A 266,799-nucleotide genomic window follows, 5' to 3' on the forward strand; every position below is an offset into this window, starting at 1 on the left:
GGCCAGGAGAAGGGTGTGAACGATGTCTAAAGCAGGCAGTGGCTCAGTCTGAAGCCCAGCTCCCCGTGCTTGCTCCTATATAGCGCCGGGAGCTGGACCCCCGCCAGCCCTGTAACCAATGCCGTCCGTCCTCCCCAGCTGGCCCCGGCACAGCAGCTTCTGGATATTGTTTTCTCCTCCCTAAGCTCACACAAGGGGAAAAAAATGTGTTTTTTCTGGGGTTAGATCTGATGATCAAACTGGAAGGGCCAGGCTGCTGCAAACTGTCTGGAGCGTTTCAAGAAGCCCATAGGGTTTCTCCTTACTGACATACCAGTATTTAGATAAGCCAGGCAGAAATACTTCATTCAAGAAAGGTGTTTTCCAGTGCAAAACATCACTTTCTTAAAAACAGCTTATGAGAAGTCCTGCTGTTGAATTGAAGGCTGTGGCTAACGTCAAAATACCCACAGCCTCAACAGTGGTTATCAGCTGGTGAGTGACTGTTGTTCCTGAACAAATTCATTTTAATATAAGCTTAAAAAAAATCTTTTAATCGTGGCAAATGTTCCAGTTTTATCTGACTGTGACACTTTGACGAGGCCAAAAAATATCCCACCCAGAATTTTATTATGTGCAAAATCTGGATCCTTTTTGATGCCACTTCAGAGCAGTAAAACACACACCAGACTGGAGTGACCACGATGTGGGATGCAGGGCCTGAAGAGGGCCTGGTCCCTGGCTCACCCTGCATAGCTCTGTCCCATTGCAGTCCCTTGCTTCCTTAAGGCTTAGGTGCTGCACAGCACTGTGGCATTTCTGTTTGCTTGGGTAAGATCTCTTTGACTGCACCACTAACTTGCAACCACAGAGCCAGTGCCTCTCTAGAGTGCTGACATCTGTGGCACGAGTTTCTTCCAGCCTCAGCCAGGCAGCCAGCACAGTGTAACTGCAACCCCATCAAGTGAGGCTGCCTGCTGCCAAGCAAATCATGGCGAACACTGGGACCAGCCTGGCTCTGGGTGATGCTATAGTCAAAGCCCTCATGCAGCGGCTCCGTGTGCCGCCGAGGGGGACGACGAGCTGCAACCAGCAGCTGCCGTGGAGTCACTCTTAACACTGCTTAGCTGTGCTTGGAGCGGAGACAGTAACACAGCCATCCTGGGTCTTTCCCTGCTGCCTGTCAGCAGGAATGTGACAGCCTGTCCTCAGCAGGGTCACCTGGGGCATGGCCCATCACCTGGGTCTGTATGAGGGGAAAACCCTCAAACACAGGCAGAGCCTCAGCACCAGCTCTCCTGCAGTTTGTGTAGCAGGACTTGCTCACACCCACATGGTCTCTGCCACCCCACAGCGGTGCCTGTACAATTATAGCCACCCTGCCACAGGCACAGTGCAGAAGGCGTGCGGCTCCACTCTGCTCCCACCTCCTGCTCCACCTCAACCAGGATATTCTCTGGGCATCCCACCCGAGGTGTGGGCTCAGGATTCACCCTGAAAATCTGCCACCTGCCTGTCCTGATCTTAGCTGCCTGGGTGACTGTGGAAATGTGCATCTAAGTGCCTTGTTTAACACCCACAGCTCAGAGCTGGAAATAGGAAACCTTGCTCCCCTCCTGGCTGTCCACATCCCAAGGGCCTTAATTGTGCTGACCAGCCCCACCTGCTCCCTCAGCCCAGGGCTACATTTAAGCTCAGCCCTGAGCCTCATTTCTTGCCCCCTTGAGTGGTGTCAGGGATGTGCCTAGCTCTGGCTCCTGTTCCTGGATGCACTTTGGGCTTGTATTGTAGTCCTGTTTGCTGCTGTTCTGGGAGTATGCAGCAAGCCAGCTTCTGCATCTCAGCATGTGAGTAACTGAAAGCTGCAAGTCTCCTGGAAACTGTGTATCCCTGCAAAGCTTGGGATAGCTTTTTACTGGCTTGCAATAGTAATTGAATTTAAAAAGTACAGCCTAAATTTTCAAAGGATGAGATTCTTGAATGATGTTTGCCTGAACTTGGGCTGAGCAGAGACCCCTGGATGGACCCAAGCAGGGGTGCCAGCTTCCTTCCCGCTGCCTGGCACTGACATGCCCACTAGCCCACCTCGTGCCTCACTGAGCGGGGCAGGAAACAAGGGCAGCCACAGAGGGTGGAGGTACTTTACTTCTTCACAGGATGCTTTCCACAAAGGAGCTGGGGGGAGGCTCTGTAATTAGCATGGAGATGCTTCACCCGAATTTGGGGGTAGCCCAGAGCCTGATCGACCCATCAGCCAGCAGCTGTGGTGCAGTGCCCTGCTCTTTGCAAGCTCAGCACTTTTCGTGGGCTGTGCCAGTTGCCCTCGAGGCCAGAGGGTGCATCCAGGCCATTCACTTGCTAGCAGAGATGTCACCAGGGTGTTCTGTGAGTGTCAGGTCAGTGCCTGCCAGCTCCATGGCTGCTCTGAAAAGCCCCTTTGACACCGAGGTGCTGTTTGCAGGGCGCTTTGCCAGCCGGCTGGGCACCTCCTGGTGTGGGGAGCGGGTGGCAGTGGTGGGGGGGGTGAGAGGTGCCGATGGTTCTTACAGCTCCGGGGCTGGGAAGGACAGCGTGGCCATGGGACCGCATGGGAAGCCCCCAAAGCCTAGTGCTCAGCTGCTGAGCTATTGGGAATACAGTTATTTTTTCTCATTAATCTTCAGTAATAAAGTCAGCGTCAAAATCCCAGGGGAGCTCGGATCTGTGGGATCAGGCGGGTTGTGCAAATGCTGTCCAGCAGACAGACACTCCTACGTGCTCTCCTCCCAGCTCCGGCTGAGCTACATGCCCCTGGAAAGCAGGCAGCTGCTCCAGGCGTGCGGGGGGCATGGCTCCAGCTCTGCAGACCTCCCACTGCTCGGAGGAGCCCAGAGCTTTGCCCTGAGAGACTCCATAGAGGAACTCGGTCTACCCCTAAAGACTTTTACCTACTTTATACCTCTTTCAGCCCTGCATGGGCAAATCCCCTGCTCACGTGGCTCTGCTTGGTGACTGATGCTCTGTAATTTCTCCCACAGCCCTAGGGTGGGGGTTTAATGAATGCACAGACAAGTTGTGGAAATTGAGGTCCAGAATGACTGATGAAACTCCATGCAAGGTGATAAAGAAGCTATACTGGGATATAATGTGCTGGGATTGCAGTTCTGCATTTTAGCAGAGACTTTTCTGGAACACTGAAAAAGAAACCGTATACCACTGAGCAGAAACAAGGGTTACACAGAAATAGCTTGTATTTTCCATGGACCTTTGTCCAGTAAGAAATGTTTGGTTTGTGTGTTTCAAGGCTTTAAAGCGCTAAGAAAATATTTCCAATAAGAAACTACCCAGACCTTTCTTTTCTTCCCACGACAGCTGCATTTCTTTAAGAGCTCTTCTGGGAGAGCTTTTTGGAGACCCAAGTGCACTCTGAGGACCAAATAGTCTTGTGTACACAATGGCTGGCTTCCCCCAAGAGCGCTCTAGGTTTGTGCCTTGCAACTGCCCCCTCAAAAAACTTGTGGAATCTCCCATTACACCAGATTTATCCTAGGCCATGTTATTTCAAGACTTTATTATCCTTTCTAACAACTTGCCTTTTATAGAAGGCAGCCTCACTGCTTTGTGGTTTCCTGGTTCCCACTGGAACTTCTTAAAAATTAGCATCATATGTAACAACGACTTTCTGGTTGAGGGGTCGTTGGAATTCTCACCCAGGCAAGTGTTTGGCAGTTTGCCTGCACTCCTTCCAGATTTCTACCCATGCCTTCTAAAAGTGTGGTTTAAAGGAATTATTCTCCCCCCTCCCCAAGTGCTTTGTCCCCTCAGGCATAATGCTGGTGTGAGCTCCTGGAGAGCAAAGTCCACTGCAAGTAACTCACCAAGCCTTTCTGTGATGTCTCTTTCCTTCGTACAGAGCCAGATCATGTTCCATCCCTGGGGCTTCTTACATAGTTATGATTAATTTTTATGCCTTTAGGATGCTTTCTTCAAATCTTCTGTGGCTTGCCTTTCAGTCTTCACTTCCTTTAAGGTCTACCACTTCAGGTGTTCATTTTCACTCCTCTGTGTAAGCACATCACCTTTTTTCAAGAATCTCTTTGAGTGTTGGCATGCTTTTATGCCTATGTAACCCAGTGCTGCACGCGTACACAGACTTTGTGCTCTGTAAGCTTAACACCCTTCAGATACTTTTGTGATGCTCCTGACCAGCCTATCTCGTATTTCCCCTTTGACACTAAATATTACTTTAAAAGTATTGAGTTTGCTCTCATCAGTAATTATGGCTCCATGGCCCCTCATTTGTTACCTTTGGACTAAGTCTTACACGTGTTTGAGGAGTCCATTAATGCACTACCCATTAACACACAGTTTGAGGCTATACCAGCCAACTGCCTCCACCAAGCTTCTGAGGCCCAGCCCGATGAATAAAGTGCTTGTGTAAGAGGAAGAAGAGAGTCGGGCTCACTCCACTCACCACAGCCAAGTCACTGACACAGGAGCCATGGGTGAGGTTGAACAGAAAATCCTGGAAAGCATCACTACCCGGAGCACTGGGACTCTGGCCAGCTGGGAATTCAGGAGTCACGTAAGACCCATGTCCCAGCTGCAGAGCCACTGAGTTCCTCGACCCTGACAGCGGTCAGGGATGAGGCTGGAACACGGCACTGTTCCTTGCGCCTGCTCTGTGCCCACAGCAGGGACCTGCTCCTCTTCCAGGACAGCATGGGGCAGGGGCAAACCTAGCCTGAGACATGCATGGGGCTGGCCTCACCTCTTGCACATGCAGAGCGCCCTCGAGAACATAGGGCTGAGCTCTGGTTCACTTGTGTCTATAAGGAAAGCCCAGAGAAGCCTGCTGGGTACAGGCATTTTCAAGTCAATGCAAGTATTTGCATAGTGTTTATGCTCCTACAGGTACTAAAGTGACAGTCTGGTTCTGAACAGCAGCATGCCTGCAGCAGTCCCTCTGCACCCACGGCAGATCAGTGGGGACAGAGAGGCAGGTCAAGAGACCTACTGCAGGCAGGGCCACCACCCTACGCACCTCACCAAATACTGCTGAGCTTCCAGGAGCTCCACTATTCAAGTGGCACTGGTGCCACCGTGTGCTCTGTGGAGTGTAGCCTCACCACAGGCAGCTGTGCGGGGTCTCTGCTTTCCTGTGGCTGTCCACAGCATGGCCACCTGCCCGTGTGTGCTCCCTGAAGTGTCACCAAAGGCACAATTTGTGAGCAGATGCAGTTCAATTGATGAGGTGATAGACACAATTTCAACCCAAAGATGGCACAAACAGACCAGTCACAGAATTTTATTTAAGAAATAAAATTCGCCCATATTACACCTTTTTTACCCAGGTTTGCATGCTGGATCCCAGCAGTAGAGCACATAATTTCTTGTCACCCACCAACCAGCACCTGCATTTTTGATCAGTCGACAGAACCAGCTGACATGCAAAGAAGTGCATCTCTACCTCCGCACTGGCCATGCAAGCACCCTGCTCCTCTCCCACATGTGCACTCATCCTTGGCCCAGAAGAGCATCTGAACAGTGAATCAAGCTCTTTCCTGCCCATCCCTTTTACTCTATGTGCCCTGCTGTGGCACTGCCTTTCCCAGCTTATGGATGTCCCCATTCTCCAGCACCTCCACCTTCCCCTTGCCTGGCTGCAGCACACTGGCCACCATAGCCCTGGCCACCATTTCCACAGGTACTGAGTAAGCAGTAGGGAAGACCCAAGCCACAACACCCAGAAACTGCTGGGCTATCCACTCCATGGGCCGGGACTCCTGGCGTTTGCACAGCAGCACCCTGCAGAGCGAGCAGGTAAGGTGGGTCAGACTGAAGCCATCCCTCAGGAGAAAGCTGAAGACTGGGTTCTCCAGCTGTGCTAGAGGCCCAGCCCAGCTTGCTAAACCCACATGAGGCTTTGGCAGGGTCCCAAAACACAACTGAGCTGAGTTCTGGGACATAAAACTCCTTTCCCCGCTGTGCTGTCAAAACCAGTATGCCAGTACTCCCAGGTGGCAAGAGCATAGTACACCTGAAGAGATACAGGCAAGTATCTCCCCCGCAGAAGGCCAAGGTCTGTGCAGAGGTGAGCTTTGACCTATGTCCCCCAAACTCTGCTCTCAACCCAATCCTCTTCTTACATGGCACGTGACACTAGCATTGGGATACAGGCCATGGGAAACTGCTGTGCTTGCTCCCTGCAGCATTGGGAAGCAGTGTGCTTGTCCAGGAGCCGCATCTGCAGCTGGTGGCTTTTTCCATTTCTCTCCCCAGCCCTCCCCTTACACATCCTTTCTCTCTTTCTCCATCTCCTAGCCCACTGACATGGCAAACCTCCACCTAAGTCCTATGCCCACCCTCCCTCCACTGCTACTCACGCTGGCCGGAGAATGGTACAGCGATCAAAACCAACAGCTTGGACCAGGTTCTCCACTTCTCCCTGTCACAGTAGTAGGGCAGGACGAAAGGAGACAAGGATGACTGCAAGCACCATCCCTCCCATGCCATGAATTGGCAGGAAAGGGCTGCTAAGCCATGGGCAGGACTGCACTAAAGCAAATTTAAAGCTGGTACAGGTCAGGCACTGCCAGGGCTGCCAGCAGCTCCCCAGGAAAAGGCAGTGGAGGGCAAGTGTCCAAGGTGGTGGACTGTTAATCAGCAGTGCACCCTTGCAACCATCATGCTAACTGCAACTGGATGCTCCTGAGACAGCATTTGGACAGTGCCCAGCCCAGGGATCCCAGAACAGGACACTGGAGACAACAGTGAGTCCAGCAGATGCTGGGAACTGCAGCACACAAAAAACCTTCACGATGATCATGGTCCCACATGGGGAGCCACCCTGGGATAGTTCACATCTCACCTGGACACAGCCCTGAGCCTCCTGACCTAGCAGTGAAGCCGTCCCAGTTTGGGGAGCTGGGATCGGGCTGGAGACCTGAACAGGTCTTTCTGTGGTTTGAAGAGGGAGACAGATGCTGCATGGCAGTGTTGTGCTGCTTTGGACAAAGCCCAAAAGCACAGCTGTCCAGCCAGCCCCCTTTCCTCGTTTCCTGGTCCCCTAGCAGGACCCCCAGAGCCATTTGTATCTCTAAAGACCTCAGTTCCTGCTTCATTCCTGAGCATCCCGGCATTTTCTGACTCCTGCACGAGCATCAAGAGCTCCCCCCATGCGCCTCCTCACCTTCACCCGGAGATAGAGAAAGCGGCTGTGCTGGTTTGCCCCCCGGGAGGACTGCAGGAGGAAGTGTTTGCAGCCCCCTGCCCGCGCCAGCTCTGCCGCCTGCGCAACGTAGTCCCGGTCCACACGGATGAAGCCATCCTGCGGGTAAAGGACAGAGGAGGGTCAGCATGGGAGGGAGAGGGCAGGCAGGACCCCTGCTGCCCCCGGGGCCTCACTCACCATGCCAGCCTTGGCCCTGGTGGTGCCCAGGCAGCAGAAGCCGACGTCGTGTCCCCGGAAGGCAGCAGCGTGCTCGCTCAGCCGCTCGAAGTCCACCACAACCTGCTCCTGCGGGGAGGCCAAGGGTCAGCGCGGCCACCCCGGCTCCCGGGACCCCCGAGGGACGCCCGGCCCAACGCACCACGGCCGCGCCGGTCTCCTCGCCCAGGCTCAGCCAGCGCCTCCCGATCAGCGTCACCCTGGCAAAGAGCCGCCGGGCCAGCAGCTCCCGCAGCAGCACCCGGCCCGTCTCCCCGGAGGCGCCCAGCACGAAGCAGGACCTGCCGCTGCCGCCGCCGTTACCGCCCGCCGCCGCCATGCCGAGCGAGGTGGGGCGGGCCTTCTTCCGCCTGCCCGCTCTCTACCGCCCGGCCAGCCGGGCTCCTCCCGGCCGCGCTGGCAGCGGGGCCGGGCAGGCGGACAGAAGCTGCTGGAGCTCAACGTGGGGCTGCGCTCAGCGCACGGGGCAGGTAGCGCAGGGGCTGCCCGAGGGGACCCGGCTCACTCTGGCTGCTGCTCGCAGCTCGCAGGGACACACATGTACCAGTGCTCCCCCTCCTGTCCTGGCGCTTGCTGTCCTTGCAGTGGCAGAGCCCACGGCCGAAAGCAACCCTGGGAGGATGCGTGGTGCCAGACGCTCTGCAGCGGTCCTAGCGACAGGGGCGAGGAGCAGTAAAACTAAAACACAGGAAGTTTCACCTCAACATGAGGAAGAACGCTTTATGCTGAGGGCGGCAGAACACTGGAACAGGCTGCCGGGGGGGTCATGGAGTCTCTGGGGGCATTTAAAACTTGCCTGGACGCGTTCTGTGTAACCTCCGCTGGGTGCCCCTGCCTTATCGGGGGGGTTGGACTGGATTACCTCCCGAGGTTCCTTCCAACCCTACAGTTCTGTGATCCTGTGTATCCTCTGCCCTCCCTGCTCAGGCAGAGGGGATGTGTTCCTGGTGGGGTGCTTAGAGGTGTGTGTGACCTCCTCCCCAAACCCATTTGGCTCAGAGTGCACTGCTGGCCAGGGTGCCCCATAGCTGTGTCCTCAAGGCAGCAGGCAAGTTACCCACCCCAGGCACCAGCTCCCGGGACAATGAGAGGGACAATGGCAATCATCATCAGGGCAGGCCATGTGTCATTGAGAGCCAACCTGGGACACGGCTCTGCAGTGGGCACTGAGGGGCTCTGCACAGCTAGCTGCTCCCACAGGTAGGATTAAGGGGCCCTGGCAGCACCCCAATCCCGTTTATCCTGATTCCTGGGGAGGGAGGTACAGAGGCCTGAATGACTGCTTTAGGGATCAGCCAGGTGATTTTCCAGCCCGGCATGTCTGCCGAGCGCTCCTCTTGGCCAAGGGCTGAAGATGAATCCCTGGTGCACGTGCCACATGCGAGGCAGGATGCGTGTCATGACCATCAGAGGGTTAATGGCCGGCATCTCGTTCTACCTGCCAGTGTGCCTCTGGCACCCGTGGCTGTGCATCCCATCTGGTGTCCGGCATCCCACAGCCACAGGCAAAGCCAGGTAGGTACAGGATGGGAAGGCTGGAGTGTGGTGGGGGTCCAGGGTAGTGGGATGAGTGCTTGAGAATGGAAGGGGAACTGGGAACTATACAGTGTGATGCTGCAGAATAGTGGCAGCAACATATATGGGGCGTGTGGTATGCTATAGGGTTTCATGGTATGGTGGGGACACCTCTGGGGAGGAGTGCGATTGGGATGCATGGGGCCATGTGGTGCTCCCACTGCTCATGTTATGCTTCTCCACGGCAGGCCTCTGTGCGGTTGGTCAGGCACCGGGGTGTCTACTCTCCCAGTGGCATGGAGGCGCAGTGCTGGCGCAGCACAGCATTTGACTGCACGCCCCAGCCATCAGTCTGCTGCCCTGACTGGATGGCGGGGCTCCCCGATTCCCTGCCCCTCTCCCGCCTCTCCATCCCTGGCACCCACGACTCCCTCAGCCTGTTCGGTGGCCGGCGCCTGCGGTGCCAGAGCTGGGGCCTGGAGGCTCAGCTGGCAGCTGGTGTCCGCTTCCTGGATGTACGCTGCAAGCTGGCACGGGGCGAGCTCCATGTGTACCACCTCTGCACCTTCCAGCGGGCCAGCCTGCGGGGGGTCCTGCGCCGCACCCTGCGCTTCCTCCGTGCACACCCCGGCGAGGCTGTGATCATGCGCATCAAGGAGGAGCTGCCCATCTTCTCCCGGCCTGGCTTCGCCTCCCAGCTGCAGCGCTGCCTGCTGGAAGAGGGACAGGGCTGTGTGTGGTGCCGGGAGGAGGTGCCAACGCTGGGCCAGGTGCGAGGCAAGATTGTGGTGCTGGAGGCGCTGGCGCAGGAGGTCCTGGGCATCCCTTATGAGCAGCTGAGCATCAGCGATGCCTGGAATGTGCTCTCGCTGGAGCGCAAGTGGGTGCAGGCACGGCGGCACCTGGAGCGGGCGGCCAGTGGGGACCCTGCCACCATGCACCTCACCTTCTGCTCTGGCAACGGGCTCTTCACCTGCCCCGAGGAGGTGGCCCGCTTTGTGAACCCACGCTGCTACCAGCACCTGCGGCGCCGGCGGGGACAGCCCGTGTGCTGGGGGGTGGTCATCATGGACTTCCCTGGGGCAGGCCTTCTCCAGCTCATTGTGGAGAGCAATGGTCTGCAGGCCAGCAGACACATTACAGCGGCCCCCAGCAGCCCCACAGTACCCTCGCGGCACCCCCGCAGCAGAGGGGAGAGGCGCGGCAGCCGGCACAGCTCTGCCCACTGCCCATGCCGGTGCCCATCAGGACGGACGCTGCTCCCAGCCCGACGCCTCTGCCGAAGGATGTGAGTGCTTTTAAGAGCAGAAGTGGGTTTTCTAGCTGTTGGGCACCAGGAAGCCTTCGTGTGAAGCTATTGGGCACCAGGAAGCCTTCGATTACCAGAAGCAGAAGAGGAGGGTTGGCAGCTGTGGTTGGAGCAGGGCAGCCCAGGGAGCTGCCCCCTGCATGCAGCTCTCCCAAGAGGAGCCAGATACAGTCCGGTCACAGGGCTGGGCCAGCTGAGGCCCTGGCAGAGCAGCAGGTACCAGTGGAAGGAGCAGATCCTGCCTTGTCTCCTGTCAGGCTGGTGAGTCCACCCAAAATGCCTCTCTGCAAAACAGTCCTTTTCCTTTCAAGGGTGAATAAAAATAAAAAGAACTTAGGAAAGCACTCCCCATGTTGCCTTGCCATTTCATAGCAGAAAAGTGCAGAAAATACCTTTTGATTTTACTGCTCAGATAGGGAAAAGCCTGTACCTCTCTGCCCATGGCCCAAGCACAGTTTAATTGGTGTTTGTAACCATGTTGCTCTGAAAGCAGAACAGCAAGAGGGAGGAGGAGGAAGTCACTTCATTTCAAAGGTGACAACAAATGGTTAGCCACATCTTTCCCATCATTATTTTAGCTTCTATTTTTTTCTTTCAGGGGCTTGCCCCAGAAGTCAGGACTTTTAGAAAGGCAACTTCAGCAAGCACCACCCGACCCTGTGTACGGAAAGCTGGACAGCCACAATAGTAGCAATTCAAATGGGGCTATGTGTTCCCTGGTCTCACACACAACTGGGGGACGCTGCACAGGGGAAAGCCCAGCAGTTTGAAACAGCATGGGCAGCATGGACAGGGCAGTTTGCAGATCCACAAAAGCAAAGAGGTTGAGATGTAAAAAAGACCTTAAAATGCACATAATGCCAGTGCCTGCCCTACCTGCAGAAAATAAATAGACTGGCAAGTCACAGGACACAGTAGCTTCTTGTCGCAGAAAGACAGTGGAGATCCCAGGGGAGAAGCATCAAACTGCTGACTGCGCTGAAGCAGGAGGTGAGAAACAGGAAAGCTCATCCCTGGCCTGATGAAAGACACTGGAGCAGGGAGATGAGAAAGAGGAAAGCCCATCCCTGGCCTGACTAAAGATGAAGAACGTCCTTAAGAATCCTCCTGCCTCGGGGAAAACGTAGCTGAGCACAGTGCTGGCCGGAGGCGATACCGCAGGATTTCCTGGCTGGAGCAGAGGACATTTTTGCTCCACAGGGGCTGGTCCTGGCTGAAGACATGGCCCTTGGTGCTGAGTATGTTCATCCGCTGGTCCCTGGCAGCCCTCCTCAGGGTGCAGGGGAGGACAGAGCCCATGCTGCAAAGAGCCACACAGGTGGGAAGCAGGCAATAGCATGCAAGGGAGTGCTGGAGGTGACAGAGGAATCTGTCTTTGGACTTGCTTTGTGAGACAGGAGAAGATTGAAATCTCTGCATTAAACCAGTTAAGTGACAAAAGCACTGGTGATGTCTGGGGTGCTGGTGCCTGCTCCATGTGCTGCCAGCACCCCCCCTGCCTGGGTCACCCCTGTGCCAAGCCGGCATGACAGCTCTTGGTACCACTCTCATGACTGAAGACGAGTGTTGTTGAGGGAGGGCCATGTGGGTTGCTGGCCTGTCCAGGCATTCCAGAAATTCATAGTGCTGTGGGGAGCTGGGCAGGGTGCAGGCAGAGCAATTGCTGTTCCCAGGAGCAGCTCTGCAGGGTGGGTGGCTCTGCTGTCACTTACGGCAAGGGCTGCCTGCATGGGTGTGGGGCTGCCCCTAGATGTGGCACATCAGTGGAGCTGCACCCCAGCACCCTGGAGCCACCCTGCACCCTGGCTTGCTGGCAGGGTAGAGGCACTGCACATTCCCAGGATGGGCAGAGACACTTGTTTACTCCCTATCGCACAAGCAGTGAAACTTAGGTGTTTTCTACGCCCCCAGCATCCTGTTTGATGAACCCTTATCTGTGCCATGAACTTGTTGCTGCTGCCAGGCACCAGGGAGCCAGCAGGCAGCATGGGCAGGGGTACCCAGCTGGCAGTAGTGCCCAATGAAAAGGCTCTCCATCACCAGCATGGAAGGGGAAAGTGCAAGGCAGAAAGCTATTCTACACGTGAGATCAAAGAAGTGTCTCTCAGAAGCACTGGGTGGGGTGGGCAGGAGTGATTTGCCCAAAACTACCCCTGCATCCTGTAACTGGGGCTGCCCCAGCACCACGAGGTGCCTGTGGGTGCCACAGCCCCTGGGATGTCTTAAAGCACCCCTGTCCTTCTGTTCCTAGCTAATGCTTGCAACCATCTCCCCCACTCCAAGCCAGGGCAGCACTTGGATAACACATCTTCCTGTGGACAAAAGCTTTCAAATGATGAGAAAGATTTTATCAGGCACTGCTTTCCTCCAGGGCAGTCTGAGGAGAGTCTGGCTACTCAGGCTGCAGACCAGGTCTTGCACTGGGAGATGTGCCCAAAGGCATCCTGCGGCTCAGGGAACGCTTTGGGTCAACCACCCTCTCCTGACCCTGAGGTGGGAAGGAGCCATCCCGTGCCCGCTCTCGGGAGGTGCCTCTAAAGCCTCAGAGAGAGCCACCTCTGTCCCCAGGGTGGAGCTGGGGATGGAAGCAGCAGGGCTGCACCCTGGCATGGTCTGGGTGCCTGCTGGTACCACACCACACCCCTGCAGGGTGCCATTGGGTGCCTCCTCACTCTGGTGAATTGCTGATCCCTCCCTGGGAGCAAGGGGGGCTTCCCAGGAAGGTGCCCACTATATCGTGGTCAGCAGCTGAACCAGGCTGCTTAGTCAGGGTGACTCGGTTCCTCTGTGGTTTGCCAGGGGACATTGCACAAGGAGGGGAACAGTGGGGCTGAAGCCTCTGCCAAAAACAAGGGCGCCTCTGTATGGGGGAGGGGGGTATGAGTGTGTAGCATGGTGCCCCAGGGTCTACTGCACCAGGTTCTGGGCACTCCCTGGGGACATGCTGTGGGGCACAGCCTGGAGCTGGCCCTGGAGCTCTGCAGGAGCTAAGGCCTGGGCCATCTGCCCGCCTCTGCCAGTGCCACCTCCCCACACAGCACATACAGCCCCTGGCACCGCTGGTCCCAGCCACACCTGGGTGCCCCCAGTGCTGCCTGGGTACTCCTGCAAGCATCGCACCCTGCCCTGCCCATGAGACCCTCCTGCAGCACAGCTGAGCATTCTCAGAGGGCACAGAGCATCAGCCTGGGCAGGCAGCGATGGCCGCAGCAGCTGAGCCACTTTCCCCTGGCCAGCCCTGCAGTCACAGCCTGCGGGTGGGTTGCCCAGCCCCTGGCAGTGGCTTGTAGATGGGAGGGGGGCACCCATGCAGGGCTCTCACATGAGAAGGAGCATCACCTCTGTCTATGGCTCAGGACCAGGGCATAGCAAAGGAAGCACATTTCCATTGTAGATTTCTGCAGCATCCTGAATCCTTCCTGGGTGGCTGAGCCTTGGAAAACACCCAAGATGTGAAAGGGCTACTGGTGATCACCCAGCTCCAGCAGAGCTAGAAAGATAATTCAGGTCTTCTCTCCCTCCCACAAAGTGTACCTTTTTTGACTACCTGCAAAGCAACCTGCCGTGCAGGAACCCCTCTCTGAGCCCAGGTACCTGTGGGCACAGGGCACCTGTCCCCACAAAGAGCTTTGAACTTGGCTATGCTTTTGTGGTGGCAGCCTCTAGGTCTCATCCACTCTGATTCTGTTTTACAAACAATACCAGAAACTATTTGTAGCTACAAAAATAAAGGTGGGAGTATTTTCTTTCTACTGCTCTGCCCTAGCATGCTGAGTTTCAGCACAAGTGAAACTGGCAGGGGCACAGCCTGCTGCCTCCCAGGGCCGTACCCCTATGAGCACCCCTCTGACTCCCAGCAGGTCTCACACCATTAGGAGAGACAGCTCCAACCCTCCCCAGGTGACCCTCAGCGTTTGGACTTGCTCTCCTGTCACAGCAGCTGCCCTTTAGCTTCTTTGCCTGCCCATCTGCTTCTTTCCTAGCTGCAATTGTACCCTCTGTACATGAGCCCTCTGTACATGTACCCACACATGAGAAAGTGAGTGCTCCTGGGTTACTGGACACACAGGCTCATCCTCAGCAATTCCATAAAAATAGACAATTACAGTAAAATTGAACATTTTTGCAAGGAAAATACCCAGAGACAGGAACCAAGATTCATTTACATTGGCCAGGTATAAAGTCATTGTAGTGAGTTACAGCTTTTGTGGGACGGGTTCCTGCTTTTGTCTAGCATGAGTCCCAGTGGAGCAGCATCAATTTCTCTGGAACTGGAAAATGCATGTGACCTGCATGGCTCACACTTTGGCTTTAACTGGAAGAGAGCAGAGTAATTCCTGCAGAAAACTCTGCCAAGGCAATTTAACTTAGAAGCAGAATGGGGTAAGGAAAGATTTATGATGATTCAAGAGTGATCCAATGGGAGGTGGACACAATGAGGCATGCTTCTGAAGCACCAGTGGAAGTTCCTAAAGGATATTAACAACTCGGGGGAAATTCCTCTGGCATGTTCTTAGAACGTTCTCATAAAGACTTAAAGGCAAAGATGGGAAAATTCATTGTGTAAGTAACCATTTATAAATGGTATATGAAGATTCACAGCCAGAGCAAAAAGCCTGCAAGCAAGGAGAGCATCCAGCACAGGAGCTGGCAGGCTGTGAGCCACGCTCCCACTTAGCCCACGTGGGAGCTCATCACAGCTCATCCCTCCTCTGTCCTCCAAACATCAGTGAAGAAACATGGACATGGTGGGTTAGGGAGGTCTCAGTGCCCGGGCACTATGGGCCGGATCCCTCCTGGGGGACCCTTCTCCACCTCGTGGGGGGCTTGGGCAAGCCCAGCTTGTTGTCAGTCTGCTCCTGTGGCTGTCATGTCCCCATGGGGATACACCCAGCTCCTGTGCCATGGGGCAGACATTGAGCTGAGTCCTGCCAGGGCTGCAGCCAGGGCTGACCCCGCTGCTCCCCTCTAGCTTCAGGCGGGGAGCAGGGTCTCTGCAGACGGATGGGAGAGCCCTGTGCCGGGGGAGGCGGGAGTGCAGGGCAGGACGCGGGTTGGCAGCAGGGCTGGGGTGGGAGGGGAAGTAGCCAAGAGCAGTGAGCAAAGCTCTGCACACTTGGGGGAAGTGCGAGCACCACTGCCCGCAGAGGGACAGATGCGCCTGGCACTGCCAGCGGCTGGGCAAGGTGTGTCTGTCGTGCTGACATGGTAAGTCCTTCTCTTTTCCTTGGGGATGTGTTGGGGTCTGCTTAAAAAAGGGAATTAGGGGAGGGCAGGGCTGTAGGTAGGTAATGCCAGGAAATGGTGCAGATGCCAGCCCTTGGTGTGTGAGGAGGGTATGCCCTGTACCTAGGGGCTCCCCGGGGGTGAACTGCACGTCCATTCCCCCACTGTCCAGCTGTGCTATAGGCACAGCCCCTGCACTGTGCCTCACTAGAGTGGCCCATTCTATAGCATAGCAGTACCTGCACACAGTGTGCCTCTGTGTGAACCAGCGTAAGCAACATGCCCATGTGGCTACCAGGACTACCTGGCAGTGGTGTGGGCGCACAGCCCCGCCTGTAAGCCCCCATGCATGCTCATGCCTCTCTCCCTGGCACGCAGGGCACTGCTCCAGGACTGCGGTCTGCTGGAAGGACATGGGCTCTGAGCTCTCATGGCATCTGCTACCTGGGCATCGCTGCCATCGCATGGGGTAAGCCACTCTCCAGCTGCCCAGTGTGACCCTGCTGCCAGGGAGCCTGCAGGCCAGGAAACTGAAGAAGGGCAGCAGTGTTATTTTGGGAGGTCATCACTCACAACCCCCACGGCTGCCAGCCCAGGGCCGGATCTTTCTGGGCTGGGAGGGCGCTGCATCTGCCTGGGGATGGAAATGCAGGCAAAGAGCATCCGCCTGGAGTTCAGCTCCAAGGGAGCAGGGAGAGGTAACACAAGGCTGTGTGGAAGGAGTGGGGATGAGCTATGCTACAGAGAGGGCGTTACTGGTGGAGCTGGAGGAAAGAGGTAGGAGAGCACATGAAGGATGGGCATGCAGCAGATGGGCTCCCTTGGTCCTTCTTGGTTTGGGGCTGGGGTGTGTGAGGGTGGCAGGGCAGCTGCCCTAAGCTGTGCCGGGAGGGTAGCAAGGGCCAGGAGGTAGGTGCTGGGAGCTGAGGTAGGGGCAGTTTCCCAGGAGCTGCCCTGGGCTTTTCTCCTGCAGCCCCAAACTCCCAAGTGGTGGAGGGCTGTAACTGAAGGCCACCATTTCCTCAGCTTTGGTTGTCTTGAACAAAGTGGATAGTTTGCTCTTCACAAGGAAAACCAGACAAACTATGTGAATTTCACTTAGAAAAAAACATAATTGACCAAAACAGAGCCCTAATTAGACTTAAAAAGCCCTAGATTTACATCTAATCTGCGATGTCCAGACCTCTGCATGCATGACCACAGTTTGATATGCTTTTCTGAGGCACAAGGTTCCCCAGGCCAGTTGTTTGGAGCAAACTCTGATCCCCATCTCACTTTCTGCATAGATGGAGATAGGATTCCCATACCATTTTTTGCAGTTGTGGAGATACCTGCTTCTGGGGAGGAGGGAAGAAGCTTTTTTGTGGCTAAACCCTTTGAATGCATCAAGTTGTGGTATGAAATGCTGTAAATAAGAGCAGGGTGCTCTTCACTTCTGGGTGTGGGTTCCGGTTAATCTCTGGCTTTGTCTTGCCTGGTGGGCATGACCAGGATGTGAACTTGACTTTTGCAAGATGTTATTTTGCAATACTGAATTTTACAAGACTCTTCAGACCATCTCTGACTCAGATGAGTAGATTGGGATCCAAGTCCTTTTGGGGGTGAGGGCATGCTTGTTGCTCTGCCTTGCTCCAAGTTGACTCTTGTGTAGAAGTGTAAAAAAAAAGGAAACCAAAGTGGTACACCTCTGTGCTTGAAGAAGGAACTGTGTTTAAAGAACCATCTTGATACTGGGTTTTGCCCTTTGGGAAACCTTTGTGGGCAGAGGAGCGGGGCTGTGGGGTTGGGCTTTCATTCCTTGTACTGGAGGAGAGGTTGGCATCATCGCTTGGGGCTCTTCTGCTACCTGTGCTCTGCCTGCCCCATCATATGCTGCCCTCTGTCTCAGCCTTCACCCCATCTCCCCCACCTTCTTCATCTCTGTGCCATCCCCCTCAGTCCCACCTCAGCTACTTCTGCAATGCCTGATCCACCCACATTTCCATTCTCACCCACACTCGTCCCTTTGCCACATCCCCTCACCCAGCTGGTCATTGGCACCTCTTGGCCTAGCCCACCCTCATATGCCAAGGGACCCAGTCCCCAACCTAGCTTCTATCCTTTCTGTGTCAGTCCTGGACCTCATCCACTCTCACAGGCATAATAACACAACTGGAGGTGAGTGCCTGGACGTACCACTACAGTGACCAAGGGGACTACACATGGGAGCAGGCCAGGAACTACTGCCAGACCTTCTTCACTGACCTGGTGGCGATCCAGAACAAGCAGGAGATTGAGTACCTCAACAAGAGCCTGCCCTTCTACAGGCGCTACTACTGGATCGGCATCCGCAAACTGAGTGGCACCTGGACCTGGGTGGGCACTAAGAAGGCACTGACAAAGGAGGCAGAGAACTGGGCAGTTGGGGAGCCCAACAATCGCCACTCCAACCAGGACTGTGTGGAGATCTACATCAAGCGGCCGTTTGAGTCGGGCAAGTGGAATGATGAGTCCTGCAACCGGAGGAAAAAAGCACTGTGCTACCGGGGTGAGCTGGGGGGATCGCAGATCAGGCAGGCTGGGGATCTCAGCAGGGTGGCCAGTGGCTTCTGATGACTGTCCTCTGTATGCACAGCCTCCTGCCAGCCCTTCCCGTGCAGCCAGCGGGGCGAGTGTGTGGAGACCATCGGGAGCTACCGCTGCGACTGCTACCCTGGTTTCCATGGCCCTGAGTGTGAGGATGGTGAGCCATACATCCCCATCCCACCCTCCCTGCCAGAGAGCCTGAGCCTCGCAGCAAAGTGGGCAAGTTCATTTGTGCTCCTAACAGGCTGGCGGTGCTTTGTCTCTCCCAGTTGTGCAGTGCACTGAACTCAAGCCCAAGGGAGTGCAAATGAACTGCAGCCATCCCTATGGACACTTCAGCTACAACTCCACCTGTGTGTTTGAATGCCAGGAAGGGTTTGAGCGGCAAGGGGCAAGCACACTGCGGTGCCTGCCTTCCCAGCAGTGGTCAGCAGATATCCCCATGTGCACAGGTATGGCCTGCCAGCAGCTGGGCGTCTCAGGGATGTGGCATTGATACTTTCAGGGGGCCAGCCCTGCATGCCCAATGGCAAGCAGCGGCTCACTGGGCCCCGTACCCGTCAAGGAAGTAGCTTCTGGTGACACATGTGGGAAGCAGTTTCCCAATGAGGCTGTGATGGGCAGAGTGGCTGTGGGCTCTGGATAAGCCCCCTGCTCTCCCTGGCTGTCCCAGTGCTCTCGCTCGCTGTCCTCAATCCCACGCAGGTGCCAGCACCCTGTGTGCACCAAACGCAGAGGCAGAACGGCAACTTGGCACCTCCATCACTCTGCTGGCACTATTTTCATCTTGCCAAGCCCACTCCAATCCACCTTGGAAGGTGCTCTGCATCTTGGGAGTCAGGGCCTGTTGGGGACAAGCCCAAGAGGAACATGCTAGGGATTGAAGGATGGCGGGCTAAGGAGGACTATCAATCTCTTGTTTCACTTGTGGGAAAGGATAGCTTTTTAGACCCTGTCCCGCAGGGGAAAAAGGGTACTAGGACTGGCTCCCTGAAATGTCTGTACACCAATGCACGCAGCATGGGGAATAAACAGGAGGAGTTAGAAGTCTGTGTGCGGGCTAAAGGTTATGATCTAGTGGCGATTACAGAGACATGGTGGGACAGTTCACATGACTGGAATGTGGTCATGGATGGCTATGTCCTTTTTAGGAAAGATAGGTCAGCAAAGCGAGGTGGTGGAGTGGCTCTTTACGTGAGAGAGCAACTAGAATGTATTGAGTTCTGTCCGGGGTCGGATGAGGAGCAAGTGGAATGTCTGTGGGTACGAATCAAGGGGCTGACTGGCACGGGTGATACAGTTGTGGGGGTCTATTACAGACCTCCTGATCAGGACGAAGGAGTTGATGAGGCTTTCTACAGGCAACTGGAAGTAGCCTCGCGACTACATGCCTTAGTCGTCGTGGGGGACTTTAATTACCCCGATATTTGCTGGAAGACTCACACAGCCAGTCATTCACAGTCTAGGAGGTTCCTCGAGTGCATTGATGATAATTTCTTAATGCAAATGGTGGACGTACCAACTAGGGGAGCAGCGCTGCTAGATTTAGTACTCGCCAACAAGGAGGGTTTGGTCGAAGTGGTGACGGTCAATGGCAGCCTTGGCTGCAGTGACCATGAGATGGTGGAGTTTAGGATCCTGTGTGGGAGGAATAGAATACCTAGCAAAGCCACAGTTCTGGATTTCCGAAGGGCCAACTTTGGCCTCTTCAGTCAACTGCTAAGGGAGGTCTCATGGGAAAGTGTACTAGGCGGTAAAGGGGCTCAAGATAGTTGGTTAGCATTCAAGGACCGCTTCTTCCAAGCTCAGGATCGGAGCGTCCCAATAAGTAGGAAGTCAAGTAAGGGATCTAGGAGACCGGCGTGGTTAAACAAGGAGCTGCTGGGCAAACTCAAGTGGAAAAGGAGAATCTATGGATTATGGAAGGAGGGGCTGGCCGCTTGGGAGGAATATAGGACAGTTGTTAGAGGATGTAGGGAGGCAATTAGGACAGCTAAGGCCTCCTTGGAACTCAATCTTGCTAGTCGGGTTAAAGACAATAGAAAGGGCTTCTTCAAATACATAGCAAATAAAACTAACACAAGAGGCAATATAGGCCCACTGCTGAACGAAGTGGGTACCCTGGAGACAGAGGATATAAAGAAGGCAGAGGTGCTGAATGCCTTCTTTGCCTCTGTCTTTACTCCTGCAGACTCTCCCCGAGGGCCCCGGATTTCTATAGCCCCAGAAGGAGTCAGGACAAAGGAGGAGTTTGCTTTGGTAGATGAGGATTGGGTTAGGGATCAGCTATGCAATCTGGACATCTGTAAATCGATGGGTCCGGATGGAATGCACCCACGGGTGCTGAGGGAGCTGGCGGAGGTCATTGCTAGGCCACTTTCCATCATCTTTGGTAAGTCGTGGGAAACGGGCGAGGTGCCTGAGGATTGGCGGATGGCAAAGGTCACACCAATCTATAAGAAGGGCAAGAAGGAGGACCCGGGTAATTATAGACCGGTCAGCCTTACCTCCATCCCTGGAAAGGTGATGGAACAACTTATTCTTGACTCCATCACTAGGCATATCAAGGATGAGGGGGTCATTAAGAACAGCCAACATGGTTTTATGAGGGGGAAGTCATGTATGACCAACCTTATAGCCTTCTATGAGGAAGTGACTAGGTGGAGGGATGATGGTAGAGCGGTAGATGTAGTTTTTCTTGATTTCAGTAAGGCATTTGATACTGTCTCCCACAGCATCCTCATAGATAAGCTAAGGAAGTGTGGGCTTGACGATCAAGTAGTGAGGTGGATCGAGAACTGGTTGAAAGGAAGAAGGCAGAGAGTTGTGGTCAATGGCGCAGAATCTAGCTGGAGGTCTGTGACTAGTGGAGTTCCTCAGGGGTCGGTGCTGGGACCGGTGCTGTTTAATATTTTCATCAATGACCTGGATGAGGGAACTGAGTGCACCCTCAGCAAGTTTGCTGATGACACAAAACTGGGAGGAGTGGCTGACACACCAGAGGACTGTGCTGCCATTCAGCGAGACCTGGACAGGCTGGAGAGTTGGGCGGGGAGAAACTTGATGAAATTTAACAAGGGCAAGTGTAGAGTCTTGCATCTGGGGAAGAACAACCCCATGTACCAGTACAGGTTGGGGGTTGACCTGCTGGAAAATAGTGAAGGGGAAAGGGACCTGGGGGTCCTGGTGGATAGGAGGATGACCATGAGCCAGCAATGTGCTCTTGTGGCCAAGAAGGCAAATGGCATCTTAGGGTGCATTAGAAAGGGAGTGGTTAGTAGGTCAAGAGAGGTTCTCCTCCCCCTCTACTCAGCCTTGGTGAGGCCGCATCTGGAATATTGTGTCCAGTTCTGGGCCCCTCAATTCAAGAAGGACAGGGAATTGCTTGAAGGAGTCCAGCGCAGAGCCACAAAGATGATTAAGGGAGTGGAACATCTCCCTTATGAGGAGAGGCTGAGGGAGCTGGGTCTCTTTAGCTTGCAAAAGAGGAGACTGAGGGGTGACCTCATCAATGTTTACAAATATGTAAAGGGTAGGTGTCAGGATGATGGAGCTAGGCTTTTTTCAGTGATATCCAGTGATAGGACAAGGGGCAATGGGTGTAAACTGGAGCATAGGAAGTTCCACGTTAACATCAGGAAGAACTTCTTTACTGTAAGAGTGACAGAGCACTGGAACAGGTTGCCCAGGGGGGTTGTGGAGTCTCCTACACTGGAGATATTCAAGGCCCGCCTGGACAAGTTCCTGTGTGATGTACTGTAGGTTACCCTGCTCTTGCAGGGGGGTTGGACTAGATGATCTTTTTAGGTCCCTTCCAACCCTTGGGATTCTGTGATTCTGTGATTCTGTGAAGAGGGGCTGCTGTCCTGCTGCCAGGGGTAGGGCAGGGCTGGACCACATTGAGTGGGGGTGAGGATCTGTGAGACGAGGTTAGATATAAGGTGGGAGGGACAGAGCGAGCAGGAAGCCACAAAGGACAGAAAGCCGTGTTATGTTATGCTTCAGGCGTAGGGAAAGTCTTCATGCCAGTGGCTTGAGCGTTTGCAGCCAGGTGTCACACAGAGGTGCTGGGCTTTTTTGGGGAATGTGAGAGCCCTGCTCTAACTTCCTCTGTGACTGAGTAGGACTGCAACAGCTGCAGGCCTTCATCCTGGGGGCTGTGACTGGGGATAGTGCATGGGATGAACAGGTCTCTGGCAGGGCAGCAATTTTTCCCCCAGGAAATCATATGGCAGAAAAATCATAGTACCAGCTACATTGCTACTGTTTTTAAAGAGATGAGACTTGGCTGGATGAGAATGGTAAATCAAAGACATTTCACCATAGATTTGGTTTTGTTTGATTGGGAATCAGCCCTAATCCCTAGATTTAACCTCATCTATCCCATCTCTGAGACCTGCTCTCCCACCGCAGCCATCACTTGCCCAGTGCTCAGTGCTCCAGACTGGGGAGAGCTGAACTGCTCCCACCTCCATGGGGACTTCGCCTTTGGCTCTACGTGTGCCTTCTCCTGCCAGACAGGATTTGCACTGATGGTGTTGGAAAGCCTTGAGTGTATGGCCACAGGAACCTGGACTGGGGATACCCCACATTGTGAAGGCAGAGTTGCTGCTAGAGCTCAGGATGTGCTTGGTCTTGGGGTGACACTAGGATGTTCCCCAGCCTCTTGATCCCTGCAGTTTAGTCTCTTAGTCCCCAAGCTCCTGCTTGAAGTGTGCGTCTTTGCCCTGCAGCTATTACCTGTCCAGTGCTCAGTGCTCCAGAACGGGGAGAGCTGAACTGCTCCCACCTCCATGGGGACTTCACCTTCGGCTCCAAGTGTGCCTTCTCCTGCCAGACAGGGTTTACACTGATGGGGTTGAAGAGTCATGAGTGCATGGCCACAGGGTCCTGGACTGGGGATGCCCCACGCTGTGAAGGTAAAATTAAGGTGTCACAGGCCTTGGGTTTATCCTAGGATGTTCTTGGGTATCTTGGTCCTCTTGTCCCAGTAGTTGAGCCCAGGCTCCTGCCTGAAATCTGTTTATCCCTGTAGCCATCACCTGCCCAGCACTCAGTGCTCCAGACCAAGGAAAGCTGAACTGCTCTCACCTTCATGGGGATTTTGCCTTCAGCTCCACGTGTGCCTTCTCCTGCCAGACAGGGTTTGCACTGATGGGGCCAGAGACCCGTAACTGCACAGCTACAGGGACCTGGACTGGGAATGCCCCAAGATGTGCAGGTATTGCTGCTGCTAGAGCTCAGGGTGTCACTACTCTTGGGAAATGTTCTAGTGTCACCCCAACCCCTTTCTCCCAACTGTTTAGTCTCCCAGTCCCCAAGGTCCTGCTTGGAATATATCTCTGTCCCTACAGCCATCACCTGCCCAGTGCTCAGTGCTTCAGATCAGGGAGAGCTGAACTGCTCCCATGTCCACGGGGACTTCGCCTTTGGCTCCACATGTGCCTTCTCCTGCCATATGGGGTTTGCACTGATGGGGCCAGAGAGCCGTGAGTGCACAGCCACGGGGACCTGGACTGGGAACACTCCACAGTGCAAAGGTAGTGTTGCTACTCAATGTGTCACAGGCCTTGGGGTAACCATAGGATGTTCTCTGGTGTCTTGGATGTCTTATTCCAACAGTTTAGCATCATAGCCCACAGGCTCCTACTTGAAGTGTGCCTATTTACCCTGCAGCCATCACCTGCCCAGTGCTCAGTGCTCCAGACTGGGGAGAGCTGAACTGCTCCCACCTCCATGGGGACTTTGCTTTTGGCTCCACGTGTCTCTTCTCCTGCCAGACGGGGTTTGCACTGATGGGGCCAGAGAGCCGTGAGTGCATGGCCATGGGGACCTGGACTGGGGATGCCCCACACTGTGAAGGTACAGTTAGTGCTCAAGGCGTCACGTGCCTTGGGTTGACCCTAGGATGTTCTTGGGTGTCTTGGTCCTGTCATCCTAACAGTTTAGTGTCATTGTTCCCAAGCTCCTGTTTGAAGTGTGCTTATTTACCCTGCAGCTGTTGCCTGCCCAATGCTCAGTGCTCCAGACCAAGGAAAGCTGAACTGCTCCCACCTCCACGGGAACTTCACTTTTGGCTCCACATGTGCCTTCTCCTGCCAGACAGGGTTTACACTGATGGGGTTGAAGAGTCGTGAGTGCACGGCCATGGGGACCTGGACTGGGGACTCCCCACGCTGTGAAGGTACAGCTAGCGCTCAAGGTGTCACATGCCTTGGGTTGACCCTAGGATGTTCTTGGGTGTCTTGGTCCTGTCATCCAACAGTTCAGTGTCATTGTTCCCAAGCTCCTGCTTGAAGTGTGCTTATTTACCCTGCAGCTGTTGCCTGCCCAATGCTCAGTGCTCCAGACCAAGGAAAGCTGAACTGCTCCCACCTCCACGGGAACTTCACCTTCCGCTCCACATGTGCCTTCTCCTGCCAGACAGGGTTTACACTGATGGGGCCAGAAAGCCTTGAGTGCACAGCCATGGGGACCTGGACTGGGGACTCCCCACGCTGTGAAGGTAGAGTTGCTGCTCAAGGTGTCGCAGGCCTTGGGTTGATCCTAGGATGTTCTTGGATATCTTGGTCCTCTCATCCCAACAGTTTAGCCTTGTAGTTCCCAGGCTCCTGCTTGAAATGCATCTCTATCCCTGCAGCCATCACCTGCCCAGAGCTCAGTGCTCCAGACTGGGGAGAGCTGAACTGCTCCCACCTCCATGGGGACTTCGCCTTTGGCTCCACATGTGCCTTCTCCTGCCAGACAGGGTTTGCACTGATGGGGCTGGAGAGCCACAAATGCACGGCCATGGGGACCTGGACTGGCGAAACTCCACAATGCAAAGGTAGATCTTGTTGTAGCAGACTTTCCTCAGCATCAAATTCCCCTTAGCACCCCAGTCCGTGGCAGCTCATCCCCTAGCTCCCCAGCACACATGTCCCCATCCCACCAATATCTGTCCTGTCCTACTGATGCTGCTGCTGTGCTCTATCACCAGCCATCAGCTGCCCAGAGCTGGACGCCCCCAGCAGAAGTCACTTGAGCTGCTCTCACATGTATGGGAACTTCACATACAACTCCACATGCACCTTTTCCTGTGAGGAGGGGTTTGTTCGGATGGGAGCAGAGGTGCTTTGGTGTGCAGCCACAGGGAACTGGACTAGGCAACCCCCTGTCTGTGCAGGTATAGTGGGACTCCATGCTCCAGGACTGGGGGGGGTTCAGCTTCCTGCAGCACAGCTGGAATATTGTTGGGGGCACCCTAGCAGCTTGGGTACTGTGAAGTCCTTCCGACAACTTCCTAACCTCTGGGTCTGTGGATCTGTTTCAGAGGATGGTGCTCTCTTCTTAAAGCAAGTCCTGGCCTACAGCAGTGGCACAGCTCTGGCAGTAGCTGGCGTCGTGCTCTCTGGAATGCTCATTGCCCTCATTGCTAAGCGGCTCAGTGACAGAGGTAAGGAAACGCCTCCTGCAGCCCACTGTCACTTTGGGCGGGGTTTCCCAGGGAAAATGGTTACAGAGTCCCAGGGGAGGGTAGGATGATCAGAAGAGTTCAACACTGTGACTGCCTCAATCCACTTGTCTTTATTGCTTGAAGTTGGTTGGGTTCTTGGCAATTTGTCCAACTGAAAGCATCAGCAACCACGTCTAGAGGGGAAAGCCAGAAAAACATCTTCACTGTGAAGGGAAAAAAGGGAAATGCTTCAGCACCCCACCCTTGCTTCATCCCACACATGTAAAACCCAGTTCAATTTCAGATGCTGCTGCTGCAGCTTCTCATGTCCTTCACTGAACAGATCTGGTTATTTCTTTTCCATCTGCTCTATCCCTGTGGACATTTCAACACCATTATCAGAGGAGAAGAAGAAGCTCTTGAACCCTACCAGGTGAGAGTTGTGCTCTGGAGGAGGATGGCTCTGCTCTGTGCCCATCACAGCCCTGCAGTCACTCCGCTCGCACCCTGAACTGCCTGTGTGAGGCTGTTTTTATATACAGGGCCGATGGGCCTGTGCAAACTCCTGCCCTTCACACCCCTGCACCGTTCCCGAAGGTGACATCCTTGTGTTTTGTCTTCCAGCGACCTAGGCTCGCCTGGCATCTTCACCAATGCAGCCTATGATGCCAACCTGTAAGGTGAGCGCCAGCGAGATGCTAATGGCACCCCGTGCTCCTGCAGTGGCCTCGAAGTGCTGCCACCTGCCTTCTGCGGAGTCACTTGTGGAAAATCCACCTGGGCAGCTATCCTCCTGGCTGGGGTGCTCCCAGGTGTGGACATCCCTTAAGGGGGGAAGGGGGAGACCTGGTGCTTTTGGTGCTGTACCAAGGACTCTCTCTCTCCTGTGCTTCCAGCCTGGCCCGGACCAAACCCCACCGTGTTCCCCAGCGCTGCAGACCCAGCAGGAGCTGCTGCCAGGGCCTAGGGGGGCTCCGTGTCTTTGCCTGCAGTCCCGACCGTCACTGCCGTGGAAGCAGCACCCACGTTGCGCGCGCCCACACACACACACACACACACACACACACACACACACACACACACAGGCGCTGCCTTCCCCCAACGCCGCGCATCAGCACCCGGGCCACTGCTCGCCCTCTGGGGCCGGGCCTGGGCCTGGGCCTGGGCCTGGGCCTGGGCCTGGGCCGGGCCCGTCCGCTCACGGAGCTGCCTCCCTGCTCCCGCCGCTCGTGATTCTGGCGACGGGATTGTGCCAGCGGGGCCTGAATAAACTGCTGCGGCTAACGAACCGTCTGTGTGCCTGTGCGCCTGTGTGCCTGCGGCTAACGAACCGCCTGTGTACCTGCGCGCCGGAGGGGGCGGTACTGCAGCCCGCGTGTCCCTCGGCGGCCGCCGTACGAGGGGAGGGGTGGGGCGGGGCGCGGCGCTGCCGGAAGCAGACGTGTGTTTCGGGAGGAAGGCGGAAGTGATGGCTGCGATGGCTGAGGCTGAGTGGGAGCCCGCGGGGCTGCTGTCGGCCCCGGGGAGCGGCCTCGACTGGGGTGAGCGCGGTTGTCGGGGTAGGGGGCCGGGAGGTGGGGAGACCCTGGCCGGGTCGGCGCTGAGGCTGTTGTCTGTCCCGCAGAGGCGGTGCTGGGCGAGGAGCTGAGTGAGCTACTGGGCCCCGCGGAGCCACGGCGGGCCCTGAGGGACGAGCCCGACGTGAGTATCGGACGGGGGCGGCCGCAGGCCGGGCTACCCGCACTGCCGGCTGCGGATTGGCGGGGGGGCGAGGAGCAGCGGTGCGGGTGTCACGGCGCCCGTCGGCAGGAGACACTCGCTCTCTGCCGGTGGCGGGCCGGCCGCTCACCCGTGCGTTAGGTGCGCCGAGTTGTCGGTGCCTTGCTAAACTGTCGGTGTCAATGCTAGAGATCTAAAAGCCAGGTTTAAAGGTGAAAGTTTGAGCCACTGCGTTGTGAGAGAGCTGGGAGAGCTGTATTGTCGCTGACCTAATGAAGGTAATGAAGGCAGGGCTAGTGGAGAGAGCGTTTCTGGGTTGTGTGAAAGAAGATGTGGAGAAGCATGGGAATGTTACACCTGCATCCAGCAGTGCTGTGCTTTATCGCCTTGCTTGTATGGCAGCTTCTTGTTTTCTTGTCTAGTGTAGAATTTTCTCCTAAAACCTTTGCTTGCAACCTTATGCATTCAGCCCCATGTTTTTCACTGTCTGATTGTACTTACTGTTTTTTTTTTTTTTTGTCCCAGAGCATGGATTCTCCTCTCTGTGTTGTTCCATTGCCTTGCCTTTGCTCACTGTGTCCTAACCCACCTCCAGCACAGCCCCTGGGTTATCCAACATAAACCTCAGGTGCTAAGATCATTCTTACAGGTTCTAGAGCTAGGTGCTGGATAAAACGTGAGAACTGCTTGACTCTACAAGGGATAGGTATTTCTTATCGACAAGTCAGCTTTAGTTACCCATGTGCTCTTATTGCACAGCTTGGGCTATGGTTTTTGGTCATTCTTCCTATAAATGTGGCCTGATGAACTTTCTGTTCATGCTAGCATGAAGCTAATATCCATGCAGTCTGTGCCTTTCTGAGCCTCCCTTTGCAAGGCAAATTGAGAGTGTAAGGAAAGGTACATTTTCAGGATAGTTTTTAGCGTTAAAATATTTGCTGTATATTGGTATAAGTTGGGTATGTGGTATTTGTATTTTTCATGCACGAGCTCATAAAAATGTCACATTTGAGTAGGGAACTGAGGCTTACAGATGCATCAGCAGACGAAATGCTGATGGAGCATTTCTGATCATTGTCGTAAAAGTCATTCAATAAATAATATGTATAAAGTGATTCTAGTCTTTCCCCTACCACCTTCTTATGGAAAGGAAACTGGTGTCCCTGGCTTTAGAAGGTTATGTTGTCAGTTTATTCAAGTATAGGGAGACCTAATATGTGCTGTTCATTAGATGCTAACCAAATCAGTCCTTGTGGCTCTTCCTGCTGTCACTGATGCTTTTGCTTATGAAGTGCTTTGAGATGTGATGGGGATGAAGGGGAGAATGGGAACAAGTTGCTAAAACTTGTGCTATGTATGAGATGAGTCAATGACTAGACTTGGAACTTTTGCTTTACAAATTACTGATAACAGTACAATAATTAGTGATAGTCTTAAAATTACATTCTTCTTTCTTGTGTATCTACAATGGCCTTGTCTTGTGTGTTCCAGTTGAGAATTGCCTCCGTTTTATCTCTGTGTGCTTTAAGGCATCTAAAGTGATAGTTGTGTTGTTTTCCAGAGCTGTAAGAATGTGAACATAATGGATGGTAGCTTCAATTTGTATTGCCTTTTTGTATTCTTTTTCTGAACTGTCATTCCAGGAAAATGATCTCTATAACTTTCATTTTGATTTGGATTTGATGTCTTGGGACTCAGACCTTTGGAATATTACAGGCCATGCTTTTACAGGTAATTAACCTCTGTTATTTTGCAAGTGTGACTATTCCCCTCCATCCCACAAGGGTGAGCTGTTACAACTTAAGAATATCGGTAACTTGTTGAAACTATTGATACCCTATAGCATTTATCTCTGTGATAAGAAGTCATGCTGTGTTTGTGTAGGACGGATACAACTGGTGAGGACTGCCCTACAAGCTAAGCTGTTTAGTATCTTTAATCTTGCTATGTTTTCTGCTGTGCCTTGCTTCAGGAATTAAACAGCTGATACACAGCAGTGTGTTCTTCACTGATCTCCCATTGCTAAAAACTTGTACGGTAAAATTTCTTTATCTGCCTCTTGCAGATGCAAGCGTGAAGACAGAACCCTTATCACCAGCCACTTCAAATTGTTCGGTCCCTTCTCCATCATCTGTGGACTCTCCAGTGCAGAATGTGCCTGTATGCAGAAACTTCCATGTAACACAGATAGCAGCAGTCATTCAGAACCAGCTGTGACAAACAAAAAGCCCAGTGGTTTAACTGTCTGAACAACTTCATGGCATAAGAGGAAACAGCTTATTTTTTTAACCTTTGCAAAAGCAAATTTCCTTCAGTGATGTTTTGTTTTTCCTCTCTTCTTGTGACCCGTTGTAAAAAGAGCTTGTTCAGTTCTATTTCCTCAGCTGTGTTTATTGGCCTGTTTGCCAAACAATATGCCTTCTAAAGGCTTCTGAGTCTAGCAGTTGCTGACCTTTGCTTCCCATCCATTCTGCTGATAAGGAGAGCTACTTGTTTGCTTTTCTGTAGTACTTAGCTTTGATCAGAATAAACCTGCAGAACTAAACCTTTCTCCTCTTCACTGCAGCAGCAGCAACACAGATGTTATAAAAGGCAGTTATGTTCTGAACTGCTAGTAGACATTTTCAGGTGTCTCTGAAGCATTAATTTCATACAATTTCTGTCTGCAGGATGATGTTGACTTCAGCAGTAGCTCCCAGATGTCTCCAGTCTCTCTCTACAGCAAGAGTTGCAAAAGCCCTGCATCACCTGAAGGAGATGAAGAGAAGAAGCCTGCTATCAGCATCACTTCTCGGTCTGGTATGAGATTAAGTTACTTTGGTTCCATAGATAGTATGTATATTGTCTTGCATGTGAATCTTTAACTAACAGACCTGTTATATATCCTGTCATTTGTGTCTTGAATTTGTGACCATATATGTCTGGTTTTAACAAATATTATAGATGGGTAAAAAAAACAACATACCAAAAGTCATGTTATTACTGCTTGAGTTCTATATATCTTCTGGTCCAGCTCTGACACTTTTTCTTTCCTAGCAAATAACTCTGCAAGGACCCTGAAGAGGTGTAGTCAGACAGTGTCCAGGCCTTTGATACAACCCAAACCCCTTTTGCCTGCTGTACCTGAAGCTCAGGCTAATGTTGGCATCCCAGCTAAAACCATCATTATTCAGACTCTTCCCACACTTGTGCAACTGCCAAAACATCAGCCAGTTGTTAATGTCCAGCCAGCACCTCCTAAAGGTAGGTGAATTGTCTTGAGCCTGGTCTTGGGGCAAAAACTGTGTTTGGGATGGTTGTTAGAATGGTTAAGTTTGGCAGGTGAAATAGGAGGGATAGGAGTAAAACAGGGGGGTCCTAACATGCTTAGCTGAAAAAAGCTTCAACTGAGAAGATGGCCTTATTCCTCTTACATAGTCCAATGAGAAACAGCATTCACCTGGGCATTATGTGGGATGGAAGACAGTATAGCAAAACAGGCTATGCTGAGCACTGGTACATATGGAGATAAAACTGCTGGTTTGGAAAGATCCCTATAGGCCCTTTTCTCTGCTTGTAATGGCGAGTGGTGCATAAGATGATTGCAGTGCTATTCTGTTGTAATCAAAGGAAGATCTAGCAGAATCAGGATGGCTTGAATGAAACTTGTAAGTTGGGAATAAAACTTTTTTCTTTTTTTTTTACACACATGAAATTCTGCCACAGAATGGTGGGAACATGAGTTTATGGCTTTTTATCTCGCCAAACAGCATTATCTAGGATGCTGTGAAATCTGCTAAAAGCAAAGTCTGCTAGAAGTTGAGAATCATGTCAGAGGTTAGAAAAGTTGTTTATAGCTGCAAGCTGATGTTAACAAGAAGCAAGTGATTTCCTGTCCACTGATAATTCTTCATTCCTCCTGTTGCCCTGTAACAGATTTTTGAAGTATCTTAAGCCTCATTTCTGAATCTAAAGCACTATTCTACTCTTCAGCTAAGGCACTTGCATCGCTGAAATTGTTAGATGCAGTTGCTGATTTTCACCAGCTGATGGCTTGTGGTTGACATACAGGCACTGAGGTGTGAAAAGGAGACAAATACCTAAGAGCCTGTATCTAGAAATTAGTGAAATAGTGGAAAAATTTGTCTTCATTACTAATTGTTCATCCAGGAGGAGTTAAGCCAAAGCTGTAGCAGCTGACATTTTGTTACAACATGCCTGAGATTGTTAGACTGCTTAAAACACAGGTCAACACAATCATCATGACCTAATTCTTATTCCTTTTGATGTTCCAGCTGATAAAATACTGTCTAGAATAAGGAATGTTGGGAATATGGATTTCTTGGACATAAGCATAGTACTGCGAAGTCTAGCTTCTCCTTTTTCCTGAATTAAAATCAGGAGCATAGTTTCTGTGAGCACTATAGAGGAAATACTTTTGGGAAAGTATTTCCATGCCATGTATTTACTTTAACTGCTGCTGTGTTTAAAAATTCTGTTGTGCTGCTTCCATAACAAAAACCATAAGGATCTTCATTAATCAAAATTCCCTGCACATGACAAGTTGGAGCTACCAGTTTGAAATATGCCATTATCTTCAAGGGAGCATGTGCAATGGTATTTTTGTAGTCACTTTTGTAAAAGCTGAAAGAAGAAGGCATGATCTCAGAGCATCACATACTTTGTGCCTAAAAAAAAGTGTTGAAATCTAGAATTCACTATTTGATGTTCTTAATAGAGTGGTACTGACTTAGGATGTCTTTGAGATTATCTCTGCAAAAAAAAAAAAAAGATCTCATCCTACACCTCGTATGTAAAGGGTCTTGGTGCTAGGTGAATTACTTCATTTGTCACCTTCCAGAAAGTTGGGTAAATGCCGTAATACATTATGCATTTAGGTTGGAATGCTCAGCTGGAACGTGCTGTTTCTGAAAGCTGGCGAGGTCATCCTGTTTCAAAGGACGTGTCCATGTGTTGTCAGACAACAAAATATTACTCAAGCACCTGCTTGAGTTAAATGTAGTTGTTGGACTGAAATTTCTTGGAATTGAGTTTATAATTCTATTTCAAACTCTGTTAAAATTACCTAATTTTTTCTGCTTGCTTTTCTTTAAGCTCTGTTTAGCTTGTGTATAAAATTTCTTACATAAGATATTTAAAAAAAAAATTATTCTTGTCTTGGTGTGAATTGGGGCTGTAACTTGTCTTTTGAAAGTGTAACTTCCATTGTTTGCTCTTGTTCATCTTCTTTCTCTATGCTGTTTCTGAATTGGTTTGTAAGCATGTACGCTTACTTCTGTGTACTAAGGTTTCAATTCAATACAGCAATAAGTTAAGGATGAACAAAAGGGAGAAGGAGGATTGATGTAAGCTAAGTTCTTTGAAAAAGTGGCTCAAAGTGCATTAAGTGTTAGCAATACTGAAATGAGTAATGTTTCTTGCAAGTGTCAACTTTTATTAACTTTGAAGAGCTCTTGGGAGAGAGCCTGATTTTTTTTTTTTTTTTTTTTTTGATCTCTTTAATATGTGGGTTTTGGTTTGCAGGATGGATGAAGAGCCCTGCAAACTTTTGAGCTTTTGGGGGTTTTGGGGGGGTTTTTTGTTTTTTGTTTTTTTGTGGGTTTTTTTGGAGGGTTGGGTGGGGTGGGATTTTTTTTGCTTTTGTTGTTAGGGGTTTTTTTGTTTGTTTTTTTTGTTTTTCTCCTAGCCTGTGGAGTATACTAACATGGTAGAATTGAGATAAATTGTGCAGGGCAGGAGAGGAAGCAAAGCTTTCTACTCGTGTATCTTATATTTTATAGGTATATATAAAAAGTATTCCCCTACAAACTGTTCACATACAAATCCATTTCATATGCTGAGCACTCCTGTTTGTTCTTGTGTTCTAGGCCAATCTGTGGTGCTCCCCCAGCCCACTGTTGCACAGCTCCAAGCTTCTGGGGTGCTTCCTGCCTCCCAGCCAGTCATTGCTGTCACCGGAGGGACCATATCACTTCACAAACATACTGTGAATGCATTGCCTTCAGCTGCTGGAAATGGCTCAACAACTGGCAAAATAACAGTGACAAAGCCCTTGCTTCAAAGCACCACACCAGCAATGGGGCTGGATGTAAGTTCTGACTGTATGAGATAGCTAATAACCAAAGCTTGGAAACAGTTTTCAGTTACCTGCATGTGGGATATAATGGGAAAACCAGGTCACTTCAAAATCTCAGGAAAACTGAGCTATAGTTGGGCTTGTTAATATAATTTCTAACAGTAAACAGGGAGTTCAGCAGCTTGGCAAAGAATGGGAAGGAATAATTTGATATTTGCTGGCCTGTCTGGAGTTGCAGATCAGGTACACAAGCATTGTGGCAGGAGACAGTGCTGATACATTTTTCCTTCACTTGTTTTCTCAACAAGCTCTCAGTGACTGGAGCTCTCTTACATAGAGGAAGATTTGATATATCTGGTTTTTGATTAGTGCTAAACCAATTTTCTAATGCATATAATAAAACCACTTTTTTGGAAGTAGATGAATTGGGAATGTCAGCAGTAGGCCTGATTCTTTTTCCATCCCCTTACCAGAGTTTGCTTGCAATTTTAAGAAAATTCAGGTATTGAGTTTCATATGATCCTAATCTGTTCAGGCTGCCTTTTGCTCATATCCTGAATTGAGTAGGAAAAGGGTAAGCTTTCAACAGTCACTATGCAGATATGTTTTTCCACAGTAGCTTGCAGTAAGCAATAGATGTAAACAGAAACAGCTTTTGAGATATAAGGGCTTTCTTTCACCCTTCAACTTTGATGTCTTTAACTAGCTAGCAAGCTGGGTGTTAACTTGATTTAGTTCACAGAGATCTGGAGCTGCTTTGTTTGGATTTTGTTGTCCAAAGGAAGGCATGGTTGTGGAAAGTACTGAAGCTTCTTTGAGGCTTTTAGGCTCTCAGGGCTCCTTAGTGTGGTAATCCAAGGGCAGTTGTCGTGAGTTGAGTGTCCTAACACATCTCTCTGTAAGGGAGAAAATACTGGTGCCCATTCACATGAAATTTTGCAGTATAGTTATTAGTTATTATAGTTATTAGTTATAGTTGTTAGCAACGCAGGGCATTGTTTCTCAAAGGCATGTGCTTTCTGGCTTCTTTGGAAGGATGTAGTTGTATGGTTTCCTAGTGTCTGAGAATTGCCATTAATGCTTGGATCTTAATTTTTCCTCACTATTTGCATTTGTGTGCTGCATTTTTGAGTGAAAAATTATTTGCTACAAGTAATTCAGTAGCCAGACTGCAATGAAAACCTAATCTTGAATTTGCAAGAAGTTAAGAGGTGTCCATCAGTAGATGGACCAGGTAAGAGTGCTGTGGTTTTAATTGATAATTGCCTGCCATGCAAAGCCAAACTAGAGACCTGTCAACAGTCACTAGGTTTGTGACTCCCATTATCAAGACTAGCATGGCACCCTGCCACTGTCTAAGGTTTAATTGACAAACCCCCCCTTCTTGTCATCACATGTCATATAGACATCTATGAGAGTAGTAAAACGGGTAGCTGGGGTACCAAATAGCTGTTTGTTTTGAGTGATGGTAATGCATTTACACCTGAAACTGTTTTAGGGAGGCAGTTTTCAGACTTAGTGTTAGCCTAAATGCTGCACATCTTACCTGTGTTTATTGAAACAGAACAAACAGTTGTGACTGCTCTTTGACACACACTGAAAAATAGCACTTTGAAAAGGAACAAATGTTTGCGATACAGATGGTGCCAGCAGGGTTAAAACATCTTGTGACTGTCTTAGATGCCATGTGTGTCTGTCAGAGCTGCACAGATGTAGCTGTCATTTGAGCTCTGTAACATGTGGTTTTGTTTGCTAATCTAAGCAGATATTGCAGGATAAAAAGAAACACTGCAGGACTTTCTTTTGGGCTTAGGAGGGATAAACTCGTAGTTTAACACTCAGCCCTTCCAGTGGATTAGGCTGAGATTGGCTGATAGCAAGCTGTGAGGCCCTGTGTTTTGCTTATCCTGATGGTACACGTTTACATAGCTTGCCAGCAATGGGGAAGTGCCAGGCTTTCAGTGAGGTCAGTCTTCACTAGGAAACTGGTTAAGAACTTTCCACTAGGAAATTGGGGGGGGTGGGGGAAAGCTGCCTAAGCAAGCCATGCTTCCGGTTGAGGGAAAGAGGCACTTCGCTGAAAAAGCAGACTGCCTTTCTGTTGGGATTCAGTGATAATGAGGGCATAAACAGGTGTGCGAGGGAATTCATTTTAGCTCTGTCATTATAGTGCCTTTCTGTCATGTTTCCACTTATGGATCTCACTCATGGAGAAAGGATTTAACTCTGCCCCCCAGTTCTGGTAATAAAAAGATACTGAAAATGTGGTAAAAATTAGATTATGGAAAATTACTTCAACATAGGTGTGGATTTCTATTAAAGAATCCTGTTTTCTGTGCAGTACATTGGGTAATTTTTATATGAAATAAAACTCATTAGTCAAGTTGTGTTCTGTTGAGTTAGAGACAGGAAAACCTACATCTTTCATGAGAACAGAGAAAACTGCGTAGGTTTTGTATGCTTGCGTTTAAGACGCGCTGTAGAAGACGGCAGTTCTCATAAGCTAAGAAGCCAGCCAGTGTACAGTTGAAATAGTTTGTACTTTCAGCTGTTTCTTAACTTTCCCAAAGTGCGTACCAAAACCTGTGGAGTGTGAAAGACGTTCCCACCACCTAGTGCCAGAAACGCAGGTTATTTTGGAATGGAAGTTAGATTTTGCTCAGAACTGGGGGAGACAAAGGGCAGCCATGAGGTAAGATCATGAGGAGAGAGGAAGGGTGGCTGTGAGGGGAGGTTGTAAGGGGAGAGGAATGGTGGCCATGAGGGGAGACGAGGGGCCGTCATGAGGGGAGATTGTGAGGAGAGAGGAAGGGCGGCCACGGGGGGAGATTGTGAAGGGGGGAGAGGAAGGATGGCCATGGGGGGAGATCATGAGAAGAGACAAGAGGCAGCCATGAGGAGAGATTGTGAGGGAAGAGGAAGGGTGGCCATGAGGGGAGATCGTGAGGGGAGAGGAATGGTGGCCGTGAGGGGAGACTGTGAGGGGAGAAGAGGGGTGGCAGAAGGGGTGAGTGGCATTTCTGAGGGGGGATCATGAGGGGAGAGCAGGGGCAGCCACGGGGCATGAGGGGTAGGGGTGGCAGCTATACCTATACAGTGTCGGCCACTAGAGGGGGCAGATGAGGAGTGGTTGTGTGGAGGTCACGCCGGGCAGCCATGAGGGGAGATCAGTTTACCCTTTGTGACATGGCTTTGTGCTGGGCTTGGCAGTCCTGGGGTGACGGTTGGACCGATGATCTTAAAGGTCTTGTTCAACCTAGTTGATTCTGTGATTCTATGATGTAGCAGTTTGTTTGTAAAGACTGAAGACAGAGGACAGTCTGAATGTAGTTAGTACTGTTTGAAGTAAGGTTTTACAACAAATCTTTCACTTCTTCGTGTAGCCTATAAGCTGGTGAATGGTAAAGTGAAAGCGAAAGACATTCTTGCTACCTTGCAGACCTGAAGATGTGTATTTTCTGTCCTTTTTGATCAGCTGCTTGTGTATACACTTTGTGTCCTCCACACACAGAAGGTTAAGAACGCAGGAGAAAACAGAGACAGTGAAGGACCTGTTCATGTTTTTTCCATGAGCTGTAACTTTTGGAGATGTACTGTTATTCCTAGTTGCCTCTGTGCTGAGCATTTCAGCCCATTTGAAGCAGAGGGCAGAAAGCTATCTCTGCAGACTTTTGCCAAAGTAGAGGAGCAGACATTATGTATGAAATAGAGGCACTTTAATTTATGGATCATTAACAGGCTTCCGTATTTTCTGTCCAGGTCAATGTCTTGAGACGGCAGCAGCGCATGATCAAAAACCGTGAGGCAGCCTTTCAGTCACGGAAAAAAAAGAAAGAATACATGTTGGGGCTGGAGGCAAGGCTGGAGGCAGCCTTGTTGGAGAACGAGAAACTCAAGAAAGAAAACAGCACACTGAAGAGGCAGCTGGATGAAATAGTATCAGAGGTAAGAGACTGTGATGAAGATCTGACTTTATAGAAAGTTGCTCTAATGGAAGTTGCACATAAACAGAATCATGGAAATGTTGATTGGAAGATCTTTGGGGTTTCTAGCCCAGCCTCTCACTCCAAGCAGGACTTTCAGCAACTCTGGGTCAGGACAGCTATCACGCTATCTAGTTGACTTTTAATTCATTATTTCATGGTTCTCCTCAAGATTTCGGTGAGCAGATAGACTGGCTGGAAGCTGAGTATAGTGTAAAAACAAGAGAGTTTTATTTTTAAGTTGTCCTCATGTGTATTTGTACACAATTAGGCGAATATCAATCTGAAAAGCAAGCATAATTTGCTGTATTTGGCTATTGACATACCTTTGCGTGCTTGTGCCCCTTTTTTATTGCATGTTTTCTCTATTTTTTCCTGTCTAGAATGAGAAGCTCAAAGTATCATCTCCAAAGAGAAGGACCCTGTGTGTGATGGTTATACTGGCTTTCATAATGTTGAATTATGGTCCATTGAGGTAAGCTGCCTATGAATTACTCTTTACGTGGCAAGTTTGTTGTCTGGTGATTTTTGCTTGAATCTTTAATACATGCAGTGTTATATTTTAAAGCCTTGAGCTTGAAACCTGACTTCTGTCCTTTACTCTCCTCTTGCACAGGGGAAGACTCATCTGTATAATGGTTCCTCTTTTGGAATCCTTCTGGCAAAAAGAGCTAGATCTTGTACTTTTTAATTTCTTCTGGCTCAGCATTTTGTCAGTCAGTGCGGTGTACAGCAGTTTGTCTGCTCCATTTATCCCTGAGGAGATTAAAGAGCTGTGTTTGTGACTTTTTTTCTGAAACGATTCTAGACTTTGAGAGCCCATCTGCTTGTTTATACCTATGCTACTCTCAATAGCTATGAGTTTAAGCTGCTTCTAGCTCCCAGTGCAGGAAATCCCACTCTTTTTCCAGTGCTTTGCAGTCCTGACCATTAGATGTGTCTAGGCACAATCTTCCTCATTACAGTGTAAGCCCTGGATTACTTGTCTTCTTGATCTGGTGAAGCGGTTGATCCCTCTCCTTAATTAGTTGAAGTGGTAGTCAAAAACCTCTCTTATTTGAGCAGTATCAGAGGGGCATAGGAACCAGAGAGCAGGAAGGAAATACTGCATTTCTTCACAGACACTTTATAAAGAAATCTATGGAAAAGAGGAGATTAAAGATGGATACTTCTTGCACAGATCTGTCTATTTAACCTAGATTTAGAACATAAAGAAGAAACCTTTATAGGAAGCTGTTTACTTTTTCTAAAGGGGAGGATATTTCAGTATATTCCCAGTCAGCAGTGTCTGCATTTGTTCTCAGTACCCCAGTCAGTCTATAGGAATGGGGTGGGATAAGTCTGGAGGAAGACTTTATTTATGACTATAATATTTTTTTTACAATGTTGGTGCTTGTATTTTTAATAATATTAGAAAATTTGTGAATGCTGAAATTACTTTCGAAGTATTTGCACTTACTGCGCATACTGTTTACCTCAGACTGAAATACAGCTGATAATTTTAGTTTGATGTGGATGCTTTTAAGATAGACCATTTCTTAATGCAGTTATTTTTTGTATTGGGATTTTTTGCTATCAAGTAGAAAAATCAGCTTCCAGATACTAAGTGATTAATTTGTACATCCCAATTGCATTTGCAGTCATTACCACTCACTTGAGAGACACTTCGTGAGAACTGTTAGAACCACTAATCTTTTTGAAGCTGAAAGAAATTTTGGTTGCCTCCACATTACAGCGTGGAGTTTGAATGTATAAAGCTCTTGTGTAGTTTTGAGAGGCTTGGAAACATAGAGAAGGAAGTGGAATTATTTTACCACAGTGCTCCAAAGCTCCTGTGTCAGCTTCAGTACCCCCAGGAATGAGTAAGGTTTTGAGCTTGATGGCAAGAAACTGCCGTCTTGTTAGACCGAAAGGACTGTCTGTCTGTGTTCATATCTTTGCAGCAGTTCCTGACTATAGAAATGTGATGGGGTTAGTTTCTTCATGTATTTGGTGTTTAATAAAGTAGATAAAGAAAAAAAATTCTTGGATATCTGGCTTTTCATGGCCGGTGTAGTAGCTGAGCATGCTGGTGTAATTGCTGTGCCTGAACTAGGTGGTCTGCATCAGTAGTGGTTTTAGACAGTGAAGAGAAATGTAATTTCAAATTTGCAAGGAATTGCTCTTTCTGCCTTTTTTTTTTTTTTTTTTTCCCTTAGCAGAGTAAGTGCTTACACTCAGTTGAAACAGCAGACTGTATCAAGGCGCTGTGAATGTTGGTTGTGCAATACCCTTTGGATGGCCCAGAATATGGGATACGCAAGACATTACTTAAGATTTCACTCTCATATGCATTTATATCCTTTTGTAGAGGTGTCACTGAATGGTAGCTCCATGAATGTGATAGCCATGATTCTTGTTCTGCTTAGGCTTTAACAACAGAAGCTTACAATATGTGATGTTTTTCAGTCCCTGCAACTTCTTACAGAAAGAAGTAAAATTTTTTGTTATAATTTCCATACTAACTTATAGTTCAGCAAAAGTACTTTCCACCCCAAGTCAGCTAACTGTGGAATACCTAATTTCTATGCAGTGGTCAACTGGAGATAAATATGATTTGAAACTTTGTGACAGTGGCTTGCCATTTCTTCTATGTAGGAAATAATTTCTCCTGTGTACCTGTGTGGAGGGAGGTGTGATAGCATTCAGACACAGGATGTTTTGATTCAAATATATTAGCAGTGAATATTTTATTATTTAAAACCAATTAACCATTGCAAAGAGAGAGTAACATCCCAAAAAGCAAAATCATGGCAAATTCACCCCCTAAATTCTGTAGCAGACTTTGAAATTCCCTTAGCTGGCCTTATTGTGAGATGATTCTCTGATTCTTAATTCGAAATTAAAGGACTCTTAGAAGGCCAGAGGTGATACAAAAGAACAGATACATGAGTTTTCTCTTTAGTTGCTTATTTCATTCAAATCACAGAAGGCAGGGAAGTGACTGTTGTTTTGGGATGGGGATGTGAAGCTGAGGGACGGGGAGTCCCGCAAACCCTCTGTGGCCTGCAGTAGTTCAGTAGAGGTGCACTTGGCATGCCACAAGAAAAAAAATCACCTGGGTAGCTGGCTGTGTAGTTAGTTCTATATTTTCTTCTACCTTAATGGATGTGTATTGCAGTAACACTGGTTCACACATAATTTTGTTCATCAGCCTTAAGCCTTGCTGGCTGTGTATGTAAGTGGAAAGATGTTTGTGGTATTTCATGGAGGACTGAGGCTGTGCTATTCTGCTTTTTTAAGATTATGGGAAGCAGTTCAGGATGTGGCAGCCCTTGGCACACAAGTAGAGCAGATAAAACTATTTCTGCTGACACATTTTTTCAGTCTGACAAATACTGTGTGTGTGGGTAACCTGAAATGTTGAACTTGTGACTATGGGAACGGTGCTGAAAGTCTGGTAGGGAAGCTGGTGTATTGACCTAAGAAACCTGTTTCAAAATATTGAAGGGAGAGTCCAGTCCCGTCTGCTTAATTGCCAACAAGCTTTTAAGAACATTCTGCAGTGTTGAGACATGGTGCCATGTTATCTCTGAGAAAAGAATGTAAGTTGAACAAAATATAAATGGAATATGAATACAAATTTAATACTTTCTGGTTATGAAAGTGGCTTGTGTAAAGTTAATGATAACTTTTCAGTATGTTGTACTGTGTGCTAAACTCTTCTGGGTGTGTTGATATTTTGTACAGAAAACTGAAATTTTCAATTATTAAAAGCAGAAATAATTTAGCAGAAATTCTATTAGTGTAAGTTTCTATTTTATCTATTTGCTTTATACTAGGAGAAGGGTGCGGAGGAATTTCCCATCTGTGTGTCAAAGAACTATTCTCTAATCTTTGTGAATTATTTGGATTTGGATTTAACATCTATAAAAACTTCCTTTTATTATTATTTAAGAATGATTGGTGAGGTGTATGAAAGCAAAAAGCTAAAAACATTTTAATTCAGTTCCTTGCAGAGGTCACCCCCTTGCTCCAGTCTTACATATCATGAGGTGTAGAACAGAAATTAGAACCCACGGTATTTGCACAAAAGTCAGTGAGCACAAACCTCAGCATGCAGCTGGGTTGGGAGCTGGAACCATGGTGTCTGGAGACAGGTATCTGGGAGGCAGCATCTCCTGCCTTCAGACTTACCTTCTGTGAGAGCTGGTGTGCATCAGCACAGCTGCATTCTCAGCTGTTGTGGTACCCCTGAGATTGCTGACTTGTAGCATTAAGAAATATCTAATTAGCTGTGCATTTATTTATTTATTTTTTAAGTGCTTTCAACATGCAAACTGAAAATTTTCTAACTATTGCAATTCCTAGATGCCTCTTTTTTTTTTTTTTTTCTTTCTTTTTTCCCCTCTTTTGATTTCCACATTTGTGTTGGACTGTGCCTGGGTAGTTACCAGACCTGAAAATGGATTAAACAAGCACAAACAGTGCTGAAACAAATGAAACTTAAGCACGTGTTCTAGTCTAAACAATCCATGTATTTATTTGGGGAATATTTTCCTTTTGTTTCTTTTCCTTTTTCCCATATGAATATAAATTTTCTTGGGTGTTTGGGGTTTTTTTAATGCAAGTCCTATATGTGACAGTATTTTCAGGGAACTAACCTAACTAATATGTAAAAAGTAGGCAAGGAGAGTGATCACAGAAGATGCAAAACATAACTTTTCTGCATCTCTGGTACTTGGGGCAGCAGCAGCAAAGCATGTAAGCTGCATACTTGATAGTGGCCCTAATGTTACTTTCGTGGCTATGAAAACTGTTCAACTAGTTATTTTCACCTTTAATCAGTCTGTTCAAGCTTAGATGGTGGTCATCATCTAACAACAGTCTCTAAGCATTTATAAAGTTGTCAGCCAGCCGGAACGTGTCCTACCGTTTCAGATACTTAGTGGACAGAAAACAGAAAAATACGAAGTTGTAGAGGAAAGACAGATCTGCAAAGAGAAGGTGGTGTGATTTTTGAAATTAATTTTGAGGGTTTTCTTTTTTTCTTACAAGTTGGCCACCTCTGTATGGCTGGAAACCCTTTCAAACTAGAAAACAGACTTGATGATGTAACCAAAAATTCTTAAGCTGAGTGGTGATTGATGGAGCTAAGTAAAGCTGCTGCTTCAAAATCTCTTGTGTCCTGCTGACCTACAGCAGCTGCACTAAAATTGCCAGCCTTTTTGTAGAGACTTCCTTGCAGCTCCTCTCTAGAGTATCCTGATAGGTTTTCTTTGACTTTCCAGGACTATCCTGGAAACTGAATGGTCTATTAAAAATTTACATCCACTGAGCAATCTGCAAATAAAGACACCAGCCAGGGTAGCTGAGAAGTGTGCTTTGTGTGCTGTTGTTGTAGACTGCAACAAATGAAGGAGCAGTGCTTTTTTGACTCCTGCAAGACTGTGTGTCATTTCTTAGGCTGGTAGCACAAATATTAGAACAAAAATCCCAAAGTGCAAAGGTTAAGCATCTTTGACTAAAAATGACGAGATTGCTCAAGGGTTGTTCAACTGCATGCTACCATGATCTGCTGCTCTTAAAGGATAAAGTAAGAGAATATAAGTCTTTCACCCGCACCCAGATAAGCATCCCATCTCCTTTGCAGTCTTCTAAGTCAGTACTGATGTATCCTGCTGAGCTTTAGGAGCATGGGTGATTTGAGCTGCTGAAAGCACCATCCATTGAGCATACCTGTGTTGGTGTCAGTATGGTTTAGAGCCCTTGCTCAAGCTGAGCAATCTTGAATCGGTGTGTGGAAGAGCAGGATTATTCTGAAGTTTGGTGCATTCAGCAGTGATTTTGTACAAGTCTTCTGTTGTTTGACCCTTAATGCTGGACTTCTTGTTCAAAGGATTGGATTCATCTTATGGCAAGCAGGAGCTTAGGGATACTGTGGTGGTGGTATGTCAGAAGGTTTAAGAAATAATTTTGTAGTTCCCTTTAAAGAGCATTAGCAGTGTGGGCAGCACAGCACTGAGATCCAGATCATACTGAGACTTCAGCCCAGGACTGGCTGCTGTGTTATGGTAACAAGATTAGCTCCTTTGCCCACACAGCTAATTCAAGAGGATGTTTGGGGTATTTTCAAACACATCACGACAATGCTTCATCTCGCATTTGAGCCCATCAGCAGGTGAACATTAAACATTTTAACCATGGCCCATGATTTCCTTCAGCTGTAAGCTGGATAGTGTTGTCTAAACTTGCGCTGCTTGAAGCATCTCTGAAGGATGTTCTGAGGATACAGATTCACAAATCATGGGCAGTACAACAGTGTGTCTTACTCTTAGTTCATACAATCCTTTCCTACACTCAGTAAAGGATAGAAAAGGATTGTTTCTCTGATTTTTGCAAGCCTCGATAGCCTTTCATATATCAAGAGGTTAGTAGATTTAAACATCATGTATACCTGAAAGTATGTAAATATACATAACAAATATTAATTATGACAGTCAAAGAGCTATTCATTTCTTACACACTAATAGGAACTGATGAAATATAAAGAGAAAATTATTAGATGAGTGCATGAGGCACAGAGCAGTACTATGTTAGCCAGCTGCTTCTGGATGCCAAGGAAATACAGAGCCCTCTGAGTGTTTTAGCAAAAGCTCTCTCTGAAAGACATTTGTAGGTCTTAACGCTTGTAATATGGGAAATTTACTTCGTTGTTTCTGATATTGAAAGAATATGTTTTAGTGCTGAATTGAGTGTACATTTTTATTGAAGATGTCCCAAAACCGGAAAACTGTTTTTGCAGCACAGCTTTGGTCTTTTGTTGTAGTTTCTCCTTGAAGAAAGAGAGAAAGAGAGAGGGGAGAGAGAAGTTGAGAGGAAAGAATGGGTTGAGTAATTTGGATTTAGGTTCAGGTTCCAGACTTTTCAGAACCTCTCTTGAGGGGTTGGCACTTGAATAAAATTGAATATCCTTGATTTTCTTCAAACTACAACTGCAGGAGCAGGAAGCAATTCCTTCCACCTTCCTTTACTGATCACAGCCACATGTGCATCCTGGCAGAGTTGTGCCTCTCCTGGCTGTGCTTGCTTGCCTTGTCCTGCTGCTGCTGGTGCAGAGCCTGCACAGAATGCACACTCTGATGGCTTACTCTTTGTTCCAGGTGGGCTGGGAGCAAAATACAGAAAGTTTTTGCCCTGACTGAACGTTGCAGTTGAGACAGTTTGCATCAGGCCTTCCCAGGCTTTGTTAGTAAGATCGAGCCCGCTTCCAAATAACTATATATAGTTTTCTAAGCAAAGGTAAATGCTCTGGATGCCAATACTTGCTTTTTTCCCTTTCTTTTCTAACAGCTTTATGATAAGTAAATTGCTTTTTTTAAAGAAAGAAAAGCGCAAAAATCCACAGAGATTATCCTTCCAGTTTGGATTGCTTTCCTCATCCTCCCTAGGAGAGGAAAGAGGCCAGGTTCCTCTTACTAGCTGAGCACTCACAGAGGGTAGCTCTGGAGCAGCCTGGCACAAGAAGGTAGTGCCTTGCTGTCAGCAGATGGTGCCCTCTCTGGGAATAAGAAACAGGAAATACTTTCCCAAGAGCCTTTGGCATGCTGGCAGCCTTGTCTGGAATCGCTTAAGATGAGGACAAGGTCCTTGGTTGGTGTCTTCTTGCAATGTCAACTTTAGCCCATTGGAAACATCCCAGCTCGTATTCAGAAATGGTTCTATCCCCAGAAAACTCTGTTATGATATCACTGTTGGCTTTCGTCTACAAATTACTGTACAACTTAAATGTCAGTATTCAAAAACTTTAAGTGCATGGGGTTTGTTCAGCCAGAAGTACAAATGAAATTTAGTTTGGGCTCCTGGCAAGACTTGCTTTCACATTTATCACACTGACATTCAAACCAAAGAAGTAAAAATACAGCTAAAATATCAGGTGCTGTAAACGCCTGGAGAAACCATGACAGGAGTGTTGCTTTTCTTTCCCTCCTATAATCAAATTTATCTACACTTTAGAACAAACATCTGCATGAGGTATTTAGTGGTTATTTCTTTTTTCCTTGGATCGACTTTTGCATCTTAAACAAGCCGATAGCTCAGTCAGCTTGGACAAGGTGTTTGTGGCTCTGTGAAAACCCTTAATGCTCACAGTATCTGGGATGTCCAAATGTGCACTGCAAAGCCTTGGTAGGTGCCCCATGTGTGTAAGTGTGGCCAAACAGAAAAGCTTACAGCTTCCAACTTCTAACTGGGCATCTTGTTAAGTAGAGCTGTTTCTCAGCTCTAGTCTTTCCTGACTTTTAATGCGGGACAGCAACTCCAGTTCCTGCAAATAGTAGGACTTGTTCAGGACGGATACACCAAAATGTTCTTTCTTTTCCAAATTCTCATCTTGTAACCCAGCAGAATGAAAATACTGTCCATGCTTCTGCTATCTGTCATATGAAAACTTCTTCTAAGCAGCTGTTGATCTCTTAGCTGAAAATACTGTTTTTCTGAAGATCCTCCCCCCCCCCCCCCCCCCATGGTAAATTGGGATCATCTACCTTTCTTTGTCAGTGTTTCCGAAGTCTCTTCTACCTGATGTTTTTAAATGCTCAGTATTGACTTCATCTTTAGTGTAACTGTGTTGGGATCTGCTCTGTAGATGCTGCCTGTTCCAGCTTGTATTGTAGCTGTTCTGCCTAGCACTTGTAAAACTCAGTATACCTCAGGTAGGCAGGTGTTTCCAGATGCATCTCTGCAGGAGAGGTCCATCCTGCTTAAGGGATTTCTTGGTCTAAAGTCATGCTTTTCCCCCTTGTCAATTTGAGATGTCAAAGGAGTAATATTTCTGATACCCTGTGTCATACCCTCATGTACCCACTTGGCAAGGAAAGTCTTTGAGAATAAGAAGTCAGAAGATATAGACTGTTACCTACGTGTCCTCTCCTATCTGTTACCTGAAGATGGAGCCCTGTTTACAGACAAACTCCACAAGTGACCTCTTGTGCTAGTAAGGATAGGGAAGAAATGATACCACAGAACAATGCCATCTATTCAGATGGGGGGAAAACTGGCAAAACTCCTTAACTACTAGTTGGAAATAGGCAGTATTTCAAGTTGTGGAGCTTTTGCTCATTCAGAATGAAAGTTCATTTGGTTTTGGGTCATTGACACAAACCAAAGGAGCAATAAAGGGTTTTTTTGTTGTTTGTTTGTTTGTTTGTTTGTTTTTTAAGACGTATTTGAGAAGGAAGCTTTTGGTCCTCCTCAGGGCCCTAAAAAAATGAATGGGAAAGGAAAGGCAAATGTAGCCCGTGTAGCTTAAGGCAGAAATTGCTGCTGGCCCTGCTTCAAAGGAGACATTCTGTAGAAAATGACAGTCCTGGTAAAGGAAAGAGCACTGGAATGAGTACCATAAATAATACAAAATAAATCTTGTCCTCAAGTTGGTGCCCATGTTCTCAGAAGTGGGAGCCATGGTTTTTGCCTGTAAGGATGGAAAAATGTACTCTGTTCACCTCTTTCTTTGTCTTTTTGCTGCTAAATATATCTTCTTTCAGGTTGAAACAGAATCATAGAATAGTTAGGGTTGGAAAAGGCCTTAAGATCATGTAGTTCCAACCCCCTGCCATGGGCAGGGACACCTCACACTAAACCATGTCACCCAAGGCTCTGTCTTACCTGGCCTTGAACAGTGCCAGAGATGGATCATTCACAACATCCTTGGGCAACCCATTCCAGTGCCTCATCACCCTAACAGTAAAGAATTTCTTCCTTACATCCAGTCTGAAAACATCCCATATTTAGCTGCTGCAAAAAGTGAAATTTAAATTGTGATTGCAAGGTTAAGGTGTTTTAAGCATGAGAAGAGTAAAAATAAATATTTCCATTTAAATCAAATATAATGAGGTGTGTGTGGGTCTGAGTGGCTGTACAGCTAAAACAATTAAATTATGAAAACTGAAGATTAGCTGTGATTGCCGAGTGGTGCTTATCTTTATCCTTGATGGACTTGGTTCGGATTTCTCTCTTTTTATTCAGAGTTCCGGGTTAACTGGAGTAGCAACGTATTGCATATAGCACTTCACCTCAGACTAGTTACCTCACCAAGCTTGAACCCGAAATAACAAGAATTGCCTTTGCAGAATGCAGCAAATGTTAAGGAAGAGCCATTATGGAAAAATTCAGATCTGTTACAATTCTGCTGATTAGATTTTTGTCAGCTTTAGCTAAATAGTTACAGGGAAATTTTCTCTGGTTTGATGTGTCATTTTGAACAAGAAAGTAGAGAAGCAGGATAGGAAAAAATGCCAGACCCAGTAGGTTCATCAACACACTGGAGGCTGATACACTTCAGGCTGTGTCGAAGTGGTTGGCAGGAGAGCTACAACTTTCAGATGTTTTGATGGATATTCTTGGTTTCATGAATAAACTTCCATATACTTTTAGCTGTCATGGCTCCAAATTAGGTAGAGCAGGGACATTTCACTGATAAGTGAATCCCTTTAAGCATCAGCCTTAGTTTTGAGCTCTGGTTCTGGGCCTGAGATGCTGTCAGCTGTGCTAATGCTTTCATTGGAAGAGAAGAAGCAAGATCTCATAAAATACGGTAGATAGTGGCCATTGTTTCTGTAAAATTGGATAGCCTGGTGTTGCCTGATCTGTGAGGCTGTGAATAAACCATCCAGCTTTCCATGTTGTTCAATAGCAATGAGACAGTTGTATGCTAATGTACATATACAGCAAGGAAACTGTAACTACCTTTCTGCCCACTGTTGCTAAGTGAAAACAGAGCCTATGGCATTTCTGCTGCCCTGATTCTGTGCTGCTGCCTGAAAAGCTGAAGGAGAGGGGGCAGTCAAAGCAATGTCAGCTTGGATTTGGGATTGCCCTGGCTCCAGCAGTTCTGCAGAATATGACGGTTATTCAAGGGGAAACTTGGGTTACTGCTAACAGGAGCACAACTGTCTTGGCAAAAGCGAGGGGATTGCTAAGCAACTATGTCTGTGTGCCTTCTGCTTAGTTGTGTAGTATTTAATCTGACCTTCTTGCTAGTTCTTGCCTTTCTCTGTTATTACCATTTGTATTCATTGCCTGCTGCAAAGTGATGCCATGTAACAAATGAGGTCTTTCCCTGCAGAGTTTATGCTCTGCTACACAAGGGAGATGGGGCATGAATTAAAGTGTACTCTGTAGGCAGTGATCAACATGCATGACAGAGATCTCATCAGCATGCTGGGTCTTGTTTTTTGTATTTCTCTGTGTTGCTGCTGGTGATGCTCTGCGGTTGTTAGCTAAGAAGGTTAGGGCTTGATTTTGTAAATAAACGTATTTCAGGAAGCAACCATGTTTACGAAAGAATAAAGCTAGCCTCTAGAGAGAATATACTGAAGATTTGCTTTTGTGCTTTTAAGATCTTTCATTTCAATCACCCTTCTGGACTAAGGATGCAGTCAGTCTTGTATAGGGGTCGCCTGGTCATTTTTCCAGCTCGCATGGAAATGCTGCTACCTTGATTTGCATGGAGAGCAACACAGATGTTCTTGTGCTGGCTGGCTGAGCATCCCCCAAGGGAAGATCATTCAGTGCAAGCACAGACGGGATCTGGGACCATGGCCTGCTGCCGCTATGTAGATGAGGTTGTGGGCCCTGCCAATGTTTCTAAATCTAAGTAAAATTAAACATATATAAGTTTGTGTATAGGTTTGTTAGCTGTCTGGCCTAATATTCCAGGCTTACAGCTGCACGGAATTTGGTAGCTATATTTTTCTTGCATATTGTATTCATATAAACTATGTCAAATTTGCTTTGAGGCTGATGAAAGTTAAAGTTCAGAGGTACTGTTATTTGAATGTAAGTAATTTTCTTATGCCTGCAGGTCTAGTTTGCAAACAAATCACAGTTTCATCTGTGATTTGAAGCTTATGGAGGAACAAGAAAACAAGAGCATCAAAATCCTTAAAACTGAAAAAGAGAGCAGAGTAGCTTTTCTGCTACTAATGGTTTGAATGACAGTAATATAATGTCACATCACGTTTTTACATTAGCTGTGACGTGACCCTTATCCCTGTAACATAGCAGCAGCCAGAAACTTACCCACCTGAGTATTTAACACCTTACAGTAAAGTGTCTTATATTCCCTTTATTTATGTGATATGTTTTACTATGGTTATTATGTCTTCCAGTGTATTTGAAAAGGATTCCAATGGAGTTGATTCCACTGCGGGTTCCAACCACAGGACCAGAAATCTTCTGGAGTTCTCAGCTAGGCAGGAGTCCAGCACAGCTCAGAAAATACCTGGAGACATAATTCCCGAGAAGAGTAATAGGTAAGATGAAAACTTTTAACATATTTTTAGTGGTAGAGGGCAACTGTGCTTTCAGACCTCACCGCCCTTCCATTTGGTAACCTTTATGGCAGTGTTATCACTCTCGTGAGATCTCACTTGGAGTATTGTGCACGAGGATGATCACTGGAGCACCTCCTGCGTGAAGACAGGCTGAGAAAGTTGGGGCTGTTCAGCCTGGAGAAAGAAGGCTTCGTGGAGACCTCATAGCAGCCTTCTAGTACCTGAAGCGAGCTGTCGTGGTTTAAACCGAGTCAGCCACACAGTTTCTACTCCCCTTCCCTTCTTTCTTTCCTTCCCTGCTCCGCCCCACCCCCCCAGCTCCTGGAGAGATGGGGAGGAGAATCGAAAGAATATAACTCCCACTTTTTGAGATAAGAACAGTCCAGTAACTAAGGTGTAGCACAAATCACTACTGCTACCACCAATAATAATAATGATAGGAGAAATAACAAGGGAAGAGAATACGATACCACTCACCAAAACGAGCCCAACCAAGAAGAGAGAGTGCCCTTCCGGGAAACTCCCAGTTACCTCCCCAGGCATGACGTGCTGTGGTATGGAATACCTCTTTGGCTAGCTTGGGTCAGGTGTCCTGTCTCTGCTTCTTCCCGGCCTCTCTCCTCCTCCCTGGCAGAGCATGAGACTCACAAAGTCCTCAGTCAGAGTAAACATTACTTAGCAACAACTAAAAACATTGGCGTTATCAGCTCTGTTCCCAGGCTGAAAGTCAAAACACAGCGCTGCACCAGCTACTAAGAAGGAGAAAAATTGACTGCTAGTTCTAAACCCAGGACGGGAGCCTATAAGGATACTGGGGAGGGACTCTTCATTAGGGACTGTAGTGATAGGACAAGGGGTAATGGGTTAAAGCTTAAATGGGGAAAGTTTAGATTGAATATAAGGAGGAAGTTCGTTACTGTAAGGGTGGTGAGGCATTGGAATGGGTTGCCCAGGAAATTGTGAATGCTCCATCCCTGGTGGTGTTCAAGGCCAGGTTGGTCAAAGCCTTGGGTGACATGGTTTAGTGTGAGATGTTCCTGCCCATGGCAGGGGGGGTTGGAACTAGATGATCTTGAGGTCCTTTCCAACCTAACTATTCTATGATTCTATGATCTTCTACAGCAACTGGGTTTACAAACACAGTATTTTGAAAGCTGATCTCTTTTACTGTTTTATTGTTTAACAAAATTTACCAGGTTGCTTTTCCAAATGAATATGATTTTGTTATCTCCAAGATTACCCAATACATACAGCTTCAGAAACGTACACTTCTGGCTGTGTTGTGTGGTGTTAGGAGCAGTGTGGTGGAAGAGAGCATAAAAACGAGTGTATATCATGGAGATTTTAATGACCTTCTTCAGTTCTTCCTCTCTCTACTTTTTTCCCTGATCTTTATTTTAACTTGCATAGTTATGGTATTTGTCATATTATCTATCTCTTCTTCCTTTTTAAGCCAGAGTATTTATTTTCTTAGTTGTTCAGGAGAAGGCTGGGGAAATTCACAAGTAAGAATATACTCTGAACTTAGCACTGTACTTCTTTAGAAATCTGTGAGTCCATCTTTATGCTTACCCATTATTTAATTACATAGTTGCTTTCAAGCTTCTACATCTCTAGCATTCTGTGCACAAGTGAACACGTAATTGTCTCCAGATTGAAGTCTGGCTAATCTAGCTTATGTTTTTCCCTTACAAGATTTATCCTATCAGATTGTCCCTTTCCAGTAAAGTGTTTTGGCTGGTTGAACAAAGCCAGGCACAGATGTGCAGAAAGCTCTAATGTATTTTACCATGCAGAAAGAAGGCAATAAATCAAAAGCATTTTAAGGCTTGTAGCCATGGAAAGGGCTTTGTGTCCTGTATGGCACATGTCAAACCATGACTTATGTGACATAGTAGTAGGGTGGTTCTCTTAGGAAGGTATTCTAGTGTGTGTACCTCCTCCTTTTCTTTTGCTTCTTCTCCCTGTTTTTCGGCAAGCTGTGAGCTCTTTGCTGCATATTCTCCTTTATCAGTTCTAGATGCAGTAAACAGGAGAAGCAGATACAAAGACGGAGAGAAAGCTGGGAAAGGGAGGGGAATGTGAATAAAGTTTTCATAAGCTCTTATATTAGATTTTTCAGAAAGAAGTTGAGGTTTAGGAGCTACAAGTTTCTGTCAAAACCAGGACTAAGGCTGTCATATTCATACCCTATCAAGAAAGGAACTTATAATAGGTATTTGGTGATAGGTAATTAACCCTTAAGGAGGTACAGATAACCAGGAGAAAGGAATATTAGTCTATGTTGCTGAAAGTGCTGTGGAATTTTGTGTTGAAACACATGCTCTTTTTCACCTTTTATCAAAGCTAAGCTAGCTTCTGGAGACTGCTGGAGTTGTAAATCCTCCCCACTCAGTTGTAATCCAGTTTGTGGCTATTCCATTGTCATATGGCTCATGGTCTTTACATCTGTATGGCTTTAGTGGCTAATAAATTTAGTATTTCTGTAGCAAATCTTGCACAGCTCTGAAATGAAAGAGAAAGTTGCTTCTGCAGAGATCTTATGGTTTTCATATTATGAGGAATATTTTTACAGGCTACTTTTTATTTCAATATCTGGCCTGTTTGGGAAGCGATCCAACATCTGCTGATGTTCAGCTGTCTTCCCTGTGTTGAGTGCTATCAGACCCCTTTGGGGAACTGACTGAGTCCATTGTATGTTTGCTATAAATTGTTATTCACCTGTTTCAAAGGTCCCATTGAGCAGCTGTAAGCTTTGTGGATTTGCTGATGGTAGTGCATATCTGGATTTGGTCAAAGGTTCATGGAAAAAGTATTTTAAGGGATTTCTTTGTGTCTTCTTCCCCCAGGTATGATAGTTCTGTATCTGATAACAAAGCACTGATGATAGTCTCAGAAGAACCACTGTTATATATTTCACCACCCCCACCCCCCTGTCAGCCCCTGATTAACCGGACAGAGTCACTGAGGTGAGCAAACAGCCTTTTCTGAGCATTTAAGCTTTTGTAAGGAGTTTAGTTGTAAATTGAGTGTGTGCTACTATGTAGAAAACTGTGAATGATGTTATTGTCCATTCACAGTGTTCATCCGGTATGTGACCAGTGCCTCTGTAAGCGCCTGCACTGTCCAATGTCTACTACCATAGAGACAGGACATCAACTTGAATCTTTGTAATCTTGTTATGGTTTTGGTGATGATTTTCACTCAGTTTTCATTCTGGTCATTTGTAATAACCAGATAACAATTTTCTGATTTCCTGGAGGCTTTCCATGACTCCGTAGAAATAGAATAAAAATCACTTTGTATGTAGAAATGTTCATAATATGAAAATCAAGTCCAGCTAAAAGCCTGTTCTATTTGAAATACATAAAAGATGGTCTTCTACTCTTCAGCTTCTGATGCAAGCAGACTGAATGTGACACTGCAGGTGTGCTTTATTCACTGTTAGAAAACAGCTAGCTCTGCTTGTTCTGCTTTGTCTATTCCTTGTCTCAACTTTAGTTGCCATATTGTAGCCTTCTTAGCCAATATTTTTGTCTTGAACTGATCAACTTTTGATATTTAATTTCAGTTGTCCTTCCAGTAATTTCAGAATTACTGTTAATCAGTCAAAAGAAAGTACTGTATCTGCTTCATGTTGAAACATCTGTAATCCCAGTACTTCATAGATATTCACTTATGAATTCCCTCATAAATTTAATCTTACAATTATATTTTCTTACTCTGGTATTAAAAATTAATTATTATAAGGTACAAGACCTTAAGGTGCAGCACCTTGTAGTAGCTAGTTAAACTGATTTCTAAAATTAAGCAATTCTGCCACTGTTCTTCAAAACGTCTGTTAATGCTCTGGGTTTTTCTAGGCTGAATCATGAACTTCGAGGGTGGGTTCATAGACATGAAGTGGAACGAACAAGGTCTAGGAGGCTGTCAAATAACCAACAGCAGAAAGCGCGGGTTATGCAGGTAGGCAAGTTTATACTTGTGAGTCAGTAACATGACAAGATAATTTCAGACAGCATAACAAAATACTCTCTCTTACTTGTCCGCGCTTGTCATTATAGATAAAAGTAGCAACGGTGCCTGTAAATAGAGTACCCTACACTTCCCATTTTGAATTGCTGTGTTTGGTTGATTATTGTGTTGTCAAAGTTCTTCCGTTCTTGCTCTTGGATTCAGTCTAGAAGTTTTTGGTTTGTTTCTTTTTTTTTAGCAGTCATCAAACTATGTTCATTGTTGTCTAAAATTAAATTAATACCCTTTTCATGACTTCTCTATAAGACTGTATAAGGATGAACAGTTGGTTAATAGAGAGAAATGCAACCTACAGCACATTGATCTGGCTCACTGTTAAGGAGCGCAGCTGATTGGTTTTGTTGAAATATTTCTATTTTGTTTTTTCAGTTTTTTGCTAGAGGGGTATGTTTTTTGTAAGACTACAGAATTGTGAAATTTGTTCTCATACTTCCCATTTTCTAGAATTCTTTTCATCTACATGGTGTACCAATAGTGAGGTTGAAATTAGGACCATGAATTTTCGAAGTGTTTCATATGATTAAGTGGTAGTAACAGCTTTAAAAAGAATTGAACTTCACAGTGTGGGAAATACCATACTTTTCTAGAGAGAAAGTATTGAATATTAAACTTCAGATTCTTCTCACTGGTGGCCAAAGGAAAATGGCAGAACATTAAATAGGCCAAGTTTGGGTGCTTCTAGTGTTTCAAACACCAGGAAGTGTGTTACGGGTAGTATATTTTGGCCGTGGTAAAAAGTGATTTGACCTCAGAAGAATTCTGCAAATCCGACATCAGTGATAGCAAATTTTGCAGTTGAATGACACAGTATGTGCAGCTGTTGTGTGTGGTGCCAGCTTCTCTTCTTTGTCTCTGAGTGTGTGACTTCAAATTGGCTGTAGTAAAGCACTTGGGGGTTTTTGTGGTTACAGCTTGACTGCTGGCCATTTCAGTTATTCATGTTTCACTAGTGGGAAAAGTGCACATTTGTTGGGGGGGGGCACTGATTAACCTCTGCACCCCATTATATATTGACTGTTTGTTGCAGATGTGCATCATATTGTATATAGTGCCAAACCAAGAAAATGCTTTTTGTTTTCACTTTGCGTCACCTTTTTATTCCCTGCCTTCCTCTCTGCCTCTTTTCAGAGCTCCCTCAGCAAGAAGGCAGATTCTCAGCTAATGGCTATGCCTTACACAGACACCAGCCTCAGGTAAGACAGAACACCTGCTACTGTTTTCTACTTAAAGACCTAATTTGTCACCAACAGATTGTAAAAAAAATAAATAATAAAAATGCCTGTTTTCACCTTATCAGGATTCTTAAGCAAGGTGCTAGATTCATTTATTGGGGTAATTTCTCTTCCTTAGCAATAAATGCTTCTAATGATTTAAACTACACTTGAAGGGACTCTTGTATCACAGCTCTGTTCTTCTAGGTCTTTCTACCAATGAGCCTTAAGAAATTCTTTACTTCACTCTGCAGAGTCCCTTTCTAAACAGATTTGAATCTTTGGGAGAGTAAGGGGGGAAAGGAGAATTGTCTGGGGACATCATTAGCTTATATGAAAGTTTCAAAGTCAGGTAAAAGGGAGGTTTCTTTCACTGTCTTCAAGAGTAGAGCCATTATTCAAGAGTAGAGCCATTTCCAGCAGGTCAAAGGAGGTGATCCTGCCCCTCTACTCTGCTCTTGTGAGACCTCACCTGGAGTATTGTGTGCAGTTCTGGTGTCCTCAACATAAAAAGGACATGGAACTGTTGGACCAAGTCCAGAGGAGGGCCACGAGGATGATCAGGGGCTGGAGCACCTCCTGTATGAAGATAGGCTGAGGAAGTTGGGGCTGTTCAGCCTGGAGAAGAGAAGGCTGCGTGGAGACCTCATAGCAGCCTTCCAGTATCTGAAGGGCGCCTATAGGGATGCTGGGGAAGGACTCTTCGTCTGGGACTGTAGTGACAGGACAAAGGGTAACCAGATAAAACTTAAACAGGGGAAGTTTAGATTGGATATAAGGAGGAAATTCTTTCCTGTTAGGGTGGTGAGGCACTGGAATCAGTTGCCCAGGGAGGTTGTGAGTGCTCCATCCCTGGCAGTGTTCAAGGCCAGGTTGGATGGAGCCTTGGGTGGGACGGTTTAGTGTGAGGTGTCCCTGCCCATGGCAGGAGGGTTGGAACTAGATGATCTTGAGGTCCTTTCCAACCCTAACTATTCTATGATTCTATGATTATAGCTAACACCAAATTATTATGATGAAGTTAAAGTCATTACATTTTATTTGCATGGTTTGTCTCCATCTCCTTGATTTTCTCCACTGATAATTAGAACACACTAATTCAAAGTTTTCTGAAGCCCTCTGCCTGTCCCCCCCCCCCCACCATACCTATGCTGCTGTTCTTCCCCAGCAGCAGGAACAACTGGAGAGAAAAACTTAAGGAAATGAAATTTCTCTCTCCTGAAACACTGTGACACTGTTTAAAAGGTTCTCTGCTTTGAAGTGCCAAAGAGGAGTATAAGAGCAGATTGGAGTATGAAGGGGACTTTCTACTGGTAACACCTGATATGTTACTGTTGAAAGTAATGCAGCTGTGGTCCTTTATTTATATTGCTGCTTTGAAAGCAGGAACACCCTTGCAGAAGGGAGTGAGTTGCAGGCAAGTGTTATGGAAACCAGGCTGCCGAATTTTGATGTCTTGACTTATAAGAAAAAAAAAAGATAAAGCTTTTTAGTTCTGCAGGCGGATGAAGGATATCTGTTTTAATTGAAGACTGGATGAACAAACGTCATGGCATAAGGCAGTTTAGTATACATGCTTGCATTACTCTTATTAGAAACAGTCTGCAAGATCATGCAGCTCTGCATGCTCAGAAGGAAGTTGAGGTTTTTTTTCAGATGATTGATGTTTAAATGAGCAAGACCAGCAAGTCATGGCAGCTGCATGCTGTGACTGTCCTGGAACTGCTAAGAACATAGAACAGACTTCAAGTTCCTCCCAGAGCCATCATGTATTAGATGCTCCATGAAATCATAGAATCAGAGAGTAGTTTAGGTTGTAAAGGACCTCTGGAGATCTCTGGTCCAACTTCCTACCCAAAGTAGGTTTAACTTCTAGTTTACTGTGAGGGCCTGGGTTCCAAAAGAATGTTGATGACCTGAAAAGTATTGCAGTGTAGTCAAAGCAGAGAAGGAAGATAAAAACTAAAGTGATTTCAAAGAAAATTATTAAACCCCCTCAGCTCTTTATAGTTTCTCTAGCTTTCTTCAGAGGTGATTTTGATGAGACTTTGTGCAAGCATTTTTTTGTGGCTCCAGGTATCAAAATGGGACTCTCAATTTTCCTGTTTCTAAATTTACCACTATTAAAATGGTATTTCATGGTGCATAAAGTACTGTGTCAACAACCACATTCCTTCTTAAAGCAACCATGTGGCTCTGTGATGCATAACAGAATGCCCTTCAAACGTAAACCAAAATAAGACTTATTTCCCAACAAATGGCCAGACACAGCATCATTGTTTTGGATATACGGTTTAACATGATGCTTTGCACGTGTTTTTGGATCTTAAGTTACTTCTTTCCTTTCATGGAGCAGTCCATTGTGGTTACCCTGAGATACTCCATGGTAGGTATGGTGTAATACCTGTAGCCTACTGGTATCACTTGGAATCTGGGACTAGTGTTGGATTTGTTCCATAGACCAGGAGAGCTTTGTAAAGGCCCAGTGGTTTCCAAGTGTTTTGGAACATTTTTCTAGATGGACTAAGGGTTATAAAAGACTCTTTTTTAGATCTAGCTGTATCTGCCGGAGTGTGGGTGAGCAAATGGATCTGCAGGATCTGTTTCACTTTTCAGGATGTGTTTTACTGAGCAATGCGTGGGTGCAATGCCCTTTATCACAGTGAAACTTCAGTACTGAATCTCAGGGGCAGTTTGATGGGCCTTCGTGCTTTTATGAGTGAGTCATCAAGCTCAAATTAGCTCCAGTCTTTGTTTCCTGTATGCGAAGGATATGATCTGATTCCTCACTTGCGTAGGCCTGCTAAAGAGGATACATAGGTTAGAGCTGCCTGCTCTTGATCTCCCAGGACTTACACCCCTGGTTCTGTTAAAGGGCAACTGGCTTGGCAGCTGCAGTTTTCTGGTTACAACAGGACTGTTGTAACTTCCACTAGCAGTGGAAGAGGAGATAATGACAGTCTACTATTACTGATGCTCAAGAAAATCAGTTTATGATAGATTTGTGCCTTGTTTTGGGTGCATAGTTATATATATTTTAGAAACATACCAAAATAATCTAAATTGGCCACCATAGTTTAAAATCTGTGTCAGCAGAAGACAGCTTGGGAGGAATAGCCTGATCAGTGTTTTTGCCACAAATACTGCAAACAGACAGTGTGTTATTAAAGTGGGAAAAAATTAAAATGACTGGTTAAAGTTCCAGCTAATGGTTTGTGTAAGTACAGCTTTCCAATCTAATTAAATTCTGGAGTTGTTTAGTCTGGAGAAGAGAAAGCTCAAGGGGAGCCTTATCACTCTCTACAACTACCTGGAAGGAGGATAGAGTGAGGTGGGGGTTGGTCTCCCAAGTAACAAGCAATAGGACAAGAGGTAGCAGCTTCAAGCTGCCCCGCAGGAAGTCTAGATTGGATATTAGGAAAGATTTCTTCACAGAGAGGGTGATCAGGCATTGGAACAGGCTGCCCAGGGAGCCGCTGTAGATGAGGCCTTTAGTGATATGGTTTAGTGGTGGACTTTGAAGCCCTGTGGTAACGGTTGGACTTGATGATCTTAAAGGTCTTTTCCAACCTAGTCAGTTCTGTGATTCAATGAAATATGTTATTTTCGAATAGGATTGGGGAAATATACATGATAGGAATATATGCTAGGGATTTCTCACTTTTCCAAGATAAACAGTAGATAAGTACCATGATTGATTTATCAGTGTTTTGCTTAGAATAGTTTATAATAGTAAAACAAGAATTGTGAAAAAGATAATCCAGAATTATGTAAATATCTTGGTTTTGCTCCACTGCCTAAATTGGAAATCAAGAACAAATCTTGTCACTTGACAGTAAAGGAAAAGTTCTGTTTATGCATAACTTTGCACTTCTTTTGTTTTGAGTGGTTTGGATTTTCAACAGTAAAAAAATAATTTCAGAATGACATTCTAAAATTTGCTAAAATTTGTTTTCAGAAGTCATCACAATTTTTCAGACACTTTAGGTTGACTTGAAACTTCTTTTTTTGTTGAGCTAGCAAGCAAGCATTTGCCAGCCTCAAAAGCATAAAGAAAATCAAGCTGGGAAAAGTTTTCCACAGCAAGACCTTTGATTCACCTTTAATTTTCAAAAAATACCCGTCAGTTTAACTTTCTTTACCTGTGTTTAATGTTTGTCATGCTTCTCAATGGATGAAGAGCCACTGATCTTCTGAAAAGCAGGTTTTTAAAGTCATTGTCTCACTGAAGTTAACCTTCTTGTCTAAAGTAATTACCATCTCCTCTCCTTCATTTCAGCAGGAACTCAGGGAATGAGCTGCAAGTGTATTATGCCTCTCCAAGGAGCTATCAAGATTTTTTTGAAGCTATTCACAGAAGGGAGGATACATTCTACGTGGTGTCATTTCGCAGAGTAAGTGTAGTAGTTGGCCTTTTATGTGTATCCATAAGACTGTTTCTCACACTGAGTGTATTTTCTTCTAACACAAAAGATGACCTGGTCAAGGTTGAATCTAAATTTGGTTCTTCAGAAGTGATGCTTCTGTATATCTTTTACAGTAGTATGGCCAGATCATGTTCTTTGCAAAATATGCCCATCACAGTTAGGGATGGAAATCGAGCTTTGCAGAAAACATTGTAGTGCCAGGGCATGACAGCACAAAATTGCATGAACCCTCTGGTTAAACACTTACACATGTTAGCAGTCCAAAAATTGGAATAGTTAACTGGATATTTATTCATAAGTGTATAAATCTTTTGTGCTCCTGGGTATAGGAGTAAATGTACCCTGCACACATATTATTTCTGCTAGCTTAACATAATGTTATTTCTGTGTTCCCCTAAAACTGCATTTGCAGTTTTGCGTGTCACATACTGCACCTGTACAGGACTGCATGCAGTGGCACCATTTTTCTGCTGTTTTGTGACTTTTAAGTAAACACAGATAAGCAATTCTGCTGTCTGTGCCCGGATACAGCATAGGCTTGTGCTGCACACACAGGCACATCCTCACATTGCAGTTCAGTTAGTGACCATAAAAGCTGGTTTAAAATTGAATTCCAGGTATTTGATGGTACTTTATGTACTACAAGCCTGAGTGATGTTGAAGCCAGGACAGCTGCAGTAGTGAGAAGCTTCTTGGAATCTGGTGATGGAGATGATCAAGGCAAGCAGTGGTTGAAATGCCAGCTGGTGATTGTGGCAGTTTATTCTCTCCCTTTTCCACAGGTCTTCATTAGTTCTTAGACATATCTATGAGACATCTTAGTCCTGGCCTGAAACTGGAGTCTTGACTTGATAAGTCTCCTGCCTTACTATTTTGCGTTTGTAATACTAGTTCGGAATTGTTACATGTGTGCTCATGACCAGCCATGGTTTTCATAGGACCGTGTAATTCCGTTTGTTTCCTCATCACAGGAGTGTCCTGAGAGGGGTCTCCTAGTGGTGGGGGACCAGTAGTTGCCATTACAACAACTCATAGAGCTGCAACTAATTCTATGTAAGAGCACACAGATAAGCAAACCTGGTTCTAGCAGTTTCTGTGTTGCCATAGTTCTAGCAATCTGTAGATGCCATATGTATATAGGTAATATAACCCAGTTCAACCTGGTCTTAATTTGTGAGATACACGTCTTTAGGAAAGGTTCAGGCAAAATAAAAATAGCGGTGCTCTTGTTAGGATTAGGGTTTTATGCAGAGTAGAAATATGAGGTTAGTTTCCAGTCTTGGGATTACTGGGTTGTGTCACAAGGCTGGAATTTTGTTATTAAATGCTTGGCATATTCTGCTGTTCTTTCAGCTAGCAACACAAATATAGCCAGCACCAGGCTCCACATATCCTGAGGATGAGTAGAAGGGAGTGGAGAATTGATATAAAAGTTTTTCTGGAAACTCTGAACAAAAATCAGAGTAGTGTTTGTCTAGTTCTTCAATTGCAGCTGTTGCTGTGGTCCGCCTGAATGCGTGCATGGGTACATAGGTTCTGTTTACACTGTCAGATTAATGACCTGGAACTTGCCAGCTCTCATTTTGACTTGCAGAGCTGTCCCTGGAAACAGAGTGTCCTGTGCCACAGAATCTCTACTGCTTGGGTCTGCTCTATTGCAAGGACAGGTGTGGGGACTTTTAAAATCATGTAGGAAGTTTATTTTGTAGCAAAGCTGCTGCTGTCTGTTTATGAATGAAATATCCTCAAATCAAAGGCAGTTTTATGCATTACCTCATTTATTATTTCAGCAGGGTGAAACTAATCTAATGACAAGCTCTGCCCTGAGGCATTTTTAAATTCCTTGCTTGGGTTCTTTTGTGAGTGCAGAAGAAGGGACTCCTGCGCAGCCCAGGGGGTTGCATTCTTGCCATCAGCAGGGCCCCAGCCTGGAAAGCGCTTGTTCATGTTCTCCTTAGGACTGCTAACTTCGTATTCTTTGCACCACAGTTCCTTTTTCACTGATGATTAGGAGCTGAGAGAGGGGCTGATTTCTTCCTCGATGTTTCAGAACAGAAACTTTCTCGCATGTTGCTTGCTCATTTGTCCAAGCTGGAAGGCAAGGCCTGGAGATGTTCTTCTTGTTTTGTTCTCCTTTCTGGCTGTTTGCCCTAGAGACACTCCCAAGCACTTAATAAGATATTAAAAGCCATATACAAAAAAACAGGAATCATCCAGCTGAGAATTCCAGGGAACGGATAGATCTGGTATTTGATGATGGTCCTGCTCCAAGAGGGAGGTGGGACTGAGGATCGCCAGAGATCACTTCCACCTGATGTCTGTGGAATCCTCATTCCACATGCTTTCTGCTCTGTGTGGTGTCACATAAACAAGCATCTCTCCTGTGTACATGTGATAAAATGTGACGCATTTTTTGTGTGTTTTCTGCATGTTCTCACTTGCACCACAGGAGCTGTGCCCTGAGTTCCTTGGACTTCCTAGAAAATGGCATTTTCTGGGACTGCCCATGCTTCTCATGCAGTAGAACTCAGCCAGAGCTTCAGAAGCCGCAAGGTCAGGGAGCAAATCTCCCATGCACTGTCTCATCCTCTCTCTGATGATGCTTTGTACCTGTAACTGCCTGTAAGACTGAATTTTTCGTGATCTCATCAATTTTACTCTCTCTTGTTGCCTTGGAAGACTTCCATGTCTGCGTATGTACAGTTGGAGTTTGATTTTATTTCCTTTTATAAGGAGAAGAGAGGAAAATAAAGCAGTATTTGGATCAGCTGAGTCTGTACAAGAAGCAGAGCTTTCACTCCGGGACTCTAGAGAAATTAATTTTCTGCTATTGCCAGTGGAATCTGTAATGCCATCTTTAAACAAGAACAAATACGTAACTGACAGTGAGTAAGAAAGGAATTCTTGAACTGAAGCTGTACTGTCTTCCAGCTCTGCCAGACCGCAGCAGCCAGCATCTCTCATAGGCAGGGCTCACCACCATTTATTTCTTGAGATGTATAACTTTTAGGAAGTTAACTTTTCTTGCTGCTTTACATTTAGGAAGCCATTTCTTCAGTGATCATACAGCATTGCAGAAACTGACACCTAACACTAAGAAAATATGCATTCCCCATTGTATATATTCACAGCTGAGCCCTCTGCTGTCCCCAAGTGCTCCAGCATTCAGAAGCTATGCCTTTCCAATGGGTCTGTAAATTGTGCCGGTTTGGATTGGCTTTGGGAGCACATTCAGAGCTGAGAGGTCTATGCAGGGGGCAACAAGAACAAGATACAGTGCTTCTGTGAAAAGGGTACAGCAGTTTAAGCTCTGCTGAAGTACACTGGAGTCTGCAGTTGGTCTGAAACTTCCTTCCATTACTCCCAGGCCTGAGAGGCAGAACTGAGTCTGTTACACTGCCAGCATCTTTGATTGCTCCCCTTTAAGGTCTGTGATACCAAGTCTGCTTGATATGTTCCAAAACCCCAGTGGAGCATGGCTGCAAAATTCCAGTTAGTTGATACAGTGTGCTCTGTCAGCCGGGAGATAGACACCTGCCTGCCCCTGCAGTCCTCCTGTAAGCCTGGCACCCAAACAGTTCTCCTTCAGAGCTCACATCTGTTTTGCCATGGAGTATTCAGACCTGGAGATTATTTCTAGAATTACTTGAATAGAAGGTAATGAAGTAAATCATCGGGGAAAAAAAAAATCCTTTCCAATTTACTTTGGCCTGAAGTATGTTGCTCCAGATCATCCCACTCGTGTGGTTAGGATCAGAGTCCCCACAACTTGCAGTGATTAAACAGTAGATTTCCCCATCCTGGAAGATTCTGTTAGTGACCCTGTAATGACATTTCTGCAGGCTGTCCTTATTAAGGACAGTGACATTTTCAGGGTAAGAATGTAATTACTGTTCTTGAGGAAAGCGTGGTTTAAAGTTTGATTCTCTTGAGAAATTTAGAAGGCTACCAACATTTCCTCTCACTACTTTCTTCACTGATTTCAAAGTGCAATGCCTCCTGATATCCAAGTTTGCCAATTGCAGTTAATGCAGCACATATACAATATCTTACAGTATATTGCAGTAAAAAAAAAAAAAAAAATTAAAAGGTGATTCTGGTTAGAGCAGGAGTGATGCTGGCCCGATGGAAATCAATGGCAAGCCTTTACCAACTTAATTAGGACCAGAATTTCACTTTGTAAATATCTGCTTCAGTGCCATAAACCATAGAGCTTCAGGGAAACATATTATTACGGACGAGAATTTCTGGTCCTACAAGCCAACATCTGCAGTGAGCTTTTAAGGATTTCTCAAGTTCCGCAAACAAATTTTCACTGAAGTGATTAAGCCAAATTTAAATCAGAACTTTTGTTCTTTCTTTGTGTGAATGCTCAGTGTGCTAGGAATAAAAATATCTACGTTGTGTTTTGCTTTTGTTGGCAATAAGCCTTTGCTGTATTAATTGTATTTGGGATAATATATTACTTTCAGGCAGCAAAAAATTATGATGCCTGCCTTTGACGTGCTTGTGTAGCAGTAGTTTGCTGTGCTGTGCATACAGTAATGGCAATAGCCTGAATTGATTTAATGAGTAAGGGTGAGACAGGTTCGCATTCACTGCACACTTGATGCCATCTACATCCTGCAGGCAAAGCTGCTTTATAAGAAGTCAGCTTCAGATGATGTTTCATAGCCAGAAATTCAGTCCTAACATGTACTTTTCTCCTATTCTGTTGCACTTGACAATGGGTGGTTTTCAGTGAACATGAAGTTTTCTGCTGTTGACTTTGTGGATTTCTGTGGACTGGGATGTATAATTTGGTCTTTCATTCAGATAAAATGCACTGATTAGACTCACATAGTCCTGCTGCTCTGAAAGACACGTTAGCTGTCTAATACGTTTGAGTCCTGTGGGTTTGCAACTGCTGCAAGTTAACATGCATTTTTTTTGAAAGATTTTACAAGCTCCCTTTCTCCTGGGGAGCCTAACCGTAGCTATTCAGAGGAAAAACCTGCTTTAGCCCAGGATTTTAAGAGCTTGTCCTATATTGTATACAGATGCTGAGAATAATATTTGTGTAAAGAACTGAGGCTCAGGGCATAGTATCTATGATAAGATTGTCTGTCCTTTTCAGAGCAGAGGTCACCCTTTAGCCTCTCTTCTCTGTGAGGCCAGCCCTTGCCTCCCTGGGAAAATTTGAGAAAGAAAACTGTATGTGTGATTGTGCTTCAGCATGCCTTGAAGCTCTGCAAACCAGCCTCTGTCAAATTATGGATGTGTTTGACTTTCAAATTTGAAAATCCATTATGAAAACCTCCTGTTTCCATCAAAATGTCACTAGTGAAAATGAAGTCTGGCCTGCTGCATTCTTTGTGACGAAGTCCTTCTTTTCTGGCTAAACTGTGGATTTTTTCTGTGTCAGAGACAACTTTCTCCTCCCAAATCCTTGCTGTTCCTATGAAACAGTGAAGCAAGCTTGCTTTATGATCTTTCTTGAACTGCTGTCCTTCCCAGTGTGGAATATTCCTGGTAGGTTAGGAGTAGGGAAAGATGACTAGCAAAGGGACGTGGTGTGGAGAAGTTTTCTCTATGGCCTTCTGGATACTCAGCTGGGGAAGATGTTGCTTTTGGTAGCATTTTGAGAGCTTAGCCTAAAAACCTCCAGGGAGAAATATAATAATCTAAGATTAAGTCTGAAAATTTATGTTGGTCTATGGAGCGCAAATGGCTGTACCTCAATCCTGGGATTACCAAAATACATGTGTACGAGAACAACACAACTCCAAGTTTAAGTAGCAGAAAGCTCCAAAGAAGTTTTTGTAGGTTTTCAGCTAAAGGATCTCAATTATTCAAAATAATTTCTATCAATGTCTTCAAGTATTTTGCAACAAAACCTCCAATTGCTTCATTATTTCTCCCTGTTGTTACTCTACAACGGCTAGAGGTTGCGTTCCCATGTAAGAACGTACTTCCAAGAGTGAAGTAACAAAAGGCTATGCATGTGCTCTAGCAAGCAATCAGAGTGAAGAAGAAAGAGAAGGAGCCAGGCAATGAGACGCCTTGGATGTGCAGCAAGTGGAAACCAAAGAGGAGCAGCCAGCAAATGCCAGTTGCAATGTAGTGTCTCCTGGGCAGCAGCTGTTTGGCTCAGCCAGATGCAAACAGTGATTAGGATGGACCTGAACAAGAATGCAAAATACGTTTCTGAGAAGGGAGGTAATGCCTGTCACATCAAGTGAGGTTTTGTTTCCCTTGGAACTGTCTTGTCTGTTACTAGCTCTCCAAGACATTTTGGAAGCAAAGTCTTAGTCATTCTGATTTTTATCTCTTTGGATCCCTTTAAACCCCACTGTCTTCCAAATAAAATTGAGAATGAGTGTGGTGTTGAGGACAGATGTATAAGCAGACAGAAAAGTTCTTTGAATATGTCTGGCATGGAGCAAAAGATACTCTTGGGATTTGTGTGTATAGTCTTGATTTGTTTGTCTTCTATATGGTTGCTGGAACTTCATGAATCATATTAATGCTGCCACTAAAATTCTTTCAGCCTTATATGTCCCAGGCCTAACTAATACTTTATTTTTAAACTAGTATTTGGAAGGACAACATACACTGTAGATAATTATAGTGAAAATAAAACATACTGCAGAAAATGTCTCCAGAACCCAAACTGGTTGCAGACAGACGTGACCAGTAATAGTATGCATGTATTTAAAATATGCTGCATGCTTGACAGACAAAGAATTGTGGGCAAGAAATAGAGGAAGATTGTTGGTTTTGGAAAGCCTCTGCAAAAGAGCCACTGCTTATGAAATTGGTGTGGACGTAGGCTAGAGAAGTATAATTGGGAAGTGTGGGAAGAAGATGTGATTATAAAATGGGAATTGTCTCAGCAAGGAAGTGACAGCAGTATCTCACTTATTAAGAGTAGAGAACAAACGACTGCTGACATTAAAGTGAGCAGGAACACAAGTTTATCCACAAACAAGTAATGTGCATTCAATTAGAGCAGGCAGTGGAAATGCAGCTCTGAAGCAGTTCCTTCAGGAAATAACACAAGCTTAATAATGCATTAATAATACTTTAATAATGATAGGTAATAATGCATTTTCCTTTAGTGATAGCATGGTATTCATTGAAGAAAATTTGGCTTTAATTATTCTGAACGGTTCCTAGAAGGGAATGATGGGCTCTTGCTTTGTGATCTGTAGGAGTATTTAATGATGGAATTGATGCTGACCAAGCCCTAACTGTATAAAGGCAAAAATGACACCTTCAGCTCTGGAGCTGCAGTAGCCACTATGGCATTGACTTGTGTTTGGTAGAAATGAGCTTCTGAATGAAAAAATGACCTTCATGATAGTTTATTTGCCTTGAATTAAGTATATGCAGAGAGCACTTTGAAATACCCATGCTTATTTTATTAGTTGCACTTCACACCTTCACAGCTTCAGACTAGATTTTCAGACAAAATTTCCAGATTTTATTTCTGACAACCCTAGACAGAATCTTTAGAAAAGTAGAATTTGCAGAATTGAGATGTTCTTGGTCTCATTAGGTAGTGTTTGTGGCCGCAATAGAAATCGTACCTTTTAGCGAATGTTAATTATGATAATATTATATCGAGAGCAGCATTTAAAATCTTAGGCACACTTTTAGAGTTAATTCTGGTCAGAGAAAGTTATTTGCTTCCAGTTTGAATTAGTTCTTTTGCCAGATTTTTAGCTGGACAGCACACAAAGCCTGTTTTATGAAGTAAGAGCCCAGGTGCTATTACGAGTGTGTGCTGATCATCATCACCTCCCACTGGACCAAACAGAACACTTGTGGCTTCCAGGTTTTATTTTTAAATTACACTCCTAGGACAAGAAGTGTAATAAAATTAACTGTACATTTTCATCTGTTGAACTTTGGGATTTGAAACTTGTAACTGACTTTAAAACATAAAACTTGTTTTCTACCGCTGGGACTCGTGGTTGCTTGAGGCCTATTTACTGGGATGCAGTAGGTGCAGAAATTCACTTGCTTCTTATGAAGGGCTAGGAAATGTTAGGAGACTCTCTGGCACCTAAATCTGCTCTCTGTGAATCTTAGAAAGCAGTAGGGCCTTTTCCCCAGAGTGAAGTATTTTTTTTCTTCACTGTGCTTTATCACAGTATCAGGATGGGTCTGCTACGTGTATGCTCTGTGGTTAAATGCTCTTTTAAAGACTCCTATATAGGTGTGTTCTGCCTGTGTCCATAGCAGCTTCCCACAGCTTAATTCTTTTTCAGTGTATTTCCATATCAGCTCCCATTAGGGTGCACTTCTGTTTCTGATAGTTGAAGCAGAGAGATGGGTCTAAGAATGAGATAATTCTGTTTCATGCCTGGTATAGCTTGCTCCTCACCATGTAGTTGGATAACCTGGAGTTTTGCCAGCATAGTTGACAGAAACTGTCCGTCTTTGGGTCAGTGGTTAAGAATTTGGACTAACTCAGGCTAAGCTGAGAGATCTTTTGTGCTGGAAACTACAGGTCAGGAAATCCTCTTTGTGTTTTGATTGCAAATGTTAAAATGTACCTATGAATCATGCTGGCACTAGTAAATACTTCTGATCAAGAGAAGGCAAAGCTATGTGGGAGGGCATGTGAACAACTCAGCGGCATGGTACACCGTGAGAGTACTAGGTAGAAATGGCATATCTGTTAAATTCCATATGGCCACTTCCCTTGGAGGTCGGTTAACAATGCTTCACTAAGCACTGCATTGCATAAGTGATTATTATCATTTCTTGGTGTTGTGACTATCCAAAATGAATTTTGAAGTGTCAGCTATCTCAAAGAGATGTCATACCCAATATGAGGAAGGCAGTCTTAAGCTGTGCTCAGACTGAGGGCTTGCTCTGTAAGATACACAGGCCTTATTCTCTTGATCTTAGTCCAGTCAGGCTCCTGCACATTAAACAATACTCTCCTCTGAGACTCTAGAAGTGGACATTCCCAATCTGTTCTTCAGTGATGGTTCCTTCTCTGAAGTTTTGGGCACTGTAGGGGTTCCTGGATTGAGTCATCACTTGTTAGCATCTGGGAGGCCCTTGTTTAATCTCCTTTCCAGGAAACCAGCATGCAGCTTTCCTCCTTTCTGGGAACAGTCCTGAGTGCTTGGTCCTGGAGTTTTTCATCAAGATCAGGAACTCAGTAGGTAGTCACTGGGCAGGTGACTACTGGAAAACAAGGTTGAAAAGGAACCATTGTGTTACCTTAGGTAGTCTGGAGCCAGCATCTCCAGAAGGATATCTCTTTGGCATCAGGGAAGAACAGTGTGGGTTTCTCTTTGCTTTTGCTAAACCATCTGTTTGGAATTTGCTTACCAGCTCTAAGCTGTAAGTTTCCGGCAGGCAACGAAGGTGCGAGAAGTTTCCTAAATTCTCAAGCTCAGTTTCAAAAGTACCCATGTGGAGAAATGTGGGCAAAAATAAAACAGGGCATAAACATTTGGAGAAAAAGGACAGATGCAGGAGTTTTCTTGATGCAAAATTTATACAAAAGCACTCAATTGTGGCTCTAGGAAAATAAAGAGAAATTGTAAAGAACTCCATTTACACAAGCAGAATGGAACTCTTTAGGTTCAGGCTAAACACAGAGGTGATACTATAAATGCTAAAAAAGGAGTTTTAAGCCAGCTGGGTAAACTGTTGCCATGTCGTGACATGATATTTCCGTTTCAGTGTGGAGTTGATTAGTATCAGCTTCGTATGGCAGTCCAGGATGAGAATTTTACCCACAGCACATGACTTATCAAAAGGACGTAACAAATGCATGTAAAAAGTGTGTATGTACTTCAGTCTCATTATCTTGCACATGTGTGTCAGTAAACAGGAGGCTATGGCTGCAGACCTTGTCAGGGAGAACAGCCTGGTGTCCTGTATGTTCATGAATAATTAGCTTTTAATTCCCTACAGCACTTCTGTCCCTCCTCTCTTTTCCTGGCAGATTATCTGTCCATTATCTTCCTGCAGATTGTTCCTGCAGACCTCTTCAGATGGATCAAATTGTATTGGACTGTGTAAATCTCTCTGAATCTTAATAATTGATTGAAGAATTTACCTGTTTGGTTATAGAACTCACTTCCAGAAACTTAATTCTCATAGAAAATAGATGCTGAAGAGCAAGACTGGTCTGGATTAAAGAAGGAAAATAAACCCGGAAACCTGTATCTCTATTATGGCACCTTTCATCCAATTCTGTTACAAATCACCTTCATCTGCTTGCAGTACTTTTTCTGTTTGAAAACATCCTGACAAAGCCTTGATACAGCTGCTTTGGCTTGCATGAAATTACAGTATTGAATCTGACCCATCAAACAATGTGCTGTCGTGCTCCTTGTGTGCGTTTCCTTCCCAGTAACGGCATGTGCAGTTGTTGCAGGGCTGTGTGCACTTTTGGTATGCTTAGAAGCAGATTTCTGTGTGATCAGAGGGGGAGAGGAAAATGATCTGCAGCTTGGGGACTGCCTGGAGTTCATGTTGCTTTGTGCAGGTCAGGGGTAGCTTCTACAGAACCAGGAGATGTTCAGAGAGCAAGAGGCAATGGAAATGAAAAGGAGTGCATCCACCAGGATGAAGTAGCCTGAGGCTCATGCTCTTCTGCATACCTTTGCATTGAAGGCCTGTTTAGATACTTGCATTGGTGATTTTGGGTAATAGGAAAAATAGAGAATATGGCTATTAAATTGGTTGATGACAAACTGAGTGACCCTCTAGCTGTGTTGGAGGAGAGGACTAGGAGTTAGGGCCATCAGGGTGCTTAGTACCTCTCGTGTTTTGTGGAAGTTGTGAGTTCAAGATGTTTAATTTTCTTGCATAGAATTAAAACCACTACAGTAGTAAGAAAAAGAGGGGAGGGTTCATATGGGAGTATAGTTCAAATGATTAAAAAAGTGTTCATGCAATTGATGCTGTCCATATAGCGAAATCAGGTTTTTTGGCATAGTATTTGTAGCCTCAGTGTCTAAAAGTACACTGCTATACTTACTTGTCTAAAAACCTTCACGCATCATTCTTCACATCTGTATTCCATGATTAGAATTCCAAAGAGCCTTTGTTTGACCTCAAAGTCCCCTGTATTTTGAAATAGTTAGAAAACCTGGAAACTCCAGTGGCCTGGTGAAATGTTGTCACTGGGGCATTTCATTTTTTAAGCCTACATATATGAAAACACAGCTTCTGTGGTTCTCTGATATGGTTGTATCATACTTTGCAGAATATTGGCGGAAAAAGTTGAAATTAGCTTGAATTTTCTTTCACAAGCAAAATGTACTTAATTAGAATACTTGAAGGCAAAAGCATTAATTGTAGTTCTAGATGTTTAAGTTAGCAGCACATGTCAGGTGAGATGTGCATAGTTAAAGGCACAGAACTGCAACCATTCATTTCTGTTTGATATCACTGGCACCATGTTCCTGTACACCAGAGCTTCTAAATAATCATTAATGAAAATGATTTTGTGAAAATCCACCACTGTGGAGTTTGGCTTCATTATCTCTGCAGCTACCTTCAGGTAGTTGCAGGTTGCTGCTAGATTGGCTGCTTTGTCTCCTCTTCATCGGAGTGAACCAGCCTAGCTCCCTTCATCTCTCTTCACAGACTACATGCCTCAGGCCCTGCTAGCCCCGCTCCAGTTTCCTCACATCTGTCTTTGCTTTGGAGAAGGGGACCCCAAACTTTGCATGGTATTCCAACTATAGTTTCACAGTGCTGAGCAGAAGGTCACAAAACTTTCCTCAGTGCCCTGGCCACACTCCCCGAATTTGGCTTAGGTTTGCTTGATTTGCTGTGTTCCTCTAATACTTCTGTTTTTCTTCTGTAATTTATTTGCATCTGGGTTTATTCCTTAAATTGTTTCAGAGACTGCTATTGCTGCTTTATGGACCACCAGGCACCACAAATTCTCAAGCACCACACAAGGCTCCTTCACTTCATGAGGCAGAAAAGCTCCTTCAAATTTTTCCCACCTATCTCAAAACACTTACTGTTGCATGGGATGAATTTCCTTTGGGAGGTGCCTCTCTCCTTCTGTAGATATTAAAGGATGCCCAGTCAGCTCATCAGACTTCTAAAACTGGAAAAAATTAATCTCCCCCTAAGTGAGGAGATGAAAGTCTTCTATTTGCTCCAGCCAGTATGTTTTAAATGTGGTTCAGAGTTGGCAAGTATTGATAGAAGAAAACATATTGCTCTCCAGGAAGAAAGGCCCAGCCTGAAAGCTATAGCCAGATCTGTCTTTTGAGTAGCGTGCAAGCAAGCATCTTTCTACATCTTTATCTTCCTGAGGCTGACCTTACACTCTTTTTAATCTAATCTGGTGCCTGTGATCTTCCTAATTCAATTGTTATGACAGGCAGGCAGTTACTCACACAGATGGACAAGGAGTGTGATGTTTTTACACCAGTTTATACTCCTGTGTTTATCCTTTATCATTCAGGCTTCAGACGAGGATCCAAGTAAACTATTGTCACAAGAGAAAGCTTTCTTCTAGGGAAACTGCTGGTTTGCTCATGAAAAGTGCACAGTGCCTTGCCTCCATCACAGTGCTGCAAGTTTTGATGGCTTGTATGAATTCCCACAGCACTGCAGTAAAAAAAAAAATAATAATGCTGTGCTCTTACACTGTTCAAAATTGGATGATTTCTTCTCTTTCCTAGATTTTTTTAGGATAAAAGCCAGTGAGTAATTAAACAGTTTACCACCACCAAAAAGGAGAGTTGCTGTTACCAGTGTCAGTTTCTTGGTTGTGCCTCTTCATCAGATCTGTCCTTGAGCAATATATCATGTTGGCAGAAAAACAGCTTAGAGTTCAGGGAACTCGCAGGAGAGTCTGACAGTTGCCAGAGGCTGGCACAGATGGTGCGAGGGCTGAGGGGCGGAGGAGAAACCTTTTGGTTCTGGTGGCTGTGCTCAGCCACCTGTAGGATATGCCCAACCATTCTGAAGTGCACTTCTGTATGGTAGGTTAGTGGTGATTAAGGAGGAATCCTCAATGCCAGGCATCCAGGATCCTTTTTACCACCAAGGATGAGTTAATTGTGTAACTTATTTTTGGCTTTTAAGACTATTTTCCGTCAGGTTGTTTCCTTATTTTGGTTTGAGGTTTTCTTTTTTTTGGGGGGAAAAAGACATTAAAAGTTTATAGATGTTTTTTCCCTTGAAAAATGAAGTCTGTTTCTATAACTGATTTGCATCTTCAGCAACACTAGAAATACAAACAGGGGAGACATTAGGCAAAAAAACTGGACTCAGAATTGAGATTTAGAAGTGAAACTTAGCTACAAATGTGAAGAGAAGGAAGCTCATCAGGTTGGGGCAAATATGAGTTATGTGAACCAACAGGCAAAAAAAAGAAAGTAAACTTCATCTTCACACTACTTTGTTTCAGCTAAGATTATTAATAACAGAAGTAACAGTTTCTTTAACACTATTTTATTGAATATCTCTTTAATTAGAAGAAACTGTGAATAGTTGATGAAATCCTCAGCCATACAGATGTCCTGGGATATGCAGAATGAGAAACATCTTTCCAACAGACATCTGTAATGCAATACACATTTCACAGATTAAAATGCTGCTGTCAAATATGGATTCAGCACACTACATGTTGACATTAAAACCGTGTTGTCTCTGAAGTGAGATTTTGTGAAAAACAAAAGGCAGTTTGGATTTGGAGCACCAGCCCTGGCCCAAGTGTGCCAGACCCCCGTCCAGCCATTGGCAGCCTGAGAGCTTTGCCTGTACCTGCTGCCAAGACGTAGAGAGACCCACCCAAGTCTGAACTGAAGTCACTACAGAGGTCTGGGTAAATCTCGGGGATTCAAGCAAAAAGGCAGTCTTGATGCTGACTGAGAAGAGCATTTGTTTCCTTGTTATCTGGTTGTGTTTCTTTTTGTATCTCTCATGTTGCTTTATTCTTGTGGTTTTGACAGTGGCATTTGCATTGTGGGAAGTTATATAAAGGCATGCTTTTATTCAACTTTGGCAGAATGTGGAAGGTGGCGGAAACCGTTTTCTGTAGTGAAATCAGAGGGAGAGCACCCATTTCTTCAGATTTCTTAAGAGAGATGCTCCTAAAGCCACTTTACCCTTCAGTTACTGACATTGCAAACAAGATCTGGCAGTTTACTGAAGGTACTGCCTGTATTTATAAAACACTTTTCTGCGGGTGACCTAAAACATCATCTCTTGCCACTGTTGGGAGGTGATACCTCCATTTCAGTGAAGTTGAATTGCCGTCGGAAAGGGTAAGAGGTGTATTCAGGTGCATTGAGTGTATGAGGCTAAAGGATGGGGGACAGGAAAGAACAGTGGAAAAAGGTGCTTGTTGATCATAATATTCCTCATTCAGTTTGTGTTGTGTGTGCTCTTTTGGGGCAATCTCCCGCTGGGCAGTAATTCTGGGAATCCAAAATTTGACTTACGTAGAAGACCTGATGTCTTGCAAGCAAATATAGAAACTCTGGGCTAATGTTTTGTCAGAGAAGCAAAGAATCTGGATTATATCCTTTTTGGTTTTACTGGACCTTATTCACAAGCCCTACCTAAATTACATGTTTTTGCAATTACAGATTGCAGTTGCAAAACTAATAGCCTGCAGATGCTATGCAAAAGCAGAGCCCTGCTGCAGTGAATTGGAGAAGGAGGGGAATTTCTTTTTATGGGTAGTAGTAATAAAACAATTAATTCCTTTTGGGTCTTAAAACTTTGTAAAATCTACAAGGATAATTGACAGGCTCTGCTGGGAGTTACAGGTGAGCTGCTTTTCTGTGCTTACACAGCCCATGGGAAGGATGGAAAATGTCAGAGAAACACTATTTTCAAATAACTTGGAGCAAACATGTCCCAGTTTTATGGTGCTCATTTGATTGGGAGAGCCTTTAGAAGAAAATCTGATTTTTATCAAACATTATAGAAAGAACTTTTCCACCAGTACAAGCTGGGATGTTTTTTTGTCTTCACTAAAGCCCAGAACTTGAATCAGCTATTCATGTAGACAAACCTTTTCTAGTTTATCTTGAAATTCAACTAATTTCCACAAATAACACATGCACAAATTATGAAAGCATTTTCAGGTCCTTAAAAACCTTCCTATATGATTTTAACCAAAACTGTTTATTTAAGCACAGAATTCTGTTCTTCACATCCTCTTACTTTGCCTTTAGGAATTTTTTTTTTTATCTGCTGCCAAACCAAAATTACATCATAGCAAATGCATGCATTGTTCTTTACTTTCAGGCCTTGCAAAGCAGTTCTGCAGACGAGTTTAATTGGATGGATTTCTGTCCAGTCTCTCCTTGTTCTCATGTCCTTTCTTTCCTATACAGAGGTAAAAAGACAAAATTAGAAGGAAGAGTACGTTTGATAGAAATGAAGTCCAAATGGGGTGCCTTCACATCATTCTCCATTGCAATCGGACTGGCTCTGCTGTGCCTCATGGTGTGCCTAATTAATGTGTACACACAAGTAAACTGTGATTTCCTGGAGTATTTCTGATACACAGGGGAAGGCTGATGGTATTTAGTGCCTCTTATTTAGGATGTGTTGCAAGTTAAAAATGAGATTCAGAAAGCTTGGATGGAAATGAGGCAAGTTCATCTTGAGTAATTCGCAGCTGTTGTTAACAGGGTAAAGGTAGATGTTTCAGTGGAACAAACGGTTAGCGGGCCTGTCTTTCTGGAAGTATGCTTGTGTTCTGATTCCTGAAGGGAGACCAGGAGTCCTTCTCAGAGGCCACTGGGTAGTCTACTGCTTGATGAATAGATAGCTAATTACCAGCATATTTCAGTGTTATCTTAAGGCATAATTCTTCCTCTTCGGCCTTGGAAATTGAAGAGAGGGAATGTAAACCATGAAAGGTAGAAAAACTGTATAGTATATAAATTTTTTCCACCTTTATATGACATCTGCTTTACAACGGCTTTTGGTGTGTCAGAGTAATACTTCGCATTATAGTCTGTTGTGTATTAGAAAGTTGTTGCGTTGTTCTTCTCAAACCTTGATGGAGTAATGAGATTCTCTTTCATTTTTATTCTTGCTTTCTCAATTGTAGCCTTGATCTTCTACCTAGAGGGAGCTGAGTAAGATACTAAATGAAACAAAGGGGAGCAAATTAAGCCAGGAAGACATGAGTTCAAACCAAGGAAAGGAAAGCAATTCATACAATAGAAATAGATTTGTGGAATCTCTTGCCAAAATGCATTATAGATGCTATAAGGTTCCATGTATTCCAGGGATGACTGGGAAAGTTCATGGAAGAGAAATCTACTAATAGCTACGAAATATATGGAAGTAACATCTTTGTCATAAAATCCCTAGAACAGTAATTGAAAGTGGTCGGTGGCTGGAAGACAGGTAGGGAAAAGCGTCATATCTGTACACGCTGCTTGTTTCCATCTTAGCATGATAAGTTGGCTTTCCTTGGAGTCAGAGGAGGACAGCATCAGTTCTCAGGCAGCAGCAGGAATGTCCAGCCCAGGACAGGCAGGAAGAGGAAATCGGGAACAGCTTCAGCATCAGGAAAGCTTAATTTGCCTCAAGACATTATGAAACTCAGTCTGCTTCTACACCTGGAGAGATTTTTTTTTTTGCTCTAAAATAGAATCATATGTGACTGCTGTTGTGTCTTGGATCTTTTGGGATTCAAAGCTCAACACCAAGGAGAGGTAACCTGGATTAGTATCTATGCCTGCGACACTTGCAGTCCTTTAAAAAATATAAACTAGATCACTTTAATTTGGCCTTTGATTTTTAGGTTCTTTTTGGTCTTTAAGGCAATGTAACATAATTTCAATCCAAAAGGAGAAGGGACAAAAAGTAGTTCTTGCTTTACTGGTATTTGCTGTCTCTGTTTGTGAACTGCACAAATGGACACACCTCACAGCAGGTTTCCATATTTTTATTAGATTCCATAACCTTTTGATTTTGCAAATCAGAAGAGATTCTTTGCCACTGGTTCTGTTTTACACCAAGAAAATGCTCCAAAACTGAGCCTGGCTTGTAAACAAACAGCAGTGCTGCCATTGAAGGGAATGGAGGAAACCTTTTCCAAAGGAGGCTTGTGGCAGAGTGTATTTTCCATTCCTCTGAGGTCTTTGGGATTTTCACAAGGCTCCCTGACCCACAGTGAGGTGCTTTCCAGTTAGTTTAGTTTTGGAGCCCAGGCCATATCACATCTGGCAGTAGCTCAGCGGACAATAAAAGGCATTAAAGACTTCTTCACTAAAAGGTCTCTCATGTGGGAACTAAACTGGATAGCAATTCTCTTTCCTGCAGGGACAGTGACCAGAAAGTGGTCCAGAGTGCAGTTAGGTGTTGCTTATAAAAATTTGTCTGAGAATGTCAGAAAGGTGTAATCTTACACTACAGGACATTTTATTGACTGTGGGATTGAGCTATTTCTGGTAAAACACTTACATAAAAAAGCGTATCTCATCACTTCATTGTTGTGTGCGAAGTATAGACCATAAAAACCACCTGTGCACAGAAACACTGGGATTGGAACAGCATCAGTGCGAATAGGAGCACTTTTGGCAAAAATACAAGTAGAAAAAGAAGCTCTATTCCCACCACTTCTGGGAACTTTCCTTTTATGGGACAGTCTCCCCCTTCCCCTACCCCCAAATAGGCTTAAAACTTAGAAAAGTAATTAAATTCTGTGATTAGGGGTTGGAAGTTGAATTTTCAATTGCAAACTTTCTTCTTAAAGTATGCTGCAAAATCAAACTGTGTTAATACATGCTAGCTAACCTCAAGTTTAATATATGCAGAACTGGTACTCTTTCAAATTAAGTTAAATTGTTATTGTTAAAGTCAAAGTAGTAAAACTACTGGAGCCTTCCAGGGTGGGCTGTCAAGAGCCAGTGCAGAAAGGCTGAGACCTTGTGAATTTTTATTGTGGGTTTTCTGTGGATTCCTTGCAGTTGTTATCCCATCTTTAACTTGCTCCCATACTCATCTTTGTGTGTCATCTCTGTGACGATCCATGATGGGGTGAGTAAATCTACTTTAATTTATAAGGTCTACCTTAAAAAAAAAAAAACATATCAAATTTAAAAACAAGTTAAGCAAGTTTACAGTTCATGGTATAATGAGTAAGTGTTGTGGCTGAGTCACAGTTTGTGTAGAGGTTTTAGTTGCTTTCCTCTCTCTTTTTTGCTCTTAAAAGCATCCCTATGCTTTTCAGATGTAAATGTTGGACTGAAGTGGTAGGATATTGGCTGTTTCAGAGGCACCCTCCCCTCTGTAGTTACTGTCCTGTTTAATGTCCACTTACAGTAAAAACAATGTTGCAGGAACTCCTGGCGTTTTCAGATAGCTCAGTACTCTATCTAGTGTGGTGTATCCTCAGGACACCATATGGTTGCCATCACCCAACTGAATCAATAGTGAAATTATACAGCCATTTCCTCTACAAATTTGTAAACTTTCATACACCTCCTCTTTGAACTGACAGAGGAAACCAGAAACATACGCCAAGACCTGATTCTCATTTACACCATGATCTGTGCTGTGTGCTTTGCAGTGTAGGGGCCTGCCATGCTAAATGAGAATCAGCCCTTGGGCCATGAGTGCATTGCAGTAAGTTCTGTTCCCAGGAGAACAGACTCTTCTTGTGTCCAGAAAGCTGCTGAAGTTCAGCCCTGGCTGTCTTAAGAATGAAATTCTGGCATCACAGATACCATTTCCAGGTCAGGAGTCACAACCCAAAGGCTGCAGTACTGCTCAGTGTGGGTCTGGTGGCCTGTGTAGGAGATGAGGACAGAAACATCACAGCTCTGGCAACAGCCAAACAGCCTGAAACAATTATTTTGAAATTTTCAAAAAGTGTAAAATCTGTGGTTTGTAAAAGAAACGGGTTCATTAGCTCTGTCAGGCCAGGGTTTTGGAAAGTCCAGCTTCTCAGAAGACTGTACAGGGCAGTCTCTGAAGTTGCATGCAGCTTTTGGAGCCTGTAAAAGTACACTTTTGTTTCACACTCTGTATGTCTGAAAGCATACCTCTAAAGAAGGTCCAGTGTGATCCCGCTGACCTGAAATCCCTGAAGACTGTAGTGACAGGACAAGGGTAATGGGTTAAAACTTAAACAGGGGAAGTTTGGATTGGATATAAGGAGGAAATTCTTTCCTGTTAGGGTGGTGAGGCACTGGAATGGGCTGCCCAGGGAGGTTGTGAGTGCTCCATCCCTGGCGGTGTTCAAGGCCAGGTTGGAGGAAGCCTTGGGTGGGATGGTTTAGTGTGAGGTGTGCCTGCCCATGGTGGGGGGGTTGGAACTAGATGATCTTGAGGTCCTTTCCAACCCTAACTATTCTATGATTCTATTCTAAGATTTTCAGAAAGAAAAACAATACATGAATTTCATGAACAATGTTTTATGGTCAAAAAAACACCTGCTTTCAATCTGCTTCATCTTGAGAGGTCACTAGATGTGGTCAGATAGTTAATAGATAATTTTTTAAGATGTCAGGACATGTTGAACACTACCAAAAGTAGTGCTGTTAAAGAAAAATGGACCCCCAGCAGCTTTGGGAAGCTGCCAGCACTTCAGTGGGATGTGGGAAGCTTCTCAGCCTGTATCAGCTGTTGTATTGTGGTCCTAGAATCACAGCATGAAGAAATTGAGGCATGACTCCCTGCGAGATCTCTTAGTCATAAACAGAGATGAAAAAATGCCAGCTACAGTGTTTGTTTACTGTAAGAAGTCTTCTGAAGATGCCTGGACACAGTAGCCTTTGGCATACCAAAGTGCCTGGCTTTATTTGCCCTCTCTGCTCTGGCAACTTGGTTAGTTGCAATATTCTACCACACAGCTGGTTTCCAAGGCAATGGTTAAGATCAAATCTCCTCATCAAGGCAAATTATGAGAACAGCACACTGAGGTTTTCCTTTGGTATTTTAATCCAATCTCTTTGGAACTTTTATTCCTGTAAAGTAACAAACGTCACTTGTTTTCTAAAAGGTTATCCTTAGTTAATCAGAGATGAATCTCCTAATGAAGAGCAAGGGTCATTCAGACACCCTGATGAAGTCTTTGTAAGAAGTGAGATAGGGTCTGTCTTGCAGGAGTGGATCACATCTGTACTTTTCCAGGTACATGCTCCGAACCACTGGGAAGAGTCAGAGGCATGGCTTGCCCTTCAGTAGCATGACAAACAATGTTTACTTAATCAGATGTGCCAAATACACTGTAACAAAGCCCATTTAAATCAAGTTACATTAGTTATTTTCTGTTAGGTAATGCTTTTGCTCAAGACACTAGAAAAGGATTTTGAAAAACACTTATCCAAACCCTAAGCACAACAGCTCAACAAAGAAAGATCTAAGCAAATTGATTTGACAGATAAGTAACCTCAGGGATTTGAGGAATTGACAGCTCATGCTGAGAGTGCAGAGCCTTGGTGGGCTTGGAAATCCATTTCTTTGTGTCCTGTGCCACTCGGGTGTCCCTCAAATTGCATGCACAACTCTAAACATTCCCCATAGCACTGGTAGTATTTTCCTCCAGTACGTGCTGCAAGGATGTTTAATGAAAATTCATGGTATGCAGTGATGATGTTCTGTTTATGTTCTTTCACTGTGAGAGTTAGAAACAATTATTTTTCTTAAATGAAAGCTAAGGTGCCCAAAAGTTTCCTAGAGGGGACTTTGAAAACCAAACCACATATCCTGAAGCTGAGCAGCCAGTTTTGGAATATTCTAGCACAGTGGCACAGGATTTCAATTGCCAGTTGATCGTGAGGGTTAGAGATATGCAAGGCTCCAAAGCTTAATCCCTGTTAGAGTCCTGACGAGAGTGATCTTTTGTAAAACCCTTAAAATCTTTACAGCAGTTCTGTGCGTTGTTGAGTCCAAAAGCAGATCAGCAGGCACTGAATTAGCCAGCACAGTAAAAAGATTCAGTGAGGAAATTAATACTATAGGGATGTCTAATTTTCAAGTGTTTGCAGCTCTGGATAATTATGTTCTAATAATATAGTGTCCTGAATGTTTTGTGGTGGCAAGGACTCAATACATATGAGTATTAATCAGAAGCTTAACAAGTAACAGCTTCAGATCTTATCTCCAGGAAAACCTGTTTCTGTATCCCAAAATACTAAATTAAGGTAATGCGTTTGTGGCTGGATTTTTAGTATCTCTGTATTAATCTATCTGTCCATTTCATCTGGCTTCAATACCACTGAACTGTAGAGATGATCAAAAGCAAAATGAGAATGCTGAAGCTACGGTCTCATTTGAAATATTGTCTTTCCAGGCTGATATTTTTCCAGTCATTCTGCCAGCAGTCTCAGGTCTGTATCGTGTATTTAAATTATCATCTCATCTAAGTGCAAATCTTGGTCCAGGCCAAGGCCATCTGTTGTTGGGTAATAGTTGTGATTTATTCTGTCTCTGGTTTACATTCATGCTCATGGACCAGATGTTGATTTGCAAGATTTGCTTTTATTCATTTTCAGTTTTGTACCATGTGTTAATATCACAAGCAGCTCTTTAATTTTAGACATTTTTTTGTCTAGTGTTTAAATTTAGGGATGAGTAATAGCATCACACATCCCTCTGGGACACAATTCAGCGTATTTCAGAACAGGGTAGGACAGGAGAAAATATTTTTATATTTCAGAGATACATTCAAACAATGTCACTATATGTCTAATTTCTTCCTAGTCACTAGTTCATACACTCATTTATCTTGCATGTGAATAGTTACATATTGCTTTCAAATTAAAGCTCTGGACAATTTGAAGACTTGTGGGCTCAAGATTGTTGTAGGTAGCTAAATAGTAGGCAAAATATTTATGATGGTCTTCGGCATATCCGTGGCTACCTTTGCTTTCAATGTAGAATGAGGGTAGTTATGAAACCTTGCCAGTTAAGACTGATTGTCAGAGGGACACTCCTGCATATAAAAGGTAAAGATTATTAGGAAGATGGATACATTTCCTGAATTCCAGATTTTAAATAAATGGATCTTTGTAGTAGAGATCGGCAGTGTCTACCTTCTAGATTATGTGTACATCTTGCACATTAATTCCTGGTTGCTGTTTGGATTTAGAGCTGACTGGCTTTTCATATGGCTGTCTTGTCCAAAGTTGGTGTTGAAACACTGAAGAGTTGTGTGGCAGCTCCAGATTACATTTGAATACACAAATGCAAGTGGAAATTACTTCATTGTCTCACTATCTGCTGTGGGAGCAGAAAGCTCTGGGCCTTCCCTTTCGCACTGTTCAGACTGCTCTGGTAAAACAGAGGAGTAGCAGGTGAATTGATACATGAACCACTTTGGTGTGTAGTTTTGGGAGACATTTCAGAGTCTGGAAATTAATGGGAAGTTAATTCTCATGTGTTGGGTAACAGAGCACCTTCATCAGCGGTTCCCTATGCACTTTGTTTCAGATCCAGTGAGTTGATCTTGTCAGGTTGCATGTGGAGGGATTGCTAGTAGCACTGCACAGGTAATAGGTATCTTACCAGTTTCTTTCACTAACAGGATTTTGTGTGGCTGAGCAGGATGTGCTGGCTCTGCCATGATCTGTGTAAAAAAGGTCACTTCACTAGGCTAGACTAGATTATAATATTGGCATTTTATGTGTCTGTCCTTCTTCTTATATTCCTTTGGTTTGAATGTCAGTAACTGTGGTCTAGAAAACAATGCTCCTTTTGTTTCTCTGAGGCAGGGAAAGAGACTGTCTGGGTGGGATTCATTAAATACAGCTTGAGGTGTTTGGATGTTGGCTGACCAGTCTGAACTAGACTGTTCTCACGAGTCACTGAACAGCAGCAGACTCCTCTGGAGCTCCTGGCTTCTCTAGTGCTGTCTTGGTGTAGAGCAAAATACCTGCTGGAGTTGCCCACTTCAATTGACTGATCTAGCAGAAAATTACTTGCTGTTTTTGTTAAAGTCAGTATTATGAAGACAGAGAGCGCATAGTCGTGGACTGCTTGTTTCTTCTTTGCAGCTCTTGAATTATCATTCACAGAACTCTAAAATTAGTTGAGATTAAAGCTAAGTTCTGTTACTAAAAAAAAAAAAAAATCAAAAAAAGCCAGCTTCTAGGTGAGGTAGATCTAAGAAAGGTGAATTTTGCATTTTACTTTCAATGCAAGGTTTAGAATAAATTATTGTTTTCCAGCAAATCAGTTTGGTGGAATCTGAACCTGCCTGGCACTGTTAATAAATAGTTTGGCTGTGTTGTAGTCATGGAAATACACTTTCTGCAAAGTCAGTCTGAGCCAAGTCTTTTAATTTAACCATGATGGAGGAGATGCAGAGCTTGTAAAGGCCAAGTCGGAGGTGTTTGCACTGTCTCTGTAGTTACCATAAGACTCTTACGAGAAGTTGCTACTGCCAGTCTCTGCCCTGTGAACTGCAAAAAGAAACTCACAAGATACCGAAATGGGTAGAGAAAATCTCTGCAGTGCCTAGCCTAGCTTCTTCTGTGAAGTGGAATTGTTGCTGACAATAGATACGGGCAGTTATGGCTTTGTATAGCTGAGTCTTGGAGACCTCCGAAATCCTCTAGCTCTCTGCCGACTTGTTCCAGGATTGCACCACACTCTGCATGAAAAACTGTTTCTAAGTATCCAACCTGAACCTCCCGTGGTGCAGCCAAGAAAAGGAATTGTGCAGGAGGAACTGGAGGAATTTTCCTTATTTCATTGCTATCCAGAAATTTCTGTCATGACACTGATGTTTATTTCTGTAGAGGTTCTCCAACTGTAAAGTTTTTGTGATAGTTCTTAATATAATTTATCCACACAGTAAATAAAAGTGCTGTTATAAGCAAAACTAAGCCAGCATCAATTAGTGTACCAATATTCAGATATGTTGGCAAAAAATAGTTAATTGTAATGATTCACAGGCCATCATCTGTGCAGTATTTGTGTTTTGCTGGGTTATGATGCTAGGGACTCTCAGAAGTATTGAAAAAAGAAAAAAAAAAACCACAACAGGAGAAGCATTTTTAGAGCGATGTTAAAAATAGTCATCAAATCAGGACAAGGACATTGTTGCAAAATCTAGTTTTAATGGGCCTCTTACCTTTAGCCTGTTCCCTTGGGAACATTGAATTTCAAGAACACTTTTTCTGTAAAGTTCATTGCCTGAGTGTTGTCTTAATGTCAGTGGTTCAAAAATGAAATGTGAATTACATATGTGGTCTGAGAATTACAGGAGAGTGGTTTTATAATTTTGGTACCAAGATGTTTTTAATTACAGTCATATATTGAAGTAATGTTTTCTGCTTATGGTCAGTTCTTTGTTATTCTGGGGGATTTTTTGGTGGGAAAAAAAGAGCGATATTTCTGCAATGTATCTACAGAATATCTTTGTATATTTGACACCAATTTTCTTGTGTAACTCAGTTCCCCGCATCTTAGACATAACAATGTAGTGTTTAGATACTAAAATGGAGAAATTACAGTTACCCTGACATTAAGATGTTAACAGTGTCCTGGAGGAAGTCTTAGTTCAGTCTGCCAAAAAGATAACCTTGGTGAAAACCATCAGTTGTTTGTGTGCTCGTTCTTTGCCCTTAAGCAGGGAGCTGAAAAGCTGCAAGCTGCACGTGAAGTTTCTAAGTCCTGGGTTTGTAAAATACCATGGGAGTTTTACAAATGGGAAAGCACAAAATGAGATGAGTGCATCAAACCTGCTTCTACTTTTTAACCACATGAGATAGATGCTGACTCTTGAAAAGTGAAAGGCAGATGTCGGGGTCTGGTTTTAGATAGTTGTAAAAACTTCTTAATGAGCTGGTCTCCACGTGTTTGACACAGTGGCACCTGCCAGCTCTTGTTCTTCTCAGAGGCACTGGCAGTGTATTTGGCATTGCTGGGATTGGGAGAGAGACAAACTCAGGGGCTAGGAAAATAAGCCTTTCCAGGTTCTTCGGGACCTGGAAAAGATAGTTAGTGATTGGAAGATTTTTCACTTAAAGCATGAGTTAGAAATTTAAACTCAGTTTGTCGATTATATAAACACACTCTTTTGTTCCTAATTAATAAGAGGGAGCAAATACTCTTCCCTCACAACTCTCATTGTGTCATGAGATGGTGCAGTGAAGCAACCTTCTGTCAGGTAAGCTAAGCTTTGAAGGGCATGGGAAGCTTCTCTCGTTGTTAGTAGTCTTTCTTTGGTCCTGTTTTTGGTCCATATTACTTCCGTTGATAAGGGAAGAACCACATTTCCCCAGGCTGCAAGTTGAACAGTTTGAGTTCAGCAACAGAAAAAAAAAAAAAAAGGCTGCTGCATTTTTCCTTGTAGGTCAGGTCCATATCCAGAGCATCTCCTGCAGATGCAGCTTCCACTGCTTAAACCCAGGGTAGTTAGTTTTAACACTGCTGTCGTACAGCAGTACCCAGCCACCTCACAGATGAGATAAGCTACTAAAGCACAGCTTTGCCATTAAACTTCCCTGGTAGGTTTTGTCAGCAGAGCTCACAATTCACACCCTGTCACAGCCCTGTCTGATACAGTCCTACTGCACAAAGGATGTGGTGTAGGGCTTGAGATAGATACAGCAAGATGGCATTTATTTATAAAGCAGACAGAACTGCAAGTGGAGGCTTCAGTTCAGCAAAGCCTATAACCACATGTTTAAATATCACTGAAGTCAAGTTAAATTACTTTAATCATATACATAAGTACTCTGTTGAATGAGGGTCTAATAGTAGTTTCCATCTCTTTCCACATGATCAAGGCTTTTTCATATTCTGCTGTATGCGATAGGGATTTCTTTTTAGTTACACAGCCTGAGCAACTGCTGTGACTCTTGGAAGACTCCCTCAACAATCTGAATTTGCTAAGCTGTCATAAATAGTTTTATATGGAATGCCTCTAAGATAGAATGGAAAGGAATTTTCCCAGCTCTGTAGATTTAACAGATCCAGAGTAGATTTAACACATCTTTTTCCCCATGTTTTCCAGGACCACCTGTTATTGCCAGCCACGACACATAACAAGACCAGAAGACCAAAGATGTCTATAGTGTTGCCAGCTGTAAACATCAATGGTAAGTCCAAAATATGAAAGAGAATGATAGGAAAAATAATTTCAAAGAGATGTGACTAACTTGTATGTGGAAACCAAATTTAGACTAAATGTCTGTAGTTACAGCTTTGAAAAAGATGTCAGACTGGTCATTACTGGGCCTTAGTTGCCAGGGTCCGTGCTGGCACTGGGGTGCTGGTAAATCACCAGTGCCTGGTCGCCGAGACTGTAACGAATGGCTGCATGACTTGGCCAGCAGTTCTGCGGTATCTCATTCTAGCTCCTTCAAGGAGCTAGTGATTTATACACAGTCTCAGTGATTTATACACAGCTGATTAAAGGTTACTTGAATGTGTTCTGTCTTCTCTGACTTGGTGGCTACAAAGGACCCATCGAGTGTCGAGACTGTTCTCATCCTCTCATTCGGGTTCATCCTGCGTCTGCTTAGCAGGCCAAATTCCTTGGCCTTACTAGCTTGTTAGGATACCAACTGCCTTCCGTCAGCTTTCTTAGCTGTTTACCACTGTTATACAACACTCAGTGTGAGTGGGACCTCTCAGCACAGCTTCATCAGGATTAATCATGTTACAGTGCCACAGGACAGCAGAGAAAACAGCTTTGCAGCAGAGGCACAGGCTTATCAGCAAAGAGAAATGCTCTTGATATGTGTTTTCGTCCCACATGAGAGACATGACCTGTGTAAATGTATTATTAATTCATGTGTCGAGGGATTGCCAAGTTAGGACATATTTGGGGCACAGGGTCGCTGTCACAGTCATCAAACACATCATGAACCCTGTAACAGTATAAACTTTACTTTCTGAATATTTGTGCACATAGTGCTTCTAGAAAACTTGTATGTTTAACAGTACAAGCAAATCATAAACACAAATGTTATTGTTAAATTCAGACATGCTGAAAACATTATTTTATGATGCAAATTTCCATAAACTAAGGGAAAAAAAGTAAAATCAGTTTAGGCTTTCAACATTTTGATAATTACATTTTCCCGTGCAGTACACTAAGCTTGTGATAATCTGTAACTAGCTATCTTAGGAGAATTTTTATTAGATGGATCAGTATTATTTTTGGCATTTATCTGCTTGAAACTCCCTTTTCATGTCCATTACAAACATCCTTTTCTGGCTGAGCCATGAATTAGCACGTGCAAATGGGCACTTTATCACTTAAAGAACAAACACTATTTCTAAATTACGAAGTATTTCCTCTTAACATCTTACTGAGTCTTGTTTTACTTGAAGTAACTTTTCAGTTGTTGAAGTAAATATATTTTGGAAAATACACATCAGAAGCCAGTGACAAATCTTATCCTTGATTTATAATGAAACATTGTGAAATTTTAGTTACTTGGGTTCTTTGGGAATTTTCTTCAGAACATCAACATAATCCAGGAAACAAAAAAATGTCCAGGGATTTGGGCAGAGATGTTGAAACAGATGAAACACAAGGATAGCATTAAGTAAACAATGACATCAAATACTGCTTTGTCTATGACACACAGCCAGGTGTTGGGAAAAAAATCACAAGGTACACAAGAGGCAGTAGGTAACTTGTTTTGATTTTTAATTTGGTTATTAGTAGATTACCTGGAGGAGAGGATTCCCTAAAAAGTTCTGCCTGGAGAAGGTCCCATTTTCTTTCCTTTCAGAACATTGCTCCTCCACCCTATTCTGCCTCCTCTGTGGGGACTGAGCATGTCCTGAATAAGCATCTGGAAGCTAGCTGACAACAAATCTTTCCTCCCAGCTGTTCTTTGAAGCCCACCTTAATTCTTGTCCACCTGCAGAGAGCTGGCTGCTAGAAGAGGATGGGTCTCCCTGGGAGGATTTGGCAAAACTTTCAATGAAAGGACTTGTCCCCTCCTGCCTTTTCTTATGCCTCAGCCAGGTCTCTGTGGAAGAACAGAAACCTTTTCCACTGCCACCTACTTGCCCTTCCTTTTTGTTGCCACAAGCCTGGCAAAGGAGATGAAGGGAATGAAAGTGAATGTCCTTTTCTTTGAAACTCTTTTGGAACTTCATCACTTGCTTTCTTCTTTGGGATCTGTATTTGTCTGTGTACTGAAGTTTACCCATGACACTGTTTCCAAACATGAAACAGCTTACAGTTCAGTCGAGAACCCTTTGAACTGCTTGGATAGTCTTTTTCCCAGCAGAACTGCCTGACTGCACTTAGATTACTTGAGTGTCTTCTGAGCTTAGCTACAGACTCTGCCTATAGTTGGCTTGAGCTGTTCCCACCACCACTGTAGCGACAAAGGACAGGTATGGACAAAGATGAGGAAGCCAAAAGAGTTGTCAGTCACTGTCCTACATGACTCTGCATGGATGTTTATGACATGATTCTGCACGACTGGTCTGGCAGTTTTCACCAGTGTACAAAGTAGAATCAAATTTATACTTTGAAGAGTTTTTCTTGTAGGGAAGAGTGGGGGTAAGTCTAGATAGTGGCAGTCTGAGTGCTTTGCAGATAATGGCAAATCTCAATGGAAAATTTTGTAGTAGTCAGGTGTGGGTATGTGAGCATGTATGCATTCAATAAGATGAAAGTTTGAGAACAATTTTGTACAAACCAACAATAGTACATTACTAATTTTCAAGGCAAAAGCTTGATAAAAACTATTCAGTTGCTGTATGTTGAAAAGGAGTAAAAATGGCCATTACCTTGCAGCTTTCTCCTATGTGCTGCTTCTGGTAAGACTGAATTGATTGTGAATCACACTAAAGTGAGCATGAGGATAAGCCAGCAAAAACCCCATTGAGGGCTTATCCACAGGTGTACAGAAATAGGTTTAAATATTTAAATATATTTAATATGATAACATGTTAAATATGTTTAAGTTTTTTAAGTATAATAACTTGTTACACATTGGTATGTGTTAATCCTCTCTCTTTTACCCTCTTTTCCCTCTTCTGCACCCTCTTCCAAGCCTCTTTCCAAGCTTGCTGGGCTGCCTGCCCCCTGCCAGTTGACAGACAGTACTTGCTGTCAGCTCCTCCATTTCTACCTCCCCCGATGCCCTCCCAGCCCTTTAGCTTTCTCCCATTCCCCTGCTGGCTGCTGTCCCTCGGTACAACTCTCCATTTTGCCCCCACAGCCACCCATGGCCACGTTTTGACCTGGTTCTGCCCAACAACAAAGCCCCAGCGTTTGTGCACAAAAAAGTGTCACGGAAAATCTGCCTGATGGTACCTAAGGACCTTAGGGTTGGTGAGCCTGGAGATAAAAATGCAGAACTGGGTAGTCCTGGTTGCACTATATATGGTTTTGGAGGCACCATTGGTGTGCCTTTACTGAGAAGTTATTCCAGGAAGAAATATCTTTCAGTTTCTCATGGGAATGAAAGCCAACTGCAATTTACAGTTAAACTCCAGCTTTTGTTTTTAACCAAGTCATGTTTGTTATGCTGGATTTCAGCTATTATTTTAGAAATCTAACTATGCACTTGAGACCAGTTAAGTCTCCAGTAGATTTCATTCCTAAATTTGCTTTTATTGTAATTTGGAGTCTTGTTGGCTCATTACTCCAATTCCAATTTGACATATAGGCAGTGCCTTTCTTGAAGTTTAAGTGAAAACATCTGCCATTAGCCTTCTATTTACTTAACTGCTGTAAAAAATGCAGTTATATGTAAAAAATGGGTTATAACATCAGTCTTTGTATCAAAATAATCTATAAAATACAGCACAGCTAAGCCAGTCTCCCTACCCCAGGCACAAGCCTTTTGTCTCTGCAGAATGCCCACAGCATACCATGCTACCAGTGGTCCTCTCCTTGCAGTCCACAGAAGTGAGAACATATGTACAGTCCTTCAGTATAGGAGATAGCATTCAATGTTCAGCCCAAGAAGCCACTTTCATTACTAGATTTCTCCCTAGGATTAGGTTAGGTACTCTCGCAGCATGCACTTCCTCTTGGTAGGAGCAGCTGTGAACATCCATGCAGATGTGTACTCACCATGAGTATTGTTGCTCTAAGCAGAAGCACAAAGACCAAACGGTCCTGTTTTATTCTTAGGATCCCTGTGCAGAACAATTCCCCATAGGTGAAAGTCCTTCCATCATTTGCTCTCATTTGAGGGTTGGTGTCTGCGCAACAGTGAGAGGCCTGATGAGAAAGCCCGTGGTGAGATCTGAGGCTCGTTTTCTGGGAATTGACAGCCATGACAGTTTTGAATTTTTTACAAATATTCTGAGTAGGGTTTTGGTCTAATGTCACACAGTGGGACTTGTCTTCAGTCTGCCTTTGACATAGCTGTGTGCCTGACCCTCTGTAACTTGTATGTTTCTGATTTCTTAAGGAGCCCTGTTCTCCTAAAGGTTGCTTTTTGTCATGAAGCACAACACAGAAATAGTCTCCTAGAGGTAGAAATGAACTGTGAACAAGATGCTGACTTTTGCAAAATCCATGTGCTCTGTTGCGTTGGCAAGCCCCTGATCACGACCACTTCCCTCAGCCTTCCTTGCTAGCATCCACCATCATACTGATGTAACAGACTCCAGAAGTGCTATGAAATAATACATAGTCTAAATAAAAAGGTCAGTAACAAATCCTAGTGTTAAGGCTTTCTGATCAAAACTGGAGTGATTTCTGCCATCAAGCATCATGAGTATTTGCATGCAGTTACAAAGAATCGTCTTTCAACGGACAGCCTTGTGTAAGCCACTCACAGATGTCCAAGGCTGGTGGCAAACTGTGAAAAATCCATAAGGCAAACAGAACCCACACAGGCTGAGAAGAAAAATAAAAACAAAAGCTCTTTGGGAAGTAACAATGTTCTGTGAGTTCCCATGTCTTGGGGTTGAACAAATAAAGTCTCCAACTTCCTCTGCCTTTCAGGGTCAAGCAAACAAAAGATGCCATTTCCATCTTTTGGAGAGAGAAGCAGAATTCCCAGTCAGTCATTGAAAGAGGAAGGTCTAAAACCATACATACCATTTAATGGCAGAGGACTTCCCTGAAGGTCACTGCTTAACATTTGGGTAGCCTCTCTCACCTTGAATAGCTTCAGAATGGTTTCCAAGTGGCTAATGGCCCCAGCTATCTACCTGTTGCTGGTTCACAGAATCACACAATAGTTTGGGATGGAAAGGACCTTAAAAATCATCTTGTTCCAACCCCCTGCCAAGGGCTGTTTCATTCTTCTCATCGTGCTTAGAAGCAAAGTCTTAGTTCCTGTGGCTCCTTCTCACAGCTGCTGTCCTTGGCCCCAGACTGAGAAGCTCATGCCACTCTAGTTGGTACAAAGGACACATCTCCTGGCTACACAAGCATGATCTGTAGAGATACTTCTCTCATTGTTTCTGCTCTTATATCTGGATTTAGCAGAAATAATTGAGAACTCAGCAACTTATAAGCTATAGTCGTATAAGCAGAAGGCTCTGCAGGTTGTGTATGTAGGATTACAACCTATCTGTGAGATGAAAGAACTGTGGCTGCTTAAGTTTTTTGAGAAGGTTGCTGAGAATCCTTCAAATCATGAAGACCTAAACCAGGATGTAGGAAAATATATCTAAGAATATCTACATGTTGTAAGTCTACAGCCCATTTTGAAAATGCCACCCTTCTGCTGCTTGGGCTGCCAGTTGAGGAATGGCAGTAGTTTGGTGAAGCCAGAATAGGAAAAATCAAAGCTGTGGTTAGCTGTCAGTTAGACCTTACTGTAGCAGCTGATTACTGAGCCTGCCCTAAGAAACAGGGAGAGTCTGCTATGCTCTCTATGCAGTCGTGGACAAGCATTATGTCAGGTTACTGTGGTTCTACTGTAATTAGGGGTGGTTTGTTAATGGCAGAGAGGTACTTCAGCTCATGTGCTCATACAAAGCTGTGCTGTAGAGATCAGGATTGAAATCATGCCAAAAGATACTTTATCAAGGAATTTTAATGACAGATTTTAATCATATTGTAAGATGCTGCTTTTGTCATTCCTGTTCTCTTTTCAAAGTGATGTAAAAGCACAGTTTATCAAAACAGAATACCCTCCCAAGCTTTCATACATTTCTTTGAGCATCAGAATCAGTCATTGCCTAGATGCAGTCTTAAATAGATATTTTCCACATATTTTATTGTATTTGAGAGACTTTGCTCTCCCCAGCCATTGTCTGTTAATATATGTTGTCTTTGACAGGAAGGAGAAGATTAAATTACTCAAAAAAGTATGAAAGAAGTCATTCAAGAATCTGCGCACAAAAGCAATGGAATCAGTGTCACTTGAGTTCATGTTTATTTAGTTAGACAGGAAACGATCAAGAAATGAAATCATAAAGGCTTATTCCCCAGTGACTTTTCATAACGAGCTGTTTACCTAAATTGCTAAATAGGCAACCTATTTTTATGTATTCAAAAGAACAGGAAGATGATTTTGTAGGATCCTCTGTGCCTTTTTATCCTTTCATTAATACAAAAATAATATCTCTTGGGTTTTGTATGGTAGAGCAGGCCAAGCCCCAGTGTGACTGGTCTTCCCTGTATGGACAGGATAAATCCTACAGATGGCATTTTCTTGGGAACACACTGTTCCTGAAGGGGGTAGAGAATGAGTCATGAATTAATTGGACTTCTTGTACTTAGTGTTTCCAGTACCAGTGTTGAGTTATTGCACCAGATTATTTTTTCCATATAAAAGACATGCTTCTATAAAATCCACAAAATAGAAGAAGAAAGAAACCCATGGCATTAGCTGCCAGTATAGATGCCAGTATGGACTTACAGAAGGAACCAGATTCAGTTTAGAACTGAACATGTATGTGTGTTGCTTCAGAGATCCTGTCTTCTAGGCTTTCATTAACCCTAGATGCTGATACTGCTCTGTAGGTACGCTCTCCCACCAAGCTCCACAGAGAGCGCTGTGCTGAAAAGCAAAGAGAAAATTTTCATCCTCATCTGTGAGGTTGCCATCACCATCTCTGCTCCATGGAACTGTTTGCACAGCATATTGTAATTCTAACCTCAAGCCCAGCTGATCTGCCTTAGTACATTTTCAAGTGTTTTAAATTCAAGCTTACATAATTCTGCCTCGTGTTGATTTATAGGTGGCAAACACAGTTTTATGTTGGTGATGCATAGGCTAACTCTGGTAGCTCTTTATTTCTACAGTGATGTGAAACATAATTATCCATAGTGAGCTCACCCTGTAAAAACATAAAAAAACTGCAACAGAGCTGGTAGAGGAGGTTCACATTTATTAGTTCTGTCTTGAGAACATCACTGGACTAAATTTAGAGATCAGTAAAAACACAGCAGTCCAAGAGGGTCATTTTCAGTGTTTGGGTTGCAGTCTCTAAGGAGACTGCTGCCAGTGGGGCCAGGAGGCTTTTACCTTCTCATACTCCAGGTCTAACCGCCATGCAGCTTTGCTCACCCTCATCATACAGTCCACCTTACCTCTGGTGCTTCCTGGGCATCATCTGGGCTTAATCATTTGTAGCAAGGTTGCTGTAGGAAAGCATTTGAAAAATATGTCCTGAGTATCTGAGGAACATTTTTTGGTCATCCACATCATTGTAGATCGTCTGCCTCCATCCTGTCTTCTTCTATAGAAGCCCCGGAGAAGCTTGTGTGGAGAGAAGTGCTCGCCCCACACAGACAGCAGCTTCACAAAGATGGTGTTAAAAATACTCTTCTATGAGCAAGAGCTGATCACAGTATCTAAATAAATGAGGTAATTTTATGTATCCAAGTGAAGCAGGTGGAAAATTCAGCTCACTCTTGGGACACTATCCAAACTATAAAGACATTTCAGCTGTAAGTGAATACAGCCTCTCACCAGCCCTCACTCTTAAATCAGTGAGACACTTTTAACACAAAGATGCAAACAGTATTGGGTGGCAGAAAAGGTCCGTGTCAGTGAAAAAGTGAGGTTGCCTCTTGAAAGAAAAAAAAGAAGCCAAAGAGTTCATTTTATCAGTTAGTGCCTACAAATTGAAATGGTGAAGCGTATATTACAGTTCACAGCTAAGGGCTAAATAAGAACAGGAAATAATATTAAAAGAAAAAACAATAGGATAAAGTGCTGGCAATGTGATGAAGATTAATTAAAGATTAAAAGCTTACTGCAGAAGTCTTTAAAAGGACCCTAGAAATCCAAGGGGTTTAAGTAACACATTAAAGTCAATTCATAGAAGTAAGAAGGTGTATTTTAAACAATAGACATTGTAGCAGAATGAGGGAATAGAAAAACAAAGGCAATTTCTGGCAGACTAAATGTCAAACTGTAAGAAGCCAAGCCAGAAAGAGATACTGAGGAACAGCATGCCTGAGGCTTAAAAAAATAATAGAAACATTTCTCAGAGGAAGCCTGCCAGAGAATCTCTAGTGCCCATAGAGAACCAAGGTGTAAAAGAGCACTTCAAGTTTAAATCAGCACTGTTGAAGGAAAAAGTTCTTGTTCTGGTGTTAACCACTGAGGTTATGTATGTATCAGGAGAATGGCAAATGACAAATAAGGCAAAGTTTTTTTAAAAATGGCCTCAGGAACTGTAAAAAATGAAGTCTCGCTTTTGCACAAGCTGAATCTGTGAGAGTCGAGCATGCCTTGCTACATACAACTGGGAAAAGCTATCGCAGCTTCTTGCAGAGGAAAGTTCTACCATAGTGCTCCATTGGAGGCCTCAGTGAGTGTGAGGATAAGGGTGGTCTCATCAGGACAATACCTGAGTGTTCAAAAAGCTTGGAAAAGGTAGTTCTTCAGAGACTGCTAAAGGAAAGCAAGCTTTTGGAGACAAGAGGGAAGCCTCACTTGCAGATTAGTATCTCCCTAAATTGTGTAAATATTTGTGGAAACAGATGGTCGCATTTTGCAATGAAGAGGATGTTACCAGTAGACTGCCGTGCAGGTCTGTGCTGGGGAGATGCCCATGCATCTCCAGGCACAAGCTGGAGGGAGTGAAGTTCTGTTCAGCAGGTGAAACTTGGTGTGAAAAAAAATGCAAAAGAACTTACATAGGAAAAGTGTTTCTGACCAAAATGGCAGATTCTAACTGAGCTGTTATTGCCCAGAGGAGCCACTGCGAATCCTTCCTTGAAGCGTTGGCTTAGCCAAGGAAGAAAAGCACTATAATTCATTAGAGAGGGAGAAGAAAACAAAACATGAACCGTCTTTACAGCCCTGTTGAATCTCTGTCTTCAATGCTATACATTTTTGGTCACAGAGGTTTATAGATATATATCAAACAATGAAAGATGCAGTAAAAAAGCAAGAGAACATTAAGTGTATCAACTTCCCTACTCCAACAACTGTTGAATTTGACAGTGATGGCTGAGGGTAAGGTTATAACAGAACCCTAAGAGCCATGAATGTTGTAGATAAGGTAGTTAGAAAGCCGTTTTCACATATCACCAAAAGTATGTGCTTGCCCAAAATTTTGCTTGTGGTACTGGTCACTGTCAAAGGTACAGGTTGGATGGGACTTTGCTACCAGGACTTTGCTCACCTGCCTTTGCAGAACAGCCATCCTTAGGCAGTACCAAGGTTAGAAAGGAGAACAGCCAGTCCACCAGCGCAGCAGGAAACAGAGGAGCTTGCTGGTATTTAAAACAAAAGGTAGCATTAGGTCAGAAAGGTTTTCCAGCTCTAACAGCCTCCGTGGAATGTTAGGCCCATGATAGGGATAGAAGAGACCATGCCCATGCCTCCCAGTCCCTCTCTGCTACACTGAGAGGGAGCAGTCCCCTGTGTGCTGTCATTGACAAGCCCTACAGCCCTTGTTCTTAAAAGAAGCCTTTACTGGAATGTCTTTCTAGCCTACTCTCCTGTGTACAGTTATTTGTCTTGTAAGTGGGTATGTCTGGATTTGTGGGCTGTGTGGGGAGTTTGTTTATACTTTTTATGCCTCCCAAGCTGACATGTTCTGCCTAACAGAGTTGATCTTCCTCCAGCCTCTTCACTCCCAAGAGTTTTCTGTGCAGCAGAACTGCTTTGCCCCTTGTCTTTGTTTTCTCTTCTGTTTTTTTATCCCTTGTCATTAGTACTGCCACAGCTGGTTATGTTTCAAGTATGGCCATCCTGCTGCAATGATACCCTGCCAGCAACATGCATATGCACAGCCAGTGCTGTCAAAATGTCTGTTTCCAAGAAGTACTCTACCTGAGGGAGCTTTAAACAATGTGCCTGGGAGGGTCAACACTGCTGATTCTGGGCCTTTCTTCTTGAGATGGCCATGAGCTCCCTCCAAAACAAATAAGAGCAATCACGGTAGATCCACACTGGCCCCTCTCCTCATGCTCTTTCTTGTAGAGGGAAATGACTGTTCAGTATGAAAGTAGGGGAGGTGGGAGATCAGGTGGGAAGTGGTCCCCGGGAAGAGCCAACTTTCTTTCCCTGATTCCAAGACATTCTAGTCTGGACCAGGTACTGCAAAGCACCATCTGGTACAGATCTGCTACTGACTGTATTGCCCACAGGTAGTGGGCAAAATTTTCCAAAAATCACACAGTGGTGTACGCTAAGGGCATGTTGTGCTCCTCATCCGCAGTCAGTGCTGATCTCTCCTGTGGCTCCTTTATTTACTTAGGAGGCCACAGACAGTTTGTTTCCTTCGGCTTTCTTGCTTGCATCTCTTCCTTGTAAGTACCCCCCTTAGATAGCCCCACTGCTCTAACAACTCAGACTTGGGGAGAGACCCCATCTCCTTGCTGTAGGCTTGTGGTTTGTCAAAGTGACCTTGATTGTGTGTATCCAGTGTTTCTAACCATGGCCCCTGTTCCTGTATGCGTATAGACCCAACAGCCTGCCTCACAGTTTGCTGAGAGACCTGCAGAACTGAAATGCCCACGATCTCACTTAGCCTGTGTCAGGGTCTGAGAACAGCTCATGGGGGTGAGACCATTGCAACTGGTTTGTTTGGACATAGTTCCAAATGAGAATTTACTTCTTAAAAGCGAAGTAATTTGGGTCACAATATAATTCCCTTGCCTCCAATAATCTTGTCTAGCAAGCAAATCTGTGAATGCTTTAGGAACGCTACTGCATTGTTGCAGTGAGTGTATTTTTAGTCTGTGTAGCTGTTACAGTAACACCGCTTCAGTTATATACTTATTTGGTAGTGTATAGCAACCCTTCGGATGGAAACATTGTCCAGATGTGCTGGGTAGGACAGTCAGGGCTGCTCAGCAGAGATGAGGTGGAAGATTGCAGGAGTGACGGCGTAAAGGAAGCTCCTGAATTATGTCAGGGGACACCTGCAGCCCTTCAACAGGCCAGCCCCAGAGCTGTGTGCCCTCATCTTCTTACGAAGCTTGTGCTTTCTGAACTCTGTGCTGCCTTAAACATAAGCTCTGTTTTGGGCCAGGGCAGGTTGCAGTATAAATTATTTGGGGCTAAATCATTCTTTAAAACAAACTAGCATTGTCAGCTTGGCGCAGCTAGCACAAAGCGTCCAGGTACTGGGATACATCTGGTGGCTCTTTGAAAGCTGCCTTGGTTCCTGCTGGTGTGATAGATGGGGCTGCAGAAGCGGCTCCAAGCATAAATTAATGCTTTGGAATCTGGTGTAGCAAAGCAAACTTTCTCATTAGGAGGTGTTATCGGAATGCCATTGTAGCAGGCACGAGTTCAGCAAAGATGGGTTTAAAAGATTTGGTAGTTTTGTATCACCTTGTGCAGCGATAATTCTCTGACACCTATTTTCATATCAACTAAACTACTTACATGGATAGCGACTTCACTCTGCACTGTTGTCTGTGAAGAGGGGATGATTCTCTAGCCTTAGTGACTAAGGTAGTTAAAGTAAAGATGGTGCAAGTGATTTCCCTTCTTATCGTACCAGAAGGAGTAAGGACATAGTCCAGCTCTACGTGCTTGACACTAGCTTAACTGTATATTCAGTGAGCACAGTGGGAGTAGAGCCAGACAGGTTCTGAACACTTTTACGAATCACTTACTAAGAAACCAGGCAGTAGGTATGTGGGTTATCTACTGCAAAAGCACCTGGGGCCTTTGAGAAGAGGCTGAGAGCTGGGGATGTCAAATAAGTGCCACAGGCCCTGAATTATACAGTACTGGTCTCACAGAGTATGTTTTGGGTAGTCCACTGTGGAACTGCTTAGGGTAAGGTAAAATTCATAGCAGATATGGCAGAACAAAGCTCTGTCCTAAGCTTACCTAAGGTGTAAGCACATCTTCAGAAAGCTGCAAAGCTCTTCTATGGTATTTGGTTACAGCCCTGAAACAGTTCAGCAAGGTCAGGTGGCATTTCAGGGGAGCTCTGTTTCAGCCTCTCTGCAAACTGCAGTTTTCAAGGCAAGCATTTTCCTACAGCAAAGGTTTTTGGGGAAGGTATATGTAAGCAGGTGTCGTGGTTTAAACCCAACCACAAACCTCGTTCACTCACCCCATGCCCCGACCCTCCCCGCTCCCGGAGGGATGGGGAGGAGAATCAAGAGAATGTAACTCCCATGGGTTGAGATAAGAACAGTTTAGTAACTAAGGTATAACACAAACCACTACTGCTACCACCAATAATAATAATGATAAAGGAAATAACAAGAGGAAAGAATACAACACCTCAACACCAGCTGACCAATAACTCGCCCCACTCCCCTCAGCGGAGCACCGACCTATACCTCGTCCAACCCTGCAGTCCCCACCCTTCCGGGGTAACTCTCCGTTACATCCTGGGCATGACGTGCTGTGGTATGGAATACCTCTTTGGTCAGTTTGGGTCAGGTGTCCTGTCTCTGCTTCCTCCCAGCTTCCCCTCCTCCCTGGCAGAGCATGAGGCTCAGAAAGTCCTTGGCCAGACCAAGCATTCGAGCAGCAACTGAAAACATCGGCGATATCAGCACTGTTCCCAGGCCAAAAGATCAAAGCACAGCACTGCACTAGCTCCTGAGGAGAAAAATGACTGCTACTGCTGAACCCAGGACAGCAGGAAGGGGTAAAATACCAGAATAATGTGGTTCTGCCTTATGACTGCATCCATAGGGCCAAACAGCCGACTGACTTGCAGAGGTTAAACCTAGAGACAATTGACATCACCATTTGTTCTGACTTACTGCAGAGCAGACACTAAGATTGTCGTTACTTACCTCTCAAGCCCTCTGCCTGTCTTCTGCCTTTCTCTAAGACAACATATCTTATATAAGTAGATGCCTGATCTCAAAGATGGACTTGTTTGAATGTTCAACTTATTGATACATGTCGGTACTACTAAGGGGAGAAGGAGGACTTTGGTTTTATGGTTTCTCTGTTAAGCCAGTTTTGAAAATTTAGTGTTTCAAATATGAAGACAATCATCCATCATCTCCTGTGATTTGTAACAGTAGTTATTACTCTCAGCCTTATTTGCTAAATGTTTTTGGTTTGGACTGCAGACTTCAGCTTTCATCAGTGGCATCTAGCAACATGTTTGCTTTTTAGAGGAACTGCCATAAACGCTAGAGAGCAGCGCTGCAGAATTAGATTTCTGTTCCTTAGACCAAGCTTGTGCTGGGAGTCAGGTACTGGCTGTGAAAGTTAGTGAGCCTCTTTGAGAAGGTGCAGTCAGAGAACAGCAATGTTGGCACAGCTACCTGTGCTGTTGATTTGAAGTCGTCTGTCATCTGAAACATGGCTTTTAAGCCTGTTAACAAATAATTAACTGCAACACAGCCTTTTGGCCTGGGAGGGATAGCTTCTTAAGCCTGAGGCTGTACCGTGTGAGAGGCTGTGTGTTCTGAACTTCAAACAGGAGAAATAAATCTATTTATAAATCCAGACACCTCTACAGGAGATCTGTTCCTGAGTTTTCGCTTATGTAATCTTACAGAACATCAGTCGTAGGTAACTAAAGACAATAAACTTTAGAAATAACTCGGTGTCAAGTGTTGCTCTGGGCTGTTAAGCCACCCTGTGCAATGCATGTTGGCAGTGCTGACCTTCCAGCCAGCAAACAAGCAGTGGCAGCAGGCAGCAACTTCAGGCAGTCAGCCCTGCTGGCCTTCGCCTCTCTGTGAGGTGTGATGGGTGCATGCTTAGGCAGGGCAGTACATGCTGACCTGAGTGTTGAGAGAAAGCACCGGTGACATACTCTGGTGCCTCCAGAGACCAGCCATATGCAACTGGTGAGCTCAACACTCGTCAGGGTCTCTCTACCTTGGTGCTCCACTGGTGTCTCCCAGATGTTGATCATGCCGGGTGTCCTCATGGAAGGGGAAGGAAAGAAAGCTTGATCAGGTTACTCTTAAAAGTTCTGATGCAGGAATCACCCGGCAAAATTGTTGGCCTGTTCTGTGGATAAGGCCACAGAACAGGCCACAGGGTCCCGTGGGGAATCCACAACTCTACTGTGGATATTGGCCACTTGCTGACAAGGGATTGGGAACAGCACAACTGAGTGTGTCCAGCTATGCAGCCACTGGATTTAAACTGGCCATCAAGGAAAATTGGCACAGTTCTCACCGCTGCCTGAACCATAGGCGCTGGAGGGGTGCATCGCTTCCCTGTGGGAAACATCAGCTCAAATCTCGCTGCAAGGGCTTTGCCCAAGTTGCACTGCCTTGCCTTTGTCACAAGCAAAGAGTAGAGAGAGTCATCACAGCTCAGTGAATTATGTTGGCTTCTTTCTGGACCTGGGCTCTTCAATGGCTGGTTGCAGTCTACCCTAAGGGGCTCCAGTGATGAAGAGGCAGCTCACAGAAAGGCTGGGCCAGAGGGACCAGGAATAAATGCAAGTGCCTGTGCCTGTGGGGAGTTAGAGTCAGGTACCCTTGGTCTTGTCTGAGATGTGGTCATCAAGCCTTTCCTTAAAAACTGACAGTTGCAGATACCCTCTGGTCTCCTGAGGTAGCTTCAGACAGGGCTTGTAGTTCATTATGATTAGAAACTTTGCAAAGATAAATCTGTTTCTCTTGAGATTGAGCTGATAATTTCTCGTCCCGTCATGCTGTTGGCTTATCCACAGTGGTCTGCAGTCCTCAAGCTTTTTCTGCAATGCTTCTGCCCAGCCCCATTTTGTACTCATGTTTTCCAGTTCTCCTGAGCCTTGTACTTCACTCTGGCCTTAGTTGAAATGCATCCTGAAGATTTTGGACAGCCTCTCTTATCAAAACTGCAGTCTAATCCAATACTCCAAGGTGGTTGAAATTTCTCCAGTTCAGCATCTTCCAGAAATCTTACAAGTATGCTCTCTATTCCTTATCCAGATCATGAAACAGTTTAATGGCATCGAGGTCAGGACAGAGCCATGTGGAATCATTTTTGCAGTGCCTGCCCCTTTGACAGTGAGCTAATCTTTCCAAATGTCGGATTGCGCTGGCTGCATTCAGGTCACGTTTGCCTGGTGTTCTGCTGAGAGCATCACATGGGCTTACACAGAACATCAGCCACTCCACCCTCCAGGCTGGGGTGGGCTGGGCAGGGTCTCTGGTAATGGCCACGCGTCCTGGGGCTGGCACAGCCTTCAGACTGCTCCTTTCAGCGCAGCGGGTCCAGGCCGCAGCGGCATCACCAAGCAGTGACTGCTGTCTCTGTGGCAAATCTCACCTCAGTTTGGTGCTAATGGCAATGAGAAAGGCTGCCAAAAATGTCTGTAGTGGGAATTGAGCCATTCCCACTACTGTCCTTATCCCTGTGAGACAAGTCCCTTTGCAGAGGCTCCCTGCAGTTGTTCTTCATCTACAATGCCTTCAACCTGAAAGGGGAAAGAATCAGGTATCCGCCTTTAAACCTGAGTGTCACTCCTGGGCTAATTCACGTACACGGGACAGGATTTGAGCACTTTGCAAGTGCCGGAGTTGGGTGTGTGAGTCCCTTCCATGCCTGCTGGCCACAGGCTCATTGGGAGCATGATTCCTCCCAGCTTTCTCAGCTGTGGTGGCCTCAGAAGGCACAGCACCTCCTGCACAGGGTAGCAGACCTGTGGCTTACTTAATCGCGGTCCACTTATTCGCAGGGGGAGCCTGTGTCCGTTCTGGGAGAAGTGGTATCCCAGCTGGCTGGGATGCGCTGATCCGGTTCCCATGCTCCCTGCTGCCACCCACACAGTGCAGCTCCCTTCCTCCACGGGCTGCTCTTGGGTTTGCTGTTCTCCATGTTGTGCAATGCCAGGGAACCTAATGATAGCCTGCTGCGCTGACTACTGCGGGCAGACACGGGAAAGTCTTACTGCCTTACCAAGAGGATTTCCTGGCCTTGGCTGCCATCCCATCCCACCTCACTCTCTTGTGGCTTTGGAGCACATATTATTACATAGCCAGGGTCCTATTGAGCTGTTGTCTGCAACGTGAGAGCTGAGAAGCTGTGCTTTCAGCTCGCTGTATCACAGGAAACTGATCTGTTCCCATTTCCGGTCTCCAGGCTCTTTGCCCCGCCACTCTCCTGCCAGCTTCCCCTCATGCCCCTCTGCTGCCCCGTGCAGCCCCCCTGCCTGAGCCGCACTGCCAGCACAGCCCCCTCCAACCATCTGGTCCTGAGCTTGTTGGGTGGGAACCAAGAGCGTATCCAAAGGATGAGAGAAGGAGTGACCTGGAGGCATGGTGTCTAAAAGGGTCCCAGCTGGGGACCAGGAGGGACAAGGTGCTTGTTGTGGTGTTTGGGTCAGCAGCACAGAGACATGCAACAGCTGCTCCTGGCCTTGGTCACTCAGTGGCACATACAGACCTTTTTCCATCCCATTTTTGCAGGTGGGAGCTTTGATTTCGCTTGCAGGCTCTCAGCCCCCTTAGCAAGGGTTTGCTCCTGCTTTTCATTACTATACCAGACATGCTAGATCTAATGGCTTCCACAGGTGGCATGGGGTGCAAGAGGGTCCAGCCGTGGTTGTCAGCTGTCATCCAGAGTCAGAGTTAATCCAGGAAAACAGTAAAAATTAGTAATGTATATTGCATGCCTCCAATCCATACGCTTTCCATTAGGTGATCTTCCATCCTCCTTAGCACAGAAAGAAAACCTTGCCAATGGCAGTCTTCTGACTCTGAAAGGCAAGGATTGGTCGTGCCTAGAAATCTGATCTCAACTCTCTCATTCCTGGACACACTGTCTATGCAGGGAATAGTCTCCCACCTTTAAATCTAGGCAGCAGATGCTAGCCATGTGCACAGCCTCTGCGTGTAAGCCCAGGAGCTTCTGCAGCAGCAGACATGCCTGTCCTGGGACTGCGCTGGGGTGATGCAGCCTGGCATGCCCTTGTGCCAGGATCCCATCTGCTGCCCTTGGTCTCCCTATGTCCAGAGGTGTGTCAGGGTAATGGCCTTGCCCAATGTCACCATAACATCATGCAAGTAACAACAGCTGGGTCTGGGTTGTAATGAGGCACAGTTAATTCTTTCAAGTGATTGCATTTTAACTTTTTTTATTAATAATATGGTGAAGACATTCTTCTAGATCCTCAGTGTCAAGGGGGTTACAGTATTCTTAAACCAATAAAAAGAAAGTGAAACATTCAGCTTGCTTAAATAAACTCTATCTTCACTCACCCCTACGCTTTAGTGGCTCAGGAACAGCAGTTAGGTAATAAATCTGTACAATACAAACTCCATCAGTAATTATGTGCAGATGATGAAGGGGGAAAGAAAAGACTTGCGTTAATTTCTGTGTGTGCCTGCACATGCCTGGCGTGGCCTGGGCCCTTTGAGGTGTCACAAGCAGGGTGGGGCTGCACTGTGTGATATGGAGCTCCATGTGTGGAGCTGCAAAAGTGACTGGGGTCTCCCTCTCCAGCTTCTGCTCCAGACAGAAGGAGGTCCAGAAAGCTCTGGTTTTGGTGCTGTGGGATCACCAGTTTGCAGGGCTAAGTCTCAACTTTGGGTTTTTTTTTTTACTTTTGCAGAGAATGTGATCAACGGGCAGGACTATGAGGTGATGATGCAGATCGACTGTGAAGTGATGGACACCAGGATCCTCCACATCAAAAGTTCATCTGTCCCACCATACCTCCGGGAGCAGCGCAGAAACCGCACTGACACCTTCTACAGCGCATCTCCCTCTGTCCCAGAGACACCCCATGCCCTGAGGGCTATTGTCAAATCTCTGCAGTAGCTCCTGCAGCAGCAGCACCTGGCACACAGCAGGTCCTGTTGCCAGACTGAGCCCCTTTGCCAGCAGGTCTCTAGGGCTCCTGGCACATCAGCACAACAAGGGCAGACCCCACTTAGCCCATTCCTGTGCCTGACCCTCCCCACCAGCGGTATCCTGCCCAGGGATTATACTGCTCAGCTGGCTCCTTGGCAGGGACAGGCCTGGGGGACCCATGCCATGTGCAATGCCTGGTCCCAAGAGTGTGGGTGGGGCACTCTGCCGCAGTCCTGGTGTTGGCATCAGCCACTGGTGCCCAGGGCTGGCACAGGGAGGACAAAGGACACAGGGCATCCTTGCTCCTTACACACTGTCCAGAACTGTGAGTTGTTTGGTTTGTTGTTTTTTTGTTGGTTTTTTTTGTCCCCATTAAACTACTCCTTAGGTGGGGTGCTGGGGTCCTGCCCAGAGACACCACTGCAGAGGCTTCCCTCAAGATAAAGCTTCCCTCCCTGCCGTGCGCTCGGGGCAGCAGGAGGAAGCTTTCAGTAAGCTCTCCCTGCAAGTACAGGGAGAGCCACAGCCCTGCACCCTACACCAAGCCTGCCACTCCAGCCCTGGCCCTACACCCCAGGGACAGGAGCATCTCTCGTCTCCCAGAGTGGCTGTGCTGGGCCTGGACAGATAGTCCTGCTCCACTTCAACCCCATATGCCTGCCAAAATCCCTGCCCATGCAGCATCCCTTGCTGGGAAGCCTTGGGCTGCTGCCCAGGATGGCAGCAGTGCCATGGGGCAGCCCAGCCCCAGTTGCCCTGCGGGTTGGTGGGAACCCCCACTTACAGCAAGAGCACTACAAGCAGAACAGCTTACCACGGTGGTAGGGGTGAGGCAGTGTGTACACACGCACAGAGTGGTAAAAGGCTGGAGCTTGCCCCAAAGGTGGTGATTTAGTGGAGCACATGTATTTGTGGAGAGTGTACTGCTATTCTTTTTTTCTTTGGTTGGTTTGGTTTTTTCCTTCTGTTTCTTGCTTGGTTTGGGTTTTTTTGCGTTCGTTTGTTTGTTGGGGGGGGATTTTTTTTTTTGTTTTTGTTTTGGTTTGATTTATTTTATATTTAATGCTTTTCACTGCTAACAAACAGCCTGTGAAGCAGTGTTGGATCTGCTGGGGCAGAAGAGCTGCTTCCATTCGGTGGGACACAACAACAGTACCTCCCTCCTAACACGCAGACACTTGCACACCCCTTCTCTGCCTTGTGCTGACAGCCACCCATCACGCAGCAAAGCAGCTGCTGCTTGTCCCTGAGCACTGAAGGACCAGACATGGCTCTTGCTGCAGCTGAGTGCTGCTGTTACACAGCCTGCTGCAGAGCTCTCTTAACTGGTCCCAAGTTTGCCAGGCCAGAGTCGGGCCGTGGGGCTCCAGCACGCAGTGCGCTGCTGTGTTCAGCTGGGATGAGACCCCAACAGAGCATCGGCCTTTCCTAATGACTTCAGCATGTTACATTACATTTTTTCCCCTTCGCAGCTAGCATATAAAATCATGGGCTTCAGTTTGCCAGCCAACTGCCTTCATTGTCTGAACTGCTGACTGATGTGGGGTGTTTTTAGTATCATTATTATTGTTATTATTTGTGTGTGCAGCTGTTAGGAAATAAAGGTTGATCCTGTAGCAAGACAAACAGCTTGGGGGAGGCCAGGAGGAGGGTGAGGAGCAATACACCCCTGTAAAGTATGTGCCTTGCAACACTATGGAAAAGCTTTGCCCTTTGCCACGTAGTCAGCGTGAGCTGCACAGTCCCCCAGTCCCCTCGGCGCTTGCGCTGCTGGGAAGCAGCCGGGCTCAGTGAGGGCTTTGGCTGCGCTCCTTGCACCAGTTCCTTTCCTGGCCCGGCCCCACCTGACTGTGGGCCAGCTCACACAATAGTCAAAACCAAACCCCAGCAGTGCCCCAGGCAGCAGCACGCAGCTCCCCACAGCCCTGCACAGGGGCAACCAGCCTCTGGGGGTGGTGCTGATGTGTGGCTGGGGCAGGGACCTGGCGTGGTGGATGAGCTTGGCACAGCCCAGCCCGTTGGAAAGGGCTGCTTGGGTGGCTGGGGGCTCGGGCATGGCTGTGGCACCACATCCTCAGCCAGCACCCAGGGCGCCAGTGGCGGAAAGCACCTCTTGGCCTGTGTAGTTCTGTTCTCTGTGTCCCTAGCACTGAAGGCAATAAAATGGTTATTTTATTTATTATTACTGTTTTGCTTGTTGACACTGCTTTGCTTAAGCAAATGAGTAGGTCAGCGCTGTCTCTTGGGCTGCACAGCACTGCTGCTGTCAGAGGCACAAGCACCCAGTCCCCTCCTCCTGCTCTGGCTCCTGAGGAGGGGGCACTCTGCATGAGCTGCTTACCCAGAGCCTGGGTGACCTGGGGGCAACTGCAGGTATGACAGAGCCAAGCTCTTCTCACAGCTGGACACAGCCATGCTGCCCTGCCCTGGTGCCAGGCATAAGCAGCCTAGAGCCTCTTTATGTGTAAATGGGCATTCCCCAAAACCACCACCCTCCCATGCATTTCCATGCACCAAGAGGGTGAACCAGACCCAAAGAAAGCCCCAAACAGCTGCAAAGGTATGGGATGTTTTATTGTTGACAGCAGGTAAATACAAGATGCTGCTGGGCAGAAGGGCAGGGGCTCCTGATGGCCAGCAGCCAGGACCAGGGCGAGCATGGCAGTGAGAGGGCACATGGGAGACGGAGCGGCAGTGGCATGGGGAGCCAGGGCTCCCCCAGATGCACAGCTCCCCCACCCAGGCAGCCCAGCGCCTGGCCGAGCAAAGCCTTTGCCCAACAACCAGCAATGGGGACTATTTTGGGTTACAAATTGAACAAACAAAAGCCATCTACATGTATTTACAGTGTCCCCCTCCCCACTGCCAGCTCACTCCAGGTGCGAGTCAGGGCTCAGGGTGCACCCGGCCCCCCAGAGCAGGTTGCAGAGCCCAGGGTGGAGGGGACAGTCCTAGGCCTAAGTGCCAGCACCAAGGGCTGCCAGAGCTGCACTCGCAGCCCCATGTATACAGCAGGATCGCCAAAGGGCCTGCTGCCCGTCAGCTGGGAAGATGGTCGAAGGAGACAGGACAGTCCTATGGGACATGCACATCCTCCACAAGGACAGGCAGACGTCAGCATCCCGCTGGGACCTGGTGCCTGCAGCAGGAAGGCCACCTTTGCACTGGTTGTGGGTCTCTTGGTGAGCATTGTTAGATGAAACCTCTGAGGAGGACCGCATCTAGGCCACCTCTTCTCCCAGGCAGGAGAGCTGGGTCTGCTCTCCTGCAGGAAGGAAAGCCAGAAGCAAGGTTACAGCAAAGAGAAAGGGAGTGGTTCCGGCCTGGGGATCGATCTACGATCCGCCATAAAAAACAGCTTAAAAATCCATCATTTACTCTTTGATTTGTACAAAATAACAATAATAACAATAAAAATAATAACAAAAGGTGCTGGTGGCCCCTGGCTCGCAGTGCCCCACTGTGCCGGGGGGTCTCAGTAGGCAAAGATGACATGGTAGGTGACTTGGTGCCCATTGTCCCAGGCATAGAGCAGGCGGTCCTTGGGGTTATAGTCTATCTGTGTGGTGTAGGCGTACTCGTTCTCAAAGAGCAGCCGGGGGATGATCTGCGTGTTGGTGTGCGTGTCAAAGGCATAGGAGATGTTGGCGTTCCTCTTGTTGTAGCTGTCGACCGCGTACAGGACCCCGCAGATGACAAAGCAGTTCCCATAGAAGTTCTTCCGCAGCCCCGTCCGCCACGTGGTCTCCTTCTGGGTGCTGAGGTCGGCCGCGTTCAGCTTGCTCAGCACAATCACCTCTTGGTTGAAGCCCTCATAGCTGATGGCTGGGTAGATGACCCACAGGCCATTCTCATCCACAGCAAAGTCCACATCCGAGTGGCCACGCCACCGCCACGGGGTAGACTCCTCATAGGCCACATCATGCAGCATGGCCCAGGCAGCCACATACCGCTGCTTCAGGTCGTATTTGATGATGTTGCGCGTGAAGGCCCGGTTGTAGTAGAAGGAGCCATTGTAGACCACGTGCCCCGTCCCAATCCAGCTGTACGGGAGCTTGTACGAGTTGCTCCAGCGACCTGTGCGGCAGAGACACCTTGCTTGTGAGACCTTTTGCTTTGGGGCTGGTGGCCTCATCAGCAGCACCCTTTGCCCACAGCCCTGCTGCACTCCCTCCCCAGGCACCAGCAGCCGCCTGGTGCGGTGACAGGCAAGTCCAGGGTCACAAGGGGCAGCCTGACCTGCTCTGTGCTCTGAACTCCACACGCTGGGTGCCAGCACCCAAGAGGGGAGGGTCCCTGGCAGACAACCCCCCCCATGGTGCAGCATCCCGGGGACAGGGACACTACTCAGGCCAGTCGAGCAGCACTGGGGATGGTGCAAACCCACCTTGCTTGAAGTTGTCGAGGTTCCTGAACTCCACCAGCGTGTTCCCATAGTAGTAATTGGTGACGTAGATCCGCTCCTCCTGGGCCAGGGGGTCCTTCATCCAGGCACCCTCATTGCGCCCATAGGTGTTCTGGGTGGTGGGCCCCGAAATGGTGGATAGCGTGTCCTTGCAGCGCCCTGTGCAGGCAGAGAAAAGCTCATGAGCCTAGAGGCAGTGCAGCCATGCTCTCCCTGCTCCTGCTGGGGTTCTGCAGTCATCACCCTCCTCCAGCCCTTTGCCCACCCAGCAGGTACCCCCACTGCCTCGGCCTGGGCTCAGCCTAATGAGGCCCAGCAGCACTGGCCACATCCTGCAAACAGTTCCCAATAGCCCCAGCCACGTTCCTGCCCCAGCTGAGGCTGCTGTCTGCCTTGGGTCCATCTCCAGGGAGACCTCTTTCTTCCCTGGCCCTCAAGCTGAGAGGAGACCGCAGTAGGTTCCAGAATTAACAAGCCAGTAAACCTGGCACCGCAGTAAAGTGCTGTCCAGCCACCATCTCCATGGCACCTCCCACCCGTGACCGAATTCAGGTGTGCCGTGCTTAGCAGAACACGCTGCGGGCACAAGTCAGCCCTCACGCTCACAGCTGGATCAGTGCAGGCACTCACCAATGATGTTCCTGATGTCCTCCTCCTCCAGTGCTTGCTTTGGAGTGGCAGGGATGGTGAGACTGATTGGTGTTGGAGGGGTGCTTGCTGGTCCCCAAGCTCCCGGGCTGCTCTCTGGGGCAGGGCTCATCCCCATGTCCCTTAAGGTGCCAGTGGTGGTGGCCATGGCAGGGCTGGGGACAGCAGTGGTGGCTGTAGATGGGCTTTCTGTGGCTGTGGCCACCACTGTGCTGGCCAAGGCTGCCGGTAGCTGTGGAGTTTTCTCTTCCACCAGCCCTGGCAGGGCGGTCATGGTCTCCAGGGTGGCATCCAGCATGGGCTCTGTGGACATGGCAGGGGACAGGGGCACTGTGGCCATCGTGGCGGTGTCGGTGGCTGGCGGGGTGGTAGGGTCGCTGCCAGGGGTGGGTGGCCATCCCACCGGGGCGGGCTTCCTTGTGTCCTCACCCGCCCTGCTGCTGGGCCTTAGGAGCTGGTCCTCGATCAGCAGGTCCACCGTGTTGTCCCCGCTGAACAGCTCGTCCGCTGGCAAATACAGGCATGGGCATCAGCCCCACAGAGAGCAGGAGTAAGTCCTGTACAGCCCCTCTGCGCCCACCCCACTGCTCTTGCTCCTCTGCCCACTTGTCCAGGCTGTACTAAATCCGTCTGGTTTCCCTCTGAATTCCCAGCTGGAGAAGGGCTGTGTGAGCTGCAGGGGCTGATGGTCAGTGAGACCCCATCACAGCCACATCCACCACCTCAGGCTGCGCAGAGCGGGAGGTGATGGAGCGCGATGCAGTCTGCGAGTTCCCAGAGATGGAGCAGGGGCTCCACGCTGCCTGGGACAGGACAGAGACACAACTGCAGCACCCAGCCGGATCCCACCCTCCTAAACCAGGCTGCCTTCCAGCACCCCGACCACTGCACCAACCTCCCTGGATGCCACGGGGCAGGCACATTTGTAGGACTAACGTGTAATAAACTTGCATTTACTTTTGGAAAGGTGTTGGTGCTGGGTATTTTAAACTAAAGCAGTGACCTATTTCCTTAGCTACCAGGGATTTTCTATGGAATAACAGTGCTGTAATGGTCCCCCACGCAGGGCTCAAAGGCTGCACAGGGGTGAGGTACCAATCATCCCACCTCCAAGCCCTTCTCCTATGGTGATCCCATGTGCTTCCCAGGGGATGAGGCAGGACTCAGGGGTGGACACTGCTTTTGCAGCAGGATGCAACCATCCTACTGGACGTGGCTGCAAACCCAACTCACGTTGCTCCTCGATGTCATTCTCTGACTCAGTGGACTGGGCTTTGTAGTAGGTGACCCCTCGGACGATGGTGGGCTTGGAAGGAGGACGGCTCCTCACATGTAGCTTCCTCTGCAAGAGCTGCTCAGGCTTCCCATCCTCCAGAGAGAGGTGCAGCTCCGGCAGGGACTCAACAGAGTTGATCTGCTGGGATATGGTTTCCTCTTTCAGGAATCTTTCTTCATATTTTCCCTGGAAGAGGCACAGGAGGTTGTTAGTGCATGAGCCAGAATAGCCATGTTTTGGCAGACGGGGCAGGTCAGGCTGGCCAGCTGAGCATTGGGTAGGACACTGCCCTCCTTCCCTTCTCAGAGTCATCTTCAGCCCGTCCTCCACCTGAGAAACCCTCCAGGAGGCAGCAGGGGTGGCAGACCAGCACTGCCTCTGCGTGACACTGGTGCCACCCTGCAAAACTGGGACCGGGTGCTCAGTAAGGCACAGGCTGTGGGATGCAGGATGTGAGGGCAGGGCGGGGGGACCCCGGGGCGGCATTCACAGGGCACAGCCCCCATTGCAACTGCTCGCACATCCGCCCCCTGCACTGTCAGCACCTGATCCACAGAGAGCGTGCAATGTGCGCTGAGCTTCGGCAGAGCAGAGGCTGAAGGTCCTGACAGGCAGCGACCAGGAACCATCCCCAGGGCAGGGAGAGGGACCTCGCCAGCCAGGGCAGGAAGCGGGAGCTCTGCACTGAGGCAGCCACCAGCTGCCACAGCTCATGCCTGATGGATTTCATCTCATTAAAGGAAATCGGAAAGACAGCTGAAAGGTTGAAGCGGTGCCCATTTGGCTGAGCAGACAGGCACAGGGCTCCTTCACAGCCCTGCTGCAATTAACAGTGAGAAAAGAGGAACATTGGGAAATGAGGTCACCCGGGGTAATAAAAGCCCCACACTTCCTTCTCCTGCCTGGCCTGGGCTGGCTCCTCTCCAGCAGGCAGCAGAGCCCATGCTCCAGGTACGGCCCAGGGAGCAGAGGAAAGGTGCTGGGCGTGCTGCCGGGCACAGAGCTCTGCCTGGAGCAGAGCGCACAGCACATGAGGGTCAGTGTCCTGCAGTGCACAGTGGGAGCCCATCCTTCTCACAGGGGCTTGGGGAGCATCCCCCTGTGTAGGACCCGCAGGGGCCATGTGAAGGATGCTCTCACTCCCTGGAGCTGGACACCCCTCTTTGAGCTGGAAATGATGCAGCAACAGACCCCCCATCCCCAGACACCTCCTTTTGCCCTGCAAAAGGCAGGATGCTCCAGCAGCCCCCCAGCATGGATCAGAGCAGCAAAGCAAAACAGCAAGGGGGTCAGGACACCCTGGGCAGGCCTTTTCCCAGCACTCTCTCCGGGGCTGCGCAGAAACCACTGCCCCAGTACAGAGTGCTGGTGCACTGGGGCAGCCCCCGCAGGGATCCCCACAGTCTGGGGCTGGAGCCAGTGAGATGCTGGAGGCTCTGCCTGAAGCCCGCCAGGAGCAGGGGCTGGCTGGGGAGGGGTAACGGCCCGGGAGGGATGGAGGGCGAACAGGCTGCCCTGCGCCGAGCCCCAGGCCCTGCTAGTCAAAGGCTCCGAGTTTCGCAGCGCTTCCCGGCCGCCCGCAATGACATCATGCTTTCCAAGCAGCACGGCCGCTGACCTCGCACACCAGCAGCCCCAGGGGAAGGGGGGCGGCCCGGGGAGCTGCCCGCTCCGGCTCCCTCCTGCATCCCGGCGGCAGCCGCGGGGCGCGGGCTGGAGCCGGAGGCACGGAAGTGGGGTCTGCTGAGCCAAGGAGAAAATAACCCCGGGACAGGGGCCGCAGCCAGAGACACCCTCAGGGCTGGCTCCCGCTGCAGCGGCGATCTCGAGCCGCGCAACCCGCCTGGGCGGTCCTACCTCTGCGTGCATGTAGGCAGCCTCAGCGTCCCGCTGCAGCGAGCCCTCGATGTCAGCAAGGCTGTTGGTGAGGAGGCTGGAGCAGTTCTCCCGCTCCCTGCGGTGCGGTTCCTGCGCACCCTCCTCCGCGCTGGCTCCTGCGCGGTGGCCTTGCTGTGTGAAGTTCCTGGACATGCCCTAGAAAAGCGAGAGAGGAGACTTTGTCCCGTGTAAAGACAAGGGGTGGACCACGGTCCCATCCTGCCTGCCTGACCCCTGAGGCAAATCCTTGAGGTCCGCATCCCACTTCTCTGGTTTCTCTTCTCCCAGTCCTGCGCCACTGCTTGGCTGCTCAGTGCCACACTCAGGATTGCTCCTCCCCACCACCATCCACTCCCAGGAAGAGAGGGAGAATGTGGGGAGGAGAGGAGAGCCACGGACCCTCAGAGAGCTGCCCTGGCTCCAGGAGGGAGCTGCTGCTGGCTGCAGCTCTCATCAGGCAGCCCAGGGCCGACAAACCTTTTGCCCTTCTCAGTCTCCAACCATAGGCGTACCTGCTATCCAAGCGGTTGCTGCAGTCTCTGCTCAACACTCCTTGGTATTTTACTGCTTTGAATAGATGGCACATCAATCACAGCATTTTTGCACAGAGACTGAGGGTGGTTCCCCCAGCTCTTCATTATCAATCTGTTCCACCATTAATTTCTCCTAAACCCCACCGTGACCTCCATCTGCAACCTCAACATCACCAGCTGATGCAACAGCTGCAAGCTAAAGACAAAGCAGAGAAGCTGCCTCCCTAGAGAAGGCTGTAGCTCTTTGGAACAAGTATTGAGGGTTCCTTCCCTTTACCAACACCAGTTGTGTAAAACGCCTCGTTATACCACAGGCAACTCGCAAAGACTTCTCACCTCTGCACCACCACCATCCTGAGCTCAGTTAACCCTCAGTCCCTCTCTATGGGCATCTGAGTTACCAGTCTTTACCCAGGAACTGTGAGACACGTATTTATCATGCAATTTCTGAGGCTGAGTCCAACAACACAGGGGCTTCTCAGCAAGCATTTTGCTGTAGTAAGAAAAGGAACAGAGGATTTCATGATGCTCTCCTAGGAGCAGCACAGGAGCAGAAGCAGCTTTGATAATATCCTCCTCTTGGGAGGATGACTGATCCTGACAGCCCTGTACCCTTATCACTTATTCTGTGTAATGTTTGGCTTATGACTCGTTTGGGGATAAAATCTGCCTCCCGTTGAGTGGGGAGGCACCACCAAAGCCTGGCCTGTGATGCTGCTTGAGGCCGCTCAGCTGCTTTCTGGGGAGCAGCTGCCAAAAGCACACCCGCCTGGGAAGCCGATGCTTTAAAGCCATGCCAGGCTCTTGTTCAGCATCTCAGCTGTCCATATCGGATCCCATGGTCAATGCAGGGTGTGATCCTCATCTTCCCAACAGGAATTTACATGCTAAGCCGGCAGCAGGAGGCATTTCACACCTGTCGCCTGCGCTGCCTGTATCAGCTCTGCCCTGCCCCAGCAGCACCAGGGGAATCTCCATGTACCAGACGATGATTCTCCATCAACCCAGACCTCTCTTGCCCTGCTCCATCCCATCCGAGTGAGTGCAGGTAGCTTCAACTGCTTGTTACCCGCTCCCACTGTCCTACTTCTGGGAAATTAAAGACCCAAATCTATGAATTCCCCTCTCCTACACCTTCATTGCTCCCTCTCTGGCCAAACTGCATCAGCCAGACCAAGCTTCCTGCCTGTCTGAGCTGCTGCGACAGGCTGCGAGCAGAGCAGCCACGCTGCAAGGTCATCCTGATGTGCTTAGACATGCAACTGCCACCAGCACTGCTTGCACTGAACCCCTGTGCAGGAACTGGCTGATACGCAGGGCCACTTTGGTGCCAAAGAAGAGCGCAGTCAGCTGGTTTCAGGGGAGACAAATTCACTGACCACAGATCCACAAATGACACCGAAAAAGGCCTGTTCCCTTCATCATCCCTAATCCAGCTAACTGTGGATGTTTAATAGCAATGGACCATCAATCTGTCCTGATGGGGCCCTCCCTATCCCCTGCTCTGGGGGAGACCAGCTCACCGTGCCATGGGACAGGTTGCACCACCAGATCTGTGGCCATCAGTGTCACAGGGGTGAAGCTCCCCAATGGGGACGTGCGGCACAGGGCTGGCAGCACAGCTCCCACTTCCCTGGCTCCTCTCCCCTGATTAGGAGCCCGAGAAGCAACCACAGAATATGCTAAACCACAGGAACAGGGTGGGATTGCAAACAAAAACATTGGTGCTTTGTTAGTTTTAGACCTCAAAACCTTTTTTCTCCTTCTGGGTCAATCGCTGTGCTTGGAAACACAGAGCCCCCCAGGCAAACACACTCCTCTCGGCTGGCTCCTTCCTGACCCCGGGATGAAGCACGCCGTGCCTTCCCGAAACACTTTGCAAGCGGAATTTTGGCTTTATAAATCATCGCCTTTCGGCTCCTGGCTGCAGACGAGCAGGACTGCTCCACTCTGACAAGAACGTGGAATTACTGTCCCAGATACGGACCACGGGAGAAAACTCCAGTATTTAATCTGGCAACCTGTCGCTACATAGCTGAGCACAGCTTAGCACACTGCAAACCCTGTGCTGTGCTAGCCAAAGAAACATTAAACTGCATGGGAGTGAAAAGTATTTCACTGGAAGTCTGCTCCGAAAAAAACACAAGAAGAAAAGGAAGGTACTTTCTGTATCCTTTTTGGAGTGTGAGGGTTCAGCTCTTTCTTAACACAGGCCAAGATGTAACTTGGTCCTTAAGGAACCTGACCTCCTTGGCTACCAGCAGTCCTGGTGAGTGTACCCCAACACCAGCCCTGAACCTCTAGTACCCACATCAAACAGCACAAAAGCAGCCACTTCAGAGCAACTATCACACTAGCACAGACATAACACTTTGAAGAGGAAAAACTTAACAGCAGGCCCATCTGACCCCAAAGGCGTACTGGTTCCTATGAGGCCGCAGCTGCGATCCTACATCCAGTTTGAGCCACAAGGGATGGGGGGGACACTGGAGAGGGTCAGGGGAGGTTAACTGAGTGGCAAAGCACTGGGCACTGCCTGTGAGGAACACAGTAGAGTCTGGTCTGGTCTGAACAGCCTCGTCTGGTCAAGTTTAGTTTCAGCCTAATAGTTAATTAACATTTCTTCCAAAGAAACAAGGCTCTGAATGCACCAAAGATGCCAAGAACTTGACTTCAGGCAAGTCCTACCAAAGGCAACAGCCTCGAAGGAGAGAGGGGGAACTCATCTTACCTCCTCGAGCTTCTCCACCCGACCCACCAGCTTGGTTGTGACCGAGTGCAGCTTCAGAAGGTCTAAACCATAAAAGGCACTTTCCAGCATCTCGACAATGGAGGACAGCTGCAAGGCAAAGGGAGCACACCGTCAGTCAGAGGCACTTGCTGGTTTGTACATGTGCCTGCATGGTTTGTACAACTCAAGAGGCAAGAGCAATGCATCCATCTGAGTGCAAGGCTTACGAAAAAGCAAGTTTTTCCTTATACAGCCCTGCTGCTGTGGTCAGAGCACAGCAAGCAGAGCAACACACGCCACCTCTGCAGAGCTTCAGGAGCATGTTTTGGGCGCTGGGGATTAGCAAGCAGGCAAGGAGAAGCACTGCTCTCCTTGGCGGCACTAGGGAGGTTCTGTCACAGGCACAAAGGATTAACTACTCCACCAGTGACATGACTGGCAGCACAAGAGGCAACAAGAGAACAGCAGCTCAAATAGAAGTGAGTCTGAGATCACTCTGAGTTCGTGCCATCCTGTGGTTTTTTCCTGGAACAAGAGGAAACTTGTTTAAAAACTTAAAAATATTCACAAATGCAGGAGTGAAGCAACTGAAATCCAGTGCCAGCCTGGTAACAGCTTGCTTCCCTGGAGATCAGCTCTGACACAGGGATGCTGCCTTCACCTTCAACCACCCGTTTCAGAGGGGCTCTGCATTAACTCACCCCCTTCCTGCAGCAGGAAGGGTTGTGTCCCCACGTCCCGCCCAGAATCAGCCCCTGCTCACCAAGCCTGGGGATCCAGACAGAAATACCCTCGTTCTGCACCTCACGGTGCTCAGTCTGCAGAGGATGGTGCTGAGCAAGGCACAGGCTGGTGAGGAGGGCTCCTGGGCCATTCCCTGACTTGGCTCCCACACGCACCCACTCCCTGTACCCACATGCCCAGCGTGGTGCTGCAGACCCTACAGCCCTGACGGCTGAGAAGTGTTTTCAGTGCACGGGGGTTACTACAAGGTGGTGACATTTTCTCCCAGCAGTTACAAACTGGTCAACAGAGCTCCCCAAACATGGAAGAAGTGCAGGCAGCACTGCTGGCAGCACTCTGAGTTTCCACCCCAGCCTCTGCAGTCTCCCTGTGGAGCTGACAGCAAAGGAAAGAGTTTTTTGGGCCAGATAAAATGGCAGCATTAAGAGACAAGGGCTGTTTCATGGCTACGCATCCACTTTCCACCAAGAACTGGACGGAGACGACCGATACAATGCGCTCCACTTGCCAGACAGCCACTGGAGACATGTGCTTTCCCTCCAGGCTGGATAGTTTCCATCAATGCACAAAGGCTGCAGACTTTATTAACCACCTTCCAAATCTTCCTGAGCACAGACTCCTTGCAAGACTCTGCACCCCAGACCCCAGAACACACGCTGTGCCTGCAGGCAGAGAAGCAGCATGCTGCCACTTCACAAAAATAGATCTTAGATTTAGCTACCCCTGCCGATACCAAGCTGAGCCTCCCATAATGATCATACTGATGCACACCAACCTGATGTTTCCTTCCCTTCACTAGCTGCAGACTTTGCTCTCACTGTCCTGATGGTCCATAAAGTCCTATGGGACCTTATTAAAGGCACAGATGGGACTGAAACCTCGAGCTGGGATGCTCAGCGCAGCCATTCAGCTGAGCCGGGGTGGCTCAGGGGTACGTTCCTGCTGCCTGGGCAGCTCCCTTGCTCACTGCTCCCTCAGGGGGACCATCCTCCAGCCCATCCCTCATAAAGGAGGGCTCTCATTTCAGGGAGCTTCTCACAGCTCTCCCACATGTGGAGTACCCAGGGCTTTTGAGTCAGAGCATAAGAAAGCCCCATGAAACACAGCAGGCATAGGGCACCACTCTACATGCTTCCGCTGCTGCAGGGGGCAGGAACAACGCTCATGAGACCAGCCGTGGGGCTGTTTGGAGCAGTGAGGAGGCCTGGGTTTCCCGGCCCCCCTGCCGAAGAGAAGAGCGGGGGAGCTGCTCTTCATGAGTCACACAAGAGCAGAGGCTGTATCCCCTCCTGCTTCCCATCGTCTCCTGCAAGAGGTGGCTGTTCCCAGCGAGCTCGACCCCAGGAGGGGCTCTGTGTCCGGCCAGAATGCAAGCCTGTTTCCGCAGCTCCTGGGGTTTGACTCCTGCAGCCCAGAAAATCCCCACGTGTGTGTATTTGGATAAACCTTGCAAAAACCTTTGGCCGCGAATCCTTGCGAAATGAGCGGGGGAGCCTGGGCCAGTTCCTAGAGGACAAGCTTTCACACCACAGCTGGCTGTGAGCTGCTCCCTGGTGGGAAGAGGCAGCCGGAGCCAAGGGTGCAGCTAGCCATGCTGCTCCGCTCCTCCTGGAGGCTGCCCAGCTCCGGAGAGCACAGGGAGAGGGGTGTGAGCTGCTGGTGAAGGAGCCTGCTTCCCGGTGAGGGACTACAGGGGTGGCTCTGTCACCTCGGAGGGTGTCCCCCCCCCCGAACAGCAGGGAGCTCCCAGCTCTTCATCCAAGGCCAAGTGGGACATCCTGGCTTCTCCTGCAGACGAGGGACCACCAAACAGCTCCAGGCTGGGTCTCCTCCTTCTCTCAAATGATGGACTGTCTGCCTGTGCCTGTTTATCTTCCCTAGCTGCAGGGAAGCTTGGACAAGAAGCCGCTAACTGTCTGCAGTCAGACAAGACAAAACACATCCTTGAGCTTCAAGTTAATTAGAACAAGCCCATCATGGTGGCCTCAGTGGCAGGATGCCCCACGGCACCTTGCATGCTGCCTTGCTTTCCCACCGGAGCTGGGATGAGCAGCACTGCCCCAGGGTACATCCCAGCACTCAGCCTTTTGCTCTGGGGACTCCCCAGGGCTGGACCAAACCAGTGGCCCTTTGGGTAGGATTTCTGCTGCCCTGTGCAGGTAACAAACTGGAAAACCCAGCAGGGTCTGCTGCCACCTGATAGACCGGCAAAAGAAAGCATCCACTCAAAGCCACAAGTACTTAGAACAAACACTGTCACATTTGGAAAAGAGGGAGATATTACTAAAGAGACAAAATACTGAATAGCACAGAAGTGTCAGCATTGAAACCAACAAAACCCATGCCGCCATCAGCCAGCTGTGTAACACACCCTCACGCTGACGCATCAGCAGCTTTTGGTTCCTGAAGCCAGAGCAGCTTTTTGCGTGGGCCCTTCGGAGCCCCTTTCCGTGGCCGGAAACAGACCTGGCAGCTGCAGAGCTGTGCCCCAGGGACATGCAGTGCTGGACAAAGGGCAGGGAGCAGCCCAGTCCCTCCTGGGCTGCCAGCACAGGCAGCCACAGGGGACCCCAGGCAGCGTGGGGTGAATCTGCAGCTGCTCACATCAATCCCTTAAGCTGAGCTTGATTTTCATATCAAGCATGCAGACATAAAGGTAACTAGGAGAGGTTTTATAAAAGAAAGTCTAGGAAAAAAGTTGTTTTTAAAAAAACCCTGGAAGAAAAGGCTTCGGAAGATCTCCCCCTCCCAGAAGAATCCCAAAATCAAGGTGCTCTCCTACCTTCAGGTCGCTGCTCTCCGCCTCCCGCAGCTTCTTCAGCCTGAAGTCCCCCTCGCAGGGGTTGAGCGCCGAGGGGGGGGCCACGCACGCACACTTGCAGCTGGGTCCTGACGTGATGGTTTCCACCGTGTAGAAATCCTCCGCTTTGAACGCGCCTTCGTTAATCCTTTGGCAGGCGCCACGGCCCAGGGGCCTGACCAGGCATTTGCACCGACAGTCGGAGCCTTCGGACACGGCCTTCACCTTGTCATAGTCACCTAACAGCTGAGCACAGGTCACCAGCAGTTAGCAAACATCTTCTCCTCTGCTTGCCCAGCAAGGGACCAGGGCACCCTGGACTTCACGGTCCAAACAAGGACACTTTGGGCACCCTAAACCTCAAGGAAATTGGCCAGCTCTTCCAAAATCCAACAAGTTTTCTAGAGAGTGCAGAGCTTTCTGGTCCCTGCCTACAAGGGGAATAAAAACTAGCTTCTCCCAACAGGGTATTTTTTATTCCACTTGGCATACAGTGGACCTAGCCGCTTGGAACCTTAAATACAGGGATTTTAAATACGAACCCCATCCTGATGTCTTTTAATGCTCTGTGTCCACTAAACCCATTAAGTCACCTGTCACCCTGAACAAGGGTTTTTTTACAGGGGCAAAGGGGGTAAGGGTGCACTGGAAGGGTTACTGAAAGCCACCCTATGAGCAGCGTAACCTGGTGGTGAAGCAGTATTTCTGATTAGCCCCATACAATGCCAGGAATTTCCTTTACAGAGATTTGCAGACAGAGCTTCTGAAAGCCCAAGCACAAAAATAACTTTGACGGTACATTTCCAATAGACTCCACATTAGCTATTTCCGAGGGCAGATAATAACACACAGTCTGATCGGCCAAATCTAATAGAAACCTCCACCACATCCCACTGGCGGGGAAAGAGCCTGGATCCCTCCCCTCTGCACACAAAGAGGCTCCACCAATTCCCCTCCTAAAGTGCTCCTCGGTTTTTGAGCTCCCCGCACAGAAACGAGAGGACGGAGGCTGTGAACTGCCCCCCTCGGGGCTTCAGGGAGCTCACTGCACCCCGGGGCGATAAAACTCCCTGCAGCGACATCCACCCTAGCCCCGCCGATGAGCGCCGGGGCGCGCACAGCATCCCCCAGCACCGCCGAGCGCGCACATTCAGCATCCCCCAGCGCGGCCCTACACGCACACAGCACCCCCCGCCCCGCCGTGCCCCGCTCCCTCGCCAGCAGGTACCTGCGAGAGGATGTTCTCCTGGTTGTCCGCCTCGTCCTGCAGCGGCTCGGCGGAGGGCCCGGCCGTACCGGCGGGGGGGGACCCTGCCCGGCAGCCGGCGCCCAGCGCGGCCAAGCAGAGCAGCAGCGGCAGCGGCCGAGCCATGGGCGGGCGGCAGAGGGGCCGGGGCCAGCGCGGAGCCGCCGCTGCTCGCTCAGGTGCGGCGCGGCGGGCGCGGGCGGGGCCGGGCCGGGCTCCCGCCCCGGTCGCTCGGTTCTCCCTCCCTCCGGTCCTCCCTCCGCGGCGGGACAGGCCCCCGGGCGGGGCCGAGCGGGCCGCGGGGCGGGACCGGAGCCGCCCCGGGCGGTGCTTCCCACCTGCGGCGGGGGCTGCCCGCAGCCTAGCCCTGGCCCTGGCCCTGGCCCTGGCCCTGGCCCTGGCCCTGGCCCGGCGGGGACACGGGTCGGTGCTCAAGCTGCCCGTGTGCGGCAGGCTGCGGCCAGGAGGAGGGTGCGGGTGACTTGGGCATCTCCTGCTCCCTCACACGGGGCTTCTCTGGAGGGCTGCAACCCTTCTCCCCCAAAATAACCCACATTGCCTGTCTGCACCAAGCAAACCTGCGCATCCCACCCCTGCAGCTTGCCAGGGAGCTGGTGGGGGACAGAAAGCCTTATAGCCTGCCTGGCTCCTTTTCCATCTCCACTAAAAACCTGGCTCTCATCCTCCACGTACTTTGGGTCGCAAGGAAGCTGTGCTGGTGGCAGGACACAGCACAGCACTCCTGCATGTGGTAACACTGTATGTGCTGGGGTCACGCAAGCAGTTCATGTTTCAAACACAGGCTGCTAGCCATGAGCGCAGACCTCCATGCGCTTACTGACATGTAGGCTGATGCTGCTGGGAAGTGGCCCCACTCTGGCAGTCCTGTATCCTCCTGTGCCTCCTGCCAAACGGAAACGTCTTGGACGCACTGTTCCCGCAGAAAGCACAGTCGCAGCATCCTCCACTGCGTAGGTGTCTGCACTGCCCTGAGGATGTCTGGGCCTCACTGACACACGAGGAAACCTGAGATGCCCTTATAAATGTACCGATGGAGATGAAACACACGCCTGCACCATGCCCCCGTTATGGCACAGGCTCACAGTTGCCTCAAAACCTGATTATGGGTCAGAGGAAGAAGCCACAGACACAGCGGGTGACAAGAGGGGCCATGCGAAGCCCTCGATGAAGCAAGGCTGTGCGCGAGCAAAGCACCCCCAGTCCTTAACGCACACGTGTCCCCAAACCACCCCAAAACTGGTGCTTGCGGTCCTGGGACCAGGCACCTCTCTAGGGCGGCTCCACCTCTCCCATCCCATTGCTGTCTCCCAGGGATGGTCTGCGGGGATGGAGCTGCCAGACACAAAGAAAACATTTTGTGTGAGAGAGGAAGCTGCTGTGGCACGGGGGGGGGGTGGCAGGAGCTGCTGACTCCAGGGCCAGGACCGCAGGCTGTGTGTGGCATGGCGCTGTGCCTGCCTCTCCTTCAGCCTCCCTGGGAGCTGAAGCCTGTGGAGAAGGGGACAGGAATGTGTGAGTCCCTGCCGCAAGGCTGAGCAGCACAGAGGAGGAGGGGAAGCAACTGGAGAGGGTGGGAGAACAGGGACAGTGAACCTTCAGGCAACTGAAGAGCAGTAGAAGAAAGGCATTTCTGTAAGCCTCCCCCATCAAGCTCTCTTAAGGATAAAAAGCCCCTTGGGCACCAGCTCCTTCACTTCTCTTTCCATTGCTCCGTGCTGACAACAGCTGAGCTTCCTCGGGGGTAGCTGCTCCATCTGTCAGCACAGACTGCCCTGAGGCTGTGAGACCAGGGCTTTTGGAGCCCCAGCCTGTGCACAGTGGGGCCTCCAGCTGGCTTTGAGCATCGGGCCCCAGGCAGTCGTGTCGCTGTCAGGGTTAGCAGCTGAGAGCAGCTCCAAGAGGTCCCGCTGCAAGCAGCACCTAAAACTTTGGAAGCCTTTTTCCTAGCCCTTTTTAAAGGCTGGAAAAAGGAGAAAAACAAATCGACCACAGTATTTCAAAATGGAAAGGAAGGAATTCACATATCACTGACATCCCTTCTTGATTTTGGGGTTGTTTTTTGGTTTTGTTTTTGTTTTTTAATAAGGGGAAGAAAGCTTTTCTGGTGGTATTTAGCTTGGGTTAAAGACAAGTTTAAGGCTGTCCTTTGGGGGCAAGAGGAGACAGTGGCAGGCACTTTGGGTTCACTGTGGTCAACTCTAACTCTCAGCATTCCCCCTTCAAGAAAAAAACCAAGACAAACCCACAGACAGAGGACAGTGGAGCAATCAAGTGTGGCTCTGGCTTTTCTGTCTTGCTGAAGAAGGATGGCTCAGCTCTTAGCCTGAGTAGGAGGCTCCAGTGTCCCCATGCCTGACCCCATTCTGTGCAGTAGGTCTAGTGCAGGGCCAGGCCTGCCCAAGGGAGCAGGTAGATGGTGCTCCTCAAGTGCCACAAGTGAAAACATCACCGGGGCTGGGGAAAAAAAGAATCTAACAGACCTGCAGAGCATCCGTGCCAGGAGCTGTGGATGCAAAAACCCTGTCCCCTCAGACCCCTGAAAGGCGGTCTGAAACGAGGTCTGAAAGCACCTTCCACCTCCCTGTGCTGACCCGGGCCGCCAGAAGGGCTGGGCAGCATGTTGTGAGCGCCGTTGTCACACGGAACGTCAAGTCAGGCCATGGGGGGAGGCTTAAGACCTGGGCTGACCTGGACGCTGGGCGCGGGGTGCCGTTCGGTGTCATGTCAGGGGCTGCCGAGCTGGGCAGGGCCGAGGGAGGCACAGACGCAGCGCCCCAGCACAGCTCGGGGCCACCGCTCCCCGCGGGATGCTCGCTGCCGAGGCCGGGTGACCCCGCGCAGGCCCCCGCGCGGCCGCCGCTCCCGGCCTATCCCCGCCGAGGCCGCCCCGCTCCGCAGGGGCGCAGCACCACCGCGTGGCCCCGCAGCCCCGCGCAGCGCCCGGCTGAGCCAGCCCGGGGCTCGGGGCTGTCCCTCGTTAAAGCTCTCCGCAGTTAAAACGCCTCATATCCGGCGCAGAGAGCCAGCGCCGGCCGGCCCGAGACCACCCTGAGCCTCCCGCGGGCTGAGCAGTCCCAGCTCGCTCGGCATTTCCTCACAGGAGAGATGCTCCAGTCCCTTCCTTCATCGTGAGTCTCTCTCCAGTATGCCCATGTCACTCTTGTAGTGGGCAGTGCAGAGCCGGATGCAGGCGTTGCCTCACCAGTGCTGAGCGGAGGGAAAGTATCACAGCATCCCCCCGGTGCGCCCCAGGGCATTCACCACCTGTGCTGCAAAGGCACGTTTCTGGCTCATGTTCAGCTTGGTGTCCACCAGCACCCCCAGGGCCTTTTGCTGCCAAGCTGCTTTCCCGGTGGGTGGCCCCCAGCATTTCCTAGTGTATGGGCTTGCTCCTGCCCAGGTGTAGGACTGTGCACTGTCCTGTGTAGGATGCATGAAGCCCCTGTCAGCCCATTTCTCCAACCTGTCTCTGAATGGCAGCACAACCCTGTGGCTTGGCAGACACTGCTGTCTTGTGTCAGTGGTGTGAGTGGGAAGGACACACACCTGCACAGGACACCCTCTGGCTAATTTAGGAACAGGTTGCCCGAAGAAGTGCTAAATACTCCATCCCTGGCAGTGTTCAAGGCCAGGCTGGACAGAGCCTTGGGTGACATGGGGAGGTGTGAGGTGCCCCTGCCCATGGCAGGCGGGTTGGAACCACGCGATCTTAAGGTCCTTTCCAGCCCTAACTATTCTATGGTTCTATGATAACTAGCAGCCCTGGTGGCACACAACATATTCTTGTTGTCTGGCTCAGAGGTTAACAAGGTGAGCTAGAAGCTGTGCTTGATCCCTGCGCACTCCTGGTACTTGATGTAGTTTTTCTCAGCACCTCCCTGTGGCCTCAGCTCCTGTGGCTTCTGGTCCCATGGCCTCAGGTGCCAACACCACTTCCTGCTGAGAGAGACAAAAGCTGCAGGAAGCAGGTCTCCTTGTTAGCAGTCCCATGCTGGATTTTACAAGGCAGTATAAATTAATCCAGCTGTGCCTGCCAGGGGTTACATATAGAAGGAGGCTGGTGGATTATGCCATCATGTCCCTGGGCTCTACAGCTCCATGCCAGCTGTCAATAGCTGCCAGGGACTCATGATGGCGATGTTTCTGTACCTGCCAAGGGCCAGCAGAGAGATACGGGAGCATATGAAGTGACAGGAACTCAATAGATGCCACTCATATGGGGACAGCTCATGGTTGGATGGCAGGAGGCCATGCCAAGGGGCTGCAGCAAGCAGTGACAGTGCCTCGTGCGTCAGCTCCGTCACGCAGCTTTACTGCAGGTGCCCAGGGTGAGGGAAGCTTGCTCCTACCTGCATCCGCTGGAGGAGGAAATCCATCTCATGGAGTGAATTGACAAGACAGGAAAGCGCATGACGTGACCCTGAGCTGCACAGCCAATTGAGAGGTTTCCCTCCTGACCTCAGCAGTGACACTTGTGTTTATGCCTGTGAGTCAAACGAGACCTGGGCAAACAGGCGTATGATATGCTCTGGAAACCATGTTTTTCTAAGGCCCATGTCACCTGCAGGAGGCACGACTGCATCAAGCCTTTTGGCATCCCTCCTTCAGCAAGCTCTGGGCACAGAGAGGAGGTCTGTGCAGGCCAGAATAGAAGACAGAGTTAAAAATATGTCTTAATAATAATAAACCTTTGAAATAGTGTTTTTAAAACCTGGAGCAGGCCAGGAGAGTTGTGCTGTATCAGCTGGGTTAGCTGGCTCGGATGAGGGCCCAGGCTTCCTAGACAGGTCTGTTTGACCTGGTAAGAGCTTATGAGGGCAGCTTAAAGCTGGGTTGAGGAGAATGTGCACCAAGCTGAGCTGCACAGGCAGTGAGTGCAAAGCTCAGGACAGACTACTGTAGTATGAGGAAAGTGGGACTTCATACAAGTTCTGCCTTATGATCGCGTTATGCTGAAATTCATGGCTTCCTATTCCCATCCACCAAGCAGTGCCAGGAAGTTTCCCATCAGCATCAGAGACTTTTTGGACTTGCCTGGGTTTCCTGCACACCGCAGGTGCCTCTGCTGATGCTGTTACCTGCTGTGGGGGGCAGCCTTGGACACCCTGCAGCCCTGATCTCATCCATGAGAACCTCTGCCCCATAGTTACCCCATGTGTGGCATGGTGGGAAAACAGGTCCAGCTAGGAGCCCAGCTTTTAGTGGCACAAAAGGTGACAAAAAACCCCAGAGGGTAATGGGTGTGCATGTCTGCCCCCTGACCCCAGCTCACACCCACTGTCTTCCTCCCCGGTGCAAGGATGCAGCTGTACACATCCTGCCTCCCCGAGATGCCAGCTGATTGAACCCGTCCCCACTGCACACTGTAATTAAACCTGGCTGAGCCCCTGTGATCAAGGCAAGGTTCCACATTGCCGTGTTTCAAAATCTCCTTGAGCACACACACCACAGCAGCACAACGTGCCCTCTCCACTGCGTGGGGCTGTGCAAGACTGTCCCTGGGTTTTGAGGCCGCTCAGCCATGCCAATGCCCTGCCGCGTCAGCTCGCTGCCAGCGCTCCCACACGGTGACGGGGCTGCTCCATCAGTACCCATACACACGTGGATGTGAGCCACCCCTCGGCTTCTGGGCCATTGCAGAAGGATCAGAACATCCCCCCTGTCCCTCTCATGTCCGCACATCCCATCCTTTGGTGTGAGGCTGTGATGGGAAGGGATGACCATGGATTCACCACAACAGCATCCCCAGGCACCACACACATGGGCTCACATCACCCTCTGCACAGAGTTCACTGCACGAGCTGTCAATGAACCTGGCACGGGCACAAAAAGCAGCACCTCTAGAGATGAACTTTCAGCTGAAAACACAAAATTAGTAATTTTAGACAAAAGCCATGACATAACAAGCTGGTACAGAGGGACAACCACCTCCCCATGCAGCTCTGACTGCAGCACCTTGCATTCATACCTTCCTCCCTCCCCTAGACTCCAGTTCCCCTGCTTTGTGCTGACCCAGCTGTGCTCAGAGAAGCCCTGCAAAGGCAAGGGCTGGGGCCCACAGGGGAAGCAGGGGCTTGAGGATGCCACAGAACTGCTCACATATAGGAAAAGGAGAGAAGCAAACCCTGTTTCTATCTCCCAGACAGAAAATGACACTAGAATTTTATGGGAAAACCTCCAACTTGGGCAAAAGTGGGTCTCTGAGGACTGGTTGTCTCCAGTCCTTTTGGCTCCAGGAAAGAGCAGCCTGGCTCTTCTTCACAGCTCTGAGGTGCCCTCACCCCTGCCTGGGGATGTCCCTCTAGTTAATGCCCTGCTGTGCTCTCCCCTGAGCTGAACCATGGACCTGAGAGGTCAGGGGACCTGAGCTGTGCAGGCAAACCCCAGGCAGCCCCTGCAGAAGCTGCTGGTGGTCAGCATTTGGTAATGCTGGCAAAGCAAGCATGGGTAAGGAACAGGATGGACTGTCTGTCCTGTCCCAAGCAGCACTTCTATGGTGTCCAGGACACTGTGGTTGGACCCACAGCACACATATCAGTGTTCTGCCAAATGCTACAAAGAGCCAGACTTGGTCATGCAGCAATTGTGTCCCAGCTGAGCACCTCAGAGAGGGAGACATGGACACAGCTAAGAGGAAAAGGTGGGGAGAAAATGAGGATTAGCAAGGGTTGACAGACATGACCTCTCCCTGGCAGAGGTGTGGGTCACAAGGAGTGTTGGTAGGTCCTGTTGCAACTAATTATGAAGTGCAGCTCAGGCAGTGATCAGCGAGCATCAGCCCTATCAGCAGCATTGAGGGAGGGTGATAGAACAGGTAGGGTGATGTGCTGGGGCAGGTCTCTCCAGGACACAGCCATCACATGCTGTGAGGTGTCCCAGGCAACTCAACCGGAGATGGAACCAGCACCCACATCACCAAATCTGTCCCAACACGCTCCCTATTTGCCCTGGGACAACAATAATAGGCTTCACTGCAGTCTGTGTCCATGCCTCAGTGAAGATCCTGTGGGCTCATGGGGGATACAATGACTTTTGGGAAGACAATACTTCTAATGCCACCACCTTTATGTTCTCCCTTATACCATCTACCAGTGTTATTGCTCTACACCCCAACTGCATTGCCCTCGAGGCTGGGGAAAGAAGCTGGACCCAGCTCTTCGCCTCCACAGAGGATGACTGTGCACACACGGGACATTTCCTGCAGGAGATGTTCCACCCTCGTGGTCCCTTCTCATTAAATGCTGGTCCCATGACACCGGCAGGTCTGGCAGGAGTCACCAAACCTGCCAAGGGCTTTGTTGACGACAGAAGTGCCAAGAGCCATCACCACATGGGTGACAGGAAGCCACTGGCACCCACGGGACTGAGGCAGGCATCTGGTGAGCTGCCGGCTGGGCTGGCACGCGGCTGGGCTGTTCACCAGCTGAAGGGCCACGTCGCAGAAAGGTGGAAGTTCAACCCCAGTGCCTGCCGTGGGAGCTGAACTGGGCACTGCTCATGTGAGTGGCTGCCCCCAGCACAGCCACAGGGACCTCTGCTGATGTCTGGTCCCACTGGAAATGGCAGAGGGGTCCCCAAAAGGCTCGCTTTGCAATGAGGCAGCTGCCAATGCACCCACGCCATGCAGAGCAGGCAGCTCCACCAAGGATATCCCTGTGGTTAAGCATCCAGGGGCTACACTACCCTGACACATCTTCCCCCTTGGGGAGAGCTCACACTACAGGTGGTGTTTGGGCACGAGGATGGACCTCTTAACTCAGATGTGAAATACAAGGCATATGAGAATCTTGGATCCAAAAGCCTCATGACTCAGAACATGAAAGATTAGCAGGAGAGCCCAAGGACATGACCAGTACCATGGGGCCCTGCAGGGAGCGGGGAGATAGATTATTAGTGCTGGTGCTAGTCCTGTTTCTCCAAGAGGGACATACTCAGCAAGGGACCTCCAGAAGCCCATGCCATCAACACTCCAGTGAGCCTGTAATAAAACATCTAGAGACATGATCCACTGCCTGTATACAGAGAAATGCCCAGATTGCCATTGCCCCACCAGTCTGACTTCTCTGACCTTAGATCTGGTGCTCCCTTACAGCCTAAACATGAGGCAATGTGCATGCTACAGCCTCCTCTCCCTAACTTCACTGACCTCAATTTCTGCCACTGCCTGGCAGCTAGCCCAGAGAAAGAGCCATCCTCACACCTGGTCTCCAGCCCTTTCTGTTCTCCAGCACTTGTTAGCACATGCACCCAAGTGGTGTCCCCCGAGAGCATGTTTTGCCCACTTCCACCCGTGTGGACCAGATCCAGGTGACAACACATCCCTCTCCAGACAAGAATACTCATCATGAGCTGTCTGGGGATCTGTTGAGCACTGCAGGAAGATCCTGAGTCAACTCAAAAGCTGCCCAAGGCCAAGGAAGCCATGAACTGCTCTAAGGTATACAGGAAATTAAAGACAGGGATGTGACGCAGCTCTCCTGACCCCCAACTTGTGGCAGCCGTTGGCAGGCAGAGTGTGGGTAGGTAGCATGAGGATCTGCTCCACACCTGAGTAGTATAATTGCATTTTAAGGCCATTAACAAACCATTTACCCGTGCCCAGAGACAATGCAGCGTATATCCTTGGGCTCTGTGACGCAGGCAGGAGCAGAGCAGCATCCCTGCAGCCTCCACGTGCCACTGCTTGGAAATGACATACCCAAACCCTCTCCACAGGTCTGGCTTTTGCTGGCTCACCGTGGATGAGCCACCACCTATTCAGATGACAAGGACACGAGATAGCACTGCACCTGCCTTGTGCTCCCCAGAGAGGTGCAGGCCACAGTGACTCACGGAGCTACTTCAGAGATGAACCTTAGGAGCAGCTGAGCTGTGGGCAAGGATGCCTAGGTCTTCAGAGCTGAACATGGTGCTCCAAAGCATGGCTGTTCTCTTAGCTGTGACCCACACAGCCACTTGTAGAGACTGGCTAGATCCTCCCCACCCCTGAGGTCACCAATGTCCCTTGAGGGTGTGCAGTATTTAGCCAGGGTGGCAGATGCAGAGTGAAACAAACCAAACCAACCAAAGCTTCTGCTGAGACAGACAGAAACAAATAGCAGGTTGAGACCAGAGCCATGCCTGCCCAGAGCACCCTGCATCTTTAATAGCCTCTCTTTCAAGAAAGAGGATGCTGCGTAAGTGTTCAGCATCTGTGCTGCCTTGCAGCAAGACCTTGCACAGCTTGACCCCAGGCTGAGTATCCAGCCAGCTGCCCCTCTTCGCTTTGCTTGAGGCAGTTGTGAGAGAGAAATGAATGCAGAGTTTTCAGTTCAGCTTGAAGAGGAGCATCATCCAGCCCTGGCTGTTCGTCTGCCTGCCCTGTAGTCTCCCCTACTAGCACTTTGGTACACTACAAATCCTTGCATCGGCAAGAGGGTTTCTGGCAGGGCGGCCTCCCCAGGCTCCTCTCACTGATGCCAAAAATGTTAATTAGAGCACCACAGCCTCTCCAAACTCTGCTCTCACACAGGAGCAGCTATTGATGAGCTAGAGAAAGGATTTACTACTCATTCTGATTATTCTCACAAGCTGTTTCTGAACTCATCCACCAGTTCCCCTTCAAGGTCTCTCCCTTGGGCACAGCTCCCTGTTTTGCAAAGCAACACTGAAAAGCCTCCCTGACCCTGCAGAGGCAGTCTTGGCTCTCTTTGGACTTTCTCATTTCCTCAGCCATGCGGCACGTCTGCCCCAAGGCTCCAGCATCTCATCCTTCAGGCAAAGTCACCCTTACTCTTCCTTGGGCAGATGCGAAGCGCATAGGTGCGTGGGAGCAGCCCAGGACAGGGCCCAGCAGGGCTGTGGGGTCTTTATCCCTGAAGACTCCAGAACTCACCCGGGCATATCCCTGGGCCAGCCAGGAGGCAGGCCACGTGCATGGAGCAGGGCTGGCTGGAGGTGCAAACTCTGTCCCAACAGAAAACTCCTTGGGACTCCACAGTTCACCCGTTCTCAGCAAAACCCACCTGGATCCACGTCCCTCTCGCCTCTTTCCTGCCACACCAGCACTCCCAGAGGGGTTTCTGTTCCCCATTTCTCACCCAGCTCTTCAGAGCTACATCTCTCCTTTCCCCCACCTCTGGGCAGCTCCCCTCCAAGCACTTTCAACATCAAAGCTGCTGTTCAAAGGTGTTTCAAAACAAGCTGGGTGTACTACATCCGCCTCTGTTTACAGGGACACGCACTGGTCCTTGTTTCCTTCAATCCTGTCACCTTTCCCTCTGGGAAAGGCAGAGGTCACACAGGCGTAGGGATTTCAGCCTTGCCACATAGACCTCGAGCTTACTCCTCCTGCAGTCACATCTTGGGATGCAGTTCCCACCCAGGCTCTTGTTGTCAGTGCCCTGAAGTAGCTGAAAACCAGCTGAGCTGCAAAGCAGTGGAGGACTCGGGCTGCATTTGGAGTAAGGTAACACACTTACCCAGGAAGATAAGAAACCGGTGGCTCGGGATGGGGCACAATGATTAGATACAGTCATTGCATAAGACCTCATAAAGCAACCACAAGGAGTTTCCACACTCAAGACCTGCCCTAGAGCATTTCTGGAAAGCTCTGTACCTGAGGATGCAAACAGAAGGGTCCTGTCTTAGGTCTGACTTATGGCTGCCACTTCTGGCTCTTGCCCCGTCCCATGCCTGGCACTTCTCACCACCCTGCTCTGCCACAGCGCCCTGTGCTCTGGGCAGGACCTATTTTCATTGCACAAGGGCTCAACAACTCCATATGCACATCCTCAGTGGAAGCACCCAATTCATGCAATGGCATCAGCAGTGTCTACACTATCTTAGCAAGCAAAGACAAGGGGACCGGAGTGTATTGGGAAGAGGCTGACAAATGCGTGTACCTGCCCGCTCTCCTTGACCCAGTTGTCATTTCTCCATTACTACCGTCATGCCTGGATGTGCCTGCCAGCCAAAAGCGATTAGCTGGAGGATTCAGCTCCTTTGCACAGGCGTTAGCCAAGAGCAGCGCACAAGGATCATCCCTCCCTGCAGACTGGCGGCTCCACCGTGTTGGCCAGCTCTGCTCACAGTCACCTGGGTGGTGGGAGGCCATACCAGGTGGCACAGTATCCCTTGGGTTCACAGAGGGCAACAAGCAACTGAGCCACCTCCTGCCCTTTGGACAGTCTCCATTTCAAGCACCAGGTCCTACCTGTGCTTTCAGGGTGAAAGACAAAACCTGAGAGGTGGTTGCAGTTCCCATCCCACAGAACAGCCCTACCCCTTGGATGAAAAGATGTCCAGCTTTTCACAACATGGAGGAGAGGAGCAGAAGATGAAGTCAAGCACAGCCAGGTTTTCTTCTAGAGAAGGGCATGGGCAGTGGTGGCTGTGGTCACAAAAGCAGGCAGATACCCCTATAGAGCAATGGGGTGTTGTGACAAATGCTGTAGGACACTAGAGCACCTCCTCCACCAGAAGGGCAGTCTCCTGGAGACACTTGGGTTGATCATACATCTCTAGCTCCATGCAGCACCATACCCACAGGAAAACACAAACATCATCCCATCTTTCCAGGTTGCTCAATCTCTTCTGGGCTTAACTTGTGCTTTGTCACCTCTTCTTCCTTCTTCATGCAACTCTGTTTGAGTGGGAAGCTGAGCTAGAGATCCCTAAAGGCTACTTTTTATCTGCACCTACCATAACCACATGCTGCAACAGATCCCCAACTCCAAATCCCACACTTGCATCTCCCAGTATGTGACACACATTACAGTGCACCAGGTGCCTTCACAACATCTAAGGTGAAACTAAACCATGCAGCGGGCTGAGCTCAGGCACAGCTGGACAGAAACACATGGTCTCTAACCCTGACCTCCAAATCCTCAAGGGAGAGGTACGGGGTGCTTTTAAGATGAGCCCAGAAACCCATTCATAGCTCTGTTCAACACCAGCATCACAAATAACTCAAAGATCGGTTCTGGTGCATCACAGATCTCTCCCCTCACCAGTTTCTGCATGCTCCATAGGAAAAAAGCACTCGCCCCGTCCCATCATAGAATCATAGAATAGTTAGGGTTGGAAAGGACCTTAAGATCATCTAGTTCCAGCCCCCCTGCCATTGGCAGGGACACCTCACACTAAACCATCCCACCCAAGGCTTCATCCAGCCTGGCCTTGAACACTGCCAGGGATGGAACATTCACAACCCCCCTGGGCAACTGATTCCAGTGCCTCACCACCCTAACAGGAAAGAATTTCCTCCTTATATCCAATCTAAACTTCCCCTGTTTAAGTTTTAACCCGTTACCCCTTGTCCTGTCACTACAGTCCCTGATGAAGAGTCCCTCCCCAGCATCCCTATAGGCCCCCTTCAGGTGCTGGAAGGCTGCTATGAGGTCTCCACGCAGCCTTCTCTTCTCCAGGCTGAACAGCCCCAACTTCCTCAGCCTGTCTTCATATGGGAGGTGCTCCAGTCCCCTGATCATCCTCGTGGCCCTCCTCTGGACTTGTTCCAACAGTTCCATGTCCTTTTTATGTTGAGGACACCAGAACTGCACACAGTACTCCAGGTGAGGTCTCACAAGAGCGGAGTGGAGGGGCAGGATCTTCAGCCCACAGACACACACCTGAGTGAGGAAAAAACACAACCACCAATGAAAACCTCAAAGGTTCTTCCCATGCTCAATCTCTGCCCACCCTAGAATTTTGCCACTTCATTCCAGGCTTAATAAAAGGTCCACATAAGCACATCCCAATCTTCTTCACAACTCGGAACAGCTACAGCCATAGCAAGGAGAAGTTCCACTCCACAATGGCCAACTCCTCATTCTGCCCTACTGTCAGGGCAAAACAGTGCATTCCCATCCACACTAACACTGGTAACTCAGGTACTCACACAAGGGCTGAGCTAGAAGTGCTGCACAGCCTAAAGTCAAGACTGAGCTATTTCTGCTACAAACCACACCGTACCAGCAGTACTCCTCCACTTTGCAGAGCTGCTCAAGAACAGTGGAGGGTGAGAATCAAAGCAAGCACAGCCTCCCTCCTAACCTCATCTGGCCTCTGTCAGGTCTCAGGAAAGTGCCCAGGAACACTGCAATACCAGTCATTATGTGACACATGAGGATGAGCAAGCACCAGAGACATCCATGTCTCCCAAGTGCCTAAGGCTGGGAAATAGTCTCAGACACCCCACAGGTGCTCAAACACACAAAACCACACCGAAGCCTTCAGAAGTCATTCATGCCTTTCATTAACTAGAAGGAACAAGAGAAGCAAGACCAAAGAGGTGGCTGACAGCTTTCCTATGGAGGAAGAGACATCACACTTCCCAAGTATACACAGGCTTCCTGTGCAAGGCAACAAACCAACCTCCCTTCCAGCCCTTCAAGTCAAAAGCAGCCAGCTATTGGAGTAAAAACACCACTGCAGCCAGGACAAGTCAGTTCCAATAATTTATTCATTGCAGAATTTGAAGTACACCAGGTACTTGAAGTTCCCCAGGATAGACAACAGGAAGAATACTTGGTAAATTCCTATAAAAAGAGTTAAATATGTAAAATAACATGGTAACCTCTCACTCTTGCTACAAACAGAGCAGACCAGCCCTGAGCGCAGGTTAACATCAACAGCTTCAGTTTCTGCAGTCAGTTGTGGTTAGAACCTTTACAGCCCCACACCCAGGGGAGAGCAAGGCATCTATCCTCACAGCTGAGGCAAGTGGTGCTCTTTTCAGGCCAGTTCTTCAGGAGCTTGGTTCCACATGATGCGCAGAGCCTGACTTCCAGTAAGGTTCTATCTTGGTGAGCACACCTGGAAAGCTGGCCCCAGATTTGGTGTACAAGTGTAAAAGGAGTTTTTCTGAAGACGAGCCTTCAAGTCCTTCAGGATCAGCCATGGGTAATGCGTGTAGAGCCAAAACACAGGACAGAACCCCAGACTGCTGCCTTTCGTGTGCTAAGCCAGATTTAAACCACACGTTTTGAGGCTGCTCCCAAACTGTGTGCAGTTCAGTCATGCTTTTGCAAGACACTTCTTTGCAACTGTGTTAAGACAGTCTCCACCTACTCTAGGTCTCCAGTTTTATGCTAGAAAAAAATCCCATACCAAAAAGATTAAGTTTTGCTCTTCAGTTTTCACATTTCCATTTTCAGGAATTGTTCACCTTCTGTTGAGAAGGAAGATGGGGTCTGAAGCCACATGCCTGCAGAAGAGCAGGCAACCCAAGCAGCACCAGAATGAAGAAAGCCTGTATTACACATCTGAGACTGTTATACCACTTAAATTGGCTTTACTTAATCTAGGAGATCACTGTATTTCTCTAGAGTCTGCTTCTCCAGTTCCAAGAGCTTTCCATACAGTTTCTCAGCAGTTTCTTCATCCACATCAAACTGGAAGACAGTAAGAACAGCACTGTGAGACATCACTTGGGTGGCAGCTAGCAGAGACACTGAGGTCAGCTCTGGGGATAGGCAAGGTGCATCTCCAGAGCTTCCACAATCACAGTGAGGCAACTAAAGGCATCTGTCACAAGGCAGAACATGTTTTGGGGAAACATCATTACACACTCATCCTTCATTGTCTTCCAAACTCCAGCCTGAGCCAGGAGTTACTCTAGGAAGCCTTGCACACAACCTCACATCCCTCCTTACTGCTCAGCATTCAACATTTTGTTTCCACTCCAGCCACAGGACACCCTTGGCACCAACCCTTCCATGCAAGGAAGATGGTAGACCCCTAGCCAAGACCCTCCCCAGAAGCAGAAAGCTGCTGCTCCATGTACCTTTCTGGGCTCCACATAGCTCTTTCCCAGTCCAGAAGTACAGCTGTGGTACTTGACAAGTGCATCCAGGTGCTCTGGCTTCTGTTTGAAGAGCCACACCTAGGAAAAACAGCCCAAACATGTACAAGTCCAGTGCACACTGTTCCAACCAAGCCTGCGACCAAGGACCCAACTGCCAGCGGACACAGGAGAACCCACCTCAGATGCTTTCACCACACAGAAGATTTGCTATCTAGAGAAATAGTTCTGAGCTGTCTCCCTTCAGCTGTGGCCTGCCCAAGCCAACAGTAAAACATGTTTATGTCCCAGTGCTAAACCACTAAAGCAGTTCAACATGGCTAAACTTGCTCACTACTGTACTTGAGGCACACTGTTAACTGCCTCCATTCCCTGTGCCTGCATGTCTGCCAGCAGGGAGAGCAGCGTCCTCCCGACCGAGATGGAAGGAAAAGCCTTTTTCCAAAAAAGTTTATTTTTATGAAGGTATAAAGCATCACCTGCCAGATGAGCCCCATTCATAGCTGGTCCCCCAGCACTCACTGCTGCATGCTCTTCAGGGCTGAAATAAGTCACCCACCCACCAGCCTTATTGAGGGGCTCACTGTTCAGGCCAGCAGACCCTGGAAGGAGTATCAAAATCAAGTTGTGAACTACTTACATGAGCTTCTGCTCCATTATACGGGGTCAAAGTATAAGTTTTGGCAAAAAAGCGGATCTGAGGGGAAAAGAAGCACATGACAGAATCTGTATTGTGGCCCAAGGTTTCTCTGGCCAGCCCTCCACAGCCCAGCCACACCAGATAATCTACCAGAGGTAGCAATGCTTCTAAAAGCTGACTACAGGTAATACCGCACGCTTATGACTAAAGCATCCCTCTACAACCACAACCTATTTTCTGGAGCCACCCACCGGATCAGCAAGCATCGCTCCATGCTCCCACATTGAGCTCACCCCCAAAGCAAGAGGCAACAGGCCACACATATACATTGCAGGCACCGCCTCTTGAATGGTTTCAAGAGCACAAATGGCAGGAGGCAGAGAGGATCTATAATACTGCCAGCGCTGAGGACAACTGAGAAGGCATTGCCTCTCCACTGCCAGGAGAAACGTGATCCATGAGGATCAGCTTAAGCAGAAAGGCCAATCTTGCAGCCAGAGCATCAAGGCTCAGAGCAGGCAGCCTTCAGGAACAGAACTGTAGTGAACCTGAAAAGCTGAAGTCCAGAGGAAGAAAGGGAAGGAAAGCTTTAAGAAAGCAGGGGAAAGAGCAACAGAGAGCAGGAGGCTTTGCTTTCCAGAGAGACAGAAAGAGAGCAAGAGATGCTGCCTTCTAGAGGGAAGAAAGGAACATGGAAAAATACACTGTGTTCTAGAAACAAATGGCATTTCAAAGCACAGGGGCCAAGTTTTGTCCTGAGCTCTGCTACCACCAAAATGATAAGAGTTTCACAAGCCTGAGCAGGCTGGGAAACCTAAGGGGAGCTTTGACGAATGCTGCTATGGCCGAAGAGCCAAGCCATGACTCTATGTACAGTGCTGTCCAGCACCAAACCTCCAAACTCAGCTTGGGAATTCCGGCCCCAGGGTGCCAAAAGGAAAGGTTGGCAGAGGGGCCAGCCTGCCTAACCCAACAGAAGGAAGAGCTATATAGCAGCATGGGTAGCAAGGAGCCAGAAGCACACTGCACATTACTTGCAGATTATATGACAGCAGGGCTACCTCAACACTAAAACCAGCCAGGAGATTCACTCACCAACCACATGATGGGCATCAGCAGCTTCCACAGAAAACCTGGTAAAATTCTGTAGGTCATGTTAGACATAACAAGGCCAGGACAAACAACACTGGAATACAGACCCTGCAGAGAAGAAACCCAATCAGTGTGTAAACACATAACAGTTAAAGAATGGAACACACTCCTTGCCTCCTAATACTTCTCACCAAGAAGCTGAAGGTGACTATAGAGACCAGTTAATAGTAGATACTCCCCAAAGTCCTTAGTGAGTGATTACATGTAGCAGTTTCTGAAAGGCTCAAATTGGAGAGGTTTATGTTAAATCTGTGCCCATTGCAAGACCACCAGACTGATGTGTTGGGAGGCTATGCCTTCACAACCTCACGCTGCAGCCTCCATGCAGCTCAACAGCAACAATAGCAGTCATCCCAGAAATTACAGCCCACAGATCAAAGGTTACCTCACCTTTAAGGGTTCAGCCTTCTAGGACTGAAACATTTCCTCATGAAGTATTTCAAGAGTACAATCACTATCACTGGACTAGGGCTGCAGCTTGGCAACAAAATCCAGCAATCCCCTATGACAGGGAAGGCAGGTTGCTCACACATGGTACTGTGACAAACTTGAACAGCAGCATGGAGCCATCAGGACAGACAGCAGAGCCTGCACGTCAAGTGCTTGCAGGCAAAGCTGCCAGAGCAGCCTTGTTCCAACAGGCAGGTACACCTGAAAAGAGCAGCAGCTCTTCGCTCTTAAAGACCAATTATTTGGTCTAAAAAGTCAGCTAGAACTTGCAAGGTAGCGACCGCTCCCAAAATTATTCTGCTTTCAGAAGTTTCTGACAAAAGCCCCAGAAACAACATAAGGAAGAAGTTCTTTGCTGTGAGGGTGGTGAGGCAGTGGAACAGACTGCCCAAAGAAGTGGTAAATGCTTCATCTCTGGCAGTGTTCAACACCAGGTTGGACAGAGCATTGGGCGACATGGTCTAGTGTGAGACACCCCTGCCCATGGCAGGGGGTTGGAACTACATGATCTTAGGGTCTTTTCCAACCCTACCTATTCTATGAATCTCCACTACACACCACAGCAGTTCAACTTTGGCCTCCATTTAGTTCTTAAATGTGCATTAAGGAATATATCAGTTTTCTGGGAATGAATGTAACCAGGTAACAACAATGTAATGATAATTATAAATAGTAGGAGCTCATTAGGTTTCTTCAGACATGCAAACCCCATCATCACCTGCTTATTAAATTTCCTGTTCAGAACCACACTTGTCAGGTCAGTAGCATATTTGGAGGAACTGTATGATTCCTGCCCCTTGGCATGCTGATAGTCAGAGAGGCTGAAGGCAGACTCCCTAGCATTGCTGGAAGAGGTCCAGATGAGTCGTGAGGGCTTTTCGTTACCGCAGAGTAGAGACTCAAGTTGACGAACCTGCAAAAGAATTGCTAACTTCCTTAACACAGTGATTTTCAAGTGTTACAGTATAGCTTTATAGCTCTTAAAAGCTGTGAGCTATCTGAGCTTTCTTGGACAGTCTTCCATATAGTAGCCAGAAGCAGCCACTGCTCAGGTACAGCTTCAGCCTAAGGAACATTGACAAGCAGCCACCATTCTGCTGCACAGCTCAGTTAAGCACTTCAGAATTTAACACAGCCAAGCCTTGGTATTCACCCTGGGCAGAGAGAACTACATATGGATTACCTCTATCCACTGGCTAACTACAGCAACCTCAAACTTATATTAACCCTAGAAATTACTATCACCATTAATTGCTATATAAACAAAGCCTGAGACCACTGCTCTGTCATTCGTTATCTGCCAGGCTGTAGCTTGCATCAGCAGCCGAACCTGTAAGATACAACTGTTTTATTACTACTGCCTGGACCCATCTCTACCAACATCAACCAGCAGGCCAAGGGCTTAATCTTCATATGCAGTCTCACCAGAATAAAGTGTCCAAAGAGGTTGGTGGCAAACACCTCCTGAAGTCCATCTCCATTCAGCCTGTCCGTCTGGGTCATTACACCTTCTGCAGTGGTCAGCATGTGAAGTAACTTCCTGGAAGCCAAGGACAAGAGATGAGCATTGCCAGGAAACATCTACTGCTCTCCCACTTCAGCTCTTCAGAAGTATCCCTCACCTCACAGGCTCCATGCAGACTCTATGGTTTCACGTTCAAGGATTCTATTGAGCCATGTAAAAAAATGGCTTGGAAAAGCTTATACCAGCCCCTTTATTTGTAAGTGTCTCAATACTGACTAGACCAGAGAAGACTTGCCCCTTCTTTCAATTCATCACAGCAAAGTACCATTAAAAAAACCCATAAATTCTTGCTCTCCCATTCCACAGTTAGGTAATACAGTCAAGCTCCACCGTGGAACTATGCCCTAGGGCCATGCTTAATTCAGGTAAGGAAAGCAATCTAACACCCATGTTCAACACCCCCAACAACTGCTTTGGACACAATGCAAGTCACTTTGCTCCCTAACTCAGCCTCCTCACTTTGCTTACAGAATAGCAATGCCTACACCAGCATCAAGTATTAGCTTCACAAAATACCACGATGTACAGCTGAGAACAACAAAACCCTGCAGTGGAACCAAAACACGAGAAAAGAGACCCAGTAAGAGCAACATACACCTCCCCAGCAACACACCAGCATTTCTCACTCAGTACTTAATGCCAGAAGCTGCAGGCTTTGGGTGAACTCTTGTCCCCCCCATGCACCAGGCCTCACACTAGGGATCAGAAACAGCACTGGGTGCATTAGAGTACCCTGGCACTTCACCCAGCTGCCAAACCTACACATCCCACAGCAATGTGCTCTGTGTCACACTGGGAAAGGGAGATAGGATCATCTTCAGCCCTGGACCCACAAGCATGCCTTGGCTATGATGCTGCCAGCACCACATACCACTCACAAGCCAGGACTAGATCCCCCAGCATCTCCTACCCGGCAAGGAGACCATGCCAGAGTGCCTTGAAGTTCACGTGTGGATTGGGCATTATCCCAGCATTGAGGTAGACGAAGTCCAGCCGCTGAAACCTGAGCAGGAAAGAGCAGAGGGGTGAGGGGCAGGGGCTTGACAGGGGGGTCCGCTGGGGCTGAGGACAGAGACCCAATACCTGCAGCGGAGCTCACGGGCAACACGCAGCACGGAAGCCAGGCTACCCAGGTCCACTTCCACTGTGGAAACCTGTGCGGCAGGGTGGGTTTCCAGGATGAGGTCTCGCGTGGCTTCGCTCTTCTGGGAGTTGCGGCAGGCGATACAGAGATGGATACGGCCATCCTCCTCCAGCAGCCGCCGGCACAACGCCAACCCCACGCCGCTGCAACAGAGTACGGTGTCAGATACAGCGCTGGCGGGCAGGGACGAGCCGAGGGCGGGCCGGGCCCGCCTGTCAAGCCAAGCCTGTTCCGGCCCGTCCCGCTCCACACTGTTCCGGCTCCTCCATCACCCGCTGCCCGCCGCTTACCTGCTGGCACCGGTCACCAGCACCACCCGCTCCATCACGTCCTCCCGTAACAGGTCCCCCCGCCGCCCCCCCGCGCTTTAAACGCTGCCCGCCCGTGACGCCCCGCCTCGCCCCGCCTCGCCCCGCCTCGCCCCACGGCTCCCGCCAATCGGTACGCGGCAAGGGGGCGGGGCCAGCGCCCACGGTGGCGTGATGGTGGGAAGAGCGGAGGGGGGCGGGCCGCGATTGGACACGCCCCCATACAGCCCCTGACGTACCCGCACGCCCGTACCGTTCAGGCCACGCCTCCCAGTGCAGGCGACGCCCACCCCGCTGGGCTGCGGCCATTACTCATCGCGTCATAGGACCGGAGGATCACGGGGTCATTTAGGCTGGAAAAGACCTTTAAGATCATCAAGTCCAACGGTCACCACAGGGCTTCGAAGCCCACCACTAAACCATATCACTAAAGGCCTCATCTACACGGTTTTGAACACCAGGGACAGTGGCTCCCTGGGCAGCCTCTTCCAATGCCTGATCACCCTCTCTGTGAAGAAATCTTTCCTAATATCCAATCTAGACTTCCTGTGGGGCAGCTTGAGGCCGTTGGCTCTTGTCCTGTCTCTTGTTATTTGGGAGGAGAGCCTGCCCCCCCCAGCACTCTATCCTCATTTCAGGTAGTCGTAGAGAGCAATAACATCCCCCAGGAGCCTTCTCGTCTCCAGACTAAACAACGCACATTCCCTCAGCCGTTCCTCGCAGGACTTGCGCTCCAGGCCCTTCACCAGCTCTGTTGCCCTTCTCTGGACCCGCTCCAGCATCTCAATGTCTCTTGTGAGGGCTGCAGAACTGAACTCAGGTTTCAAGGTGCAGCCTCACCAGCACCAAGTACAGGGGCATGATCACTGTCCTGGCCCTGCTGGCTATGCTGTTGCTGATAGAGGCCAGGATGCTGTTGGCCTTGTGTGCCTGGGCACAAGGTGGCCCTCCCTCCCATCCTTTGCCACAGAGGGACATTCCACAGAGGAACAGAAATGCCACCAGGTCACTGTTCCCTGGTGCTGCAGAGTCCTGAGTGCACTGACCGTGCCAGAGATCTCAGCTGCAGCCCTGCTCCTGGTGGGGCTGGTGTCCCAGTTGGAGCAGGGGACAGACACAGCAGCCCCCAGCTGCTCCCCAGGCACCCTAACAGGCTATTTAGCCCCAGGGCCGTGCACACCAGGTACAGAACACCCAGGCACAGAGCCCCAGGGCTCAGGTCAGTGGGAGCTGCAGTGCCCAGAGGGCACACGTACCCCTATCCAGCCTGTTGCTCCCAGCTGATGGCTTGCTGAGAGAGGCTGGGAGAGGCCATGATGCACCCTGAGCAGGGAGAGGGCATTGAGGGCAGAGGCAGATGGGTACCAATTTTGTGCCATGAACGAAGCCCGCCCTTGCTTCAGCCGCAGAGCACTATTCTGCCACATGGTACATACTCAGCAAGGAGGAGAGGAAGAGGGAGAAGACCTCCTCAGCCACAGCTAGCAGGATCATGCGTGAGGAGCCAATTAGCCCCTCCGCAGAGCACAGCCCGCTACTCCTATCCCTCCCCTCCCAGATCCACTGTCCCACCTCGTTCATGCTGATGGACATCCGATATGGATGCTGAGCCTCAGACTGCCCTCCCTGTTACCCAAAGAGATAGGCAACCGGTATGGGTCTCTTGAGCGTTCTTCCTCCATCTCTTACGCTGTTACCTGCATGCACTCCCACAGTCTCTCCCCACATAGTGCAGCCCACAAGCCTCCTGCCAGGCGGGTACTGGCCAGGCTCCCAGGGGTCCCCACAGAGGAGGAGAGCTGCCTTCTGAAGTGCCGCAAGGAAACCATGCAACCAGATTCACGTAGCAAGTGTTTCTTCAGCGGGTTTGCCCCTATATGTAGGTGCATCTACTGAATATATACATGCCTTAGCAATAATATACTGGAAACTGTGCCACGCATGAATTGATGGTGCTGAACTAATGCATACAAAAGTATGGAGGGGTCCATGTACCCTCTAAGTACAACGTTTCTCCTGTCTGGTCACAGGAGGGTCCAGTTCTGGGTCATGGCAGGTAACCTGCTGGGGCTCTTGCAGGGCACATGGCTCTGGCACCTGCCCAGTTTGTTCATGGAGCTGCCAGATTCAGTCATGGACTGGTGCCAGAGTGCTGCGGGATGCTCAGGGCAGCAAAGTCCAGCCCCAGCGCTTCAGCTGAGCTGTGACCTCTGGGCCCAGAGCCGTGGAGGGACGGGGTGCCCACTGCTCCATGCACCCGGGCTCTTGCAGGCTTCGGCATCAGCGAAAGCTCTGCTATGTGCATTCCTCTCCTGGTAGGTGAAGACGCAGGAGAGGAGGACCGGTAGATTTCCCCTTGGAGGTGAAAGGTGCTAACATCCTGCTGCCAGCTGCTGTGCAGCACCTGCGGGGCATCCAAAATGCATTTCATGGGCAGTTGAGCAGCTCTGGAGTGCTGTGTTTTTGATGACCTGCTCATCAAACAGTTGGGAGTAGGTGAGAGGTCAGTAAGAGGATGTCGTCTTGGCTCGCCTTGTGCTGGGCAGGCAGCAAGGAGCTGGGGGTACTGTCAGGCTTCTCTCTGTGCAACCGGGGTCTGGCTGGCAGGGATGGAGCTTCCTGCCCCTCCATGTGACATGTCAAAAGCCCAAAATGTCCAGAGAGTTTTCGGTTTTGCCCTATAATTGCACAGCCTGCTGTGAGCCAGTGGCAATCCCTGCTCCTCCTGAAGCAGGTAGTGGCTGCTAGACAGTCCCTGCTCCAGCAGGCACATACCCACATGCATTCCTTTTCCAGGCCCCACAGATTGGCTGGGAGCTTCCACACAGAGAAAGTCCATCTGACGTTCCTCCCCTCCAACCAGGGGAGAGAAGCCATTCTGTCCTGGTCACTGTCACCAAGAACGCGCTGTGTCAATAAATAACCCTCATCATAGCCCACGTTGCTCCCAGGCTCAGCTCAACAAGTGAGCGGGAAGCCCGCGTCGTCCCACGCTGTGTCCTTCCTTGCTGCCCTTGGGGTTTTCCTCTGAGGCTTCACTGTACAATGAGAACAAGACCAGCTGCCCGGGTTTTATTGCTAAGTCCAAGTGAAGTGGCTTCAGTTTGCATATGGGGCTCCTCTGGGGACGGGGAGGGATGGGGACCGGGCTGGTGGGAAGCAAAGGGTCATTCTTCAGTGGCTGACTCTTGGAGGAGGCGATGGATGTCTTGGAAGGAGGGACGGTCTTTAGTGTCCCGTCTCCAGCAGCTCAGCATTAGCTTATAGACTGAGTCAGGGCAAAGTGCAGGCTGGGGAAGGTAGGTCTTCAAAACAAGAGGCAAAGATGACAAAGGGAGAGAGTTTACTGACATGGAAAGAGAAAAGCAAACTGCTCCTGGGGAGCCCAATTTCCCCATGGAATCAGGGCGAGAGGGCTGTGCTGCTGTGTGTTCAGGGGGAAGGGAACCCCCGGATGGCATAGTGGGTCCTGGGGACACCTGCTCATGTCTCCCAGCCTATAGGGGTCAGCAGGCTAGCAGTGCCTTGGGCTGTGTGAAATGCAGGGTTTGCCATGCGGGGCCCTGCCCAGAAGAGCTCTTGTCCCGTAATTCCCCCATAGCCAAGGTCAGTATCTGGTCACCTTGAAGTCTTTCACCAGGTCCCTGGTGTCCTAGATGCACTGCTACCTGCCTGTCCCATCCTGTCCCATTCCGTCCCAACCCATCCTGTCACATCCTGTCCTGTCTTGTCCCGTCCCATCCCATCCTGTCCCATCCCATCCCATCCTGTCCCATCCCATCCCCTCCTGTCCCTACCTGCCTGCCCTGGTCCCGGAAGAACTCGCCGGTGTTCTCAATGACCTGCTCATCGGAGAACTGGGAGTAGGGCTGCTCCCGGCAGAGTGTGAAGGTCTCCCACAGCGTCACACCGAACGCCCACACATCACTGGCCGTTGTGAACTTGCCCTGCCAGAGGGAGCAGAGCAGGGTTAGGCATGGGCATTATCCCATCCTGCTCCATAGGCCAGACAGGCACAGGTTTTGAAACCTCTTTCTGCATGCTTCAGCTTCCAGATCTGTGCCCAGAGTGGTCCAGCTTGGTCCCACAGACCTGCTCTCTGCCTGGAGCCAGAGCCTGGAGAGATCTGGGTCTGGCTTGCAGCAACTGCTCTAAGAGCTGAGGCTTGGTAAGGACCCAGTTCCCTTCAAAGATGAAAAGTAACCCGGCTCCCTCTTCCAGGTCTGACCATGGCTGGTAGAAAATGTCAAGCATCCTGTTCAAAAGCTGGGCACCAGGACACCCAAGATCAGTGTAGTCCCCCCATCCTGCCTCGAAAAAGCTGCTACCACTCCTGCTTTCTGCATGCTTCACCCCAAAGCTGGGCTTCAGGAAGGAGAGAATTCCCCGTCCATTCTGCACCTGCTGGCCTGAGGAAGAAGCTGAGATTAGCCACAGTGTCCATCAGAGGAGCTGAGTCCCCACGTACCAGCAGGATGCTCTCCCAGGACATCCACCGGATAGGGAGCACTGCCCGCCCCTGGATGCGGTAGTAGTCCCCACTGTAGAGATTCCTGCTCATGCCGAAGTCAGCTATCTTGATGGTGTACCGCTTCCCCACCAGGCAGTTGCGAGTGGCCAAGTCTCGGTGCACGAAGTTCAGGGAGGAGAGGTACTTCATGCCTGAGGCGATCTGGGTGGCCATGAACCGCAGGTCACTGTAGGTGGCAGCAGGGGACAAGGGAGGACTGAGGTGGTAGGCAGGATGGCAAGTGGGGTGCCCCACGGGGTGCCTGGAGCAGCCAGCTCTGTCCCCGAAAAGCCTGTCCCAGGCGGCACTACCTGACAGTTGGCACTTGGCTGGCAGGGGGGCTGCCTGCTTGCTGTCGGGACAGGAACTGGTTGAGGTCTCCATTCTCCATGTACTCGGTGATCATGCAGAGCGGGTCGTCCGTGATGCACACTGCCAGCAGCCGGATGATGTTGGGGTCCTTCAGCCGTGACATGATCTTGATTTCCTTCAGAAAATCATTCCTTTCCGGAACAGAAACCACACGGATCGGATAGACAGACCCAGAGAGGCACGGAGGTGTGCATGGACCAGCCGAGCACGCTACCCACCCGCCCAAGCCTCGTGGGGAACCCTGCGGGTCCCCTCCCCTGGGACTGGGGCCATAAGGGGGAGCCCTGGACTGATCCACACATGGCTGTGCGATGGGTAGATTGGGCACTGGGGAGCTGGTTAGGACCAGCAAGGACCAAGAGTCCTGAACTGTAGCAGCAAAGCATCCCCAGAGAGCTCAGATATGTAGCCCTCACAGTTGCACTGACCTCCTGCCCACTGAAGGCAGGGGATGCTTTCCAGGTGTCCTGGCTTTCCTGGAGGGCTCTAAGTGGGGGGGAATACTGGGGTGTGTGCACCCCCCAGCCTCATACCTGGCGTTCTTGTTGGCATCTGCTCGCAGCATCTTCACAGCCACTAGCACAGGGCAGTTGGAGCTCACATCCAAGCCCTCCAGGGCAAAGTCCTTGCCTGTGAATTTGTCCATCCCCTCCACTTCACAGAGGTGCACCTGGAGGGGGACAAGGGGCAGCCATTACCTCTGCTGACTGACAGCCTCTTGCTGGCCTCCGCAAACTGGGAAGAGCCTTGCCTGAGCCCTGCTCAGGGCAGGTCCAGCACACACTCACCTCCCCAAACTGGCCTTCCCCCAGCTTCTCCTTGAAGGTCAGCAGCTTCCTGGGGAACTCCTCAACAGCCACATCCTTACCAGAGAGCAGGTCCATGGTGAGGGCCGGCACTGAGTAGGTGTTGCCGCCTGTCACACCCTGCAGGTTCACGATGTCGGCCTCGGCGTAGTGGGGGACACCCTCTGGGACACTGGCTTGAGATGGCTTCACAAGGCCACTGCAGCCTGCGGAGGTACAGCAGGGCCAGCCCTGCCATCGGTGTCCTGCCCTGCACCCTCTGTTCATGCTCCAGCCACTGGCTTCTCCATCCCGGTCCTCCCCAGAGCCCTTGCACTGCCCCAGCATGGCTGGGCTCCTGCAGACACCGCAGGATGCTCTGATCCTTCCCCATGACTGACTAATGCACCAAGCCAGCCCTAAGCACCAGCTGAACAGGGATCATTGCCTGACCTCCAGGTCACTGAGAAAGAGAGGCCAGAGCACCCCAAGGATCGTGGTGGGGACACAGCACAGCCTGGGACTGATGTTTGCTCTCAGCCACAGGCTTTGTATGACATCTGAGAGAGGGATGTGCAGGACCTTGTGTGACCTCCCCCCTCACTTCTCTGTGCCAAAATATTTGGAGATTGGTCTAAAGCTGGGGCTGGGGAGCTGCTGGGGGGCAGGCTTGACTCAGGCTCTAAGCACGAGTGTCCCCCAGCTCTTACCTGTGTCCTCCTCCCCCGTTGTGAACTCAGGCAGCTTGCGGATCAGGCGGGAGGGCTCCTGGTAGTCAGGTCCCAGGGGGAAAATGCGGTCATAGGTGGAGCTGGACTCCTGCTCGCTGGAGGAGGAGGAGCGGTTGTGGTTGAACATGCTGGATTCGCTGGGCAGGGAGAGGCTGACGGTCATTTCGTCATCCAGCATCCTTCGTGATGCCTGTGAGAGGGGGTAAGGGAGGAGAGAGCTGGGACAGGGGTTCCCTCCAGCACTGGTGGGATGGGGTTTTCTGTGCTACATGGCACCATGGCCGTGCCCAGCCCCAAGCTCCCTTCTCTAGTGCCCTGTTCCAGGATTGCAGCACCAGTCTGGGAATGACTTTTGTCCTGATGTACCCCCTTCTATTGTCTGCCTCTATGGTGAAGAGTTTGGTTTCAGCACTTCTGTGGCTGCCCTCGGTTAGCCAGGGCTGCAGTGAGACTCCCATGGGCTCCACTTTCTTAGCCCAGCTTCAGGACAGAGGGATGGACAAGCATGCAGGTCCCAAAGTCCCCACTTTGCTAAGCTAAATCCCCTTGCCTGGGAGATGGGTGCAAACCGCAGCCTTCCCAAGGACAAGAAGGAAGCATCAGACCCCGCATGGAATCTGTTTTCCCTGTGCTGAGCTCCCAGCAGAACCTGCCCAGGATGAGCCCACCACCCCAGGCACCTCAACAGCCCCCCCTCCCCATGCTTGCCCACCTTCTCCAGCATCTTCTGCCAGAACTGCCTCCACAGTATGATGACAATGATGGCCACCAGGATGAAGATGATCGCCACCAGGCACCCAATCAGGATGCGCGTGTTGCTGTCGTCCACCTTGAGCGTGGGGTCTGGCAGGAGAAGGGGACAGCAAGAGTCAGTCATGCTGGGGTTTGGGGAGAGCCCCTGCCCCTTCAGCAGATGAGGCAGAGCCCCCCTGCCCTCCCTACCCAGCTCAGAGTGATGTGCTTTTCAATGCCCTACCATAAGTGGTGGGAGCCATGGGCACCTCAGGGGGGACCAATGAGTTGTTGTACATGGCTGCATCTGGCAAGGGAAAAGAGGGGAGTATCAGGGTGGGAGGCATGCATGGGTGCCCACAGCCCCACTCCCTCCATGAACATCCCCCCTGGAGGGGACAGTCCCCTGGGGCTCATGGTGGTGGGTACCCGACTGGAAGGTGATCTCGCTGAACATCATCCAGGCGTCAGCAAAGTAGTACTGGCACTTGATGGCGCTGGCCATGCGGTGGAGCAGAGGCACGGTGACAAAGCGCGCGCTGGGGTTCACGTCATCCAGCACCAGCACTGAGGAGACGGCACTGGGCTCCCACTCGAGGGCATCAGCGCGGAAGTAACACTGCACCTCCTTGAAAATCTTCACCCCTTTGGCAAACATGTTGTTGCAGTGGACCTGTGGGGCAGCCTGTCAGTGTGGCCATGGTGGGGGACAGGGACAGGGTGCAGGTGGGGGGCATGCGGACCTTCATGGCCGTGAAGTTCCTGATGCGGTCAAACTCAAAGGTGATCTCCACGTAGCCTCCAGCCGTGCTTTCATTGCGCCAACCAACATAGTCGTAGCCCGGCCAGACGTGGTACTCATGGGTCTGTGTGAAGTCGTCCAGCCCCGACACCCCATCTGTCAGCTGGCCCAGGCCCTCCGTCATGCTGGTGTGTGTGAGGGGGGAAAGGCAGCATGACTCTTGCCAACCCCACAAACCTGCCTCCACCCAGCATCCCCCCCGGCAGCTCCTCACAGCCCCTGGGAAACTCTGGAGGCAGTTTTGTTCTTTTTTATGTTCTCTCTGGAAAAGGCTGTGGGATGCTGAACATGCAGTGCAGTCAGTGTAAACCCAAGAGAAGGGATGGGGGCGCTTTCCTCGTCATGCTGAACCCATCATGATGTGCAGCCTCCCAGAGCTGGCCATGTCCCCTGCTCCAGGGAGACCCCAAGTATTTGCTCTGCTGAGGATCAGCACATCAGCCTGCCAACATGGGGAAGAAACACTCCCATTGACTCCTGCCCACTGCAGCACCCATGACATGCACAATCTCACTCAGGCCTCACCTGTACCCGAATGCCCCATCATACACCGAGTCGTTCAGGTAGATGACAGTGCCCCCAGGAAGGATGAGCTGCTGCCCAGCCGGTGCATTGTAGGACACCAACCCGTCTGCAGGGAGGGGAGGGTAAGTGGCTGCCCATACCAGACACCCAGTTGCTGGTGAGACCGGGCCAGCCCCTAGTGGGGTGGACAGCCCCCAGTGGGACGGACAGCCCCCCAGCTGGATTCTGGGGACATAGGTGCAGGACCGCACCACGCACCCAGCCAGACGCAGCCGTACACCTCCACACGCAGGCAGACATTCATGGAGTGGTCAGTGACGGGGATGAAGCGGATGAAGCGGGCGATAAGGGGTGGCTCCAAGTCCTTGAGGACGATGTCGTAGGGGTTGGAGTTTCCATCCAGCACCTGGGGCAGAGGAGCATGGTGGGGATGGGCAGGTGCAGACCCCACCTTCCACTCGGTGCAGCCCTGTCCTACTTCCTCACCTGCTTTCCATGCCGGTTCCTCCAGGAGATCCAGCGAGTGCCATCCCGGCTGTAGTTGATCTTATACATGGGAGCAAACTCATTGCCATGGCCCCCGGCGTGGCGCCCCTGGGTGCCCACCAGCGTGATGAAGTGCAGGGCACGCAGGTCAATCTGCAGGAACTCCTTCAGGTCATCAGGCTCCACTGGGACCTCGGGACACCAGGCTCCATCGCCATCCTCTGAGTCCAGCCTGCAAACCAAGAGCAGAGGAGCCATTCGCAGGTGGCCAAAGCCAGCCCCATGTCCCCCTTCTGCCCCTCCATGAAAGCCCAGAAGATCCTGCTGTGGCTGTCACAGGAGAGTCACATACTCACCGTCCATACTTGGCAGCTGTGGACTCAGACCACTGGCTGGATGCTGAGATGTCCTCATCGGGGATATGCCCACCTGACATTCCCAAGGGGTACCGGCACACAGCTGCAGTGAGACCATCGGGGTGATGAGCAGGCATCCCTCCTTGCCTCCCCGGCAGAGACAAGTGCTGAAATACGGCCTGGCACTGCCAGGGCTGGGCACATCCACAATGCCGCAGCACCACAGACCAGGCAGCTCAGGCACAGCCCTCTCCATGCCTCAGGCTTGCAGAGTGGGGACAAAGCACTATGGGATGGTTCTGGACAGTCAGGTACTGCCTAAGTAGATGGAACCAAGGGTCACAAGTGAATGCCAGCACAGCCTGAAGCAAAGCTGGGAGCAAGGGTAAGCAGTGCTCCAAGGTCTGCTTGGACACACGTGGTCCCTGTCCCCAGAGATCCCTTCAGCCTTGCTGGCAAGCATTCAGCTGCAGTGGAAGGAGAGCGTGTGGATTGGCACTGCTATCCCCACACTCGTACCCGGAGGGCTCATTCCAGAGGCCACTTGCCCCCAAAAAACAGTTGCAGCAACGTGTTCTTGGCTGTGCTTCCCCACTGCTCCCTCCACCTGCCAGGGGGATGACAAAGGCGGGCACTCACCCTCCCTGCTGGCCCCACGGCTCCCATCATCAGTCCTGCTCCCTGCCCAGCTGTGAGTGGAAAAGTACCCAGGGTGTTGAGTGGGCTGCATCCCCGAGCGGCAGCCAGTTCCCCCGGCACCGCATCCACACCGCTTCCCAGGAGTTATTTTCTCACTCCCGGCTGCCAGGAGCGCTGCTGAAAGGCCGGCTTGTTTGGCCGTGTTTACCATCTGGCCACTGGCTCCAGCCCGCAGTGCTGCCCCTGAACGCTGCCCCAAGCAAACACCCGCACCAAGGTGGCAGGGCCAGGCCAGGGTGCGGGCTTGGGGCTGCCCCTGCCACACCAGCAATGAGCCACAGTGTGCGGTGCCACCCGGCAGCCGGCTCCCATGCCCAGGTGCCTGTGCCACCACAACAGAGAGGGACCATCTCCTGCATCCAACAGAGGGATGGGCACACCTTCAGCATGAGCACAGTGGGGGCATCTTCTCTTGTCTCCGTCTCTCCCACCACTCCCACCACTCTTCTGAGGCTCTGCAGAGTGCAGCTCCATTTTCCCATTTAATTCTTGACAAACACCGAGCCAAGCCCAGCTCCTTTGCCCTGGGTATAAAACAACCCTGGCCAGGCAAACCCAACACTGCCAGCCCTGGATGGCTGCAGAAGAAACAGGATTGCTTCCCTAAGCTCCATGCAACCTCTGGGGAAGACCCAGCAAACTTCCCACGGATGGAAGAAGCCTTTGAAGGGACTTGTTACAGGGATACCCAGGGAAACCCTGACGCACTGAAGGAGCCTGGGCTGCGTGTCCACCCCTGCAATGCAGGACGGGGCTGAGCCCTTCCAAAACAACCATTTAAATACACTTCTCTTGCTGACGTCTGGAGCAGTGTTGTGGTTTCTTAGCAGAAGCCAGGCACCTCGTCAAGCTGCTTCACTGAAGCCAACCTTGGTTTGTTGGGAAACCACCAAAGAAAGCATGTCCCAGGCAGCAAACAATACCCCGGTGCCTTCCTTCTGCATGCTGCAGCCTCACAACTGAGCAGGCCTGATGAGCCCCTCATGGAGAAGGGCCCCGTGCAGAGCCCAGGGCTCCAGCGCAGGGCTTTGCCCACACCTCAATGTCCCTCCAGCCTGTCGGTGCCAGGGCAGACGCCTGCGGCACACAGAGGACGCTTTCCTGGTCACGGGTGGTGGCTGAGCTGCGTGCAGGGCAGCAGGGAGCCCGGGCAGGCACGGGCTCGGGGCCGTCACACGCTGCTCGCAGAGGTGGTGCAGATGTCGTGAGCCCAGGCTCAGACACCGTGGGGAGAGCACCGCGCAGGGAAGCAGACCCCTCGGCTCCTGCAGCCTGCTTCCCGTCTCACTTACCCGGGTTGACCTGGGCCCTCGCGGCCTGCAGGGCGCACAGCAGCAGCAGGGCTGGTCTGGGGCAGGCCGGCATGTCGGCAGTCCTGCAGAGACAGGGGAGGCCTCGTCACGCTGGGGCAGCCGAGCCGCGAGAAGTGCTGGTCCCGCTTGGGGTGGCCAGCCGAGGCTGGGAGGGCTTCCCCGGCATGGGTGTCCCACCGCAGCCTCGGAGGAGAGCAGAGCCCCAGCCCTCACACCTGTGGCAGTGGTCAAAGGGGTCCCAGTGTCCATCCCCTCCGCCACCAGCTCCCCAGGAGCCACGGCGCTGCACCCCTGGAGCCGGACACATGAACGCGCATGAACCTCCCAGGGCTCCGCTTGGGGCTGGCGCCGTCCGGCTCCATGGACGGGCAGAAAGGCTTCGGCTGGGCCGCCCGCTTTTGGGTGGCTTTGAAAGCAAGACGTTGCACAACCCCGTCATGAAACAAAATAATAGCACGTTGCAACACTCAGTTTTCCTGCCTTCTGGCTCAGCAGAGGTAATAGCAGATAATCACGGAGATTTACACCTTTTTGTTGTGACTGACCTCTACGGCAGAGCGGGTCTCGAGGACGTGCGTGACACAAAGTATGGGCATGGGAGCCAGCTTGCACCTGCTGCCTCTAGGGCAGTGTGGGATGGGGCTGTGGGGACCGGGGGGCCATAGGATCATAGAATAGTTAGGGTTGGAAAGGACCTAAAGATCAGCAAGTTCCAGCCCCCCTGCCATGGGCAGGGACAGCTCACACTAGAACATGACACTCAAGGCCCTGTTCATTCTGGCATCCCTTATTTGCCAAGGGGACATTTGTTCTCCTGGGATAGCCCTTAACACAAGTACTGGATGCAGGTTAGGCCTCATTTTATTAAAAAAGGATATTTTAATGTTGTTTGCATGCAGATTAACCTTTGCAGGAGCAATTTACTAACCTGGGGGTTAAAAGGACCATAGGACCTGGCCAAGTGGGTCCTGGCTGCATTTGAATGCTGGGATAAATCCCATCTGAGCCCCATCACACCAGGGATGGCTGGGCTGGCAGGTTCCCAAGTTGGCCCAACACCAGCGACTCTGCAAGTTCACGCCTGCTTGTGGGGACCTACAGCTTTGTCTCTACCGCCAAGGGAAAACCCAAACCCACCCTGAACCAGTCGCCACACGTCAAACGTCCCCATCCCGCGCAGCCCAGGTGGGAGGTGCTGGATATGGTCCTGCTTGCTGGCAAAGCTGGAGCTTGCCACTGCAGGAGCGAGGCAGGCTTGCTCTGACCATGTCAGCACCCAGGTGAGCGCAAAGCACTAGGAGCTGCCTCCCGCATCCTGCTGCTGGGTTCACCAGGGGCCTCTGCTAAACATCAGGAGGTACAAATGAACACCCCGACTTAAGGTGATTTTCGGTGATTTTTTCCCTATTTTTTTTTAAAGCACACATGCAGTTTGCTTCTTTTCTATTCCCAGCTGGGAAAGTTCAGTTAGTTGCAACTAACTCAGCTGCAACCAGGAATTTCAACTACATCGCTGAGAGGCGCACTCAAGGCTCCTGCGTTTGATGATGACCAGTTCCCCCAACATTAAAAATCTCAATTTCCTTCTGCATTCCAAAAAAAAAATAGCCAGGGATATTTTTTCCCACTATTCTTTCAGGCTGAGTAAACTCTTTCAGCATCAGGATACCAGATGCCATACTCTCCCGCAGGGAATGCATTTACATTTAGTCTAATACAGTGAAAACTTCCCTGCGCAGGCATTGTGGCTCCTCGGTGGAGCAGGGCTGGGGGACACCAGGGGGACGGTGACTCGGGCACTGAGGTTGGGGCCCAAGGATGCATGGTCAAACTGGCCAAGCAGCGCTGGCTGCCCAGCTGGAAATCCTTTCTGTTCCGCCGGCCCCGCGCAGGGGATGGCTTTGCAATGCTTTGTCTGAAAACGTGTGCTGAAAACTCGCAATCACTGGAAATTTTTAGCACAGAGAGTTTCTGGAGCTCCTCCCTGGCGTCGCACGGCCTTGGGAGCTTCCCTCAGCCACTACTTTTATTTCCGCACCCCCCCACACCTTCTTATTTTCCCTTTTCTTATTCTACTGAAATCACCAGGGAAAAAAATAGCAGGAAATAAACCGAAATCCATGTTTGTTTAGAGACAAATCACACCCGAGCCGTGGTCCCTCTCACTGCCATCCCATGCCGGATGGTGAAGTTCCCAGCTCGCTTCCCAAGTGGGCACTGCCATCCTCACCAGCACCGGAGGAGTACCATCCATCTGAAAGGGGCTGAATGGCAGCAGTCCATGCCCTGAACATCCCAGGTCCTGCATGTGGGTCTCCCAAGGCTCCTGTTGCAGAGTCCATATCCTTGCACAGGGCTGGGCTCTCCCCTCCTGCTGGGACGGCGGGCAAGTGGGGCACACCGAGGCCACGCTGGAGGGGATGTCCCTGAGAAGCAAGAGGCTCTCCCTGACCCTGGCTCATGACCCAAGGCATGCAGGGTTCTGGTAAGGGGGTTTGGGACCCCTACCCCAGCTGGCACTACAGCCCCCAGCATGCTGTGCTGGCGGCGCAGCCTCGGCAGGAGCACAGAGCAGCATGCCGGGATCCGTAGTCCTCTTCCACTCCAAAAATGCCATTTTAGACCTTCTCTGGGCTGGATGCAGCCCCATTTTCTGCAGCAGCAAGCACCTCCCCAGCCGCAGGCTGGCAGGCTCAGCCAGGGGCATCAGAGCTGTACAGGGTGCAAGAAGTGGCCGGCACATCCCTGTGGGTGCCCGCTGCCCTGTGGAGACCTGCCAGCAGCACAGCCATGGCCATGGGGACAAGGTCCTATGGGTCCTGCACCCAGCAAATGCTCCCCACCAGAGGAAACCTTGCATCCCTCCTCCCAGCTCTGTGCCACAGTGTCATCCCGCCACAGTGTGGGGCTGAGAGCATCGTTCCTCCACCGCGATTCAGGGATGGGAAGCTACAAGTGGGTCCCCCAGCACCAGGATTTGGGGCAGGATGCTCAGGAGCACCAGTCAGGTGTCCCTGTGTCTGCTCCCCAGTGTGACCTGGTGCCTGGCTGGGAGACCCTGGGGACAGCAGGGCCTCTCTGGCTGGAAGCACTGCCACCGGCTCTGCCAATAGACACACAGGCAGGAGCTGAGGACAGACACCAGGAAACGCTGGCTTGGCACGGGGCAAGGGGGAAAACGCTGGCAGTGGGGAGAAAACTGGACAGAAGGGGCTAACGTCACGTCCCCAGGTGGGGATGCTGCCCTGCTGCTGCCCCAGCCCCTTCCCAGGCAGACGCATACCCCAGCCCCTCTGCCCAGGCTCTGCCACGGCTGATGGCCAACCCTGTGTCCCCCCAAAATCCCAAGCGTGGGGCAGCAAACGCCCCCCAGGCACCTCAGAGGGACTCACCGGAGCGGTGGCGGGTGGGCTCCTCGCCCCTCACCCTGGCAGGGGGAGCCAGGCGAGGAGCAAACTTCCCCGGGCTGATGCAAGATGCCTCTGGGAGCGCGCTTGCATTCTGCGGATTCCTGGGAGCCGGCCAGAAATCCCACAATCCTACATCTTGCACATTTGGTTTCAATTAGGGAGCGGAGAGGGGGAGCCAGTCACCAATCCAGGCTGGCTTTTCGGCAGAGGTTATTTTCCTCAGCCCGAGGGAATGTGTGCAAAGCTATAATTTACAGCAAAACCCATTCATAGCGCCAGAGAAAAAATAAAAACTCCCCATGGCCGGTGAGGGAACTTAAAGCGAAAGGCAGTGTTTTGCTTTCTGGCGCTCACGGGATGGCACACACGTCCGGGACCATCCTCTTGCACCACAGGGTGCAAGGGCCAGGCAGGACACCCCCAAAATGCCAGTGATGGGGTACTCCATAAGGCCCCATTGCTGGCCTGGAGGGTCTTGCATGGGCTGTCCCACTCAGGGCCCTGGTGGGAAGGAAGCCGGGGTTCCTGCATGGGCACATGTGGCGAGGCCACTGTCCAGAGTGCCGGCCGGCCCTGGCACGTGGCGCGGAAGCAGCACTCTGGCAACGCGGTCTGCACGCTGAGCTCGTGGTTTTACATCACTTCCAGGCACTAGCTTGGCAGCGTGGCCACGGACTATGCAACGCGGCAGGGAGAAAACAATCATCGTAATAGCTCACGTTGATTTTTGTGCAATAGCTAAATGCAATTAAAAACAAATTAAAAAGGCAATTATTTTTCTTTCACATTAGTGTTTTGGCTGTATTTTATGCCAGCACCCACACTGCTGTGGGAGGAAAGCTGCACTCCAGCAGCAGGCCAGTGGCTCCCAAGTGAGTGCTCTTGTGAGCAGGGCACCCCACAGCCCCAGGGCTGTAGCCTTGCTGCTAAAACAACCTCCTTGCCAGTCTCCTGGCGTGCCTGCTCTCCAGGCAATAAAACAAGGCAATGGTGCCCTTGCTGCTGCCAGCAGAGAGCAGCTGCGATGCCAGCCCAGTCATGGGTGCGACAAGAGGCACGGCAACAGAGCACAGCAGGCAAGGCAGAGCACCTCTGGCCTGGCAGGGAGGGCAGGCAGGAGCAGGTTAGTGCAGTGCCTGCTGCAGGGCTCTGCACCAAGCCCTTGCTGCCCTACGTGCACACTGGCACGAACACTGGCCAGCTCTCCTCCACCCCTGCTACCTTGAATTAGCACTCCGATAACTTGGCAGCACCCAGCATCGCATTGCTCTATCCCAGGACATCCTAATGCGAAGGTGCTGGTGTGCAAACAGAGCCAAAAAGCCAAAGGAGTGGTGATCCCCCTGGTTCGCCATGCAGCCCTTTGCTCCTGCTCAGCATTCCCCCAACATGGGCCACGCTGTGCTCCCGTTGCTGCTTGCTCCGTGCCAAGAAGGAGCAGCTCCCCAAGAAGCAGAGATGTCCCTTCCTCACAGCAGCTGCTCCCAGGGCCTGTCAGAGCCGCTGGGCAGGGGGAGGTGGTGCAGACCACAAGACCACCCGCAGCAGCACTCTGCTCCAGCTCCTCACTCTGGCCCCCATCCCGGGCTGTCTCCTCTGGGACCCACAGCTGCCAGCCTGCCTTGGCCACACACAGCCCAGCTGGCCCATGGTGAGCCACCAGCAGCCACCTGCGCTGGCCAGGACCCCCCACATGGCCCCCCACTTCCCAGGCACGCACTGTGTGCAGAGCAGAGTGCTCAGCTGAGCCTGGGGTGCCCAACAGTGGCACCCAGCGACTTAGCAACTTCTCCAGCAGGGAGCAGTTTGAGCCCCAGTTCCAGCCCTGCAAGGGTAAATTCCTCCCCAAGCAGCCACGGGGCAGTGGGTGGCTGCACACCCCCACAGCAGAGGCTATGGTAGGTCTTGAACAGGAGAGGATCTGGCCAAGCACCATCTTCTCGCCCAGACAGGAGGTGAGGCAGTAAGAGCTGCTCTGCCTGAGGGCATCAGGACACCATGCTCTAGGGCAGGAGCTGACGAGCACGCCCCAGGCAAGCAGAGGGCAGGTGGTGTGCTGCTGGAGGACACCAGGCTGGGCTGGTTGCACCCTGAGCACTCCAGTGGCGCAGCACATGTGCCTGTTCATACCTGCTTGAGGCTTGCCACTGTTTGCAGAAATTCAAGAGGAAAGTGAAGCTCTGCTTCCTCCAGAGACACCTCAAAAAGCACTGCAGGCCCGAGGACCTGCCTGCAGCAACCCCTGCTGTGCTGGGCAGAGCAGGGCACTTGGCATGACACAGTCAGACCTCTACTCTACAAGAAGATCCTCTCTGAAAAGTCACTGTCATTAAAACACCACCAGATGACAGACAGGAGGGACTCAAGACTTTAATCAGGTGCTTCCAGTTATGCAACGTACAAAGGATGACCAAAAGGGAGGACCTGGGCAATGACAAGGACCCTATTAAAAAAAATAATCATGTAGATTTGAGAAAAATAAAAATTCAAGATTAACCCAGCCCCGTACCATAAAAATCCTCTGCATGTACAATGAATATTACTATATACATGTTTAAAAATAAATGCCCACAGCCTGGAGTGCAAAGAGCAAGGCCATAGCTGTGCTTTGTGGCAGGGGAATCCATAAAGTGTTTGTTTTTTAAATTAACATATAAATAGAAGCATACAACATGCCAAGAACCAAGTGGGTTACATCCTTCTCTGCACAGGGTCAGAGCAAGCAGGACCAGCCCCTACCAGTTACAGCTATAAACCTTCATGTGTCCGAATTCCCAGCCCACTAGGAGGGATGGGCAGCCTGGCTTGAGCACCGTGTTGCAGCTACATCCCATTCTTCACGAGCTCGTGGATGCCATCCTCGTCAATAATTAAAGGTGCACAGAACTCTCGGCCCTTCACGTACTTTTCCAGACCCTAAGGGAGGACAAAGCAGCTTGTCGGGAATACACCACATTTCACTTGCTCTGTGGACCTGCTGAGCTGCTCCACAGGTGGCTCTGGCCCCCTCCCATACTAGCAGCTTGGGGGATTCTGCCTTGAAAATCTCCACTGTGAATTCAAGTCATGCTTTTGTGGCTTACCCGCTTCCCCAGAGTGCCCTGCCAGCCTCCCCACCCCTGGTTAATCTGCAAGGGTGCCCAAGCTCTGAGGAGCCAGAACTCACCTCTCCTCCATAGGAGATGAGGGGAGAAATTTCACACTGGATTGGCAGGTCATTTGCATCCTTCAAGCTGCAGAGAAAAGTACTGTCAGGAGGGTTAACTACATCCTGCCAGGGGAGCAGACGGGGCCCAGAGGTCTTGCAGGTGCCGGCACAGGGGTCAGCGCTGTCTGCGGCACCAGTGGCTGCTGGCCCACACAGACCTCACCAGTGCAGAGCTACCCAGGGTTAGTCAAGCCTCGAGTGCTCTCCGTGGAGCTGCAAGCTAAAGCTTAGATATCAGCAACGGCTGAAAGGAAAGAGAGCTTTAGATGCAGCTTTACTGAGGGTTTACATGCCTTCACATGTGTGCAACTACAGCAGCGCCTACACCCCTGGCCTGGATCCCAGCCCTGCTGTATTTGATAACGCATGCAAGCTAGTCACCCCTTTCTCATTCCTCCTCTTGCATCCTTGGGTGATGAGATGCACTTGCAGCACCTTTCTGTTCGCTTGGTCACAACAGGTCTTTTTTTGAAAAACACTTCTTGTTTAAAGCACAACCTGAAGACACAGGGTAAGGCTTGCTCAGAAACACTCCCTGTGGCACCAACTTCTCCTTCTGCTTTTGTCTCTTAGATCAACTGTTCAGCTCCTCTGTTCTGCACAGGACCCTGAGCAGGTGAGGATGATGACAGACCCACACCAGCCCTGCCTGCGCCACAGCCTAGCCCAAAACAACCACAGCAGCACTGCTGGGTAGGGGTCTACGTGGTGTCCCTGACCCTGCTCCTGCTGCCACAAGCATCTGTAGATCTGCAGATGCACAGGCATCCCCAGATGCTCCCTGGATCCCAACCACTGTTTAAGCCTGGCCAGGGGGAGCAAACAAAGAATGCCAGGGTACCATTTTGCACCTGCTCACCACCACAGCCAGAGAGGACACAGGACATCATCTATGACAACTCTTCCTTGCCCAGGACAAAGCTTGTCCCTCCTGCCACATGCTCACTCAGTTGCTTCCTGTCCCAGCTGTGAGTAAATAAAATTCACCCACCCTAACCCAGCCCCTGCACTTGTGCTTGCCTTGGAGTCAGATTCCTCTCAAGATAAAAAAAAATAAAAAATAATGCCATTAACTGGAAATGAAGGAGAAATGTAGGATAAAGTGCAGCCTTTATCCTACATTGTAACTAGTGGGATAGCCTAGTTATAAGAATGAAAGCACTTGGAGTCTTGAATTAAAAATAGAGACCTTAGGTGTATCCCACCAGAAAGCGCTAGAAGATACAACTTCTCCTGAAGGGGAAGAAAAAGCAGCAAGCTTGCTTAGTCTGGAAGTCATTTACTTAACAGCTTGAAGCCCCAGCCCCACAGACGTGCCCTGTGGCACAGAAGAACACACTGCTATTAGAGAAGTTGCTTTAACACTTCCGTCAACTTCCGTTTACTTCTATAAACTTCCAAGAGTCAGGGAACTTTCAGGAGTCAGTGTCTGGATCTTCAAAACTCAAGAGCTGCAGCCACGCAGAGCGCAGCTGGCTGCCTATGCTGAGGTCTGCACATGCTACGTCAAAGCTTGCCTGACGTTTACTTGGTGTTCTTAATTCCATGTCAATCTGGTGGGCGCCAGGAGACAACAGCCGCCTCCAGCTACAGGACTGGCCGGGATGAGTCCAGGCTGTGCTGCATCACGGCATGACAAACAGGGAGTGTCATGGAAGGGACATGCCAGCGTGTTTCCCTGCAGCATCCCTCCTGCGGAGTGACCTCTGGGGGATGCACAAGGACAGCAGCAGACTGCCTGCGGCCCTGCATCTGTACCAATGGCACAACCTCCTTCCAGTTATCCCCACCTGCTGCCCCTCTGGAAAGGAGCCCAGGAGGGAGCACACACTGCCTGCTTACCGCCCGCCACCATGAGATACAGCATCCACAGAGTCCTACAGTGAGACATGCTCCTCTCCCAGCATGCAGCCCAAGCACCCTGCCCCATTAGTCACTATGGGCACCTGCTCACCAGCACACACCCATCGCAGCAACCACAGCCTGGCACACTGCTTCGCCTACAGCCTGTTAGTACCTAAGCACAGCCCCGCCACCATGCAAGCTGCACGGTATAGTTACTTGTCATTGACATCTGCTGGGGTGGCATCTGACCTTCCGTTTGTGACACTACGTGGGAATAAACATGGGTTAGCAAAGGTGGGAAACCACAGAGCAGATAGGGTTTGCTGTTCTCCAAACAGGGGGTGTGGGGGGCATCTTGGTCAAGGGATGCTGTGACCCCAGACTGCCTGCTGCATGGATCTGCTGGTGTGGTTGGGCTTTAGGAAGCCACCTTGTCCCTGCATGGGCAACCTTGGCTGTGCAACAGAGACCAGCAGGATGTGGTTCACAGACACTGAATCAAGAAGGAAAGCTCCTGCTGAACAAGCAAGTGCCCCTCTGGTGGCCACCACCTGGCCCACCCACAAGAAGGGACCCACAGCTGGTTGCTCCAGCAATGCTGGTTTCAGAAGCACTGAAATGGAGAAGGGCTGCAGACTGTCCAGTGCTTGATACCCAACCCAAAAAGGATGCAGGAGTGCTGGGAGCAGCAACTCACCGAGGGATGGCGGGGATGCGAGTGCCGTTTTCATCCACGAAGTGTCCCCCTGCATTGAGAACCCAGCAGTGGTGCAGGGACATCAAGGCATGTCGGGCTGTTGTGGGGTTGTCCTTGCCATTCTGGCTGTCTGCATTCTTCAGGGGAGAAAACTCATCCTCACGCAGCACCTCATACACTACAAACTTCCTGGTGGAGGAACAGGGGTAGGAGGGTCAGGTTTGGGAACTGTTCTTTCCTGTCACTTTGGCTTCTTCCCTGCCAGGGTGGCTGAGCTGGGGCCACAGTAGCTGAACCAAGGCCATGGCCCCCACCACCCACTGGCTGTCCTCACAGCCACCAAACACAGAGGGGAAGACCTGGGCTGCAGGGTCAGTAGATGCTCCTGTGGCCCAGGCGCAAGGTGCTGCCAACCTAGGGTCACACAGCTCCTGTCCCTCCTCCTGCTCATGTCAGGGCACAATGGTCCACTGCCACTGAACAGCAGAGCTGACATCCTATCCTGATCCTAGGTAACTGCCAATGAGCGCAGCCCTGGGTGCAATCCCTCCCACCAGAGACTCTCAGAGCTGCCCAAGGGAGAGCCAGCAGCCTGCTTCCAGCAGAGAAAAAATGGCATACTTGGAAAACTGGAAGATGTCGAAGACAAACTTTTCCATCTTTATCCCATTGGGCTTCTCAGGTTGGATCAGCTGCCCTGTAGTGATGTCCACATGTGGAATCTTCTTCTCAGCTACATGGTGCTGCAGCTGTGGCTCATAAGTGCTGTAATGGGCCAAGAAAGAGATGTCACTCACCTGAGCAAGGCAAGTCTCCAGCTCCCCAGCTCAGACACTGCTGCAGCAGGACAGCTGCTCTTCCCTGACCCCCAGCCCCAAGACATGGGCTGTTCAGCCCCACAGCAGCCAGGAGAGGACAGCCCCACGTGCCCTGGCACCAGCAGCCAGTGATGGCTGGGGGAAACCTCATCTCAAGGAAAGGACTGTGCAGAGAGGCAGGGGTCAGGCCATGCAGGACCAGCCTGTGAGGGCATCATCCCAGCGCACATGCAAGCAGGAGTTCAACCAGCAGAAAGCAAGGCATAGGTAGCTAGGTGGTCAGCTCTGCTCAGCACCAGCGTCCTCCTCCAGCACCCCAGCAGGCCCTTACTTGACTACGTCTTTCAGGAAGGCAGTGGTGAAGTAGTGATTGGCGATGTTGCCCGCATTGAAGAGCAGCCGCCCATCCGGGCCCCGTTTCTGGGCAGTGGCCAAGGAGATCTCGCTGTACTCCACCACCTGGTAGACACCATCCACTCGGCACACCACGCCAACCGGTTCCGTGGGGTTGGTCTTCTCCACCACCTGCCCAAGGAAGCACTGTCAGAGGAAGACCTCCCAGAGGCCTGCACTTCAAATATACTGCCTTACATCTAGCATCCCCCATGGAGGTGTTTTTTTGTGCAGGACAGCATGGGTAATGCAGGGATAGGCACAGTGGAGCTCCCCCTCCCTGGAGAAAGGTGAGATGGCAGGGATGGGTGATAGGGTGTGAGGGTGCAGGCAGGATCTGGCACCAAGCCCTTATGGGGCTGGCAGAGGGCATGGATAATTTTAGCACCCAGCCCACATGTGAAGAGCCAGCTTGCTGTGCATAAGCAGGAGGCTGCTGGCTCAGCAGAGCCACCCCCCTACACCTGACCTCCCTGCTCTTCTTGCACACCTCCCTTTGGGCAGTGGGACCCTCCCAGCAAATCCCTACCTGTCACTGCTGCCACAGCAGGGCAGCATGCAGGGACACCAACTTCCTCCTTTCTGCATGCTAGGGTTATTTCCTCCTTCTCTTACATAGGTCAGAAGGAGGAACTGCTTTCCCTTTCTTAGTTTGCTCTCTGAAAGACTAAAGGCCAGCAAGCCCTCTTACCTGTTTGGCAGAGCTAAGCCTAATGCAAATACAATCACATAGCCCCTTTGTCTGCTAATACAGCCTTTAAATAAAGCTTTGGGTGGGCAACCTCTCACCCAGGAGACCCAGGGCTGGGCTCAGCAGTCAACTGCTGGTGCACAGGACGTCACATCCCAGGACAGCTGGCAGCCTGTGGCAGGGATCCCGGATGCCCATGCTCCCTGTAGCCTCCCAAACAGCTGCCCAGTATCCGGGTAGGGACTGATTCACAGGGCTCCGCAGCAGCTCTTGTCCCCAGGGACTAAGGGACGAGTGAGCCTTGGGGCTGTCAGTGCTACATCCCCATTCAAGACAGGAGGGAAGCAGCACCAAGCAGAGGTGAGTGACACCCCACACTCCCTGGGGTGCCAGACCCAATGGGCAGGTGGGACTCTGGCAGCACGTGCTACACCACCAGCAATCTCCTGGTACTCAGCTATCCCTCCTGGCTGCAGCAAGCCAGGGGAGGAAGGGTGAGGAGTCAGGGAAGTCAGGCAAAGATCAGGACAGAGTACACCCTGCTCCAGGGAAGCACATCCTGCCTGCCCCAAAAACATACCTTGGCCCCACAGTCTGCTCCCTTCTCCAAGCAGAACCCGATGAACCTGGGGTCAGCCACCTTCACCAGGATGTTATCCACGCAGTAGACATGGACACTCTGCACGCCTCTCCGCTCCATGTCCTCCACAATGCCATGTGCTCCCAGGGCCCGGTACAGGCCCCCGTTGCCATCTGCAGAGGGAACAAACTGCTGGGGGCTGCAGCAACGCCCGGCTGTCTCATCCGCCAGCCACACTCATCCTCTTTTCCCCACGGAGCCAGCATGGAGGGTCACCAGCCCGGCCGTACCCCACCCTGGTCCTTCCCGCCAAGACAGACACCTCCCAGTCTGCGTCACCCCCAGGCCACGTCATGCTGCGAGACTGCCCCGTGCAGGCTCCAGCTCCAAAAGCTTGTCCTCAGCAGTGTCTCACCCCCCTGCACCTCTCCTGCCAGCTCCTGCTCACCAACCTGGCGCCATAGCAATCTTGCCCTTCTCCTCCAGCAGGATTTTCCCATCAAAACCCAGAGCAGGCAGCATGCCCTGCTGGAAGAAAATGACGTTTTCCTTCTTCAAGCCAAAATAGTGATGCTTCACAAAGAATTCCTTGGTCGACTCCATAGTCCGGCCACTTGTCATGATGTACCTGTTGCAGTGCAGAAAAGACCTGATGAGCAGGGAGGAGAGACATGGTCTCATACTCCTCAACCCAAATGTGGGGAACTGCTTCAGTCTGTAACACTCACGACAGTCTTCTCTCAACAAACATTTAGAGGGATCTGACCTGTGGTGATCCTGCCTTTTTGGCAAGCAAATGAAGGGCTTCACCCCTCCTTGCAACATACATCTCCAAAATGCTACTTGTGCAGAAGGGGACACCCAGCTACAGCTGCCAGATGCAGCCACAACATCAACCTACTGCTCATACACCACTGCAGCCCCTCACTTCCCAGAGCCCTGACTCAGATGGCTGCTGTCCCATGAGGTAACACAACAGATGTTCCCAAGGGCTGTTGGGATGAGCCTATCATGTGGCACCAGTGGGACACACTGGTGGGACCAGGGAGACACCCCCCCAGTGTGGGGCTTACCAATACCATCTGCTGGTCCTGGACCCGCTGACTGCGCAGGCCATACCCATGGCAACAGCACAGCATCAGGAGGGTCTGTGCCAACCCATGGGCACTTGGGCTGTCCTAGGGGTCTGCGCCAACCCACGGGTTCAGGAGACTCTGCCATGCTGAGGCCAATGGGGCCCATGCCAACCCATAAGCACTCATCCCACCGATGCTAGCAGGACACTGCTAACACCACCCCGCACTTCATCCCACCAAGGCCGCCCCAGGGGTGCCGACCACCGAGAGCAGGGTGCTCACCAGGGGATGTTGCAGGGGGTGCCATGCTGCTCCTCCGCCAGCTGCTGCAGCCGCCGCAGGCGCTGGGCCTGAAGGTGGAAGAGGGTCTTGCGGGAGGGCAGCCCCACATCGCACATGCCCTTGGGGTAGGGGACGCCGAGGCGGGTGCCCTGCCCGCCGGCCAGCAGCAACGCGGCTACGCGGCTCCCCGCGATCTCCGCCAGCCCTGCGCCCGGGAAGGAGAGCACACACGCGTGGGGCCCGCCGCGCCGGCAGCGGCACCGCGCCGGGCCGGGCCGGGCCCCGCCGCCCCCCGCACCTACCGCGGCTCTCCCAGCCCGGCAGCAGCTCGCGGTCGCGGGAGGCACTGCCCAGCACGTCCCGCGGCACCGGCTGCATCCGCGCGTCCAGCCCGGCCGCCGTCGCCTCCGCTGCACCGCCCCCGTCCCCGCGGGCGCGGCGGAAGAAGCGGTTGATCTCGGCCACGTCCATGTCGCGCAGCTCCGCCGCCAGCGCCCGGCGGGCCTCGGCGCTCAGCTCGGGCCAGAAGCGCAGCACGTGTCCCTGCCCGCCCTCCGCCAGCCGCTGCCGCAGCGCCTCCATCCCGCCCGCCCCACGGAGCCACCGCGCCCCCCGGCCACCCCTTTATAGCCCCCCGCCACCGCGGGGCCGCCAATGGCAGGCGGCGGCCGCACGCCCCGCGCCCTCACTGGCTGCGGGTCATGGCGTCACCGCGGCGGCTGCGCCCAGCGGAGCCAATCGGAACTGCCGATGCGGCGGCGCGCGCGCCGGCGGCTGCCACGGCAACGCCAGCCACGTCAGCGCTCGGCCCCGGTAGCGAGCCGGAGCCGGAGCCGGGGCGGGGCCGGCCCCGGTGCCCCAGCGGCGGCCGGGAGGCTGCGCAGAGCCGCCCCTTGCCCCCGCCGGGACCACGGGCACGGCAGCGCAGGGCGCTCCGGGGGGCCCCCGGGCCACGGTGTGCCCGCGGTGGGGCTGCCCCCGCCCCTCTCCGTCCTGCAGCCGGGGAGGAGGGGCGCGCAGGGGGAAAGCAAACACCCAAACCCCGGCCCTGGGCGGGCAGCAGAGGCCTCCGCGGGGAGCAGCCCTCGCCGTCAGCCGTGCCCCGGGAACCCGCCGGGGCCAGCCCCAGCGCCCACCGCTGCAGCCTTCCCTCGGCCCATGGGAAGTCATCGCGGGCTGCAGCCAAACGCACCCCACCCCACACCCCCCCCGGACCCGGATCCGCGCACCGCTGGCGGCTGCAGAGCATTGTGCAACTCCCGGTATGTCCCTGCGGATCATCCCGCGTCAGCCGGGGCGGGCTTCCCCTGGCTGCTATCATTTGGGGATGATGTCACTGCGGAAACCGTTACGCCAGAGTGAGTGAGAAAGCGGCCCTGTGCGGCGTGAGTAAGCGCTGCTGCCGCAGGAGCCTGAGCCCCGAGTGACAGGGAGGGAACACGGCCGGGTCTGACCGGGCAAAGGTCACCCTAGCAGGCAGCCAAGTCCCCAACGCCGCCGGTGCCACCATGGCTGGGTGACGGAGAACCATGTGGCACTTCACCAAGGGTCCCACGAGAAAAGCATGCTGGACAACGGCTCCATACTGAAGCATCATTTATTAATCACCTGTATCAAGCACACATCTGCTCAGCAATGGTGCATGATGGGACACAACAGCTGACATCGAACCCGAAGGGAGGCACGTGGTTACAGTATCCGTCACAGCAGGAAGAAGTGTACTGAACCCTCTGGAAAGACAACCTGGGTGCAAGAGGGTGCTCAGGCTAAGGTATTAGGAGGCTGGAGACCAGCAAGAATAGAATTAGGAATACAGCTAAGATCAGAGCTGACTTGTGCTTTGGCCAGTGATTTAAAAACCAGTTACCCTCCTTGCATATAGTAAATAGGTGGAAGTGCAAAGAACTTTCTCCCTCACTGCTCCCACAGACACTGGTGGCAGAGGAAGGACAACTTTTCTTTGATTGGCAGTGAAAATTCATGTCAGATCAGCCACGAAACCCAACCATCACCAAGAAATAACTGAGCGCCACCGTGTTTCCCATTTACACACATGCTCCAAGAAGGGACAGCCCCTTGGACTGCCTCCTTCTGGGTAGCACATCCCACCAGAGCAGCACCAGCCTCCCCTGGCTTGTCTTGAGGCTTCATCTTTCATCCCTTTCTCCCACAAATCAGATCTCTCTCGCAAAGGCAGCTTGCAGGTTTCACGTCTAGCTGTCACCTAGCCAAGAGTACGCAGGTTGGTGCTACACCAAGGGCTATTGGGAGGCAGCTGCATCAGCAGCACAGAGCAAGAGACCCAGCAAGCATCCAAGCGGAAAGCCTCAACACTTCTGCAACTAAAGCAGGCAGTAATTTGGAGACGAGAAAACCAGGCCCATCCAGGCACACACCACGACAGATGCCTTGGACTGAATCACAATGCACACTTCAGATACTGACAGGTTTTAGCAGGGCTGAAACTTATGCCAAGCCACCAACAGATCACTGAGACACCAGAGTGGGCTTCAGTTTGACAGAAAAGGTTTTGAAGGCAGAGAGTTCATGATAATGATAAAATGCTTCTGTTCCAAGGAGCTTCTAAAACTCCCTGTACCACAGAGCCTACAGAGGGAAGCCAGGGGCTGGATCCAGTGACAATACAGAGATCAGCATCTTCAACTCTTAATAGGAATAAAATTTAAAGCAGTAGCTGTGAGGTTTTTGCCCAGCTCCATTCTCAAGCCTGGTCAATGATCATCCACAGAGAAAATGTGGCAGCAGGAATTTGCACTTTGAAGATTTATTTAGCTCCTATTAAAGCAGCTGAACAAAACCCCAGCCAAACTGGTGGAACAGCTTTACCATGCTGCAGGAACAGGTTGTAGCTCCTCTCTACAGAGTCATCCTGCATGGCTCTCTATCTTTAGTTACAAATCCAAAGCACAATTCTGACAAAAAAAGAGATATGCTTGAAAGAAGACAGAGCAGCTCACAGTCCTAGACAAATGCATGTGAGAACTTAAATGCACTGAAGTTCTGCCCCTGCACCCTGGTATCTCCCTATCTGGCACACACACAGCCAGCTTAATGCTGCTGGCACAATGGCATTCAACATGTGAACTTTGGGGCCAAAGTGTTTTCGCCCCTGGCTCAACCCACCAGAGAAAGCAACAACTCAGAGCTGAGGAGGTCAGTCAATACCTACCAATACTCAGAGTACTTGTCAACACTGTTCTTCACACAGGAAAAATCCTCACCCAGTTAATCATCCAGTTCCTCCCATACACTAAAGGTGATTCACTGCAAGGACAATTAAATTAAAAGCAACGAATCACACACCCCATCTATGCAAAGCTGCTACATACACCAAAGTAGCATCATTCCCAGAAAAAGCCTGATCAGCAAATCTCACCTTAAAACTCATTGTGGGCTTTTAAATATTGTTTGTTCTTCTCATGGAAAACCTATCACCTGAAAGGCAACAGAAACATTCAGAGAGATTGGTCCTTTCTGAGGGAGTTTGGGAAGGGCCACAGCAGACAGGACAACACACCAGCACAGAGAGGAACTCTGACTTGTGAAATGCTACAGACGTTGGCTCTCCTGACATACGGCACGCACACCGTGCAAAAAAAAAAAAAGAAAAAAAAATCAAGAGGAGCTTAAGTGCAGGATTCCAGCAACTCCAGCACCAGCAGGATGCAAAAAGTAAACTGCAAGGTTATTCAGGTATTACTCCAGGGAAGGTCAGGGATGGCTCAGGCAGCTGCCCACAAGCATTTCAGCTGGAGAAAAGAATTCACAAGAGCTATCTTCCTCACTAGAACTGGTACCAGAGGGCCACAAGCCAGAATACGTTGGTCCTCCTCTAATTTTGAGTTGTTTCACACTATGCATGCCAGAAGTCATGATACCCTGTGTATGGGTTTGCACACCCCTGCGAAAATACCACCACCTACCCAATGCCAGCAGCTGTGCAAGTGAGTTTCTGCCTGTGCACTGAAGCAACGTGAGCAGAGAGCATGCTCCAGGGGGAAACCTGCTTGCCCAGGTTTCTTTCCCCAAAAGCATGTGGCTGTTGTCCCCAGTACTGGGAAAGAACTTCTCCTGGCTAGTGAGGTCCAGGACTGAACGAGCCCTTTCTATACAGGATCTCAGATTGCCTCAGGCCCTTTGTGTAACCTATGAAGGACCAAAAGTGTCAGTGCTTCTATCTACAAGTCTAATGGGTTAATGCAAAACCAAAATGCTCAACACAGAGCAGCCAAGTGTGGGACCTATGACAGACAAATCTTTGTTCTTATAAGACCTGCAAGGCAGCAGTGCTGCTGAGACACAAGGAATACTGTGTGCTGTAGACTCCTTTCAAAAACTATCACCTAAACACGCTTATGTATCACAGATGATTTGGCATCAGAGCTAGGGAGCATCACGGCCAGCACAGGGCATATGTTAGAAAAGATGACTCCACACTGACAGGGTTTTCACACCACCTCAGGCTACAAAGTGCTTACAGGCTGTGCTGGGAATGAGGCTGGCACTGCTCTGATGACATGTATCCACCATCATGCCCACTCGAGGCATACAAGCAAGTTCAGCTTACCACAGGCAGCATCATCCACACCTTGCTAAGCCCAGTATGCCATTCGTGCTATGTCAGATGGCTCTTCTCAGGTCACAAGGTGGTGACAGGGTAACATTCAGCATATCTGATTTCACTGCATCCTCTGCTCTATGTGATGTGAAGACTTGAAAGCCCTCCTGGTCTGGTTTAAAGAGGATGGTCTTTCTGCTTCATTATCATATAGATAGAGATAATCCTCTCCCTAGAACAAAGTCAAGTGCTATGGCCAAGACTTTAGATGGTCTTGCTACAAAACACGTATAAGCAGCCACCAAGGTCTGCTCGGTCCCCCAGGCTCTCCCCCAGGCACCACTCCTGCCACCCAAGCGCCCACTGGGGCAAAGCCACACACCCAGTGTAAACGAGCAAGCACAACACACACACAAGCACACGCTGAAAGCCATCCCGGCCTCCTCTGCACATCACAAAGCAGCAGTAAAGGTTTCAAAGCCCAGTTAAGTCCTTCGCATCTCTCCTTCACAGATGACTCAAAAGCAGGGCTAGGAAGCTCTTTTGCACATTCAACTGTAAAACATGTGAGGAAGAGGAGCAAGACACCTCTTCTGATTGTTGCTACTGCCTACAGCAAATTTTGGTACAGATACCCTCTCTTATAGGCACTCAGTGGGTAAAACGTAGCCACAACAAACTTGCCATCAAAAATCTTTCCAGTCAGCATTTTTTGGGCAGCTTTGGAATCACCAGCATTTGCATATTCAACAAAGACCTGAAAGACAGAAGGGAGAAATAGGACTTCCAATGCAGCATACCACATGCCCACCGCCCCCCTTCCCCCGCAACCAGAGAAACAGTTCCTGAACGTGTTTTTCCCCTTAAGCCTTGGTAGAGCCCAGAGCAGTGGAGCTAAAAACAAAGAACCTTCGCGCTTGAACTGGAGTTTCTTCATCTCTTGCTCATTTCTAAGGGGAGCGTGTTTGGTAAAGTGGGAGAAAATATGGCCATGCTCTACACCCTCAGCCCTTCCTCTCCTGCCCATCGGCTTCTCCACTTCCCTGCCATATCCTGGCTTCCCTGCTAAGGCTGTTTGGGCACCTCCCAGGTTAGGGAACTGTACATAACCAGGAAGGAACCTGTGCTGTCCTTCAAGATAACCTGCTATTTTTAACACTGTCATCCAGGAGCTGAGCAGCAGTCCTGCAGCACATGGAGTGTACATGGGAATATGCAGCCTCTTCTCACCATCCACTTACTTGGCCTTTACCAGGATTCTCCTTTGGAATAAGCAAGGAAACCACCGGTCCATATTTCTGACACTCCTCCCTTATGTCTTCCAAGATATCTGAGAAAGGAAAGAGTTGGTTGCCTTTCACTTTGTAAAGATGAGCAAGGAAGCAAATTAAGGCCACATGAACACAATAAGGAGCAGCCGACAAATGGGCTTTTCCTCTCAATTTAAAATAAAAAAATCAAGATGTGCCACAGCAGAAGCTGACGCTGAGTAATGCACATATAATGAGACAAAATGTCTGAACTGAGGCTCAGAACACAGACCTGCAGGCAGTGAATCCCTGATAACAGGGTTTGAAGTACACAGACAGTGCTTTTCCTTGCACACAAAGCCTGGCCTTCCAGTAGCTAAAACATTTGGGAATTATAAGTGCCTTTTCTTTGTTACGGCACTTGGAGGAGAGTAATTAAAGTAGCTGCCACAAACCCTCCTTTGTGTGAGCAGAACCCAACCTTTTAAACTCATATCCCTAAAGCGCTCTAGGTTTTGCCACTCATGTGGTTTTGACAACAGACAGAAACACAAATTCTACCAACATGCCCTGCCACCTACCACATAGAGTTTTTGCTTCAGTTTAAGAACTCCAAAGAGGTATTTCAGTTCTCTGCTGAGATCTTTGGTAAGTTCACCAGCAAACTTTTACAGATTTCTGCTACTGGGTTCCAGAGTCCTGCACATGTTCAGCAGAAGCTCAGAGCCACAAATGTATTATGAGGTCTGTGGGCATTTAACCAAAGTAGAAAATCAAAAAATGTTATTATTTTTTTAATCTGTGATTCTTCAAGAACTCACTACAAGCTCTGCTTTCTGTCTAAACCTCTTGGTCTATTCTCTGTTGGTGCAGTTGACCCACTTGGTTCCAAACCTCAGCTGAGCAGCAATTTGTTTGCTGTTCTAGTGCCTATTAATTGTACTTCTGCTTGTTCTCACATCCCTAAAGCCAAACAAAAGAGTCCATGAGACCACATTGCTATATAGGAATTGCACGGCTTGCACCAACCTTCATATTCTTCTTCGCACTGCAGAGAAGCATCGCTTAGGACATTTAGCAGCCTCAGCACAGGCGTGGGGAGCATCACCAAATCTTCAATATGGGGAGCTGTTTGACACCCAAAGAATTAAATAAACCAAAGTCCAAAGGAGCAAGGAAACAGAAAGTTTGCTCAAAATACACTATCATACACAGCACTTCCTGCTGCTTGCAGGACAGTTTTGCAGTTACAGCCTGTATTCTCCCTGTTTCCTACTTATCTTCACCTGTGCACTTAGATATTCTTCCAAAGGGTTCAGTGCACTCTGCAATTATACTGGGACCAGCACCTGAAAATTGCTTTTAAAATTACAAAGCTAGAAGAAATTAAGACTGGAGTTATGTCTACTTAGCTCAGATGCAGAAACTGATGTGACCTCAAGAGCTATGCTAAGTTCAGCAAACTGCCCTGCATATTTGGAGATATGGGAAGATGAAATAATTACTCTGCAACCTGCCTCTCCTGTTACGGCTACAAGCTGAAAACAGGCCGGCCAGCTTCTGTAATTCCAATTCTTCAGCTATATTACAAAACAAGCCTCACTATTCTCCAGGATATCTTTCAGTTCTTCCCTAAACACCATTTAAACCTTCCCCCTTTCAAAATCTAACTGCATGCACCGTGTTTAAGACCACCATACAATCTTGCAAAGAAATGAGAATAGCTACTTAGCTACTTCAGCAATGCAGTGCCATAGAATATGACATGACTACAAGAGGGTGGCCACAAGGTATGTGATCAATGATCCTGTGAACTTTACAGGAGTAGAAATAAAGCCTCTGCTATGGGGCACTTGGCTCTAACAAAACAAGCAGCTCCAGGATGGCCTGGAATAAGCAGTGTAGCATAGATACTACTGTGGAAGAAGAAAACCACCAAGGTGGACAGACTAATGCCAAACTGAGTCACATCCAAGAAGACACCCAGCCTTCTAGAAACAAAAAGCAGCAGGGACACTGACAGTTCTCCAGGGACAAAAGCTTGATTTCATGTTCCTGAAACGGACTGGCACACCAGTTATGAATTTAAGATCTGGAAGCCCAACTTGCAGTACATGGTGAGCATTAATGTTTTTACTGGCAGCTACGGTGGCCAAACACAATAGCAGTACCTCACAGTCCTCCCACTTGACAGCGAGAGAGAGGAGAGAAAAGGGAAGAAACAGCCTCAGTTCTCCAGTCTTACCCTTCTGTCTACGCTTGCAAAGATAGTGGGTTATTATTTCCTCTGCCAGGCACAGACAGATGTTGATTTTATATTTGCAAGAGGAGATGACAGAACAAGCACACAGCTATAAATCAACTCCTTCCTGACATGGAAGCATCCTTATGAAAAGCTTAGAGTACGAAAGGTCTTATCAGTCTAGACGATGCCCAGACAGCACTTGGGGACAGCCCTTTGAAGAAAGGTGCCGCATCCAGATAACCAGGCATGTTCCAGCTCCAAGCAAACATCTGGGACCATTCCTCCACATGACTCTTGGCAACCAAGAGGCAACATCAGATGAACCAGAAACAGAAAGAATATTTAAGTGTCACCTCATTTTTATATGTTGCCCCTTTTATTGAAGAAAGCCTGTTTCATTTTTCACATGCCTTTTTGCAGAGATGGAAACAAACCAAACCCTAGGACTCAGAGCCATCTGGTCTCCTCATAACCAAGTCACAAATGCATTTCTTGCAATACGTTTCTGCCGTAGGAGGTACTTTCTGCCCAGCCCCTCTGCTCCTCTTCAGAGTGCCAGGAGATACCTACAACACTGACAACACAGAGCCTGCAAGCAGCTCAGGAAAGAAGCTGATGAACTGGAAAGTCAAGACTTGGCTGTAAATGACAAGGAAAGCTGTCTGTCAATTCTCAGCTGTCTTTGCTCTAAACAGGAAAAACTGTGTCCAAATGAAAGGCAATGACAGATCATTTTCTGACTTCCTAGGAAAGCAACAGTAAATGCTTCCTTGTGGAGACAAGCATATGTACAAGTTTGGCAAAGAGAACTAGGAAAAAAGAAGCCATTATATAAACTTGTAGCACTACCCACAGAAGCACCTTCCTAGGTACAGTTAGAAGTCTGTGTTTAAAACTAGAGCTGAAAGCTGCCAATATATTATCCCCTCTGATCTAAAGCAATACCAGCTGCAAATTTCAGCCACGGAAGGTGAACTGTAGTGGATTACCACAGTTCCAGTTTCTGAGATGCAAGGGAAGTCTGAAAACAGGAACGAGTCTGTTGCCTTTGCCTAATACACAGGAATGCCAGTATCTTGACGTGACCGCAAGAGGCAATACATAACAACCTTCACTGCAAAGTACACCAAGAAGCTTAAGAAAAGCAGGGCAAAGATTCAAGGAAAATGCTAGTCCAGCCAGAAGCTGGATGTCTGAAGCATCAATTTATGCTGCAGAAAAGCTGGATGCAGAGCTCTTCACTGGTGCTCCTGAAAGCAGACAAGCTTTGGAGGATGCTGCAGTTCTTCTGGAACAGAAATCAGGGAGGGATATGAGCCTAAACAGGGTAGTGTCAGCCCATCTTTTGCTAAAAGCCTGCAACCCACATGGGGAGGAGGGAAGGTGGGGGTGGTCCTGGGGAAACTTTTAATAGATTGAAGAGAAACTGACAGATGAAAGTGCTATTGACACCTGCTGTGACCTGCCACACTGGCACCAGGAAAGGTAGGCCAGCCACTGCAAAAATAGGCTTGCACCATGAGAATACACTGGGACTATTTGACCTGTCCAGAGGATGCAGCAGCAGCAGATGCTACCACCAGCCACTGCCCTAGTCACTCACATATCTGGCTTCTAAACGGTGAAACACTTGGCATATGAAGAACAATCCACTACCATAAATAGCACAGTACTCTTCAAAAGCACCTTACCAGGCACAGTATTAGGTAAATATCGTTGTTATTTCTGTCCCCTCAGATGAATGCTGCTGCTAATGCACTCTTGGTCAGTTTGATCTGGGCAGAATCTAATGGGAATCCAGCCAGGGAAAAGCAACAACCCAGGGGGCTAGAGGTGCATGGCAGCAATGAAAGCACAGGCATCACTCCGACCTGCATACTTGTGATACCGTGGAGGGCTGGCAAGTGCTGCTATGAGCAAAGGAGCAGCAATGAGGTCGGAACCAGAAACAGTACAATTTAACTGTGCTCTGTGGTACTTCCACCACAGAGCTGAGAAAGCCATGAGCAGGGGTTACATGCACAGCTTACCAAAGGGAATGCTGAAGAATGGGCTGCATAAAGCCTTCTCAGCAGAGGCTCGCTTTCCTTGGTCACAATGAAGCATGCTGGAAGAGAAGACACCCTTATGCTCTTTCATGTAACATTACTGCATTGACAAATTAAACACAGGCTGGAAGCCAGTACTGAGGAATATCCTATCTTTTGGGTTGTTTATGGGTCAAAGAGAAGAATGAGAAGCATGTCTTTCAATTCACAGCTGAAGCACACCGGAAGGATCCCCTGAAAGCATTCTGGGTACACAGCACAGTAAGTTTTACTTCTCGATGACTCTCAGCACCAAATGATGGAAGTTGCCCACTTAACAAGATCACAGGGAAGTTCAACACAGCATGTTCCAGCTCCACTTTCTCAGACCATTCAGCCCATGTCTCAGGCATACACGAAGTCTTACGAAAGATTCATTTTACTTCCATATTTATCTTATCACACTCCAAGCAGCTCCCACATCTTTCCACAAATGGGACTCAAAGCAGCTAATAGCCCAGTGCTTGCCTGAGCACATCCCTTACTCAGCTTTACCAGTGGCTCCCAATGCTATTTCTGTCAAGTTGCACCTTCATTCACTCTGCAGCCTCAGAACAGAGTCACAGGACAGCAAAAAACAATTCCCTCGGCAGACCTCTCAGTAGAGAGCTACATGAGTGCATTTGAATCTTGACAGCAAGCGAGGAGCAGCACTGTCTGCCCCCCTCCACTGTTTCTGACAACACTCCCCTAAAGCAGCAAAGTCTCCGGTTTTCTCCAAATATAACCTCATTGGCATGAATTACAAAGCACTGAAACAGCAATTGATTAACATCATGACTGATATTCTTTATGTGCTTACTCCATACTGTGCCAAAGTCAGGAGCTGAAGGATGTCTGCTAATGCTTGCACTTGTTACTAGCATAGTGGCTGGGAGATTTTAAAAATAAAATTTAAGAAAAAAGAAAAAAAAAAGAAAAAGAAAGTAAAAGGTGTGGGCTCTAAGTTACCAAGAGCAGGGCAGGAGACTTACAGAGCACATCTTTAAGCAAGTTAGTCAATATGACAAGATACCTTTTGATAAGGTCTCTGAGGTGATAAGCTGGAATGGCTGAATTAACCACCCCTTCACTGGCAAATATGCGATCAATGATGGCAGAACTGTTTGTCTGGAAAGAACAAGGAACAGTGCTTAAGGAGGAAAAAGAAAAAGACCAGTGTAAAGCTTATAATATCCCATTATCTTCTAGACTGAATGGTGAGGGCTCTGGTAGCATTCTGTAAGAGATTCCCAATGCTCAAGCCTCACATGTTAAACCCGCAGGCCCACATCAGATGATGTCTTTCCCATTTGCCTGTGCAAAACCTAGAAATTTCCATACACAGGCAAATTAGCAGTTACTGTGGATGTTAGGATGCTGAAAGGGTACTCTTACTGGGAAGGGAAACACAAACCAAAACTATTTCATACAGAACTGAGGACAGCATCAGGCTCCCAGCTCACAACATATAGCCTTCCTCTTGTTCTCTCAGGATACAGACTTACAAGAAGATCCCCAAATTAGAGCTCATGTTGGACTAAAACCAGTAAGTAATTCCTCTGTCATCGTGCTGCTGAACTCGCTTGCAGCCATCAGTCAGTCATTTTGTTCTTCCTTCTGTGCCACACTACAGCCAGTGTAACTGACCACCCAAATCTTGGCAAGATACAGGCTCCAAACACAGACTCCTGAAATCCCCAGCTTTCAGTAACGTTAACATACGCAGCATTCAGACATTCCAGTCCCACAGGGCAGGCAGGTCTTTAAGGCTCTGAAACCTTAATTTTCAAAGCAATAGGATGAGAGAAACATTCTGGAAACTTACTCTAGTTGCCAGGTGCTACCTCACAAATCCAGATTACAAACAAGAAGCAGGAGGACGCATCTGGTGCAAGCAAGTACACCTGCAGCAGCTCTCTTACCTTCCATTCCTGAGATTGGACTGTATGTTTCAGTTTCATTCCTGAGAACATTTCCAGTAGAACGATTCCCAGACTCCACAGATCCACAGCAGAGGTACACTCCGTCTCACTCTGGAGCCCTGCCTGTGCCAGGCAGTTCTGCAGTTCTGCCTCTGGAGCCCGATACCCGTCTGTTTGAATATATTTCACATCCTACAGAAGATCAAACACACGGAAAAAGTTATTTTCCAGATTCAGGTTCTCCACCCTATCCTTACATCAGGTATCTTTCCAAATAGGTCACCAAAATATTGCTAAATTGACAGAGTGCTGTAGGCTGGCAATTCAACTTGCTATACTGCTGTGTTGATTAGGAAAAAATCCAAGACTGTCTGGAAGAGAAAACATCTCCCAGCAAAACAGCAGGCATCCTAGTAACAACTGATCTGAGAGACAGCTCTGCTGGGAGAAAGAGCTGGATGTCACTGCGGACTGACCCACTAGCCTCTCATAAGCACAGAAGATGCTAGAAGTTTCAGGATAAGGCTCAAACATCCACAATATGCTCCCACATCAGCTGCACGAGAGCACAAACAGCCCAGTCAGAACAGCGAGGATCAGTTACAGCTGCCATTATTCAAGTACTGACGTTCTCTGGAACAAAACGTTAGAAGAACGAGGCAAGCACCTAACACTCAGGCACGAAAATTATCAAAGGCACTTCCCACGCTCCTCTTCCTTCTCCCCCTTGCAGCCAGAAGTGCTGTAGCAATCAATACCTGCCCAGCTGCTGCGGCTGGCACAGTAAAACAAAATGCCCACACACCACCTGCTTAAAAGAAATGGGGAAATTCCAGAATCACACAAGTGCTGGCTGGAGGAGCTGCTCTGAAGGTCTCCAATCCAGTCTCCTGCTCACAGCCAAATATCTGATAAGTCAGCTGTGGCTTTGTGTAGCCAAATTTTGTAAGTGTGCAAAGACAAACTGCATGCTGTGTCTTTTTAATGCAGGAGGGCTCATTTTAGACACGCTGTCGCAACTCAAAGAATGAAACAAGAACAGACAAGCCTGCTTCCTGGGTAAGGTGCAGGATTGGGTATTCTTACCAGGGGAATATATCCAAACCAAAAATTATCTGATTCTCTGATTGAAAGCAAAGTTTACAGAAGACATTTTCAGGCAACAGAGGTTGCCAAAGCGGTTTATAACTAAAAAAAATAATTGATAGACATATCAGTGTCCCTCCTCCTGTGAGCAAAGAGCAGAACCTCTAGCATGGCAAAAGCAGCAATTTAGCAACCCCATCAAGTAACATTTAGAGATAGAGAAAACACTGTGGTCATTGGCCGCAGGGCGAGATGGAATTTCACTCCTACCATCTAAGGCATTTTGAGAGATATAAGTCATTCAGACCTTGCTCTGTGTACAGCCATTCTCAGTTAAACAGTAACAGCAGGAAAAGTTATGCAAGGATAAGCTTGGCAGAGCTGTCACAAATAAAAGTAGCATAGTCTTGACTCATATAAGGAAATCACGTACATATGCTACCGCCCAAGGTAAGGGTGGTGAGGGGGAAGCCCACCCATTGCACCCAGTGCACATTCAAAGCAGGGTGAGAAAGTTCACCCATAGAGCCAGCATATTTCTGAGAACTGGAAAAGGAAACTGAGCCAGACAAAGCAGATTGGAAGGAACCACAGAAGCAAGTAAAACACCTGATGGACTATTATGAGGCAAGTCACAGAGCAAGCAGCAAAACACAGATCTGAATTAAAAAAAAAATATATATATATCTGCATTAGACACGGGACACCAGGAGAATGTTTTTTGCTGATAGACTTGAACAGATTACCAGCATAAACCAGCATTCAGCCAAGAATGTGGGAGAACTGAAGACAACATGGAGGAGTTAAGAAGTGCAAACATTAAAAACAACTCCTATACCAAAGAATGCAGACAGATCACTCACACAGTCCTGATATTCACAGTGGGCTGTACTGTCAATACCAGGTAAACCAGTAAAAAAAGTATATGAATTTGAAACTTCTACATGAGCAGAGTGCACGGAATAGGGACAAGCCAGGGCAATGTCTGCATGGAAAAAATAATTCGTTTACTAAACCTACTGCCCATCACCCAGTCATTAAAGGGAAATCTGCTAAGAAGCTACCTCATGAAAAAGCTTTACTGACACCCCTCGCAGGCTATTACTGGGAGAGGGAGGGATAAAACGCAGCTCTGTCGAGCCAACAGCAGAACCTCCTAAAGCTCTCTGCTTTCATAAGAGGCCACAGAAGAGAATAAAAAGAGCAAAGACAAACTTACAAAACCCAGAACTGCCAAAACAAAAAAAGTGACAGCATGAAGAGGGAGTGAATACCCAGCAAAAGGGAAAAGCAGAGCAGAACAGGCAGAGATCTGTCTGTGCCAGTAAAGAACGGCCACTGCCTACCCACAACCAGAGTATGGGCTTTCGTCAACACAATGACATGGGAAACATCCAGACTTTCCGAGAAAGGGAGGCTGCTGAAGACTGGATGAAAGTAAAGACAAGCACAAGGACACTGCCAGAGATAATGCAGTTGACCGTGAGGTTGATGGTGAAACCTGGATTACTACTACATGTGATAAGGGATGATAAAAGGAAATTCTACAGATCTGGGTGCTCCCATACATCTGACCACATTAAAACTAGCAAACCTTCCAGGAAGCTGACACACCACTTCTTTCAGTGCATCATTAACTTTGGAATTCGTGGGCATATGTAGCACAAAGGCTTAAGACATCCACAAAGACAGGCAAGGAGAATGGGAACACAACATTTTAGCCTTTTCCAGGAAACCCTCAGCACCAGCTCAGCTACTATATCCATCAGGTCACATTGACTCCTACACTCAATGACCTAAAGGCATCACAGACGCACACAACTCAACACAGAGCCAACCGCTTAGACAGAAGCATGTTCCAAACCTGATTCCCTTCTTTGAAGCTAAGTCCAAAGTCAATGAGCTTAAAGCACTCCTCCTCTGCGCTCCACAGGATGTTGCGTGGCTTGAGGTCTGCGTGCACATAGCCTTTGTGGTGCAGGAAAGCCAGGGCTTCGAGAACGTCACGGGCGCAGTGCTGGATCATCCACATGGAGCAGCCCTGGTTGCTGGAGTGCAGCAGCAGCTCGGACACACTGATGTCCAGCAGCTCCAGCAGGAGACAGCGAGATGGGCCATTTGCAGAGTAGTGGTTGGTGAACACGCCGTACAGTGTCACTACAGTCAGACACAGTGACTGGCATTGGTAACAAGCAATTAAACAGTCACATTCCACCACTGCCCAGATCATTTTGTGAAAAGCTGCAGGAAGCAGTGTGATGTTCAGAGAGATGTAGAACCAGACTTCAGAGAGAGGCAGCAAAGGAAAACCAGTCATGTCACCCCTAAGAGCTTTGGAGGACAGGCCATGAGGCTCTGCTAAAGCGTCAGGGCCAAGCACTCAGAAGATCAAACTCTGCAACATGGACAAGTACGTCCCAGTGGGTAAAACGGAGGTAGTACCACTCTTTTTGGGACATCTCAATCTCTCCCTGCAGCAAACCTATCACAATAGGAACCTAAGCTCTATCTGGGTGTCTAGGTATGTCTAAGCATTAAAAAGCATATCACACTGAGAAAAAGAATCAGTGGTGGGTGAACCTGGGGACTTCCAGCAGATGCCTCTGATGTGGAGACTTTCCCCCTTGCCAGGCCCTTTCCTACCCATACAGCAGCCAGAGCCAGCAGGCAGACAGCGTCCCACCACTGCCGGGCAGGCAGTGCGGCTCAGACAGCCCTGCCCAAACTGGGACACTGGGGTGCCCTGCCTGCGGGACCTACTCTGACTACCCACAGGGTGTCACCACCTCCTGCCTGCTCCTGCCCGCACTGGGCACGTCACCCACAAGCCCCAGCCCAGGGAAAGGGGGGTACCCAGGAGCATGCACCAAGAAGCACCCACCGCAGGGATGCTGCTTTGGGGTGTCCAGGCGAGGCGCACTCAAGCCTGCCCACCCAGGGGTGCCAACCCAAGGAGGACATTAGCTTGGGGGTCCCTAGCCCTAGCTGTGGGGGCCAGCTTGGGGGCGAGCGCGCTCACATTGCGCAAGGGGCTGGGGGTGGTTTGGGGACACCAGTTTGCCCCGGAGGAGACTGCCTGGGGGGGGGGGCTCCGGGAACAGGGGGTGCCCGCGGGGCGCGCTGAGGAAGGGGTCTGGGCAGGAGGGACCGGGGGTGCCGTTACCGATGTTGCGGTGCCCGCGGAGGTGCTCGAGCGCGGCGCGCTCCTTGCGGAAGCCGTACTCGGCGCAGTCGGCGGCGGGCGGCCGGGCGCCGGGGCGGCGCGCTGGGCCGGGCCGCGGCGGGGGGGGCACGAACTCCTTGACGGCGCCCGGGGGGGCCCGCGGGTCTCCGCAGCAGCGCACCCGGTAGACGGAGGCCGAGGAGCCGCTGCCCAGCGGCGCCTGCACCTCCCACAGCCGGCCCAGCGCCTCCAGCAGCGGCGCCGCGCCCCACACGCACCCCGACATGGCGCGGGCCCGCCTCACATCGCCCCCCCGCCGCTCCCGCTGCCCCGCCGCTGCCGAGCGACGGCCACCGAACCCGGCACCGGCCGCCGCCGCGCTCCGGCCGCCATGACACCGGAAACGGGGCGGGGACACCGGGCGGGGCCGCCACCGACCCTCCTTTGCCAGGGCGGAGTCGACGCGGGCCTGCGGTACCGGGCTCCGAGTCTCTCCGCGGCCGCCGCAGCAGCGCAGCCGCGTCACCGCTGCGCCCCGGCACCGCCGAACCGGCCCAGCGTCCCCGGCTCCCGCATGGCTGCCGCTGGGCCTGGCTCTCGGGGCGGGGGTGCCCTTTGCAGGTGTCGGGCCTCTGGCAGCACTTTATGGGGGTGTTGACAGACCTGAACATACGGCAGCTTGTGCCCAGGCAGCCAAGAAAGCCGGCGGCATCCTGGCATGCATCAGCAACAGCGTGGCCAGCAGGACTGGGGAAGTGACCATCCCCCTGTACGTGCTGTTGGTGAGGCCATACCTCGAACACAGTGCTGGGCCCCTCGTTACAAGACGGACGTTGAGGTGCTGAAACAGGTCCAGAGAAGGGCAATGAAGCTGGTGAAGGGTCTGGAGAACACATGTGATGAGGAGCGATGAGGGAACTGGGGTGGTTTTGTCTGGAGAAGGCTGGGGGGGGGGGGTGCTTACTGCTTTCTACAACTACTGAAAGGAGGTTGTAGCAAGGTGGAGGTCGGTCTGTCCTCCCAAGTAACAAGAGACAGGACAAGAGGTAATGGCCTCAAGCTGCTCCAGGGAGGTTTGGATTGGACATTAGGAAAGATGTCTTCACAGAGAGGGTGATCAGGCATTGGAACAGGCTGCCCAGGGCAGTGGTGCAGTCACTGTCCCGGGAGTGTTCAAAACCAGGTAGATGAGGCCCTCAGTGACACGTTTTAGTGATGGTCTTGGCAGTCCTGGGGTAGAAGTTGGACTTGATGATCTTAGAGGTCTTTTCCAACCTTATCGATTCTATGATTTCCCCTAAACCCCATTGTCCTGTGCGATCACTCCAGCAAGCCTGGTGCTGGAGCGTGGCTTTCCCCAGCACCCCTCAGCATTGCAGGGCTGCTGCCTCACTCCTCAGCTTTGCAGTCCCCATGCAGGAGCATCCAGCATGTCCCCAGGCTCATCAGGAGGTGTCAGGGCTATACCACACGTGGTCCGCTCCCATCAAAGGGTTGCTATGTGTCAGTGGGTAAAAAACAAACAAAAGAAAATTTATTGTGCAATCTGCATCTTTTGTCCCAAACTACACAGACACTCTACACAAATTAAATAGAGGGACTGGACCAGCAGTGAGGTTCCCTTGTGATTGGCAGGGTTGGAAGATGCTGGTTCTTCAAAGAAGAGCTACAAGCCCTTTTTTTCATCTACATAAACAATGCAGTGTAGACCTAGGCAGCATACACATATACATACTCACATAGATTTCTGTTTGTGGGGTGGGATCAGCCACGCACAGTGTAATCGCATTATACACAGGGTGTGTTATACCTTAGCACTGACCACAGGCTGGCCCCAAGCTCTGTGCATCTCTGATGTCTCCTTCATCTCCAGCAGGGCCTTCCCAGGGGACGAGAGCTGCAGAGGTCCAGTGCTGCCACAGCATCCACCATGCCAACAGGCATGATGGCTGTTCCCAAAGTGAAGGGATTCATGCTCTCATGGCCTCCATTCTTCAGGAGGACCACAGCACAGCTTTGGGTGGTGGAAGACATTTCTTCAGCACAACTGTTCTGCATGGCACGAGAGAAGCTGCGAGCAGAGGTGCCCCATCCATGACTCCCTAGCCTCCTCCAGCTCAAATGTGGTCTTGGGAGCTTTTCCTCTCAAAACCACCTTTGTGGTGAGGATGCACATGAAAGGTCTAAGCAAAAACTGGTATCTCACAGCTGCTTCCTTGCACCAGCCCATGGATCCACAGGCTGTAATTCATGGGGAAACAATCACAGAGCAGTATTGGAGGACCATATGGCTTCCTGTGTCCCAGTTTCACAAAGACATCACCATGCCAACAAATAAAGAAAAATGGTGGCACTGTCCCACACAGTGTGCTGCCTGCCTGGGCAGGTCAGCCCTTTCCATGGTGGCTGGGGTGAGACCAGGAAACAAGCGGGAGCTAGAGGTGGGTCTCACAGAGAGGCTCAGCTGTCAGCCAGAGCCTAGTGGCCAGCAGCCGTGCAGCCCCAGGTGACCAGCCCTGCTCCCCACAAAAACTCATTCTGCAAGTGGGTCCCCCAAAACTGGGGCTCAGGTGCAGAGAGATGGCACTGGGCAGAATAATGCTACAGGACTGGCACCTGAAGAAGGTGCCATCCTGGCTCGCTGGCACTAGACTCCAGGGGTGAGTAAGCCCACTAGCACCCTGGGACAGGGTATCTCTGCAAGCACATGGCATAAGCTGTGAAATCCTCCTGACTAGGGAAGCCAGCACAATGTGGGACACTCACCCGGGCAGAGCAGGCAGGGCTGGGGCAGGCTGGTGCTTGTGCACCCATGCACGAGCATCCAGGCTGCTGAGTGACCCCAACCCTTGGTCCCCAGCCCAGCATGGTTCCTAGCTGCAGACAGGATGGAAGCACTGTGACAGGATGGGAGCTTTGCACAGACCACGGCAAATGAGCCCAGGACGGGGCTGCAGAAGCCATAGCAGGACAGGCTGTGCCCCTCCTGGGAATTCGGGAAGAACTGGGGTGTTCTCACACCCCACACTGGGGCAGCAGGGGCTCCTGACACCCTGGGGATTCCCTCTCTCCAAAATAATGACCCCAAAGAGACACGGGGTCAGCATGTGGCAGCAAGAGACATGCTTGGGAGAGCCAGCCCCCACAGTGCCCCTGCTGTGGCTCCCCCAGTGCTACTCAAATGACAGCAAGTCAGGATGGGGCCCCTCCACCTCCCAGCCAGGGGTACATGCCTCTGGCCGCCCCGTGCTCCCCAGTGGCTCATGCTCCAGCCCTGGTCTCCGGGAGGACTTCTCTGTGCCGAGTGACTCTCCTGCTCGCCGCTGGCTCTCCAGGTTGCCCTTATGGATGAGGTCAGGCACAGGAAGAGCACCAGTGGTCTGGTCCCCACTGAGACCTGAGGTGCCCATCATGCTGGGGACCCCAGGGCATTCTAGAGGGGATGGGTCCCTCATCCCCGGCTGCTCCTCTGAGGGGTCAGGGTGGGCTGTGGGTGGTTCTTGGGGCTCCTCCATGCTGCTCGTTGGGGTGGTCACCACTGGCTGTGGAGCAATGAGCATGTCCTGCGGGGTCTTCAGGGCACGTGGTGTCCGCTTCTTGGTGACAGGGGGTGGGGGGTCTAGCCGGGGAAAAGCATCCAGCCCCACAGCCCTGCAAGCACAGAGAAGTCACATACAGCCCCATGTTGAGGCCCCTCCAGCCTGTCCCAAATGGCCCCATCAAGGGAACACTCACCCATCCTCGCTAGCCGGCTGTCCCATGCCCAGAATAGCACCAGCGCAGGCATTCACCTCCATCACTCCCACAGCAGGGAGGCCGCCTGGCTCCTTGCGGCGCAGGAGATCATTCACCTTGGCCCCCATGGCCTTGCCCAGGTTGCGGAGGTGCTGGCTGCCGGCGGGGCGGGAGGGCTGTGGCAGGGCTGCGGCAGGGCCATGATGTGGCCGTGGGGTGGGTGCTGTGCTGGCACTGGCGTTCTCAAACATGCTCTGGTCCACTGGAGGGGGAAAGGGGACAGTGAGGGCTTGTGAGCCAGGCTGGAGAGGGGACCCCAGCAGGGGCAGCATGTCCTAGAGCTGCCTGCCAGCTCCCAACCCAGCAGCAAGGGAGCAAATTCTGGGGGACAGGGAGGCTGCTTCTGAAGCCCCACAGAGGCTGTGGGCAGCCAGGCTATGCACTGAGGATAGCATGGGGTGGGATGGGGTAGCAATGAGCCCAGGGCTCCACACCAGCACTGCCAACACACCAAGAGCATCTCTTACCTGACACTGAGCGACTTGGGAAGCAGGTTGTGGAAAGAAAGAGGATTTACCAAGGGGACAGTAAGCTTGTCCCTTCTGCACTGCCAGGTGAGGTTTGCTGCTGAGCCCTCCCCAGACCTAGCACGCTGCCTGCGGAGATGGGACCCATGGGAAGCCCTTGTCGGTCGGGCACCTGCAGAGCAGCAAGGCGTTCCCTGGGGGCACCCACAGCCTGGGCTCTGCGCTGCCCACCCTTCTAGTCTTCCCTCCAGCCCAGGCTGGCTGTCCCCTTGTGCTGGCCAAGCTCCTGAGATGCCAGGGCCTGAGCAGACTGCCCAGGAGCATCCTGCAGTGCACGGGTACCATGCTGCAGGAACTACACCATCACCAGCTACACGAGGGCGATGGAGAGCTTTGGCTTGCCCACCATTTCTGTCAGGACTGTGCACTGTGGCACCAGGACAAGAAGCCCAGAGGCCCCATGCCCCTGTGAGCCTATCAGGTGAGCAGGGGGTGCATGCAGCCAGCACTGCATGTGGGGAGGGTCCCCCCTTGCACCTCCTGGGCACAGCCATGGCACTGCTCAGCCTTCTGTGGCACAGCAAGGGCCTGTAGGAGGGGTTAGGCTGGGCATGTCTTCCTGCATGGGTGGAGAAAGGGGACCATGTGGCTTTGTGGCAGCAGGTGCTTTCTGGGGACCTGGTGGGGCTCTGCAGTTACACCCCTCGTCTGAACTACACTGGTGTCTCCCCCACATTTTCCCAGCAGGAATCTTCAAAGTTGTGGGTGCTGCCCTTGGAGTCACAGCTCAGCCTCACCCATCACTGCCCTTGTGCCAGTGCAGCTCTCCATGGGAGGGCTCCAGTGAAATGCTGGATGAACTTTGTGCACTGCTAGTGCCTTGGTGCCCACCACCATCCCTTTCCTGTATCTACCCCTGCATTCCATAGTGGGAGGGATGGTACCCTCCATGATGGGAGTGGCAGAAGCAGACACCCCTGACATCCCATGGAAACAAGAGAGGAACAGTTCAGTGCCCAGGACTGCTCCCAACCCCGTGGGAGACCAGGCTCTTGCAGGGACCCCTGACTCACTGCAGACCCTTTCCTCTACAGCCTGTGACCCTGCAGCCCCACCAAGCAGCAAGCTCCCTGCCCACACCCATCTACTGGCCCTGGTTCTCACCCTACAGCTACTTCATGTGCACCAAGGGAGTTACTCAGGAGCACCAGGACAGCCCCTTCTCCAGCCTTGCCACCAGCACCCAGGAGCGTGAGGAACCTAATGACCTCTTGGAGACAGTCTGCTCATCCTCCGACTCCTCAGATGAGGCTCAGCTACCCAAGGGACAGGCTGCCCAGTAGCAGAGCCAGCATCACCGTCCAGGACATCCTTGTTGCTTCCCAGCAGCACCCAGTGTCCCAGCATGGCTACCAGTGCATATCATGCTGCTGCATGTTCCCCACGCTGTGGTCGATCAAGACCCACATCCAGAACAGCTCTCAGGAGGGATACAGCTGTAAGGTGTACTACCGCAGGCTCAAGGCCCTGTGGGAGGAGTGCATGCTGCAGGAGACTGCGGCCCCCGGGGTGTCCATGTAGCCCCTCCAGCCGGGCTGCCGCCGCGGGAGGGCACTGCTCCTTCGCTCTTGTCAGCGGCAGAATAAATCATTCCAGCAGCAGCCAGCCCTGTCTGCCTGCTGCTCTTTACTATATAATCCTTTAAAAGAGAATTCCAGACTTTTCCTTCACCAGCAGCCAAATATCTCCCATGTCCCTGAAAGCACTGCTTAGCATCTCAGCATCTTTGCATGGTGCTCTGCAGATGCCAGGAACCTCCTGGCATCCTCAAACTGCTGGGTCAGCCCTGGGATGAGCCTGTGCTGTGCAGTGGCTGAAGGGGAAGACTGAAACCCCTCTACTCCCAGCAGTGTTCAGGGCACCTCGCTCTCACCAGCAGCCAGTGACTGGCACCAACAAGCAAGAGTCCCACAGGGGAGGAAGCTTAGTTTGGAGGTGTGCAAGGACAAGGGATGCCACTGCTGGTGGTGGCTCCCAGCATGGAGGGGGGAGAGAAGTACAGAAAGAGAGAGAATCAGTGAGAAGGAAGAGACAACAGGAAGCCTTGAGAAATAGAAAGATTTATTTAGCAAAAGCCAGTTGACTAATGATAACACCCAAGGGTTAAGTGCACTTACATTGCAGATTGGTCTCCCAGATAGATTGAGTCAACAGTTAGTAACACGACAGTTGTAGGAAAAGAAAGGACAAAAAATATAGCTTTAAATTCCCAGTTAAGGTCCATAGCAAAAGTGAGAGACTAGAGAGCCATCTTGGAGGCAGCGCTGACTTAGGAGGAGGATCATTTACACATGTACACCAGTGGTGCAGCAGGATGCTGGCAGGGTCCCCACCCAGCTCTGGCAGCACCCCATCAACCCATGGGGCACCCACCACCTTCTCCTGCAGGCAGAGTGCTGGGCAGGAGCCTGAGCCCTCAGCTGGTCCCAGTGCTCCTCGCAGGGCACTGCCTGGGCTACACCTGTGCAGCAGGGATGGGCAGGAGCAGTGGCTCAGGGAGAAAGCTCAGCCCTGCCTGCTTTCTAAGGCAGCCCAGCCTGGAAGAGACCTGCTGCTTCTCCTGGGCTCTCCTTTCACCTGCCCTGTGCATACAGCCAAGTTCCTGCTGTCCCTCTCCTCTGTCTGCCCACATGGAAATCCCTCTCTGAGCTCACCCATGTGACCCACACTATCTGTTGCCATCTCCTGTGCCTTCTACCATCCTCACCTTTTACTCCTGGTGGGACCAGCCTCCCGCCCCATGCTTTCACCTCCAGCTGCTGTGAGCTGGCAGTAGGATGTCAGGGTCCCCAGCAGAGGGGCTTGCACACAGCTGTACCCACAGCGGTGCAGGACAGGGCATACAGAGGTATTGGTGGCCAGAGGACAGGGGCAGTCCTGTCCCAAACAGCATCTGCTCCTACTCTGCCACTGTGGCTGGTGCAGGGGCTCCCCTGGACACCAGACCACTGCTGGGGACACCAAAACATCTTCCTTCCCACTAGGACTCTATAGCTCCTCAGTGTCCAGCCTCCTCCTGTGATGGAGGCTGCGTAGCACAGTTTGTACCAACCCTGGGAGTCTCACCCATACCTCCTTCCTCATTAGCCCTCAGTCCCAAGGGTACTGGGGCAGAAAGAAGTGATGGACCTTCCTCAGCAGCCAGGAGGAGAGCAAGAGCTCGTGTCTGGGAGATCCTCTACTAGGGGTTAGTTGCAGGCAGATCTAGCAGAGACAGAGCTGGCGAAGACAAAAGTAGCAGGGAAGCAACAAAGTGAAGCAGAAGCAGGACAGGAGGGTGGGTGGGGAGGAAGACAACTGTGCCAATCCCCACCTCATCAAGCGTTTCCACAAGAAGCAGGATGGACATTAGAACTCTGGTTCATACCCCTTCAGCTGCATCCTCTTAGGGACTGCAGCAACAGACAACTGATAAGTGTGCTTGCAGAAAAGAAACACACTCCGGATCCCTTGGAGACCCCCAGGATGGCTCTCAGCCATGGGTGCCTTGGTGTCTGTTGGTGAATCCTAAGATCTCGGATTCACTTTTCCAGAGGGTGCAAACCAGAGCTAAAGAAGCCCCCTTGCAGACATCAGCAGTTCCCTCCCCATTGAGGGATGGCAAGCATGCCCATCCCTGCACACAGACAATGCCAGCACTGCATCCCCCATCCCTGGTCCAGGGGCATATGACTGCTTGGAAATGGGACAGTTTGTCTATAAAGCAAAGCTGAGAGTTTGTGGTGAAGGAGGTGCAGGGAAGTGCTTGAAAATGTGACTTGAGAGCACCAGAAAGGCTTTGAAACCTGCAGCCACACTGAGGAGCACAAGGACTGCATGATGAGACGGAGGGCACTGCATAGCCCTGTGCTACATGCCCTGGCTCCCTGCTCCATACTGAGCTGTGCCTTCCTACCCACTCCACAGACTGAGAGAGGACTGGACATTGCCTGCAGGCCTTCCACCTACCTCAGGCAGGGACCAACTCTTTCCTGGAAGCACAACAAACACCATCAACCTGCCAGGAGCTGCCTGCACGACCTCATCTCACTCCTTCAGCTCCTTCCCAGGCTTGTCCCCACTGTCCCCCGCTGCCTCACCTCTCACTTGTTCACCCCTGCCAACAGCGCACCATCACCAACCCTAACCACCCTGTCAGCATGGCCCTGGCTTCATCTCCCACCCTCTCCACCATGCGGATAGCCAGACCACCTGACAGTGGATCTGTCCCTGCTCACTGCCTTCACGTTGCCCCCTTGGTCCCTCTTGCCCCACGCCTGCTCTCTCATTCCCCCAGCAAAACTTCCATCTACTTTCCTGCTTCCCCACCAGCAGCAGTGGCTAACCCGGCAGGGAGTCCCTTGCTTCTGCCTGACCTTGAAATGCAGCCTGCAGGGGGACAGGGACCATGGGACAGCCCAAGCAGCTCAGCTCGTTGTCTGATGTGAAGTGGGGATGCTTCAGCTCAGCACACAAGCCCTTGCACACCGGAGCACAGCATGCCCGGCGCACCGCCTCGGCACGGCTCCATCCTCACCTCCGCACAGTTCCCGGCTGTGTGCTGAAGCCTCACGTTCCCTCCTCCGCCCCTCTCCCTCCGAGATGTCCCGCTCCTGCCAGGGCCAGGGGGTTATGACCAGGGTCCACCCCAGCTCCGGCAGGCTCGCACCACCTCCTGCCGACCCCTACACCGCGATCTCATCCTCCAGGCTGTCGCCCAGGTCCTGCCTGGTCTGGACATGGAGCAGGCGCGGTGGCTCCTCCTGGGACCAGGAGTCGCGCTCCTCGCTCTCGTCCGTGTTGGACTCGTACTCGGAGGCAATGCCCGACTCGCGGAACTTGATGAGCTCCAGGCTGCCCAGTGCTGGCTCCGGGGCAGGTGGCCCCGAGTCAGGCAGGAAGCGGTAGCACTCCAGCTTCACCAGACAGTCGTTCCTACCTATGGGGCTGCCCATGGTGCTGGGGAAGCCTGAGCCAGAGCCCAGTGGCGGCGGGTGGGTGTCCTCGGGCTGCGGGGTGGTCGGGTCGCAGAGGACAGGGAGGACATTTGAGCGGAAGGTGATCTCCAGCAGGCTGTCCTGGGAGCCCGCTGCAAGAGAAGAGCATGACTGAGAGGCAGGCAGTGCCACCCCAGCTTGCCTGGGCACACCCCAGCCACCACAGCTGGCTGCAGACTGGCCAGAGGAGGATGGCCTGGGCCGCTTGGGTGTCAGCCTCCCCACCACAAGCATTTAGAGGGGCTCATTTGGTGTCACTGGTGCCAGGAGCTGCTGCCAGCCAACAAAGAGCCAGTTTTGCAGGATAAAAAGTTATGTCTCCCATCCAAGCTTCTGCAGGGACCTGATGGCCACATCTGCTGAAGAGCAAGGTCAAGGAGGGGCTCTTGAGCAGGTAAGGAGCTGGCCTAGAGCATGCGGCCACTGGGGAAAGCAGTCATACAGCTGATGGACATATATGACCTGTCCATACAGTCCTCCCCAAGCCATTCCCACACTGCTTGCACGCACTCTGCCACATGCAAACCAACAAAAGTTGTGCCTGGAAAGGCACTAATATTCCCCTACACACCCACCGGTCAAGCACAAAACCCCAAGAGAAACACCCACATCCATGTCCTCCACACTAGCTATGAGGGGAGAGTAAGGGGCAGGAGCGCTTACTGGTGGTGTTCCCCGCTAGCTTCAGCTCCAGCTCCTGCACCTGTTTGACCAGGAGCGAGATGTGCTGCAGCAAGTCCTTGTTCTGGAGCAGAAGCTGGTGCACACGAGCCTGGGCTTCCAGCCGCGCTGCTGCCTCTGCAGCCAGCTGGTCCTTCAGCAAGTGGACCTGTGTGACAGGAGAGAGCGGGTAAGCATGTGGATGATGCTGCTCAAGGGCTGAGTGTCAATTCCAGCCAGCCCTGCACATCTACCAGCGCTCACCAACACCCCATGGAATGATCTGATGAAGCCATTTCCTGTGGGTACCCACAGATGAGATGTGGAGCAGGGCAGGCGGCAGTGTCACACCAGTGCACATGCAGCAAATCCAGCACATGGTCCCCTGGCATCTTGGATGGAAAAGCCCGAGGCAAAGGGAAGTAGCACTGACCAAACCATTGGTTACACACGTGTGCCACGAATGCACACGGAAAGGGCAGCCCAGGAGGGAGCCAGATGGATGCTGAAGAAAAGACACGCTTGAACAATTGGGTAGTGCTGCCCATGCATGAGCACGCAGCCATGCACCATGGGCAGCCCCGTCTGAACTGTCTTTCCAGGCAAGTTTCCCAGGGACAGGGTCCTGCCAGTGGCGTCTGTCACTAGCAGGGGCTGGAGCATCAGAGCTGCCCTGGAGCTGCAGGTGGCTCTGGCTGCGACAGCACGACATGCCTTGAGCAACACAGATGGCAAAGCGCTGCTGAGACACAGTGGCTCCAGGGATGCGAGATGGCTACTCATTTTAGCCCTGGAAGTAATGCCTGGATGTTAGCCTGCAGGGAGTCCATGGGCAAAAAGCCCACTGATCTCAGCATAACTACCCACATGCAAGAGATCTGTATCACCCAGATCCCAGAGAGGGTGGGATGCTCCTGGGTGAGACCAGCCAGGAGCCCTTGCCCAGGGGCAGCTCTTTGATCTGCCCTCTTGGATGGGTACCAGAAGGCAGCGCCAGGTCTTCTTGCAGGCAGGTTCTGCCTGCTTTGTCCAAACACAGCCAGCAAGGCAGCATGGCAGTGCTCCTGGCAGAGCAGAGTTGAAGCACAGCAAGCTCAGGCGGTAGCAAGGGGCCAAGGAAAGTGCTGCGACCTGCAACTGTCCATGAAGCCAGAGCACGGGCAACAGGGTGCGATACTTTATACACTGAGCAGGCAGCACAGAGCCCTTTTGGTTTGCCTGTGGGCCTCCAGCCAGGTGAGACATGCCACACCATCACCACAGTCACCTCCTCTTCCTGCCAGTGGTGGAACAGTGGGGCACAGCAGTGAGGTGGGACAGGGACCCTCTGCCAAATGCTGGTGGGTGAAGCAGAGACCCTGAGCAGAGCTGGGATCATCCTTAAATAACAAGTGGGTGCTAAAGCTCAGTACTGGCAGCGTCAGCCTGGAAGTCATCCATCCTTGCAACCGGCAGCTGTCTCCATCTGCAGCAGGGGCCAGGTGAGACCCAGGTGATGCCAGGGGAAGATGCCAGCAGAGCCCAAATGCCATGTCCTGCAGAGGGGCAGTGGCTCATGCCATCCTCTCCCTGGGAACAAGACCCAGGAAGGACTCCTGGCCTTAATTCAAGAGGAGGAACTTTCACAGGTGTCTGTACACACCTTGCAAAAGCAAGTCTCTAGTCAATGAGGGAACTAGATGGCATTTCATCCTCAGCCAAGCAATTAGAGGCTGAGACAATTACAGGATGGTCCCTGCAGTTATTGACCAAGCATAGATCCTTGTAAACACAGTGGATCTCCCAGCTTTGTTAGTAAACAATTAAGCCTATGCCCTTCATCACCTGTTTAGAAACAAATTAACTTGGTACTTTCTGAGAGAAGATAACAAGTGCCATTAACAGAGGTGTTGATGTAACACATGCAGTCATCTGAAAGGCAGTTGACATGATAGGGCCCAATGTTTTCATTAATAAATTACAATGATACAAAATCACCACAGTGCATGCACTGAAGGGATTAGAGAGCAGCTAAGTGACAGCTCCTGTGACAAGAACCACCCTATGGTGGGCAGAGGTCCAGAGCAGGGTGCCAGCCCTTGGAGAAAGGGAGATGAGGCCACTGGCTGCCATCCCAGGAGCCAGCCAAGAGATGGCATTACACTGTTTCGGGGTTTTTTGTTTGGAAGTAGGAAGAAAAAGAAATGACCGCTGCAAGGCTGTGCAGGTACACAGGCTGGGAGCTGCTGAAGGCGATCAGCCCCTGCCACAGAGGGGCCTGGCTTTCCCTGGTGAGCTTTCCCTGTAACAACACTATGCTTGGTCAGACATAAAGAATGCAGGTCCCCCTTCGAGAGGGGAAAGCAACTTCCTGAGCCTGTGAACCCCCAAAGACACTGAGCTCTCAGGGTGGCAGCTCAGCCAGAAGAACCAATACCGATTTTCTGATGTGAGAAGAGGAAAGCGCAGGACAGCACAGAAAGGCTGCTGGAGCCGATCGCTCAGGATGGAAAGAAATGAAAGCAATTGCAGAGAGCTCTTTGAGGAGTCAGAGAACAAGTAAAGCTAAGGTAATGAGCTGGATAAAGCAGCCAGAGCTGCTTGAATGAGAAATGCCTGCATAGAGAAAGAGCTGCCAGCTGCACAGCCCAGGCAGCAGTTGGCCAGGGCTAATGCTGAGGCCAGGCATTGGCAAACAGGCAGAGGCCAAAGGACCAAGAACTCTGGTGGCATGTGGACCTACGCACCTCATCTTCTGTGACAGGGCCAAGGCAAATTGCCATTCCTCTCCACCTGCTGAACAGCCCAGGAGCGGGTCCCTCCCCACAGCCTGTGCACCAGCTTCTCCCACAACCATCGCCTGGGCTTCTCTGCCTGGAGGCAGCCTGCCCTCCCCATGATGCTGCCAGTCTCCAACACTGCCTTCAGCCAGGGGTTACTCTGGCAGGAATGAGGAGCTCGATAGCATGCCCCAGCCTTGCCGCTGCCCCAGGAAAGAGTAAGGGGGGAGAACCTGTGCCACAGCCACTTGTGTCTGCTGCTGTTGCTGCTGCAGGAGCTGCTGGAGGAGCTGCATCTGGTGGTGAGCAGAGAGGGGTGTTCCCAGGTCAGGCAGCTGCGCAGATGAGGGCAGCAGCATCTTGGGCGACGCTGTCAGGATATCTTCAGGGAGGAGGCAGCCCTGCAAAATACCAACATGCAAACTGTGATCCTGTGCCCCTCACCGTGGAGAAGGCACGCACAGGCTATAGCCCCTTAAAATACCCAGGAAAGAAGCTTCTGCATTCAAAACAAATGCAGGCTTTGCTGAGGGTGCTGAAAAACTAGGAAGATGGTATTTTTTCAGTTTTGACAACAGCCTAAATACTTCTGTAGAAAATTCCTGATAAGGCTGACATTTCTCATGGGAATTTCCACTGTATCAAAAAAGTCCTTTTTTTTCTTTCATTTGTTTGATGGAAAAAAATCCTTATCAGCTCTGCCACAGACACTTTCCATGTGGCTGCACATAGCTGAGCCTCAGCACAGCACTCCCCAGGAGTGCCCCAGCCCCCAAGCCAAAGGGCAGCCCTGTGGCAGCAGACAGCTTTGATCAGGGAGCAGGGGAATGCTGTGGAATCCCTCCTGATCCCTGGGCCCCCGGGATGCTCATCACAGCCATAGCACCAGGGCCGCGCCATGCGCCGGGAGTTGAGGGCAAGGACCCACGCACCTTGGCATCAGTGTAGGCACTTGCCTCCTTGCCAACGGCATCCAGGTCAGTCACGCCGCGGCTGAAGTCGAGGATGTCGGCTCCGGGCAGTGGGAGCTCCACAGCATCGATGTCCGTCTCCTCTGCCGAGGCGGCTGCCCGCTCTGCACCAGTGAGGCGACAGGCTGTGGGAGCAGCATCAGAGCAGAGTACAGCCCGCTTGGAGTGAGAGCATGCTATGGTGCGCCCAGAGTATGGTGAGTGATGCCCGTCGCTCAGTCCCCACTGCCCCAGTCACCCACCCTCCAGCTCTGGGGGAAGCAGGTACAGAACAACATAGCTGTGCTTCCTGGATGGAGCTTACAGCCAAAAAACACACCCAGCCCCAGCACACCAAACCTGGGGAACAGCAGCCAAAACCCCTGATGTGGAACAAATAGGTCATCAAAATCAGAAGACACATAGAAAGCTAAAGAAAGGTAAGCAAGAGATTACAAGGGGAAAAAACCCAAAGAAAACAAAAAACAGATGCTCAGAAATCTCCAGGGAACTGTATATCATGGCCTGGACATTGTGTGGAGGAAAACCAAACAATGACTTGTCCAGGACAGCCCAACGATTAGGTCATCACAACAGCGCCAGCTGCAGAGGAAAGCAGGAAAATACAGCACAGTCCAATCTGTTGGGATCAGGGGAACTGGCACCCAGCATGGGGTGGCAGGGAAGGGCAGGCAACCCACACCCAGATATCAGGGCCCCTCAGCATCTCAATGGGCAACGGAGGTGTTTAACCAATCTCTTGCAAAACATGTCTCCTCTCCAGTTCAGTCACTGGCACTGAGGAGCACAGCAGCTCTCCAGGGCCCCACTGAGCCCTCTGCCCATGGGGCTGAGAAGGGAGAGAGGATCCACAGGCTGCCTACAGCCCCAGGAGCTTGATGCAAGACCCCAAGGACAGCTTCATAATGCAGTGAATTGCAGAGAGCTGGACTTGGCCCCATGAGCGCCTCAGGATGTGAGCAAGTGCTTATTGCGTCTTTCGTGGAAGCAGTGAGGAAATGTTTGCAGCATGTGCAGCTGAGCATGGAGAGTATGCAGGCACCCAGCAGAGACACGGGCACTGCTAATGGGCTCCCAGCAAGGGTGATGTCTGTGAGAATGACAACTAACACCTAGCGAAGGCTCCTTGCTGGGCACCATCCCAGCTTCAGCATAGAGCACCACAGGCCAGATTGCTGTGCAAATCCATTCCCTGCAGGTGTCAGACGGCAAGCAGAGGTATGGGAAGAGGGTCACTCTGCACGCCACATCTGCCAGGCTCCAGGACCTTCACACCACACCTGCCTCCACCCTTGCAGAGTACCTGGTACATCCAGATCGTCCCCATTCCTCTCACTGTCTCCATCCTCCTGCCCATCTGCATTTTGCTGGGTGTGCTGCAGGCTCAGCTTGTGGCAGACCTCAAATGCCTGGCCCACTGTCCGGACGATACGCATGGCTTGGCTCTGCGGGAGGAGAGGAGAGAAGGAACTTAACCTCAGCTGGGCTGCCCCAGCCCAGTGACCTCCCCAGCCTGGTACAGCTCTTAGGGGTCTCTGTGTGCTGCCACATGGACTGAGGTACCAGCACTCGGATCATCAGGGTGCTCTGGGCTGCCAGCTGCAGCACAGTGACAAGGTCTTGTTCCAGCTGCCCCACTGAGACCCTGCAATGGCAGGATGCACATCCCAGCATCTCTACCTTCTTCTTGGATTTGAAGACGTTGCACCTGAAGACATTGCTAGACCCATCCCTGGCAATGTAACTGAAGATCTTTAGGTCCTGGGAGTCATGAGACACATAGAATATCCTACAAGGACAGTAAGGAAAGGAAAATATCAACATACATTGTACCCACATGCCTAGGAGACTGCCAAGGCCACAGCCACCGTTTTGCAGGGCATAGGGTGGCCAGAATATGCCCAGCTTCTGCAGCACATCCCTGCAAAATCCCATCAGAAACATTTTTGGCAGTGGTTTTGCCTCAACTGGGAAAATTTGCCTGCTGACACAGCAGCCGCAAGCATTTTGCAGAGGCAGCATGGGCTTTCTTTGCTCAGTCCCCAGGGACAGAGCCAGCAGCCCAGGAGCCCTCCAAGGACCAAGGAAAGCAAACCTCACTCATCCGCCTTGCCTGCTTGAAAAGCTGCCCTCAGTGGGCATGGTGGTAGCTCTCCATGGTCAGTCCCCAGCACAGTGCTGGTGTCGTGTGGGGTAAGTACCACAGCAGAAACACGCAAGCCTCCATCCCCTCACCATGCAGACTTACCTGTAGATGGGATCGTGCATGACAAGCATTTTGTTTTCATCCCAGGCCCATTCTTTTTTCTGCAATGAAAGAAGCTGAAAATGAGTACGTCAGATGCTGCCCTTGAGATCAACAACAGGACAAAGACGGTCCAGCGACAGACCTGGAAACTCTTGTCACAGCTCTGCTGATGCTCCTCTGCACCCCTTTGAAAAGGGTTGGGTCCTCTCAGGGACCAGCAATGTCCCACATCACTTCTCTTGTGACTTCTGAGCCCCATGCACCAAGATACCCCTGCATCAAAACTGGCTCAGGCACCCTGAGGGAACACAGCCCATCTGAGGCTGATCCCAGCCCTCTCTCTCCCAGCCCAACAGAGTTTCACAGAACTCCAAGGATGCTGCAGGTCCTCGCACTGCGACAGAAGTGCTCCTGCTGCTGAGGCACCACTGCTCCAAGGACCAGGGCTGCCTACCTTCTTCTTCTTCTTCAGAATGACTTTCACACCATCCACTGACACAATGAGATTCACTTTCTTCTTCTTGATATTCTTGGCTTTAAATTCATACTGCAGGGGATGGAAGAAAACACCTGAATTAGCCTTCTTGCATCAGGGAAGCCTCAGAAAGGGCTGAGAAGACTGATGGGAAGGGGCGAGAGCAATAGGGAAAGGTTTGCTTCCCTGAGCACATGCCTGCACCAGCCTGCCCATCCATGCTAGGACACGACAGCAGGCTGGTTTGCCTTGCAGTGTCCCTGTGCCCAGCATCCGGAGGAGCACACCCTGAAGCAATCTGGCCTATGGATGTGAATAATGCTTTGCTCAGCCCAGGGTGCTGCTGGAAATGTTAACTTGTGTTCCTCTGCCCCTCTGAAGGGCTGTACCGCATCCTCCCCTACCTCAAGAGGGACTGCCACCTCCCCAGCCCTGCCAGCCCCTGGGGCTCCACAACCTGGCTGGGTTTGCCCCACTGACTGTGACCATTGCTGAGCTCTCATAAGGGAAACGGCATTTCTACTGGGCTTTTTTTTCTTGGGCTCAGGGTAAAAGTGATTGCTGAGGAGTCTGAACTGCTCCAGGGGAGAGGGGATAATGCAATTACCCACTTCAACCAGAAGTCACTGGACAGGGAAAAAAAACCCAACAGGAACTTCCAAAGATCAAAGACTAAACACAAAGCTCTGGTCCAGCCAGGGGAGAGAAGTGAGATCCCCCAAAATCCAGCCACTTTTGCATTTAGTCTTATGAGCGGGGAGTGGGCTAGCCGGGGAATAGGGTAGATGAGCCATTTAGGCTGAGCAACTCCTGCTGTGGGACTTTCAGTGATAGAACTAGTCTACCATGGCTGCACCTACATTAGGTACCTGGCGCGCTGGTCCCACAGGCAGGGTGCTCTGCACAGCCATGGAGACAGATCCTCTGTGCTCACCCAGCAGCAGAAAAGCCCTGCATCCTACACCTCGCACATCCAAGAAGAGGAATTCAATTTATCCTCTCATTATTTCACCAGTCTTTCTGCAGAGGGAGCACGGGGCAGGTGCCTGAAACAAAGCCTTGCCTCCAGTCCACACTGAGCCTTGAGCCTCGGTGTTGACCTTTCCAGCACTGCATGATGTATTCACTTCGGCAGACAGAGCCAGCAGGCAGGAAAAGCTGCTGGCCCTGACTGGAGATGGAACGATAAAAGACCTGAAAATAAAATTCCTTACAGCCATTTTAAAGTCGCTGATGGGGATGGGAGACACAGGTGACTCAGATAACAGTGAGAGGAGTGTGGCTCTGCCCTCCCCAGTGCATGGACCAGGCAAGCTGTGCAAGCCCACCTGCATTGGGGCTGAAGCCATGGTGATGGGCTGGGGAAAGCAGAGCTCAGGCTCCCACCATGGATACAGCCAGCCTCAAAATCCCTAGAACATACTCATATACTGCTTGCAGGGCTTATTCCTCATGGACAAGGGTCTCACCAGAGTTCATTATCAAAGAGTCCGTAAGGGTAGGCTCCCCTTTCTTGTCATTACAAGAAGTGAAACTGCATCTAAGAGCCTGCCTCTGTGCCTTGCCAAGACCGGTAGTGAGATCATAGCAGCTGTCTGGTACCTAACACTAAAGAAACATCTTGATTTAGCCTTGAAAAGGTGAGCTCCAGCCCAGTTGCCTTGGAGCAATTAAACCAGCACCTTCTGGAGCTCTGCATGTGATTTTTCCAAGAGCCATGGGCTGATATATATGCTCTCCACAGCTCCCAGAGTCACCACATGGCACCTTGCAGCCTGATTTATTGGACCTAACAATCATTGATTATAAACATCAAGTTGCATTTCTGTGCTGCTGGAGCTGTGGGGTTTCTATTCTGGGCCATCCCAAGTGCTAACTAATGTGGACTTGGAAGAGACAGCGATCCCGAAAAATATCTCAGGGTTAGAGAGAATATTTTTAGCTTGGTTTTGGGCAAGTAACAGCCCCAGGACAGCAATGCAGACAGGCCAGGATATTTCAGCAAAGATGCTACCCAGCCCTGGCTTACGTTTCCGGGACAGAATAGATGCAGAGTTCCTTGGAGACACTGCCATAATCCCTGGCTGCAGGCAGAGGATTCTGCCCAGGCTCGCTCTGGCAGAGGGCAGTGCCACAGGGAAAGCTCTGCCATGTTGAAGCAAAATTCCCCTTGTGCTGATGGCTCAGGGCAAAATTCCAGCATGAACCAACAGAAGCAAAGAAGTCAAATTCTCAGAAGGGCCGACCAGCCAGATTTGCTAAGCCCTTGCATAAATCCAGGCGTTTATTCTGATGCCAAGGCAAGAGCCAAGCTCCTTTGCAAGTCCAAGCCATGTGCTTAAAAAGCTATTGCACACACTGCCCCATCCCACTCTCGTTAGTACAATCATTCTGATGAGTCCAGATGCCCTTTGGGATACATTTCCCATGCAACGAAGCACAGCTCTAGACAATAAAACACTAATGAACTCATGCCCAATGGGACTCTAATGAAACCCTAACCATAATTTAATAGCAAATTAGCAAGGAAGAGGATTCAATAAAACAGCAATTCAGCTGAGCAGCCTCTTGCATCCCTGGGCTGCATGGGTCAGGCACGTTGAGCCCATGGGCAAGGAGATGCGCTGTTTTCAGATTTGAGTTTGGGTAAACAGGTGCAAGTAGGAAGGAAAAGCACTCAGGAGAGAGGGGCAGCAAACCAAACCTAGAGAGAGCATGTACCACTCTGCAGAGCCTGGCACACCATTCACGCATAGCTACCCTCCCTGCTTACAGACACCGTGCAATTTGTTCTGCCTTGCTCATAAGGCTAATTCTGCAAAGCAGAGGGATTTCACCTAAAGCAGTACCTCTGGCTAGGGTCAAAGGGAGAGTTAGGTTTGTACAGCTCCTCTAAGTGAGATTTGAGCCACACAGACTGTAAGGGATACACCCAAAACTGTGCATGGCAGAATGCGTTCTCAGACCTGCCGGCTTATGGTGCAGCCCTTCACATTGGCAGTGACAGTGCGCTGCCATGCCAGGATGCTGCTCGCTGGTTATGGCAGGAGAAAGGCATGTCTCACCATAAGCCCTTGCGCACCCCAGCAAGCCCCTGCAGCTCCCAGGAAGGCAGCAGCTGATGGTGGCAGGAAGGAAAGAGACTTTGTGCCATTCCCCACAATCCCCTTTGGTTTCACACCTTGCAGCATTTCACATTTCAATGTATTACTTATAACTAACTAAATGGCGTAATGGTCAGAGGAGCTTTCTTCGCTGCCAGCTCTGGGCATGATTCTCAATATTTAAACACCTGTAATAATACTACAGGTTTGGGTTAATTACATTAATTCCTGGCTACAGCAACATGGCAACCCCAGAAACCAGGTAAGAAATCATTGCAGGGAAATACACAGAAAATTGAAAGAGTAACAAAGAAACCCAACTGTTCCTGGACTTGCACAGCTCCACAGTCAGTCTCCAGCTGAAGCTCTAAGCACTCTACTAAAATTGGTAAGCAAAGATTAAAAATGGACATCCGAGATATGCCAAAGTTAAAAAAGTAAAGATATTCAAGAAGAAAAGAAGTGGTCTTGCTAATGAAAAAGTATTAGATCACTTGTAAACTCCAACCAGCTGAGAAGCGAATAAAGATTATCCCTTAATTTTATACTGCCCACAATAAAAATATTCATCTCAATTAGAAAAGAAACATCTCTCTCAGCAGAGCAGGAAAGCCTTACCATTGACCTCAGGTTAGTGGGAGTCTATTTTAAACATCTGTCTTTTAAGCAGAGTTCACCATTTAAATAACTTTAGATGGAAAATAATGCCAGCTGGTGTATGCATCATTGCACAACACATTCCTACTGGCAGAGTATTAAAACTGCCCTTTCTGCAGAACAGAGTAACATATGTTGCTTAATAGAGAGAGCATGTAACCTTGTCAGCTTACAGTAAAATTATGTTTGAATCCCCGTGCGATGGGTATGTGTGAAAAGCACAGAAAACTCAGCCCTTAGAAACGTTACCCAACCCTGTCACTGTTTCTACACAGTAGAAGTGTAAGAAAACTTGTACCACTCACTGCAGGGTAGGTTAGGCGGATCAGACACTGAAGAGGAGAGATGATGACTTTCTAGATTCATCATCCCACCACATGAAAGCATCTCAAACAAGGTTAACCTGAATAGAAGTGTCCTCGTTTCATTCCAGCCCATCTAAACTGCAGCAGTTAGAGATTTAAGTCTGCCCAGTAGCACTCTCCACCAGTCAGGGAAGGTACCAGGAAACCTGAATGGTCAGACTGTGCTAGCAGAATACAGATAACCAGAAAATTCTTTAATGGAAGTTCCCCTAAATGCACCGAGCTGCCCCTGCCCCTTTCTAGCCCTTATTCCCCTCCTCCAAAGGAAAAAAGAAAGGTTAAAAGCTTGTACTGGGGATACTGCAGAAAGAGCAGTGGTTTGAGTATTCAATTGACAGGAAAAAAAGCAGTTTCCACAAAATGCATTGCTACTCTGCTAGGCTGGGAGGCAGGAGACAAAAACCTTCTATAAGAAAAAGCATAGAAAGGGTGTATTTCTTTTTGCCAGAAAACTGTATTCCTTTGTGTTTATGCAAAAGGACATGAAACTCTTAAGCAATGCCAGATCCCACAGAGCCAGCACTGCTGAATGCAAAGGGGGGTGCCTCCAAGGCCCCTGCGATGTGAGCAGCCTGCAGTGATGCCCCTGCAGCTCTCTGTCCCTTGGCACCTCATCATGCAATGAAAGCACCAAGTGCAGGGCTGGCGCAGGCCCCACAGGGGAGCAGGGCAGGGTGCTGGAAGACAGTGTCCCACTGCCTTGGCACCCCGCCGTGGCTTCTCCATGCAGCTGGCTGGCACAGCAGCTAATGAAATACCTTCGGAGTTAGACTTTAACCCAAGGTCAGCTCAGGCTAATGAAAGGCATGGCAGACTAGTGAAGGCTTTCCCAGCACTCTGGGGGGAGGAGCGGTACTGTTCTCTTGATGAAGAATTAACTTATTGCAAAGTGACAGCTGAGCTTGAGTTCAATTGGCACAGACTCCATGGCTCCAAGAATTAACGACTGGAGGGGAAACCACATACCTCCTCGCAATTTCTGCTGCTGAGAACACAGGGAATGAAAGTAAATCTCAGAAATGTACAAGAGATCAGGCATAACCCACAGGAGGGAAGCCTGAGAAACCTTGCTGGATCCTAATAGCAGTAATTGGGAGGAATGGCAAGCAGCGGCACAGTGCAGGGGACAAGGATTTCACTTTACTGAACCACGCAAGGAAACAGCACAAATACCAGTGCCTATGGATGACTGACAGCCACCCACAAGCTGCGTGGGAAAGGGAAACTGGGAGGGACACAGCCCTTTCCTGGCCAGAGGTGCCAAGCCACCCTGGGGATGGGCATGGAAAGCAGGAGGACAGGAAGGCAGCACCTGCTGCCCACTAGCCCTCTGTGGGTTAACCAACAATCAGAGCTTGGTGCTGGGGTCCTGCCAGAGTGTTCAGAGCAGGGCACAGCCAGGAACATCTCATCACTTCTTTTTTTCCTTTAGGTGCTTTGCCAACTGGAGAAGTGTGACTTCTAGCACTGGAGGGGCCACACCACTCCGAGGCAGGCAGCACAGTGAGCACAGGCCTGCAATGTGCCTGTGTGTCCTGTGAGCCAACGGTTTCTTGGGCCAAAAGGCTCAAAAAGGCTATGCATATACAAAGCACAACTGCACCCAGCTTGCCAGGTGCAGAGGTGGCGTGTGCTGGGCCTGGTGGCATGACTATGGGATCCATCAAATGCACCTGTGCCTGATAAGGACAAGCAAGCTGCAACTCCACTGTGTTATTCTACACAGCTGGAGATCTTGTTAGGATCATGCAGCACAAGCCCAGACAAACTTAAGCTGGTGAGGAAGAGACACAGACAAAGGCTGCACAATGAGTTTCACCAGGAAGCATTGGCCTCCTCCAAGAGGAACCTAACCATCCTAGCTAAATGAGAGAACACGACCAGTATAGCTAAATACAGTGGCAGAAAGAAATGAGCACTAGAGAGGAAAAGGGAATGATTTCAAACACAGCTTTGCTACAGTAGCAAACAAAAGCAACCTGGCCAGGAGTAGCCTCACAGATCAGAAAGAGGTGATCCTGCCCCTCTACTCTGCTCTTGTGAGACCTCACCTGGAGTATTGTGTGCAGTTCTGGTGTCCTCAACATAAAAAGGACATGGAACTGCTGGAACAAGTCCAGAGGAGGGCCACGAGGATGATCAGGGGACTGGAGCACCTCCCGTATGAAGACAGGCTGAGAAAGTTGGGGCTTTTCAGCCTGGAGAAGAGAAGGCTGCGTGGAGACCTCATAGCAGCCTTCCAGTATCTGAAGGGGGCCTATAGGGATGCTCGGGATGCACTATTCATTAGGGACTGTAGTGACAGGACAAGGGGTAATGGGTTAAAACTTAAACAGGGAAAGTTTAGATTGGATATAAGGAGGAAATTCTTTCCTGTTAGGGTGGTGAGGCACTGGAATCGGTTGCCCAGGGGGGTTGTGAATGCTCCATCCCTGGCGGTGTTCAAGGCCAGTCTGGACAGGGTCTTGGGTGACATGGTTTAGTGTGAGGTGTCCCTGCCCATGGCAGGGGGTTGGAACTTGATCATCTTAAGGCCCTTTCCAACCCTAACTATTCTATGATTCTGTGGAAGGTAACAGAGGCAGCGCTGCTTCTCCCAAGAACCCAGCTGTCAGACAGGTAGGGCAGCAGAGAACCAGGGGTCCTGCCAGCGGGGTACCTAGGGATGGAGCATCCCTTCCGCTGTGGGTTCCTGCCCCAAAAGCAGAATGGCACCTGCCAGCCTGCATCTCCTTTGTGCATCACCCCAGCTCTACCAGGGCAGCAGCAGATGTCAGGCTATAAAGTGTCTGGAAAGCAGGATTCCTCCCAGGAGGGTGGTCAGCTTCATCCAAGAGACAGTTCTGGGCAAGGCTGCAAAACATCTGACAGTCCACTTTTCTGGGCTTCACTTTAAGCCCACAGGGGACTCAAGCCTGCTGGAGGACAGCACACTGGAATACCTGCTTACCCTACTAACCTGATCTGTAATGAATGGACTACAATGGATTTTTAGAAGACTGCCTTAAACCACCCTACCAAAGTGATGTGCTGCTGCCTGCATCTGTCAAGGACTTCCCTGACCCTTCATCATGGACATGCAATCCCATTGCAGCTCCAGTGAGGACATGTTACCACACCAATTCCCATATGCAGCTGTTTAGTACATACCTGGTCGCGGCTATGGTCATGCTCATGTACCATGAACCAGCAGGGTGCTCACCCACAGGATGCCAGCAGCACCTCCCTGCTCCCTCCCTGGGCTGTGAGACAAAGGACAGCATGAAGATCACTTGGTGTGGTCATTTTGCTTGTGCTCCCCTTTCCTGCTGCTGAAACCTCAGAACAAACCAGCCTGCAGCAGGGATAGCTCTGGCAGCAGCTCATGGAATCACAGAGACATTTGGGAGCAGAACCAAGGTTCCCACTGGCTCCATCAGCAAACCACCAACATGGCATGGGCAAACATGCTGGACACCTCTGTCATCCTGCCAGCTCAGGTCTGAGCTGCTCCTCAGGCTTAAATTTCCCCCATCATCCTTTCTACACTCCAGTGTTAGTGGTTTTGCCAGTAGCTAGACTTTAGTCAAAGGGCACAGTAGTTTGGAAGGGGGAGAGGAGTAATGAAGCATGGGATGCTCATTCTTGGGCTTAACGATGCTTTTTAAACTCTTCTACAGTTCCTCAGAGTTTGCATTTGTACATATGGGAAAATGCTGCTCTGAGGTGTAAGGTTTGTCTGAAATAAGATATGATTTTGGTTTGTACTGACAAGGTCAGTGCCTATTTTCCCATCCAACTTCAGGTTTAATTTTGGTAACTGTCTGTGACGGTTGCAAGTACTGATGGGTATAAATGGGAATCGGTCTAAAAATACCCATGTTGCGAGAGCAGCAGAGCAGAGTTATGGTTGCTGCTTTGAAACAATCCTTGGATCACAGTATGCCCATTTATCACACAAAGTATGTTTTCTAATAACATTGAACACTTCACAAGAAATCCCTTCTGCTCGGTTTGCTATTTCCTAACAGACCCATTGTTAGGATCCAGCCTTGATCCATTTCCTCCAACCTCCCCTCACTACCTCTGAGTTTCCAAGATGAGCTGACAAACTGGGATACATCCACAAGCCATTTCAGTCTAAGCAGTTTCACAGCAACGTCAGGGAAATCAGAACTGGTAAAACTAAAATCATTATCAATCATGGGATTAAACAGAGAAAGTTCTTATAGGTAACAGCTCATTCTCACCCCCTCTGTTGCAGACTTCCATTTACAAGATGATTCACCTCCATTACAAGAAATCCTTAGGGGTCTCAGATCTCTGTCCCAGTCTTAAATTATTGTGATTTAAAAAACCACCCTCAAGATCAGAGATGCAAAGGAGGCCTGAGGCATACCAGTGTACCTCCCCTCCCAAGACAGTTTGCAGCCACTCTGCATGCCATGGAAGCCCAGCGCTGTGCAGGGGGATGCAGCAGCATGGTGCACACAAGGGATGCAGCTGCTAGTGCAGGAGCACGCTTCCCAGCAACATTCCTCAGCTCCACCCAGCAGCTCAACAAAGCCACCAGCAGGTCCCTGTGCACGTGTTACCGTTTGTTTCACTGGGGCTTAATTAACACTGAGCTTATAAGAGAAAGCTGGAACCCCATCCCAGCACAGACATGACTTTTTCCCCCAAGCTTGGGTAAACACAGCAATGGCTCTGAGTAGAAGTGACTGCTTGTGGGCTGGGAAAAGCAGCTTCTCCCAGCCATGAAGGCTGATGGAGACCATGACACAGGCTATCCCCCAGCCTTGAAAACATCTCTAAATCCCTTTCAGAAAGCCAAGGAAGCAATAACAACACGGACCGGACCTGTGTGGGAGGCAGTAGGCTCCCACCTGCCTTCACATCCTGCCATCTTCGATGATCAAGTGTGGTGCAGGTGAATTAACCAGTGGGAGGGTGCTATGGGATACTGGTCAAACTGGTTGCAGAAATAGCCAGGCTTCGAGCTGCTCCCTTTGGTTAACAAAAACAAGGGGCACGCTCTGTGCACATCTGCAGGCTCTGCTTTTCACAGCTCTAGAGACACAGGAGATGAGCTGTACATACCTTAATATTTACCACCTGTTGCTAAAATAAGCAGAAAAACATTCCTTGAAAACCCCTCATCTGGCTGGAATTTGTGGTATTTTTAATCAGATACACATAGGTTCAACCTATGGGCAAAGGCAGCGGGTGTCTGGCGACAGCAATCACCCATTGAAGAAGGTAAGAAACCACAAGAGCCTAGAAATGGCCTCTGTTCATCCAGCCTACAGTGAAAGAATGAGCTTGGCTTCAAGAAAAGCACTGCCATTTTCAACAATTTGGTCATGCCCTTTATGGTAATCCCTAATTAAACTCCTGCATCTTCCTGGCACTGGCATTACCTGATGCTCTGTGGGGCCCCAAGAGTGCCGGGTGCTGAGCAGCACAGGCAATGCCCAAGCAGACAACTGCCTCCGCCTCAGCAGGAAAACAAAAGCTCTGTGTTCAAGACTTGCTTTCTTCCCCAAATGCTTTCTTCCTAAGACACCCCCTGCTCAAGGCAGCTGAGATCATCCCCACCCGTGAGGAGGGGGCTAGAGGCAGGGCTGACACCATGGAAGAGCACAGAGTCACCCCAAATTCACACCAAGGGCAGGTCACAAAGTGAGGGGCACCATAAGAAGATACCCACGCAGCGCTTCAGGAAGGTGTCAGCGCAGAGCGTGCTGAATCAGAACACGGTGAGGGTGAGATTTACACCCCACGTTGTGAAACACAGCATTTACTTCGGTATTTTTTCACTGCTCACAAAGAGCTGCTCCCCCACAGTTGCACAAAAAGCTTGAGCAAGACCAGTTAGAAGGCAGATGAGAACAGCCAAGCAGAAGAGCAGTGAGAAACTGAAGGAAGGCAAGCTGGTAATGCAGTAACTAAATCAGCAATTTCAAATTCAGACAATTAATGAAGAATGAATGAGTAGCAGCATTAAATGCTTAACACATCAGAAACAAGCCAGCCCTCTGGGGCTCATTAGATGCTGTTGGTGCTCAGCAATGTGTCTGGGTTGTATACTGGACAAAAGAGGTCATTATTCAAATCACAATTGTTTCATGGTTCCTATTTTGGTAATAAGTAATGCATGTATTAAAAATCACTAAATTCTACATGTTAAAATCAAAAAGTCAGAAAAATGTCCTTTAGACTGATTGAGAAAGGATCATAGAAAAAATTCCAAGCTAATGAAAGCTCCAAGACTTTAGGAAGAGTTAGGAAACAGACAATACAGGACTTTCTAGCAAGCAAACAGATTGCAGTACAACTCAGCACAGCACTAGTTCTATGCAAGTTGAAATCCTGTACTCTCTCAGTGAAATTAGAAGTGTACTTCACAAAGCTATTAGGCCGGCTAAGAAACCAAAGAGAATACGCTGCCATTTCCACTTTTGCATGCATTTTGACAAACACGGCCCAGACTGAGGGGCTGAAACCCACCTCACCAGTGGAGCCCCAAATGAAGCAAGGACAGACAGATGACAGGATACTGCTGTGCATCCAGGAAACCCCACAGCAAGGAGAACACAGCAATGCTAATTTTTATGCAGATCTGTAAGAAGAAAATAGTATTTGCTATCTAGGGTTAAGCATACAGGAATTTGGCATCTATTCATTTCAGGTTGATTTTATACAGCATTGGCCAAGCAGCCTTCCAGAGGAAAAAGGAGCTGCATCCTCAAGATGGAAAAAATGTATCTAGAAAAAACCCTGGAGACATCAAAGGTGTCATCCCAGTGGAAAGAACAGTAAGAGGAGAGTGTGGTCCTGGGCACATGAACAGGCAACATGCAGCAAGACAGAAATGTGACTATCTCAAAACACGGCACTGCTGAAATCACTACTAATATAATCCATCCTGACTTAACATGTTCTGATTTATCGTACACTTCAAAGAAGTAATAGAAAAGAGTTTAGAAAAAAGCAACAAGAACATGAGGTAGGTTTGCCAGTCCCAAGGGTTAAAACAAGTTCTTACTTATCCAAAGAGTAGGCTAGGAGGCGACTTGTCCATGGCTCAGACCTGGCACCTGGGGAAGAGCTTCCTCATGCCAAAGGTTCTTTGGGCAAACACAAGATCAACTAGCTGGGAGTTGAAGCTGGACCCATTCAAACCACAGAAAGACACACACTTTTTTTTTCCCCACGGGAAGCTCAACAGGACCAGCACCCCAAATCACACTCACCACCAGCTCTGGGCCAATTAGTCTGCATTTCTCTTTTTTAGATATCAAGGATTTCTTAGCCTGTATGTAGATACCAGCAAAAACGTGCTCTTTGTGTCTCCAGTACTGGAGAGATACACACACATCCCCAAAGTTCCTAGGAATTAGGGAGTGTTTGAAGGAGTCCAGACCAGCCTCATCCATCATGTTACAAGGGAGTAGAAAATGTCATAGGAGCAAATGCCAAAACAAAACTGGAGGCCTTTGAAGGGATAAAGAAAGAGATGGCTTTCCATAGCACATATTAGTATTGCAATCCAAGAGCATCACTGTAAAAGATCACAGTTGGGCTCTTTAACTAAAAAGAGTTATGCTGAAATTTAACCATCTTTGCTGCAGTTTCCTGTGGTGAATACTGACTTCAGGATTATTTTTGCCATTTCTGCTGAAACAGTACAGCAGTTTCTACAGGCAAGCATATGGCAGGAGAACTGGGGTCTTCTTCCAACCATGTTAAACTCCTGGTGAAAAGCAAGTCACAGATTAAGAATCACTGGGGTCCTCATTCTCCATCAGGGAAGCCTCACCTGAGAGGAAACATTTTATTCTCTAAAAATTCATGCAAATTTGGCTACATTCTTCATCTATAGTCTTTGCCCTGGGCAGACATCACTCCAGCATGGGAAAGCCCAGTCCCCCCAAAAATCCCAGCTGAAGCACAGCACCCACTGGCTACCACCTATAGGGACACCAGAGCAGCTGGGGATGGTGTCTGGCCACAGTGCCATGCCGAAAGCAGTAGTCCTTGTGTGGCCGTCACAGCCTTCCCAAAGGACAAGGAGGTGCAGGCAGGAGTGGGCAGGGGACTTCCAGGGCTTTCATTACGCTTTGCATGCTACAGCCCTTCACTGGGACTGGCAGAATGCACTCTCGGCTCCTTTATCTTGTTCTCGGCTGTGCTTGTTCTTCTGCTGTCCTACAATAGACACATTCTTTCCTCCAGCTCCCTAATTAAGATCCATTCCACAGACCAGCTCACACAATAGCTTTTGCAGCCTCTCCTCTTAAACAGATGTGATCCTTTCCTCTGCTCCCATCCACTGCAGGAACAGGCCATAACAAACCCACCCTTACAGCTCTCAGAGCCACAAAACCCCGTGCCAAAATCCTTCTCACCTTGCTGCAGGCTGCCAGGCAGGCTCTGACGCTGCTCTTCCCCCTTGGCCATTTGGTGTACAGCATCCCCTGGAACATCCTCCTGCTGCACCAAGCCAAAACCACCACGAGTTAATTTTAGCAGTGAAGAAACTGGGGCATGTGGCTTTTTTTTTTTCCTGCAAGGCTGCAGCTCCACACTTTGCCTCTCTTCTGAGAGGACAATGCTTCAACAAACTACATCAAGGGGTCCTTGGCCTTTGGGAACCAGCACAAGAACAGAAAGGATCATACACAAGAGTAGCATTTAAAGTGTTGATTTCAGCTTGGTTAAACTATAATTCAGCTTGGTTCCCTGTGCAGGCATGCCTCCCTCAGAAGGAATCTGACAAGTCACTCAGTCTCCCTGTGTCTCAGTTCTGCATCCATAAACCAGGTCCTAAATACTGCTTGAAACCTGACCTCCTGCTTGTGAGGTTTCTTTTAGTCTTTGCTCCCTTTTTCCTAAGCCATTTCTCCCCTTAATCACAGAGCAAGAGCCAGGTACCATCTCTGGACACACTCATGCCTGGCTGGAAAAGGTGGCTGCTCAGGATGCAGCCACCTGCGTCCCTCATGCTCAGGTCTGTACACCAGCTTTGGTGTTCAGCACGAGGGAACATTTGGACCTCACTTCGTCACAAGAGTAAAGTGCTGCCATGACGGCAGCAAACTGATGAAAGCCCTTGATTTATCAAAAAACACAGGAAAATTCCACCTTGCAGTAAACCAGAAGGAAAACTCCAAATAAAAGCAATGCCATGCATGTGAGGAGACACTAACAGAGAATGGAAAAGGGGGACGGGGCCAGCTCTCCACTATGTTGACCAGGAAAGTGCTGGGAGATACCAGGATGAGTTGCAGACACTGGAATCAGCCACACCTTGGTGTACCCCTCTCAGACCTATTTTCTCATCTCAACAACGTCTCAGGTGCACCAGGAGCTTATCCTTATGCACAGTTAGGAATTTACTTTAAAATGCAAAGATAAGTGGAGATGGTTACCTTTGCTAGCAAGTTCCTAGCAGCAGAAGAGGCTGTCACCTCTTCATGACCATGGTGGGGCTAGAGAGCACTGAGCTGGGTGTGTTATGGCTGGTGATACTGCACACAGCCTTTTCCCTCAGTAGCAATGCTTTCTGCAGAGGTTTTACAAGTTGGAGGGTCAGGCAATCAAAGGCAGCTCTGTCACCCTGCTGAAGGAGCAGAGAGCTGTCAAAGGATGATGGTTTCTGTAAGAACTCTTCAAAGCCTCACAAACAGCAATTACCAGAGCTCTCATGACCCGCAATCTCCCAGAACAAGCTGCAGACCTTCCCCTTGACAGCCAGCCTAAATCCATTCACGCCCATCAGCCAGACTGGGCAACAAATCACTCCTTTCTAAGCAGGAGGAGAAGCCAGCACAGGCACGGAGAGCAGGAGAGCCACCCAGGCACCACCAACAGTTTCCGCAGCATCTGCAGTACCACAGATGTTACATGTGTCAGTGCTCCAGCTACACCGTGTCCCTATGGAAAGCAAGGTTTGAGGTGCCAGATTCCCTGCTTCTAGTGCAGCTGAGCCCTGGCACCGAGCTGGGCCTGCTGTGCTACCAGAACCACGTGTGCAACATGGGGAGCCTCTAAGGAAGGAGCCTTGCAAAGCCAAGAGCACCTCTCCAGCATGCACCAACACCCCTTCACATGCTCTGCTGAGCCCGACAGGTAACACAGCCCACTAGTGCAATACTTAAAGCCTGCCTGAAGAAACATTTCTAAGGAAGAACAAGTGTGAAGCAGGAGGAAAAGAAGGGAGCACAAGGGCACAAAAGGGGACAGACATTTGTGCGATGACTTTATATGCACATGAATTTAGAGAAGCGGTGGGAGCTGGCAGGGCACCCACTGGCTGGGAAGGAGCAATGCCAAAGGTCTGCACTCTCCCCCGCGTTCAGGGAGCCTGGCAAACGTTATTCCCCTTCTTCTCCCTTGAACTGCCAGCAGATATTCTCCAATGGCTCAGATGATGGCATCAGCAAGCTGGAAACGTGACTCACTGAGAGCAATGGTGAGGAAAGCCCCCAGCCAGGAAGCCAGATGAGTCACAGGGAGACACTGTCAGTCCCAAGAGAAGGAAGGAAGACCAACCAAAGAAAGGCCAACCCAAGAAAACACAGGGCAAGGACGCCTGACAGGGACACAGGAGGCACTGCTGCTCCCCAGCTTTTTTCCAGCAGCTCCAGTTCTGCCCTGGGCTCGGTGCCTACTTGGCTCCCAGCCCTCTCAAAGGCATTTGAGTGGCTAGAGGCCAGCATCACCCACCAGGGCATCGCTGTTTGTGCTGGCATGCCATGCATCAGCTGATGTGTTCCTGCCAGAGCCCTGAGCACTCTCCTGCCCACAGGACACTTGCCCAGAGCAGAAGTGTTCATAGAGGTGAGGAGGTGTGGGGAAGACCACACACCAGCATGCACCTCCTGGCATGCACCTCCCAGAGCATGCTCCCCATCTGGGTTATGATTTCTTTCATCCTTGCTGGCTCCACAACCAAGCTCACCATTAAGCTAGGAAACCTCTGCTCTTTCCCAGGCTGGATCCCCTGCCACCAAGCTCTCCTCCCTACCATGGTTTGCAGCCTGGCCATAAGCGACAGGCTGCCCCAAGCCTGGAAGAGAACTGTTAGTTAGGTCACTGCTGGAAGCCAAAAAGCAGTGAGTCTATCATGACTTATTCACAAGGCCAGCGACCAGGGGAAGAGGAGCATGCCCATTCCTCATCTCCTCAGGACATATCAGGTCACACGTCTGGCTGAGCCCTGTCATTCTTGCCACCGTGTGACCCTACAAGACCAGCAGACAGCAGCACAGGCAGTACTTGCTCATGTCTGCCAGGAAGCACCTTCCCAAAGTCCCTCTGGCAAGCAGTGCTCAAAGCCCCATCCCTATCCTGCTTCCTCTTCAGCTCAGACCTTGCTTTCCAGCATTAATGGCTCACACTTCCTACATTCTTACCGGTTCAGATGCCTGCCCCCTGCCACATGCGGTCATTTTCCTCCTTAAACTTGTAATTTTACTATATGTGCATTACAACAGAGTGTACATACAGCTTGCACTACTTCATGCTGCCAGTAACTTTCAGAGCTTCACTGGAAAGCACTCGTCACATCCTGGCCATGGTATTAAATGAGACAGCCAAGCCAGGGCAACCATGCTTTGGCTAGCCCTCCTGGAAACCATCTCTCCTCTATGGGCAATCTTGGTCAAAAGCGTGCTCTGGTGAATCCGAGTTTATTGATTAAATACTCACCACAGGATGAGATCCTGACCTATTTCATGCAATCGAGTAGGCAGCATATTGTTAGCAATAGCAGACTAGTCATTATTTTATTATGAAGTTAAATGGCACTGGTGGTGCTGGGAGAAATACAGTGAACTTGCCTGGAAGCCTTCACCCTTTTTACCACGATTGTCAGAGCACTGAAAGAGCAATTGAAATTCTTACAGATATCCCTTCAGTTCCTCCCAGACCTAATACAACATAATCTTCTTCATCTCAGAAAATCACGTCAAGTCATTAGCTCGCAAATAATTCACCGAGTGCCGAGTGCCATGGCTTGGCAAAGAGCAGGCTGTGCTCTTCAGGCAGCCAAAGCCTGAGCATCACCCAGCCAGCCCACTGCCCACCATGCAGGTACCCCATAGGAGACAGTGGGGGGCTGTCCCCAGGCAGGGCTCTCATGCACGCAGGGCCAGCTCGCTTTCAAATCCTGCTCCATTTTGTGTCGGGTACAGCCATGCTGCTCCTTGCGTGATGAAAGAAAAAGAAAAAGAAGACATCACTGTAAATGACTTACCGCTTTTAAAAATTCCCCATGGCAGGAACAGGAGTATTTCAGAAATATTTTAATTAAATGAGCTCAATATGACACCAGGCGCTCTACACAAATAACTGGCCACATGCATCAATTTTCACACCAGTCCGACTGTGCATGTGGCTTGCAGGCGATGCAAAATCTTATTTTAAAACAAGCTAGTTGAAATTCAAGAATTTTGCCAATTTGCTAAGATCGAGCTCAGCTATGCAAAGCAGCAGAAGCCCCACAGAATCAGATGTACCTGACAGAGTAGGAGGTGTAGAGGAACTATATTTTAAATTGCTTGAAATGCCTCCTTGTTTTGAGCCTGCAAAACTCAGCTGGACCCTTCCCAGAAACAGCCTTGCAGAAGACTTCCACAGAAGCCGCTTTTAAGAAGCATCTATAAAGGATTTCATCCTTTCTGGCACCAAAGAAAATCTAGATTAAAGCTGCACTCAGCAACACAAGGATCAAAATAGGATGGTCCCAAATTCTCTAGAACAAACGCACCAAACCCCAGCTAGGTAGCACTGGCAGCACTGGAGACATGCCAGGAACACAAAGAGGAAAGCATTTGCATACATTTACATCATGACGATATAAAAAAATATATAGTTATCACTGTCATTTATAGCTGGGAAGATGCATCAGTTGAGCTCTTGCTCTCCAGCTCCCTGTAGAAAGTCCCTCTCAACTCAGATCCACAAAATGGGCTAGATTTGGACTTAATATATACATCTTGCTCTGGTGGAGATGCTCTGCTTTGCTCAGGGGAGAGTGGCAGCAGGGCGGCAGATCCCAGCCCGGAACAGGAATCTCAGCAATGCTGGCTATGCCTCCTCTCTGCCCCCAGAGGGTCAGGTCCCTATCTAAACAGGAAGCCGTGAGGAAGACAGGCTCAGCCAGGCTCAAGATGCTCACCCTCCAGTCCCGGCTGCCAGGGAGGAGAGGGGAGGCAGCTGCTGCTCATGGCCCCATTCATGGCCCCTGCTCCCAGCTCAGCACAGGCAGTTATGGAGGGCTTCCAGGATGTTCTCTCCCTTGGCACCCCCATTGTTGGGCAGGGCGCTTCCCCATGTCTTTGCATTTAGTAAATAGAGGCAAAGCCCAGTGAGTGGCCAAGGGCAGCACTGAGATAGGGGATTTGCAGCGGCAGCTCCCCCTCCTTCACCAACACTGACTGACTGAACAAACTGGGACACAGCACATTCCTCTAAACTGCGTTAAAACCATACAAAACCTCAGGGTCAGCAGCTGCTTCACACACCACACACAGAACCGCTGCAGCTTGTTCTTGATGATCTCCCACCACTCGCTTTCTGTGCCTAAATAAGCTTTTTCTTCCTCTGGTTTCCCCATGCCAACATTTGGGGATTACTTTATTCCCAAAGAACACAACTACTCTTCTGCTTTAAGAAGGACACACATTCCTTGACCTCCAGCCACGCCAAAACGAGCACTAGGCTCCAGCCCAGTCAGCAAATGCCCTTGCAGTGCCACAGTAACATCCTGCTGCTGCGTGCAAGGCCAGTGCAGAACATGGGAAACCAGGGAAGGGCTATACACACAAGCTCCCATCACACAAACTATCTTGGCATCCTCTTTACGAGCAGCACCCCACAACAAATAAACAGACATTAAAAGTCTCCCTGGCAGATCCCATCTGCAAAAGCATGGTCTTCCAATGACTTGCATCTCTCAACACCGGAGATCAGCTCAGGTCAGGAACACCTGAGCACATATTTTGAGCACATCATTCACCATAAGAAATCATAATTTTACCCTAAACTGTGTCCTTTCTCTGCCATTCAGAGTTTAATCTACTAATTTTCTAGACTATGCTTAAGTTTCTTCATATTGGTCAACAAGGACGTTTTGGTGCTTATTTGGTCGGAAGGCTTTTTGTCCCTAGGGCTCACCTAAGCCCTCAAAGTTGTCAGGCCAAGGTCTAACCGCGGCCCAAAGAGCAGTCTCATGCGAAGAGCAGTCAAGCTCCTGCTGTTTAAAGCCTGGGGGCAGCGAGCTTGCCGAGTGTGTGGCTTGTTTGCCTCCCAACCTGTCCTTGATCCCCTTCTGTTGTGCAGGTGAGAGGCCAGGGATCAGAAAAGCAGCTCTTCTCCTGGCTATTGGCCAAGCATTATAAGGCGAGAGCTCCCCATATCCTGACTGTAATTATTTTGGGAAGCCAGATGACTTCATTGCCAGCTGACATCCCTTGACCTACTCGCTGTTAGACAAGCTTGCTGCTGGCAGGCCCCAGAGCTCGTTACTCAGCGCTTTAATTTGCACATTGCCATTTACCGGGCACTAACATACTGGTGTATCGAGGCAGCACCCGAATTTTCATGCAGCTGAAATGCTTATGCAAGCAGTGAAACACAAACGTGCCTCTTCACAAGTAGTTTGCTGTTACTTTTGAATTGGGACTGACACATGAGTGAATCCTCTGAATCACGGACATGCTACAGTTTCCGTCCAGTGCCAACAGCCCCTCATCCCACACTCACCTTCCACCTCATCCCTGCTGCCACAGCACATGCTCCTGCATGGGAAGTAGCGCTGGGAGCATGGATACAGCCCTGCTACCACCTGGGCTGCAGCTAACCCCAGCCACAGCACACAGGATGCTAAGTACCACAGGGGCCAGCTAGTGCTAGGGATGCTCAAACGTGACGGTGTGGCACATGAAGCTTGCAGGCATTGTGCTTGGGTAACATGGAGAGCTCAATGGAGAGAGGGACAGTGAAAAATACAGTTATGAATACCTTGGAGGACGGGACTCATGCGAGAGAAGGCTGTAAGCGGAGATGGAGGACGGGTGATCCTGCCACCCCAGCACAGAGGGGAAGGAACGTCCTCACCACACTCACCCTGATCCGCCGCATGGCTGTCACAATCTCCACCCGGCTGTTCGGCCGTGGCACATCCAGGCTCCCAATGTACTGAAGAGAACGAAAGAGCAGATTAGTCAAGTTTCCATGGCACCAGAAGCCTCATGGTCCCGCTATGGCTTCAACTGCATCCCCAGAGGGAACCGAGGGTCATTTCTGCAAAACAGGCAGCATTTTGCCTACTGCACCTGAAGCCTCACAGCCCTCCCACCATGAAGATGTTCCCTCAACACAATGCTTCAAAGATACAGCAGCCCTTTTTCTAACAATAAAATAACTTCAGTAATCAGGCCACCAAACCTCATTCATCTAAGCTGTGATCAAAGTATGTAGCTATAAGCCAATATCCCCTCAGCTGCACTGAGTCACCTACTATAGAACTGGATATTGGAATATCCTTAAAATAGCTGGAGCAACCTGTCCTGTGACAGGCCGTTCAGTGTTTAATTACAGCCCTGCCAAACCCTTGTCTGTTTTTGCAGCGATGCTGAGCCTCCAGGCCAAGCCTCCAGAATAAAGGAGCCGCTTTGCTATTCAAAGGGGACCAAAGGCAGCGCCACTGAAACCCAGCACGGAGAGATGCTGAACAAAAACCTTTTTAAAGATAAAATGGAAGAGGGCAGATTCAGAAGAAGGTTCAGAAAGCAGACAAGCAATGAAGAGTCAATGCTGAGCACTAAAAACGTGTAGTTAGAAGAAAAGCGTTTTGAGTCTATTTACTAGCCCCGTGTGCTCCCACGCTTCATCTTGACACGAGCGCTGACGTAACCCTCGGCAGCGCAACGCGGGCACTAAACCCAGCAGGGCTATGTGTTCCTGTGAATACAGCCATAGCCTTCATTCACAGCATGAAAACCCAGGTCACTGGTTTCAAGCGCTATTGCGGAGATGGGTGCTTAAATGGCTGAACATGCGCTAGGGATCACTGTAGAAGCAAAGACCATGGAGAGGGGTTATTTCTCACCCTGCTGACTCCCAGCTTCTCTGCACTGGGACACTGCTGTCACCTCTACCCATGGCACAGCCCTGTGGCTGCGTAACCATGCCTGGGCTTTGTGTGTGCATGCTGTTCCTTCCTTGAGCCTTCCTTGCTAACTCTCCACAGCCCAAACTCAACAGGGCCACCCGCTTGGTGCAGCCAGCCCCAGCTGCACGGCTCCTGCCCCGGGTGGAGATGGGGCAGGCGTCCAGCGACCGGCACCGGGCAGCCAGTGCTGAGAGGAGATGAGGATATAAAAATAAACACCAAACAGCTGGCGTGTTCATCACGTGCTGAGCGCAGGGCAGCTTTATGTAACCGGGAATTACAGCCCACGATGCACACTGCTGGCAAACATGGTTTTAGCTGCCCAGACCCCAACCACTGGCTGCCTGACTGCAAAAGCACAGGTCTCGGTAAGTTTTCAGTTGCATCCCCTAAACAGAGCCTTCCCACTCCTCAAAGGTGCGGGTCATATTAAGAGAAGCATCTTTGACATCAATCAATTCCCTTTTCTTACATAAAGCCTGGAAACCATCAATAAAAAGTAGGAGACAACAAGAAGGGCCAAGGCCATGGGCACAGGGTCGCCATGCAGTATATAAGGAAGAGACCTTTCCCCACCTTCCCTTGCCAGGCAAAAGTCTCAGCTGCACAGCACCCCTCCCACGAAGCCTCCCCATGCTGCTCTTCTGCAGAGGACCACCCAGCACTGCTTCCCACTCAACTGCAATGGACACTCCTTAGCTTAAATGACAAGGACAGACTTTTGCAGCCAGAGGATGCCTATCTTCTACTAGCTATTCCTGACAGCATGGGATCACTGCCAGTGGAGGAGTAATCACTTCTCCCTGTTTTCCTTCCCCAGACAAGCACAGAATGCAGCCGCTTGTAAGGACAAGGTGAGCAATGGCAGCTGTAAGCTGGGCAGAAGATGGACCCATCCACCAATGGCTTCCACAGCCACATGAATTCGAGCAATGCCAACCTCCTGACTGATGACCACAGCAGCAACACTCAGTCATGCCCATAATTGCACGCGTGAGCCTGGGAGGGCTGGGCCGCCCCACAAGTGAGTGATGGAACAGAAACCAGACATGTCCTGGGACTGGGCAGCACCTCCTTGGACGGCCCTCCTGGGAAACAGCAGCAGCAGTGGGAATGTCTTGACGCTGTCCTCTCTACGCCCCTTTGCTCAGCTATTCCCCTCCAGCCTATGTTCCCATGTACCCAACCCAAGGGGCTCCAGTCAGAAAGCATGGAAGATTTGCCTCTGCTCCCAAACTTGGGCTCCTGCGCGTCCTGCTTCATCCCGCATCCTGTGGGAGTGTGCCCCCACCAGAGCCTGTGGCACCTCCTGCCCCAGCGTGGGCTCACTTCACACAATTACTGTGCTCACAACTCCGAAAACACCCACCCCTTCCTCCGCTCTGGAGGCAGGTATTTCTTGCATGTTTCACTAAACTCAACAGATGGACAAAGTCTCCGCAAATTATTTTTGCCTTCTGGGCACAAATCGCACGCAGGAGCTGCACTGCAGAGGAGTAACCCTTCACTTCACAGTGTGGTGAACGTTGCCCAAATGTGCACTGGGAGGTCAGCCTGTCAGCTAAACTACGATTTCCCAGGCAAGGAGTGCGGATGGCCTGAGAAATGATCTGTATTTGCCAGTGAGTTGCAGGCAATAAGTGCATCGAGGGCTGCTCCTGCTCTGCTCTCCTCCAGCCCTCCTACTCACAGCACTGACCTTCATTCTGGACAGAGGTGTGGGGAAAAAGCAGGCAAGGCAGAGGTGAGGATCAGCAAAGCAGCAGGGTACAGGACTCCCCATTCATCCCACTCCAGTGCTGAAACCCAGCCCCAAGGACCCCAGAGCATGTGGACTCCCAAACCCCAAGCACGGACTTCTGCCTTCCTCTATAATCCATGCGCCCCAAGCGAGGTGCCAGGTGCAGCAGTGGTCCTGGTCCCCACAGGGGCCCATGTCCCAGCTCCCAAGCCTCAGGCCAGCATCTGTGCCAGCATCCGTGCCAGCAGGTTGACCCTGCGGGAAAGGGAGGCAGCAGGGCTGCGTCTGAGCATGGGGAGGAGAAAGGAAGGCGCCCACAACAAAAGGAAGGAAAATAAAGCTGTGTGAAAGAGAGCTGACAAAGAAAATGAACCCATGAAAGAGCCCACCCTCCCCAAGCCCCCGGGAACCCAGGAGGAAACCATATGTACGTATGCAGGACACAGCTTTTCCAAATAACCACCTCCAGACCCACGGGCCCACCACCCTGCAGTGGACGGGGGGCAGAGGTGGAGCCTCCCTCCTGCACCCAAGAGCCAGGCAGGCTCAGCGGGTCACTGATCCCCACACTCTGAAGGCGGGAGGCACGGCTGGCAAGGTGCGGAGGGCAGCCCCCGGCAGCCCCCTTCTCCCCGGCCCAATTAGGAGAAGAAAGGCCACTCACTCACAGAGCCGGTGAATGGGTGGCCAAGGGGGTCCCTTCTGTAAGGAGGTGCGCTGGCAGCCCCACAAAGGCGGCCCTCGGACTGCAAACAGACAGAGCTGCGCGGGCTGTGTCGCCCAGCAGCACAGTGGGCAGGCACAAAGGACCTATTTTGCAGGGTGCTTTCAGTTCCCCAGGCACCCTGCTGCTCCTCAGCCTCGTGTGTGGGACCCAGCCTTCCACGGGTCCTTCCAGGGCCACTCTCCCTGCCATGGCTTGGTGGCCATCACCCACTGGGCTTCCCAGCACCAGAAGGGAGCTTGCCCTCTGTGCCCCTCCCGTGCAAACAGGCTCCCCTGCCTGTCCCAGGCACGGCTGGAAGGGGCCTCCAGGCACAGCCCACACCATGCACCCTCTGCCCATGGCTTACAAAAGACCTGTCCAGGTCAAGGAAACACCAGTCCTGCCTTGGCCAGAGGGAAAAAAGGAAACAGGAAAACAAAGGAGAGCATTTTGCCAAAGCAGTGTTTGCACAAGTCACTTAGTTTCTCATTTTTCCCTTAAGGCTGTTCAGTGCTGCTTGTTTTCTACTCTGTCACAAGTGAACTTCCTTGAGAAGCTGCTTTTTATGTGACAGCAGGTGGCAGATATCTTTGGAAAGCCAAAGGCCGATATTATCCCTGACAGGAAACACCTTCCAAAGGGTGTTGATGAGATCCCTTGCAGGTGATGGGCAGTGGTGGGCAGCAAAAGGCTTTCTGGAGAGGAGCTGCCACCTTCCTGAGGGAGGCACGCTGCTGCTCTGCCAGCCCAATACTGTGTGCAAAGGTCGGGGCTGAATCATACCCAACTAACAGGGGAGCCCACATTGCCTGGCTACTGGGTTTCCAGCTTCTAAAGCCACACTGAGTTACAGAGCTTGCCAGGGATGAGGAGCCACTGCTTCTGCAGAGGAGCTGCAGGCTGGCAGGCAGCAGGGCAAGCACAGGCAAAGGAGACAGGCTGGCACCAGCTCAGGCTGGGGCATCACACCAAGGGCTACCCAGCCATCCCCAGGGACAGAAGAGTCTTGTCTGAACAGGGAACCCTCAGCCGGGGCTGGGGAGGGACTACTGAAGGTAGCAGCAGCAGGGTTGGACATCAGATATGGGCTGCAAGGGTCCCAAGGTTTCTGCAGAATCCAGGGCAGCGTGAGGCTGCACCAGGTACTGAGACATTGGCCCCATGATACACGTCTGAGCCACAAAGCGAGGCCCAAAGTGCTTGGGCACCAGTTCCCACCCAGGTGCTCCAAGATCTGAAGCCTGTTTATTTCCCCAGGGCCTTGCCTGCAGCCTGGCTAATAAGAGCTTCTTCCCAGGCTGCTGCCATCAGGGAAAGCAAGGAGAAATCCAGCTCCCAGGACTTTTTGTGTCCCAGTGCTCCTGCTCTCCTGTTGTCCACACACAGCCTATACCCAGGGAGCCAAAGGGCTGGGCTTGCACAGCCCAGCTCTGCCCTGCACTGCAGGAACACCCAGCCTCCCTGGAAGGAAAAGAGGGAAGTTTTCTCAGACTGCAGTGGTGCAAGCTCAGAGGCCAAACGGGGTGGAAAAGTTGGGATGCCAGCTGACTGGAATGGAAATGCACCCCACCTTTCCAGTCTGAGCCCAGCAGGAGGGTGCAGGGAGCTCCCTGTTGAGCTGGAGGGCACCAGCGTTGCCCAGACCCTTTAACAGGGTTCTGCACCTTGAGGACACCAGGGTGCACCCAGCCCTGGGAGCCAGGTAATTTAACACAGCACATCAGACCTATCAACCCATCAGAGCTACGCAACCAGACCATAGGCATTAACACAGGGACACCTCATGCCAGGCAGCGCTGGTCAGTCTGATGCCCTAAGGACATTAGTGCTTCTCTGCCTGCTGATCCTACAAGTGCTGGCACTGCCTAGGAGGTGAACAGAAACACAGAGTGCTTGGGGTCCCAAGACAAGACCCAACACCTACCAGAGGCATGTGCACAGCACCCACCCTCCCCTCTTACCAGCCAAAACAGGAGCTCATGTGATAACGGGAGACACGTTCGCAGCAGGATGCAGCCCTGCAGCAGGGACACCAGGGCACAGAGCGGGCAGGTGCAGCGGAAGAGATGGAGTTTTTCCATACCGATGGAGCAGGGCTGTCCACTTGCTCCTGTTTCCACACCCCACCCAGCCCACAGCTGCCCCCCATGCAGGGGCTGAGCTTCCTGCACTTACACCCAGGTACAGCCTTAACAGGCATTCCATGGACAGGATACAAAGGACCTGAGCACTTCAGCAGCCAGAAAGATGGCTGGGAGCATCCTACTCCCATTGCATCTTCCTCAGGGCCTTCTGGCATCTGTCAGAGCCCATGCAGTGCCCAGCTGGGACCCACAGTCTGGGCACACACAGCCCTGCCAAATCCCAGTAGAGATTTTCTCTTTTTCACTAAGAGCTTCACTAAGCAGCCTGTGAATTGACTTAACAAGTGTGGCAGAAATATGCCACTGTTTCAGAGGAGAACTTTTGTGGCACTTGGGAAGGTTATTTATAGCCTCGAGCAAGCAATCCCAGGCTAAATCACACCGCAGCTTTGCTCTGCGTTGAGCAGCCCTGACAGAGCACGTCGTACTCCAGAGGTGCCAGTACAAACAGCCCCCAAAGCCGCCAAGTCGCTCCCAGCCAGCTAAAGAGGTGCAGAGCTTCACATAACCAGTCTTGAGCTTCCCATCCCTCCAGGAAAAGGGACCTGCTGGGTAAGGAGTCTGAAGCAGAGATGGGAAACTGGAGACCCCATCACAGCTGCCTGCAATTCAACTCACTTCTAATGCTTTTGTGTGTGGCCCCTATGTACACAGCAAAACACACAGGAGAGGAGACACACGTGTACCCACTGCTTAGTGTTCCCCTGGGACTACAATCCTTTTCCTGATACAGGATTTATCTTTGCAGCAATCAGCAGGCACCTCCAGTGCTCACAGCCTTGGGAGGGCAGCGGGCAGTTGAGCTGAAGGGGTTCATAGGAAGGGGTGTGCTAAATCAGACTAAAGTCTCTTTCATGTCCCATCTCCAAACATAGACAGCAGCAGATGCTCGGTTCAACTTCAGTTTCCCACGCAGAAAAAAGTACTGACAAATACCAGAGAAAATGCCTGGTTGCCAAGATCCCTTAAGGGAAAAAAAAGAAACCTGCCACCCAAGCCCCCAAACCCCACCTGCTGCCCAGAACAGCATTTTCCTCCCAAACCTCTAGCGTCACATTTATCTGCAAACAGGTCTGGTATCAGGAACTCCAGGTTTCAGCACGCCCATGGCAGTCCTGGACTGCAAGCAGTGGGTCTGCCCAAAGACCAAGGCTTACTTAGACAGCCCCTTCTCCCCGTGCCTGCAGATGGGGGTGCAGCAGAGGTACCTTACACCCATCTGCCCCTTTATTGGGAACCACACACATTAGGATACTGCGAACAGATTAACAAGTCCCAGGGCTGAAGGACTGCTACCTGTTTCTAAATAATAGGTACATGGGATCTTGCTCTAGACCACAAGATCTCCAGGGCAGGAGGAGAGCCTAGCCCACTGAGCTCCCGAGCCAGTAACAACTCCTGAGGGGCCAGTAACAGCTTCACTGTGTGAACTCAGCAGCACCCAGCACCCCTGTACTGGAACAGACTGCAGGTCTGGCACTCCAGTGACAGGCTTCACCACCCCATTTACCTCCCTCTACATGCCAATCTCCCTGGAGGCGTTGGAGTAGCCTGAGTCATGATCTCTGAATGTGCAGAATTGCTGGTGTTGCACAAGGTGGCCCTTGGGTTTTGTTCTGCAGCACTAGGGGTTTGAGAAGATAAGGAGTAAGCTCACATCCCCCTCCTCCTTGCACAGACCGGAGGAGCTGTGCTGGGTGGAGAAGGACAGGAGGCATCTTACCTCTCTACATACCCATTTATTTAATCAGAAAACCACTGCACAAGTGGGAATTTCTGTCCACTCCCCTGCACCATGCTGCAGCTCCCAGCCCTCATCCAGATGCTTCAACTAACCCAAGAGGCCAGGCTTTTGATTTTATTAAACACTTCAGACCACAAGACACAGAAGAAAATGAATGTCCTGCCTCCCCTTGGAGACAGCGCCTCCGATTCTCAGCAGCCCAGCCAAGGCACCTCTGGGACACAGAAGTGTTTGGTGCCAGGAGAGGTGGCCAATGAAAACAGATCAAGAAGTGTGAAATCTATTACTGTTCTAAGAAGATGGAATGGGATTTTCCAACTATTGGATTTATCTCCAGAAAATGGATTAACATAATCCTTAGAGAACAGTTTGCTCAGACTTGGTGTCCCCGTGCCAGAGCATATGGCTCCAAGTGGCTTCACTGGGGACAAGCAACACAAGTCTCCTGACAGCATCGCATGTGACAGCACTTCTTGCTTCAGACCGAGTCCATCACTCTGTGCTGGAAAACAGCCCAAACCCTGACTGCCCGTCGCAACTACCCAGGCCAGGATGCCAGGACTCCCTCAGGAGAAATGACACCATGGATGCCAGCAGCTAGCATTGAACCACTACATACCACTATGTGTGCCATTTAAAGACAGCAGCAGACAGCGTAGGTCCGAATGTAAAAAATAAAAGTAAAAACTAACCCAATCAGTCAGCACATACCAACTCAGGCCAGCATTGCCCCCCTGCAGTGAGCCCCAAGCAACTTCGCCAGGAATCCCAGGCTGCAGGAGCAAAGAGCAGTGATTCAGCTGCCGAGGGCTGTAACACCAGGATCCCCACCACCCTCACTAGCAGCAATCCCAGGAGGCTTCTAGGAGACAGGCACGCGAGTCCCGGCGCCCCAGATGAGCATTTTTCTTCTTTAATCTTCCCCAAAGTTCTGCTCTAAATCAGAGTTCCTCACTGTAGTGACTCGCACTGGATGCCTGGCCAAAACAAGAGCGGCGCAGGTTTAAACGCTCGGGATTTTGGGGGATAAAAGGAACTAAAGGAGTAAGCATTTAATTAATCTCCAGAAATCTAATAAAAGGATGGAGTAATTGCCTAAGCCATCTGTGTTCTGTGTCTGGCATCAGGGACTGCTGAGAAGCCCACAAATTCGGAAGCTGGGTCTCATGCAGACTGTGCTTGGCATTAACGCATGCCACAGGATACCAAATAAGAGAAAGAGGAGCTAACAAAGACTAATACGCACCACCCCATTAAGGCAGCCAGGCTGGCAGCATGAAAAAGAGATGAGCCATGAGCAGACCGAGGGGCAATTGAAGCCCTTTCTCACTTCTAACCAAGCTGGGCCACCCAAAACTGGCATAGAAGATGTACATGGGATTAAGAACGAGAGATGCTTTCAGCTTCCCTGCAGGCAAGGAGCGATCAGGTGCTGGCAGCAATCAGCTCCAATAATCCAGGAGCAAAAGGCTGCGGAGCTGAATTTGAACAGCCTTTCCCAAGTAACAGTTGCACAGCAGGTTTAAGTTTGCTCCATAAACAACTCCTCGGATGTTTTGCTCTGCAGCACAGCGCCTGCGGTCAGGCAGGAATGGCCTCGGCAGAAAAACCCTCCCAGCCCTGAGAAAAGGTGAAAAATATCACCCCCTGCAAGGAGCCGCAGCCTCGCCCCAGGGCACTGCACACTATTAGGTGCCAAAACTGGGATTTATTATTTTTTCTCCTGCCAACACACGTGCTCGGAGGACAATGGCGTGCCAGGGATGCTTGCCTCCCCGCCACTCACAACTGTTGTACACCGGGCTTTTCCCAACTCAACCTCACCTGAGCATCTTGTCACTGTTATAACTGTATCCCCCGGGAACAGCAAAGGGAGAGGGATTTTAGGTTTCCCCTTTACAAATTTCATGACCAGCTATTTCCCAGTTAGCTGCTGGCCAGCGCTGCCTGCTCAGGGCTGGGCAACATGGACAGGTAACTCGACTCTTCCCAGCCTGCTGCAAGATCGCAAGCACTCAGCCTGTGGGAAGCCACAGCCTAAGTGGAGTAACAATAAGAGGTCAGGAAAAAAAACAGGGAAAAAAGAGGAAGAAAGAAAAAAAAGCGTGCTTCCTGCCAAATCGACTGGAAAGAATGGCTTATATATATGCGGAGAAACAGCAATCTTTTATTTTGGGCTGGCAGCCCTGACCTCTTGCACTACACCTCAAACGGCACGCAGTCTTTCCTTCTGCTTACACGATGAGTTTACCCCATCAGGGAGCACCAGGGTACACGGCATCCTGGAGACACCGGCTGTTCCCCGTCACACCAGCACTCCAGCGTTACCCACCGCATTGGGAGCACGGAGCAAAGCCCGAGACCGCCGCTCTTTCCCGGGGAGATGCACACACACACGGGACAGTCCATGGCTCTCTGAGGCCAACGTCTCCAAGCAACACCCCGCAGAGCCATGGAGGGATGCAGGGCTAAGGAGGGATGCTCGGATGAGGCAGCAGGGTGACCCCGCTCCAGTTTGAGCCATCCAACCTGCTCCGACATCCTTACGGGATGGGCGGGAAGCCTCACCCAACTCTTTGCAGCTGAGTTCGGGGAAGAGCAGGCAACGCCAGCAGGAAGGGCTGCCGGGGAAAGAGGGGAATACCCAAGGCTATGCGAACAGAGAGCTGGAACACAGGGAATCCCGAGGGCTCGGGGTATGAGCGCTGGGCAGGGGCCCCCGCGGAACCCCTCCGCGCCCGCCGCCCACCTTGGCCTCGAAGCAGATGCCGTGCTGGAAGGCGTCCTCGTTGTGCAGGGGGATGCGGAGGTCGTGCCGGTCGTCCACCAGGTTGTACTTGGACTTGGCGGGCATGGCGGCCCCGCGGCGGCCGGGCTGCCCCTGCAGCGCGCCCGGCGCCGCCGCCGCCGCCGCGGAACCTCCGCCCTTCGCCGCCGGCCGGCCCCCGGGGCGGGGACGCGCCGCCGCGGAGCGCGGAGGAAGGGCGGGGAGCGGAGGGGGTCTGGCAGTGCGGGGCTCCCCCTCTTGCCGCGGGAGGGGCAGGGAGGCGTTCCGAAAGGAGCCCCCGGAGCGGCGCTGACACCCAGTGCGCGGTGCCGGTCTGCGCTCAGCCCCGCCGGGGTTGCGAGCAGGGGAAAGGGGCTGGGGGCGAAGCGCAGCCCGGGGTGAGCTGCGGGGCGCCGTGAAGCCTCCCCGGGCACGCACGGCAAGCCCTCGGCTGGGAGCAGCGCCCCGAGCAACGTGTACCTCCTCGCTGGTATCAACAGCGCACATGATGGAAATCAAGCAGGCTGGAAGTAAAAAAGTCTCCATCTTGTGCTAAATGAAAGGCCAGTCCGTGTGATCAGACTAGACCCTACTGTGCCCCACTTTATAAAACCCCTAAAAGCTGTGAATGTGCTCACACACACACTGAAAGCACCCCAGAGCTGCTTTCCAGCGACCCAGTTATATATCTCTGCAAGTCCGGGCTGTTTCACCCCTTACCCACACATACAGAGTACACCCTAAGGTATGGCTCCATTCTTCTGTTTTAATACCCACAGATGCTGCATAACCACCGCAAAGCTCATCTCGCTGCAGTATGGCCAAAGAGTTCACACTGGCCTTCACACACACCAGAGGCACCATTTGGAATGAGCCTTTCCCAAGGCAGATGCATCCCCCTCTCCACAGGAGACCCGTAATTCCCAAAGCTCTTGCCCCACCCTGTTTGTGCAGTCCTGCACACCAGAGTACATTTCCTCTTCTAAATGACTGCAGTGCAAACCACAGTGCTGGCTTTTGACCCTGCACTGGGTATACAGGGCCATTGATTTTTCAGACTGAATCAATGTGGTAAAACTTTGAGTTCATAACATAGTTCAGAGCCAGCCACAGCATTTCAGCCATGTCTAAGAAACTGTTCTCCTCAAACTGGATCAGGTTTTCTACTGTGCCCAGCAGCTCCGATAACAGGCTGGTCACAGTCAGGTGACAAGGTGAGAACAAAGGTATATGCTCAGCTATACCCGTGAGAGGTGCATGAAGACAGCCACTGTGCTGTCAGCTTCCACATGCCAAGCCAGGCTCAGGGTGAGCTGTCAGTACTTGAATGAGTTAATCAAGGGATGATTTCCCATTGAAGGCAAGCCCGGGATTCTCAAAAACCTTTGTTCCTTGTTTTGTAAGGGGAGCAGGGGATCAGTGCTGCTGCACCAGCTTGGTGACTGCACTTGCAGAAAGGGTGAACACCCACAATGGATTTAGGGTCAGTTAAGCCTAGGACAGGTAGATGTTAGTGGTGGGATAGTCTTGAGCCTGGATCTGTTCCATGGTGCTTGATGCTCTGAGTTCTTACCGAAAGCTTCTGTTTACCTCTAGCAAAGGCTTAGCTGACAGCATTGAAGAGGTCCCAGGTGCTGGGAGTAATACAACCACTGGAGAAGTCCCCTGTCCGATGCCAGCTCCAAGCAGGGTAAGCTTCAGGATGAGAGCAGCAGCTCAGGACTGTGTCTAGGGGATCTGAGAGTATTCCAAAGGACAGAGATCCCACAGCTTCTTTAGAGCCCTGTTGTTGTGCTAGATTTGCTTAAAGTTATACAGTCTGCCAACTGCTGTCTTTCCACAGCTAGCAAAGCCCCATAGATTTAGTGAAGAGCTGAATTCCTGCATGGGAAAGCTTGCAAGCATCTCTTCAGTGAGTGGTGCCTTCAGGGAGGTTTTCCCCAGGCAGACGTGTGTTTGATAGAAAAGGCCTTCAGAGCCTGGCAAACAAACCAGCTCCTCCCAGGGGGTCCCAGTGGGTTTATCTGGCAGCACTGTGGCAGCTCACAGACCTTGTGTGGTGGATGCTGTGGGCAGTCCCACACCCTGCTCCTCTGCCTCTTCTGCAGTGACAGTGGCTATTCTCACCGACTGCTGCCGTGTCCAGTGTCAGCCTGTAGACTGCCCTCAAATACTGGGGGTGAGCCAAAGGACAAGCCTCACTGCAGTACTTCTGGGCTCTCTTAGTGGGCCTCTAGCACCAGCAACTCCGTGCTGCTACACCATGTGGAACAGCAGCCCTGGGAGGGGAAGCAGCAGCTCTTCCTGAAACCAGTTTGTTCCAAACCCCCACCTGCCTGTTACCCCAAGTGTGATTAGGTGGTACTTGCTGCATCAGGCAGTGGTCCAAAGTCACACGGGCTCTGCAGGTGGCTTCTCATATGATTCTACCTTCCTGTTACGTTACAAAGATTAACTGTGTCTTTTTTTCCAGGATTCCCCTGCCTTCGCACTATGCCTGCCAAACCATTACCTTTTCCTGGAAGAGCCTTTCTTGGCTTTCGATCCCAGGACATTGAGACTAGTCCACCACCACCACGCAAAAAGATACAGGAGATCCCCAAAGAATAGGAAGAGGATTAAACTCACACTCTTGTTTGCCCTGCAAGTGCAGAACCTGTTTCCTCCCTTTCCAAATCAATAATTAGAAACCCTGGAATTACACGCTGAAGTTGTATAACCGGCTTGGTTGGTTTTGAGGACACGGTGGCTCGCCCGCGTTGGCGCAGCAGCCTGGGACAAAGGTCCCATGTGCCACCCGGGCAGGAGGGGATCTCACGAGAGCCTGGGACACACACGGCGGGGGACTTGGCCCGGACCACCCTGAGGGAGCAGCAAGGGCATTTGAAGGACACCTCCATTAGCGGAGGGTCCCGGTCAGCCTCCGGGGCTGCTCAGCCGCGGGCGGGCCAGGGTAAGAGGAATCGCCCCCTGCCTGTCCCCGGTGCTCCGGCGCTGTCCCCGGCCGCTTCCGCCGCCTGTTGCTGCTGCTCGGTGCCGGCCGCTGGCTGTGCATTCATAAAACTGGCCTGCCATCTCCTGGGAAGGCCGTGAAATGCAGCACGGAGAGCCCGCACCGGGGCGGCCATCCCCAGCCTTGCGCGCCCCAGCTCCCCCGCCTGCAGCCCAGCGCCGTCGCGGAGGGGCTCCTGCCCCAGCACCCGAGGAAACCAGTCCCACGCCGCATCTCTGCCACTCACAGGCCTCCTTTCTTCATCCCGTTAAGCTGAAATGGTGTTCTTGCAGCACTTGTGGGAAAGCCAGACAGAAACGCGTATCACCGTATGCCAGCTGCAGTGGGGCACAGTGGGGAGAATGACTGTCACCCCAGCTGGTAGCACACCTGTGCACTGGTCTGCACTCACCAATATATCCAAAAGCAAAGGACCTTGAAGAGTTTGGTCAGGAGTTTTAAGTTTGCCTATAGTGGTTTTCAAAGCTTCAGTAGGTTTCAGGACCAGAAAAGCGCTGATACTGTGCAAGTATTTTATAAAGGCAGTCTGGGCTGCTAGTGTCAGCATGCATTGTCTGCTCTCACCCTTTGAAAAACATTATGGGAATACTGTGGTATTTCCAGCAGAAAGATGTATGTTACTGTAACGTCCACGGCCAGAAGCCACCTGCAATCTAGCCTGGGAGGCATGGGGAAGCGCAGTGTTTGCAGAGCACTTTGTACCTCTAACACTCTAACACATGCCGGCACAAGGCTGCCATTATCCCAGCAACTTGTGTGCCGCACGGCTGTCGGAAACAAGGACATTCACCTGCAAACGAGGCAGTGGCAAGCACCCACTGCAGCCCCAGGAGGCCACTGTACCCCTTCTCATGCTGCTCTGAGTGCTCTCAAAGCGAGCAATTCAACGTACCCAAAGCTGGTCACTGCGCAGCCATCACTACACGTGTCGCTTCCACAGCGATAGCGCAGCGCAGTGGTTTGGGGGAAAACACACCTCACGCTGTTTGTGCTCAGGGCCCCTCCTCTGGAGAGCAATAATATAAGGGCTTTGGGCCAGGTATGCAAATCATTTTTTTATTGCGCTGGATGTGGGTGGGAATTGGAAACATGGAAGAGCACGGATACGGGAGGAAATGAGCAGATGGCAGATTCTGCAGCTCTGAGCAATAAATTGTAAAGCAAATTGGCCCTTAGGCAGGCATTCAGACAGCAAAGGTAGGATCCAGCTCTCAACTGGGTGCTCCAGATTGCTTTAATGTCCTTCCACAAAATCTGTAGCTGCGAACTCTTGTAGCGCCGCGCTCCTGCAGCTGATGAGTGCTCCGGGGCACGCACGGTGTACCACCAGAGCCCCCCAGAGCCTGTTCCCTGTGAGCCCACAAGGAGGCTCCCTCCAAGTCACCTGCGTAGTCCCGGTGGAGGAAGCACCGAGCCAGGTGTGCGGGTCAGCGCGGCACACGCTTTTTCTGCCCAATAAAACCGGGTGATTAACAGCTAAGTAGCAAGGGCTAGGGAGGAAGCAGAAGTCTTCAGAAAGGCGAGGAAGGCAACTGCTGGAATTAAGGTCAGGAACTTGCTGGCATTTGCTGACATTTTATTCTGATGAGCCGGCAGAGCTCGTGCTCTTCTGGCACACATTTATGCATGCATTTATTTACTTTAGAGGTGAGACTGGGAACCATCTCAGAGCTGTTTTTAAAAACACAGGCACATCTTTGGTATCCCCTGTAGTGCAGACAAACTGTTACTGGAATAACCTGAAAGCTCAGATTTTGTCTTCATAGACATCTTGATTCTTTGCATGACAATTTCCTTTCAAATTGCAGCTATCCCAGGTTTTTGGAAGTTCTCCACAAACCTCAAGTCTTGAAACATTTTTGTTTCAGAAAGACAAACACATGGTGCTTCTGGAATAAATACACTCCCCAAAGCAGAGCAGGTGCCAGCTAAAATTAACATTCCTCCCTGCCAGCTTCACCACAGTCTGCAAGCAAGCCGTGAGAGCCTGGAAGCTTTGGGGCACCCAGAGTCCCAGTACTACTTCAGGGAGCTGGTGGCAGTGGGATCTCATCCCTCGGAGCCTCCCACAGTGCTCCACATGTGAGAGCTATCCAGGACCAGGAGTACTCTCACAGCAGGCTGAAGCAATGCCCACATCCACTGAACGTTTCACAGCCCCCCAGGAGCCAACCCATGCAATATTCATATTATTCTAATCTCACTGGCCCATTAATGATAAACAAACCTCAGTGGTACTATAAGAAATACACACTGCATATACACAACTCTTAACCATCCTCAGCATGATCAATTGTACTAGTTGTCAGTAAACTTATCAATAAATAGATTAACTGCTCATTATAAAAATCGGTACTTACCTCCTCAATGTACAGTGTTTCCCATCCCCACAGCAAGCATTAGCATACAGCCCCAGGACTCAGCCCCTTCCCCAGCTCCCAGAACCTTTAGGCTATATCTAAACACAGCTGGACAACATCTGCAACAAGCCATTAAGGGCTGCACATAGGGTACAATTCATACCGCCCTCACCCTACAATTCCTACCCAGACCAAACCATCTCACTGCAAGGTTAGTCACATCCACTTAAATCACCACTTCTTCAGGTGCTCCCAGTGCTTTATATAAGTTGCTCCACATGGCCTGCCATCCTACAGAGGGGAAAAAAATAATGCAAAAGTGGAAGAATCCAACAAGCGGGGTTGTTCCCAGTTGGCTGGCAGGTTCCTCTATCTGCACGAGGCCTGGGCTGCCCACAGCAATGGGAATGGGAATTGCTGTGGGCAGATGCCCAAGAGAAGGTAAGTGAGGACCTGAAGCAAGAGGGAGCTGTTCTAGTGATCCCACAGTGGGATGGCAGAAGGGCTGCGTCAGCAAGCCCCTGCTCCAAGTGTGTGACACTGCAAGGTGCTGACCCTGTGAGCCGTCCGTCTGAAATTCATTCACGGTTTGTCTTGATGCTGTTCCCAAGGGAGGATCACTGCAAAAGAAACGCTTTTGAGGCTGGTTTTGTCTGGATATAAGGGAATTTATACAGCAAGACTTTCCATCTCTGCGGGAAGAGCCCAGGGCATCTGGAACTCCAGGCTAGCCTTGTCCCTATGATCCCAATACAGAGGGCATAACTTTGGCTATAGCTTTTATGCTGCACCAGAGACAAGAAGGAATCTGAAGGAGTGTGACTGTTCTCAGTTTCAATACCAAGGAGCAAGGAAGAAGAGCATCTTCTTCATTTGTGTGACAAGCAAGTAGCCATATTGAAATGATATGTTAATTGCTGCATCTAGCTGTCAAGCTTCTTGCAATCCCTCATAAATACAATGCTTGGCATTCTTCATTTGGGAATGCAGCTTATGATCTTCAGACATGGTTCCCAAGTGCAAAACACCAAACTGACGAGGAGCCGTTATTCTGGGTGCTCTCCCCTGTGAATCACTGCAGCTAATTGGAACTACCTTTGATATGTTTATAATTTGCCAAGGCTTATTTGTTGTATAATCAGACACATGGCCCCTTCCTTTAATTGCCTTGTAAACTGCCAGAATGATTAATTCTGACACAAGCTTGCATCTGTCTGGGGATTGACATGCAGTGACTTATGAGGGTGGCGAGGCAAGGGCTGGAACACCCCCTACCAGCTGGGGGGAGCATCTCTCCTGCTAGGTGTAAGAGGCTGGTCCTCACCCTTGAGAGACACGAGAGCACAGTTTCCCCCATGCAAGGGGACTTGAAAACCCACGGGTGCTCAAACCACAGTTGTGCCTGTGCAGTAGCTGTTCCCATGGACCGGTGCCTGCCGATGGGTGCAGCATTCCCAGAAACGCTCCTTGTGCCCAGCCCCGCTTGGTCAAAGTCCATGGCAAATGTCACCCCCAGTGTTCATGCAAACCCTCAGGGACACGTTAGTCCCGGCCCTCACCTGGGAAACCTCCCCTGGCTCTGCCGTGCTCCCACAGCCTGTTGAAAGGCAATGGCCTGTGAAGCCAATATTTCACTCTCCCACGTATTTTACATGCTAATGCTGTAAGTCTGATATATTCTCCTACGGGACCCCTCATATCTGGGCAATGAACATTTCTGTTTGCTGCTCAGCTTTCTTGCCTGGAGATGTACTGATACAAAAAAATGTACTCTCAGCCCCCAAATCCCAGCAACTGCAAATGCTGGGGGAGAATTAGAGCAGCACAGTTAATGGCTCCAGCTTCCATCGTTACAGAATTTACGTAATTTCACTGTGGCTGGACCCCAGTAAAAGGAGGGGCAAGCAGCTCAGGTGGGTGCCTGTGTGCTCAGCTGCTTGCTGCTGATAGGACATAAGGACAGATGGGTGGAAGGTGGTGTGGGGAGAGATGTGGAAATGCAATGGGCATGCCAGCGGGATGACAGCAAATGAGCAAGAGGAGGACATGGTGATGTGACTGCAGGTGGTGCAATGGGGACAGGGGAGTGACCAAGCCTCACAGAATGAGCTGGGAGTTGGGATCCAGAGGGAACTATTTCCATAGCCTCAGCTGAAGGTGGCACCCAGAGAAGGGTCATCTGTCCAAACATACAGGGCACGGAATTTGCCCTGGGTTATGAGTGAGTGCCTGAGGTTTCAGAGGACCGCATGTGGGGAAATGTGCCTACATCCCTGGGCACCCAGGATCTGCTTCCCTCCAGAAGGCTTTGGTGCTGCTGGAAACACAGGGAGGTCAGTGGGAAGGGCAGCATGCCAGTGGGAGTGCCCAGCAGGAAGAAAGCTCTTGAAATTGTCCCTCTCTTGCCTTATCTCTGCTTTAAGGAGCAGGTTATTCTAGAAACATACTGTAGGTGGAAAAATGCCCACAAAGAAAAGAAGGCAAGGTGGGAAAAGGGTGGCTGGGAATCCTCAGCAGAAAGAGATAGCTACACACTGGAGCCATTGGGTTCCCACTTAAATTTCCCTTTCTGCTCCTTTTCAGAGCCTGATTAGGCTTCAGCTGAACCCTGCTGTAGCTGGCTCAGCCCCCTCCCAGTGCCAAGTGAGAAATTAAAGAGGACTTTGTTTCCAAACAATTGTAAATGCATAGTCTGGAAATCTGTAATTTAAACTCAAATCCTCCTCCTGCTAACAGTGATGGATGGCTTTTTCCTACTGCTTTGAGAGCCCTTGGATCCTGAACGGCAGATGCCTTCCTGATTTATGGCTTGCCTCTTCATCCGACAGGAAACTAACAGCCCAATTCTAATTACCTCACTCTTATTAGGATGGTTTCCTGTATTGCTTCCATCTTATTACCGGGGCTCCCCACTCCACCTTTGTGCAGCTGACTTGCATTTTATGGGTAACCTTTGCATGGATTCAAACAATCTCTGTTACACTCATTTCACTTTCATTGGCAAATAAGTTCATGTGCACTATAGATGGGTGGCACACTAGAAACTGTACTTATTTCTGAGTGGTTCAGTCAGTGAGGGGGGCCAAAATGTGGGGATGGGGATAATGGGGGGGAAGGAGAAAAGCTAATGCCAGCAGTATTTCCCTCCTCTGAAGGGGGCTGACAGAAAAGAGGGAGGGATGGGGGTACACGAGGCACTAAAAATAAATGTTCTTCTTCCTAAAGAGAATCTTGCTGGTTCAACTCTTTCCCATTCTTTTCTGTGTGAGAGTGGTTAATTCTCCTTGGGAGCCCATTCACTCCGCAGATGTTGCTTTTCTTTGTGTGATTAGCCTGAAATCAACAGAAAATAATCCTGTCCTTTGACAAATATTGGAGCGCACGATTCCAGTGTTACAAGGTGCTTCAGCAGCCTGAACAGATGCTGAAATTGCTGTCTGTAAGAAAAACGCACATGGATGTATTTATGCTTTTAAAATAGCACATTGACTGAGTTTGTGATGATGCGAGAAAAATGCCTGTTTGCATCTGCAGAGCTGGGGCTGGCCGGGGCTCCCCAGCACAAGGACGGTGACATCCTGAAGCGAGTCTTGTGAGGCCACCGCTATGGCCTGGATGGGAGCACAGGCTCTACGAGGAGAAGCCGAGAGCTACGTTAGCCCAGAAAACAGAAGCAGATCTATCTGAAAAGCCTCTGTCCCTGTGCCCCTGTTTGGCACAGGCTGCAAAGCTCAGCCCTGTGTTCACGGTCGTGGCTATTCGGCTCCTCCTGGCCAAGGGGCAAATGCTGGTGGCCAACAGAATGGCAGAAATTACTGGCAGAAATTACCCTCACAGCCCCCAGCAAATGACCTCAGGTGAGGGCTTCTGGCTCACACTGAATTCTTGAAATAGGCTTGTCAGCTGCTCTTTAAATCACCTAATGTGTCTTTTCCTGATAGCTTTTAAATTCAGATTGTCATGCTACCTGGACTCAAATGCCAGCGAAGCCCAAGTATTTCACGTCTGTGCCGTTACCTTCACCAACCAAAGTCATAATCTCATCAAAGAGCAAAATCAGAATTACCTGATGAGCACAGAGTCCTTGTAAAAGTCACAGGATGAGAATGAATTTTCTTCCTATCTCCCACTCTAAAATCGTTGAATCCCAGTAAACTTGCTCTTTATTTGCTGCTTGGAAGATATGAGGGATGCTATCCATAGCGGTGTCCCAGTCTAGCCCTCCATCAACTCCTTTATAGCCCTTCAGTCAATGTGTATAAATGGAACACTCTCTGGTGCGCACCTCTTCTCCCTCTCATGCAATTTGGGAAAATAAAGTTATTTCAGATGACTCCCCTCCTACTTGTGCTCAGTAGCCGGAGGCAAGCCCCTGGTGCAGGGATGCCTGTGTTACTGCTGTGTGGAGCTCAGATCTCAAACTGCTGCTTGCTGCTACCACCAGTCACGTCCTCCTACTTGCTCAGGTGATAATTTTCCCCATCAAGAAATCCTTTGGGTCACAAAACATGTACTTTTATTTCAACTAATTTGCAGTCAGTGCCGTTTCATATTTCAAAGTCACTTCTTATGTACCAAGGAGAGAGGAGAGAATAGCCCACGAGAGCTTTCTTGAAGGTGGTGTCTCTAATCTTCCTCTCAGACATGGAAATGCGAATCCTTTCTAAATGGCATAGATCATTGAATCCAGCAATATGTTTGTACAGCGAATTTCTTACTGGTCCCTGAAATCATTGCCTTGCCTCAGTGCAGCGCTGGAGTGCTCTCTACTGTGACGGCTCCAAATCAGCATCTCCCCACTGGCTGAAGCTTTGTTGGGCACAGAGGGCTGCTGCTGCTGGAGTGCCCAGGTGTGCTCTCTCTTAAGCAGGGCTGATCCTGCATGGCATCAGGATGCTGACACCAGCCATGGAAAAATTCTTCTCTCACTTGCCCAGATCTCAGAATTGTTTCAAGGAATAAGGAGCTCCGCTGGTCTATGCTGCACTGCAAGCCAGCAGTGAGCTGCACTGGCCAAGCGCCCACTCCCTCTGGCTCCAGGGGAAGCTGGGGACAGCCCCTGCAGATGGGGAGACATGAAACCCATTAATCATCTCCCTCGTGCTGTGCTGGTGCATGAAATTGAATTTAGCACCATTAGACAAGCGGCTTCTGAGCAGCTCCTTGACTCCCACTGAAACCACTGTCCCATTGCAAAGCTGATTAACGGAGTGCGTCCACAGTATTTAATTAATCTAATGAACCCTGACGATAAAATTAGAGTCCACTTAATTCTTAGTCCTCCACTGTGGTGTGTAGGTGAAGCAGATCACCGTGCCACAACAACCTGCAGCCACTTTGCAGTGGGTGCGAGGGACCCGGTACTGGGGCTGGTTGCTCCTGTGCAGCCCTGGGCTGCAGGGAATGAATCAGTCTCTTTTCCCACTGCACTTGTAAAACTCTCCGCAGCCCCAAAAGAGAGGATTAGAGGTAACGGATCAACAACTCCCATCGGAGCAATTAACTGGTCCTCACACCCCGGGGGCTGGAGTGCCTGCTGCTTCAGCAAACGACCCAAAGTCCCATCTCTAGGCATTTCTCCACATAGGAAAGGGAAGGGTAATAAATGAAAGGCTCGAGGACTCTGGCAGAGTCTGTGATGTCCAGTTGTGCTGCCCTGGATGTTACAGACGCTGGTGCCCGTAGGGAGAAGGGAGGTGATGGACGGGGCGAGGAGGTGGATAGCCGAGCTCTAGGCTGGGCTCTCCGGGGTCGGCAGAGCCTTGACTGGTGCGCGCTCCTGCCATAGGTGGCAGCAGCCGTTTGGATTGGTGCTGCCAGCCCAGGCTGAGCTCATCCTTCCTCTGCAATTGCTCCAGACTTCTGGAAGGAAACCGATAAAGCAGAGAGGTGTTTTTACTGGTGTAAACAGAGCTCTGTCTCAACGACAGCGAGCTGGGAGCTGGCTGCAGCAGAGCGTGGGCTGCCCCCTGCTGCGTTCAAGATGGTTGGGGAGCAGAACTGCCAAGCACCCCGGCCAGGTACAGGGCACCTGCAGGTGGTGTAAATCCTCCAGCACTTCAAGCTTTCTGGTTCTGTCTGGGTTTCTGTCTGTGGGAAGATGGATCGTCGCTTGGCCAGAAGTGCTGGGCTTGAGGGAGGAATCATCAGGCAAGCTTCTCTGGCTGAGGCTCTGCAGATCATAATAGTCCCTTCTGGCCCTTATGCTTATGAATCTATAAACCAGATAATTACTGAAATAGCGATGCCATTTCCCTGTGACATAACAGTAATTTAAAATATATTTTAATATACGAAATTAAAAAGTGTCCCAGGGAAAGAGAAATGTCAAAGAGCATCAGTTCTGCCACTTGTAGCAAAGCAAGTGGCTTTTTGTGATGCAAGTGCTGTTTTTAGGAAAATGGGAAAAAGCCCCTCTCCCCTTCCAGGTTCCCAGGAGCCTTGTTCCCTGACCCGAATTACATCTACCTCTCCACTAACCCCTACATCTTGCAGCCTGTTTGGTGTTTAGGCATGTGGTGAGAAGTGACAGTGGTGTAGCACGAGGTAGTGGTCTAAGGGAAAGCTGCCTTTCCTCACAGAAAGTCAGTTATTCCTCTTGTGCCAAATTTCTAGAGTCCAGATGCTTGCAGTCCTCTAGGGTGCAATGACTCAGTGGAGGACTTTAAGTGGCTAGTTTAAAGGTGTGATGGTGGGGGAGCTTCATCCTACACTTGCTTTGTGCTTGGCCATCCACAGACTGCTCTATTTGGAGAAAAAGATCCAGAACACATGGGAGAAAAACGCTTCTGAGCCCAGAACAGAGAAATACGATGCACTTACTCCTGGAGACAGCAGAGCAGAAACGTGACCCTAGCATAAGAATTTGTGTCAGCCCTTTCCTGTCTGGATTTGTCTTTAAAGACTCCAGGTCTGGGATCAGGGCATTGAAACTGGGGGAGAAGCAATAGTTCTGCTGTTCGCAAGTGCAAGACAAAAGCTGTGGGGAAAAAAGTGGAAAAAGTAAATCAGAATTTTTTTTTTTTTCAATTTTGAACTTGTGAGAATTTATACTGTTGCTTGTTCTGCAGATAAGCAAATGACAGGTACTCCAAATCCACCCCGGTGGAGTTATTTAGTATGCTTTGGACATGGAGAGAAATGGAAATGAAGTCTAACAAGGCTCACGAACTCTTTCTTTACTACCCTCAGAGACAACTGAAAAGCGTTTTATTTCCTGCAACCCAAGAGCATAAACTGCACGCAGACACTTTACAAAACCCGTCAGGCATCTTTCTGAAAGATTAAATAAGTAGGATGACATCTTCAAGAAGCAGAATTGGGGCTTAAGGAGTAAACTGCGGGGTCAGAGCTGCGCCTGCCTCTGCTTGCTCCATTACGTGGCTCTTCTCTTGCTGTCAGTGAAGCAGAAATGAGCCTTCAATGGCATCATCCATCCCCCCAGGCAGTGGCAGTGCCCTGTGCCTGCCTGTCCCCTGCAAGCAGAGGTACAGGGCTTGTTTTGGCACCTGCACACCCCCTTTAAGACGTCAGAGCTCCTAGCACAGCTGGAGGACCAGATGCAGAGGTTGCTGTCCTTCTGTGGGGGGATGCTGCAGTCTGATCCCTCTTCCAGGGCTGCTCAGCAAGACAGCAGAAGTTTGAAGGGTCTGTCTATCAGAGCAGCCCCTACAGCTAATGCAATGAGTGTGGGGGTGCTGTGTGCCCATCCGTGAGTGCTGAGCTCTTGTAGTGTATGGGAAGCTTGGCAAGCCGTTGCCCAGGTTATATTTAGGATGGGTTTTGTTTAAGTGGAGGGAACAGAGTCAGATTTGCAAGCACACTGGCTTCCCCCTGGGAGCAGTTTACGGCTCTAAACAGGGGATAGAAAGGCAATTCTTCCTGCAGGCTGTACGGCATGGGGAGGGGGCTCTGCTGACCTGCAGCACTGGGGAAACTGCAGTGTTCAGGGTAAGAATAAGCAAGAATCAAGAACAATAAGGTCTGACCTCTAAGCACAGAGAATGCAGAGATGACGGGGACACCCCCATCCACATTTATCCTCCTTTCCTGCTGGATTAGGGTAAGTCAGAAAAATGGAGCACGCGAGGGAGCATTCACTTGCCCCATGCAGGAAATAGGGATCTCCAAGCTGCTGCTGCAGCCAGGCAAGCAGGTCCTCCCGGAACACTCCCAGATGCTCATTCTTCTCTGGCGACCAACAGCCATGCCATTTGGGCAGCTTTGCTTCTTTGCCGTACATCTTAATCTCGCAGCAAAATTATTCAGGAAGCAAACTACCTGTGTTAAAGGGAGACTGACTTCAGTTAAGGAAATGTGCCCAGTGCCTTCAGGAAAGAGCTGTGGGCAGAGGAAGCTGTTGGCTTGGGCACCCTTTCTCAGGTCTGCACTCTCCAAACTCTTTGCCATGGGCAATAAATACTTAAAAGTGCAGGGAAGGTCCCCATATGTGCCAGCTCCTGTCCTGCTCTCTGGGTATGGGGGACAGCATGTTTGGGGATCATTGGAGAGGGAATGGGCTGGATCCTGTGTACGGATGGACAGCTCATTTCTGCACAGAAGGCAGAATTTCTGTATCAGACACGGAAGCTGGAAGAAGCCCAAAAACTGCAGCTGTGTTGAGCAAATTGGATCATTATATTAGAAACTGAACAGGAGGAATCTGTGAACAAGAGCAGCTTGATGCTAAGCTATTTTTCATCTGAAGAGGGATTCAACAAGGCGAACCCACTTCCCACCGTTACCTTGGCCACAAGATGATGGAGATGACAGTTTGATATTCACTCCCATCATACCTCCTGCCATCAATGCAAACAGACCAACAGGCTTCTCCCACCCCTGCCTGCCTCTTTGACTGACATGGTCATGTTGGGAGCACACGGAGCACCCAAGCCCCAGGAGTCTGGAGAGCAGAAGGGCTGAGACACGAATCAAGGAGAGACATACTGGTGTCAGGAGCCCTCCACGATGCCATGCACTTTCCAAAAACCCTGCGCTGGGGCCAAGGTGGCTGCAGGGCACAGGCAATTAGAGCCAGGCATTGGTGCTGCTGGAGGGGGATGTCACAGACCCACCCAGTTCTGGATTCCAGGACCCACCCTTGGGTGCTCACTGTGCTCTCTGCGTGCCCTGATGAGATCCTGAGCAGGGAACAAAAGGCATGGGCTTCCCTGGCTGTCAGACTTCAGGGTTGGGCTCTTGACCATGCTCCATGGCTTTATTTAGGAGAGAAGTGGCCTACAGGCCCATAGGAGAATTAGCTGCCGGCGCAGTGAGCTGTGGCTCCATTTCCAGCCTCTTTCCTAGAGGAAAATCCAGCCCCTTGCTTTGCTGGACACATGGAATGGGAGATAGGTTCTTCTGTGGGATGCATGTGATCGTGCCTGGTTAAAAGCCCCAGCCAGCTGGAGGCACCAAGGGCACAACCCAAGACTGTGAAGGAGTTGCAGCTTGCAGGGGAGGTTCAACCAGGAGCTGTGCTGCCTGTGGTCATTAGCTCCTGGCCATGGCAGCACTTCCATCCTGCAGCATCAACTGCAGAGTTGAGCCCACCTGCTAAGGTGCTGGGGCTCCTCTGCCTTCACTGGCACAAGCCTGCTGGAACAGGCTGCCATGCCTGTTGTAGCACGCATGGCAAGGGGAGTTTCAGTTAAATGTCAGCTGTGATTTGGCATTTTATCTCCAATGAGGGTGAGTGACCTTTCCAGCTGTAGCCGGCATGTGTTCCCAGCCCCACGGCAGAAGGCTCAGGTGTCTGTGGGAGGAGGCACGGGGCCATGCACTGATTCTTGGCAGGAACAACATTCATTCTTTGCTGTTTGCTGTTTGCTGCCCTTGAGTCGTTGTTAAATTTGTCAGGAGTGATTTACAACTGTGACAGCAAGTGGGATCCACACTGCTGGTCCACACAGTGGGGAGGAAGAGCGGGAATAGCTCCTGAGACACACACAGTACAAACTGGAAGACTTGAAAAGAGAAGCACAGCTACTCTCCCAAGCCGCAGGCTTGCCTACTTGTGTGTTGCTGTAATTGCTCTGCATTTCCCAGGATCTGACATCACCCCAGGACATTTCTCTTGCCATCCAAATGTGGCTGAATCTGTTTGGCAGGGCTGAAATTCAGACTACGGTTCACAGGGGTTCAGTATCTTCAGCTTGGTTTTGCAGCATGCCAAGAAGAGACATGCTTGTTTGCCCAAAGATGTCATAGCAATTCCCTTTCAGAAAAGGCTCTGCATGTTGAACCACAGAATCACCAAAGGTTGCAGTTTGGTCTCTAGTCCAGTCCCTGGCTAGGGGTAGGACTATTATCAGTGCCATATCTGCCCCTGACCATCTTAGTAGCCTTCTGTTTCTCTGTGTCTCTCCTGAACTGGGGGCAGAGACCCAAACAGGGCTCTGCGTCAGGTGCGGTCTTGCCAACACCAAGCAGAGGGGGGTAACAACTCCCCGCCATGTCCTGGCCTCGCTCTTTCTAAAGAAGGTGGTTGCCTTGCTCTGTGGTGTGTCTGCAGACTGGCATGCCTGGGGGCCTGTTTCTGAGGCACAAATCCATCTCCTACCTGAGATGACAGAGAGCTGGTCACTGGCCACAGGGTCACCCGCCATGGAACAAATGCTCCGGGCTTGCAGTGCATGTAGCTGGATCAATGCATGAAGGAGATGACTGAGCTTCTGCATCACCTCGATCAAATCAAACACCCTCTCCTTTGCAAAGCACTGACGGGTTCAGCAAGCCAAGCCAAAGAAAGACACGATTCACTATTATTTAACATCATTCGTCAGTGCCTGCACAGCCCTTCTGCTCTGTTGGAGATGTTGCAGAGCCCTTTAGCTGGCATCAGGAACTGCTTTCTCATGGCAACAGGCCCTGCTTCTTGGGTACTTTTCTGCCTGCTGTGTCCTGACTCCGAGCAGAGGACTGTGGCAATTCCTGGTCACAAATTCCTGACGTGATGCTTGACTGAGGCTGGGTGGGGAAGGACACTTTGTTGCTCCCAGGAGACCATTGGAAGCAATACTGGGGATGCATGAGATTTTCCTTCTGCTTTATCACTGGAGCAATCTGGATGTACAGCAGTTGTCCATTCGGGCAAAATACCGCTGCTGACATGCAGTTGCATGTAGCTTATGTTTATTTCCCATGAAGAGAATTACTGTAACTACAAATCTATAATCACCAATAGAAAGCAAGAATAGAAACAGCTGCATACTGGAGCAATGCATCCCATTGCTGTGAAATGCATCTAATAAAACAGCCATTCTCCCTCCCTTACTTTCAATAGGTAAAGAAATTGCCACACATTTGTGCTGTGGGATCTCAGACCCAAGTGGGTCCTCTTACCATCCAAATGGCCTAGGGAGCACGTCATGCCAGGTCTGAGGTGCTGGAAAAATCCATTCTCTATTTCTCTGTAAAATTTCCATGTGACAAATGGGTTCTGCTCCTCATTAGGGGCTATTCGTATGTGAGTCAACTGTGGTTCAGTTGATTTAAATGTACCATCCTGATAATATTACCTTAATGAGAAATCCTCAGAAGGGTTGGAGTGATTGTCCTCACAGCACTGCAGAAGAAACTTAGAGCAGAGCACGGGTGCCTGCTAGGCAAAGGAAGATCTTTGCTAGAGTCAGTTGCTGCACAGGGTGGGGGTTTGAAGCTGCAGGGAGGGCCTGCTTGCAGAGGAGTCCTGCTGTTGTGCCCCCCTTTCACATGTTAAAGGGCTTACAAATAATCTGACTGCCATGGCTTGACAAATAGCATGTGCTGGGGCTGTTCCGCAAAGGGCTACATCCAAGCAGGAATTCCCCACTCATCTCCTTTCTTTCAGCATCCTCCCACAAGCACGGCCTATTACTGTCATTATTGTTATTGCTGTTATTATTATTACATATCACTTTCTAATTGCCTGGTAAATTTGCAATAGCTTGGAGAAAAAAAACAACAAAGGAGGACGTGTAATTTGAAATGCTAAAGAGACAAGAGTAAAGACAGGGAAAATGCAGCACATCCAGTATGATTATTGAAAAGGTGATGAGGACATTCTTAACCTTAATTATTTCAAATCAACTCATTTTGTAGAGTGTGTAGGTTTATGAATCAGATGAAACGTAAATTGATTCATAATTTCCTTTAATTTTTGGTTCTTTGGAGAATTTAAATCCTTATTAACATAACCTGTACCAGCCAGTTACTAAGAGACAGGAAAAAATTAGTATGGGTGAAGCTGGAAGATTGGCATTTTAATGTGTGTGAGCCTGACTGCTGCATGGAGTTTGTGACTGGGACTTACCAGCACTGGGTTGCTCCCAGCTCCACCCTGAGTTCCCAGCTGCTGCTGCTGCCTCCTATGGGACTCCCAGCATGGGAAATGGAGGGGTCAGGGAAGAGCAAGGTGGGCACAGGTAGAGGGCATGGTCCGAGCTTGTTCCTGCTGCTCCATGGAAATAAAAGCAACTAAAGAGCTAGTGAAAATTTAACATCATCCATCACACACGTTAAGATCCATTGGCCAGTCCCCTCCAGGCAGCCTCATCTTCCTTTTTGCAAGTAGTTTTCCTTCCAGTTTTTGTTGTCTTGAAATTATCCCTCTGGTGCCTGCATTCGGCTACCCGGAATTGCACATTAAGGGAAATGCACGACTCAACCGCTGGGGTTGACTCAATAAGGGTCTCGCTGTAAGTCCAATACAAAAGCACCGCACAGAAATTTTAAAAGCTTCTTGCTCTCTGCCACTTGATGTTCTGAGCCAGTCAGTGATGCAAAGTGACACCATGACTCCCAGGTACCAGCCCTCTGCCGAGGCAGGCTGCACAGGGATGTGCAAGCCTCTGAAGCACCGCATGAATTTAACACCAGCATTTGTCATTTCTGGTTTCAAAGAGAAAGCTTTCTTTTAGGAAATAAGCAAAGAATTACCAGCTACAGGAAAAAAATAATCAGGTTTGCTGGACTGGAAGAATAAGTATTTTTATAAGCAAAATTGCTTTCTTGCTCTTATTTGTACTGAGCCTGTACTGTAGCTGTTTCCTTTGCTGTGCACCTGGAGGCTGAGGGAGGATGCGGACAGAGGTATTTGGGATGGTACTTTCATGCCCATGCAAAGCACCAGCAGACTACGCTGCAGTGGTCTGGGCTGACCTTGCTTGCAAGTCCTTTTGGGCAGTGCCAAATGCTTCCTTCCGAGACAGCTCTTATTTCAGGTTGGACAAAAACCAAACGTAAAAAGCACACAGGACAGCTGGCTGTGTGGGAAGCTGGCTCTGGGTGCCCTCACTCTGCAGTGAGAACACTTCCATTACCATTTTCCCTTGCCCTGTACATTGTCCTCCTTGAGTCAGCTGAAATAATGTGTGCTGGGCAGCTCAGGCATCTCCACTGCTGCCAGTGCTGGCGATGGGTGATGCATGGAGCTCAGCAGGGATGCATGCAGTCACCTGAACAAGTCACTATGATGCCCTTCACTTGGCTGCCGTGCCGGATCCTGCAGCCATCAGTGGTAAGATGTGGGGAAGCAGCAGTAAAGTTGCTCCCAGACCAGGCAGGTGTCAGCAGAACAAAACATAACCCAACCAGAAACATTCTGACATTGCACTTACTGTTCGCATTCCTGGATGCAGCTTCATTGCTGTTCCCAGCAGGCAGGGATTATTATTCCCTTGCAGGAGTGCCAAGACAGGGGAGATGCACGTGCGCCACTGGGAAATGCGGTTTGCGGCAAAAGAGCTGCACGGGCGCGTTCTTGCTGGTGTTTTAAGTGTGCTTCGTAAAACAACAGGTCATGGTAATATTAATCCAATAAAGCAAAAATCAATAGTGGAATCCAGTTCAGGAGGGAGGGATTTCAAGGCTGCCTTTTGCAAGTACAAACACACATTATGTCATCAGCAGAGCGGTAAATCAGCATTTCTGAGACCAGCTGCCCAATTACTGAGGCAGTTAAATGATGGGAACTGTAAATTAGATGTATGCAAATACATAGCATAAGACAGTAAAATAAACACCTCCAAGAATTACTGAGAAATCTTTGTACCGAGTCACTTGACCAGGCAGCTGGCCAGGTGTGCAGGGTCACAGGGCATGGCGCAGAACATGTGTCTGGATGCTTTTGGTGCGCTCTACCATCCCCAGGGCCCTGTCAGGCCAGCTCATGACCTGCAAGACCCCACAGCTATGGCTTGCAGGAGCACCAAGTGCCTGGCACAGGTTGGGCTGTCAAGCAAAATGCATCTTCTCCATATACTGCTTTACATCTCCTTCGGCATCCTTTGGTGTTTGGATCTCTGGATTTCTACAAAGCTAGAAGCAAGGAGCTGCAAGACATGGCCAGCTCCATGCTACCAGTTCTAAAGGTGAGGTAGCCACCACGTTTCCATGTTTTTACTCTGAACTGTGTCTTCCCTGAGCACACGTTGTGCTAAGAAATTAGGTCAGCTTTGCCTTTTCAACAACTTTGAAAAAGTGAACTTTTTTAATTGCTTTCCTCCATGTAGAATTTCTCCCCTCTGTTGCTCTTACAGAAGTAAAGTAAAGCTGTGATTCAGAGGGAAGCTGAAGAATTTGCAGCAACAATGATGGGAGAAGTCAAAGCCTATGTTTGTGCCCACAGAGATGATGAGAAAAAGCAATTAGTTCTGTGAACTTGCAGGGAATACCCCTGGCCAGAGCGCGCTGTGAAAGCCTGCCTGGAGCACACCTTCTCCTGTGCCTTTTTTAAAGGACTTTTGCTCGACTTCTTTCTCTAGTTTTGGTTCCCTTATATCTCTTATCTTAATTCCCAGGTTCTCCTCCTGCTCCATGCACCGTTTTCATTCTTCACAGGTCTGCCCATCCACTACTTCCTGCTCAGGACAGCCCTTCTTGTGCACTGCTGTGCTTATGTACAGGTTTGGAGGCTGGAGGGATTTGTAAGTTTTCTCTTTTGAGCTCCTGCATAAGTCTGAATGAGGGGGTTTTCCTGCTCATCTGCAGAGGACACCAACAATCTGTGGGTGACCTGACTCTGAGAGGCACTGAGCCTACCATGTGTCTTGGTAATCTCTTAGACAGCTAACTGTTCCCACAAGTGAAGTGCTTATTGCATTTTCGTCTTGAAATTTGCTGAGTTTTCAGTGCTGGACATTGTGGTGTCTTCATAATCTACTGCAAAGACCTATTTAATGTCATACATCATCTCCATGGACAGGTGCTTAAAGACTGTGGTCAGATTTCTTCTTTACCCAGCTCTCAATCAAACAGATTGAGTTGCTTAAATAGCTCTTTGGTGTAAAGACAGGTATAGAGCTAACTACCTTGGAGGCAGGACTCAGAACCCAAAGCAGCATGAATGTGGTTTGGCAGACATGACTTAGCCTGGCTTCCTGAGGAAAACAGCACTCATGCACCTGGGCTGTTTGTCTATTGCTTGTCTGTCAGTCTCATCCTATTCTCTCCTCCTCTTTGTCTCAACCTGTTGCAATCCTACTTGCTAGAGGCATGTAGTGCCATGGAGATGCATACTGGAAACCTCCCGAGTGTAGAGACCTGGCAGCTGTAACCCTCCCAGTTGTGACAGGGGGGTTCTTGTGCCCCAAGTACTGTGATAAGCTGTGAGTTTATTGTGTGCCTCTCACAGTGCTGACAAACCAAAGGCACCCTGCCGAGGGAGGTATTGATTGTGAATTAATAGCAGCTAGCCTGAGATGAGCACATTGAGGAGCGTGACAGGCTCCTGGCCCTGGCTATGGAGAGCTCCTTGACAGGAAGGTGAAACCTCCTCAGATTATCTGGGGGGGTCCTGGGGCTGAGGCCAGAGCTACAGGGGTAGCAGTCTGCAGCAGTGAGCAGAGCATGGCTCCGGGGGGAACCTCCCTCCCATTGCACCTCGTTGCACCTACCAGGGCATCAGACCCAACAGGCGAACCCTTGATTTCACTGCTGGTTTGGCCCAAGACCAGAGTTAGGTGTTCCAGCAGGACCAACAGCAGCGGCAGAGAGGAGGAGGTGCTTCCCTCACTGCAGTGACCCAAGGATCCCCATGCTTCAGCAGTGCTGCATCATCTCCACTTGGTCTCTGGCCTGTAACAGCATGAGGAAAGCTTCGGGTGAGAACCTTCTTGCTGCTTTCGCTTTGTGGTGCCTGAACTGCACTAGCTGAACCAGCAAAGAGGAGCAGCCCAGCTCAGACCTCCTGCTTGCCCGGAGGGACTCTGCCCTAAGCATGCCTGCCACAGCTGACGAGAGCTTCTCTGCTGTTCAGTCCCCCCTGCAATCCCAGTGGGATGTTTCCAAGCTCAGCCTGGCATTGTGACACTGCAAAAATCTCCTGCCAAAGCCAGTGTCTGCCAGACCTCAGAGTGCGTTAAAAATAACCTTGCATCCTTGGGACCGAGACTGGAAACTGCTCCTGGGCAAAACATGGCTGTGCTGCCGAGCGATAGAAGGGGAGACTGTGTGTGTGCTGGAGGTCAGGCAATGATTTGGAAGAGGTTTGTTGAATTTGCCATCATTGGCCCCTGGGGTCAAGACTTCATGCCATGACCTAGGGTTGGGTGTCTCTGTTTCTGCTGCAGGACATGGGTGCTTGTCCAGTGGATGGAGCAGGCAGCGCTCAGCAGAGCAGCACAAGTGGCGAGGACAAGCCACTGCTGCTGCTCCCCCAGCCTGGCCTCTGTTCTAATTTGTGTTTGGTTTAATTCTAGCTATTCAAATCTATTTTAATTGGCAGCCAACCAGGGTCAGCCCACAACAGACAGTTCCCAGTGAGAACTGCCATGCCTGGACCAGGGGTCTGGTCTCCATGAGCTGTCGTGGACATGGATGTGCTGAGGAAAAGGCAATGGGCCCCATGGTGCGAGGGGAAAGGGTGGCTGTTAGCAGAGCCTGGTGTCGGCAGGGAAATGATGCTGCACTTCCATCCCGTTGCTGGAAATTTAAATATTTCATTATGCATTTATTATAATTTAGTCTCAAGCCAGCCAAGTGTGTAATGAGTTGTATCAGGATCGGCATAGGGAAATGAAACTCCTGCCTGGCACTGGCTGCTCACTCACTCCAAATGTCCTTGAGTGGTGAAGAGTGCCCTTGACAGGGACAATTGCTGCCCAGTGACCACTCTAAGGACAGGGCCATTGGCTACCAGGCCTGGGCTAGCAGAGCTAGCACAGGATGTATGAGAACTGCTGGCTCTCCCCAGGGGACATGGTGTGGGAATGGGCAGAGACAGGACTCTGGGGGTGGTAGGATCTCAACAATTACCCTTCCAGGTGGGAGGTGGCAATGGGACCAGCAGAGCTACAGAAGCCCTCCTCTTCAACCTCTGAATCACAAAACCCTTGGCATGGTGGTGGCCCTTTGGGACTCTTGTGTGGCCTGTGAAATGCTGGAGGGTGCTGAGAGCCTGTGGACGGGGTCTTGAGGGTATCCCAAGGGCAGGGTCAGGCTTTCAGAGCAGGCTGCTGCTGTCCCCAGGCAATGGTACACTCCAGAAATGTCTTCACAGCCCAGTCCTGGGAAACTGGCAAAATGAGGGAGGGAGTTGAGAGCCTGAGCTTTGCTGTAAGGTCAGCACTCTCCCCATGCCCATGCATCATTGCACATGGCCACTGCTGCTCTGAATGCTACCCGTAAGTTACCTACTTCTCTTTCCTCTCTGTGGGAAAAACACTTTGGAAGCAGGTATCTCACATAGAGATGCTGCTCTTCAGGCTGAGCTGCTCCAGAACACAGCTCCTGTGCATGCCCCTCCCGTGCTGGGCTGGCAGGTCACTCTGACCATCGTTTCATAGAGCAGCAAAGCCAGAGTCACTGCCTGGCTAGTCCTGGCATGCAGGAGTGGGGTGACACTCCCCATAACACCATGCTGCACTTCGGGTTTGGAATATCCCCCACGAATCTTGTCTGGAGCTATCCTGCTCTCTTTCTTGGCCTGGAGGCTTGAATTATTTTAATCCAGTCTTGATAATGTAATTAATTCTGATGGACAATTCGTGATGTCTGCTTCCTTAACAATAAGTTCTTTAGTATTTTATTTTCTGTTGCTTTCAGGGTTACACAGTTTACCCCACAAACAAGAGGCTGGGACAGTCATTAGCGTGTGAAATCAGAAACACACGCATCAGTAACTATGGCAACTCCGGAAAGAACACCAGTTTCTAGTAAAATCAAGAATTAAGCTTACATGAAAATGCTGAAGCGGGAGAGCTCCTATCTGCTGGGGGCATAGCGTGCATTTGGAAAAGTAAAGAATGGTCTGAAGTACTCAGGTAAACTGAGCCCAGCCGAAGCCCAGAGTGCAGGCGGCCCTGCGACCTGGCCGTGCTGGTGTATCCCCACATGAGGGCAAGCCTGCTCATGTCTGGAAAATAAATGCATCTAACAGCTGAGCCCACCAGTATCACCCTGAGACCCCTCGTGCTGCCCCTGCACTCCTCTGCCTGCTCATAGAATCATAGAATCACAGAATAGTTAGGGTTGGAAAGGACCTTAAGATCATCTAGTTCCAACCCCCCTGCCATGGGCAGGGATGGGTGTTTGTGTTTCTCATGAGCAAGCCAATGCTGTAGTGTAGCTCACAGAGCAGTGAAGCTCCAAGCAGAGGGTATCTGCCAGGGGATGCTTGGAGCAGCATCCATAATTAATGCTGTAAAAACAACACTGCCAGTTTGGGCTGTCTTATGATGTTAGGTGTCAGATGCCAGTGCAGCTGCTTTCCATACAGCTTGTAGATACAGTGGTTTGCTTCGCTGTGTGAAGACATCAGAGTCCTCCCTAAATAATTCAGGCTATATTTTGACAGCTTCAGTATGTAAGGTCTTTTCCTTGCCACGATGATTTTCCTTGCTTTGTGCTCTGATTATTGCCTCTGCGATATTTCCCTTACCCATTGTATAATTGAAAAAACATAAACAGAATAACAGCACTGGGGAGAAGTTCTTAGAGGCTGTCCCCTCTGCTGAGCGGCGAGGCTGAGCCCTGTTTGTCAGGGCTGCAGAGATTACACGTGTGATTGGTTGCTATTAATCTGCAAGGTACCAGGCACCAAGTCCAGGTGCTGCTCCATGGATAGCAGGGATTTTAATGCCACACCGAACAAGGCACTATAAATACCTCAGCAGCCCAGTGAAAGGCAGGAATTAAAGGAAATTAAGTTTTTTGGAAGAGGATGCTTTTTCAGAGCTTGATTTAGTGATGCTAATACTGCTACCTGTGATTATGTTTGCCTTATTCCCAGATGCTTTTCCAGTGCAATCAGCCTAGAAGCTTTGAAATGGAAATCTTTCCTGCTGCTTTCTGCTTCACATTGATTTGGGAGTAGGAAAGGGAAGGAAACAGTCACCAGCTGGTGGGGGCCATGGGGAATCAGGGATGGTCTTTAGATGGTGGGAGCTGAGTGGTGCAGGATGCAAGGCGAGCAGCATGTATGGGGAGCAGCTAGTGTACAGCAGGCCACACTGCTTGCCCAGGGTCACCCTGGGTATCTGCTTACGCAGCAGTTCTGCTGTCAGAACACTGTATGAACTACTTACATTCTCCTTAAAAACATGTGTACATGAAACAGAGAGCAGTTAAGAAGTTACCTTGTGTGTTACAACTGCATTGCAGCAGATACAACACAGGTTGTACCTGTCAGCAGCAGAGGACGTTTTCATTAGCTTGTCTCTGAGCCAGAAGACACCAGCTCTTCACCCAAAGGACCTTCTTCCAACCCAGGCTCCTTGAGGGCCACATGTTCCACCACTCTCTGTGTGCAGGACTTAGCATGGGAATGCCAAGGTTGGCCCAGAAAGCTCCTAACGTGCAGACCAGCTTCCAGCTGCCTTTGCACCAAAGTAGACATGGTTAGACTGCATGACCTCCATCAGCTAAAGCATCTGGACCCTGTGAGCTGCCTTCTTGCTGAATGCACTGCCAGTTATCATCCTCAGATATGTTTTCAGGTGTGGGCTCATGGATGCCCAAACATAATTTGCATGGTGGATATTCAGAAAAATCACAGGGCTCGTCAGAGTGGCCTTGCACTCCAAGAAACCGAGCTTTTACAGGGAACCTGTGTGTTTCAACTGAAAGGTCATCAGGAAATGTTTAGATGTTGAAGTGATTACTTTCAACCCTCAAGATACAAATGTTTATGGCTCTTTCGCTGGGCTCATCAGAAAGATGGTACCATGTGTGTGGGGGGGTGATTTGCAAAGGCACTTAGCATGAGTTTGAAACCGTGATCCAAATTAAACACTTTTCTGTCAAAACAGGTTTATTTTAGATGAGTTTTTACCCTTACTGAGAGTACCTTGTCCTCTGCTAATGATCTTCAGGCTGGAAGTCTGTACATTTATTATACTGATAACGAAAGGAGCTTTTCCAAATGGTAGGGAAATGCCTTCCTTATTTTCTGCTTTTAGACATGATGCATTTCCTTTCCACCAACGTTTTGTGAGCATAAGCTGATATTCTTGAACATTCGCAAATAAAAAGGGTCATAAATACTGAAAAGGCAAAGCAGATGGGTTCATTTGCAATAATATTGCAGGTGCATTCATTCTATTCACCCTGTTTTATGAGAGGGAAGGCTCCTCAAGGCAGGTTGGCTCAAGAGCACCTTGACTTCTGGATTGGATGTCTTTGGTCTCACATCTGAGATTTGTCCTGAGTGCATTTTGGTTTTTTTAGGAATTAAATATTTACTGCAGAGGGAGAGAGCATCTTAGAAGCAGCCCATAAAGGTAAGCAAATGATGGACGGGTGCACTTGAGCCAGGGTGGCAGGATGAGGAGCAGCAGCAGGATATTAGGATCAAAAGGAACAAAGCTGGCTGTCAGGAGCAATCCCCAGGGGAAATGCCATGGTCAGAAATGCTTCTTGATGGGACTGATGGAAATTTTGCTGCCACCTCTGCTTTGGAAGGGCTGGGTGATGCACTAGGAATCTGCTGCAGGGAGCATCCTACCAAGGGCAGGAGCCTCCTGCACCCCAGGCACAGCTGAAGTGAGCAGGAGCACCCCGACTGCCCAATGCCTGCCCTCTCCAGCAAGGGGGAAGCTCAGAGGTTCCTTATTTGTATGGTTAAATAAACCTCCTCATGTTTCCTCAGCCCTGGGAGACACCTCTCTCTCTCCTGCTTCGCTTACTCCAGCAGAGGCAGAAGTTGCCCCCACTCACTTTGTGCCTTAGGCAGGGTAAGCCTAGTGCAGCGGGCAGGATTTTCTCCCTTTCAGGAGAAAGTGATTAAAGATAAATTCTCCTTGGCCCCATGCCCAGCTGCCTTTGAAGGCTCCTTTCTCCTCTGCTGTTGTCTCCTTTGATGCAGTTGCTTTGATTTGCACTGCAGAGGCAGTATCAGAGGCCTCCAGGCTGGAGGGACACAGGGTTTAGAGGAAGAGCAGCATCCTGCAGCACAGCCCAACCTGTTCTCTGTCCTGCTTGCAGCATCCCGCAAAGTGATAGATGCTGCTGGCAGCAGCTTTGGGGGGAAATAAATGTGGGGCCTCACTAAGAAGCTCCTGGCCCTGCCTGTTTATTATTTTAAATCATGTCCCTGCTCACTTTGAACCATCTCAAAGAGAAAAAATACACAGAAGAATGGTATCTGTGGGGTGCCACCAGAATTGCCACCATCAGGTAATGCTTTTCCATTTGAGATCTATCTGTGAGCCAATTTTCAGTCTATAAACTGCACACATCTGTACCTCGTGTGTGTATTAATCAGTCTGATGGGTGATAGCATGGCAGGCGCCTATGTGTAATGTCAACACATTTACTTTTATCAATCAAGCTTGTAACTACATGGAAAAAGAAACCCAACACACAGGATTTGACAAGATTCATTTTCAATTAAAACCTGCAGACTGGAATTAATCTTCCATTGAACCAGCCAGGATGCTCTCACATGCTTTACAAGCTGCTCTGCTCATCACTGGCAATTGTCCTGCTATGGCTGCTCACTCCTTCGCAGCCCGTCACCTTCAGCTCCTGGGGACACTGCTGTGAAAGCGGCTTTTACAGAGATATGATCTGATTCTTCAGGCCTGTCAGGTGGAGATGCTGTCACACAGCCACTCTGCATGATGGCAGCAGAAAGCACCTTCAGCCAAGATGTCTTCCTTCATCATCCCCAGCTAGGGAATCTAATTTGAAAAGTGACTGACACCTCTTAGGCAACACTGGAAAGAAAACCTATTTTGAGATTATTTGGCCTCTGCTCGTGAGTTTGCTTAATTTTCCTGCATCCTGGTGGTGTGTGCTAACAAGGAGATAGAGTCTTTTGTTTTAAACAGCTCATCGGCTCCAATTATTGACTGTACTCCGCATGTCAGCACCTGACAGGAGGATGCAGCAACAGAGACCAGCCCCAAGCTTCAAAACTCTGCTTGTGGTCCGTGCCCCATCGGCAGAGCTGACACCAGGCTCCAGGGAAAAGAACACTCAGGGACAGAGGTGAAATAAATCTCAGAGTTTGTAACCTCCTTCCTGGAATGACACCGGATCTCAGCATGTCCCCTGGAAGTGTCAGAGTGAAGCTAGGAGAGGTGGCTGCAAAAGCAGAGGGCTTAGAGAAAGCATCCCACTCACTAGTTGCAGCCTGTCCGAGATGTGACTCACAGACAGTTTAGCCAGCCAGAGATGGCTTTCCTGGAAGGAAATGTGGCTCTGTTCAGGTTTCTGCTTCCTGGACAGGAGAGCAGCAACATGATACTGAAAGCCTGGGAAGCGGGTGTTTGTAGAGGGAATAAATGGCTGCATTTGGAAGATGTAAGATGAAGTCTAGGGGCGGCCTCAAATGAAGTGGAAAGATGGCCCTGGATCCCAGTATATACATGGATTAGATGAAATGTTCAATTAAGTTGTTTAATGCAACATAGAGGTTATGAGTTTAAGCTCCAGCCCAGGTAGCAGGGAAAGTCCCCATGCCAGTGTCCTGATGCCAATGGCTGTGCAGCACTGCTGGGAGCTGGTCCCTAAGCTCCAGGGCAAAGGACAAGTCAGAGGCTGTCAGCAGCATCCTTCTGACAGGGAGATGCACATCGAGCCGTGAATTTCGGGTAGATGTAAAGCAGGCAAGATTACAATTTAGCACCTAGAAAAAAGGCGCGTTGTGAAGCCTGGAGGCTGAGCACCCCGAGCTTGCAGCTGGACTTTTGATGAGTAGACCCTGCATCCATCAGGGAGATGTTTGCATTCACAAGGAGAGGTGTGAGCCTGCAATGAGCACAGCTAATGTGGTGTGCGAACAGACAACTTGGCAATCTCTCTAAGAACACCAGTGTGCTGAAGGCTGCCTGCAGAATAAAGCAGCTGAAATTTCACAGCTCTATTATCACGCTCTGAAAGGCAAGCAGGTCTCCACTCTCTGAATGAGGACTGCTGGCCAGCCCTGCATGCTTTGATGGTCCAGAAAATCACATCTGTAAGCCCAGGTGCAGCAGGAGCAGCTGGGTGATGATGCCATGAGATGCTGGGGATCACCTTGGAGGAAAGACAACAGGATACTGCACTCCGTAAATTACATAGGGAAAGACCTGCTTGGAGAAAATTCCCACCATCCCTGGAGGCAGCCTGGGGGTGAACAAGGAAGAGCTTGTGCCCACTCTGCAGATGTTGTGGGCTGCATTGGTCCCTGCACAGTGTTGGTGTTAGATGAGGGCTTTTGCTGTCTCCCCCCAGTGTGAAAACCCCTCTCTGTGTGCTCCTGAGGTCTGTAAAAGCTTCCCTCTGGCCATGCTCTGCACTCAGCATCCCGCACGGCTTTCTCCTTGGAGAATGCTCCGGTTAACAAGTCTTTAAGGAAGGCAACAGTTCATATCCCCTTGATCTTGAAAAGCTGTGATTAATGCTGCTAGCACCTTCCCCAGCCCTCCAGAGCAGGCTGAGAAAGCAGCTTGTGCTGGAAACGCTGCTGGCTGTAGCAGGACCAGGGGGATTTTCTGGTCAGTTGGTTGGTGGGAGCAAGGAGAGAAGCTCCTTGATGCTTCTACACCAGCAGGAGATCCCTGGGGATGATGCTGCTGCGGCAGCAGCTCCAGGATCCTCCAAACTGGTAGTTCCCTCAGTGCCTTTGCATAGGGACACATCTTTTGAAAGTGCATAAGTATTTCAGGAGCCTGCATGTCTTTGACAGTTCTTGTGATGCCCACAGTCGTGCAAACACCCCACAGTGCTGGTGACAGACCCAAGGACCCAAGCAGGCTCTAGAGCCCACCATTCCTCCTTCCCCTCACAAGGAAGGCAAGGCAGCAGCCACTACAGCTGCAGCAGCTCCATTAAGCCATGAGATGCCAGGAACCCATCTATCTGCATTTTCTTTATCAGTGTGACCTATATTCTCCGACTGCCTTCCAGCACCTTTCCGGCTCTGGCAATTAGTTGCCTGTGAAAGAAGCAATGCTCCTGCCCAGGATGACTTGCTTAGTAGAGAAAAATTGGTTCATGCTGGCATGAATCATGTGGGATTGCTTCATGCTGGCAAATCTTTGCAGAGCCCTGCTGCAGAACACAGGATCATCATCTGCCCAGCTAAGCTGGGCTCCAGACAGCTCCCAGGCGTGTTTTGTTCCTTGACACAAGAGGAGACCCACCACAGCCTGGGGCAGTGGGAGGCTGTTGACCATCCCATGGGCTTATCCGGTATCTGAGCATCATAGCCCTGCAGCAATCCATCAGCTTGCACTTGCATGGCTCCTGGAGCAAATGCAGCTTCCAGATTGCTCCAGCACTGAGAGCTGCCTTGGGAACACAGCTGCCCAGATAGAAAAAAGGATCTGGTCAGCTCTTGTGCCTTTGTGTACTCAACTGCTCCCTTTACTCACCTAATTTGGGGACAATCTGGGAAATTCTGATGATTTGGCTGTGAGCAAAATGCAGCATTTTGTTTTCCACAAAAATTGGTAGTTTGCCAAGAAGACACATATCTGAGAAACATCTGCCCTCTCCTACACTTCCAACCTGAACCCTTTTAACCAGTGCTCTTGAGCCAGCCCTGTGCCATCCCTGCTTCCCTCCTCTTGCCTGCTTGCTATGAGGAAGATGAGGAGGATTGGGGCTGGAATCTGTGTTTCCACTACCTGCTTTCCCCTGGCTTTGCAGAAACATGAGCCCCTGAAAAATCCAGGAGACAGGACAGTGTAATCAAGAAAAAAAGGAGTTCCAGATGACACTGTCTCTGAAGGACGGTGCTTTCCCCTCCTTCTTGGTGTTTTCTCATTGCATTGGTCTCTTGCTGGGGGCATGAATCACATTGGTTCTGGTGATGGATGAAATTAGCTCCAATGTGAAACAGGAAATAAAAAGCCATTCACCGACAAGACAGCCATGCAGGCATGGGGCTCAGGGCAATGATCCTCTCTGCCTTTTTCTGCTCTTGCGCTTTCTGCAAGCAGCTTCTTTTTAATTAGAAGGGACGCAGCTCCAAGTCAACTATAAATGATATTATCAAACTAATAGAGTGTGATCATACCCTGGCTTTTATTGGTCTGGGAGCTGCTGCTGGCTGCCATGGGAACTGCGTATTTCACATAGCTCCTCAGCTCTGGTTTGTAGGCATCAAAAGAAGGGAAGGGAAGAGGTTAGGAACGTCCAGATGTCCTTGCTTCACAAAGAGCTGATGAGTTGTGCTCCCCAGACACCCACCGACTGGGTCTTTTAATCCCCTCTTTCCTGGCCAAAGCTGTACTTCAGCTTTGCCCTTCATCTCCCCACTGCTCGCCAGCCCCGCTGCTGCAGCTGGGCTGGGCAAAGCCAAGAATGACAGAGAAGGGAAGCAGAGGGAAAAGGAAGGACTCTCCTGCTGAGCCGCACAGCCTGCGTGTGGGTGCTGAATGGAACAGTGTTTGCGCCGCCCTGGGGCTGTCCCCAGGGACAAACCCCTCTTGTCCCCAGCCGTGCAGGAAGCTGCCCTGCTGCAATGTGCCTCTGCGGCACGTGGAAAACAGGCTTCCTGAAAGTTATCCGAGGGCAGCTAGAGAAGTAGGACAGAGGAGGCTTTCCCTGGGTCCCGCGGCCACCACATTCCCAAAATGCTGGGTGGTGATGTGGGCAGTGGTGGGAAAGGAGAGCAGGGGCAGCAGCTTGTACACCCCCTCACCGCAATCAAATGCCAAGGAAGAAGAGATGGAAAGAGAGAAAACTGACTCAGTCCTGACTACGTTAAGTGTTTCAAGCAGGGCAGGAGGTTGCAGGCTCCAGGTACACCCAGACTGCCCCGGGCTGGAGCACATCTCAGCTGGCTCCAGCTCAGAAAGCTGGCTGTTATACTGAGCCCAGGTGAGCTGACCCTAGCCCTGTGGCTCACACCCTCTGTGACACAGGGAGCAATAATCAGCCTCCCTTGTTCCTTGTCAGCTGCTCCTCAGCCCATCAGCACCTCTGAAGGTCAGAATGTGGCATGGTGGGTGTGCATGTGCATTTGCTGGGCTGGGCATGGGGGCAGCCAGAGGGATGGGGGCAGCCAGAGGGACATGGGCTGCTGCAGCGGTCTGACGGGACCTGGGAGAAAGGAAGGCTTCTCTGCTAAGTATGTTCCTGTGTTTCTGGGCAAGATACATAAGCCCAGCCTCAAAGCAGGGGTTGTGGTGGTGAACGGCTGTAGGTGACACAGGGGACAGGGGGCAGCCTTGTCTGCATCACATTGGATTCTCAGCTGCATCCCTGCTCCTGCTGCCCCATAATGCTGCAGCTCTGGCTCCTGGCATGGCCTCACCTGCTCGGCTAGTCACTCTATTCTTCTGAGATTCGGGTTCCTCTAAAGGAAAAACACCTCAAGCAGGAAAGATTCGTTATAACTGTTCAGCTGAAAGGCTTCTTCCCTGCTGCCTGACCCTGGTTCATGATGTCCCTTAGAAAAGATCTGTCCATGCTCCGCGAGCGAAGGCATTGAGAGTGAAATCCCAGGCCCCTGTTCACATCTCAAACACCCCCTGCTGCATTGATTTTTTTTCTTGCATAGGACTAATTTTTAATCAGAGTGATGTAGGACATGATCAGAAGCAATTAAAGGCTGGCAGACTAATTAATGTCAATCAGCATGGTTTATGGGTATTGGCCTTGTCAATCAAACTTGATACTGTGTGTTGGTGAGGTTGCTTTCGGTTCTCAAAGCTGATGCTCCACAGAGAGATTTTCTTTCCTGAGATGCTTATTAAAATAGTACAAGTCCTTCAGGAACCGGTTAAAGGACATATTTAAAAGTCCTTCAGGCACTGACAATTACAGGTAGATCCTTTGCTAAATCCCACTTGGTGCTGCAGCAGATTAAATGCCAAGTTTGCTACACTGCTTCTGAGAACCACGCTAGGTGCAACTCACCCTTCCTGGGGTCATTGTGGTGCTGGCAACATGCTCTGTAAAGGCTAAGGCTGATGGAGTTATATATGGCAAGCTGCTCAGCCTAGTAAATGAGTGATTAAATGGCACCGTAGCAAGGCTTAAGCAGAACAAGGGCAGGATTTCTTCCAGGGATGGACTGGAAATCTGATATGGGCCATTGGGTGGTTTGCAGTGGGATATTTGGGGAAAAGAAAGAAGCAGAAACCTATTGTAAGCTTGATCCTGAAGAAAGCAAATGAGCAGGGTGCTTTGGAAAGGTTGGGCTTGTAAGAAATGAGACCTGCTGCAGCCAGGACGTTCCTGGCACCGCAACTGATCCCTCCACAAGGCCCCAGATATTAGCTTACTGCAGGCATAGGCAACCTTTCCAGCATCAATGTGAACCCATGGAAGAAGAACAGAGCCAGATATTAAAGCACATTTCTTCCTTTGTAAGTCCATGTGCCCTGAACGTTAAGGGTTACCCATGTTGAAACAAAAATCAAAGAGCCTTTTATAGTGCCTGTGTTAGGATGTCACAGACACAGCTGCTATGAGCACTTTTAAATCCTGAATCCTGCAGCACTTGTGTTCTTTGTGCATAATAGCATGGATGTAATTTTCTACTTTTAATAAAAATGAATAAAACAAGAACTCCATCAGGCAGAGTCCCTGGAAAGTGCATGGCAGAGGTGTGAGGCAGCTGACAGAGGATCTTGCAAGGCACAGCCAACCATGGGAAGGGATGCTCAGAGGTCCCAACAGCCTGAAGCAGTAGAAGCGGCTGCAGGGTACCACTGGGCTGGTGGCATTGCGTTCCTAGCAGAAAGCACCTGGCCCATTGACAGCATTGTGCTTGGGAGGTGTAAGACTCATGGCCCCCCACACTTAGTGACAGCTCCTTCCTACGCAGAGCTGTAGAGAGCTGAAATCTCCATCCTGCTACCTTTTATAGGCTTCCTTGTGTCTGAGAAAGACTGGCTTATTATTCAGCAACCTTGTCAAATATTGCAGTCCAGCCAGCAGGTCTCTAAGTGGTCACCATTAAATTTATCTATGCAATTGCTTGGGCTCATATTATTAAACTTTGGAGCTGTATAATTTTATCCTTTCTGAATGGCTTACAGTCCTTTGTCACAGCTGTCGGCTGAAGTCAGAGGGACCATGGCAGACTGTGCTCAACTCTGGATTACCAGCGAGCTGGGAAGTTGAGCCACAGGCTCCATAGCTCTAGCATGCAGAGAGCCACTGTGACATGCTGGGAACAGGAAAAGGGTAGCCGTTATAAGGATCAGAGGGATTTATGACACACTTATTTCCATAGTACAAAATCATATATTGACACTGTAGTGGAAGATTCTTCACCCAGTTATCACTTGAAGACATACATTTTACCCAAGCAAATGCTTAATTGCTTCTCATTGGACACTTTTAATGGGACATTAGGTATCAATAAAAGACAACTCTAAAAATACAGGCTTACTGCTTTTTCCAGCACAATGTAGTGGTTATGGCTGCAGAACAGATTTGCTTCACTGCAGTTTTAGTTTTCCAGTTGTGTAAAGCGGCTGATACCTCTGCCATAGACACATCCTTGCTTCCCAGGCCCAGGCTTTGCCCTGCAGCTTTCCTAATGCAAAATACCCCATCCCTGAGGGGGCCACTGTGGATAGAGCCACACATTTTAATTCCTAACCGATGTGGGAAGAGCCCGGCCCTTAGTCAGAAGACGAAGCTGCATGATGCTCTGCAAGAGCACGGAGATGCCAGTTGCTCTGAGGACATGTATCGTGGAGGGAAGCATTAATATTCTGGGCCACCACGTCTCCCTGCCATCTGTTGCACTAAAGCAAAGGACACCAAAATAAACTTCAGTATCTCCTATGAAGGAGAAAACTCTGGATGCTATTTCTACGGCAAGCTGTTCAAGGCTTGCTCACATCATCTTTCTCCTTTACAAATGTAGCATTTTTCAGAGATGTCCTGCTGCGGGGAGGTGGGTTTGATAACTGTAAGACTTGTAGGAGTGTGATTGTACATGCTGAAGGTGCATGGCGTGCTCCAGCACAGCAAGCACAGCTTATTGCTGTGGATAAGGACAAGGAGGAAAGCACGCGGTTTCCGAAGCAGCCAGTCAGGATGTGGCAGGGAGCTGCAAGCTGGCAGTCCTTGCGGAATGATTTACTTCTGAGCAGGCAGCACCATTTAAAACCTTTGGACATTTCCTGAAATGTCTGATGGAAAAGAGGCCTCCCCCAAAACACGTGCAAACTGCTCAAAGCCCTTGTGCTGCCCTATCTCCTGTTAAAAGCCCTTCCCACCAAGGATCCATCTCCTCCAAGTGCTGATCTCCTCTTCCCAGGAGGAGATCAGCAGGAAAATTTTATGAGAATTTATTCTTTATTTGGCTTTGGGGATTCTCCCAGTATAACATGCTTACTGCCTATGGCCCGTTCCCCTGTCTCCTAGTATGTGCAGGTAAAGATTTATGCTATTCCAGGTGCCAGCCTCACCATAGAGATTAATGAGAGATAATTTCTTACAAAGAGGTTTATTGAGTTCTCCGAGTTCATTCCCCAGCTGTGAAGTAAAACATCTGAAAACAGTTTTTGAATACTAAGTTCTCCCTGGCACTAGTGCAAAAAATGGAAACAGTGCCTTTTTCTGCTCAAGGTATTTATTCTGCTGGGCAGAGCAGGCTTCATATGCAAAGCCCTGGGAGCTGAGATACTGGTTATTAGATGCCTTCTGGCATGGCCCACTTAGGGTATGTGAGAATGTGCCTTGCATGCTCAAGGCACCACACTCTGCTCCTCAGCATCCTCATTCCCAAGAGCTCCTGCAAGTGATGGGTAGTTATTTCATGGCAGATTGGAGAACTGAGGGAGCCCTGGAGACAAAAGCAAAAGTGATCATCAGCTATGGCAGTGTAAAGGCACTAGGAAATGGGTCTGTGGCTGTGGCACCCTGCAGACCTTATGTCTGCTCCCCTTATGACCTGAAATGTTATTTTGGTGTCATAATAATATCTCTTCTGCCACATTATTCTTTAAGGGTGAAGAAAGAAGGTCCTTCCTTGGACCTCAGTCTGTGCCAGTCTCCTCATTACATGTGTTTTGTTGACTTGCTTCTTGGGACACCCTCCTTCCCTCTGCCCTACCCAAAAGACAAGCAGGAGCCCAGCCCCTGCACCTGCACACTGGGCTGGTGTGGAGGGCAGAGCCTGCACCAGCATCGCCCAGCAGAACAATGCGTGGCTGTGCAGTTAGAGATGCTGCTGGTTTGCTGCAGCTGGTTTTCTTCCTTGGGGCATGGTGCCTTTGAGCAGAAGTCACCATGGCTTGGGTTGGAGGAAATGGTTTGCAATCAGTAAACTGTGTTTTAAAATAATCCTCCCATTAGCAATTGAGTAGGTGGCTGCACAGGGGCATGTGGGGTGTATCTTTGTATGCAAATACTGGCCACAAGGCACTAATTATGCTCCTCTCCCATCTCAAGCATATTCCTACACCTGGTAATGGATCATTCTACTAATTTTTATCTCTGTTCCGCTTAGTGTGCCATGCCCATAGTGCACCTGCATTTTCACACAGATGCTGAGGGTATATTGGCTGGGAAGGGTCACTGGGGAAATTCACAGCTGTAAGGACAAATTTTGGAAGATGATTTACCATGTCCCTCAACATGTTACAGCGTGTCTCCAGTGAGCCACAGTCAGCCCGTGGGCTTTTCCTCTGGGATACACCAGTGGGAAGGACCTGGGCATCTTCTTTACTTTTTATTTATTTACACTTCAATGCCCCTTCCTTGGAGGTGACTTTTCTGTTATCTGCAGCATTTTTCCTTCAAAATTCCCCTCCCGACAGCATCCCAGCGACAGGACCACCGCTTCTTCACATCCCAATGAAGAACTTGCAGAGATATGTTTGCAAATGCTTTTTGCACAGATGAAATGCTATAGCATCAAGGAAGTTCACATAAAACCAAACTATGGTACTCACTCTTCCCTATGACTGGTCTTTGTCTTCAAACAACTGTAAAAGAGGGCAATCAATATACCTTGCCAGGGTCTTTTTAATGCTGACCATTATGGTCGTAATACTTCTTCAGGCAGCTGTGTCAATACAGTTGAGACACCGAACATGTCAAAACCACATAAAATCTTTATTAAAGTGAAATTAAATGAGCAAGCCCGACTCAGAAACTTAAATAGATATTATCCTTCAAGGACACCAGACCTAAAACGCAGACACAGTTTACAAATCCAGGGCATACAAAGTTAGGATTCAGTTAATGAGAAACTCCAACTTTTGCCACAGAGCCTGGGCAGGAGGAATTTAGGAGAACAGGAGCTGCTGTTAGGGTGCTCTGGACACCTGCTCTGTTTTTTATTGCAGTATTGACCTGAGCTAAAAAAGTGCATTGAATCTGGGGCAGGCAGGAGGAAGAGTTATTGGCACAAGCATTCAGTCTCCCTCTGCTCAGCAAATTAACCTGGATCGAACAAAAGAAAACATAAAATTACTTATTTGCATATGGTGTGAGGTGACAGTGCATGGGGCTGCCCTGGGTGGCACCAGGATGCGTGGCACTGCAGATGGGTTTTGCCTATGAGAGAATGGAAAACCTTTTCACCCTGCCCAGTTAAATACAACCTGACAGCTTTGATCCCTCCTGCCATACAGTGTGGTGCCTGCTACAGCAAGGCTGTGCATGCAAACACATGGAGAGTTTGAGGAGGAAACCAGAGTGGTGCAAGTTTGGAGGCAACACATCCTGCTGCTTCACTACCTGTGGGACAGCATCTCCCTGCACCCTTCTATAGCTTCCCTGCAGCTCAAGCAGCTTCTGCCCTCCTCACCTTCCTGGGGTTACTGTAGGAGGTGATGGTCTCAGGTACCTCCAAAGCAGCAGTATGTGTTTGGTTGGAGCTGGGGCTCACTGCTGCCCAGCCACACGTGAGCAGCCAGGCCCCAGTGCTGCGAGGGAGCTTGTGTTCTGGGAAGTACCAGCATGAGAGTGGAATTAAACCTCAGGAAAAAAGAGCAGGTGCTGGGCTGGAGAGCAGCCTGTCTCCAGGCACCCTGCTCTGGGTGTGTGGTTTGCAAAGTCTCACACTGCAGAGAGCCGACCTGACCACAGGGCTATCCTTGTGCTGCATCGTCCTGGTGGGTGTCTTTCTTCTCCCAAATCCTCCCAAGCACTTTTGGATCCTGCAAAGACATCACTGCTGTGCTCATGGGGAGAATCTGGCTGCAGGACTGCAGGGTACTTCCAGCTTGGTGCCTGCTGCCAGCCACCCTCCCCGCAGCCTTGCACAGCGGCTGTAGCATCACGTATTTTCACCTGCCAAAAGGAGACCATCAGAGGACAAGTAGGACATGTGAGGGCTGCCAGGGACCTGGGAAAGAAGAGCTACAGCTCACACCCCTCTCACCTTGCTGGTGCTCTCAGCTGTGGAGCACACCAGCACATAGGTCAATGCAGCAGAAAGGCGCTTGTGCTGCTGAGAGCTGTATACAGGCTCCCAGGTGGGTAAAATAGCTGGTGATTCAGCCCAAGGCAGCGAGAAGGGTGCAGGTACCGCAGGTAACGTGAGGCTGTTGGGACACAAGAACTGGGTCCGGACTCTGCTCACAGTTGGTGTCAGGCATGCAGCAGCACAAGCCTGTTGCTGCCTCTTCATCCAAATGTTTGGCAGGGGAACAGGACCCAGATGGATTTCTCTGGGCTTGATGCTTTGCAGCAGCCTGGTATGGCTTGCTCTGCTCCACTTACTTGTGAGCTCCTGTTTTTCAGTTCTGCAATGCTTGGGAAGTGGATGTGTTCAGACCAGGCCTTCTCTGAGGCTAGGAAATGATTGCAGATTATCCATGGCTGTACAGGACTGGAACGATTTGCTGTCTTTCAGGACCAGCCTAGCAGGAAGGCTCAGAGAGGCTGGGGTTTTGCATCTCCATAGAGTGCCACTGCTCCAGTGTCCCTGCAAGCTACAGAGCGAACCTGGCTACTTCAGGGGCTGTCTCTTGGCTTGGAAGGAGCATTCACCTCAGCACTTCCCAGCAGGTTGGTAACTGAAAGGACAGCATCAGTTGGGCCCCCGAAGCACTGCCAGCTTCTCCCGTCCAAGAGCATGGGCTGCCTTGTCCCTGTGGCCTGTTTTCCAATGCCAGTGAGGGATGCCGCCCATGTGGGTCTTCCACTGGAGGGCTGGGAATTTTTGTTCTTTCTTCTGCATTATTGTTGTGCTGCTTTCACTTCAGCAGGTGGGAGTCTATAGCTTGCCAGGAGGATTTCACGTTTCACAAAGGAGCTCTTTTACCAGCACACTTTCTCAACAGAAAGCTGAAAAATTGTTCTGTTCCAGCCTATTTAGTTTTGTTTCCTTTAGTTCTCATTGCCCTTGGCAAAATATCACCTTCCCCTAACAAACCACCAGTCTGAGAGCCAGTCACCCTGTGCACCCACCACCACTGTGCCGTCCCTCCGCAAGTCCCATGGCTCCCAAAGGTCTTGGCTCTGCTGGACAGGGATGGATTCTGGGAGGAGGCAGCAGTGATTGCGTTGCCCTCAGCAAGCACTGGGCAAGGAACAGGTGAAGAGCTCCCATTGCCGTGCTGTCTCCATGACTCTGAGGTCTTTGCTGCCTGCTTTGGCTCTTCCCTCTGCTCACAGACACCTTCATACTGCCCTTCCCAGCTAGCACTCCTCTACCCTGCTTCCCAGCATTCCTCCAGCAGTTTCTATGGAGGGGCCAGCTCGTAACACTTGTTTCTGATATGGCTTTGAAAAGAAAGAGTTGTGTTGCTGGGTAAGAAACATGATGCAGACAGAGCCCCTGGGGGATGTTGAACAGCAGAAGACAAGAAGCGCCTCTCCTCCCTCCCTTTGCACAGAGCGGTCTTCAAGCACCAGTGAGCTCATGTGCCTTTACGGGAATGATGCAGTGCACCGCATTCCAGGTGAGCATCTCCTCTATCACCTCTGCTCCCACTCCTGCTCCTAACACAGGGGCTCAGGGCAGCCATTCCCCAAGGACATCCCTCTCCACAAAAACAACACTATGTCAGCAGTGAAAAGCAGGGTCTTGCAGCCTCGGGAAAAGGTTGTGGTGACTCCTAAGCCTGCTTGGAGTTTACAGCACAGCAAGGATAAAGCACTATTCCCATGCAGGCTCCATCCAGGGAGCACGGCCAAACATTCCTCCAAGCAACCTTAGCAACAGATCAGGCTCAAAGGATATGAACATTCCACCATAAGGCATGGCTGCAGAGCTAGCTATCAGGCTGAGACAGAACAAAAATGCACACAACAACCTGTCAGAGTAACCCCCTGGGTAATTCATTTTATCCTCAGGATAAATTACCACTGCGGGTGCAGCGTGATGCTGAGCACTGCCTGAGCCGCATGTCCCAGCCCTGGGCACAGCACCGCGCTGCCAGTAGCTGCAGGGTTTCCTACACTCAGTTCTGGGGAAGAGCTGTAAAATAAAGCCTCATAAATTAATTACCTGAAAGAGTGGCAGGATGTTATTACATACTCGGGAGTTAATTGCAGTGATGTTAATCGCATGTATTTTAATGGCTCCAGTAGAGATGTAATATGTAATTCCATAGGTATTCTAGAATAATTTAGCAATTTAATTAATTTCTGCTAATACCTTTTAAATCACCTGCCCTTTTCCTCTTGTTTTCTCTGAGGGAAAGGATGAAGAAACTTTTCCAGTTGGCTAAATTTATTGCAAATTCACTTTTGTTGGCAAAGATACCGTTTGATTTCTCAGCAGATTTATTCCCAGTAGAGAACCCCACAAAGCCATCCCTGGGTAACGGAGTGGCAAAGCAGGGCTGTAATTGCCTGGTCCTTCAATGTTTGGGACAGATGTTGATGGGCTGAAAAGATGAAGACTAAAATAATTTGTCAATTTAGGTCAAATTCAGTGAGCAGAGCCAAAAGAAAATGTGGAAGAGAAATGTACACAGCATCAGGCATTTTATTCTGACTCCTCGAAATTAAATGTTTGGTTTAGAAAAAGCAAAAATATCCCATTTCAGCATGTTTGAGATGCAGCTTTTCTGCTTGCCTCCTTGCGCCTCCCCGCAGGTGCAGGCAGCTGAGAGGTGCCCAACCCTTGGGGCAGCGTTTCAGCTGGAAAAGCCGTTTTTTTTGCTTGCTGAACCCACCACTAGATGAGCGCGGGGCACAGCACCTCTTGGGA

At 49.9% G+C, this 266,799-nt stretch overlaps 12 protein-coding genes and 1 long non-coding RNA gene across 39 annotated transcripts in view; 4 read left to right on the top strand and 9 right to left on the bottom strand.

Moving 5' to 3' along the window:
* Positions 1-67, bottom strand: part of RGS5 (regulator of G protein signaling 5) — a 12,529-nt gene extending 12,462 nt beyond the window's left edge. The window contains exon 1 of the mRNA XM_065673859.1: positions 1-67. This exon is cut by the window's left edge and continues 67 nt beyond it. The gene's annotated coding sequence lies outside the window, so the exon portion shown is untranslated.
* A 5,183-nt stretch (positions 68-5,250) lies between these two features.
* On the bottom strand, positions 5,251-8,060 carry HTATIP2 (HIV-1 Tat interactive protein 2). Its single transcript, XM_065673861.1, has 6 exons — positions 7,947-8,060; positions 7,551-7,914; positions 7,370-7,477; positions 7,151-7,288; positions 6,345-6,406; positions 5,251-5,766 (listed from the first exon to the last, which is right to left on the bottom strand). Exons 2-6 carry the CDS (start codon positions 7,725-7,727, stop codon positions 5,541-5,543), a joined length of 711 nt encoding a protein of 236 aa, XP_065529933.1. The 5' UTR covers positions 7,728-7,914; positions 7,947-8,060; the 3' UTR covers positions 5,251-5,540.
* Positions 7,884-11,117, top strand: LOC136011680 (uncharacterized). Its single transcript, XM_065673860.1, is given in 4 exon segments — positions 7,884-8,923; positions 9,172-10,102; positions 10,105-10,493; positions 10,831-11,117. Coding segments are annotated over 4 exon segments (1,650 nt in total). The 5' UTR covers positions 7,884-8,683; the 3' UTR covers positions 10,921-11,117.
* Positions 11,118-15,333: 4,216 nt separating this feature from the next.
* On the top strand, positions 15,334-26,746 carry LOC136011682 (P-selectin-like). 7 transcript variants are annotated; one of them, XR_010611442.1, is made up of 17 exons: positions 15,334-15,440; positions 15,837-15,927; positions 17,596-17,985; positions 18,073-18,180; positions 18,293-18,475; positions 22,757-22,942; positions 23,059-23,244; positions 23,330-23,563; positions 23,700-23,885; positions 24,022-24,207; positions 24,343-24,528; positions 24,664-24,849; positions 25,003-25,188; positions 25,336-25,458; positions 25,802-25,891; positions 26,083-26,138; positions 26,355-26,746. XR_010611442.1 is itself a non-coding variant. In XM_065673865.1 (17 exons), the coding sequence occupies exons 2-16, from the start codon at positions 15,889-15,891 to the stop codon at positions 26,135-26,137; spliced, it is 2,490 nt and encodes an 829-aa protein (XP_065529937.1). In that variant the 5' UTR covers positions 15,334-15,440; positions 15,837-15,888; the 3' UTR covers position 26,138; positions 26,355-26,746. The 7 variants fall into 7 exon arrangements, 6 of the variants coding, with proteins under 6 accessions (XP_065529937.1, XP_065529934.1, XP_065529938.1 ...); XM_065673865.1 differs by having other exon boundaries at positions 17,571-17,985; positions 25,861-25,891; XM_065673862.1 differs by having other exon boundaries at positions 25,861-25,891.
* On the bottom strand, positions 25,567-26,792 carry LOC136011683 (uncharacterized). The gene is made up of 2 exons (XR_010611443.1): positions 25,889-26,792; positions 25,567-25,652 (listed from the first exon to the last, which is right to left on the bottom strand). It is a non-coding gene; the product is annotated as an uncharacterized LOC136011683 (long non-coding RNA).
* A 101-nt stretch (positions 26,793-26,893) lies between these two features.
* Positions 26,894-105,405, top strand: ATF6 (activating transcription factor 6). 8 transcript variants are annotated; one of them, XM_065673871.1, is made up of 16 exons: positions 26,894-26,999; positions 27,083-27,159; positions 28,821-28,908; positions 29,243-29,337; positions 29,847-29,976; positions 30,214-30,420; positions 33,045-33,265; positions 37,013-37,198; positions 37,620-37,711; positions 49,386-49,529; positions 52,400-52,519; positions 53,414-53,516; positions 54,714-54,778; positions 59,076-59,190; positions 85,154-85,238; positions 102,982-105,405. In XM_065673871.1, the coding sequence occupies exons 1-16, from the start codon at positions 26,927-26,929 to the stop codon at positions 103,188-103,190; spliced, it is 2,010 nt and encodes a 669-aa protein (XP_065529943.1). In that variant the 5' UTR covers positions 26,894-26,926; the 3' UTR covers positions 103,191-105,405. The 8 variants fall into 8 exon arrangements, with proteins under 8 accessions (XP_065529943.1, XP_065529944.1, XP_065529945.1 ...); XM_065673872.1 differs by having other exon boundaries at positions 59,079-59,190; XM_065673873.1 differs by lacking the exon at positions 102,982-105,405 and adding an exon at positions 97,927-98,166.
* Positions 105,406-105,776: 371 nt separating this feature from the next.
* Positions 105,777-119,680, bottom strand: OLFML2B (olfactomedin like 2B). The gene is made up of 8 exons (XM_065673870.1): positions 119,467-119,680; positions 118,221-118,484; positions 114,695-114,802; positions 111,410-111,586; positions 109,510-109,738; positions 108,259-108,783; positions 107,611-107,787; positions 105,777-107,300 (listed from the first exon to the last, which is right to left on the bottom strand). Exons 1-8 carry the CDS (start codon positions 119,608-119,610, stop codon positions 106,699-106,701), a joined length of 2,226 nt encoding a protein of 741 aa, XP_065529942.1. The 5' UTR covers positions 119,611-119,680; the 3' UTR covers positions 105,777-106,698.
* Positions 119,681-132,931: 13,251 nt separating this feature from the next.
* On the bottom strand, positions 132,932-139,555 carry HSD17B7 (hydroxysteroid 17-beta dehydrogenase 7). 2 transcript variants are annotated; one of them, XM_065673880.1, is made up of 9 exons: positions 139,492-139,555; positions 139,141-139,344; positions 138,968-139,060; positions 137,958-138,072; positions 137,251-137,445; positions 136,026-136,130; positions 134,931-134,987; positions 134,273-134,371; positions 132,932-133,880 (listed from the first exon to the last, which is right to left on the bottom strand). In XM_065673880.1, exons 1-9 carry the CDS (start codon positions 139,524-139,526, stop codon positions 133,785-133,787), a joined length of 999 nt encoding a protein of 332 aa, XP_065529952.1. In that variant the 5' UTR covers positions 139,527-139,555; the 3' UTR covers positions 132,932-133,784. The 2 variants fall into 2 exon arrangements, with proteins under 2 accessions (XP_065529952.1, XP_065529953.1); XM_065673881.1 differs by having other exon boundaries at positions 133,833-133,902.
* Positions 139,556-141,347: 1,792 nt separating this feature from the next.
* DDR2 (discoidin domain receptor tyrosine kinase 2) lies at positions 141,348-154,439 on the bottom strand. Its single transcript, XM_065673882.1, is given in 18 exon segments — positions 141,348-142,814; positions 143,307-143,456; positions 143,978-144,206; positions 144,331-144,522; positions 144,925-145,061; positions 145,180-145,403; positions 145,887-146,097; positions 146,620-146,750; positions 146,884-146,946; positions 147,069-147,312; positions 147,383-147,566; positions 147,967-148,072; positions 148,225-148,372; positions 148,453-148,684; positions 148,809-148,911; positions 150,800-150,882; positions 151,878-151,885; positions 154,213-154,439. Coding segments are annotated over 18 exon segments (2,691 nt in total). The 5' UTR covers positions 154,321-154,439; the 3' UTR covers positions 141,348-142,676.
* Positions 154,440-156,575: 2,136 nt separating this feature from the next.
* UAP1 (UDP-N-acetylglucosamine pyrophosphorylase 1) lies at positions 156,576-164,405 on the bottom strand. 5 transcript variants are annotated; one of them, XM_065673885.1, is made up of 10 exons: positions 164,123-164,405; positions 163,821-164,025; positions 162,915-163,090; positions 162,463-162,635; positions 161,130-161,323; positions 160,602-160,745; positions 159,981-160,169; positions 159,500-159,547; positions 157,397-157,463; positions 156,576-156,673 (listed from the first exon to the last, which is right to left on the bottom strand). In XM_065673885.1, exons 1-10 carry the CDS (start codon positions 164,400-164,402, stop codon positions 156,605-156,607), a joined length of 1,545 nt encoding a protein of 514 aa, XP_065529957.1. In that variant the 5' UTR covers positions 164,403-164,405; the 3' UTR covers positions 156,576-156,604. The 5 variants fall into 5 exon arrangements, with proteins under 5 accessions (XP_065529957.1, XP_065529956.1, XP_065529959.1 ...); XM_065673884.1 differs by having other exon boundaries at positions 156,576-157,146; XM_065673887.1 differs by lacking the exon at positions 159,500-159,547.
* A 994-nt stretch (positions 164,406-165,399) lies between these two features.
* Positions 165,400-180,533, bottom strand: UHMK1 (U2AF homology motif kinase 1). Of its 2 annotated transcripts, XM_065673889.1 has the most exons (9): positions 180,135-180,533; positions 178,836-179,128; positions 175,886-176,077; positions 174,997-175,091; positions 173,925-174,001; positions 170,679-170,777; positions 169,641-169,729; positions 169,084-169,156; positions 165,400-167,276 (listed from the first exon to the last, which is right to left on the bottom strand). In XM_065673889.1, the coding sequence occupies exons 1-9, from the start codon at positions 180,418-180,420 to the stop codon at positions 167,239-167,241; spliced, it is 1,242 nt and encodes a 413-aa protein (XP_065529961.1). In that variant the 5' UTR covers positions 180,421-180,533; the 3' UTR covers positions 165,400-167,238. The 2 variants fall into 2 exon arrangements, with proteins under 2 accessions (XP_065529961.1, XP_065529960.1); XM_065673888.1 differs by having other exon boundaries at positions 165,400-169,156.
* A 1,113-nt stretch (positions 180,534-181,646) lies between these two features.
* On the bottom strand, positions 181,647-226,088 carry NOS1AP (nitric oxide synthase 1 adaptor protein). 8 transcript variants are annotated; one of them, XM_065673894.1, is made up of 12 exons: positions 225,918-226,088; positions 215,786-215,857; positions 196,525-196,617; positions 196,071-196,129; positions 195,503-195,611; positions 195,126-195,267; positions 193,784-193,926; positions 193,085-193,252; positions 190,096-190,261; positions 189,375-189,524; positions 183,870-184,131; positions 181,647-183,785 (listed from the first exon to the last, which is right to left on the bottom strand). In XM_065673894.1, the coding sequence occupies exons 1-12, from the start codon at positions 226,020-226,022 to the stop codon at positions 183,308-183,310; spliced, it is 1,947 nt and encodes a 648-aa protein (XP_065529966.1). In that variant the 5' UTR covers positions 226,023-226,088; the 3' UTR covers positions 181,647-183,307. The 8 variants fall into 8 exon arrangements, with proteins under 8 accessions (XP_065529966.1, XP_065529963.1, XP_065529964.1 ...); XM_065673891.1 differs by having other exon boundaries at positions 193,784-193,947; XM_065673892.1 differs by having other exon boundaries at positions 196,071-196,144.
* SPATA46 (spermatogenesis associated 46) lies at positions 184,607-185,977 on the top strand. The gene is given in 3 exon segments (XM_065672763.1): positions 184,607-184,877; positions 185,475-185,717; positions 185,719-185,977. Coding segments are annotated over 3 exon segments (600 nt in total). The 5' UTR covers positions 184,607-184,779.
* Positions 226,089-266,799: the final 40,711 nt, after the last annotated feature.

The sequence above is a fragment of the Lathamus discolor genome, chromosome 3, assembly GCF_037157495.1.
Source record: "Lathamus discolor isolate bLatDis1 chromosome 3, bLatDis1.hap1, whole genome shotgun sequence".
NCBI classification, from domain to species: Eukaryota; Metazoa; Chordata; class Aves; order Psittaciformes; family Psittacidae; genus Lathamus; species Lathamus discolor.

What these genes read in the sequence shown, in the direction of transcription:
- NOS1AP (XM_065673890.1), bottom strand. Translation starts at nt 226,022, where the DNA reads ATGCCCGCCAAGTCCAAGTACAACCTGGTGGACGACCGGCACGACCTC. An exon ending in CAGCCATGCGGCGGATCAGG is followed by an intron (nt 196,618 to 215,785) that starts GTGAGTGTGGTG and finishes CATCCCCTGCAG; the next exon opens with TATGAATTTAAAGCCAAGAA. An exon ending in GCTAGCGGGGAACACCACCA is followed by an intron (nt 189,525 to 190,095) that starts GTAAGCGCTCCT and finishes CTTCTCTTGCAG; the next exon opens with CGGGCTCCCAGGACAGCCTG.
- LOC136011682 (XM_065673862.1), top strand. An exon ending in GAATGCCCCAAGATGTGCAG is followed by an intron (nt 23,245 to 23,329) that starts GTATTGCTGCTG and finishes CCAACTGTTTAG; the next exon opens with TCTCCCAGTCCCCAAGGTCC. An exon ending in GGACTCCCCACGCTGTGAAG is followed by an intron (nt 24,529 to 24,663) that starts GTAGAGTTGCTG and finishes CTATCCCTGCAG; the next exon opens with CCATCACCTGCCCAGAGCTC.
- OLFML2B (XM_065673870.1), bottom strand. Translation starts at nt 119,610, where the DNA reads ATGGCTCGGCCGCTGCCGCTGCTGCTCTGCTTGGCCGCGCTGGGCGCC. An exon ending in CTGCCTACATGCACGCAGAG is followed by an intron (nt 109,739 to 111,409) that starts GTAGGACCGCCC and finishes TGCCTCTTCCAG; the next exon opens with GGAAAATATGAAGAAAGATT. An exon ending in GAATGACATCGAGGAGCAAC is followed by an intron (nt 108,784 to 109,509) that starts GTGAGTTGGGTT and finishes TGTATTTGCCAG; the next exon opens with CGGACGAGCTGTTCAGCGGG.
- HSD17B7 (XM_065673880.1), bottom strand. Translation starts at nt 139,526, where the DNA reads ATGGAGCGGGTGGTGCTGGTGACCGGTGCCAGCAG. An exon ending in TGATGCCCATCATGTGGTTG is followed by an intron (nt 134,988 to 136,025) that starts GTGAGTGAATCT and finishes TTTTCCCCTCAG; the next exon opens with ATCCGCTTTTTTGCCAAAAC. An exon ending in GCTATGTGGAGCCCAGAAAG is followed by an intron (nt 133,881 to 134,272) that starts GTACATGGAGCA and finishes ACTGTCTTCCAG; the next exon opens with TTTGATGTGGATGAAGAAAC.
- HTATIP2 (XM_065673861.1), bottom strand. Translation starts at nt 7,727, where the DNA reads ATGGCGGCGGCGGGCGGTAACGGCGGCGGCAGCGGCAGGTCCTGCTTC. An exon ending in CCAGGGCCAAGGCTGGCATG is followed by an intron (nt 7,289 to 7,369) that starts GTGAGTGAGGCC and finishes CTTTACCCGCAG; the next exon opens with GATGGCTTCATCCGTGTGGA. An exon ending in TTCTCTATCTCCGGGTGAAG is followed by an intron (nt 6,407 to 7,150) that starts GTGAGGAGGCGC and finishes CTACTGTGACAG; the next exon opens with GGAGAAGTGGAGAACCTGGT.
- UHMK1 (XM_065673888.1), bottom strand. Translation starts at nt 180,420, where the DNA reads ATGTCGGGGTGCGTGTGGGGCGCGGCGCCGCTGCTGGAGGCGCTGGGC. An exon ending in CTCAGAGACCTTATCAAAAG is followed by an intron (nt 174,002 to 174,996) that starts GTATCTTGTCAT and finishes CTTCTCTTCCAG; the next exon opens with CATGCTTCATTGTGACCAAG. An exon ending in AGAATCCTGGTAAAGGCCAA is followed by an intron (nt 169,157 to 169,640) that starts GTAAGTGGATGG and finishes TCTGTCTTTCAG; the next exon opens with GTCTTTGTTGAATATGCAAA.
- ATF6 (XM_065673871.1), top strand. Translation starts at nt 26,927, where the DNA reads ATGGCTGCGATGGCTGAGGCTGAGTGGGAGCCCGCGGGGCTGCTGTCG. An exon ending in AGAAAGCGCGGGTTATGCAG is followed by an intron (nt 53,517 to 54,713) that starts GTAGGCAAGTTT and finishes GCCTCTTTTCAG; the next exon opens with AGCTCCCTCAGCAAGAAGGC. An exon ending in TACACAGACACCAGCCTCAG is followed by an intron (nt 54,779 to 59,075) that starts GTAAGACAGAAC and finishes CCTTCATTTCAG; the next exon opens with CAGGAACTCAGGGAATGAGC.
- UAP1 (XM_065673883.1), bottom strand. Translation starts at nt 164,402, where the DNA reads ATGGAGGCGCTGCGGCAGCGGCTGGCGGAGGGCGGGCAGGGACACGTG. An exon ending in ACCCCCTGCAACATCCCCTG is followed by an intron (nt 163,091 to 163,820) that starts GTGAGCACCCTG and finishes GCACTGCAACAG; the next exon opens with GTACATCATGACAAGTGGCC. An exon ending in TTCCTGAAAGACGTAGTCAA is followed by an intron (nt 160,746 to 161,129) that starts GTAAGGGCCTGC and finishes GGCCCATTACAG; the next exon opens with CACTTATGAGCCACAGCTGC.